We start from the raw sequence: 288,358 nt of genomic DNA, 5'->3' as shown, positions 1-288,358 counted from the left end.
TATTCAGCGTGACATATTACAGTAAGAAACAGAACAAACAAGGAGCAAAAACTGGTTGAATAACACAAAATCTGTTTAGGAACTATTTCAGTTCTTTTCAGCTGTACTGAACTTACAAGCAATTCTGTAGTACATTGAATAAAACACAGTTTCAGTACTCAATACATGGGGGTCCTCTGGTCCTGGTTTCTGTGCTGTGTTTAAAGTATTGGTCAGTTGACAAAATATATATGAACCCTAATCACAGAAACCAGGATACAATTGGGAAATACGTGGAGATAGACTTAGACCAGACGGAAGGAGGCATGTATTCATATGTGGGTATGGAATAACCAGTCATGTTGTTCATGCTGAATCACTTCAGGGTTTTAAGACCCAACTTGACAAGTTTTGAAATCAATCAGCTGCTAGGAACTGGATGAACTGGATAGGTGGGCCAAATTTCGTTACTGTCTTATATTCTTAAATGAAAGATTATATACAGAAAATGTATCCTGGCTTTGAGATCTGCAATTAGAACCTTTTCCAAAGAATTTCCAATGACAATTATTTAGTTATTTTTATAGGCTAATAATAGGCTACTACAAGTGTGAGCCACTGATATAGCTGTGCCACAGTGGGAAAGTTTTCCTGACTCTATATGCTGATTAGATTACAATGGTACTGGTGGTAACCAATACAAATAGAATAATGTAGGAGTCAGAATATCACACAATAATATATGTCTCTCGTTGGCTTTGGGCCATGTGGTGAGGTACCTGTGTGTATTTTATGTTGTATGTGGTGTGCTATTGTGTATATGTATGTATTGGTGCACGGGGTGTGGGATTATTATATCAGGAGAGAGAGAGAGAGAGAGAGAGAGAGAGAGAGAGAGAGAGAGAGAGAGAGAGAGAGAGAGAGAGAGAGAGAGAGAGAGAGAGAGAGAAATAACAATTGCTACTCATGTTGGAAAGACCAGCACGATACTTGTTTGGGGTTTGTCCACTGTTTTGTTTGTCTATTTATTTTGGCCAACGTGCCGTTTTGTTTTGGGTTCAGTGTTTTGTTTCTGTTTTGTTTAAATCGTTGTGTTTAAGACATCTGCGCAGCAGCGCTTCACTTACCATACTGCGTCCTACTGCCAGGTCTGACATCACCTGCAAGCTATCCTGCTACAGGCCGTAATGCACAAGTTGCTCAGCCACGACATAGATTGTAGTGTGATGATAATAATATATTCTGATCCATATGTTATTTGATAGATTCTATATTTCTTAAAGCATACAAAAGTGAATAAAACATAGAACAGTTTTTGATCTGTTGCAAATCTTATAGGGCAAGAAACAAGATTCATGGTTTGTTCTTCATCATAAAGTAGCACGAAGAACAACCTTCCCCCTCACATTAACGTTCCTGGCTAAATTGCTAAATGTTTTGTAAAGCTAACGGAGGCATGAATTGTGATATAACAAAAATATAGAGCATACACTGATTTGTCTGCGTGACCTTTTAGTCATTTCATTAGCAGTGCTTGTACTGACATTTTAATCTGAGATAAATAGACTGGAATTGCTGGTAAAGGGTGGCGTGAAGCTCACCCAGATTTATAGATTCACATTTAAAATATGGCGGGGAGCTGGATAATGGACATCTTGGGCCTTATGCACTAAACGATGGTAAAATACATGAAATACTGTGTGTCAAGGGAAACCTGCGCTCAAAAAAGAAGGGGTGATCACTCTATTCACTAATCTAATAATATGCACTAACAAGGCAAGCTAAATTATTGATTTCAAGTTGTGATAGTGCGTGAAATTGTGCACTCATTACATACACTTCATTGTAGTATATAATGGCACTTCACATTGTCAGAATGGCAGCAGTCAAGGAGGATAGACTGAGAAACCAACGGTTTTCAGGCAACGAGCTCAATGTTTTTAGTGGAAGAAGTGGTGGGGAATTATGGAAGGCTTTTTGGTGCTGAATCTGCCAGAACAGCTCCCTCAGTTAAGAGGGTTATCTGGCAAAACATAACCAACAAGATAAATGCGCTTGGTGTCTGTGAGCACATCGTGGACATGGTTAAGAAGCGTTGGACAGATGCAAAGAGAAGAACAAAAGAGAAGTGCGCTCCGAATCATGCTGCAGCATCTTCCACTGGAAGTGGACCATCCCAACAACAACAACAACTCACCTCGTATGAGGCTCTCATTCTGCAGCCACAGCTTGTCGGAGGTGTCCACAGGGGCATTGACACCAGCAGGATCACTGCGGAGCCTGTCAACAAAGGCATGTCTCCTTTTGTGCAGTCAGCATAACATGACGTTCCACGTTTGAGTGTATGATGTACATATGCAAAATAAATAGTCTGCTGTATGCATTTGTAGTTATTCCTTTAAACCCATGACATGATACGATTTAAGACTTACTTATGTTTAGCCTGATTAAATCAAATCGCAGAGTAGATTAATTGTTCCCCAATTTTTACTTCAACTGCCATTGAATTATTGCAATTGCGTAATGTAACTTTAGATGTCGGTTTATCGTTCTGCTTTTATTTTCAAAACCACTGTAACAGATAGCCAGATGCATTACCTCCACCGTAAACTAGCCAGTATGGAATAAACACTAGTTAATATTTAGAATATTTAGAATATGCAAGATTCTCAAATCAGAATTAGGGTACAGAGATACCTTATTAATAGGCGCTTTAAAGGGAGGTAGAGAGACAATGCTGATGTTGGCCTCTAATGTGTATTTATTTATTTTATTACAGTGTACTTGTATAGTCACAGTAACACACAGTAGCCTCCAGGACTGGTATGTGCTATAGTGCTGAGTATCATTATCCTTGATTACAGGTGTCAACACTGTCACTTCTGAGGACACTGCAACTCTCCAGGGCTTGTGGCATCTGAGGAGACGGTGACCTTGGTGCTAGGGCCTGTCGGGGAGGAGGAGGAGAAGGTGTGTGCCAGCGGTGGGAATGACACCAGGGAGCAGCCTCAGGATAACCACACTATCCCAGTCCAGGAACTGAGGGTGGATCCGGATGCGCATTGTGAGCCAATGCTACAAAGTGCAGCGGAGTATGATGAAGCCATATATGCTCTTCAGAGAAGGCAGTACGAGTTGCTTCAGTCCACCCTTCCTGACATTAACAGACACTTGTCCGAACACACCGCGGCAATGCAGAGCCAGAGTGTCAAAATGAATCGCATGGCTACAGCACTGGAAGAGGTGGCGGTCTTCAATGGGTCTCTGTAGGATGAGGGGAGGTGAGCGGGGAATGTCTTGCCCCAAAGACTCACACCGTCCTGCGAGACGGTCAAAGAGGAGAAAGTAATTTTGTATGTTTAACTCTGCAAATAAATATGTGTTGGTTCAACTTCATATCCCTCTGGTTCATGTATTTATATTAATCAAATGTTATCTAAGCACATCACTAGCTCTGTCAATTTCAGGGAACCTCTTTTGTTAACGTTTAATTGTATTTATGACTGCACCTCAACAGTCTGGGGGTACAATACGCAGAATAATATGTCAAAATACAAATTACTTTCAAAACATTGTATTCTCTAATAAAATAATATTTGAAATGACAAAATACCCTGCCATTTGTGTTTATAATACAAAATTCTTCAACATTAGCATGTGCATTACAAAGAATATATGGTGGGGATTCTTAAGAGCATGACAGTGTTCTCTATTTGTTTGTCTGTCTGTCTTACATTCAAGTTAAATATGTACTTGCATTGAAAATAAGTGTGGATGACATGTTCTACTCTCCCACTGGCCATGTAGTGTTCCTCCTCGATGTCCTCTGCAGGGGGGTCAGCATCAACATTGGCATCGTCACTATCCCCTGCTAGTGCATTGTTGACAGCTATGTTATGCAGAATGCAACATGCAACAATTATTTTACACACTTTTGCAGGGCAATACTGTAGCACACCACCGGAGCTATCTAAACATCTTAAGCGACTTTTCAACACTCCAAATGTACGCTCAATAACAGAGCTTGTAGCCACATGTGCTGTATCGTACCGAATTTCGTTCTGGGGTCCGACAACGGTGTAAGCAGCCAGGGTACTGACCCCGTAACCAGCATCACCTATGACAAGCATTACCAATTAGCAAAATTGCCAATATATATATATATATATATATATATATATATATATATATATATATATATATATATATATATATATATATATAAAATCATTATGTGTTTGATCCTATGCCAAGTTACTTTCATGGTCATTTTTTCTTTATCCACTGGGAGGGTTCTGTGAGTTTAGAGAATATCTTAATGAACCACAGGTGTGAACAGTGCCTGGGAGATGTGCAAACAGTGCCTGGGTGATGTGCAAACAAGAATGTAACAAGTTATTATATGCTTGGATTGCACTTCCCAGACACGATTATATGCACCTGGGATCCATTAAATTTACCCACAAAAAATATATATATATATACTCTGCAAAAATGGGATCTGTTGAAGTTTATTATAGGTAGACGTCCATTTCAAAACAAAACACGAAAACGTCACACTTGGCAATGCTCGCCCAGCTGTAAAGTGCATCCCTCTGTAGTTGCAGAAATTGTAAAATAATGACAATGTATTATTACTGCTTGGTTCCTAACGTACAACTAGTGCAGCACTTAGAAGTTCTTTGTAAAAACACAAGTGGATCTTTTCCAGAAATAGTAGCGCTTCTATCATAGCGTGCTACCGCTGTTAAATCAACGTCCTATTGTAAGTGCCTCTGCATATAATGCACATTCACAGCCTACCTCTATAAAGCGCTTTGTGATGGTGGTCCACTATGAAATGCACTATATAAAGATATTATTATATTATTCTCCTTTCAGGTATTGTAGTAATATAACCCAGAAGACACTGCTGGGTGAAATGATCAAGGTAAAGTAATAACAGATTTCCTGGAAGCTAGTGTAACACCAGGTGTCTGTTTTAAAATGGAAATACATGTTTGCTATAACATGTTTCTCTGAAAGCTACACCTCTGAGCCCCTATATACCTAATGGAACTGCAAAATGGGTAAGATTTCTGGATTTATTTTGTTTTCTACAATAGCTTTAATATAATGCTTTTACCATGCTCTCCTGTGCTATGCCACAATTAAGCTATGCTTTAACTATGCCAAAAAGGCTAACAGCAATCTTATATTTTACAGACTTTCAGTTGGAATAGGGCTTAGAAATTGATAATTCTCATGCACATGTGTCATTGATGTTATTTTGTTTCCAATTCTTGTCTTGTTTCTGTTTTTCATCACATCACTGAAACGTATTATAAAAAAGGCTAAGCTCAGCAAGGCTCATAGCCACAAGCTTAGCTGCCAATGACCATTTGAACTATCATTGGTTGAGAATCCCACAAGGGTGAGAGAGGGACATTAACGTTATTATTAAACTCACCTTCTACACCTGGGCAAGCATCCCTGCTGCTGACAGTTGCATTAGGAGGCACTGGTTGGCACAATTGCTCCTGTTAACGAGGTGCAGTAAGGAGTCTAGTATTTTATGGGACGAGGGGATTCAGTAAACAAAGGACACAAACCAACCAATTTTCAAGAGCCTTCTTTGACATTCAATACTAAGTAAATACAACTACGACATCTCTCGTTTCCCTAAATACACAATAAAACACCAGATTCAACAGCGCCATTCACAATATCACATTTTATTAAAGAACTATCAGTTTTGCATTTTGTTTCCAATGCTTTGTGGGGTTTTTTCCACATCATATTCAAGAGCAGATGAGCTTTTCACAAATAATTTCCTGCTTGATTTAAAGGATCCAACCCAGTCTCTCCCTTCACAATCTCTGCTTCAAACAACACTCTCTCAGCATCATTTCACTTCAGATTTCATATAAAGTAGCTGATTCAAATTACTTCAAATTGCATGAGTGTACCACAATCTCTTGTAAGAAGACTTAAGCAAGATCTGGTCTTCTATAATTGGTCAAGACATGGCTGGCACTTATGGTGAATCACTTGACCATTTAACAGCTTAAGGCACTGCTGTTGCCCAATGATAAGCACTGGAACATATTTCAACATCTGAGCATGAGCACAGCAATGTGTTTCTTCTTGTCTTTACACTGGTAAATGGTAGCTGAGACGTGGTAGTTGTAAGATTTGCTTTGACAGAAAATGAGAAATACTGTACCTCATTATTATTTCCTCTAATAATACTTCAGTATAGCATATGACTCTGAAACCAGCACCCCACCCTAAAGAAGTGGTACAAAAACTGGGTGATCACATGGTGCACTAGCACAACCCTGCCCAGAAAGCAAGCCTATAGATGGGAGAGGCTATTGTGGTAGAGCAGTTTGCTAAATAAGTAATACACACCGCTGTATTGCTTCATTAACATTGTTATTGTTTACTGCTGTTAGCCATCAGGCATTGGATTATACAATTAAACCTTCATTGCACCTGGATTATCGGTTTTTGTCTGATTATTGATCACCTGCACCTGCACACTGTTAACCACTTTGCCACAAGGGCCCCTTTAATATATCCAGAGTTGAATGCACTGAGATTTTGATCTCTAGGGTCGACCACTCACAGTTTTAATTGTGCATCAGTGGTAAGCATGCATGAAACACTTCAATAGTTTGTCTCCAGTGAATAATTGTTATTGTCAAGCCGCTGCTAATGAATTGTACTGTTTAAATGGGCTAATTACTTTATTACCAGAGTCCTCAAGTCAACAGGCAGGGCACGTATCTCTGTTTAAACTGCACTGTAACAGACGGATGTAATATTATTATGATGTTAATATGCATGTTAATAAACCTCATTATGATGGGGACAGGGTAGCAAGCCTGTGAGGTCCACAAAAAAAATGTACATTGATAGACTCAAACATTAGTATACAGTCTATGATCAGATATCCATCACCCACTGTTGTTTTAAATAATGGTGACATGCTGTTTTTGACTGCAGTCAGCTGACTCCCTGGTTGTTATGACAACACACTGTCAAGTCGTCTGGCTAAAAACGCTTCAAGAACATTCACACTTTCAGAGGCTTCAACACATAAACCTACCGGTAATTGTAACACATAATGTTCTACTACTGCTGCTACTACTACTATTAATAATAGTAACAATTATGAACAATTGCAGCAATTTTCAACTATGTAACACTTAACACAAAATGGTTGAGAATGTGTCTCAAGGTGGTAATAATGATCATTCTACATCATTTCTCTTCATGTAGAGGTTGACCTAGATCACTGTTAGTATGAGAATGCATATTTAAATGGCTTTTTAAACAAAACAGAATGAGAGAAATCACCTCATGACATAACCATGCTAATGCGAGATAATCTTCTTACAATGGTGTTATAATTCCACTACAAAATACTGTAACACAGACAAGAGAACTCTCCCTGTCACTGCAGTGCAAAGATGACATAACACATGAGACTAAAATACCTCCCAATGTCATTGGGTGATGACAGCCTTTACACAACCGTGACATCGGCTTCTCTGACTGTGCACTGCAGAAATGACATGCTGCCGCACCTTCTTTGTCATGCCAGTGCAGTCTGATACACTGACAAGATACAAAGGCGTTCGCTCGTAGCCCTACGGAATTAATTAAATGGGTCTAAACAATGGGGGAGGGGGTCTAAATACAGCTGCTTACATACAGTCAGGGTTTCATATCAGTTTAAAAAAAAAATCAGAAATGTAGTAGAGCCTGTACTTTATTTCTGTTACATTTCCCTGACATATGAATTAAAAATGCCATTCATATCCTCCTGCTGATGTGTGTTTAGTTCACAGAGGGACTGTGTCAGGAAGACTTCATGGAAGAATAAAGCTTGTGTGCCTACAGCTACAGTAACCACCTTGTACACACACTAACAATCCAGCTGGGTAATACAGTATAGGTTATGAAAGGCTGCAATAACCAGATACCAAGGAATAACCGTACTGTATATTTTCCTATACAGTGTATAAAACAACATCTCTACAGTACCTCTTCATGGGAACAATCGCGTTCCCTCTATTCAACCTGTTTAGGAGAGTTCTCAGGCTCTGCTGGCCCAAGCTGTGGGAGTCCCTTTGGAAACGAAGGAGGGACTTGAAATGGCTTAAAGAGGGATTTAAGAAGCACTGAGTTTAAGTTGCGTAATCTTTCAACTGACGCACCAAGCTGTTGCACTTCTGCTCAGGCAAAAAGGCACAGTCCTTGTCTCACGCCACAAGGAGGGGGGGAGGGGGAGATTGAAAATGAAGCGCTCTATGGATTTGGTTCAATTTTTCAGTGGCTCTGTGACTACCTGCTTTTGTTGCAAGGCAGCTTCTAGAATACACACATTCCTGGCTTGATTTTCTGTTTCAATATATGATTTCTGATAAATGTTCAAACTAACAAAAATAAATAAAGACAAAATGTCATACAATTATTGTTTTTTCCTAAAATCCGCTTGTCGTATTTCACTAAAGGAACTTAGGTTGTTATCTCTTTACATCTCAAGGAATATAACCCTTTGTCCACCATTTGGAAATATATTTTTTCTCTGTTTCAATTTGCCTTCCGTCTAACTTTTTTGTATTTATATACACGTCAATATTTTTAACCACTAGTTTTGACCGCACCCTTAGACCTTGTTTCTTCCAAACTGTGCTGCAAAAGCATTTTCTCCAGCCTCCAGTCAACTTCATTCATTTTTGGAAAGTGTTAATGTTACAAAACTATGAAACAAACAACTTGAGAGTCCTTAAGATACCAAGTACTGTATATCAAACAATTGGTTTGAGTCTATTCTAAAAAAAAAAGACTTAAAGACTGGAGAAAACTAGAGTAAATTATTTTATCTCTTATTTGCAATATGCACAATTCCAGCCTTCTGCAGAGAACATAATAATCAGTTTGGTAAATTTTAATATTTTAATCATGGATCAATGGTTCTTTATATTTCAGTTTGCTTAGGTCAGCTAGGGTGTCCTCTGCTCACCGCACACCAGTGACCCATATAGAGTTGCCGGGCGCCTGCGGGCTTGCCTGTAAGCTGCCCAGAGATGTGTTGTCCTCCGACGCTGTAGCTCAGGGTTGGCTGCATGGCGGGCCTGCAGAGTGAAAAGAAGCGGTCGGCTGACGGCACACGTTTCGGAGGACAGCGTGTGATCGTCTTTGCCGCTCCTGAGTCAGCGCAGCGGTGGTAGCGGTGAGCTGAGCCTAAAGTACAATTGGATATTTCAAATTGGGAGAAAAATTGTGTAAAATCAATTGGTGACTACTAAATTTATAAAAAAATAAAATAAAAAGGGGAAGTATTTTTATGAAGTTTCCTTATCCTGTATTCTTGTGCCTGTTCCTATAGATAGCAATAAAATGACTGGGCATTCTTAATTAACATTCTATAGCACACAGGCTCCAAATTTCACACACTCTAGTCTGCCCTTGTTCAGATAACAAAAGGTTACACACTGGGGTTAGCTGTTTCCTGCAGTATAACTTTTATTTGCATCACTTTATTAAACATGTGCATAATCTAAGTGGTATTAAATTAGTTAAAGTACGTGACAAATCTCTTTAAAGTGACTTTGCTTTGGAACGATCCCCTTATTGAAGAGTAATTTAATAATACATGACAGAACTACTGTATGTAAATACCCATTTTATTTTGTATAAAATAACATGAATAATAAATGAAAGTGTTATAGTGTAGTATTCTTAATCTGATCATGTTTACTTCATATAAAAGATGTGCTGTATCTGTCATCACACAGGAAAGTGGGTCTGCTTGTGCTGTGGTCATTCCGTAACCCCCCAGGGGGTGTCCCAGCCCCTACTGTGAGAACCCCATTTATAGTGAATTTCATTAGAACATGTCTGTCTATATAAGCAGTGTAGGTATGTTGCAGTCTCTATTGGTTAAATAATACAAACTAAGCATCTCGAACCCTGTCAGTGTATACTGCAACAAGGGCTGTCACACATCAGGCAGCTAGTTTAATAGGAGATCTATGGATGTGTCACTGGTGTGAGGTTTATCTTTGTGCTTCACGAACTGAAAAAGAATAATGTTATGTCCTGGAGGTAAGCTCTGAATGTAAACACATACACCGGATAGGAGATGGGAATCAGTTAACTATTTAGAACCTGATCTGAACAAAACCCAGATCTTGCGGGCCAGACTTGTGCACCCACTAGTCTGATATTGTTAAAACTTATACTGGCTCTTTAAGATAACACAGTCAAAACAGAACTATAAACGTGTTGTTTTTCTGTTCAATAAAGTGGTGTGTGAATGTTTGACAGAGTGCATTCCTGCTTACTAGTAGTTCTTTACAAGAGAAGTATGTGTTACAGTAGAGTGTACAGGATTTAAATGTGTAAAAATCCCCCCCCCCCCCCCAGTATACCGGTCATTGGTACAGTAGGTTACAGGGATCGTTTAGTTCTAAAGAGAAGCGCTCATGAAAAAATAAATTCAAGGTAAAAAGACTGATATATAGTAAATGTAAAACGGAGTGTCATGTCTTTTTATCCATGTCTTTGACAGCAGTCCTATTATTAGGTGGTAGGATACGATATTTATTTGATGTCTGATGCTTGTCTGATTGAAGACACATGAAGATCCATTCATGTTACCAATAACTGAATCACTCCTTTAAAGATCTATTTTCATTCAAAAAAAATATATGAAGATGAAAAATAAATAAATAAATAAAGCCAATATCATTTTTGAAAAAAATTGAATTTTATTCTGAAATGGTTTATCCTTAATGGTGCTTGTCCTTACAATACATAACTATTTTATGTTCCAATTTGAAAAATATACCCAACCAAACTCACCTAGAAAACAAACAAAGTTTCACAAAACAACTTTCATTCTGGTCACTTAAAAACACAGCAAATTGTGCCACTGGACTTTATTAACTGAGTTTAGAACCACCATATTCCAACAACCTGTTTCTCATGAGGTTAACATTGCATACACCACACGTACATACACATATACACTATATATATATATACATATATATATATATTTAAATATATATACATATATTTAAATATATATATATACATATATATATATATATATATATATATATATATATATATATATATATATATATATATATATATATATACACACACACACGATGTATAGACAGATATCGAAACGTAGTTAAAAGGCCATCTACATTAATTTTCAGCTTTTTTTGTATTTTAGTCCAATTAGTCCAACAGTATGGTACAGTCAGCATGCACAGTGCTTTATCTGATGAGAAAATAAGAGGCCTTTAAATTGAATCAGATCTTTGTCAGAAACCCGTCACATTTCTGGAAATAGGCTAAAATCTAATTTCGTAAGGCAGATTAAACATGAAGGGCACATTCAACAATTGAGGGTGGGGCACAGGGCCTCAACCAAATGCCTTGGAGGCAAGTGCAAAAAACCCAAAGGGTAGCATTAACTATTTTACTAAAGATCTTTCTGAGCATGCTTTGAGTAAGCTGTTGTACTCTTCTAGAATTACTTTCCTCTGGGGCCTTCCAAAGAAACCCATGAAAGCCTGGTGGTGGTGATTACTGTTTATACATAATGTCTACATTTGTACAGGTGTTTTTGCATCAGATTCACATTTTAGACCCATTTGTTACATTGGCTATCATCATCTTGTGCTATAGGTTGGCTTATGGAAGCTATATCGATAGCCCTGGACTCAGAGAGTATGGAGATTGCTTGTCTAGAAGAGTAGCACAATTCAATAAAAAGAACCAAAATAAAACTGAAAACTCCTTTCCCCTCTTTTAGGTCTACAATGGTGGCACCCTGATTTTGAGGATTTCCAATTTTTCCTCTGAGAAGTTAAACATTTACAATATGTGCGTGTAGGTACAGTACAATCTAGTCTCTGATCATCAGCTGACAGAAGTACAGTAGTTGCAAGGTTCTTTACAGCCAGGGTATACTAACTGACTGGAATCCAGCCACCTTTCTAGTTCTCTGATTCAGCTTGACATCCACTGGTGTGATAATGAGCCCCTGCAGGTACACTAATACTGCACACTGCATTAACTCACTAGCAGGCCAAGTCACTGAATCAATTCCATTTTAAAAGGAATGCAAAATTTGTGTGGGAAATAAGAGGAGAAAAGACTTCAGTAATGAAGAAAAAAATAAAAAAGCCTACACAAATCTTTAGGCTTTCGAGTACATAAGAACATAAGAAAGAATGTACCAGTAGCTTGAAGCAACATCAGCCAATCAGACAAGCAATGCTGAAAAAGAGGCAAACTTTCTCAGCCTTTCAAAACTCCATTAATTACCAGTAACAGACAAAACTGAGAGACCATTGGACAAAAGCATCTGACTGTGCCCTGCAGAATCCTTGATTTCCTCTGCAACCCACCTTTTAATTTGCTAAAGGGAGTGTTTGCTTTAAAGCAGAATGAGAGAGAAGTCCTTGATTGTGGTGACTGTTGTAGATGGTGGGAGAATGAGGCGGATCTGCCTTGAGGGGCTTCTCTTCTCCCTGTCTGGTTTACAAGCAGCAGCAGCAGGCAGATGGTTTCTGGAAGGCTCCCTACTCTGCTTGTGCATCGTAATTGGCCCCGCCTGCCTTCTTCAGCTCATTCTTAATGTAATCCTCTTCCAGTTCCCGGCGGTCACTGATGACAAACTCCTTAGCAAAGTTCTGCAAAACCAGCAAGGAAAAAGGGTAATTTGTAAAACACTTTATTGAGGCCTTAAAATATTTCAGGCAGATTTTATTCAAACTGACCTTTAATTCAGCCTAATACCATTTAAGTATAACCAAATTCGATTTCCAATTAAACTGAATGTAAAAAAAAAACATTTATAAAATGTTTCCTAAAAGCCAGTGACTAGTGTGGCCATTGAAGCAGGTAAAAGATAAAGGGCTAGTTTCAAGGACAAAGTGCAACTCAAAAAAATAGTAGTAACCCTGTAACCATGTAAAATAACATGATATAAGCAGTACATTGTTTTTTATCCATTTCTATGGACAATTACACCAAAAAGGCTTTGAATGCCGTTGCTATACTCCTGTAGAACCCCAATCAATATGGATACAGACTCTTCAATGTTTCAACCACAACAGGTTTGTCCCTTGGAAAAAGATCCCTCCATTTGGATTCCACTCCAGGGTTCAATAAGGAGCATCAGTTCTCATGTTTCTGAGAAATGTTCAGAAGCAGCTGACTGACAGCCACGTAGTGCATTGCATCATTTGCAGCTGGTTCATTTCTGCAACCAATCCGTTCTGGGTGGGGTTCCACTTAGAGCACTCTGCGGGCCAGTATGTAAAATGACTAAAAATTGAACTGTAAATTACAGCAACATGAATAAAAGTAATCAATCAAAAGTAATGAATTATCAGAATAAAAGACCTACAATACTACTGTAATTTATATGCTTCCTTTCTGCAAGTCTGATAGTAACCTTAAAAAATGCTACCATGCTTTACGAGTGCACTTGTTTTTAATTGTAACGTCAAAGTCTATAATTCTTGACAGGTAAAGGATTTGAGTTTTTCTTTTCTTTTGGGATTGCTTTGTATATTTAATGGAAACTTGCAGCAGCCTGTCCTTACTAAACCTAAACAAATATTTTAGGAACATCCCCTGCCTTGGCTGGAAATACAAAACATGTTTCATCAACCCCCCTTCCCCTGGCTAACGTGTTAAAGAATGTTGTAACCACATTTAATTTAGTTTGTAAGCGGTTATCTGGGTATACCGTCGGTGTCCAAAAAACCACTGTTCTAAAAATCTACTAATTGTATTTAGCTGTGTGAATGTTCTTACTAGCTAATTTAATAAATGTATTTAGCTGTGTGAATGTTCTTACTAGTTAATTTAATAAGGAGGTGTGACACGATGGCTTGTGTGGTGGCATCACACCAGGAAGTAATTGACACTCATTCAGCACTGGGGTATGTAAGCGCTGCTGCGTGTTTAATAATAATAAATAAAAGGTTCAAACAAACACAAAACACTTGTACAAACAAACGGCACAGTGGCCAAAATAAACAGACAAACAGACACAGAACAAAACAAACAAGTATGGTGCTGGTGTATACCCAGCACGCATAGCAATTGCTTATATTTCTATATTTCTCAGTTCTGTTTACTCACGTTCCGCCTCGGAACACACAACCTCGATCAGGCAAAGCTGCCGGTTTATATACATATGACCATCTCCAAATTAGCAATAAATCAATCAGTCTGGAGATGGTCATTCTGCACGAGTTTTAGCATGTATGGGGAATTTTAACCCCATCTATGCTGTAAAATAATGAATAAAACATTGTGTTTTTACACAGTAAACCATACAGTAAAACAATAATAATACAAAAATACAGACAGGGGCAGGGTGTACCCCATTACAGGAGGACTGGCATTAAACTATGGAGATGAAATCGTGCAATGCATATTTGTTTGAAAGTAAATATATTCATTTATATGTTTCCAAGTATTCCTCAGTTTACCTCTGTGCTTTACTTGAGTCATGTTCAGTGTATGAGGTATCATGAGGATTCGTATGCAATAAGGCCCGACAGGCCGTCCGTATACGTTGACTATAAGGACGCCTCGGGGCGTTGTGAGGCATGAGACGAAGTCGAGTGCCTCCAACCCCTGAGAAGTCTGTATATTCAACATATACGGACGTCCTGAAGGGCATTACTGCATTTATATTCCAGGTCAAACTGTGGATTTGAAGAAAACAAAAGCATAAATCATGTTTCGGGCAAATTTTTTAAATTTTTTTATTAAATATCCGTACACCAATAAAGTAGTCCCATTTATAACTCTGAACTACACACGAAGTTAAGCTGAGAATTAATTTTATTGGAACATGCAAAAGAAAGTACATCTGTATTTTTGATATTGTGGACATTGCCATTGAAAAAATACACCAGGGGACAGAGCTGAGATGGCACCAAGTTATTTTTTTTCCCTGTCAATGACAGTGCAGACACACACTGTTTGAGCAGAACAGACAGGAGGAATAAAAATAAATACAAGGACGTCTCAGATTTCAGTAATTTTTCAAGGTATGTGTCTGAGAGGGTTGGATTATGTGCATAAGCGTCTTTTTGAGTTTTTCTGTAGTGTTACAAACTGCTAAAAATACATTATTTTAAAGTGACAATGTCGGGGTGACTGAGTATAAAAAGACAGTGATATATATATTTTTATTATTATTTGTTGCTATCTTCCAGTTCATTTAATTGTTTTTAGTCCAAATCGACATGTCTACTTACTACTACTTTGGGATTTTTTGCAGGTAATTGGTCACTCAGTTTCATAGTTACAGCTGTACATCTGAAACTGTAAAAGCAAGATGGCTACCGTCCAATACTTTAAATTCTGTTAGGCAGCGCAGTGATTTAGAATATGTGACAAGGCTCCAACTGCGTATCCATCCAATATACAGGCAGCTGGAACCTTGCTCGACCAATCACACTGCTTGTTTCATGTTCCATTGCCAGCCCTGGATTTGGCTTAACTTACAATAGAAACCAAAAGCTGCCTTTGAGATGTTGGCTTCTATGCTTCTGAGTATACTCTCTAAGTACTCGGGCTAGAAATATGAAAATTAGACACCCTGCTAAACCCAACCTTATTTCAATATTCTAATTTGTTTGCTCCTAATTTAGTTACTTGTTTTTACTTCTCTCAGAAAAACATATTCAAATGTTGCACTTGAGTAAAAGGTTAAAAAGATACTCATTAAAATAAACTGAAAGGTTAAATGGTTACTTCTCTACAAACATTTCCATGTCCTTCGTCAACGCAGAGTACTTGCTTAAAAACAAATTAGCTGGAAAGGACTGGATTGAGTGCCAAATAATCATGTACAGTATACCTGGCCTATCCACCACCCCCCTAATTCTGAACCATAAATCCTTTTCAACCCATCTGATATACAAATGTAACTCCTGAAGCAGCAATAAATAACCAGCAGCAAGTCAACCCTAATCTAGTTAATTAATCTGTTTATCTCTACAAATTCCAGTGTCACCCAAGCAAGTTACAACAGATCCATTAGTGTAAACATATACGTGCAGCATGCAACACAATAGTTATATGTATTATAGCTGGAGAGGCTATACCAAACAGATAAAGGAAAATTAAATGTCTTCCTTAAAATGAGGGGCCCGTTTTTAAAAGCATTACAAAAATAGATGTTTTTACTACTGTCAGCTTACTACAGAAACTTTAAAAAAATGTAACATTTGTTATTATATTATTGCTATTATGTAATAATTATCACTGAAGGTATGGGTTGTGGGCTTAGATTTATACAGTACATGTATGAATGAAAGTTATATACAGTATTTGATACTATGTTTGTATTATAAGATTGCATGCATGTTAACAATTTAATAAACATATTTATTAAAATAAACAAGCCGATTCACCGCCCCTCACTCAAATGGGAGGAGCTTCATTGGTTGGGTGATTTCAAATCGGCAGTAAAAATGAATAGACAGACCCTATCTGTAGTCTGGCATTGGGTAAGTGTTTGAACAAAGAATACACCACAAGGAACAATAACCTCAGGGTAAGGATAGTTAGTAGAAGCTTTGCTCTAAATGAAATGAGCTCAGTGGAAATCCTGGAATATACTGAACTTGCTTGTTGAGAAACTTTTGCAGATTTTTTTTGGCCATCTGAACAGAAGAATCAAGGTTTTTCAGAATGCATTTCTGAGTGGGCGCTCACAGAAAAAGCTTCTGCCAGCCACTCGCTTGGTCGCAGGAAACAAAACGTTCTTTTCTAAAGCCTGGCGTATTCAATTGGCTAGCTGGGACAAGAACTACAAGCTCATTTACTCAGCAGGTTGATTCATTGAAGTCAGCATGTCTTGCCTCGCTGTAGGCACTGCAATACTTTTGACATATACAGAATCACCTCCCCCCAGCTAGCTTTGCAAGTCCCCAGGTGTTGCGTTCTTTTGCTGGTTCTAAGGTGCCTTCATTGCAGTACAGCCAGTGACTAAGGCTGCCACCAAAAATTGTAAATATATCAATTACCTCCTGTGAACAAAACACTGAAAGTCTGTAAAGAAAAACACAGCGTGTTTGTGTGAAACAAGGCTGGGTGGTTTAACAGCGAACCAGAATGTCATGAGAGAGTATGCGATGGCAATGCAAAACACAAACCAGGCTAATCATCTAACTAGACATGGGTGTTCCAGTGAAGAAAAACGGTTTCCTCAGGTCATAATCTCAGGGGAGCAGCACTTCTGATAGAATGGTTTTCAAACATTAAGTAAAATGGATATGTGGCTTCTGTGACAATCAACACGATTTACTAAGCTTTTGCTTAAACTTTTGGTTCAGTCTAGATCAACTTTTTTCTAAGTGGAATAAAAAGCTGCATGTATCGATGTTGCCAAACTAGAAACTGGAGCTCAATAAATCTGGTCCAAAATCTCAATGCATGTAGTGTCTGTCTATGATAGAGGTGATCAGAGATTAAAATAAATAACCATGCATTAATAAATACAGCTGTTAAATGAATTTAAAATAAATAGCTCCACTGCAATTACTACGCCCCTATCTCTACTACTTCCAATGCAGGTATGTCTTACCTGTACTACGTCCTTTACCAGAGTCTTGTCCGTGCTGATCTTGGCTCTCTGTAGACCACTGACGTTCTCCCCAATCCAGGTGATCAGGGTGAATTTGGCTCGCTTGCTCATGGCATCTCCAGTCGTGATCCGTATGAACCCAAACAACCGAACATCATCTGCATGGAAAAAGAGGGGAAAAACACAATTAAACACAAACAATGTTCGGCTCCTGATACCATCAGTGCAACTGATAAGAGCCAGACTTATGCAATGAGAGTGTTATTCTCATCCATGCACAGGACAAGCATCAGTGACACACATTTCCTGTCATAGCTATAAATACTAAATTAGAGCAGTCAGTAACTCACCAGGAGCGGTCACTTGAATTTGAAGTTTATTCCAGTTGGAAAAGCTTCTTGACAAGACGTACAGGGAGTAAAATGCGTCATTCAGTGCTTTCAGAGCATGTGTTGTATTAACACAATTGAGAAGGCTGGCTGCCTACCCAGCAATGAGAGTATTCAGGTCAATGCTCTTCTTGAATGAGCAAAATCTGTTGACCACAAGAGTTCATGTAAACAGACATGTTACTCAGTCGCAAACTTCACACAAAACCCACTTGTTTACATTAATGGTTATTTATTTTATTAATGTTTATATTGCTTATCGTGGCTGCTGTGTTAAAGAAACCTAGCTGTGTTTCTGATCTGAGACCTACTTCCCAGCAGGTTTGAGTGGTTAATATGCACAATCAGATCATCCTAGAATCTATTTTGGATGCATCTCTCAGTCAAGTCTCACAGTTTAAATGAGTCTGGGAACAAACATCAATAATCTAGTTCAAAGGTTCCTAACATTGTATTTGAAATGTGCCACAACTATAAGTGATTACATTGTGAGGGTCTGAGAGTCTGTCTTGAAAGACTGTTGCACTATAGAATATATGTACTTGTTGTCTGTCTTGAAGTGGGTGTAAAAAAACATTTCCAAGTAAATCACAAATCTGTAATTATCTGTGTGTATTCCTGTTTGTGCACAAGTTCCTTATATTTAGGTGCAGTGAGGCCCTGTTGTCATTTTCACATGGCTAAATATTTAAAACATGTTTTATTCTACATTGGGTTGTTTATATACATATACTAATTGTTGAAAAGAAGTATATTTCATATAATATTTACACCAAAGAAATATGAAATTTGAAACAGAAAACAGACACAGACTGGTTATGAAAAGGTGTCTCCTGAATCACCAAGTATTAAACTGGGCTCTTCTAGGTTTAAAGCCCTGGCTCTCTCTATCATGGAAGACTAGGCTTGATCATAAGATACACTAAACTAAACATGAAAGCATTAATGCCCAAAGCCTAGACAGTTCTCACATAAAGTGTTACTACACACTATATATTCCCAAACACAAATACTTAACCACTATGGAAAGAGCTGGGCTAGTCTGCATTGGTGATTATAGCGCTTTTAACCTCATGTCTTCAGCTGGGGACACAATCCGTAATGCCCATTACACTTTCCAAAGATTTTCTTTTTCTTTTAAGCTGTTCATGTATTTCCATTTTGAGGCGGCATTACTAATACATGAAACAGATTCTGTCCATGTAGGTCTATTCAAAATATTCACATGTGATTCACAGACAAGATGCTAATTCCACAAAACTGCTAACCCACCATTGTGATATCAAGATGGTTAAAAAACATGTGCAGTATATAAACTGGCTTCAGTTACCAAGAACACTTCTTAAGTTATCGCTACAAAAATGTTCAACCCTTGAACCACTTCCACTGCATCAAAGCAAGAGGTAGACTGAACATAGTTATTAGGACTGTGCATTAAGAGTTGCGGTTCACAACAAGAAAAGCTACCTGTCTCTCGTTTGCCCTCATTTATACAACTGCATACCAATCAATGGCAATTCACTGTCACATTGAGCGATTTAAAAGCTACTTTTCCTGACATTTTTTGTGCCGTACCGTGTCCGTAAATGGGCACACAATTATCTACCTCTGTGCGCAATGGAAGATGTCATTTCGTGTCGAGTTTATTCAGAGGCTAAATTCCGTCCAGGATTACAATCCCACATTAATCACAGACCTGACAGATTTCTACAAAAACAAGCAAAGCGATAATCAGGAAGTGAAATCAAAATGATGATTTAATATGAAAGGGGATAAAAGGTAAAATAAATTGTAGCTGAAATATGAGCGGTTTTAGTTTGAGCCCAACAGGTTCTATAATATATCTTACAGTCAAATTGATTGGCAGCCTTCTCATTTCCAGCCGGCGGCTGGCTAAATTGCCGTCTACTTTGCCAGATGAGACGCCTACAATAGTTATTTCAAAAAGAAAAAAGAAAAAACTAGTTTACAGTGGTCGTATGTTCCAGTGAATAGTATTCAAAATGTTTCCAGCAAAATGGCGGCAATTTCCACAATTCATTACGTATGCAAGTCGAGTAAAACATTCCTTCTCCGGGGGCATTTCCTTTCCAGATGTTTTCATGGACACCGTGATGTGACGGACCAATCAGTTTCAAGCTTACAAGTGACGTTGGTGATGAAGGCCGAACCGTACAATCATATAATGTACCTGAGTCAGTAACCATACAGCAGAGTTATGAAATTGTATAATTTTTTTTTTAAACAAACAACCTATGTTTTCTATGCAAGATTGTCTTTTTTACTCGAAGTGTACGAAATACAGTGAGTATATGTTATAGCATTGTAAAATGTCTTATGCATTGACTTTGAAGATCGATCTAAAACCTAGCATGTACAATTCATTAATTAGTTTGTGCTAATCTGTATTGCTTGCTCTTTAAATCTCTACGCCTAAAATCATGAACAAATGAACACGTTACACTTCTTTTTAATGTTGGGTCCCTATTAAGGCACATATTTAGGCTCAGAATATGCAGTTTTAGACCCCAGCAAAACCCTGAAATTCGTTTTCGGTGGGGGGCGTTGCTCCCTGCACCCTCACTGGGGGAGGACCCCCATACCCGCCTGTCTTCTACTTAGGATTTCTAGCCTCCTGCTTTAAATCAAAATGAAAAGACTGGATTGGTACTTAATTGTGTAGGCAACTACAAATGAGGAAATGCATTGTAACATATTTTATTCCATTTAATAAATAAGTAATAACTACCCCCCACAGCCCTAGTAGATATCCAATCAGTGGCGAGAAGGGATAGAAATAGGACTCTCATTGCTTTGCTGTGTGATCCACTCAAGATTTTAATTTTTTTTTAAATAAATTTAGTCATTGCCAATTATTTTTTATTATTTTCTCCCAATTTGGAATGGCCAATTATTATTTTGACGCTCAGTTCACCGCTACCACCCCTGCCCTGACTCGGGAGGTGGAAAACGAACACACGCTGTCCTCCGAAGCCGTCAGCCGACCGGTTTTTTTTACACTGCGGGCTCACCATGCAACCACCCAAGAGCTACAGTGTTGGAGGACAACGCAGCTCTCGGGCAGCTTACAGGCAAGCCCGCAGGCGCCCGGCCAGGCTACAGGGGTCACTGCTGCGTGGTGAGCCGAGGACACCCTGGCCGACCTAAACCTTCACCCCCCCCCCCCCCGGGCGACGCTTGGCCAATTGAGCGCCGCCCCCTGGGAGCTCCTGTCCACGGTCGGCTGTGGAATAGCCTGGACTCGAACCGGCAACCTCCAGACTATAGAGCGCATCCTGCACTCCATGCGAAGCGCCTTTACTGGATGCGCCACTCGGGAGCCCCCTCCAGATTTTACTTTGAGACTAATAGGTTACAAGCTCCAGTTTGTATACATATCCCAGAGTAAAGCACAGAATACACTTAACTGCTATACAATGAGACTCTTATTTCCATCCCCAAGTAAGCCAACTGTCCTTCCTAATTCACACAGAAACAACATTCAAATGAAGAGAGAAGTCGGTTCCCAAGTGGAAAAACCTGTGGCTTATCAAACAGGACATCATTTATGTTTGCCCAGGTATACTTAACTAATCTCGCTTGTACCTTGCCATGTACTGTACAATGATAACACGTGAAGCTGTGCCTCCCAAAGCCTTGCTGCAATGACCTCTGGAGGGGCCATTATTAATACTCAACAAAATGTACAGACAGAAGAGGCCAGCAGTCTAGAGAATTATACATTCAAACCAACATTTGGCATTTTATTACAGGTAATACAACAGAGGAATGGCAGTCCCTTGTACTAAAATGATCTTCTGTTTAACATAGTAATGGAATACATTTCCTCTTGGTAAAATAGGTTTCTGACGCCCCCCCATACAACTTCACTGAAGCAGCTGACCTTGTAAAACATATTCGGAGCTGTCCTTAAATAGTGACAAATGTCTTTGGAATTATTTATTTATTTTTTACATTTCCTGTTATTTGATACTGTTTGCAATCACTCTAAATGGTTATTGGTTGTGTTGCTCCCACATTAAGGGATTATCATTTTTCTCTAAATCTACCAGTCCTTGAGCTTGCTTTCAGCTTATATTTCTCAGATATATATACAGAGAGCGTAGGAGGGGTGCTGACCGAGGTCATTGGAATGGGATAAGGAAGCCTGTTAGTCACAGAATTTGGGAGTCTCCAGACAAGCTCAAAGCCAGGTAAAGGCAGATTTAAAGAAACATGGTACCAACTTAACATCGATGCAACAGAACCTAAAGCCACTCCGAATGATCGCAAACACGTAGGATATGGATTCGGAGCTCTGCACTGACGTAAGGGCAAGCGGATGGTGAGTGACGTTTTTGAATACGTTCCTTTAACACATCGGCAATTGACAAAAGAAATGTGAGCAATACAGAAGATGCCTAATGATGCCTCGTCTATCTATTAACCTGTTCCTGTGCCTCATTACAGATACTGTACAATGGGTTAAATATTGTTTTATTAGCACCATTATAGATAACCTGCCATGAAATATAAATATGCCATTGACCCACATCTCATAGCACACCAATGAGACCCACGAAGCAGGGTATGAACCCATTTGATATGGGTGTTATAAAGTAACTGGCCACCCCAGACCCCAGGCAAGGTATATTATAAACAGCCAATCTAATTAATCTATAGTAGTCTGGACACTAGTCAATAGAAACCTACACTAGAGACTAATCTCTGCTGCTAAATTTCCTGTCAGGATGCCAGCTTCCTTCCCAGCAAGCGCTTGACTCCGATTTGTTAGTCAACCTGAGAGAATTAGCTTCCTCTTTCAGTCATCTTTCTCAAGGGCTCATTTAACCTTTCATGCCCTGAATTTCCTCTTTAGTATAAAAGGAAGCGGCTCAGCAAGCCCTAAACCTAAAATCACAGATTTGCTGCTTCAAATGCATCAAAACCCATCTTCCCTGGAACTTCCAAAGAGATGTGGCAAACATTCAATGGTGTACACAGTAAGAGAAAATTCAATGACAAATGTTTCAACTAGAAGTTATTCTGAAGCAGTATTTTACTCATCAACCTGTAAAAACTCTTCAGTATATCATTTTTTTCAATTTGCATGCACCTTTTTAGCCCAATTCACATGCATTCTATATAATAATACCAAGTTTGTAGATGCTGAATCTGTGTCACATTTTCTATAGTGGCATTTGCATTTGTAACAGCTAGGTGCAGATTGGCACCACACCTGAAGAGAGTGCCTTAATCACTGTGCAAAAAAGCTGGACTCGTCTGCATTCATGGTTATAGAGCTTTCACAGAGCTATGTGAAATCCATACCTCCTTGATTTCAGTTGTGGCTTTAACCTCAAATTAGATCAAAAGTTATCTAGATATATGTAAAAGTCTAAAGCATGGCATACTTACACACACACACAAACACACACACACACACACACACACACACACACACACACACACACACAGAGTACCTACAAACATAAGAAAAGTTTAGAAACTAGAAGAGCATTTTTGGCCTCAAGGCTCAACCCTTGTTAGCAGACCATTCGCTCCTACTAGGGGGACCTAATTTCATGGGACACAATCTAGTCTTTTTTTTATGTCCCCTGTGTTTTAGATCCTGCTACATTTTTTAACTGTGAATGTTTCCTACCTTTTGTTATAAAACTTTTACTCAGCTTCTGTTTATGTCCTCTCATTCTGCTCTGTGCATTTGAAGTAGTGTCTTGGGTTAATTTTATCTAGACAATTTTGGATTTTATAAAGTTAAAATCAAGCCCCCTCTTTCTTTTTTTCCTAGGCTGAAGTGATTCTTTTAACCTTTCCTCACAGCTCATGTCATTAAGTCCTGGGATCAGCCTAGTCACTCACCTCTGTACCTTCTCAAGTGCAATATCTTTTTTGTAGGGAGATGGCTGAAACTGGACACTGTATCCAGTGGAGGAGGGTGTGTGTGTGTGTGTACTGCATGTGTCCACTTTCACTGTTTTATGCACATTTCAGACAATGGATGCAACGCAGTGGTATTCTTTTTCTAGAGTGGAATGTAATCATAACCTTTAAGATACTACATGTGTTATGTAACCGAGCGTCTCAGAGCGGGAACTTTTCCACTCACTCAAATCACTGATGAAATCTGTTCTGCAGCGCTCTGAGCTGCTCAGGGGGAGCGGAATGGAGAATTCCGTTAACTGGTTCTGTCACTGAGCTGCTAAGTTACTTAATGCACCCACTGTATTTGTTTAGCATTATCTCACTTACAGTACAGTCCAAACAAGTCAGCCAATAAAATACACCCATATTTGCATATCTGAATCTCTTGAAAGGCTAGCTGCATGCATCCCAGGTTTACTGGCCACACCCAACAGTTTTCATGTAAGATTTCTGGGCAAAATTATGCCTGGATTTATTTATTTATTTTTAGACATCACATGTAGGAAATTCCATGATTTTGAAATGTACAGTACTGTCTTAAATGTAATTTAGAATTATTATTTATTAATTGCAAGCAATAGAAGCCATTGTGGTGACTTATTTTGCCCATCACAATGCTCGTTTTTTTAAATGTCTCTCAATTAATGGGATCAAAGTACTCAAAAGTGTTCTGGTACCCTCCCATGAATCCTTCCCTACACTTCAGCAAGTGGCTGTCTTTTTCTGTGCTCCATTTTGTGTCTTTATAGGAAGTAAAAAGCTTCCATGCACACTGAAACCATTTGCATGCCACATCAATCTCGTTCCTTTGGCTGCACTGCTTTTCAACTCACAACAATCTTCCAAAAATGCGGAACGATTTAGAAACAGAATCGTTATTGAATAGTCATACCTGTACATTGGCTCATAAATTCTTCATAGTCTTTGCCCTGGCCCCCTGGTACTATGAGTGAACCATCATATTTGAAGGAAACCCTAATGGAAATAAAGAATAATAATAATAATAATAATAATAATAATAATAATAATAATAATAATAATAATAATATGATTGTTCCTTTTGGTAGCAACATTCAGAAATACAATACTGGTATATTGGTTGTATGAATCTTTCAATTTTGACAAGTCAAAAACATAATTCTGATTTCCTAAACCCAAATTACGTTTTATAACATACAATTTCATAAAAACAATACAGCTGCGTCAATGTATTCGGGGGATGCGTACAATTAACAAGTCAGCGTTGCATTAAATCGCATCTATAAAATCACGTTACGTTTACAACATAAACTGATTATCTCTTATTTAATGTATTTAGAATAACTAGAATACAAAGCTCTGCGCAACTGGTTTTGAAGAACATAAATCAGAAAAATAACGTTGCATAAAACTGAAATATGCACGTATTCACAAACATCGTGCTATACTAAGGATTCCGCTACAAAAAAGATTTTAAAATTACTTACCAGCTTATTTCAGTGTTATCGTCTCTCACAAGGTTGTATGCTTCCCTGCAAGCCTCTTTATCGATTTTTGTTGCCATTTTTTAGATGTCGGGGAAGTGGAAGCCTCTAGGTTCACAAAGGAATTCAAGAAACTGTGAAAATGCACAAAACTGTTGAGTACACAGATAGACTCAAGTATGCAAGAGCTGCAGTTGCAAAAGAGAGTTATGCAATAAATATGTATCTGTGTGTTTCTTAAGCGCGGTGCACAGGCTGTGCCACGGAGGAGGTATTTGAATGACCAGTGAATTTTAAAAGCGGATCTTCAGAAGTCTCAGGGTTTTTTTTTTCTTTCAGTTTGGGCGTTGGTGACTTTCAACAGTCAGGTTACAATGAAAATAGACCTCAAATGCAGGCTCAGACTCACCTCCTAATGGTCATGATAGGGATAAAGACAAATTAAATCCACCCGTTGTGCAAATTTGTTGTATTTGTTGCCCCCTACTGGAGAGAGAAATACAATTAAACGTTGCAGTAATAAATAATTACTTTAAACACTGTATTTCATTATCATTATTATCTCCCACAAAAAATATGTCTGTTTTGGTAAAAATCTGGTCACGGGCGGTTTTTAAGCAGTTTCCTCTGTGTTTCCTGTAATAACTGTTAATATCGATTAGGTCATGTTTGGGTTACATGCTAGGGATATGGTAATACAATGCAATACAGTAAAGTAAAGCCTGTTTTGCTACAGAATAACACGTGTCATTAACACATATATCTAAACAAACATATGGCTTTCATTTGATTATTATTGTTTTCACAAATTTAAAAATAAAACATATTAAAATCCCCTACATGCAAATAATCAAAAGAAAGACAGGTGGGCAGAAAACACCTATCCGGAATTAAAACATACACTCCTCGCGAAAGAAAGGTAAGATCTCATTTTCAATAATGAAAATGAAAATGAAAAAAAAAATCTTAAATAGAAAAATATCAGTGTAAGCAAACACCTGAGACTCTCGTACCTATGCTTTCGCCACCTTGTGGTAGCACACAGAGCTTCAGGATAGGACATCAAGCCCGCCCTCATGAAAGAGCTGAACGTCTGATTGGTATTAAACAATGAGCGAATAGAGACCAAGGCTGGATTGATTGATGATATTATTGTGTGACTAGACAACTCAATTACACATATATATATATATATATATATATATATATATATATATATATATATATATATATATATGTATGTATATATATATATATATATATATATATACACACTAATAATGTTATAGTGTTGGGGTGGGGGATTACCTTGTTTTTTATATACTATACTTATTATTTTACAATTTGATGTAAGTACTATTTTTTGTACCTGCCAGGTGTCTTTTGGCTGACTGCAATGGAGGGGGCCAAACAAACCAGAGTTTCTCGTCCGCACAGAGTCATCCAAGGTGGGTTTCATTTTTAATACAGGAGCAAGAAAATATGTCCATAGATATGAGTGATCCTCCTAAAGCCAGTAAGCAACGCACCCCAGGGCACGGGTTTAGTGTATTGCAGCGTGAAAGAATACGGGCCGGGCAGAGAAACCTGCAACCAAAAACTCTGCAGTTCAGCATCTTCACTATTATACCAAAGTGACAGGATCATTAACACAAGTATACAGACCCAGAAACCAGGGCTCAGAAACGCTTAACAGCATTCACACAATGGTGCCAGTTACATCCATGATACATATGTATACATTACAATTACATGTAAGAACATAAGAACATAAGAAAGTTTACAAACGAGAGGAGGCCATTCGGCCCATCTTGCTCGTTTGGTTGTTAGTAGCTTATTGATCCCAGAATCTCATCAAGCAGCTTCTTGAAGGATCCCAGGGTGTCAGGTTCAACAACATTACTGGGGAGTTGGTTCCAGACCCTCACAATTCTCTGTGTAAAAAAGTGCCTCCTATTTTCTGTTTTGAATGCCCCTTTATCTAATCTCCATTTGTGACCCCTGGTCCTTGTTTCTTTTTTCAGGTCAAAAAAGTCCCTTGGGTCGACATTGTCAATACCTTTTAGAATTTTGAATGCTTGAATCAGATCACTGCGTAGTCTTCTTTGTTCAAGACTGAATAGATTAAATTAATTTAGCCTGTCTGCATATGACGTGCCTTTTAAACCCGGGATAATTCTGGTCGCTCTTCTTTGCACTCTTTCTAGAGCAGCAATATCCTTTTTGTAACGAGGTGACCAGAACTGAACACAATATTCTAGACAAGGTCTTACTAATGCATTGTAAAGTTTTAACATTACTTCCCTTGATTTAAATTCAATACTTCTTACAATATATCCGAGCATCTTGTTGGCCTTTTTTTATAACTTCCCCACATTATTTAGATGAAGACATTTCTGAGTCAACATAAACTCCTAGGTCTTTTTCATAGATTCTTTCTTTAATTTCAGTATCTCCCATATGATATTTATAATGCACATTTTTATTGCCTGCGTGCAGTACCTTACACTTCTCTATTAAATGTAATTTCAGTATTTCGGGACAAACACCAATCACAAAATGTTTTAGTACAAATATTTATTGTAGGGAATGCGGAGTATGCGATTTTACAGAGATGTATGTTGTATATACACATTAATTTGGCATCAAACCTACCTTGGTTTGAGGGCTCACTACCTGGCCTACTGGACGAGGCTGAGACCACCATTGATAAAACCTAGAAATTGTTTTCAAGAAAGCTGGAGATGGGGAGGTGGTGGGTTACGATGAAATCGAAACACAACTGAGAGGTAAGTGAAGAGGGTATTTACAGTGCTAACAATCTTAATTAGCTAATGTGTAAATTGAATGATTCAGTTTGGTGATGCAGAGATTGGTGTCTGACCCTCCTCCCGAACTTTAATTATAAATTTCATTTGCCATGTGTTTGCCCAATTCTGAATGCTGTCTAGATCATTTTGAATGACCTTTGCTGCTTCAACAGTGTTTGCCACTCCTCCTATTTTTGTGTCGTCTGCAAATTAAACAAGTTTGCTTACTATACCAGAATCTAAATCATTAATGTAGATTAGGAATAGCAGAGTACCTAATATTGATCCCTGTGGTACACCACTGGTTACCTCACTCCATTTTGAGGTTTCTCCTCTAATCAGTACTTTCTGTTTTCTAAAAGTCATGAAACAGTTTTCAGAAAGCTTATTGGAAATGTGCCTTCGCAAAAATGAAATATTTAAATAATAAGACATAGCAAAGTGCCACTAGGCTCGTTGTTAAGTCATTTCATAGCACACCCCGAAAAATCTTACTGCAATTAGAAAATGGCCTATTCCAGAAGAAAGCATATGATTAGTGATGAAGCTGAAGAGATCCAACCTGTGTTCTGAAGTCTAGTAACAGCATTGCATAGAATCTTGTTCTGCCAATCAGAATTGTGTGTTTTTGGATGTACTGTACATACACTGAATCTAACAATATAAGAATATTTACTATCCAGTTTCAAGTACAGTTCATTATATCACGTAATAATACCACCCTTGCATTCTGCCATGTATTGCTTCTGAACCAGTGTGCACCAATATTCCCCCGTAATACCACCATCCTTGCTGTCAACCATCTGCCAATGCAGCAAGCCAAGCAAATGTATACAAATGCATTGCAGTCTCTTTTTTTTCCACCAGCAAGACAGGACCAATACAATGCCGAACGTAACGGCTTAATCTTAGACCATGTTGTTCACTTATCTTCCATTTTGTTTACCATACAGAACACACTATTTTCATTGTTTTGATTGCCAACTTGCAGTTTTTGTAGGTTAATAGATTTGTAATGACCCTTGTTATACTGCCACTTGCACCATAGCACCAATGTGGTACCTAACCCGTGGCTGGCAGGATAACAAGGGAGTACTGTAGCTGATTGAGCCCAATGATTCAGGAGCAGCAATATGGCTTGGAACCCATCCCATTCCTTCACCGCTCTGTGTAAAAAAGAATCACTACCCTCAATTTCCAACTGTGTTCTTTAGTCCGGTTTCAGTTAAAATATTGGTTAACTTTGTCAACTTCTTTAGCATTTTAAAAACTTCAATCAAATTTGTTCTCGGTTAAATAGATTAATTCCCCTCAACCTATCTTGGTGTTCAAGTTCTTCCGAGCTAGCTGTGCAGACTGAATATCTCTTTATTTTTAATCGGGTTATTATGGAAATTCTGTGCAGGAACCTGAATTATAATATAATTTCCAATTATGCTGCCTCAGTGACATCAGACTGTGGGGTCCCATTAACTGTAGGGGAGATTTTATGTAAATATTTTCATGAAAGTAAATAAAACATTGGTCCACTGCTAAAACTTCTGATTCATACATATGTTATCATTATTATCTAAATGCATTGATAAATAAATGAGTCATTCTATTGCAGGTGTACAGATTGGCCGAACACCCAGGCACGGTGCTACAAGGGCTGAACGAGCAGCGTCAGACGGGGCTGTTCTGTGACATTGTCCTGGTGGCGGATGAGCAGCGTGTATAGGCCCACCGCAATCTTCTCGCTGTCTACAGTAACTACTTCAATTCCATGTTTACCATCGGCATGCGAGAGGCCCGCCAACTGGAGGTCAAGCTGGTGGGGGCCTCTTACATTGGCCTGAAGGCAGTCATCGACTTTCTGTACAGCAGCGAGCTCCCGCTGGATGGGGGCAACATTGACTATGTGCTGGAGAAAAGCCCATCTGTTGCAGGTGTGGCAAGTGGTGGACTTCTGCTGTGAGTACCTGGAGAACGAGGTGAGCGAGGAGAACTACCTGTACCTGCAGGAGCTGGCTTTCATCTACAGCCTGGGCCGGCTTGATTCGTACATCGACAGCTTCATTCTCTGTAACTTTGGCACCCTGTCCTTCACCCCAGACTTTCTGCAAAATCTCAGGATGCAGAAACTCTGCTCTTACCTGGCCAGCAACCATGTGCAGCATGACTGTGAACACAGCCTGCTGCAGGCCGCTCTGCAGTGGCTCACCCAAAACCCTGAGAGGGAATCAGATGCCCGCCTAGTCCTGGCCAACATCCACTTCCCACTCATCCCCATGAGTGACCTCCAGCACAGGGTCAAGCCAGCAGTGTGCTCCCTGCTCCCAAAGGAGGCCAGCTGTGAGGCTGTGATTGAGGAGGCCCTGGGTTACCACAGCCAGCTCATGGCACAGCCAGTTCTGCAGAACAAGCGCTCAGCACTGCGTGCTGATGCCGATCAGCTGCTGTTCGTTGGCGGGGAAGTGTCAGAACGTGGGGAGGAGCTGAGCGATGATGTCTGCTTCCTGGACCCTGCTGAAGGCCGCTGGGTGTCTGAGACTGAGATCCCGAGAGCCCGCCGGAGCCACCACTGCATCACTGTGATGGGAGGGTTCATCTTCGTGGCAGGGGGAAACTCATCCCGGGACAATGGAGGGGACACTGCCTCTAATGTGCTCTACCGCTACGATCCAAGGTGCAACGAGTGGATAAAGGTAACTTAGTTCTCTAGAAAAGCACAAACTCACCAGGTTTAGTGCAAATAGTTTATTATCCCCTGCAGGGGATGAAACCCCAATGATGGGGATATATTGGAGGCAGCTGTATGTGTCACACTTTTTGTGTATATATACGGGGGGTGTCTATCTGTCAGTACATATGTCCAACGGTTTGTCACATTTTTTTCAAATCTGGAGAGCTGCTTATTAAATTGTAAACATATAAACATTTTTTTTATTGTATACTATTCTGTACATAATGTTACACTAAGGTCTTTCTCGTAGTGGGCCTGTTCTAGTTCTATATCATTTGATATTTGAATCTTGCATTTTTTATGACTGGCATTTAATCATATACATTTAATAACATTAGAATAAATTTTCCAAGTTTCTACGTGTGGTCTAAATCCTTGGATTTCATGGGCAGCTGCATACATGTCGGGTACCTTGTACCAATCCCTGCAGCCCCCCTCAATAGAAGTGACTCCCCTTACAAGTATTATCTGCTTCCTGTGTTTCACACACTTTGAGAGAGTGGTGTAAATTGAGTTCATCTAAATTGTGGCAGGTCTAAATACAGTACACCTGCAAGTTATGATACACTCAATAACTTGTTCTAAAGAAGGTCCTTAGCGATTGGACAGGCGGCTTTATAGATGAATGAAAAACTCGTAGGTATCCTAAATGTGATGTGTACATGCAGACTTATGCATGTACCTATGCCTGCCTCTGTTATATAGAGGATTAGGGAGAAGCCATTTACTGTAGGAGCTGTGGCCAAATGCATGCATATGAATGAAAACCCAGTTGTACACTTATTTCTTGGATGTTCTACAGCTGTCTGTCATTTTTAACTGCTTTTGTGTGGTATTGGTTCTCAACTCTATTGGCACAGTGTAACTACAACAGATGTTGTTTGCTGAAGTCCTCTGTGTTTTCCCAGGGCACTCCTATGAACCAGCGGCGTGTGGATTTCTACCTTGGCACGATTGCAGACCTGCTGATTGCTGTGGGTGGACAGAATGACAATGGAGCGCTGTCCTCTGTGGAGGTCTACAGCCCGCAAACAGACACCTGGTCCTACGTGGCAGGATTCCCACGGTAGTGTTTAAATAACACCATAAACCTGCTGATAACTTATAACTTTCACACTAAATTAACACAATCATTGCTGCTTGCTGTTAACATTTACAGTTGAAAAACTCTTACAGTAAGACGCTCTGTTTTTCCCCTGAATCACAGATTTACCTACGGTCATGCTGGCACAACCTCTAAAGAGTTTATCTACATCTCTGGGGGCCACGACTACCAGATTGGCCCTTACAGACGGAACATGCTTTGTTACAATTACCGCACAGATGTCTGGGAGGAGAAACACCCCATGATCAAGGGTCGGGGCTGGCACAGCATGTCCACTCTGCAGGAACACATCTATGTGATTGGAGGCAGTGATGACCATGTGGAGACCATGGAGCGCTTTGACATCTTGAGTGTGGAGTGCTTCAGCCCCCAGTGTAACCAGTGGACACGAGTGGCTCCCCTGTTCCAGGCCACCAGTGAGTCCGGGGTTGCTGTTTTGGGTGGTAAGATTTACATCCTGGGTGGCTACAGCTTGGAGAACACTGTTTTCTCCAAAATGGTGCAGGTCTACGATTTAGAGACGAAGAAATGGACAAGGGGAGTGGACCTGCCTAAATGCATTCCAGGGGTGTCTGCATGCATCTGCACGGTCAAGCCCAGGAGCCCGGAGAAGAAACTGAAGATGAAAGGGCATCAGGTCAATGAAAGGGGATCCATTCAGCTTGCAAAAGAGAGAAGACTTCAACAAAGAAAATGCTTTCATAATATGTGAACAAAAAAAATCTTATCTTAAGCATCCAGGGTTACATTTCAAGCTGTTTCAACTCTAGGTAAACAGTGTTATGGTATAGGTGCTTAATATTAAAATAATAAAAGTAAAATTGCAACCAGCACTGTTTTTAGTTCCTCATAAATAGGATAGTATCTAATATACATTATTGAAGCGTGCATTTTGTAGCGTTGATCTTACAGTGATCTGAAAATATAAAATAGGGGGCATAATTATCTGCACTTGCATTACAAAAAATAAAACAAAACAAGTTTTGAAATGTAAAGTATGTAATATTTACAGAGTAAAATTGAAACAAGGCAAAACTAATTTAGTTATACCACTGTGGAAACTAGTAAAAACATCACATTGCTATGTTTAAAAGCTAGAAATATTATAAATAAAGTACAAGAACTAGAAGCCACATTAGCAGCTGAACTTAGCCACCCCTAACCACACAGAAAAATTCACAAATAGTGGGTTTAGGTTGTTAGGAGGGACTGACAGGAAAGAGGGGGGTATGTAAGTATATATGACATCAGTTATCTTGACTTTCAAAAGGCTTTTGACATGAAAAACTTGTTAGCACAAATTGGTAGAAATCCAGGGCAGTACAAGCACATGTCTTCATACAAAGGAACCAGAGAGTATCATGTTGGACCATGTATTGTACCCCATGTGTGCATTACATCATGCAAAAAATATAAAAATAAAAAAGCTTCATTATATTAATAACTGACATTCAGCTAAGGAATAGCAAACAACATCAGTAACCTTTCTTCAATGTGTTGTTGATTTATTTATTTGTTAGAGAGTGTCAGGGATTTACACAGAAACAAACTGGTAACACCAAGGTTAATTTGATCAGCCTATACACTGCCTGGATTTTATAAGAGTATTTTACAGCATTGTCTTAGATTGCAATCCCAAGCGCTGTAAAATGGTCAACTCCCCAGTGTGTCTTATCCCAGTGCAGTTATTAGAACAGCGTGTCTTATCCCAGTGCGGTATATGTTGATCAGTGTTGTATTTTATGATTCCGCTAAGCCCCTAAGCCAATAGAGCTGAAAGTGGTGCCAGTGATGATGAAAATCTAGAATATCCAGATGTTCTACCCGATGAACAAAAATGACAAAGACTCAAAGACATTTCAGTTTGGGAGGTGTTGGGATTTTGTGCAACAGGGTTGAAGCAGGAAACATTTGTTTAGCAGTACAGTACTTAAATATTAGTAAATATTAAATGGTTGGGGTATTTAGCTATACCTGCAAAAAAATGTCTACCTGATGAACACAAATTAGATTTTGCTTTTATTACTATAGCATCAAACCAAGCTCTAAAAATGTAAGAATAAAAATGTGAAAGAATCAATCAAAACTACCCCCCCACCCCCACCCCAAAACAAAAATCCAATTTCTGCAGATAGCACAATGCATTTTTAATGTTTTTGTATGATGTCTGTGTGTGAGTTATTTATAATTGCATCAAAGGGTTCTGGTGACATTATAAACCAGGAGAGCGAAGCAAGTCTTGAGTTTCTCCTATCATGTCCTCGGAATGTGATATACTGATTTTACTGACATTATTAGATGAAATTAGAAGATTAATTTAAGGTAAGTCTGATTTAATTACTCTGCGATGTAAGGTTTACTTAGAACAGATGTCATTAGGAAAATTTAAGGAACATTTTAATCCAGTTATTAAAAGTTGTCACTAGTCATTATAGCTAATTGTTTCATGAATGTATTGCACGTTACTGGACCCAAGGGCCCATGTTACCAAAATCCGCCCCTGAGTAAACCGGCCACTATTTTAGTTGATTTTTTTAATTAAAATATCTTGTGAGTAAGAGCCAGTATAATGCACAGAAATGTGTTGCCAGAATAACTAAAATGAGCTTGATCAGTAGATGGGGCTGGCTAGGTGTATAAATACACTTCAGTTAATCTAGCCAACATTACAAATACCTATGGTAGCCCATTGGAACGGAAAAACAGCTCCCGCACTCAGGTAAAAGCACTACCTCAATACATAAATAACAAAACACAATAAAACAAACAAACAAAAACACTTTGAATCATTGCAATGAGAACCACTCACAATTATTGCAAATATAATACAAGATAAGGGTCATTTAAAACAATTGTAAAAAGTAAACTAAATTTGGAATGACACACTTTGGAGGTTGGTTACTTATTCCCGGTTCCTTATTTGCCTTGTAGTTGACAAAGCAGCGTGTCCTTTTTCTCTGTGTTGTAACTCACTTACACATCTTGCTCAATTAATATATTTCCACTATTTAAAAAATAATTGCTCCTCCTTTAAAAAAAGAGAAAATATTAATAACAAATATGTATCAGCAGCATAGCGGTACCCTATATTACCCGCTTGTTTCGCCCCATTTACCCCCCTTAGACGGCGTGCTCACTAAATATCGAGGTATCCCTAGATAGGTTATAACCCCCTCTTTACAAAAACACCAAAGATTTTAGTGAGCGTCGTACCCCACGAGCAGCAGCACCCCAAAGTGTAGCCCATTATAATAGGGTTACCATGTGGCTCCAGATTAACCGGACGCTGTGAGACAGAACGGGATTTCAAACTTGCCCCTAAATTGAAATAAATGAAGGTGTAAATGAACCATCCTTAGCTACAATTAATAATGGTGCTTAAATACCCTCATGCGCGTCAAATAATTGTATTATACCAAGAATGAATTGCAGCCAGTCGCTATTTTTTTCTGTTTGTTAAAATTCAATCGCCCATATTATTCTGCAAAAACAATTTCATCATCATCTCGTTGCTCTATCGATAAATTAGCTATTCGTTCATTAAGATCTGATCAGAAGCAGCTGATCAGTGTGACTTGTTTGCTGCGCCCAAGCAATTCCACCACAGCAGGATGAATCTCAGCAAAGGTGGAGCTCATTTATACGTGAATTACTTTCAATTTAGGGGGAATTTTGAAATCCCGGTCTGTCTCAAAGCGTCCGGTTAATCTGGAGCCATATGGTAACCCTAAACCTATACAGAACGCACGTCATTGGATGACCCATTTACCCCCCTTAGATGGCTTGTTCACTAAATATCGAGGTATTTGTTATTAATATTTTCGTTTTTATTTTTTTAAAGAAGGAGCGATTATTTTTTAAATAGTAGCAATATATTAATTGAGCAAGATGTGTAAGTTAGTTAAAACACACAGAAAAAGGACATGCTGCTTTGTCAACTACATCGCAAATAAGGAACCGGGAATAAGTAACCAACTTCCAGGTGGTCCCAGTCTGTCTGTCCTTCCATATGATTTATGATACATATCTGTATAAGCGTTTTCATTTGGTTTGTAAATATTTCAGCAAGAAAACGTGGTTTGTAAATTTAAGTTTTTACAGTAACAGAATGTGCGTTATATGGAAGCGCAGGTCTCACATTTCTTTATGTTTTTGGGTTTTTTTTTTTTACATATGCTGTGACGTGGATACATGTCACTGACATGTTTGTTAAAACATGGAAAGAGCTCTTAATTTTTTTTATTGATACAAGTAAATGATCTTATATTTTTATGTATACAACTATTTATATTATATACAATATAAATAATTTACTGTACATACTCACATTTTATATATGCCCATTTTCCATTGCTGTAACACTGTTACGAATAAATTGTTCATATTTACTGAAAATGTTAATAAAAATTATATTCAACTACAGGAAATACGCTCAGTATGAGAATCCTTATTTATACCAAGGTATTTAGTATTTGTAAAACATTTAAAATAAAATGTACCAAATGTATTACTAGTAATACCGATGGTAATGTTGTAAATGGTATGCGCTTTTATTTTAGGAAATAGTTACATTTGGAATATGTATACATGGATTAAAATAACAGTTTTGTGACATTAAATGTGGCGACTAGTACTACAATTGTTCAAACGTTATTTATTTAGTTATGTGAAGGGCTCTGAGATGTTTTACATGAAAAACACTATATAATAATACATTTTTTACACTACAGTACAGGTATCTATGTTTAAAAAAAAAAAAAAAGCTCAGAATCCATGGTCTGGTGTGCGCGCGCATTTGAAAAAAATATGAATGAACTTAACCGCTTTGACATTGTATTAGCTTAGACCATAAAAATAGCATCAACTTAAAACTTTTGCTTTATAATTTTAAGTTTCTAAATGAATGGGATTTGGCAGCACTTGTATTACTTAGCGACTTACAGTATCCGAGTCCACTATATATTTAATTTAGTCTGGCCACACAGATTCCAAGGGGGCGTCCATGTTGTCTACTTTATTATGTTGAATCTCACCGGCTTTTTTTTCCCCGGTGAGTCTGGTGGCTCATCGATGAGTTTAACAACAGTTCATTGAGCTCCAGCTTTTGACTTTAACTAACAGTTCGGTGAACACAAAGGCTAAAACAACGCGCCCTAAATTCCGAAGAACATCGTTTAAAACAGCTTTGACACGTGAGGGAAGTCACGTGATCTGAGTGCCTCCCAGAAGGAAATGATACATGCCTGAACATGTTTTGATGTCACAAGCTGGGCGTCTTGCTAAGGAAGAGTGAATGTATAAGTGTTAATGGGTGTAACTATTATCAATATAACGACGATTCCAGCGTCAGTATATTTTGTACAGAATGGCAGCTGTGACACAGGACGTTAACATCGCAGACCTCAGAAGATGCGTGCAGGTTATCCCTGCGTTAAGAAGCTGGATCCTGGATTACTTGTACAGACACAGGCTATTGGATATTGTGAGAGGTAGACCAGTTAAAAATTAACTATGCTATTACACCTTAGTTGGCATGTTTATTTGTTATCGTAACTTGTGTTTACCAAAGAAAGCAAAGTCGTATTGGCAAATACTAAAACAGATTCTTTATGTAATGCTGAAGAGGATGTTTATGTGTTACAGTCTTGCTGTTTATGTGGTTGTTTATGATCTATGTGTGAACTGTTTATCTTATGTGCCTATGGTTGTGTTTTATTTTCTAAAACATACATAAAAACAATAATAAGAAGGAATATCTGGTATTAGATTTAGGGGTACACTTTGGTTTGTTGTTATTGGTTGTTTATATTTAGTTTTTAGGGGTATTCACAGAAGCTAATACATCCATGTTAATTACACATTTTTATTCCTTTGTGGTGTAGGATTCACTGCGTTTGAAGACCTTTCAAAGATTGGTATTCTCCATCTTCGCATTCTAAGCACAGACATGTGGTGTGTGATGAAGAGTGAAGATGCTGAGCATTATCCAAAGATTCTGGAGTTTCTTGAGTGGAGTCATAAGGAGAACCCTGATCTGGTCTGTTTCAGGCACTATATCAAAATGTGCACAGCACTGAAAGCAAAGGTAAGTCTGTAAAACACTCTGGAAGCTTGTTGATTTGTTTTTAAATAGTGCTTGGGTTAAATTTAGACTGACTGCCTCCCATGTATGGCTGTTATGTGACCATTTTCAGATGATAAACATCATCAATAATATAAATCCAGTGAGCCTGAGATGTTTTTGCGTGCCCGACTAAAAACGCCTGGGGAGAACCCTGATTAGAGCAAACTCTGCTTAATGTATTTGGTGGCAAAAATGACAATGTTCGTATTCATTTATGTAAAATAATTTATAGAAGACTGTCAAAAAGGAAGTCAATGCATGATATCTATAATAAATAATACAAATTCGTCAGTACTGAAGATTGCTTCTATCCTTTTATTAATAGGTGGTCTGATGGGGTACCAGTGCCACGTTTATTTTCATTCCTGATTTATTTATGTATTTAATTCTAATACGGGTATGGAAATAAGACTTCTATTGTATAGCAGTTGCCCCCAGTCCAGGTTGTAATGTGAACTTACTACAGTGTAACAAGCTCAAGCGTATCTTATTAAACTCTTAGTAAAACCAGGAATTGATCAAACTGCTATGCAATTAGGAGGCTGTGTGGTCCAGTGTTTAATGAAAAGGGCTTGTAACCTGGAGGTCCCCGGTTCAAATCCCACCTCAGCCACTGACTCATTGTGTGACCCTAAGCAAGTCACTTAACCTCCTTGTGCTCCGTCTTTCGGGTGAGACTTAGTTGTAAGTGACTCTGCAGCTGATGCATAGTTCACACACCCTAGTCTCTGCAAGTTGCCTTGGATAAAGGCGTCTGCTAAATAAACAAATAAATAAATAAATGCAACCGTTATTTCCCTGTAAAACTGTATAAATAATACTAGCTAATTCCAAATGAAAGAATACTAAAATATTCATTTCCATTTTGAAAGAATGTTCAACCATGATCGTTCCAGCACAAGCACATTTATCTATGTGCAGTTTCAAAACCGGCACACAAACGGTATGAGGATTACAATTTTGTATTAACAGTGGCAGGTTATATGTTTATTTTTACACTGACTCTAAGACATCTCTTATAGAGCAGTATAGCTCATCTGTTATGTGAAATAACCCCCCCCACAGGCAGGGGTATAGTAGAGATGTGCATTCATAGTCCATATGTATGTATGTTACACTTTACATTTTTACCATTTCATCTATCAACGACTCTTTAATATTAATGTGTGAATCACTGTCACTGCAATTGTATACAATGTCAACTAATAAAAACAAATACATGTGTGTTTCCTTTCCTTTTATAATTTCTTAAAAACACTGTTTTAGTTGTTACAAAGTAGCTTACTTTTCTTTTGATTTGTTCAGGGTTTAGCAGTGTACATGTCCGCTCACACAAGTGCTGCCAAACACTGATATAAGCTTCATAGTGTTCTTTCTCAATTTGATGTACTTGTCAGACATTTGTAGAATGTAAGCAGGCTAGACTTGCGTGCCTTGAAGGCTCAGGCACGCACACTACATCTCAAAAACTTCAAGTTGAAAGTCAGAAGGTACATTTTCAACTTAAACCACAACTCTCTTTCAGTAACCCTAGTGATGTATCTCTTTGCATGGGCCACTAAACCATTCTGTGGACCCAGCAGTGAGCAAGCACAGAAAAGTGAACTTGCATGTGACCCATTTGTTTTATTTATTGTGTTGTTGGACCATAACACAGGGAAAAATAATTCAGCATCTTTCTAAAGAGCCCAGCTAGCCTTGTCTCAATGACAACCAGGGAGATAAAGTGAGGCCCCTGTTCTTTTGAGTTAAACTTCTTTATATATGCACTGCACCTTCGAAATTGTAACAAGAAGATGGGAAAGGGAGTAGAACTGGCTGGGTAAATATAGCGACACTGATAAAGTGACTCCTTAAAATTCCCATGGGCTGTTGCTTAGAGTTCAATTTGTTGTGGTAATGAGATAAATGTATGGAAGTTGTAAATGACTTCAAGGTCAGGACAAAGTTTTTCTTTGTTTCACTGGGATTGTCTAGTTCTCAATTCTCTCAGCAAGTCTTCGTATTTTGTATGTTTGTGAAGTCATTTTTATATTATGACTACCTTTCAGATTATAATGTGTTCTGTGTACTGTACATTCTGGTGCTAAACATGCTCCAGATGTGGAATATTATAGTTGTGGGAATTTGCAAATCACTTATTTCAATTTCATCAATGTATTTTATTTCCTTCTCCAAGATTATAGTAAATATGCTTGTGAAACAGCATAATCTACTGAACATCCTTAAATCTCTCAACGAATTCTTCCCGGAGAACGGCCTCCAGTATGCTCAAGCTGTGAGTAAAAGTACCCTCATATTATATATGAAGTATATTGCACATCTTGTGCTGAAATACAGTATCTAGCATTGAATAACGTTTCACATTCAGTACTACAGAGTAGCTTTTTACCAGATCTCATTTTGGAATCAATCCTTCCATTCATTCAAATCCAGCTACTGAATGAGTGCAGTGGCACTCTTCCAGAATCTGCTGTGTTGCTAAGCAGACGCAGAGCTTGATTTAAAGGGGAAAAGTCCCTGATTCAGCTGTTTGATTTTGGTTTAAACTTACTTTCGTTTCCATGTGTTTTACTTGTTAGAACTAAATGCTTCATGAATGTACATGGAGATTTATGTTTTTTCACTCATTAGAATGGCCATAAACAACCTGTCGCCCTTTTGATGTTATTAAACATGTTGTACTTCTGTGCAAAAACAGCCAAGTTTAAAAAAATAAAAAAAGGAATTCATCATATCATGTGATATCTTCAAGCTGCTACATGAAAAATATACAATTTACAATTCCAGTTGTTGCACTTCTGTACAGAAACAGCCAAATAAAAAATAAAAAAAGGAATTCATCATATGATGTAATATCTACAAGCTGTATAAAAAATATCTAATTTGTTGCAGTGAATGTCCTGTGTTTAAAATGGTCTGGATTTAATTCAGAGAAGTTTATTATTTATTTAAATTCAGATTTTTGATTTAAACAGATAGGACAGGAATTTGACCTCTTAAGTTCACGTTGTTTGTGGTGGCTGGAAAACGCACAATGTTTCACAAATGTTGGTAACACATTGACATCCTACCTTTTTAAGAAATGCAAAGGATTTAAATGTGTTTGTCTCTGTTGTTGATATTTTTGTTTTTCAGACAAGAAGAGATATTAAAAAATTAAAACTTTGCTTTCAACAATTTCGTAAGCTGGTTCTGAGAATGATTCGGGATGAAAGTTTTCGCAAGCAGTACATTGAGGTAAGAGCAACTGCTCTGGAAATTACCAAGAACAGATATGACCTCCATTGAAGGCAGGCAGGTGGGTGTATGTACAATTATCTGTAACCTTTGGCACAAGTTATTGAATATTATTATCAGGGTATGTGAACATTTTTTGTCTGTACTACTGTATAGGTCACACATTTTACATACTGTATAGCTAGAAGATATAGATGAAACTTGGTCTGGACATACTTTAGCTGAATGTTAGGGACCTGTTTTCCGATATTGCAGATACAACACAGAAAATATAGCTCAAATCGATGTGCTGTCCTGAGGTGATTTGAAACCTAAACCACTCGTAGTTACCGGGACTGCAGAAACGACACTCGTTTTTATTTTTTATGATTGCCTTCAAAGAACAATATACACCTCTATAAATGTTTTATGATTGCCTTCAAAGAACAATATACACCTCTATAAATCACAGCAGGTTTGCAATATGTGTGTATTTGAAAAAAAAAACAACATTCTATATATATATAACTGACATAGGATAGTAGCACCAGTATACTTTTGTATTTAGTTTTAAAAGTATAATTTTATTTAGAAATTAAAATGATATGTACCAAAAGCATTGTGAATTGTAAAGCATTTTTACAGTACTTTACAATTCATAATTAAAAATGTACCAGTACAGTTTTAACAGAAAAATGACGAATTTTTTTTTAGGTTGATCTAGAAAATGAATATGGTGAGCGGTTTACAAATGCTTTACAGAAGTTATTTTGGGAATATCTTGAAAGACTTGAAAGCGCATTCCCTCCACCGAAGATAGAGCAGGTAATGAATACAAGACATTAAATCCAAGGAGTGGGGTATCTGGCTCAGTTGGGGGCTTTATTTCAAAATGATAGACAGGTAGCATTATGTCTGTAAAAAAACAGTAATATTGATGAATATCAGAAAAAAAATCATTAACTGTAATTGCAAACAGTGCAGATTTGAGCAAAAATAAAATGAGTTAAAAAAAGACCTTTTTTTTTATTTATGAACTTTTCCCATGTAACAAAGATACAACTGTTGTTCAGTGCATTAAACTAAGTTTGAATTGTGCTTGAGTACACATATTAGAAACCTAATCAACCAGATATTTATAGAGGAGGAATAAGTTTGCTCCAAGTGTTTCCTAATTTGTTGATACCGTTTCCTCATTTGTAGATGCTGTTGTTAAATGCTTGGCACCTTTTAGTGATTTCATCTTTTAAAACCTAGTGTGAAAACAGTATATAACAAACTAAAATGATGACAGATATGTCATAAATATACATTTAATGACCTTGCAATCTAACTGTGTTTTTCTGCTTGTGTTTATTGAATCTATTTGCTTTATCTTGTAGCTCTTGACCGGTGAAATAAGCAGTGATTGTACCGAAGAGGAATGTATATTGGCAGAATTACTTCAAAAGCAGGCCCTCAGTGTTCCTGACATGTTACAACGGCTTCTGCAGTGTATCGTGGAGCAAGACTGTTCACAGGAATTGGGTGCATAAATATTTAGTTCCTTCAATAGAGGTCATTTTTGCAACCCTAAATGCCTTTCTTTCTATTATTTATTACTAAGGCTCTATTTTTTCAGTTATCACGGTTTTCATGATTTCTGTAAAATGTATCCATTACCATGTAATTTGTAGTTCCCACTGAAAATTCCCATTTCTGAAAGAATAGTCTCAAATTGAAGTCACAGCCGTTGCAGGGGATGTAAGTTACTGACATGCTTTAATTCATAAAAACACCAATATCTAGTTAGGTTTGAGGTAATATAAATAATCAATAATATAAATAGAATGAAACATCAACTACAGGTTAGTAATTATACTATAATCTACCAATCGGCTATAAAATATGCTTTTGACAAATACTGGATGGTGCATTTACAAAATCAAATGATGAATGTGTTAACCACTTTAATGTATTCCTAATTTATTTGTCTTTTCCCCCCACATATATTGGTCTATAGTGCAAAGGAAGGACATCCAATTTATATATAAATTTAGATACAAGGCCAAACATACAACCGGGAACAACTTGTCTTTGAGAGACCACTGATCATAACTTACCCACACTTTTAAAATGTAACAAAAAATTATTATTGTTTTATTTATTTTTTTATAATGAGTTATATTTAATTACACAATGTAACATTTTTTTTTTTTTGTTCCTGGGTAGTAAGTGTTATTTCCTAATTGCTTATGCCTCAAAAGTATAGAAAATGGCTATTATTCCCCACAGACTTTGCTTTTGTGACCAGGACAGTGATATTTTGAAATTTGTCTATTTTTCAGAACATTCCAGATAGATTCAGTGCTGAGTAAACTTGGAGTAACTTCTAGAACTTTCTAGAACTTTCCAGTAATATAAATAGTAGTATAAATATAGGGGCCTTAAGCCCACCAGTTCAGTTTAGTTCCAGCTGCCTAAGTGGATACATATCTGCATTTTTTCTGAGATGGCATCAAGAGGCTGCAAGCATCCGGCAGACGCATTTTGCTATGTCTGCGGCCAATTTATCAAGACAAGAGCGAAAAAGTACTCCGTGGAAGCATCTGCTAAGATGTGTGAGGCCTATAAGGCATATTTCGGCATGACGGTCGGGAATCAAGACAAACCCTGGGCACCACATTTCACCTGCGAGCACTGCAAAAGAACTCTGGAAGGTAAGATGGACAATTGTTGCTCGTAATTTTATAAAAATTTGTTAAAATTTTTAAAATTGTAAAAGTTTTTAATTTTAAAATGTTTTACAATTTTCAATGTTATTGAAAAAATATATCATATATGAAAAATGTTGCGAGAATCTCTTACACATTAGTCATGGGTGAAATAAATGTATTTTTGTAGGATGGTACAGAGGGGAAAAGAGAGCCATGAAGTTCGCTATCCCAAGAATTTGGCGGGAACCCACTGACCACTCAAGCAACTGCTACTTCTGCATGGTGGACCCTTCCAAACGTCAAACTGGCAAGAATGCACCTGCTATCACGTATCCAGACCTTCCTTCATCCATCGCCCCGGTGTCACACTGCCATGAGCTCCCCGTACCCACTCCTCCGGAGAGAGAGCAGCCGTCTTTAGAAGAGAGCAGCAAGTCAGAGAGCGAGGAAGACGTTGTTGATCCAGATGACAATTTCAGAGGTGGAGCTGAGGAGAGAAACCCATACTACCCCAACCAAAAAGACCTCAACGACTTGATTAGAGATCTTGGTCTCACCAAGACCAATGCCGAGCTTTTGACGTCTAGGCTCAAGCAGTGGAACTTGTTGGATGAAAGTGTGCAAGTCGTAGATCAGAGGAAGCGTCACCAACCTTTTTCCAGCTTCTTCACCCGTCAAGATGGGCTCTGCTTCTGCCACAATGTGACCAGTCTGTTCGAGGCAATCGGAATCGCCTGTAACCTGAATGAGTGGCGCCTCTTCATTGACAGTTCATCCAGGAGCCTCAAAGCCATGCTGCTCCATAATGGTAACAAGTACCCGTCTCTTCCCCTGGCTCACTCGGTGCACCTCAAAGAGGATTACAACAGAATCAAGACCTTGCTGGACGCCTTGAAGTATGATGAGTACGGCTGGGAGGTCATAGGAGACTTCAAAATGGTGGCATTCCTGATGGGTCTCCAAGGCGGTTTTACCAAGTTTCCCTGCTATCTTTGCCTTTAGGACAGCAGGGACACCAAGGCGCACTACCACAGGCGGGACTGGCCACAGCGGACCGAGTTCTCTGTGGGGAGGAACAACGTCAAGTGGGAGCCACTGGTGGACCCCCGGAAGGTGCTGATGCCACCACTGCACATCAAATTGGGCCTTATGAAACAATTTGTCAGAGCTCTAGATAAGGAGTCGGCAGCCTTCAAGTACCTTCAAGACATCTTCCCTAAGCTGTCTGAGGCAAAGGTCAAAGCCGGTGTCTTCGTCGGACCACAGATAAAGAAGATCCTGGAGTGCAATGAATTCCCCAAGAAGCTCACTAGTAAGGAGAAAGCGGCTAGGAACAGCTTTGTCGAAGTGGTTCGGGGCTTCCTGGGCAATCACAAGGCCGAAAACTATGTGGAGCTGGTTGAGACTCTGGTGAAGAACTACGGCACAATGGGCTGTAGGATGTCCCTCAAAGTCCATATCCTTGATGCTCATCTTGATAAATTCAAGGAGAACATGGGAGCGTACTCGGAGGAGCAAGGCGAGCGCTTCCACCAGGATATACTGGACTTTGAACGCCGCTACCAAGGACAGTATAACGAGAACATGATGGGAGACTACATTTGGGGGCTGATTCGTGAAAGTGATTTACAGTATAATCGTAAATCTCGAAAAACTATTCACTTCTAAATCTTTTGTAGTCATTTTTGTATTACTTTAGTATAAATACATGTTAATTTGGATTCATATGTTGTTTTTTTTCTGACTTTATGTGAACGAAAAGACACATTCGCCCGTTTTCTCATTGAAAATAGGTAAATTTCAAAATATCACTGTCCTGGTCACAAAAGCAAAGTTTGTGGGGAATAATAGCCATTTTCTGTACTTTTGAGGCATAAGCAATTAGGAAATAACACTTACTACCCAGGAACAAAAATTGTGTTACATAGTGTTATACATTATTCTTAAATTTTAATTATTAAATTCTTAGTATCAGTTCAATTAATAACATCTGGTTGATGCTAATCGTGGTCTGTGAAACTATACATAAAAAGTTAAAATTCAAAGATACTAACTGTGGCATTGATTTTTTTTGACAGTTCCAGCCAGCAGCCATGACAATTGTGAACCAAACCTGATAGCATCCAGTTTGGAAGCATCTTTATATCAAGAAAGTAACTGCTTGGAGAGGGAAGGAGGATGTGAGAAAGATCATAGAGAACAGATGAATGTATGTGAAGACAACAGTGGACTGATGGAAACCAATGATAGAAATGGAACCATTTTAGGAGCCATTTCTGATCTACAAATGAAACAGAGGGGCAAAAAACAGGCAGCTGTGAAACAACCAAATAGACATGTCTCTCAGAGAGAAAATAATGTTTGTGTAGATATACTAGTGTTACCAAATAAAACAAAGAGTTCACTGGTAAATGGAATCATGCCACAGGGAACTGAAACACTCCAAGTAGGGACATCTCTAGTTTATGGAAAAGAAATTGAACAACTCAGTGAAGATGTTGAGGTTGGCGAGAATTTGCATGAAACCACCACATCAGTGCTTGAAGATGTGTCTTATAATGACAGCCATGACCAGGATGAAGAGAGCATGGATGTGATATGTCTTGGAGATTTTGATGTAACATCGCTTGAGGATTGCTCGCAGGGAAGAACTAATACAGATGCTTCCTTAGCTAATAACTTTTGTAAGCCAGACGGTCCTAGAGTGGAGTCAGATGCTTACTCTACCGCACCAGTGTTTTCTGCTCTGAGAATGGATTCTACCTCCTTTGAAGAATCTGAAGAAAACATGTCTCCACCTGACCCTTTCCAGTCCCAGAAACAAAGCCAGTTAGAGAAAGCCATGGACCCAGTGCCTTTATATCATTACAATAGAAATGTCTTGAGTGAACCAAATGAGTACCAGTTAGATACAGACCATATACCTTACCAGCCAGGTGAAAGATGTGGACACCGGAACGGCACCTGGACTGTATCGGTTGGAGTTGTTGAGCAGCTACGAGTCAAAATGCACCAAGGTGGTGATGCTGGAAAATTTCTGACTGACTGCATGCTGTGTTCAGAAGAAAGCCGAGAAAACATATGCAGCCGTGGCAGACGGACAGATATACAAAGCGTAGACTCTCTTCCAAATCAGACCTCTGCCAAGATGATTTCACCACTAATTTCGGGTTTAACCAGGAAATGTCAACCCAATGGAGAGAAACAAAGTGAGAGCATGGTTTCCACTCAGACTCTAAATTCTGTTCATTGCATAAATGGTATTGTGGCCAAACAAGACAAAGGGGTTAAGTTATCAATGGAATGCCAAAAGCATCTTTCACACTCTCCCAACCTCCAGCCTGTTGTCCTTCTCTCCAGGTTGGTTTTAGATGAAGATCTGAACCGGTCTCTTGCTAGAGAGGCATTTGATGCTAATTCTTGCACCTCAAGTGCTGGATGTTTGCATTGGGCTGGTTCCTCCACCTTGGGTCCTGACACTGTAAGAAACCCGACCAAAGCACAAATCAAAGAAGATAGCAATGATCAGGAATCAGCAGAAAATTCCTTTGTGAGCACATATACTTCTACAAGTGAATCCTGTTACACAGACCTCAGTGATTTTGAGTACATTCCGTAGTGTTCCCCTAAAATCAGAGGCACAGTGAAACTGCACCGTGATGAACATGGTAGATTTATTTCATTATAGAAGGACCATAATAATTGGCTCCTGTCCCAAAGAAACAAAAGCTGAAGAGGTAAGAATACACAGAACCTTCATAAGGCAAGAGAATAGTATAATGGTTTATTTCATAAATTACCAAAAAAAGTTAGAAGGAACATATATGAGTAGCTAATGTGTGTTGTACTTGTTGTATTATTATTATTATTATTATTATTATTATTATTATTATTAACTGGATACAGTTTTCAAACTAAAGTAGTTAAGCATCCTTATGAGGGAAGCTTATATTGTTATTCTGCTGCTGGCACAGTCACTCCTAATATTGCGTTAACCATTTGAGATTTAGTTTCAATGTTACAGAAACTTCTTGGGGAAAATCTATTGGCACCCTTCACTTTTTTTTCCTAAATATCTGACATGGTCATTTGACTTTATTATTTCCAGATTATCAAAGTAATTCACTGAAATGTTCCTGCTTTAACCTGGTACAGGTGAATGAGACTGGATATTGTTTTTCTCCTGAAAGGAACACTCTGTCCAGCACAGCTTTTATCTCTCCTCTATTTTGATTTTGAAACTGTAACTTACGAGGTATCTTTTTGTTCTCATCCAGGTTACACAATGTTTTGAAGTTGAACATTGGGGATGCCTCCTTTCCTTTATCCTATCAGGCACTTTTAAGAGCTGTTTCATTTTGCACGTTCAGAAGAACAAATATTTAAATAATCAGTTGTAAATGTTTGAAAGTGTCCAAATACCTGTGACGCATGTAAGCAGGAGAAATGAACAGCTACAGTTAATGTGAAACACAAATACTATGTATCAGATTACTGAGTTCTTAACAACCCATTACAGCCTTTATGTAGAGAACCAAAAAAAGAGATCTGGGAAATAATAACTGACACGGCTTTTTATCAGTAAAACATGTTACAGTGTTACAGTTTCTGTTTGAAAAATAAAATAGCAATTTATGTTATTTATATAATAATATAGATGGTTTGATTAAGAATATACTTTGCATAATTATAATTTAAATGTTTTTCTTATTTTGGACCTCAATAGCATGGATAGCTTTATTTTAACCTTTTTTTCTGTTGTGTTTGAACAGTTGACCAACAGAGAGCAGGGTATTACTTGCAGAGCAAAGTGAATACTATTGGAGTTGTGCAACCAGTGATGTGTTTTGTTGTGGTGGGGGTGCAGGGTGAAGATGTTTGTGAATATGAAGAGCAGTTTACAAGTGCTTTAGAAAAGTTATTTTGGGAATATCTTGAAAGCATATTCCCTCCACCAAACATAGAGCAGGTAATGAATACAAGACATTAAATCCACGGGGTGGGATCTGGCTCAGTTGGGGGCATTATTTCAAAATGATAGACATGTAGCATTATGTCTATAAAAAACAGTAATGTTGATGAATATCAGAAAAAAAAATCTTATTAACTGTAATTGCAAACAGTGCAGGTGTGAGCAAAAATAAAATGGGTTCATGTTTCAATTTGTTTTCAAGACTTTTTTTTTATTTATGAACAAACAAAGATACAACTGTTCAGTACATTAAAGCCTTTTGGTGACTTTCACGCAATATGAATTGCTCTTGTAATGCTGAAATGCGCATATCCCGATTACCCATAATTCTATAGTTACTGATTCTTGCCACTTAACTCGAAAGCTACTTGGATTTAAATTATATATCTTTTTTTTTTTTAAATACATTTTTTTCTTTTAAATATTGAACATATACTTGGGGAATGTCGCCAAAAGGCTTTTTTGGGCAAGCTGCTTACCTGGGGGATTGTATGTTAAATATTTTTTGTTTGTTTCATTGTGAATGTAATATGTTTCCCTATATGCTTCCTACATCTAGAGATCACATGTATTGAGATATACAGCACAAAGCAGTGTTACCCAGCCCGAGAGGGACAACCCTAATCCTTCTGTTTTGAGATTTTTGTTCAGAATATAAATGTTTTTTGTAATGTTTTAAGTCATTTGAATATTCCCATTCAAAAAGAGCTTATGAGTTAGTTGTGATTGTGTTTACTATATTAAAATTAAGTCATGGCCTAATATTTTTACTGGTGATATTCTTTAGTATTTATTTAATATATTATTTTAGTTGTATGTTCATTGTTACCAATCATTGTTTTAAGCTATATTTTTGAATATATACCTGTATACAATGTGTATGCCTTCAAAAATGTAAGTATTTGCAGAAATGTTAAAGTGTTTTTAATAAAGTGTTCATGAAAATAAATAATTCAAGCTTTATTCTCTCTCCCCTGCCACCCCCCTCCACATTTTCGATGAAGTGAAATTTGCTGTTGCATGATTTTAGAATAGACAGGGCTGGAGCTCCTTAAATGCATTGGGATGCGAGCTAAAAAAACCTAACCTGTCCCAAACTGTCAAAAAGCCATATGGTGGCCACCCAAGCATCATAAACAGTCTTAGTAGTAGTGATTATTTTCACTCATTGTTCAAAAGCATTTTTACACACCAGAGTGGTGAGTGTATGGTATGGGTTACCAGCTGGACTAGAAAAAGTTCTGGAAACGATCTGCTTTGAGGAACCAGGCGAGCAGTGATGGGACTAATGACCTCCTGTCATTTGTATTAACTCTATAGTACTTTATTGTTTTTATCCTGCTTTTACACTATCTGGTAACCAGAGGAACTTAAAGGAATGTCTGCAGTTTGAAAAGAATGTTCAGATCAACACTTGTAGACTCCACAAGGTATCTGTAGTGTTAAAATGCCAGTGTTACAATATAGTGTTAACAATCAGTTTTTCCACAAGGATTTGGACAATATGTGTTTCTGCATATATTATATATGGTAACTTAAAAAAATATATAGCAAGTATTACAGCAGATTCATTTTTTTGGCTTGATAGCTTTGGGTTCACAATAATCTGGCTGTTTTTGGGTTTTTTTTGTCGTGGGGTTAGAGGTATCTGGTGACGTCGACATATTGTCGTAGAGGCCATAAAAGCATGTATGAATGTCTTAGGTTCCGATTACATTCTAAGCATCTTTTAAGAAGGATACTTTTTATGGATATCTCTACAGTTTATAGTTTTAAAAAAATAAAAAATAATAATAATACAAACCAGCCTTTATAATTAGCGTGCTTAACCAGATTTGATATGTTTAGTGGAACTGTTTTCACATAAATATTTTATGGCTTAAAAGAGGAATAAAACCTTTTTAGCAAGTCTTATCTGAAGGGGCTGATTCTGTTTTTGTTTTTTTGTGTCCCACGTGCATTTCCACTTGTTTTAAGATTAGATAAATACCTGTAGCCTTTTAATTGTTAGTGAATATACTGCAAAGTTATATTCTCATGCAGTTATTCGTATTAGTTGAATAGTGATTCTTTACAGAAAGTGAAGTGAACCACACTGCAGGTATTTGGTTATTGGGGTGATTTATTTGTCCTAACACACTTTATGTTTTAGTGTCCTGACAAAGCTACTAAAAGTGAAATAGAAAGGGTGCCAAAAATATGTGAAAATCAAACATTTTGAAAACTTAAGCTGCACAGAATTCCTACAGGGTGGTAAGTAGGACTGATGATTTATAACAATCAGAGATGGAACTAAGACTCCCATTACATAACAGTTTGATCCACTTCAGGTTTTCCAACCTGCAGGCACTTGTATTAATTGTACAGATGAAGCAGAAAACAAGAGGCTGCAGCTCATGAAATCTAAAATGGCTCCAACTGCTATGCAATGGGAATCATTTCAATCATTGTATAACGATACTCAAATGTTTACATATTGTAGATTCCACATGCAATAATAATGCCAAGTCTTTTTTTTGTAATCATGCATAAATTTAGTCTACCTTCGTCCACAAAAGTCATACTACTCGATGGGTCTGGCACAGGATGATGTCTTACAGTCAAATTCAGACAGAGAATCTGATCGTAAGTAATAGAGTAGAAATCTCTAAAATGTTTAATTGGAAGTGCAAAATATCTTAACCAAATTATGTTCTCTGTATTGGTTTTTATTGCAATACTTAATAAAGGTACAATCGCATGTTTTAACTTTTTAGAGTCACACTTTGCTGTCAGTTCTCCATTTTTAGAGTCTTCATTTTCATCTGCTGCATCTGATGACTCGGATGCCACTCATTTTGGAGGAAAACTGAGGCTCATAGATAAAACCCTGTGGTGCTGAACATGCAAAACAAGTAGGCTTAACACCACTTAGAAACTTTGTGGCAGTATACATTCAGTTTAGCTAAATGTACTAAAATGGATATAAAAAACAAATAGAATTTCATGTGTAAGAAATTTAGGACACTGGATTCTTGATAGAACCATGCTAACAGCATGTGTGCTTCCTACTTTTTCTTGTTATTCAGGTTTAAAATGTTAATTGTTAGTTAATTTTGCATTTATACATTTTTTTTTTTTCAGGTGGTTAGTTGCATACTTCAGTGTAAACCAGGTGGTGACAAAGTCATGGATGAATATGCAAAAACCAAGACTTTATTAGACAGCACCCAGAGGCAGATTGTTAATATAATGGTAGCAGATATGACAGGAGTATATGGGTAATTCAGCTTCCAAAATAATAAACAAATTTAGATAAATTGTTAATGTTCCAAAATATACACAGTGTATTATATTAAATACATTAATAGTTCATGGCTTATATCCACATGGGGTTTATTTTTGTATGATATCTCATAATTTCTATATCCTTTAACAGGAGAATTCCACCACTAGATGTACAGATCATGTTGGTTTAGGAATTGTGACCTTGTTCCCATACTTGAAGGACCCATATTAAAAAAATGGATATGTAAGTAATGTATTGTAAAAGTTGCTTTTGTGCTCTCTGATAAAAGTAATTTAAAAGAAAAAAAGGCCAAGTTAAGCTAATATACTTAAACTGACATTTTGTGTAAATTTACATACTTTTCTTATTGGTAAGAATTAGTCAGATCTTATTTTGGTGTCAGAATTAAAACAGACATTTTCTTTTAATTTCTTAGGAGCATTACTATGATGCACATAGTGGATCAGGATATCTAGCCTGGAGAATTAAAACAATTCAGCGCAATTCTGTGGTGGCAACACAGGAAAGCAAGCACTGATTATAGAGATGGGCCAAGAGTACAGCGAGAAATATATCTGAATGAGGAGCAGCTGACTGGGGAGCGGTGTAGAGAAGCCATTTCTGAAACATTCCTCCGACACACAAATGATGCAGCAATAAATGAGAGCAACATTTGATTACCTTCAAATTTAGTTCATGATCCAGAAATGTCTTGGAGTCATAGATGTGTTTCCACAGTTTCTGGACACACAAGGCCTGGTATGCACACTTAACTACATAGTTAATTTTACTTGCATTTACAAATACATGTAACAGTGAATTAAATGCAATCTTACAATAAGTTTTAAATTTTTTCAAATTACATTTTATCCTTTTGGTCATTAGAGATTGCACAGGTTTGACCTTAAACAGCCATTTGGAAGCACTGATAAGATCAACAGAGCAATGTCGCCTGGAGAATGCAGGTGAATTTTGTGATCCAGGTGAGAATAAATTCATATTTTATTTTGTATCTTAACCGGATTCAATATTGTACATTTAATGTTCTCTGAGGTGTTTTCTTCCTCATTGCATGTATGTAGTTATTCACATTCTAATATAATTGTAATTACTGCTGCATACTTGTAATGAAGTGTACCTGAACAGAACACTGTCAATGTGGTAGGCCATTAAACTACTAATGCTGCTGTAATTGTGAGTACAGTTGAACTTGGGTCTGGTCAGTGCACAAGTTGTGCATACTGGGTCAAGATTTTAATCTGTGCATAACAGATTGTTTAAACTAAAAATCAAAAAGTCTTTCAGAAAGTTTCTTCCAAAGGTTTTATTATGTGTGTATTTGAGGCTTTTCACCCTTCTTTGTCAGGGTGGGACAGTGATATGTCATCAATACTGCTGCTGTTGCATCTCCTTTCTCCAACATCAAGGAGCCAAACGAAGTCTGCAAAAAATATTGCCAACCAAGCTACTGACTATCTGGTGAGATTCAAAAAGGCTACTGAAAGCTGCTGTATTGTGTTTTGTATGATGCAGGATGATCCCTATAATGATGATCTTCTCAACAGGAGATTGAAACGATTATCAGGAGAGTGTTAAAGATTTAAGTGCAGTGAAATATGAAGCCTTTTCTCTGTAACATTTCCTTATTTCAGTTGGGTATTTAAGTGGAGCACCCCAAACATGTAGGTGGTTTATAGTAGAGCTTGAAAATATGGTGGAAAATATGAAAGGCACTGTAAACTATTGACTTGCTGCTTTATTACTTGCTGTTTCTCCTCTTTTATGTTCATTATTTTATGGCCAGATTTTAGGAATATATTGATTTTGATTTAAATACAATGTCAGTATTTCTTCCCTTTTTAATGTTGTAGGTTGGGACCGGTTTGGAAAACCGTCTTGAAAACACTGAGGGCTGTGATCAACCATGCTTGCTGGCTGATGTGGGCGCATTAAAAAACACCATCCACAAATGCTTCATAGTCAGACAAGAAAGCCATTCCATGTAAGGCTCAAAGTTCAGTTGGCGCTTTTGACGAACTGTTCAAGGCACACTGTCTTCAGTGTATCTATCAACACTCTTAATAGAGTTAATTTTATTCAACTCCAATAGAATTAACATTTTACACCTGATAGTGTTTTTTTTTTTTTTTTCAACATTATGCACCAGTGTTAAGGAAAAGCAACAACGTCCAGTGTTACTCAGTGATAATTTTTAACAATAGCTAGTGTTAATACAACTCTATGACAGTGTAAAAAAGGTAACACTTTTGAAAGTGTTACTTTAACACTGTACAGACTGGAACCATATGTTCACTGTGGCAGTATTGATTTCAACTCTATTAGAGTTAATCCAACACTGGCAAATTTGCTGTGTAACGTTTAAGTTCATGCCACATGTGCTCAATCAAGTTACTGAAGCCTCCTGAATAACTCTGACAGTACCAGCTCAGTGAGTGTTGTCAGTGTCTGTCGGAGTAGACAGCTGAGATGGACTTGATCAGCAACAATATGCAGGTACACCCAGGATGGTGAGACCACCTAGGAGGGTGAGGGATCTTCACCTGGGATATATGATGCTACCTTCTGTATTCATACCATTTTTACATGTGTATTTACTGTATGCTGGTGTTATCTTTGTCTCACCATTATTATTTATTTATTTATTTCTTAGCAGACGCCCTTATCCAGGGCGACTTACAATCGCAAGCAAATACAAATACATTCAAGTGTTACAATACAGGTCATACAATAAGAGCAAGAAATACAATAATTTTTTTCAAGTGTGACAAAAAACAATTCAATAATACAGCAGATAATAGTGAAAGTTACATAAGGATATGATTAAATAGTGATAGTTACATCAGGATATGATTAAGTACAAAATACTACAGGTTAAACACTTGGCAGATTACAATATTCTGAAGTACAGGATTAAATGTAGTAAAATAGGGGGCAGATAAGAGCAAAATAAAACATATTTAAATGAAGGGTGATAGTGTCCCAGGATACAACAGAGGAGTTCTACAGGTGCTGTTTGAAGAGGTGAGTCATAAGGAGGCGCCGGAATGTGGTCAGGGACTGGGCAGTCCTGACATCTGTAGGAAGGTCGTTCCACCACTGCGGAGCAATGGTGGAGAAGGAGCAGGCTCGGGAGGCAGGGGAGCTTAGCGGAGGTAGAGCCAGTCTTCTAGTGCCGAAGTCTCGCCATACTGATCATTACTAATTAAGCTTATATTATGTTTTTGTAAGTTCTTCACTGCTGCTTCTTCAGCTACTCCTACAGTATCTCATAAACCATTTCAGATTATAATTTCAGTTTAATGGCAACTCATTTGGTAAAATCTAAATGTACTTGAAATAAAATAAAATAAAATTGTTACAAGAATGGGTACACCGCTCTATTCGTTTAATTTCCTTACATTCCATTGTCCACTAACCCTTTCACTGATATGTTGCTTTAACCGCTGGCCATCAATGGTACGCACCAGAATCTTTGACATAGTTGTAGTCTTCTCTGAATAAAGTTCCATTGCAAGTGTAAAAGCTCCCTAGTTTTAGTTTCCATTGTATTCAGTGTGTTTGACAATATATGTTATTGAATACTGATCTACTGAAATGATATATTATCTGCACACCTTTGTGGTAAGTACCATTACTATCTGTTGTATAGCTTTTATATACATTTGCAGTTTAAGTGTAATCAAGGTCAGTCATGTGTTGACTTGAAACCTTTTCAATTCATGAGTGTTCATGGAAGGATAAACAAATTACTCTCTTCAAGAGTTACAGTAGATTCAGTAAGTGGGATTAAAATTGAGTTCAAGATTTACATGGGGAAAAGAAAAAAACACCAAAAAGCTACTGTTCCTTTTTTTTCTTTTTAACTATTAAACTTCATAGTTGTGTGGACCGAGCCTATTCCAAGGCAGATGCATGATAGTTAAGGTCAATTAACAATTAGTTTTCTTTAATGCTCTTGTCGAGCCATATCTTCTTTTGTAGTCCATAACTTGGTCCTTCATAATACTCAGATAACACAATTACAAAGGGTTCCGTCTTACATGCTGTGTTCGAAGCAAGAAACTACAAACAATATGGTAGCACATAAAGTTTTTGCAGGTGAGAATCAGATTATAGAATAGATATGTTGACATTACGTGCAGTATAAAACACTGCAGTGTCGCAATTTATCAGTAGGTTGTCCCTAATTACGATGTTAAAGAGTTACAACATGCTTCTCTAGCTGTGACGGATGCCCCTCGGCCTGTGGCAAGGAACTTGTTTTCAATTTCAGAACAGCTCATTCATTACACTTGGAAATAAAAAGGCAAATTAGAAGGCCGAGTATCAAACAGTACATTTGCAATGCAGCTAAATAGGACCTGATGTTTTTCCAATTTGTAGATTGTGTTTTCATGTCACTTTAATTTCATTCTGTCAATGTATTCAAATTAATTAAATTCAAGAATCCCCCTTTATTTGGATTTGTAATTTGTGTCAATATTTTATAAATACACGTCCAATACTGTTATACACTATAGTTCAGCATTAAAGACAAATCCACTTTAAATTATTTGCACTATAGCATTATAAAAAGGACCTCAAACTGCAGTCAAACCATTTTAGTATTATTATGAAATTAAGTGGAGCTGACTTTAAATAAGCAAACATTGCAATCTGTATTGTGCTGGTTTATTTTTCTATGTACTGTACAGCATGTAAACTTTCAAATCGTATGGTTTTATTTCCCAAAGTGATATTAAGTGCGGTTAAAAATAAATTGTAAGTGTGTTGATAATAAACTGAGGTTGACATTATGTGGGGTTGACTGCGGTAATGCACACCGGTTGTGTTTGCTGTTACTTTAAATTCTACTCAAGTTAGCACACCCTGCTGAAAATTCCAGCAACTGATGGTGAATTAATAATTAGCAAGATAACTGAAACAAATGTTCACCGGACACACAGACGGTGTAAATGGCGTTATTTACAGCAATATATGTACTTAATAGATTTACTGTAAACTGACTTTTTTTTTGGGGGGGGGGGGGGGGGGGGGTAGGGGTAGGAGGCGGGTTGTTTTTTTGTTTTTTGGACCACTTTAACCAGCACTGTATGCTTTTCAACACGTCAGTCTAAAAAACGCCGAACTACCACCTGTGGCTAGAATTGATCAGAGCTGTTTGTTATCTTTTATTTTTTTGGAAAGATGTATGTAGAGGGGTGTGGGGCACAGCCCTCAGATTCCACCAATGGATGGCGGTTATGATTCAACTCCCATTTTCGGGACAAATTTAAAGCATCTGGTAAAACAGTTTTCAGTCATTCAGTGTTGTTATTTTTAAAGGTTTGTGCTGCTGAAGTCTGTGCATTTGTCTTTCGATACCGAAAGGTAATTTCATTCATAAGGTATGCTATTCCATTGTTTGCTTTACATTTTTAATATTATCTCATTTTAAAATATACAGCCTGCTAAGAGTGTTCTTGTTTTCTGTGTGTTCATTAATTAAAATAACGTTTTCGTGAAATATGTAACATTTCATTTACATTTTATGTTATTACTACAAACACATTTTGATGTAAGTATTGGATAATAATCTATTTTAAACAGCAGGAAGTGTTATTTTTATTAATTCATGTTAATACAGTTTGCTTATTTTATTAATATATATATATATATATATATATATATATATATATATATATATATATATATATATATATATATATATATTCAGGTATTTTTTGTTAAATATGTATTTGACTTTTGTAAATAATATTGCTGTCACCTGAATTCAACAATACTCCAAAGAAGATCGACAACGCTTAATACTAATTGTATGATGTCAAACATTCTTTATATATATATATATATATATATATATATAAATCTTCATAAATACAAACAGATCATAAAGTTTGGTTAATTTTGTTTTTTCATTATGCACATGTAAAATTGGGAATTTTTCATTTTCTGCCTGCAAGTGTATTTGACTGCTGCTGTAGGCTATTGTGGGAATGCAATGCTGAGAATAACGGTACTGTAGTTTAGCTTATCATTGGTTCCTGGTCTTCTGGAACCCTGGACGCGCTCCAGTGTAAATGAAATGTTTTTGCGTCATCAGTTTATGTCAATGACTATTTCCTAGTCAGACGGTAAATAGTATCTATAAAGATCAGTCACTTGTAAATAGCTGTCATTGTCAAAATACTATGTAGTAGACTATTATGCATGCAACTTTACTTTTTTTTTTCTTTTATAAGGTCCTATTATTAAAATGGAGAACGAATCATATGGGATCCAGGTAAACGGCAACAGTGTCCACCACGTTAACGGAAGCCTGTACCAGGCAAAAATGAAAATCAGGAAGCCGAAATGGAATATCAGAGCCTCTGAGATGTCCAGAAAAACTTTTAACCCTATCAGGGCTATCGTGGACAGCATGAATGTTGAACCAAACCCAAGCAAAAATATGATCGCGTTGTCTATAGGTAAGTAAAAATAGAACACCTTTATAAGATGTTAGAATATTTCTGAAATGTTCCAGTTTTGCCATCTCATAGTCAAATGTTCCAATGTGTTGCTGCACGGGATGCAATTGCTGTCAGATGCAGAAGGCACTCTTGACAACAGAGCACGGTTCAATAGCTCAGCAGCAGGTTCACAGCAAGTAACACAGCTCAGAGCACACGATCCTCCACTCTCTGAGTCCACACACCCGATGCACCCTCTTTTATCCCCTCTCTGACCCAGACCCAGAAAACACAAAGTTACAAGTATGTGAGGCTCAACGAATCAGCGGCCACTGACCTTTAACGAACAGCAATGTAATAAATGATCATGTTCCTCATGGTGCAAGCAATCAAGTCCCTAAAGTCAACAGTTCCAGAATGCAATACAGCCGAAGACAAAGCCGGTCTGCCTGCACAGTATTAATTTCAACAATCTACTTGTCATCCTAGCCTTTTCTCTGCTTATCTGGGAGTTTTTTTTGTACAACATAAAAGAAAACAAAAAACCGACATATTCAAAATGGTTTCCCTTTAAATAATCCCTCAAATGTAACCACAAGCGTCATTGCGTCGCTGGTTCTGAGGTAAAATCCCCCCCAAAACAAATAGATATTAAACTGAAATTTTAAACTGTAGAAAACATGGTCGTATCTAATAATTATGGTTTATTGCTTGACAAAAAAGAAATTCAATTTAAAGTTATACACAGGTGCTATCTGCTTATACTGTACTGTATTATTTAAAGTTCTTATCCTGATGCAATCCCTTACTTGTTTTTCAATTGTAAAATCTTTTTTGTAATTTTAATTACTATTTTTTAAATTAATGGATTACACTTTAAATGTAAAATGTAAAGACAGGTGAGCAATCAGAACACTTAGGATAAGGTTTCTTGAGCTACATTACAAACTATAGATGGTTAAATCAAAGAAAAACAGAATAACAACGCACAGACTCCAAATGATGGACTCTACTCCATCAGTGGTGCAATGCCCTTGTAAACTGTGATATTGAAAGCTGAATGTGCTGTAGATATTTTTATAATTGTTTTTGTTTGTGATTTGAATTCTTGATCTTCACATTACAATCTTCTTTTTAACCAGGTGACCCAACCATTTTTGGAAATCTTCCCACTGATGACAATGTTCTACAAGCCATGAAGGAAGCTATTGATTCAATGAAATTTAATGGCTACGCACCTGCGATAGGTATATTATTGAGTTACTACAGTAGATGCCTGATCAGTTCAGAGAATATTCATCAATAGCATGGAATAACTACTAGAATCTGATAGTTTTCATAAAAGGGTACCATTCTAACCCTAATGCATAAGAGATTTACAACAGAAATATTTTGAAAATAATCGTTTGTTGAATCATTTGCTGTGTAGGTTATCAGAAAAGTCGGGAAGCTGTTTCCAATTTCTACAGTTGTCCAGAAGCCCCACTGGATGCCAAGGTACTTTTCCATTTCTTCCAGTTCACCAGGACAGAAAAATGAATCACTGCAAGAAAATGCCAACAGATATGAACAGTACTTAGAATCAATCACTGATGCATATTTCTAAGTTAGTTGATATACTGATCAGTGCATTGTTTCCCATTAGGATGTTATCCTTACAAGCGGATGCAGTCAGGCCATTGAGTTGGCGATTGCTGTGCTGTGCAACCCTGGGCAGAACATCTTGGTACCCCGCCCAGGGTTCTCTCTGTATAAAACACTGGCAGTCTCCATGGGTATTGATGTCAAACTCTACAATTTACTGGTATGCTATGATATTTTATTTCAAAATTACATTAAAAAAGTTTAGATTTGCCTCTAAACCTTTTGGGGTGGGGGGGAGTTACTGACATACTGACAAGTGCCAATATGATGTGCAGCATTTATTCCTCCTTCAGTCTCATAATCTTTATATTACATCAGTTTATATCTTGAATAGGCACTTACATTAATACATATATCCAATCACTTGTACAGTTTTAAGGGAACTTTCCTATGGACATTGTTCAGCACAAAGTATTAGAACCTGGAGGTATAAGGAGGGATCTGTCCAATTGTCCATATGCATGTACAGTATGTCACATTTGTATTTAACCATCCCTGTGAGGGGAAGTAAGATGCAATTATCAATCCACTGCAGCAACTTAAACTGCTAATTGGCACTGTACTTTATATATTGAGGAGATAGTTTGTTAACAAACACCAATTTTGATTAATTGAATCAAGTTTACAGTACTTTTAACCATAATTAAATGTTAAAAAATGATTTTTTTCTCATGTATTATTTAGATCATTTTAGTCCTTAAAAACAGTCCTTTTAAAAAAGTTTTGTGAATAGGGCCCCGATGACAGTGATCTCTTTGAGAAATATTTATGGGAAAATGTTACCACAGCTGTAAATTCTATATACTGCTGTTGATTTCAGATGATGTCATTCAAAACGTGTATTGATGCAAATTGAAATGAGATCAAACAGATGCTGCAGGGTCATCAGAGTTTGGCAATGATTAACTGACGATTTACCGTTTTGTTTGGTTATTTGGAGAGATAAGAAACTTTGCAACCGATGTTCCTGTTAGTAGAGTACACACGCACACATACTAGCGGAAAGCAGAGACATATGTAATCACATGTTCACCTGTTCAATCATATCAGCTTTATTAGCCTTCTAGATGCTCTTTCACATAGTACTGTAGTTGCTTTCAATTGTATACATATATATATATATATATATATATAACTTGTTGTTTTAAGCACAGTATTTACAGTGTTGAATATTGTTTCACTACCTTAGTAAAAAAAAAAAAGCTATAATACAAACCAGTCAGTAACATAGATGATATTCATTTTTTGACAGAAACTTCCAAAGAAAGAGACATTTTCAATATATTTTTTTTCAGCCTGAAAAATCCTGGGAAATTGATCTCAAACACCTGGAATTGTTAATTGATGATAAGACTGGCTGCATTATTGTCAACAATCCTTCTAACCCCTGTGGGTCTGTCTTCAGCAAATCACACCTTCAGAAGATCATCGCGGGTCAGTCTCAACACAGAAAGATTCATTTGAACCAATAGAAACAAAAAAAGAAATGCATGGTCCTGTATTTAGTCCAGATAGGTTGATCATTGTTGTATTATCTGTAGATATAGTTCTATTGGCAATTTCTTCATATAGTTTAACATCTGTGTTTGTAGCCTGTCATCTGAATCACACTTTTCTATTCTATATAAATTGTATTGTCCAACAAATTGCTCCAAAATATATTTTTTCCTCCCATTTTGTCATGTGGCACAGTGTCCTTTCCTTTTGTGTGTGCGAGCTATATTTTCTACTTTCTAGAAATGTGAATAAGCTGTGCCTAGCCTGGTCTTGTGTAGGGTTCATTGTAAAGCATACCTTCACTGTATTGCTCTGGGAAACAATGCATTGCAGTTTTTAATTCAATCAATGTATATTATACCATTTACTGAAAAGCACCCCTCATTTGTTAGTTGCTTCCAGGAACTGCACCCCAATACTGGCTGATGAAATCTATGCTGAAATGGTAAGTGTAAATGTTTGCTATATAAGAGTAAAGAATAAAATACCTGACACAGTTTTTTTAATCTTTGACATATGAGACTGAACACGGTACCCTGAAGTAACCCATATAGCAAGCCTTTAAAAAAATGATTTAACATATATGCAATTGGATTTCTGTCTACAGTTTACAGGACATTGCAAAAGAAAGCTTCCACGGTTTTAGATAATAAGCATTTGCTTTTAGCACAGGCTGCTCTAAGATGCAGTGGAGCCCCTTCATGTTCTAGAATTCCTTGGCTCTTACTATGGTCTTTTTAATAAGTGACATGAGTGCCAATGACTTTGCAGGTTTTTAAGCCAACATGATTGGTTCTTTCAGCTGTGCCAGATGGAAGTAGTTTGATTATGTTTTTTTGAAGACCACACTCTAACTTAAAGCAGATGATGGCCTGTTTATTTCACTGTATTGTTATACCGTGTGTGCTTCTATACATACCCAGAGCTGTAATACCTTGTGCCTTATAGGGTACATATGCTAGGGGGCCCTAATGCCAAAATAATGCCTTTCAGATGGTGGAAAGTACTTTTCCATGACTGCATGTGCACTACATGTGCCCACCCCGTAATAAAAAATGAACAGATTTTAACAGCCCTTTAAACAAATTCCTTTGCAAATGTATTTTTTATTTGACCCTATACAGATAATACTTTTAGTGTTTTAAGCTTTACATGTACATTATATATTCAGTATTTCTGTCTTTTGGGAAACAGCTTTTTTCATTTTTGTACTGATTAGAATTGCCATTGTTGTAGCACTTTTGCACTACTGAACATTAGACTAATAATGGAAAACAACTATTAGTTTGCTCTACACACTTTGATGGTAATCTTAACTTACTAATGATTGCGACATACAGTAGTGTGAACATTTATTGGAACACCTCAAGATTTGTCATTTATATCCTTTATATACCTACCAGCATGAAAACCTCTGGGTGTGAGAATTTCAGTTTTCGGTCAGTAATCAGTAAAACAATAGGTACTCGTGTGAAAATGTTGGACCACTTTGTGTTTTAATTAGGCACCTTAAACAACTTCTAAAAAGTCTAATGCATTTTACCATTTGTGACTATGTGTTCTTTTTCTCTTACTATTTTAAATTAATTGCATGCGTGGTCTATTAAAGTCATCAATGACATTAGACAATCGCTAATTTGTCTTTTTTGACAATTTTCCAAGATTTTCAGTTCCAGTGGTTTGATTTCACATGCACAACAAATCCAAACAACAGAAGCAATGGGGTGTTCCAATAACGGTGCACCCTACTGTATGTGTCTATATATACTATGTGGTGGCGCAGTGAGTGAATGCACTTTGTTGTATTTTTAGTTTATACCTTTGCTGTGCTCACAGGTCTTCTCTGGCTGCAAGTATACCTCTGTGGCTTCTCTGAGCACGGATGTCCCAATCCTGTCTTGTGGTGGTTTAGCAAAGAGGTGGCTAGTACCTGGATGGAGAATGGGATGGATTCTGATTCACGACAGAAAAAATGTATTTGGCAATGAGGTAAAGATCAGCTTTTCACAGGATGTATTTTACTGTAGAAGATTAGCAATGTAGCTAATCTTCTTTGTGCTTTTTAAGAACTCAGTGGTGCTTTTTTTTACCCAGTTACACAAGGAAATTGAAGAATTAAAAAAAAAAAAACAACATAATGAACAATAAAATATGTCTTATTGTTTTATTTCAGATAAGGGAAGGCTTAGTCAGGCTAAGCCAGAGAATTTTGGGGCCGTGCACAATTGTTCAGGGGGCACTGGAAGCCATCATTAATAAAACTCCTCAAGAATTTTATGTTAACACCATCAGTTTCCTAAAGGTATGTGAGGAAATATTTTATTTTTGTAACTGTTCCCTTTGGATACACTTTAAATGACAGGAACATTAACCTTTCCTATACTTTGAAGTTTAAGGCCTTTATCCCCCTATGCCTAGAAGTGTGTTAAACAGTAGGCAGAGCTACCATCTGCTATCACTACTGTATGTCAAACTTAATAAGATAAATCAGCCAGTAGGAACCAGGTGAGCACTGATGGGCTGAATGACCTCCTCTCAAAGGATCCCAATGACTCAGCAGCAAAAACATGGATTCCCTTTCTATCCTCTGACTTCTTTCTCTGTCTTATAATTCAGACCTGAGTCTGTATTTACACCTGACCTGAGTCTAAATATATATTCTGGGGCATCTTCTTCATACAAGCAGAACTACACAATTTAAAAGTTCCTTCTAAGAACCTTTTTTAACAAGCATGGTCATCCAAACTGAATGTTCTTTCATTCTGGAGAAGACTTACCTGTCAATCCTTGCACAAGTACTGTTGCAAACCTAGCAAATTAGAAACAACTACTAACCTCCTTATGTAGTTTATTCAAGTTTGTGACATGGGTGTTTTTCTCCTTTTAGAAAGATGGTGCTAAGTAAATGGCTTTTTGAAATCATTAAGTCTACAAAGTGTTACATCAGAACTATCTATATTGCCAACTTGTAATGGCAGGACACCAGTCGGTTAACATTAAAGCTGACATGTAAATATTCATCTAAAATTGCATGGGTACAAATTCAAGGTTGCAGTCACGTCACTCTGTTTGATTTTTGATAACAAATGTACTTTACCATGCTGAAAAGTTATATAATTGTGGGCTGCCAGACAGTCGTTTCTACTAATCTTTTCTTCTTTGATTATTCTAGTCCAATTCAGACATCTGTTACAGTGCTCTGTCTACTGTTGCTGGCCTCAGACCAATCAAGCCATCAGGTGCCATGTATCTAATGGTAAGTAACGTTCAGTTTGAAAACACACTGTTCATTGTGCTGTGGTTTGTTTTCTTCGTACAAATCCTTTGAATAAAGCCAGTGGAAACTAGAACAGCCTCATTCACTAAGGCTGCCACGTGTACACGGGTGGGGACTTCTCAAACAAAATAGATATTAAATTAAAAAAAATAAACCATCTAGAGTTTTAGTAGTAAATAGTACATTATACACACCTCTAGTAATAAACAAGGTCAAACACAAAATCTGCAAGCTGCAGGAAAAGGTAACTGTATATGCTTCTGTAGGGAACTGTAGAATAGCTGGTGCATAATTCACACACCTCTCTGTAAGACGCCTTGGATAAAGGTGTCTGCTAAATAAACAAATAATACAGTATTCTGAAAACACATGGCTAATTTATATACAACACAATGTTAAGTACAGACAAAGGGCAGATTTTAAGTTTGAATCATACTTCCACACTGAAGAGTATCTTGTAAAGGTAATTTACACACGCAAACTAATAATAAAATGAACACTTTTGACAATAAAACTGCTTTAGATTTGTATAAAAAAGGTCCCAGTTTTTATATATTATAAAAATGATTAGATTATTATGCGATTGTATCATGGAGTGGTATATCATCATTTAATTAAAGTGTCTTCTGTTCCAAATCATTCTCCCATTTTTCTTTCAACGTTTTTCATGTTTATTGGTCAGATTAAGCATAGACTATGTGTCAACATTAATGTATTGAAAGTTTAGCTGAAAACAGAGAATGGTACAGAAATATTTAGCAGCACTATACATCATTAGTTTTGGCACCAAGGAAAAAATGCAAACTATCGTGTCCCCTAATGCCTGAAACCTGAAAAAAAAAGAAATCAAGTAACCTTATATATAAGCTTTTTCATTTTTTTTTAAGTAACATAAGGTAAAGATACCATAACTTTTCTACAACTCACAACGGTTTATATAGCAATAAACACAGTTCCAGTGAAAGCCACCTCAAACTTCCCTGGAAGATAATATTGTAGACCATGCTTTTAACATTTTAAATAATTGGTTGTTTTCACAATATGTTGATACTGTTAACAGTTAAAACATTATTTTGTTTGGTTCATTTCAGGTTGGAATCAGTATGGAACACTTTCCAGAGTTTGAGAGTGATGTGGATTTCACAGAGAAGTTAATAGCAGAGCAGTCAGTCTTCTGCCTTCCTGCCACGGTATGATTTCTATTTGACACTAGTTGCAATGATTGTGAACTGAAAGAACATTATAGTAAAGACTGGGATGCAACCACAAGAGGGCAGAATAACTGCCCCAAAAGCTGACTGCCATGCTGCTTAGACCTCAAGTGTTCTGCCAGTTTACATTGAAGAAGGCACTATTCAAAACATTGCCTATACTTTTACCTTAGAATTCTGATTGAGCAATTTAAATGGATGGTTAATCAATATTAAAAGCGTGATTGTCAATAAGACCTTCATTTTGCCCTGGAAATGTTTATTAAATAAAAAAGTATATAGCATTTCAGATACAGAGCGCCACCTTTGGTACATGTGAATCATCTTCTAAAATCATTGGCATGTGGGCAGTTTTGTTTCAATTAAAGGTGTCACTCCACCTTTAATAAGAAATATTGTCACACATATAATAGTAATGTACATTTTGAATAATTATTCATTACTTCTAATGCACGATGTGTGATCCAAATTGTAAGAAATATATCCTACTATTTTTTCCCCCTCAGTGCTTTGAGTACCCAAACTTCTTCAGGATCGTGGTGACTGTGCCGGAAGATATGATGTTGGAGGCATGCACCCGGATTAAGGAATTCTGTGAACAGCATTACCATCTGCACACAGACAGCATCATACAAGACATAGTGTGACAAGTGAAGTGTGTTTAGTGATGCCACTGCTGGGAGCATGGAACTCTCGATTTTAGTCATATTCAACACAAACTCAGGAAATAATTAATTATGAATTCATTATCAGTTTGCAGGCATTATTTTAAAGTGTTACCAACAACTTTTTAAAATAATACATACCAGGAAAATATGAGTCATACTCCAGCTACAAGGATAGATTGTAGGCATCTGCCCAACTAAATCTGTACAGCAACACTTTAGTGAAACACTTACATCAAATGAGGACCCTGTAAATATACTCTGACCTACCAAAAATCTATTAAATACTTTGTGCCGTTCCCATGTCCCTTGACTTTTGGAATAACACATCCAGGGCATAAATTTCATTTGGCAAATCTCTTTTGGACAAGATTGAGGTGCTTCCTGTATTTGAGTTGATTGATTGGTAGACCAGATATTAAATTGGGATGGCATTTTCATAGCCAGGTACAATTTGGTGTGGAGTTTCTACATTTTCTGGTAAACAAAAATTAAGTAAGAACTGCTTTTCATCATTCTTACACCTGATTGGCTGAGCATTTGGAAGCTATAATTTAGGAATATCTTGCTCAGTTTACCTGAAACTATAAATGGTAATTCATTATGGAGGTATCTTTGCATAATAGTGATTGCTCTAATAATGTATTTACTGTTGAAATTCAAAAGCTTTTAAAACACAATTTGGTCTTACTTTTGGCACATTAAACTTACCCTTGACTATTTTTTGTAACCTGCAAAATACAACCATTTGTGTAGATCATTTACACAGCAAAACATGATACTTTATTTGAAGTGCATTTAACACAGCTATTATTTTGTATTTTGTAAATATGAACGTTATTGTTATTTAATCCTACTACTTTAAATATGATGGTGCCTTGCCTCATCATGGTTTGTACCAAATGTATTTTAAAACATCTCTATATGTTTATGAACCAGTATCAGCATATAAATGCCAGAAAAATGCTCTTATAAAATAATGCTACGTAATACTTGTATTTTAAGATATGTAGAAATACTAGAACAAAACTATAAAATTATTTGACAAATGCTTTGACTAGAAGTCTTTACCAATGAAGAGATTGTAAAGACGTCTTTTAAAAATGCTTTTAAATCATGTATTTCTGTATTTCTGTTAGTCACCTGATTCAGCTGTTTCCTGCTATGGTGTATTCAGACAGTAAATATGTGAAATTGGTGAGAATAGCTTTAGTTGGCATTTAATTTTCAGATTTACTTTTATTCACATAACATTTTTTTATTTTATTTTTTTTACCAGTGTTACCTGTTGAAAATGTTAATCGCTGTTTTTATACTTCAGGACATTGTATTTAGCTTGACATCAGTTATATTCATATTCAGCACTTTGATGTATTTGTTTGCAGCTGCCAGTTCCAAAAGAAGATTTTTTTTGTAATGTGAAAAAACACATAATAAAAAAATAAATGTTAAAGTGAAATGGATTATTGGAGTTGGACGCAGTTCATTTTTCATCTGTGTTTTTCTGGAGTCTGTTTGTCTGTCCCTTTCGACTGTCTTTCTGTACACCAAGTCATTTTAGAGCACTGCTTATCCAGTCTATGTTACTTTCATTTATATATGTGCATGTCATTTATATAGTTCACAGTGATAAGCATGCATGATATCACATACAAGTTTTACAAGCCTGCTAGTATATACAAATAACATATTCACACACTCTTACTCAATTAGATCATTCTCAACAAAACCTATGTTGGCTATACTTACTTTTAGAAAAACCGAATAGTAGAGTTTTCCAAAAAATAACACATAGGCACATAGTTATAAATAAGTAATCAACAGAATACATTGAAATGTACAGTATACATTTAATTACAGGCAGTCTACAGCAGGTACAAGGAGCTTCAGTAAAACATTATGTTATAGTTCTTATAAAAGTGTGTTATAGTAAAGGCATAGGAAAGTCAAAGCATGTAAAGCATTACAAAGCCCAGAGAGGTATTGTAAAGTGTGATTAACTATGGTTAATGCTTAGTATAACCATGGCAGAAACCTGGGGAAACTGCAGAATTACTGTGCGCATTTCTGCTGTGCAAAATACTGTGGTAAACTGTAGTACTTGCTTATGGTTACAAACATGCTAAAAATATGTGTTTTAATAATTCAGTAAGGAAATCAAAATCAGTAGAACTTCATATTTTTCACAGGAGAAAAGCTGTTGTACACAAGTCCTCAATGTACTACTAATTTATAACCAAAGTCCAGAAATACAAGTTCATTCGCCTTTTACCTTCAATTTAAAACCTTATACAACCACGTTTGCAAATGTAATTCCTGGCACAGTATATTATACTTTTTGCATAGTCATCAGGGTTAGTAAAGGCCAGGGTTCCACTGGAATATTCTGTGTGATTTTGAGCAGATCTGGGAGCCACAAAGTCTATGTGGTACAATATCTTTACTTGGCAGCCTAACTGTTGATCCTTTGTTAAATATCTTTAACAACTTACAGGGGTTGGACAAAAATAAGACACTTGACTCAGTCAAGTCTGGCCATTATAGGCAGCCCAGGCTACACTGATTCAAGTCTGCACACTCAATTGGTCTGGGGGGCACAACCATTCCCCTATTAGTATTGTTTCATATCAGAATGTACAATCAATTAGATAGGTTAGTAAATTATACCATATATACTTTTTGAATATTACATTTCTTATGTCAGATATCTTACTATGTGCGTTCCTATCATTTTTATTATTGTGGTTTCTCCATATATGATTATTGACCAGGGATGCTGCTTCTGAGAGGACTTCTATGGGTTGAGTTTCAGGTTGCATTATTTTGTGCTAAGATTTAAAGTACAAGGCAAAACTTGCTCGTAAATGGAAATCTGTGTCAACTTTAAAGACATATGTTTTGCACATTGGCATTAAATATGTATATTACAAAAAAGTCCCAATTGAGCTAATAACGCTAGTCAGCGCATCAATTAACAGGTCTAATCTGCATACCGGGTGTGACTTCCTTAAGTATGTGGATGATACAACAGTGGACTTTTTTGGAGATCCTGTCACAGTACTGTGATGAGTACCTTTTGCCAGCTTAAATCATAATTGGGTTGGCTATTGCTATCAACTGGGGTTTGTTCTGGGAATAGAAAGAATAAACTCTAGAAATGGTAAGGCTTGGAAGAATACCATGGTTTCTATATGTATTTTCTCCACATTATACTTAAATTAAACCTTATGGCAAAAAGTCAATTGACAATACGTGACTGCAACAAATAACTTTATTGTAGAAATAACACATTTCAAAAGCAGTACACTACATTTATTTCTTGAAAGGGCACATGTGTTTAAATGTCTGTAAAATTCATAAATGCACTAGCCATCCAGCTTTATCTTTGGCTTTTTTTTCACTTTCTTTCCGCAAACCCTGTTCATGAGATAATAAATAATCATTATTAAAAAAAAATAAACTGTTCTGGGAAGATGTTTAAGATTAAGTTTTCTACCGTATGGATGGACTTCACAGTAGCTCTTAAAACACATTTTGAAGTCTTAAATATAAATCTTCTTTTTGCAAAGTGCCTTTATTCAAGAACAACAAATGACTAAGAAACAGGTAGTACACGCAGGTTAAATAAGTTGGTGTTACCATCTTAAATAAAAAATGTAATTCATAATCTACAGTTGTAGAAAACATATTCTCTCATAAATAGAAACATTGGGTTTGCAAAGATAATGTATTAAAATTAAATAATTCAAAGCTTATATCTGGATACATCTGCTGTATGATCAAATTGCTGCCCAACGAAAATATCTGACACACACACATGCACAGAAGTCAATATTAACCCAGTAAGTGCCATTGTCCTCATTTGTTGACAAACTACTATGTACTTTTTGGATCATTTTTAACTGGCATCTACCTGTTATTTTAATGATCTCTTTAACTATATTGTTGATAACTCATTTTGTTAACTGTAACTCTAAATCGAACTGCTAATTCTGCAAATACAGCTCTTCAGAGGCTTTTATGAAGCCTCATTATAAAATAAGAAACAAGCCTGTAAATGATACATTTCTTGGTGTTTTCCTACCCACAGTGATGATAAAGCTCAATTTTCTATGAGCTTAATAGCCGACATGAAATTTCACTGGTCTAATATGACTGTCTTGAGCCAAAACAAAGAATTATATATTTTTTTCTGTGAAGAAATATTGATTTATAATTCACAAAATTACAAAAATACAGCTGGTGGTCTGTTTTTTTCAAAGAAAAATGAATTTGGTACTTAATGGGTTAATATGAGCATGTGTGTTGTCAGTTCATTCTCTTTAAGCAAAGAGACTTTAGAACAAATTACATTCAATTGCACAGTGGTGTATGCAGTTTGAGGGATGTTGGCATTCCATTTTCTCACAGGTTTTGTTTCTTCATATTTGTCCTGTCGAAATGCTTCATGTAGTTCTGCACCCAGCTGTCAGAAGGGTTGGCACAGACCTGCCGGCCTGCAATGGTTCTGAACCTGGAGTGAGCAAATAAAGAGCTACATTTAGACAGGTGTCACTTTGATTGAATCATCTCTTCTTAATTGTATCTGTAAGATAGTAACTGTGATTGTGATGCAGAAGCTTGGTCTTCAGTGGTTGATCGGGTCGCGGTCAAAAAGAACAGTAATGTAAAAATACGTCCCTGTCACTTTTGAAATTAAATGTTAAAGTTTACATTAAAAAGAAAAACACTGATACAGGGGTATACACACAAATTGAGCAAGTAGAAACTAATTTAATGTGTAGATTACATACAACTATGGGCAAAGGTTTTCTATCATCCCAGAATTAACCAATTTTGCTTCATAAAATCGAATGAAACTTGATGAACATATTGAATTACATACCGCTTTGTACTTTTCCATATACTTAAGGAAAAACTGTGAAATTGAAAAATGTGACATTTTGAAATCTAACATGAAACACACTACTACTATTATGGCTTCCGGTAGACTTTTGCGATATCATTTTGTAGTTATATATTATATATATATATATATATATATATATATATATATATATATATATATATATATATATATATATTATGTCTCAATCCTAAAATTCTAGGTGATGCAAAACTTTTGGCCATGTTGTACTGTTAAAACCCTTATTGCTATTGGCACAACTGTTGACACTAAAAAGGTTCACAGTAAGACACCAGACACTGTGACAACCACAGAAAGAAAAACATACATCTCAGACTGACAGCTCTCATTTAGAAGTCTGAACATGCAAAAGAGAAGCTACTGTAGTATTTCTTCTTCCATTTTATTGCTGATGATGCATGGCTTTCTACCATGCCGTGTGGTTTATTTCTAGCTATAAGACATAGTTACAAAGAACATAAGAAAAGTTATAAATGAGAGGAGGTTAAATACTTAATAAATACTTACAGAACTCCTTGGTTTGAGCATCTAGTGCTAGTTTTAGTGTACTCCAGAATGCGTCCTCTTGGTAATTGTTGAACAGCAAATTCAAAACAGCACTTTTTAGGCCCATTGGACATCCGAAGACCTTTAAAAAAAAAAAAAAAAGAAGAAAGAAAAAGTTAACTGCATGCTGGATCTTCAGATCTGCCAGGAGTTCAATTACATTCCTAAAGCAAATGCCTTGGTTGTCCTTGGTCAGGAGTTGGAGGAAAAGTAGAAAAAGTATTTTGAGTGCTAAAGCACAACAGATACAACTTCGGAGAGAGAACTAGCTATCAGTTCTAAGCAATAGGCAATACTGCCTGTCAGTGACAGTCTTCAAGTCAGACTTCCAGTGCCTCTGCTCCAGGCAACCAGTTATACTGCCTCCCAGTCCTCAGCCCTAACCACATAATACACCAAAGCATGCTCTGTCATACACTCCTTACCATCGCCAAGGGATATGGCACAAAGGAGAACAAGGACACCGACCACCACTGCCAGGCGAATTGAGGCCATTTTCTTGTGTCTGAGTTAAGATATCACACAGAATCAAACCTTCAGAGCGAATGTTAGCATTAAGTCTGTGATATTTATAAGGGGCTGGTGCAGTAGTCCCATAATACTGGAAGTTCCAGTTGGCAGAGTGAAAGAAACATGGGGATTTCTTTGTGTCACTCCTACACTGGTGATTACTCACCAATTACATCCAAATATTCTGCTTCAATGCATAACCAGTTTTTACTGCTTCATAAAATTTGAATATCTGACCAATACTGAACAGAAAGATAATTTTTTTGAAAAAATTATCTTCATGTCTGTGACAGTGATCCAATCTACTGACTCCTCAGTAAAATACTGACTGATAGTGTGTATTTCCTTATTACTAAGCTATCAGCAGTTTCACACTCAGCAGCAGCGGGACTAATTAAAGAGTAAAGTGTGTGTTGTTAAGCTAGAGTTAATAAATGTGTTTCAGCAAGGTCTCCCCGTACTTAAAAAATATCAAATGTATTCAATATATAGTTATTTTGTATGTGACAAACTGGAAATCGTATTTGTATTGGTTTGATTTTGCATTAGAACTGTATTAAACACTAATCTGATAAACATGTATTTTTTCAATGTGTATATGTCCTGTCCATGCGGTGTGGTGACTCTTACAATGATCCAGCAGCTTTCTTCCTAGGTCTGGTTAGCCACGTTTAAACCAGGAAACAGTGGTGCATTAACTCACAGATTAACTTTTATTGCTTTTAAGCCATGGAATAGTCCGATTCAAGACAGCACTTTAAAGCAGATACATGTCTTGTACATTTGAGTAACCTCGCTCACTGCCATTAAGCATGAGGTTCATCTACATTATACCAACCTGCTGTCCAATCAGGAACAAGGTGATTTAGCTATTAAGCAATAGAACACATCTGTTTATAATATTGACATTAGTGGCGGCTGGTGGCTCAAAAAATTGGGGAGGCACAAAAAAGGTCTCCTTAAGGTCTTAATATTGTATTCTGACTGAAAACACTTTTCATATTATTATTATTATTATTATTATTATTATTATTATTATTATTATTATTATTATTATTATTATTATTATTTATTCATGTATTTATTTATTTATTTATTTGGCAGACACCTTTATCCAAGGTGACTAAAGGTGTTACAGGGCAGTACTGTACACGGTTACAATGCAACATTAATATTTGAATACAGAACAGTTTACAGTAAGTGCAAATAATACTACTAAAATACAATATGAACTAGGATGCAACAAGTTATATTTACAATGACATATTAGTAGTGCAATAGTGCAGGATAGTGAATCAGCGGAGGATCCAGTAATGTGGTGCGTAAGTCAGGCAAGTCCAGTGCATAGTAGGAGGCAGGTGCGCCGGAGTTGGGGGGGCCAGGGGGGCCAGGCAACCCCCCATCCCTCACCACCCCGCTACACCCTCACCACCCGACCTTGGCCCCCCCACTTTTCGAAAAGCTCTGGTGCCGTTGATATTTCTTGATAGATCTGCAAGTGTAGTCTAAACAGGTTTTACGCCAATTTGGCTGTTAAATGCATTTTCTCCAGTAACCAACAGAGAAAAGAAAACAGTAGCCCATCATAGTTCATTCTAATAAACTTAACTGTTACACACTACCAGCGTATGTTTAAAAATACACTATATACAACATGAATTTAGCACTTAGATTTCAAGACCATGCCACTAACATACTTTGCATACAATATTTTCTCAACAAAGTTAAGGCAGGAGAAAGACAGATAAAAAAAATCAAGCACATCCTATCAACTTAATTCGCTAAACTGAAATAAATGAACAAAAAAATATACCGTACAGGCAAAACGAGAGTTTACCTGCGCTGGGGAAAATAAACAAATTTGCTGTGGAAAGACTAAAATAATATAAATATGACTTCCAACAAACACTTACATAGATAAAACAACTAGATATTTGTTCCCAGAAAAAGGAAGTGGTATCATAATATGAAACTATGAAAACACCTCATTTTCCTTTTTTTTAACTGACGCTATAATGGATTTATTTTTTTTGTGGTCAAAATCTTCGTGCGCTTCACTCATAATCGCGCATACTCAGTAAAGCAATGCTTTAGCATGGGGCGGTGGGGTTTGAGTTACTCCTCCAATTAAAACCAGCAATCAGACTGCGTCATCTGCCGTTGCTAGTACTTTGCTGTGTGTAGTTATAGCAGATAGGAGCAGTGTTGCCAATCTAGCGAATTTGTCGCTAAATGTAGCGACTTTAAAGGCGACTTGGCGACAATTATTGTCAAAAGCGACTAGCTCCAAATCTAGTGATTTACAGGACAACAGAGAATTTCAGAGATATAAAATCGCCAAAACGTTTAGATTATCCTGTATTAGCAACATCTTTTTAGAATCGTCAGTCCTTTTAGAATCATTGTCAGGGTAATTAAAATGAAATCCAATATTGCCCCGCCCCCATTTGAATATGCAAGGTAGTCAATGCGTAATCTGCTTAGCAACGGGCTTAACAACCATGAAGCTGATTCTAAACAAACCAGCAACATGGCGGTGCCAGTGATAAAGTTGGTTTGAAGTTCAATATTCATTTGATATTCGCAACCATAAAACCAACACGTTTCAGACCAAATTTAAATGTGAAGCCGAGCGGTTAGCCTTTCCTTTAACTGTACATGCTATAAATAATTTGTGAAAATCTTGGAATGTAATATTTTAAAGACGGTGGTTCCATTATTGTTTTATTTTCTGTAAATATCAGGCTAGCATTTCTATTTTTGTTAGCTTTTTTGTACACGAAACAACTTCTTTAAGAAGGCTAAAAATATTGTTGTTTGTTGTTGTTGTTGTTGTCATTCAAGTTGACTATAAATATATGCTTCAGAATTTGACGTAGTGGTGATATCACATGAACGTATCCATGTTTCTGCTGTCTGGATTTTTATTGTGACTCAATAAAGACATTTTTAGCTGGAAATATTGAGTGTGCGGTTCTTTTATTTAGAAGTTTTGTTTTTGCAGTTACAGATGTGACAATCTTCCCCATGCTCTTTGGGGTTTGGCAGTGCAGTCGTTTGATTGTGATAATTCTGTATTTCAAAATGCATCACGTAGCCTATTACATTTGACGTTGATATAGCAATACCAGTTGACCATCATTCTGTTTTAGGCCTTTTTTATATTTTAAACCCAAATATCTTGTTGTATTTTTTTTTTTTTTTTTACAATAGGCATGCTTAAAATGTAATTCTTCATAGGCTGAAGAAAGCTTCTAGATTTAGGACACACCACTGCATTACTATGTGTAGTTGTTGGTGTGTCTGTGTACTATGATTGTTTGGCGACTTTTGCTTTAAAATAATGACTTTCAGATCTGAAGTGTTGGCAACACTGGATAGGAGTTTGTACACGAAACAAATTCTTTAAGAAGGCTAAAAATATTGTTGTGTGTTGTTGTTGTGTATAAAAATTCACTTAAATTTTGAGCAAGCAGTCTCCCTTGCCTTCTATAAGGAGCCTCCACTGACTGACATATATAAGCGTTCAGTGACCCTCTGTGACCTTGAATTGATTTGGACCTCCGACTCAGGGTCCAGTTAGACTTTCTTACAATAGGAGGTATCCCAAGCTGGCCTCCTATTGTTCTCTTTGATTGCTGCTGACGCACTGCTACAATATAATGTACATATAAATACGTTAGATAAAATATGTGAACAAAAAAACTCTCTCTGGTTTGGTTTACTGGGTTGTATTATTTCTGCTTCTACATACTATTCTTATAAATAATAATAATAATAATAATAATAATAATAATAATAATAATAATAATAATAATAATAATAATAATAAATACTGAAATTAAAATTCCTCAAGGCCAATGCAAGGCTCTAGCCAGTTTTATATTTTTGGTTTTTTGGGACACCAATATACCTAACCCTAAGTTTAACAAATTCCCCAGTAACTGCTTTATCCACCTTGGGAATTTTTTTTAACTTTCTGGAATTTAGTTATAAATCTTGCAGCAAGCTGATGCCCCACATTTGTCTCTGAAGAAATTCATGTGACTAACAGATTTGTTTTTTTTCATTGTCATTACTTTTAAAAATATATAGCTCTTTTTTTTAATATGAATTAAGTTCAAGAGATTTCACTGTAACTTTACACAGTTGCTTATTTAGCCTGGTGTTAAGATTGGTTGACACAGCAATAGACCCCTGGCAAGAATTCCCTGCTAAGTTATAATAAATGCATGTGTTGGAAAACATGGATCGAGAATTGATTAGCAGTTTGCTACGCATGTGGACTGGCAGAGCTATACTGGTGTTCTTTTCTGAAAAGAAACTAATATTGCAGATAGCAGACTGTTTGGTTCAAATTGCATGTACTGCTAACAATTGATAAGAGACCTTGTGTCTACAAGCTTCTTGTCCAACATTGACTGCAAGCTAACAAGATAACAGTGCTGTGGACCAGAAGGGGCCAGGCTCTAAGACTTTTGGGAATACAAAGCATAAAGGAGCTAAAAGGCTCCCAGGGACTGCCGTTGGACCCAAAGGTTCACAGGGAGAGTAAGAGATAATGCCACTGGACTCAAAAGGGTCTAAGGCAAAACGGAGAGATAGTTACAAGGAAGATGACAAAAACCAGATGTATGGACATTTTTGGGGCACCAGGGGTTTGAGGAATGCACTGAGTTCAGAGGTCGTCACACTAGACTCACACACACACACACACACACACACACACACATACACACATACACACACTCACACAAAATTGAATATATGGTAACAGGATAATGAGTTGTACCTTTTCTATTGGTTAAGTGTCGGAGAAAGAGGAGGAGAGAGACACCTATGCAGAAGGGTATTTAATGTCATGCAACAATTGTAAGAACGAGTATTCTGTTTGTCCTGTACCTGGGACCAGACTCCCTGCATATTTCAATAAACCTAACAACTGACTGAAGAAAAGGACTCTGTGCAGTTTCTTGAATCTACTTACTCACCATCCTCTTTTTTAAGTTACATCAGCATGTTGGGGTTAAAATGTAAGGATATATTTTATTTTGGTACCCAAAAGGCACCGGTGAGATGATAGATATCAACATGCACTGCATCTTAATGTTAAGAGACTGAAAGGGTTAAAGTAAAGCCATCAGCTATCTGATCACCAAACCTGAAAATAACAAATATAATATTATTATTATTATTATTATTATTAGTAGTAGTAGTAGTAGTTGCAATATTGTTGTTATTATTATTGTAAAAAACATGGGGGCTTGCATGTCAGTATTAACTTTATTAACATTACTTCTTATTAACGATACTTCTCTATAAAGCATAACCACATGGTTTAGGTTTCTGCTTGTGGGTTAATGGGGCTATTAATAAAAAAAGGAAGTGTGATTCATGTTGAAAATTTACAGAAGGGGTATTTTGAGAAAGCAGAAGTGCAAACCATGAAAGGTTTCTTTAGTTAGCATCCAGGTTTCTACGAAAAAAAACCTGTACATTATTGAGAAGGCTTTAGCGTTCTGAAAACAACAACATGGGTTTCTTTAACTTTCCTCTTTATAGGTACTTTTTGTTTAGTCATCAGATTATGTTTTGATTATTACCATGATTATGGAACACATAAATGAGCACTAACAAATTTAAAAAAAGACAACATGCACTTTTAAAATAAATGGATAAATAAAAAAACACAGTGTACTGAGCATCCTTCTGTGTTGCATGAGTGAGTGACGAGGTGAGAAAACATTTGAATCAAACTCTTTTCAGAGACATTACTTTCACTTGTAAAAAGGATTTCCTAATAACATTTCTAAAATAATTTATTACAATATACTTGAAATTGGGTAACTTTATATTTAAGGCCCTTCCAAAGCTAGTCTTTCAGTTTGTGTGTGTGTGAGCTTGACTATACAGATAATTAAATTTTTTCAAAGAAAAAAGAAAGATTTTTTGTGTTGGATTTCAGACTTTTTTTTTGCATTTTTGGGGATCTTTGTCTTGTCTTTCTTTGTCGCGCTAGAACAGCCATTTTGTGTGTCTATAACAGCTTTAGCCTGCTAGATTTTTTTTTACACACAAAGAAAGATAGGTTTACTATACATCTGTTTTACTATACATCTTAAAATCAAATAATTATTATATAATCTTGTAAGAAGACAGGGATATTGTTTGTCTTTACAAATTAAGATTTCTTGTGCGGTTATTTTTTTTTTTCTTACAAAATCTTTCAATTCAACCATAACTCTTTTCTTTGTTTTTAAGCTAAAGAATGTCTACAGTATTAGGCAAGCAAGTTAAGTGATGTGTAAAGTTAGTATTGTTGAAATCCAGGAACTCCACAGCAGCAGTGGTTTGGACCAGAGATCAGGTAGACACTGATGATGATGAAGGTAGTGCTGAGGCAGGAGATGAAGAGGAAGACTTTCAGAGCATGACAGAGGAAATTGCACACACTGAACATCTCGAAAGCCCAGTCTCATGGAATAAGCGGTGCTGTTGTGGTTTACAAATGAGCAACGATTGAAATCCTGTCAGGTTGAAATACCTGAACTGGTGTTAGTTTAACAGGTATTTGTGCAATGTGGGTTGGTGTGCGAGAGGGAGAACCAGATTGGTAATACAGCTATAGAAGGCACTCGGGAATAAACTTCACAGGTCACTTCTTTTTACAGTTTTAGACATGCAAGGGCAACCGAGTGTGGTGGTGGAATAACCACAGTAGCTGTTCTGTTAGCAAGATTTCAAGCTAATTAGCAGACCTGATTGATATTAACATCTGACAGTATATGTAGACGGAGAGAAAGAGAGATGGGTCTGGGCTTGAAAATAAGTGCATTGTCAGAAGGCGGGAGGGACACAGTGGAAGCTAGAAATAACCTGGTAAATATATTCAATGGTAAAATGCAGGAGCCGACTGGACGGCCACAGTGGATGGAGAGAAAGAGTGAGGAGGTTTATAAAAGCGTGTTTTGGCAGGTGGGGTGTCTGATTGTGCAGGGGCAGTATCAGATCGAAAAGAGGTTTGCGAGGGCCAGCTGGTCCCCCAGTGGATAAATCTCGTATGGCACAGGACATATGAGCGCCTAGCAAACAGGGGCCAATTGGATGCCTGCACTGTATGAGTGTTGGAGGACACCTGAGGCACCCAGCATAGGAGGTGGGACGTCTGGCTGACCAGGGGCCAAATGTAATGTGTCAGGTGCGATAGGTGGGCTCTGCCTGGCATTCTACTTGTTGAACACCCTTTATTGTGGGGATGTAAGAGTTTAAACATTTAACTAATGTTAGTCAGTGGAGAAATCCAGTATCGATAGACTCTGGATTCTAGTTTTGGAAAGTACCTAGACCTCATGTATGCGGCGCATGATTTCCCTTCCTTCCTTTTTCGGTGTAGCTCTGAAAGTTCTTATTTTATTTACAAGAACAAAAATTCTATGTAGACAGGGGGTAACAATTAATTGATTTTCTTCAAAAACAGCTACAGTTTCAAGCATGTTTTTTGTGACCAGTGAGCACATTTTAGATGAAACATTTAAAAATAAATCTTCCCTTCCATATTTAAACACACATGGCTGGTTTCACAGACCCAGATAAGTGCTAAACTTGGACAGCTCAATGTTAATTTAGGTACAGTAGTTCCAGACTAGTGCTAATCGAGGTCTGTGAAACCAGTTGTAAAACATAGCTGGACAAAATATTAAAAATAAATACATCCTAGTTTGTTAACTGCATTCCTTCATAGAATAAAATCAATATCTTAATTTTGTGAAAGGGAACACATGTTATTTTAGCAAAATCTTGGAGGTCTATATTCCCATTGTAACAGAGGCCCCCCTCCCTTGAACAAACTACAGTAAAGACCTCCCAAGTAGCCATTGCTCCAACTTGGTGAACGCTTGATAACTATTATGGGGCAAATATTCAAAGATCTTGCGAATGTTCTCATCTTTCTTGCAACTCGTAATGGTCTGGTTCTCGTTTTCCTTTTTTCAATGAATAGAATTTAATTAAGAGAATAAAAACAAACCAAGCTAAGAACTATCTAGCCTAAACAGAAATATATTTATTTATTTATGTATTTATTTTTTGCTATCTCCACAAACTGCGGGTTCTGTTGCATTCACAGCGCTGATAATGTTAGATATAGCTAGATATTACTACAGCGCGGACCATGGGTCAAACCAATAAGAACATAAGAGTTTACAAATGAGAGGAGGCCATTCGGTCCATCTTGCTCGTTTGTTAGTAGCTTATTGATCCCAGAATATGATCAAGCAGCTTCTTGTGTAGGGTGCGTGTATTTTATTTTTACTTTTTTATCAATGTCGGCCTTCTGGAGTCATCTGAATGCTTTTCACCCAACCACCACCACCAAAGAGCGGGTTGCACCCCATATGGAAAAAATATGTTTCATATAAGATTCTGAATGACTATTATAAAACATATGTGTATCTGTGACAGGAATGGCGTTGTGGTGACCTCAGGCCAGACGCAGGAAGAAACAAAGACAGGCAGTACTGCAGGGCAAAAAGACGCTGCAGCGTTGTTTATTTTTAACACATAAATAAATCAAATATTTGAACAAAAACAGTGCTCACAGATCAAAATAAATATTCAAACATAAACAAATCACAAACAAAACAGATCCTATGTCAGGCTGGGCAGGAGCTTTCATTGATCCTACGTATTTTCAGTATTACTTAAACTCTCCTCTCTCACTCCCGTTCACTCCTCCGAACACCCACACAGAGCGCCAAAATCTGCAGACTTTCATGCAGGTGAGTGCATGAAAGTGAGTGCATGAAAGTGAGTGCATGAAAGCAACAATTAATCAATTAATTAATTAACTCGGGAGATGGTCACTTTCTGCACAAGGTTTTTAATGTGGATGGGGCTTCCCATCCACGCTGCTAAACAATACAAAATAACAAAACCCGGCTCCGCCTTTTCACATGCAGGGCTTTCTACTGCCCTGCTACAGCATCATATAAGGCTTATATTGTACTTATGTGTATTGCCAGGGATAATATAAGGACACATATGGTAAATGTCTACATATAAGATACCTATGAAATTGTGTATGACTGCCCATTTAACTGAACTCTGATTAATGTAGAACATTTCTTATTGTTTAATTTATATCTTTGGTGTGTATTAAGTTAGCATGGACAGAATTCTCATTGCATGCATAGTATAAGGAGTTTCAATTTGACACTACAAATATTGATACATAAAATATGAAAGTCTCACTGAATAGATCCGATTGCATTTCATTCTGTAAAATTAATGAACATACGTTGTTGTGTTTAACCATATTACATAATGTAAGACACATTTGAAGGCAATGATGCGTGCGTATTTACATTGTTACATAAAAAGAAAATCGATCCCAAAGCTTAACACAAAACAAAACGGCAAGGATATGAGTGCGTATTATTTGTAATACTGTACGTACCTGCTTAAGATAAGAGTTTGCACTTTCTAACACAGGTTCTTCAGAAGCATCTGTAGTCTAATAATGAAAGAAAAAACTTTGGAAAAATAACTGTAAATGTATTTTATAACACTAATGATAATCCTCGTTTGCAATTTAACATTTATGAAATACGTCAATTATATCATTGATTACTTTCAAATGTATTTAACTTAATTCCATACTGTGTTCTGCAATGCAGCAGATTAGTGAAAGAAATTTTACAAACCTTTTCCTTTTTGTTTGTTCCTAATTTGTTGATTAGTCTGTTCCTCGCATTGTTTGAAAATATTCCATTGTTTTACTGTAAAATCAGAATACATAAACAGTTAATATTATATTAATTGTATATTTACATAACTCTCTACATAATATCCTCTTTTTGTGGTAAAAGCTACCTTTTCCTTTTCATTAGATGCAGTTCCATTTATTTTCTTTTTTTTAAATACCGAATCATTTACAAAATATTGCTATATTATACAAAATATAAAAATAATGGTTTCCTACCCGCCATCAGTTTTACAACGTACCAACTAAATATAAACATTGTATTGGAGTAACTACGTGTCAATCATGTAGCTGGCCAATTACTGAATAGTAATATTGTAGCAGGGTGGTGACTGCTTTCAAAATTTCGTGTCACTTGAGAGACGTTTGGTTAAATTACACGTAAGTATATTACGTGTACACGCAAAACAAATATTTATTTATATATATATATACACACCCCCATATATATATATATACACACACACACACACACACACACACACACACACACTATTTAGACATTACAGGACGTACATAATTCATTAACTTTTTCAAAGTGAAAAATCGAGTACAAAAACCCCCCTAAAATTAAAGGCAACCAAGTTTTGCTGAACGCAGGCCTGTTCTTTATCACTCAGTGCTAGCATAATAACATCTAGCTAATATTACTACTTGTATTTGCCTATCCATCACATTGCTTTAAAAACAATTCCAAAATACGTTTTGCATTGGTAATATTACACAAAATGACTTGAATCTGATGCTACATTGGTGTTGAATACTTTGAAAAGCTGTGTTTTGGCGATAATGGTTATATTTTCTTTTACTGTATTTTCGTTGTGATGAAGTATTTCAGAATGTGGAGGTTTGCCTTGGTTCAGTGGAAAGCTGGAGCTGATAAAGGGAAATTCAGGAAAGTCAGTACGGATGCTGTTCGCGATTACAATGATGACAGTTTTGATGAGGATGGAAATCATATTGATGGCCAAGGCCAAGCTGAAGCAGTCCTAGAATGGTGCCAGGGGAAAAACAGAAACAGAGATGGCCTTTGCACACGGGCGCTGTTATTTTTGTTCATAATAAGTAAAATACCATGTTTTTTTTTTTTTTTTGTTGTTTTTGTTTCTGTTGTTGAAAACAAATTGTAAATTATTCATTTGTTTTATTTAGGTAATTGATTTGCCATTGCAAGAAGATGCAGGAGTGCGTTGAAAAGAAGGATGTGGGGAAAAGCCTGAAGAGGCCTCATAAAACGCCTAAGAGATATGAGTCTTCTTCAGATGGTTCTGATACAGAACCGGTAAGCAGTAGCCCCTGCCCCTATGTAACTTAAGTGTGTAATCGTATCAATATTTTCTTTTTTTAAACATAAGTATTATTGGTGGATTTAATATCAAAACATTTAAAAAGTTATTTATGTAGGTTAAGAAAACATCTTCAGAGACCAGCATGGCAAAACAGTTCTTGCAAAAATACAAGTTAGGTTTCACTGCTGAAACACAAGGATGAAGCAGGCAATTTGAAGAGTCTACAACATCAGAAAGAAAAACAAGACAATCGAAATCTTAAGGAAATGCTTTTCAAAAGGCATGCTAAAACATTTTGTATTATATCAGGAGTTGGATCAGGCCCGATTAACCTATTCTGAGGCCCTGTGCACTACCATAAATGGGGCCCAGTGCCCAGGGTTGCCTGATCTCAACCAAAAGCTCAACCAAAATCTGCAAAATATAGCCAAAAGCTGATTTAAATATAGCCCAAAAGTAGCCAAAAGTTTTTTTTTACTGCATTTTACACAATATTAACCCAAATTAACTAATTAAACTGTACTAATTTAGGACATATACAAGCATTTTAAATGACTGTGTGATATTTTCAGTTTTTAAAGTTTGAACATTCTTATTAGACTATATCTTTGAAAAGGTAACATTGAAATGTCTTAAGGTAAGATTACTCAAACACAATTGAGGTATAGGTACTATCGCAAAAAAAAAAAAAATTGTCAGATTGAAACATTATGTAATGTTTATATTAATAGTATTTATGTCCTTTATGTTACTTTAAACTGTACAGAGTTGTATGTCCATTCTGCTAAAGCTCCTGTATAATATAATTTTTTTTAAATGCCTACGTTTTTGACTGAAATAAGAGATTTTTGCATAGATCCATGGATAATATCAGGAGTTTGTCAACTCCACAAGTGGATCCTCCAACTACACCACAATCAGGAAATTAAATGAAGACCGGAATCCCAGCCCAGTTTCTTGACAAGGTATAAATGTGACTAAATGTATGTTATTTAATAGGGGATGTGCAAATGTTACCAATCCTGCAGTTCTTGAGCAAGGCTCCAAAATTGGTACCTTTTGTAAGGCTGACCTTGAGCAAGTGAAAGTTTATAAATATCTGGGTATTTGGCTAGGCAGTGCACTTACTTTTAAACCACATATCATTGAACTACAATCGAAAGTTCGAGCTAGACTCAGCTTTCTTTACCGAAATAAATCATGCTTCACATGGCCAGCTAAGTACTTATTGGTACAGATGTTTGTGCTACCCATTTTAGATTATGGAGATGTCATTTATAAAGCTGCTTCTAATGTTGTCATTAGGAAGCTTGATACTTTATATCACTCTGCAATAAGATTTGTCACTGGTTCTCCCTACCGCCCTCATCACTGTGATCTCTACACTTTGGTTGGCTGGCCCACACTTCAAACACGTCGGCTATGTCATTGGTACAGACTCATTTATAAAACCCTAATCCGGAAATCACCCCTCTATTTAAGCAAATTGTTGACTATATCGGTCTCCTCTTACAACCTTCGATTCAGCAATTTGATTAGTTTAACTGTCCCTCGTGTTTTTACTGCTGTTGGGTGAAACTCATTCCAATATGCAGCTGCTCATGACTGGAATGAGTTACAATCAAGGCTTAAACTCCCTGGTTTTATTTCAGAGGGTGCTTTCTTTTCTAGACTTGAAGCTTTGTTCCCTGTTTCATATGCTTGTCAGAGCAGTCACTGATTTTATTAGTTTTTTTTATTATTTTTATTGATTTCGTATTGCTGTAATGTCTCCAACTGTCTCTGTATTGTTGTTTGTTGTATTTATGTTGCCTCTTGGCCAGGTCCGCATTTAAAATGAGAACTTGTTCTCAATATCTTTACCTGGTTAAATAAAGGTTTGAAATGAAATTAAATAAAATAATGCTGATATTTCTTTGTTTTATAGGAATAAGACGCTCCTAACTTTAAAAGTTTGGGTTTTGGTCTAAAACACCTTTATTATTTTATTTTTTACAGGTAGAAATATATCCAGGTACAGGGGTGTTCTGTGACAAACTTGTGTGGGCTTTAGCCAACAATTCACAAACAGCAACATCATTTGTGTGCACTCTTCTTGTGAATCTATTCCGTTTGGATGTTTTGTTGAAAAGTAACTTGAAGGGAGAAGGAAAGTCACCACGGAGCACAGATCTGCATTAGATGTAACAAAGACTGATGCCATCTACAGTAAGATTTGGTTCATTAATCTTTTAATATTTATAAATGACATTTTAGTCTGCTACATTAAAAATGCTTCTTTCTCTAATATGGGTTGCTACATTGTACTAGTGACATTGATATTTATTGACAATATGTTCTTTACAATGTTACTTATTTCACAATTGTCTTTTCAAAGGCATGGAGAAAATAAAAAAAAGCTATTAAAACATTGATTTCTACAAATGTTTATGTAACATTTGGTGTATTAACTGTGGGTTTTAATTGTGATACGTTTCCTTTTTAAGGGGCAACTTTGCAGAAGTGGCCTAATACCCCGCAGGGTGTTATTGGCTCAGCAATCAATGGCAAGTTGGCTGAACTTCGCAATAAAAGTAAACAATAACTACAGTATACATGGACTCAACAACGTGAGGGAGATTTGAGCACAGAATGACTTTGATAATGTAGCCTTGATTTAATAGGAATACAAACAATTCAAGTTCTAATTACGTTACAGTTCCTATTTGTGTTTTGCAAATGACATGTACAGTATAAGGAGTTTGTATTTATGAAAGTATTTGATAAATCATTTTAAATCTGTTATTTGCACAAAAAAAATTTAAATATATGGTAAAATGTACACCATTATTTAACTTGGCTATTTTGTATAGGTTTTTCCAACATGATTCTGTGTTTGTCAAGTTAGGTTGCTTGTTTTTCTTGGAATTACATTTTTTTTTTAAATCAAAGCTTACTTTTTTGACATAGTATAACAGTATTAGAAGAGAAGCCATTTAGAGACAGCCCTAAGCCGTCCTAAAAACAGCCAGTGTAAACGCACCATTAGACTTTTATAACATGCAGCATCATCTCTGAGTGTGGCAAGCCAAATTATCATTTAGAGATCTCAAATTGCATTTTAAGATATCTGGAAATGTAGATATATAGTTACAGACTCGAGTGTGAATTGACTAATATTGTTTTATTATCATGAATGAAACAAACTTATACACATTTTCAAAAAATATGGGTATCCAAACATTTACGCTTATCCTTTTGTTGATTCTCATTGTGTTAGTCAGATTGCTATCGCCACGTTATTTGCAATAAGGATGTGCCAGCTATTGTGCACAACTGTATAATGAGGAATAATGTGATTACTTAAAAACACTCAAGTATAAATGTTATTTTAATTGTATTTTTTAATCTGCAGTTTTTTGAAATAAAAGCAATTTCCTGTTCAATATTGCCTACCATCCTCTAAGTCAGTACAGCAACTTTTATGTAATACAGTGCATGTATAGTATTGTTGCAAAAAAGTATATATGCTATTTAATTATACACAAATATTTTTTATAGACAACCGATTTATACACACTTAAATGTCATATTTAATTTGCGAGCAAATTAACTTTTAAATTTAGCTTGTGGTGAATTTGCGGGATTATTCACGACACCTCCCCCAAATCTGAAAGAAAAGCTCTTGCGAGAGAACAACTTGCAAACCCATTTTTTTCCAATGCAGAATCTATTTTGAATCTCACCCAGAAGCGGTACTTTTTTTCACAAAAAGGACTTGCGAAAAACAATCTCTACAAACTCCCCTCGCAAGGCGTTGTAATATTTGCCCGTATATTTCCAACAAACTTCATAAATATTACTTTATGAATGCAATTATGAAATTTAATAAAGAAGAATTCTTATTTCTTATGCAGAATGTTTATCAAGACTGATGTAACTTAAAAAAAGAGGATGGTGAGTAGATTCAAGAAAATGCACAGAGTCCTTTTCTTCACTCATATTTCAATAAACCTAACAGTTGTTAGGTTTATTGAAATATGCAGGGAGTCTGGTCCCAGGTACAGGACAAACAGAATACCCGTTCTTACAATTGTTGCATGACATTAAATACCCTTCTGCATAGGTGTCTGTCTCTCTCCTCCTCTTTCTCTGACACTTAACCAATAGAAAAGGTACAACTCATTATCCTGTTACCATATATTTCATTTAGTGTGAGTGTGTGTGTGTGTGTGTGTGTGTGTGTGTGTGTGTGATCTAGTGTGAAGACCTCTGAACTCAGTGCATTCTTCAGACCCCAGGTGCCACAAAGGTCCATACATCTGGTTTTTGTCATCTTCTTGAGACCTTTTCTCTTTGGATCTCTCTGAAGTCTTAGAGCCTGGCTCCTTCTGGTCCCCTTGAAAACTAGCTTTATGACCCCGTCATAAACCAGATGTATTTTCTAAGCAAAAACCTGTTAACTAGTTTTATACCCCAGTGGACTCCCCGAAGGGCAAGCTTCTTTCATGTCAGGGCTGGAGATCAAAGGACTTGTTTGTACAGCCGTGTGCTGCTGGCCAGCCATTTGCTTTGACACAAAAGAATCTTTTTCAGTTGTTACAACTTCAGAGTAACTTCTCTACCATATTGCAGCTTTCATCTATCACAGCAGTGCTTGTATTTTTGGAACTAACAGTTTTTTCTATCCAATGTTAAATCACTTTTCAGAAAAATAACATGAATACAGCCGTCATTCCTCATGCGTAACAAACTGCTATTCAATACTTGTTCCATGTTTTCCAACAAAGACAATGTTCTTTCATCTCTAGTTATTATTAGTCTTAGGTTCTTAGTGTAAGCAATATGTTGATTTATAAATTGCATTAGGAATCCAGTGTAAATGTAAATTTACAAAAAGGAAATTTACTACTGGTAAAAAAAAAAGTTGAAACTTGCTCAACTTCATAAAAGTGGTATTTTGGTGTTAACTCATTTACATATTTTAAATTAAAATCATTATTCTTTCACAAATTAAATCTGGGATTACTCACGTTGAAATCGGTATTTAGGAGATTTAGAACAATTTCCAAATCTTGATTGGAGAATTGTATTTAATTATTACATAACTAATAGCAAAAAAGTGAAATAGTTGCAACATACAATGATTCATGCAACTTATCACCTGACAAATTACTAGAGGGACACCTTTAGTAATAATTTGGAACAATACACTGTGACAGGTTAGTGGCAAGACAGAGTCTCAGCAGCCAGGAAACTGTAGTACAAGCGCTAAAGTGCACTTTTAAGAAACAAAACACAAAAGTACAAGCAAAAAAGGCACAATGGCAAAATAAAGGTTTAAACAGACTACAATTGTTCAGGCTGGGCAAAGCCTTCAGTTAACCATACAGACACAAAACTTACCAAACTCTTTTCAGATAGAGCCCTGGGCTCTCCTTTAATGGGATGTGGCTGGAGTCTAATTAATCAATAATTAGTGATTCTCTCATTAAGGCTCCAGCCACATTTTTCACATTTTTTGGCAGGGAAAATTAACCTCATCCTTGCCAACCAACCTATAAACATTGTCCATTCAATGAAATATTATTAATTTTACCAGTAGTATGTGCCACAATACTAGTAGGACATTATCAATGATTCAAATTGGCTGATAACAATCTAAGGCTAATGTGTACTTGATAACTACTGTATGTGAAACCTACTGTCAGTACCATGCACTTCAGAACAAAATCATAACTCATGATGTAAATGATCATCCTGGGTGAAATTTGTGCTATTGATTTTTTCCCCCTGTATTTTATAATTTCTGCAATTCTTTATTGCTAAATAAAAGGCATTAAAAATAACAGGTTTTCAATAAAGTCTGGTCCTGTATATTTGGGACACAGGCAGCTTCATAGGGTTACATTTGCTTCCCTCTAATGTATGAAGTGAGTATCATAGTTTTATTACAGAACTTCCTCTTAAATTCTCAGAACTGAACAATTTATTCTAGTAATTTCATTACTTAGAATGTACTGTTTTTTTTCTACAAAAGACTGTTCCCATGCATTTTGACAGAGGGTCTCCTTCTATAAATTGTGAATGTTGCCTCTAATTCTTCACTCTGCAAAAGCAATCAAGACTCTTCAGACAAGATGACCAAGATGATCTCATACAAGGCTCTACTATTGGCTACCCTGCTGCTGGCTCTCTGTCTCCAAGCAGCCAAGTCACAACGTGAGGCTTGTTTTTATTGGTTTTATTGGTTATTAGATTTGTCTTATGGGGTAATATTTCTGGGGTGTGAGGATAGGAGAGAATGCGCTTACGAAAGTGAGATTTCTGGGGGACTGGGTTGTGAAATTGCATGGTGTTATTGGAAGTTTGTGAGGTAAATGTAAATGCACTCTGGGAGCTTATTGAATGGGATTCTACTGTACTGGGCAAGATATTTAATTGTTTTGGGGGTCATTTTATAGCACCTTGGTTGTACAATTTTTTTTATTTTTATATGAAATTAAATGAAACTAAATGCTTTATAATAACTAATACATTTGTTTCTCTCTCTTTTTTTTTTAGCTCGTTCTGTGAATCATTCAAAGCAAATTTGTTCCTGCAAAGTGATGAAAGCGAAGGTGATAAAGGCCAAAATTGAAAGCTTTTTCCTTTCAAGTGGTTGCACCAGAAATGTTGTTGTGTAAGTGACCCCCCCCACCCCCACAAATACATTAATTAATAAGGAGAAAGCTGATGGCAAAGCATACATTTATATTGTGTATCAAAACAATCATGTTCATCCTTTTCTCATTTTGCCAGGCAATGCTGTTCTCAAGGGATTTGTAACGTGCAGGATAGAATAATATAAACTGATGAGCTACTACTTAAGATAGATCACTTGAAATGTAACATGTTGTTGTTAAGGACTTCCTGAAACCTTGGTTTGATTACCTGGGTTAAGCAGAACTAACTTGTACACTTCCACATGCTCGATAAGATGTTTAATACATACATTTAAACAGTGCCTCCAATTTTGCCTGAAATCCTACCTTAAACTACTAGTGTGTCTTGGGGTGTCCCACTTAGGCACAGCCCTGCATAGCTGCATAGTTCTAACACAATTAGAATCCATCTGTTAATATAAATTGTCTCTTTTTACAGGTTTACAACACAACGTGGTTTCCGTTTCTGTGCTGAGCCCGAAGAAGATTGGGTGAAAAAAGAAATTCAAAAACTGTCAGAAAAGTAAAACCCAGCAGGCAGGTTCGCCCTCAGGAAACAAAAGCATTAATCTGTGCAGATCAGTTCATTTTAACCAAATGATATTCAGTATACTGTCCAGGACCACTTTCACCAAGTATTTATTGCAGTGCAATAGTTTGTAAAGAGAACACAATTAAAACCCTCTGCTGGTTTGTTGTGTTTAACCCTACTCAGGAAGCTCAAAAATGTATCAGTGTCCTATGAATGACAACAGCATTCAGTTCTGTAGCACACAAAAGGTGATTGCAGAGTGGAATATATGTTTGTAATTCACTGTACTTGTAATACGAAATTGTTATGCCATTTTTTATAATGGACTATTTTTTTTACAATGGATTATACCTAAAGTGTGTACTGCTGTAAATATAGAACACTGTAATTTATATAGTATATTCTACAAGACTTTCAGTATTAATCCCAACATGACTGGATGTGGGACAATAGAACAGTGGTACAGTATTAAGTGATTTCTTTAACAAAAAAAAAAGTTGTTTGATCAAACTGTCTATTAACAAATACTGTAAATACTTTTTAAAAGTTGATAAAAAAAAATTATAAAAATAATATGTCATCTGTGTCTTTTTTCTCAAAACGCCGCCAGCGGCAAACACCAGTGTTATTTTTTTTACTTGACCTTCAATTCTTGTATATCTTGACATCCTTATTAATGAGGGCTTGTTATGGATGTTCCTAAGCACCAGAATTGTAAACCTAGGTGAAGGTGATCTTTCTTAGGCATGAGTTCTGATTGGATAGACTATATTTTCAGAACTGCTTGAAGAAACTTTCCATGAACATTTGGTACTAGAGGTTTTTCAGTATACTGTAAATGTAGTTTATGGTGCCCTTTTTGAACTGTACTGTTGTAGTCTAAATATGAAGTGCTTGAATGGTTTTCATTGTGCTCTTCTTGATATAGTTTACTTACAACTATTATTTATACACTTGTAGAGGGATATTTTATGACTGGACAAACAATTACCTGTCATAACTAAGGCTGCCACGTCTCTGTTTAGTTTACTCGTAATAAACATTTAGAAAATCCATAAGCTATTGTGGCATGGCAAAAGTACTGCACATGTAAATAATGTATTGTTGTGTATATGTATAGTTTTTTTTTTTTTTTAATGAATAAGTGTGCACTAGATATGGCAGGTTTTTGCAGTTGTACACAAAGTCGGAAAGTTTTGAATTTAAGTTTGGCAGGGATGGGGTTAATTCCAACTCTGCCAAATCCATGTGCGGAATATGGCTGGGGCTTAATTGACTAATTGATGATCAATTAAGCCCAGCCACATGATATAAAAAAGGAACTGGAAAGCCAGTTCTTTTGTTCTAGTTCTAGCAAATGTGTAGTCTCACTACTGTGTGGAGGCAGGGTGAATTAATTGTGTAGGGATTAATTTAGGGGATTTTGATCCCACAGCAGTTTATTTTAGTGTGTTAGAGTAGGTTCTGGAGTGGGACCTCACTTTTAGTGGGAGCAGCGCTAAGCCAGTGTTTGGCAAACTTGTTTTTAGCTGTTTTCTCACTGAATTTTGTTTTGCATTTTTGGGGTTCTTATTTTGATTACACTGTGTTGGTTATTATTGCTGGTACCCTAGTGGTGGCCACCTGTCACTGCAACTTTTTTGTTTACTTGAATAAAACTTGGATGCCTGAGTGGCATTATCAACTGCATCCCTCTGTCTTGCTCTCTCATCATTCAGTGGACACCCACAACTAAAATAGTAAGTACTAAGACCCCCTGTTGCAGCTATAAACTAACTTTAAGCAGCAAGAAAGTCTGTATCATCTTTATCTCTCCTGTATGTGTATTATGTTTCAATCACATAACTGAATAGTTCATTATTAATACCTAGCAAAGACTGTAGCTGTATTTCTTTACACATTTGCATGCAAGCACAAGTATACAAGCGCTTAAGAAACTAGTCCATTTCCTGCCAAATGAATACTCGGAGGCTGTAAATCGCCTTGCTTGTTTATCGTGCAATGTCAACATTGTCATTTTCTTCCTCTTGTGGAACGTTTAAACGGTGCCTTTCAGGTTAATGCAGGTAGTTTACATGTTTACAAAAGTCATAATGCTGTCACTTGCAGGTGTTTTAAGTAGTTCTGAAGGGATACATTTATACTTAATAAATACTGCCTCCCTAAGGAAAGTTGAAGTGGAATTCTACAATCATCACTTTTGATACTCGTTTGTAAAATGTGCAAGAAACCTTTTTATATTGCAGAGTAAATGCCATGGATTTGCTTAACAGATACATCAGTGATGTGAGGAATAATGTGTTCACGCAACAAATATGCTGCATACTGTAGCACAGGTGTTTCTGCTTTTGTCCTAAACCTGTTTTTTACTTGTATGTGTTAGTCATATACTTTGAACTATTGTTCAAAGTGAATATTTATAGGCTTTAAAAACATGCTTTACAACAAGTTTTCTCAACTCTTTGATGGATTCCTTCAGATTTACTTTTGTACCATGATTATGCTTTAAGGATCAAAACTGGAACACTGCTTACTGTGAGTACAGTAATGCCGTTGTACCATAAAGGTGTATGCGATGCCTCTGCATGCTAACCACACACTGTCCCCAAAAAATCCAGTTTGCCCAACTACTTGGTGTTTTGGTGGAAAACCAAATGAAATAAACACACAGACAGAAGATGAAATAGTTTTAAAAAGCAGAAGAAATATACTTTGTATAACGATAGGCTATAAAACATCACTCTACCATTCATAACAAAGCTGTTCCTGACTATTCAGGATCATTTAAAAAAAAAAAAAAAAAAAAAAGTATGTTCTACAGTATCTTAGGAAAGATTAAAAGCTTTTTAGAGTATCGTACAAAGAGCATGCAGACCATAAACAGGACATTTCACTGATTGGTTTCCTTCTGCGTGAGTCTCATTCCTTCCCACAGGAATCAATGGTAAACACATAATACAATCCATCCTCTAGTGCATCATTTTCGTAACCATGCTTCTTGCTGATGTGATGTATCAGTTTCCATAATAATAAAATATAAACACTGCAAATGCTACCAGAACCATGACTGTAATGACCTGTGCTACTGAGATTTTATAATGTATGACTTTGACAGTCAATACCAAGTAACTAAAACACCACATACAACCAGAAATGTGTGTAACTGGACAAACGATAAGCTCAGGGGGGCTCATAAAGCACTTTTGGCTTGTAAACAGCTTTGTGCCAAATGTGAAGTGTGGTCTCTACTACTGATATTACCAGCAGTAGATTAATGTTAACCATAATGGAACTTTACTCAGACAATAATAGAATACAAATGGATACCAAATATTAAGACAATATATCAACATATGCTGTCTGTGAGGCTGAAACCTAAAAAGTCAGATGACCTCAATGAGGCAGCAAAAAATAACTGGTCAGAAGACAAGGACAAGTCACTGACATATTTACCTTAAAATTATGGTATTTATAAAGATATGAGGCAGCTGCTGCATCTACAAAATGGACATACTTTCTATAGGACGATACCCATGATCAAACCTGACCTTGAGAAACATGTAATACAGGTGTACTGAACAAGCAGGTATCACAAAACACTTGGTAATTGTCATCTTGAAACCAAAACTCACATGATCAAATTCTGTCAGCTATATCAGGTCACAGGTAAAACGGTATCTTACATTTTGCCTGAGGAGTTTCCAAAACACTGAAAATACGAAGCCATATCTTAACAGTTTATGAGATGTAGGCCCTATTCAAAACTTTGAGAGTGGTTCTCTAAGGTTAAAAGTGCTTTGAAAATAAGTGAGAATAAACTTCTCTCTCTAAAACAGTTGAAAAAGATTTTCTGAACTGCAAACTTGTTTTAATTAATCAAAATTGGCTTGAGAAAAACAAAGCAATCTTTTTTTTTTTTTTTTTAATTTAGACCTTGCCAATTATTTTTTTTATTATTTTCTCCCCAATTTGGAATGGCCAGTTATTTTTAGGCTCAGCTCACCACTACCACCCCTGCGCTGACTCGGGAGGGCGAAGACGAACACATGCTGTCCTCCGAAGCGTGTGCCGTCAGCCGACCGCTGTTTTTCACACTGCGGACTCACCATGCAGCCATCCAAGAGCTACAGCGTCGGAGGACAGCGCAGCTCTCGGGACAGCTTACAGGCAAGCCCGCAGGCGCCCGGCCAGACTACAGGGGTCACTGGTGCGCGGTGAGCCGAGGACACCCTGGCTGACCTAACCCTCCCTCCCCCCGGGTGGCGCTCGGCCAATTGAGCGCCGCCCCCTGGAAGCTCCCGTCCTCGGTCGGAATAGCCTGGACTTGAACTTGTGATGTCCAGACTATAGGGCACATCCTACACTCCACAAGGAGCGCCTTTATTAGATGCGCCACTCGGGAGCCCCCACAAAGCAATCTTAACAGTTTTGTGAACAGGACCCACGAGCTGTGATAGTGGCACCTTAGGTAGATTTACAAAAACAAGGCAGTTCCTTTATGGGGATGCCTAAAAACAATAGAATATCCAATAAAATACCAGAAAAACATATTAAATCTCCCTCTACATATTGTTAGATTTTTTGGCAATTCTATAAGGTTTGTTCACCTGGGAATTTGCATAGCATAACAAACAATGCAATGTGCAATCACAAAATACTTTTTTTCCCTGCTCTTCCTAATTGAATCCCTTGGGTTTACTTTCTTTGCACTATGCGTTAATCGTTTTGTTTTTGAAAATACGCTACATCTCGCACAGTAGCACCATGACAGCACATCACACCACTGAACTGGTCTTACCAGCACCTTGGAGACAAGGATATGGAAATGAAGCACTAACAGAGGGACACACAGACTACACATCTCATCCCTTAGTCACGAGGGACACATGCCAAAGATTGTGCTATTGGGATAGAGCTTCCAAAAAAAGCATAAAGCTCCCAGAATTAAATTTGAGATGTTTTTGGAGTCAGAATTAGGCAACACTATGTAAATTCTAAAAAGTTTGGCAAAGAAGTTCCCCTGCAGATTGTGGGAAGGGAACAGATGCTGCCCAGCAATTGGCTTTCCAATCAGAAAGGAGGATTTTGCCACTGCTGAACCAATGAAAACATTCCTGTTGCTAGGGAGTACTACCTACTTTGTGTTGCATGCAACTTCATCTCATTCCAACAGCATGCTAGCATTAACATTTAAAGATTTATGTTTTAAAAAAAGGAAACGTTTTTGAGACTTCAAAAGAATGCGACAAAGAAAACAGAAAACATTTAGCTGCAGATGTGTTACAAACTGAATTGTGCTATCTACTGGTAGAAAATAACTTTCTGTGTTGATAATAATTATAATAATGGCACTGGTCCAACGAAATGGATAAGGTGTTCTCCTTCTCTCGTCTTTGCGGTCTCAAAGAGTCCTCCTTGAGTATGCCCAAAAAAGAAGCCAGGGCCTGGCAATAAGAAACAGTCTGGATAGCCTCTTCCGTCCATGTAACATCACAATAGGTTAGCCAAACAAAATGTGGCCTTAAAAGAGGTGCAAGGTTGGGGTAAGCTTGCCTGCCAGGCACTGTAAGAAAGTTCTACCCTCCTCTCTTGTCTTTGCTTCAAGTCTCCTGCTGAGCAGTGTTCTCCTGAACAGTCTGCCCCTCTCCCCCCATTTGTCTCTCTCTTGTTTTCTCAGTCTCTCTGTGTTTCTAAGGTTCCTCCTCTCCGGTTGAGACTGTCAGACGCATTGATACAGGCAGGTGATCGGTCAGCCCTGCCAATTGGGTGATGAAGCTAAACTCTTCAATATCCTGAAGGGACAGAATACAAGAAATACACCCCAGTTAATCGTTACAGTACCACCCAAAATACATTACATTACATTACATTACATTATTTATTTCTTAGTAGATGCCCTTATCCAGGGCGACTTACAATTGTTACAAGATATCACATTATTTTTACATACAATTACATTATTTTTTTACACAAATACCTTCTGGTAACCTATGATATACTATGAACTGTAGTATTTTACTGTCTATTTTTTTTTTGCTGTGCAGAACCATAATACTTTTTATATGGATTAGTACACAGTCAATTAAAATACAAAAATATCTTATTGTGAGTAAAAATCTAAAACATAAACAATATATGCTTTGTGAATACAGCCCTGTATTGCCCTATTATAAAGGTAGTAAAGGGGAATTGTTCTCTTTTCTCAGTAGAGGGCAGCACATACAGTAAAAAACAAAAATGCTGTTTGAAAAGATATGGGTGAAACAAACTTTTGTATTTCCTTCAGTGGTTACAATGAACAGAAGGCATCAAAGTAAACAGAATATTTTTTTATATATATATACTATAAGTCCTGTCAATATTTGAATGGTAATTGTCTGACACTTTTTCTCTATGTAAGAAAAGTAATAACAGCTTTGGTTTAGTGTACACATGTTCAAGTTACGTATTACTTTTTTCACCTGTAGTCTGTGTGTAGGTTTTGGGTAACGAGACAGGAATGGATGAGTAAAATGTTTTTGTTACTGGTATGGACGTTTGTGTTGAGTGAATTGTTTTTCAGCCTGTGCAGTTTCCTGGAGCCTGTACTGCAGCCCCTCAGCTGGAGTGACTCACAGCGAAACATTCCTTTAATATGATGGTTATTATGTTTCTTTATTGCTAGCGAGAGCTGTTTGTTTGGGTTTTCATGCTTAGGATATTTTTAAGCTGGTTCCTGAGTTTATCTTTTGTGCTTTAATAAGATGTAAGGGGACAATTGTGAACCGCTTAAGATGGCATCACATGACACACCACGGTAAATAGCTGAAGAAAGACTTTCATTTAGTTTATTGCTATGTGCAAGAGAGCATAACGAGGCAATTAACTAGACAATAATTATTATATGAGTAAAACATTGCTACTAGTGTATCCCGAATCTGTACGCCTCCTTTCCCTGTCACAGTAAACCTAACTGCCATCCTCCCTAACAACATGAGCGCTTGTTTCATAAAAACAAGCACATTATTAAAATGTTTTCAACTAATTGTTTTGAATAAAATCTTCTCCTGTCACAGGCCTCTTTGTAATCCAACATACTTGCTTGAGTTTAAAAAAAATAATTAGGGCTTCTGTTTTCCAGGTTTTATTAATCGTATTTATCGGTGCTTATTTTTAGCTATTTTCGAGTTTTACGTAAATCAATTTTTTGATATCCTGTATGAAATTAGTGTTTTTGGTTACTTTCCAAAATGCTTGAGCATTCCCCCCCGTCAAAATATGTATGGTAACTCGACAGTACTTGCACACTTAAGTTGTACCTTCTTTCCTTTGCTGTTTTCCACAACAAAATCCCTATGGTCACGGGCACATTCTTCTGGGGTTTTTGTGTGTAGGCATTTTTGTACATTTCACCACAATTCTGTTTTAAAACCTCTGTATCTTAACTGTACTACAGCTTTAAATCCCGCTAACAAGCCTCCATCCTGATTGTAATCTTATTTTAAATCTCGCAAACGGAGTCTCCAATAGAAATGTAGGAATGTGCTGTCACTCAGTAGTTGGGGCGGGTTTGAAGTATTCAGAACGAATCAATGATAGATGCAAGTCAGGAAGGCGGGACATTGCCCAGCAGCACTGTGAAATGTATTTATTATTATTTTTGTAGTAGTTTTTATTTTTTAATGGAAAAAGGGTAAAGTCAACGTGAATTGATTAACCATTTCCACAGTTTTTCCGGTGTTTTCCGGTGTTTATTGGCTATCCACCGATTTCATTTTTTTTTTGTATCGGGGGAGTTTTTTTATCAGGTTTTATCGGTTAAAACCGAAAATCATAAGTCCTAATTATAATTGTAAAAAAGAAATGAAATGCTGTGTCTTGATTACTGAGATTAATGCCCAATGCTATATTTGGTTTATCATTACATTTACATTCCCTAGCCTGTAAAAATCTAAATGACTGGCTACAGTTTAATACAGTAAGGCTTTTATTAGACACATTAACAAAACAAACTGCATAATAAATAGCACTTAAACCAGAGATAAATCATGACTCAAAAAAAGTTGACACTATAGTAGCTGTTCATTATAGGAAATGGTTAACCAGACCTGCATGTCACTTTTGTATCTACTTTTGATCTATGAATGAATGGAACATACCACTTTCCATTCAGGCTGAAGTCCTTCCTCGGTGTACAATATGTAGTCAATTCTCCTCCCACTGCCCTTGAGTGGTAACTTCCGACCCTTTTGATTGGAGCCGTGGTTCTTGTTGGTCGGATATACCAGATATTCCTTTCTCCCCTCTTCATTCTCCATGATTCTGGCAATAACAAAATAAGTGAATGGAAATCTTAACAAGAGTAATAACAAAATGAAGTGGAGATAGCATTAGGACAGAGGACAGGAGACACTTATTTACACAGAGAGTGGGGAGGTGTGGCAGTGTGTCCCGCCCCTATGTGTATTTTATGTGTATCTGTTGTATGTAGTGTGTTATTGTTGGTGTATATATAAGTGCACAGGTTATAATGTAGGGTTATGTGGAGAACCGGAGAGAGAAGAAGAAAATAATTTAAAACTAAAAGCAAAACAAATTCTACTCGTGCGGGAGGACTCGCGCAATACTTGTTTTGTGGTTTGTCCGCCGTTTGTTTGTCTGTCTATTTTTTTTTTTTGCCCACCGCGCCGTTGGTTTTTTTCAGTATTTTGTGTTTTTTTTTATTTTCTGTTTTACAATAAACCGGCGCACCAGCGCATTTGATTCACAATTCACTCACCACTCTGTGTGTTTCTGTTACAGGTCTGACGTCACCACTACAGCCATCCTTCTGACAGGACGGTATGGACCGGGTTACATCCCCATGTTTTTGATGCTGAACAACTGGGATACTTTAAGACCCAGCTTGACAAAGTTTTGAGATCAATCAGCTTCTAGAAACTGGACAACACTGATGGGCCGAATGATCTCCTCTGGTTCATAAATATTCTTAACATTTCTGCATTTGAAATGTTTATTTAGTGATGAGAGAGTGTGTGTAGAAATACCTCTGCTTTGAGGTGCCCTGAACTGAGAAGGTGTAGAATACCTGACAGTACATGGGAAAACAGAAACCTCTGCTAGGAACTTACTTTTGTAGATTCTCTGGAGAACTGACTTCTTCATCATAGAGCCCAGATGGATCCAGGAGTGTTCCTGCAAAGATCCACAGACTTAGAGAAGTACCATGTATTACAATGACAATAAAAATAATACTAATACTAATACTACATTGCAGTCCGTTTATAAGAATCACTGATATAAGAACTAACTGCATAGCATGATCAAAACCACTGGGACCAAATCATTCCTATACCAACTAATGTAAAATAATCCGCTTGTAAGAACCAAGCAATCCACTTATAAGAATCATTTCAGGGCAAACTGACTACATGTAATACGATCCTTGATCAAGTGCAATGATGTGTACAGCCAATAATGATCGCAGCATGGATAGTGCAATGGTGCAGGAAACACTGCATTGTTTGTAATCAAACATGACTGCGCCACTGCATTGTGCTGGTATGTTTTTTGTGTTCTCTGTTAGTGAAAATGTGTTTAAATAAAGTGAATACACGTTCATTGAATACATACTGAGTACAGCAGTGTTATTGTGTGATATGCATGTAGACGGCTTTGCACCTCTGTTTAATGAAAAACTGTGAGATTTGCATCACAACAGAAAATAAGTAAGCCATAGATGTTTAAATGCAGTGGTAGTCCTGCCGGTAAAATACTGTACTGTAATGTCATTTTAATTCAAAGGCCATTACACGTAACACCGCACAGCAGTTAAACTAGGCACTAGGCACGATCGCTTCTCAAGTATACTGTAGTAAAATAGGATTCTGCAGCCTTGTGTAAACACAAGTCATAAGCGTGATCGTATAACAAGCTGCTTACCCACGAAGACTTGTTTTGATGTATTGTCCTCAGTGATTGAGCAGCATTGACATCTGTATACTGTATTTAAACTGCTGATGGCACGCTTTTGCTAATTGTAATGTGACAGAGTGGCCGAGGACAGTGTAAATGATCAGGCTGGAGTCTTGATTTACAGTTTTAAACCAGTGATGGTTTTATTTTTCTTACGCTGCGCACTAACTAACAGTACTTTGTGTGGAACGAACACTAGATCTCTTACTCGAGTTATGGTTTCTTTTTGTTACTTCTGCTTCCTTACGCCTCTATACACCAATCACAAAGCTATCAGCTAAGCCATTTCTATCAAGGTGTTGTTAACTTTAACGAGCAGTTAACCAATTGACTATTATCCATAAGTCGTTAAGGAAAGCAGCTGTGGATTTTTCATGGGTGTGCATACATGTGGGAACTCGTGACATCTAGTGGTCAACCCATTACATTACAGCCAGGGAACAAGCTCTTATCATTCTCATAAGAATCAAAACACCCGGGAATGATATGATTCTTATAAACAGACTGCACTGTACTAATATTACTACTACTATTACTACTACTACTACTACTACTAATAATAATAATGTAGGTTTTAAATGTGTTTTTTATCCACATATGTTATTATTTTAAAAAAAAATTGAATAAAGGCTACTTGTGGCCCAACATACATTTTTTTTTTCATTTCAAACTTCACTGAAAATACAACTTTTATGTCTGAGTATTTAATATTTGTAAAACTGGGAGGAAAGAAAGACAATGGTAAGGGGATGGCCACGTGGACACTGACAGGCTGTGTGAGACAGACACTTAAACCTGGACTTACCCACGACCCACGGTTTGTCCTCCCCAGGTCCCAGTCGGCAGGGGTCCTTGTAGCGGGTGAACAGGGAGTGCTGCTGCTCCAGCTTGTCCTCTGTGGGAAAATAATAAGAAGTACGGAAGATGTAAGATGCTTGCATGTGTTATTGTTTGTGTATGTGTGTGTGGGAGGAGGGCTTGTGTTCAGAATGTGTTGAATATGGAATTCAATGCAAGCTCTTTATTCCACACTTGCATACATATTGATACTAGCCTTTTTCTTATACAGCTGAATTATCTTGCAGTCATTCACATACAAAGACAGAAAGACATTGCATGTCTCACGCTGCAGTAGGAAGCACATGGGTAGACTGAAACAAGTAGTGTTTAAAGTACACAGGGCTAACAAAATATTGTATTTCCATGTGGAATTCACCTGATGAGCAGTTGTCGAAATTCAGGTCCCCACAAATCACGTTGAATGCCACCATGTCCTCAGGACTGTCTGCCCCAGCAGGACGGGAGGTAGATTTTATGAATTCGGACTGCCAGTCGACAAGCAGATCAAGCTGCTCACAACGAACTGCACAGTCCGCTGTGAATACAGAAGGTGGAAAACTTTTTAATATATATATATTTTATTACCAGGAGGAGCACCTTAGGAACAGCCATATAAAAAATGGCATTTGATTCTTATCTAGTGAGCAGCAAATATCTTAAGAGCTGTATTTAATAGAACTAAACATTTAATAGAACTATGTTGAAATGTCAAAGCATCTATGGTTTTATTTGTTAGATAAAATATGACAAAAATGTCACCCATTTCTGTGTACAGAACCCCCCCCCCCCCCCCCCCCCACCACATCATAAGGGTCTTCTTGAGTTCAAGTGTGATTATTTAGCTTTAGTATTTATGGTTTTTCAACTTAAATGGAACATGCTTGGTCACATAAATGAAATGGAAATAGAAATATGACATTAAATACATGTTATACCATTATTTAATTAATCTCTGAAAATGTACCTTTGAACTTGCCAAAATTATTAGGGTGCACACACAAAAATGTCCCTAACAGGTGTCATTAAGCTCGGCCAAACAATTGCATCTATCTGATATAGGAACTGCATGAGGTAACCAAGAAAATGATATGGGCCATACTAAAAGTTTTTTAATGTTGTATATATTTTTTCATTTTACCATGAACAACATTGCCATTTACATAATACTTAATATGCACTTTTAAGTATTTATTTATTTATTTTAAACAACACAGACTATCTTATACATTACTAGTCTTGTCAATCATAAAAAATCCTAATTAAAATTAAACATCAGTAGAAGAAAAAACTACTGTATTAAGTACTGCAAAATCTTTTTTGTGAATGCACAAAAGACTATACAGTACTGTAGTCCAGCATCAAATCTCTAAAAGCTCTCTGGCGCACTCTGCTGGAAAAAGAAAGTATTCCGTTTACACTTCAAACAACACCACAAGATCACTGCGGTAGAGTTTGCCTTGCCTTGAACTACCACATGATTTGATTCATTACTACAGACACCCCTGTAAGTCACTGTTTTCCAGTTGTATCATTATTGTTAAAGCTAAAAGTGTTGGGTTAACAAAAATAAATAAAAGACACATATTTAAACCCTTCAACCATTTGGTTTTGAACCCAGGTATCTAGGGCATCAGGCATAACCTGCTAAGCCATCATAAGAACATAAGAAAGTTTACAAACGAGAGGAGACCATTCGGCCCATCTTGCTTGTTTGGTTCTTAGTAGCTTATTGATCTCAGAATCTCATCAAGCAGCTTCTTGAAGGGTACCAGGGTGTCAGCTTCAACAACATGATTGAAATCCAGGTGCCAGAGGGATCTGTGTGTCAGTTCAGCAAGCCTTTTAATGTGCAAACTATGCAGGCCCTGCACAAGTGAAGCACTGCTTTTCTTTAATGGACTCCGAGTCATGTTTACTAATGATCAATGTCAAGCCTGTTGGGCTGATGTGCAACATTAGCATCATAAACGCCAGAGTACATTGAGATGACATGGCAACTCTCCAGGCAAGTCTGGGGCTTTGACAGTTGTGTCTTATTTCACCCTGTTTACTCATGACAAGCCCACCCCAGGACAGTAAAAGGGAGGACTGGAGCTCTGGATTAGAACTCCCTGTTCCAGGGGTTAGCAAGAATCTTTTCTCTTCTGGCAACTGTAGTTTTTAATGTCGGAAGTTTAAATGATAAAACTTGCTGAACACATTCGTTAGCAGAGTTCAGAGTATCCGATTTTAGAGCTATAGGCAGTTAAAGCAGATGACAATAAAACAAGCAGTTCCCAAAATACATGTTTACCTGTTAAATACAGTCGTAACAGATAGGACAGATAGACAGGCTCCATATACCCAAAGATTATGATACACTCAATTATGTGCAAAAGAGCATACTCACAATTGAAAATGCCTTTCAAGATATACAGTACTGTATGAAAAACTCTACAATACAGGAAAACAGTCAGACGCACAAACAGCCTCCATATACCCAAGATTATTCATTTAACTTTCATATGAGAGTCTAAAGAGCAATGAGTCATACAATATTAAACCAATATTTTTTTTATTGCATTTGTCTTCAAGAATAGAAGCCAGACTAAATATAGAAATAAAAGACACGAAAATGTGGGGGAGGATCCTAAAATAGAAAAAATATCAGTCATCGTAAGGCGAGAAAGTCAGAGATGACGGGTTTAAAAATAGCAAGTACTCAAGTGTAACATAGCAGATTTCAACAGGTTGCTATGGCAACTGCAGCATATATTTGCCACTAGCGCAAGAGTGGAGTTGTTTGATGTGCTGTTCCTGCCTGGAAGGGGAAATTGATAAATTAATTTGATGAGTGTCAGGTTTCACAGATTTCCAGGGATTTAAATAGGATTCAGGATGGACCAGTAAAAAAAAACCATCAGTGCATAGTTGCTAACTCACATAGTTAAGCCATGAAACACTGCCCTAATCCCATTATTCATATGGAAAATATTCTTGTGGGTACCAGACTTTTCAAGCGAGGCAAGATTAACGACACAATGGGTAAATTATATAATTTACATTATACCGCATGATTTAAACAGTATTATAGATGTTAATGACTGACTAAAGACAGATTAACAAAAATAAAATATACATCTATTAACTTAAAATTGTGTTTGAGGATCAACAAGTTCATAAGACGTAAGTTAAAACACAGTTTGTGGATCTATTAGAAACAAAAGCTAAATTATTATTATTATTATTATTATTATTATTATTATTATTATTTGTTTATTTAGCAGACGCCTTAATCCAAGGAGATTTACATAGACTAGGGTGTGTGTACTAAGCATCAGCTGCAGAGTCACTTACAACTACGTCTCACCCGAAAGGAAAGCAGTGTGTTTCTTGTAAACACAGCATTGGGTCCTAGAACACTTTAAGTATCACTTTTCAAGGAGTAGGTTGTGCCTTCCATCTTTTGTAGATGCTAAGATGTTGTCTGTGTAGGGTACAGTCTGAAAATGCTGTTACATTTTATGCACCACTTGGTTACTATAACCAGGTGGTACTTAAAAAGTTAACTGTGCATATTTGAATATTACCTTGGGCCTTCACTTATGTAACAACAAACACTATCAAAATTGATCTAATCCTAAAATAAATGACTGGGCTCACACCACAACTATTGCAGGAGCAGCAAATCATTTTCAAAGTGTGAAGTGCAGGCAGGGGGAATGATAATTTACTGTTGACCTCAATTTACTAGCTACATCCTGATAAAGCTACACCAATATTTTTATAGCATAAACATTTCTTTGTACGTCATGAAATCCAAACAAAATAGAACATTTCAGGGAACATTGCCACCAGTTTGTTTTTCAGGCTAAAGGCTGGTTTCTCCCGACTAGCAGATTATTGGACAACCCAATAGGGGTGTGCCGATTCATTGATTCGTACAATATTTACCAACACGATATCTTTCTTGATGATACGATTATCAGTAGTGACCGCTGACACAGTGACCAAAACATGTTTTATTCCAAACACTTGCACTATCAAATGGGGAAATAATTGTGTAATTTTTAATGTTTTACACTGAATTTACTATATCATGATACATACTGTAGCATGGCCCTCGTATTGTGAAGACACTGCAGATACATGGAAAAAGTCTCAACTGTAGGTAATGTAGTGCTGGACTGGTGCTAATCCGGGTCTGTGAAACCAGCTGGAAGAATCCAAGGGGCTTACCTGCCGAAGCATGCAGGTGAGTACAGGAAATATATCCCACAATTCTTTGATCCTGAGATGTAGATCCCACATGCACCTAAAGGGAGACAGACACAGACAGAGTTTAAGATATCAGCAGGCTCCTTCAGTTTTTATTAGCAGGCTCCTTTAATTTTTTTTTAAAGGTAATCTCCATTCGCACTTGGTCCCATCCCACTAAGGCAACTGTTCACAGCCTCAGATAAGCTACCATACTGAATGACAAATGTGATAATTGAATGTTGGATTGGTTAGGGTACATTTTCCTCGTCATTTGAGACTTTTTCTGCAGCTATTTTTAAAAGTTATTCGTATTCAAGTAAACTCATCACTTGAAAATCTTAAATTAAGATAAGGCTTTTGAATAAATTTGCCCCTGCAGTTGTGTTTGATGCGTCATTGGACGGTAATATAGAACAGTGAACAATTAGTCATAAATACTTCACCACACCGGTACTGCATCCAATTAAGCATTTCAATTATATTATATGTCAATAACGGATTGTACATGCATCACTGGAACTGCGTAACCTATGTTTATGTCTCCAACTGCCCTTAAAAACACCCCACAAAGATGACCAGTACAGTTAAACAGACGTGACAGAGCTTTAAGTGACTGTAGCTAAACCTAACGTTTAAATGCATTATACTATCGTCTTGAGAAATGTATGGCAAATTGGACTGTGACATGCTCACCTGCAATTTAGTCCTATAGCCAACAGATGACCGTTTAGACTCAAGGCTAATTAGGAATAATTAACCAACCCAGATTATTACATGGGTCACACTAAACATCTATTGCTTTGAACGTACTTCCCTGTGACAAGGTATAGATCGATTTCATTAAGCTTTCTTTATCGTTAACAATTTAATCGGAATTATATGAGGCATCTCCTGGAGATACAGGGTCGGGAAAATGTAATTCAATTTACCAAAAGAAGGAAACAGTAAGCGTTTTGTTTCCATCAAAACAAATTGCATTGCAATTTCAAGATTAACTGGGTCTGTGGTACCAGTGTTTGTTTTTTTTGTTTTTTTTCAATTTCAATTTTTCGGTCAAGTCAAGTCTTTTTTGGTTATACAGAGGTGGCGGTACAGGGCTGAATTGCAGGTGAGTCAGCTTGTGTAAAATCTGCATTAAAGTCCAGCCTAACTAGATACTGCTGTGGTTTGTGTCAAGTAACAGAACTGTCTTTAGTTTTATTTGAGTTGGTTCTACTAAGGTGTCTACACAGGGCCGACAGACACATTCTGCTACTGTACTTCACAAGTGCATCTTGGTTCTGAGGGGGTTAGGGGCTGAAATATTTTGACGCAACGACTAGCTTCATTAAAAAATGAAATTATGAAAAGATCCTTCCGGCGTTTTCATGAAAGAGTTCTTTCATGCAGCAGCTTTGGAAATTATTCTTTGTTGCAACTGCCATAATAAATATATTTTTGATTGTGTTCAAACAGGCAGAGTCAAAAAATGATTTATTTAGAGTAATGTTTTTTTTCTGGTTGAGTTCAAGTCAGTTCATATTTGATACTTTTTTGTTCTGAATTTCACAATTTCTGGTCCGATCTCCTAAATTCTTCCACACAGCAGTCAAGCACTAAGATATTTAAACTAATAACTGTTTTAACCGCTGAGCTGAACCCACAGCCCTTCCATACTACAGCACAGTTAACCCCATTTTTACAAACAGCCAGGAATGATCTGAAAGGACCTGAGTCAGCCGATCTCTTATTCAGTATAAAACATTCAGGACTTTATGCATGCTTGGTTAAACACTATGGAGACCAGCAAACAGTGTTGTGAAAGCATGCTTAGGTTTCTGCAATCAGGCAATAAGAACAGCCTTCAAGTTTGTCCAGGGTCACTGTAGGGGGAGATGCAGCTGGTATTAACTGCTGGCCAAGGCTGTGAAGGCAGACATGGGCACAAATAGCACAGCTTCTGTGAAAAGGCATGGGAACCCAAGGCAGGGGAGCTCGAGGGGGTAGTAAATAAATGATAATGGAAAAACAAGAACATCACTTATCTGCAGACTTGCTGAGAATCTAGGGCATTCAAATGTGCATTGATTTGATTGAAATAAATGTTGGGATTGTAGGATGGAACACTCTGTTTTTAATCTCTTTTGGTTTTCCAGCTTGCTCCAGATTACATTTTATCAAGTGAGTTTGAGTCTCAAATAGGGGTATACATGATACCCACCTATTCCTGTAATTCAGGAATTCCCAATTAATGGCAAAAATTGATAAAAAAAAGCATGGGAAAACTGCAAAATTACTGTGCAAGTTTAACTAGGTGAACTTTTATAAGAGTGGGAGCACGGCAGGAGAGGGAGAATACCTTCCTTCTATTGAATCCAATATTAATTTGGGTTATGTTTAAGCCATCCTCAAATATGATCAAATATGATGACAATAAGCTAAATTTAATATAGTTTCAACAAATATAGCATTAAGAAGATAATACCTTAATGATCATGCTCTAACACTGCCCTCTTCACGTCTTATTTTGTAAATTACAGTATTTTCATAATCAATATTTTACAAACAATACTGTTTTATTGAATATTGCCCAATTAACATTATTAAGAATGCAGGTGGCCTAACGCTAAAAATATTACATAAGGTACACTATAGTAGCCACGTTATTGAAATATGTATTAATCATTTAAATGTGAAAAGTCATGAAATTGTAAGTTAATGTGTAACGTGAATCAATTTCCACAAAACCTAAAAGTCGTGAAATATGTAAATAAAAGATCAAAACTATGAATGTTTCAAAGATGAAGGAAAACCAGGACTCAAGAGAAACATGCAATCATCTCTTCGAGTTTTTTCTTTTCCCCTGCTCATTTAATCCCACTTTCTTATCAATATATCTATCTGTGGTAGTACCATCTAAAATGCCATTCCTGTGTGTCTGTTTATTGCACGTCTGCATTTTTGATCATAGTCCATCATTTTGTCCAAAAAAACATCACTTTGAGAGCCAAATGCTGTTGGAATCTTCAAGCTTTTTTTTTTTTTAATAGTAGGGAAACTATAAAGTAATAATATAATGATTTGGAAACAGTGAGAGTTTTTGTCTGTGTTTTAAGTATTCAAAACACTTTCTGTACTTAGCAGGCTCCACTCTGCCAGGACTGCACTTGCAGAGTCTGATCGATACAGGAGGTTAAGGAGTGATGCTGGATGCTGTAAATGATGTTTGTATACTCAACGACCAATAACAGTGTGTGCTCACACTGCCAGTACAACTGGCCACTCAAACACAATTCAGCGGCTTGTCATGCAGTTTTAAGAACTCATTCGCCTCTTCTTTATCACACTGTCAATCTGTCTGCCTGTCTTTTTGTTTTTAAAGCTGCATGTTTATAAGCACATTTACACTCACACAAATATTCTGTTTTGACTATAAACCTCCTGGAACTTTGTTCATTTCAAATACTTATCTCCAAACTAAACAGTCCATCAAATGCAAATGTTTTTAGCAATGTTTTGTCCAGAGCACAGACCTGTATTGAACTTTCTAACAATAATTTGTTTATTTGTTTGTTTTTGTGTTAATGGTGCAGCAACTATAATTAGCTAGTTAGGTTAACCATTACTGTAAGAGATTCTTTCGAAAAAGTACATATTTTTGTATATGATATTTAAGTTGTTGATCAATAAAAGGCATTTTATCAAATGATTGCACGCTTCATCTGAGCTTGATTATTTATACGATACAAGCACAAAAGCCTATTTGGTTTCCAGCTTTGTTACAGGAAATCTAATAATCTATAGAAGATTCTAGACTCTACACATATACTGTACTATCTTATCAAATTAAAACATGGATTTCTGGGTCTCAAAGTATCTATCAAGCTAGAAAAACCCTAAAACAAAATGGGATTTTGCCTTAGGTATTTGGCAGTAGTTCCAAAATGACTCATTCGTCTGATAAACTTTCATGGCTTGACATGGCTTGTTTTTTGTAAGCCTCCATCAACATGCGGACTGCTTGTGTTGTTGACAGTGACGTTAGCAGTAATATTAGTTCAGAGGGCTGACCAACACTCTCAAATGAAACCATTTAAAATGAAATGTGTATTAATATACATTGTCATTTTATAAACAGTACATATTCTGTATTCACAGTAGTCAAATTATTTCTAACAGCCAAATATTAAGAAATAAATGTGAACTGATTTCAAACAATATACATTTTAATACATTTAGAATTTAAGCTATTTATATTATCATAATAAATGTATGTATAGTTGTGTTTTGTAAATAATTAAAAAAGCCATGTTGGAGAGAGAAATTTGATTCTGAAATCTACACAATTGTCAATATTTCTGCAAATACTAACTATGCTGCCAGGAAAAAAAAATACACGTAGTTAGAGACAAATCTCTACAGAAATATCATATTCACACTGCTTACTCTTGAATCAGTGTAATATTTAAACAATTCTGAATATTTAAACATTTTGACAATTAAATAGCATGCTGCAGAGAACTGAATTACCCCAGTCCCACAAGGCAACAGGAAACCCCTAAGAAACTGCAGGCTCTGAATTCATGATTAAGCTGGCTGATAAAATGTTAATTATTAAAGCATCTCACCCTGTTATTTGAGATTAAAAAATGATTTTGAAAAACAGGTCACAAAATACAGTGTAAAAATAATATACTCTGTCGGCACTACTTACCTTGACGAAAAGAGCCCCCTTGGCCGCCAGTGCATCCTCCCCCCGTCCATTGGGGAAGCAGCGGTATGATGCATCCAGGATAGGGTAGCGGCTTGCCAGAAGAAGTCCGCTGTTGAGGAATTTGAAAGGGCCACAACCCTTCCAGGCGTAGCAGCCCACGTCGTAGATCACGTGCTGGAAGTAGTGGTGCAGCTGGTTCTTTAGCTTCTCAGCCGCACGCTTGTCAAAGACTTCCTGCAGGCAAAGGAAGTCCAGGTTGGCAGGAAAAAAGGCAGATATCTCATGATCAAAAGAGTCGTCTGCATGTCGCCTCTTCCTGACCAAAGCCTTCTTGATCATGGAGGCCCGGTACACCAACTTGTTGTTGACTGCATTGCTGTCGCTAATGTGGAACTTTACCAGGGAATCTCTGGATTCAGTTCTGCTGTCAAGGCTGCCTGAATCCCCTTCCTTCAGCTTGTCATTGGGCGTCTGGCCATCCTCTGGTTCCTGTTCATTCAAGGGTACCGGGGCGCTGATGCTAATCTGAACCCCTGAAGTTGAGTCCGGCTCATTTAAAGGGGTGTTCTCTTGCTCCAGTCCCTGCAAATTACTGCTGCTGCTTTCCTCTGGCTCTTTTTCTGCCTCCCCATTGCTCTCATGTTTGTACTCCGTTAAAGACATGCTCCTGACGCCACCTGCAACCGAAGCCACCTTATTGGGTACCTCTCCACCTCCCTGGGGTGAGACCAAGCTAGTAAAGCTGACAGCGCTGATAGAGGTGTTGGTGGGTGAGTCGATGTAGATTTTAATCTGTGGGCGACTAGCTCCATTGCTGATCCGCTTTCCCACCTCCTTGGCTCGGCCTTGTGTGTCTGAGAGGTTATTGAAGCGGGCTAAGGAGTCTGGTAGCAGGCACACATTGGCTGAGCAGAAGCAAAAGCTCTTTCCTGAAGCCTTCCAGTCATTGATGGTTGTCCCGGCGTTGCCTTGCTCTGCACGGTTCTTGTCTGCCCGTCCCCACTCGGAGTAGATGTAAGGCCTCCTGACTGCCTGAAGGGGAGCCCAGAGTAGGAATCCCAGGAATGCAAACGGAAGTGTTGCTACCACCAACGCCAAGTAGAGCGGCGTAGAGATGAGAATGCAGAGTGCACGGAAGTAGCAGGGGTCCTCCGAGTGCTGACGCTTCTCATATGTTGTGGCCAGGAAAGATGCCAGCAATCGGTCAAATAACCAGAAGCATGGGAAAATTAGACCCCAGGACAGAGAGTGCAGGAACCTGAGGAAGGCACTGGAAAAGGGTGATGTGTGTAGAACCATCGTGACCCAAAGAAACTGTCCACCCCCCCGACAGAGGGTCCACTACATGATTTCTCCAGCTGTCAACCAATAGCTGAACAGTCCACACAATGCTCACACAAAAAATGAAATAAATCGACAGCCCCTCCCCCAGTTCTGCTGATAGGATCTATAATCTTGGCGACGCTGTCACCCTGGCAAAAGCCAACACACAGCTTTGGGATCAGGATAAGGAGCACTTTGCATTGACGTGATACGTAAGGTGTATTGAGGAACCTAGAGAGTGCTGTGACCTGATGATCTGCCTCTGTGAAGAAAAAAAGAGAGAACATGTTGTTAACTAAATTATCTTCATAGACTGAGATTATTACGACGTTCTACATTAGCTATTCATGTTCATGGGGTCCAACATTCAGAATTTAGTTTGTTGATGATTAGGTTCACGTTTGGTTTGAGTTTCATTTTACTATTCCACATTGCATATACACATTAATGGCACAAGGACTGAATACAAATAATGTAGCTACTCCTCCAGGACCCCCAAAGTCTTGTGATACCGGGTACAGCACCTCATTTTAATTGGCACTTAATCACAACCATGCCTGACTGTATGCCCTACTTTCCTTGCTGATGCATCAATGCTATTTCCTATTGTAAGAATAACCAAACAAAAAAGCAACACCTTCACTAAGTCCTTGTTTGATATTGATGAAGATTTCTTGGTTCTTTTCATTTTTTTTGTATGCAGACATAATTAAATAATCACCTAAATAGATTGTATAAAGTTGTGCAGCATAAATAAAGGCATTCAAAATGTGGGATATATTGTACTACCTTTTTTGCATTATTGTTGACATGGATTTTATGAACAGCCTGCCAAACACACATATGTTTTTCAAAGGAGTTCAGCTGATATTATGATATTAAGATAGTTAACTTTTCTTTAAGCAGTCCTGTGACAGGACAGCGTCACTGGCAAGCTGTTTTCACCAGGAAGGAGACTCTGAGAAAAGGAAACTGCAGGTTTGAACACGATAATGCACACTTTAATTATAAATAATAAAACAAACAACCAAAGACAGGAACAAAACAAACGGCACAAGGACCAAAACAAAAGGGTATACAAAACACTCACGAACGTAAACAAGCATGGACACGGACGTAAACACAGAACACAGAACACAGAACACAACCATTCTATCTTACTAACACCTGTGATCACCCTATTTATACAGCCCTGGCTGTAGCCTAATTAATCATTTAATCATTTATCACTTGTCAGCTCCAGCCACATTCCCACGTATTTTGACAGGGTGCAATTTAACCCCCTCCCTGCCACACTGCCACAAGTCCACATGAAGATATTTTACTAAAGCAGTATTTTAGTCATGTTACTAGATTTTGAGCTTATTTTGTTACTTGACCAGAGCGCACAGTTTGAAACTGAGTAGACACAGACAGTGCAGAGAGAGGTGAATGTATGGAATGGGCACCAAGCAGCTGCTATGAACCAGACAAGCACTGAAAGGCGTCCTCTTACTCGTAACTTTTCTTTTGCTCTTAAACGTCCTTCATATCTCTTTTAGAGAACTTATTTGGACAACGTCCCTTTTTCTGAAATCTACCTCAGTCACTGCTGCTGAGCAGTTTGCCTCATAAATGCATCATTGCAAAGTGCTTCATGCTTCATTGAACGAAGTGCAGGAAACAACGACTTGACGTCACTCTTTCTATTTCTCTCCCTCTTTACCACTCTTCTGCTGAGCCCCAGGACTGGCACAGCCCGGATGGTTCATCACTGAAAAGGAGTGGGCTGTCAAAGAGAGCAACACAGCACAGTCTGCTAAAAAAGGTATATAAGGGGATTCTCAGAAAAAGGGAATCCTTAGTATAGAGCATATAATAGGGTATATAGGTCTACAGGTAATACAGTAATACAGTCTACAGGTAACCAGGGACAGAGGCAGATAGATTAGTTCCTGCTTCTAGTAATTTTAACTTACTACATTTGGTGACATTGTAAGGTGGTGTTTGAATTGGCTGAGTTAGTGTGTGAGTAGTATCAGGTGAGTGGCTAAATTGATTAGCATTTGATTTTGCTATTTGATTGGTTTCCACACAGTTTAGTTGGTTCTTTTGCCAAGCAGGTGTAACATTTAATCAAGCAGCTTATTTCGGCGCCAGCACGAAGCGCCAGCAAACAGAAGAGCCTCAACAAAAGAGCCGGGAGTCTAGCTGTGGGAGTCTAGCTGTGGGAGTCCAGCGAGGTGAGGCCTGCGCTGAGATGCTGTTCGACTAGATCCGAACCTAATGGGCCTCTAGAAGAAGCTATCTACTAGTCAGGTCTGTACCCTCCACCCTACTGCTCCTACTGTGCCTTTTGTCTTGCTTGTCCTGCTATGACTGTCTCTCACATCCCTGTTCTGTCCTCCCGTCCTCGTCCTCTGCCCTCCCTCCGCTACTGCTCCTCCAACCCCTCTAACCTCATTTCTCTGCCTCTCCCCCCCTCCCGCACACTCTCTGGTGCACTCTGGAACTGTCACTCTTCTGCTAACAAAGCTGATTTCATCTCTGCCTTTGCCTCCCACCTCTCGCTCGATTTCCTTGCTCTCACTGAAACCTGGCTGTCCCCTGATAACACTGTTACTCCTGCTGCCCTGTCCTCTCTCTACGTCCTGTCCCATACCCCGCGTCTCACTGGACGGGGAGGTGGGACGGGTCTTCTCCTCTCTCCCTCCTTACTCTTTTCTGTCCCCTCCGATCTCACCTCACTCTCTGTCAATACCTTTGAATTTCATGCAGTCCAACTAACCTCTCCCTGTCAACTCCTGCTCATTGTTCTGTACCGCCCCCCTGGGCCTCTCACTCAATTTCTGGATGAACTCGACTATCTACTCTCCTCCCTCCCCTCTCTGTCTACCCCGACTGTCCTGTTGGGTGACTTCAACATCCATCTCTCCAACCCCAGCCACTCTGCTGGATTCCTCCCTCTCCTTCACTCCTTCGACTTCTGTCTCTCTCTGTCCCCTCCTACCCACAAAGCTGGCCGTCAACTGGACCTCACCTTCTCCAGGGCATGCTGCCCCTCCACCCTCTCTGTCACCCCCCTGGACCTCTCTGATCACTATTTCATCTCTTTTTCTCTGTCTCTCCCCCCCTCTCCCTGCTCCTCCTACCCCCACTATAACCTCTCGCCGTAACCTCCGCTCTCTCTCCCCCTGTCCTTGCCTCCACTGCTCTCTCTCACCTCCCTCCTATCGACTCCTTTTCACAACTCTCCGTAGACTCTGCTACCTCCACCCTTTTCTCCTCACTCACCTCCTCCCTCGACTCCCTCTGTCCCCTCACCTCCCGACCTGCTCGCCACTCCCCTCCCCATCCCTGGCTCTCCTCTGCTCTCCGCTCGGCAAGAATCACACTGCGATCTGCTGAAAAGAAATGGAAGAGAACCAAACTCCCTGCTGCCCTAGACCTTTACCGCACTCTCCTCTCCTCCTTCTCCTCTACTCTCTCCTCTGCTAAATGTGCTTATTTCGAATCTGTAATCCAAGCCTCCACTAACAACCCACGTAAACTATTCTCTACCTTCTCCTCCCTCCTAAACCCTCCCCCCCTCCTCCTCCCTCCTCTATCTCCCCTGATGACTTTGCCTCCTTCTTTTCTTCTAAAATCTCAGATATCCGCAAACTCTTTAACACCTCTCCCTCCCCCGCACCCCCTCCTGCTCCAACCCCTACACCCACTACATCCCCTACTAACTCGCCCTCCTTCTCCACCTTCTTGCCCCTCTCAGACTCTGACCTCTCCTCCCTGCTCCAGGGTCACAAACCCACCACGTGTGCCTTGGACCCCCTCCCCACTCACCTCTTTCAAGCTGCTGCTCCTGCTCTACTCCCCTTCATCGCCTCCCTCCTCAACACCTCTCTACTTTCTGGTATCTTTCCCTCTGCCTTCAAAAAAGCCTCTATCACTCCCCTCCTCAAAAAACCTACCCTCGACCCCACCTCCCTCCAGAGCTACTGTCCTGTCTCCCTCCTACCCTTCCTCTCCAAAACCCTCGAGCGGACTGTACACCGCCAGCTCTCTGCTTTCCTGTCCAACCACTCTCTGCTTCACCCTCTCCAATCTGGCTTCCGCTCTGCCCACTCCACTGAAACCGCCCTCCTGTCTGTCACCAACTCACTTAAGTGTGCCCGAGCTGCCTCTCTCTCCTCTGTCCTAATTCTCCTCGACCTCTCTGCTGCCTTTGACACTGTTGATCACTCTATTCTACTATCATCTCTTGCTGACCTAGGGATCTCTGGCACTGCTCTGGCCTGGTTCTCCTCCTACCTCTCCAACCTATCTTACCAGGTAACGTGGCGTGGAGCAACCTCCACACCTCACCCTCTCTTAACTGGAGTCCCCCAAGGGTCAGTCTTGGGTCCTCTCCTGTTCTCTCTCTACACCCGCTCCCTGGGCCCCCTCATCGCATCCTATGGTTTCTCATACCATTTATATGCTGATGATGCTCAGATTTTCCTCTCCTTCCCCACCTCTGACTCCACCATCTCCTCCCGTATCTCTACCTGTCTGTCTGCTATTTCCTCCTGGATGCACTTGCATCACCTCAAACTCAACCTCTCTAAATCTGACCTCCTTTTCTTTCCCTCCTCCTCCCCCTCCTCTGATCTCTCTATCTCTGTTCCTCTGGAATCTACCACACTCTCTCCCTCTTCCTCCGCTAAGAATCTTGGAGTCACCCTGGACCCCTGCCTCTCTTATTCCCAGCACATCTCCACTCTGGCACGCACTTGCCGATTCTTCCTGAGCAACATCCGAAGAATCCGACCCTTCCTCACCAACTATGCTACCCAGCTCCTGGTCCAGGCCCTGGTACTCTCCCGCCTAGACTACTGCAACTCCCTCCTGGCTGGCCTCCCTGCGTCCGCCACCCGTCCGCTCCAGCTCATCCAGAACTCTGCTGCCCGCCTGGTGTTCTCTCTGCCTCGCTTCGCCCACGCTACTCCACTACTCCGCTCGCTCCACTGGCTCCCGATCACCGCTCGCATCCAGTTCAAGACTCTTGTACTAGCCTACAGATGCCTTGACCAGACTGCACCCAGCTACCTCCAGACCCTCATCTCTCCCTACACCCCCACTCGACCTCTCCGCTCCGCCTACACTAGAAGACTGGCTCTACCTCCGCTACGCTCCCCTGCCTCCAGAGCCCGCTCCTTCTCCACCCTTGCTCCGCATTGGTGAAATGACCTTCCTACAGATGTCAGGACTGCCCAGTCCCTGACCACATTCCGGCACCTCCTTAAGACTCACCTCTTCAAACAGCACCTGTAGAACTCCTCTGTTTGTATCCTGGGACACTATCACCCTTCATGTAAATGTGCTTTATTTTGCTCTTATCTGCCCCCTATTTTACTGCATTTAATCCTGTACTTCAGAATACTGTAATCTGCCAAGTGTTTAACCTGTAGTACTTTGTATTTAATCATATCCTGATGTAACTATCACTATTATCTGCTGTATTATTGAATTGTGGTTTGTCACACTTGTACTTTGCTTGAACAAAAGTTATTGTATTTCTTGCTCTTATTGTATTACTTGTATTGTAACACTTGAAATGTATTTGCTTACGATTGTAAGTCGCCCTGGATAAGGGCGTCTGCTAAGAAATAAATAATAATAATAATAATATATATTTAGTAGAGGTCACTGCAAGCATAGACACTCTTATGTTGATTATCTCAGTACAAGAAAACAGTGGGACCAAGTCTTCAGAGCTTAATACATCCAAGATGGTAGATCTGATGGACTGGGAGGTTGAGATCAGGGAGGGAGGCAGTGTTGTCTACTGGTTAGAGCTGAAGCACTGGGAGACTGTTTTTATTGTAACAGGTTACAGCTTAAGAATTAGGAGGCACCCAAAGGACCCAAAGGACTTTTAATGCGAGGACCTGTATTGAACACAGTATTGTAAGTCCAGTCTCACAAGTGCAAATGTTCTCTGATGTTCTTTTAGTAATGCAGGGACTAGAATTGAACGCAGTAGTAGATCATATTAACAAACTGAAATTAGCTTTAAAATAATAATGGATCAACAGGATATGCCATACACATATCTGATAACCCTTTTTATTTAGTCACTTTCAGGCAAACATGAAAATACAGTAAAAAACTAAACAGGTTCAATCTTTTTTATTTTTTTTTATTTTTTTTAATAAACCCAATGCACACTCCTTTAAAGATGTCTGTGCTACCAACATAGAAGATTTATTAATAATAAAAAATAAAAATAAAAATACAAACTGATAGCAAATACAAGTGTGGTAAAATATAGTTAAATTGCCTCAAGCTAGAAAATACAACCTAAAGTTTCCACCTCAAAAAAAGCGAACAGCTATAACTCTAAATATCTTCTCAAAGCAATTTACAGTATTAAAACACACTCCAGACCAAATAAGTATGATTCCAGTAAACGTGGGCCTCGAAAGGTGAATTCTAATTAAAAGGTAATGCTATTTAAATTCTCTGGTGAGTAGATTCAGAGGCTGGGGACTTATGGAAGTGTGTTTACGATCAGTCTCAGGGGAACAGGTGCTTTCAGTGACGGCCTGATGAAATTTTTGGCCCCAGTTGTAAAGGCTCCAGAGAAGGATGGTTCCTGTCGGTTCTTCTCTAACCACGTTACACAGACTTGCTGACAGCGGTGCACAGTGCTGGGGACAAAGTCATACACAGAGGTTCCTGTCTAATGTGTCTACCACGTTATCTGTGTGCTCATCAAGCTGTATCTGATATTCTGCTGTGGTGTCAGATGAGGTACATGTTGTTGACATGGCTGTCTTCACTCTGACAGGGAAATTCCATAGCTATTAACAAGCAGTCACTACAGTTTAAAAGGGCGATCAAACAAAGCATTAGGATAATAAGGTAGCTTAGCTGGCATATGCCCTGCATAGCAAAACTAAAATAGTGTAGGGAATTTTTAATCAAATATTTAATAGGAGGTTACTGCTATAGTTTAGAGAAGAAGTAATATGGAGATTTATTACAGTTATTTATTACATTATTACATTATTACAGTTATTTATTACAGTCATCAATGTCTGCCCGGGGACTGTCAATGGAAATTAGCCTACTGGCTAAACTGAAAATGCAATGCATCTTATGTCATGTAAGTGACACTTATGTTATAATTGTATGTGTCCCTGATAAATAAATACAATAAACAAACAAACAAACAAACAAATGCATAATTAGCTCATTAGACATGTTGAATGTTTGTTGAAACTCACATGTGACTAATTAAGCCCACAATAAGACCTGGAATCTGGGATATACAATATTTGCATGGTTTAATAACAATAAAAACAGCATTGTTTACATAAAGTCTTTCTTTTAGGATGAAATGACTCTGAGGAATAAGTAATATAGCTCTAGTACTAAGCATTAAATTTTTATATTAACCTGCTGTATGCAATTGTCTACTGTGGGTGGATGTTCCTGTTGCCATATAATCGTAATGCAGTGTTTAGCTACTATTGGTGTCATGTGAAGAAAGGGGCAACTACCCTTAGGCATAGCCCACAACAGTATCCCCCAGCAAGCACATAAGAGGGTCAGGTCCCACGGTGAACCTCCGACAGCAACCCACAGATCTCCCACTTTCTTACACAGTGGACATAGTGCAGAGTAGCTTGAGTTGATCTGTTAAGGGAGAGGGGATATAACAGAATCTCTGGGAAAACGTAACTCATGTGTGCCTAAAATTGTAGCTAATAACAGACCTATGAGCAGAGTTACACATTGCATTCCAAAATTCTGTTGGAATAGAAAATCCCAAATATGTTTCCCAGCATCAGTGGAGACCTGACCCTCTGAGTTGTAGGCTGAGGTTGTTGAGAAATATGTGTGCTTCCTCTAGATTGATAATCCATTTCCTCTCTCCGTGGTATTCAAATCTCAGGCGAACTGTGGACAGTAGAGCGCATTTCATGTTGTTGTCCCTCAGTATCTGCTTGACTACCAAACTGCCATCATTTCTTCTGTACTGCCACCGGTGTCAGGGAAAATATTAGATTCGTGACCCTTCGAACACCAGCGCCCCCTTTTCCCTTGATAGTCGCAGTACCCTCTACTTCTCTGGAAATCTTAACAATGCCATAATTACAGGGCTTTCGTCTGCCTTTAGCCAGGGCAGCAAAGATTGTGTGCTTACTGCAGCTCAATACATGCAGGGCTGTGCCAAACAAATGGGTGAAAAATGTTTAAACAAAAAGAGGTTGGTCGATTTCCCTGATTCCCCAGGTAGACCTATAATTCTCAAATTCAACCTCCTGTTTCATAGACTTCCAATTGAAAATCAATCCCATTTGCCTGAACTTCCCCGGCACTGATTTAGTGTTATGCTTCTTCAGCTCGGTTTGATAAAGATGTAACTTCCCCATGTAAAGCTCGGAATGCTGTATGCAAATCAGAGATTTGTTTGGAAAGTCCTTCTGTTGCAGAAGTAATGTCTCTCATTAGATCTCCCAAGCTACAATCGTCAGCTCCAACGCCAACATCAGCTTTCTCAGGCCATATTGGCTGTAGATTCCCATTCAGAGCTCAGCACATATTTTGTTGTTTGGCTTTTCTTTGAGCAGGCTTTGTATATCTTGGCTCATCTGCGGCACAAATGTCTTAAGTATGTACAATCGTTTGTTTATTATTTATCAAAAATAATTATTGTTTATTGTTTAATAAATGTTGGCTCTGTGTTTGAACAGATACAGAATATCTTTCAGTATCATTTGAATATCTTTAACTATAAACTAGTAAGCAATGGACACTTTAAATATTTTATGTATTTAATAGGAAAATTCATCTGAACAAATTGATCACTGCCTTCTAATTATAGTCATTCATTTCTTATTGACTTCACTTGCTTTTCTGACTGTATGTTGTTGTTTGTATACAAAAAACAACATAAAGATGAATATATATTATTTTTAATAAATTACTGACCTCAATTTGACCTCAATTCATCAGCAGCTCTTCAGTTGTAGTTTTCAGCCATATACTGATATTAAACCGAGGCTGGATCAGTTTCATTATATATACTGTATGTAAATACCAGATAGTGAACAGGTACGAGGGATCTCTGTGTCTGTCTGGCAATACAAAGCTGCACACTATGTCATGTAGTATCTTACTTCTACATTGAAATGTGTCTGAAGTTTGGGTAACTTGGAAAGTAACTAGCACTGAGCTGCTGCCAAACTCAGGACAAACATCTTTAACACCACGTTTATGATCAAATACTGTACTGTTCATGTTATTAGGGTTAATGAATGATTTAAACTTCTTATTTAAGCTCTGGGACCAATTATTTGGAATGACACATACCAACTGATACAAATTTTATCTTGAACTTTAACACACCAGTTTATAATTAAACAAATGTTATTTTTGCAAAAATGTAGTTTATTGTAAATTGTAGTACCTACACAATGACAGTATTACAATCAAAACCGACAATCTTAACCACGATGCTGCAGCAGCAATGCAAAGCAAATGCAAATGATCAGTATCACAGAGAGGCACAGGCTGAGGTGACTCTGTTTGTCAAACTGAGCACAACTGTAGCCAATCCCATTGTAGCTAATGGCCTTTTATGGTATTATCCACTGTAAAGGCGCAGCAGTTTTTTATTGGCATGAAATTGAAGAAGACAATTGTTGTCACCAATTGGTTTAAATATGGTATAACCAGTATATCAGTACTGTATATCCCTTATAAAAGTTTACCACAATTTTTTTGCATGGTAGTTTTGCAGTTTTACCATGCTTTTCCCATGGTTATACTATGCATTTACCATAATTTACCCTGGTTTATTATTATGCTTTAGCATACCTTGCTATTTTTTTTACAATGCTTACCTATGCTTTCAGTAGGCTTTATTACACTTTGCTATGCTTTTACTACAGTAAACTTTTTATAAAGGCTGTAACTCTACTGTGACCTTTGTCAAACACATTTAAGTGAGTTCACTTTACTGCATCAAGTTACACAATAGCTTCTCAATAGCTTTATGCACCAATAGCTTTATGTCTTTTAAATGTTGCATTGTATACCTAATGATAAAGACCTTCCTCCATGTTGAGGATTGCCTGGAAAGGTTAAAAGGTATTGTTTGTTTCCTAATTTGACTCTGTGTTTTAACTCCACCCTCATAGCTCCACCACATCACTAAACTGAACTGAAAAAAAAACTAAACACATTTCAGATCACTGCATCACAGATAGATGGAAAAACAAATGCAGTATCTTTACAGTCACAATATCACTGAAGCAAATTGTTATTACATTTTGACTACTGTTTGTGGCTACACTGATACTCTAGACCTACACTTGCTTTGTGTAATGTAGCTGACCTTTCTGTCACTTTGTTTGCGTTTCAGCCCTGCCAGTGACGCTAGTCCTAGCTCACTCCAGGGATCTCTATTGCCATGGTTACCGCAGTTCCAAGCTCTTAGTTACTGTCTCTTTGTTGATAAGAATTCAGATAAATGCGATGGTATTAAATAATTCGTCCCTGTAAAAAACAAAACAGAAAATGCAGTGTGGCCTACAGCAAATGAGCTAAGAGGCTGTGTGCCCTATTGGTTAGAGCTGAAGCTCTAACCAATAGTTCATAGATGTGTAGCTTCTTGTAAAACATTCTTTACACACTTCAGTTCCAAGATGCTCCTGTCTCCCAAGCTGGCTAAAAGCACAGAACCCCCTTAACACTTGAGTAAACCCATTTGCAAGGTTTCTATGAAGAAACCCTGGTGTGTGCTTCAAATCTTAATAATACTAAATACATGATTAAGTCTCGAAATGTATTAATATGTGGTTTTACATAAAAAAATACATTGACTAATATGGCATTAAATCCTATAATAATGTTGCTGGTGTTTATTGACACACCTAGTATCATTACTACATACAATAAAAACACAGCTTAATACCATATAACGGGAAATTTTGGCGGGGAATTTATTTTGGCTTTGTTGGCGGTTTTGATTGGATCGCCAATAATTCTTCCACCAATCATACTGTGGCATACAGTGAGTGATCCTGGCCTCTGACAGACTGGGCAAGGGAAAGAATGTGTTGACTGTCAAAGTGAATATGAGAATATGAGAATGTGATGAAGTCAATTTGCTTGAAAAATTAAAAGCAAACCCGACATTTACATCAATGGATTTAGAAAATCTGGAATTTATGATGCGATCAGGAACTCCGAGGCTGTGTAAACTGCCCCTACTACTGTGGTACCTGTATGACTGCTCTTTTTTTATGTTAAACAGTTTTGTGTTATTTTTTTTTACAAGGGGTTAATTAAGTACTGTAACAGCCAAAATAGTTTATTCCAGTCTGTAACAAAAGCCAATTTGCTTTGGAATGTTATTGTCAATTCGTTGTAGATCCTATTAAGGCACCCACAGTGCAGGTATCACAACATCCCTAAACAATATGTTAGAGTAAATTAGTTCTGCACCATATAAAAATGAGTTGATTTTGCCAGTGCTTGCTAGTCTGTTAACTAGTTTTAAATTTAAAGCATTTTAGTTTTGGATTTATTGTTAAAGTTTTCACACGTGGCAATACTGTCCTACAATTACTACATGATACTGTGATCATTCCACTGTGTTATTTTAGTGAACCAGAGCTACGTTTTAAAACTGAGAGTTAGCAAATGTCTATCATTAAAGTGTGCTGCAGCTACAAATCCTTTCCAATTACTGGTATCTTAAAATTAAGGACTATAGAACGATAATGTTGTAATTCATTTTCAGAAGGCCTCCTTTGTTCTTATCCAAGTTGCTGCAGTTACATTTTAAATGCTATAAGAGTTGGTAATGAGATACTGTTTTAGAAGACACATTTCATTAAGTAAACATGTATTTGAATGTTTTTTAAATTAAAAGTAGAAATACAAAACTGTGGCATTTTTCTTTGTAAACGTGCTAAGTGAAAAACGCCAATTCAAAAACCGTCAAAATCTACCAAGGTAGCAAATCCGTGAATTTAATACCAGCCAAAATTTCCTGTTATACAGTACTTAGAGACCAAGTTCATAAAGCATTGGTGCCTGGAAATGCAGTGTTTAAAAACTTAGTCTTAATGTTCTCACCTGGGGTAGCCTAGATCTATTTTCCTGGGTGTAACAAACATCTAACAAAGCTCCTTTTCAAAACTAGCCTGGGTCTTCTGACCTGAGGCTATCCAAATTCTAGCAACAGTCCCTGCTAAGAAATGGGGGCAGTGATATTGCGTGGAGATCTCTCTGTAGTGCAACCTCAGCTGCACTTGTGACAAAGAACTGTCAAACACTGTTGCAGAAGATATTTCTTGTTTTTACAGTAGTCTTAAAGAATAGCGCCCCATGTACTGTATTTCCTGAGGTCTAATACACTAATAGAACCCTGTACATTAGATAAGCCAAATATAAATGAGGTAAAAGGGACACAGTCGGGCCCAATTGTGGAGGCGGTTTCCTGTTTAAGCACTCTGACCAGACATGAGAAGGAAATTACTTTTGGTTTGTGAGACTTAAACTGCTTTTCTCTTGTTTGACAAAGCAATTTATGTCTGTACTTACCTCTGGGCTACTTTACAGTTCAGTGTTTTTTTCAGTGATTTTTTTTTCAATTTGAAAATCCCTTCAAAAGTGCAATTGGCTCTTATTGTTGTTCTTTATGAGTATTCAAGTACCAACAGGGAAACTAAACAGTTGATGAAATGCATAGAACTCCATATCATCCCTTATAAAAGTTTACCATAGTAAAAGCATAGCAAAGGGTAATAAAGCATTGTGAAAGCATGGTAAAGCACAGGAATGTAATGTAAAGAACAATGAGGTATGGTAAAGCATATTAATAAACATGGTAAACCAGGGTAAATTATGGTTAATACATGGTATTACCATGGATAAAGCATGGGTAAAGTGCAAAAATACAGTGCAAAAATACCATGGTAAACTTGTACAAGGGCAAGTCTGCTTTTGGGGATTAATACCTAGAAACAAGGCTTAGGTAGGAGGCTGTGTGGTCCAGTGGTTAAAGAAAAGGGCTTGTAACCAGGAGGTCCCTGGTTCAAATCCCACCTCAGCCACTAACTCATTGTGTGACCCTGAGCAAGTCACTTAACCTCCTTGTGCTCCGTCTTTCAGGTGAGACATACTTGTAAGTGACTCTGCAGCTGATGCATAGTTCACACACCCAAGTCTCTGTAAGTTGCCTTGGATGAAGGCGTCTCCTAAATAATAATAATAATGTATACGGCTAGTTTCACAGACCCTGATTAGCACTAATATTGGACTACTTAATATTATATCAGGTGAGGTCCAAGATTAGTGTTATTCAGGGTCTGTGAAACCAGCCGATAGAGTCAGGGTTAATGTTGGAAAAAGTTGACATTAATATTAAATGCATTTACCTTAACCTCTGGCCACCGTCAATGAAACAAGCAAATAAAGTTTTTCCATTTCTCTAAAATGTAAGTGATTTTTTGGCTACAGCTCCCTCCCTCCTGGATCTATCGATCATCCACTGTGGCACGGACAAGTCTGCGTGCCATGGACACTGGGTAATTGAAGTCTTAATTCTATTAAAGAAAATTGAATTGATAATGCTATCATAATTACCGGAAATCATCTGTGTAATTCAATAAGCCCCCCACCCCCATCCCTGTCCACCCTGCCCTTTTTTGAATAATGATAATTCTTGACAGATGTCATTTAGCTGCTAAAACTCGATTTGATCTAACACTGTCCATTGGACAGCAATTTCTTTCTTTCTTTTCTTTTTTCTGTCTCTTTTTTCATCATCCCTTTCTTTTTTACTTGACATTCCAATTTTTTTCTACAGTTATACAGCAATGGGATGGGAAATAACGTATAGATATTAGCTATGTCAAATGTTATTAATGTATTATTAATGTAATTTCATTTTGAAAAACTAAAATTAACCAAATGTAATTGGGATCAAAGTCATTGGGACCATTCCCAAAACTGAAAAGTATTTCACAAGATATAACCTTCAAGTAGGTCTCCATGATACTTATGCTCATACCAATTTCCATCTCAATTAAATAAGCAAGTCTCAAGATATTTAACTTACAGTACAATGGGCATATGGGTACCACCCAACATATCCTTATCACTGTCTGATATAGGACTCTACCCATCTGGGGACTGGGTGTGTGCACCAGTGTGCAGTCATGGAGCCGCTAGCCCTGCTTTTAAAAAGTACCAAATAATGCTAAAACTGCATTAAAGTGTCACAACCCATCAGTTAGATTTCATTCCAGTTATTGTTTGTTTTGTTATTTGGTGCTGTTCAAAAGCTGTTATAAGGATAGTGGTGCCATAATTCGCTGGGTAGATGTGTGAGCAAAAATAGCATTGAAAAAAGAAAGCAGAAATATATCCTGCAGAGCTTCCTTTCTGTGCTGAAATATTAATTGTACTCTGTGGGAAGTCAGCTAGCCTGCACTATATAAAGTTTTGTCATTGCAGACCCTTATACGTGTCTGTTTTGTGTGTTTGTATTTGTCTTTGTTTGGGAGGGTACTATGATTTGTTTTATTTAAAAATGTATTCATGTAAAACTTTGTCTCGAAGAATTGATTCACTTCAGTAGCATGGATTCTTATGCTCTGCCTAACATTACAGAATTAAAGATTTTTTTGGCAGAAACAGGGAGGCATTCCCATGATTACACTGTTGACAGTTTTTGGGGAATATCTATTTTGCTGTCCATCAGCTCTAACCACTAGGCCTCCATATTATTCGTTCTAATGACTATGCCTTATAGTCATTAGAACTAATAATAAGTCATTCAATTCTAACCACTAGACCAAACAAATCCCGTAGCTCTAACCACCCTCAATTCAAACCACAGGTCTTTCTATATTACAGGTGTGATGTACTAAGGCACAATGAAGAGGAGCGATTTGACAAAGGGACAAACCGTAAGTCAACAGCAAACCTGACATTCATGTAAGAGATACATATTGTGAGACGACTGGTTACTGTTACAAAGGCTTGACATAGTGGGACATCTTCGTAAGTAGCTAGGTACACTGTTGTAGTGAGGTAAAGAGCTGTTTAGAAAGGATCCAATCATTTTCTTTTAAACATGCACAGATGTGCTGACTGCAGTATTAATAGCTCTGAGCAGAGATTGCAGAGAAGGATTATGATTAGGATGAGTAGAAATTCCAGAAGCAGGCAGTTTGCAGACCCATATGGGAGAGGATCTTCATAGGACATATGTGTTAAATATACATTCCAATCCAGATCAGTGTGGATCAGTCAGGAGGGACCTATAGACTCATCTAGCTCACCTTTCACTCACAGATCCACTTAGACATGTTGAATTCAATCTCCAGTGCTGACAAAGCCTCAAGCATTTCATTTCCCTGGGCCTTGCAGTGCTGTACTGTACATGCCTTGTGGACAGACTGTAAAGGGATTCACAATCTAAAGCATATCATTCACAGTCCACTAGGATACACTTTAGTGTATAAGCGTGTGATAGGGAAGATTGCTGTTACAGTGAGTGTGTATTGAAGCAGATTACTTCAAGAGCTCAGAGATGTTTTGCATGATAGACACAAATTAAATTGCACTTAAATTACACATGTGGAGTAGTGGTTAGGGCTCTGGACTCTTGACCGGAGGGTTGTGGGTTCAATCCAAGGTGAGGGACCCTGCTGCTATACACTTGAGCAAGGTACTTTACCTAGATTGCTCCAGTAAAAACCCAACTGTATAAATGGGTAATTGTATGTATAAGTAATGTGATATCTTGTAACAATTGTAAGTCGCCCTGGATAAGGGCGTCTGCTAAGAAATAAATAATAATAATAAACATTTCTTGGCATTTATTAACACCTACAATCGATTACTATTGAGGCGATGGGTATTCAGAGAAACATCCATGTTTACTCAAAAACAGAAATCTAGGCCTTACAGTTTTTGATGTTAGGAAGAGTATAATAATCTAAAGTTAATCAATCCTTGGATACAACATATGGATGAATACATCTTAAAAATGAAATGTGTCAATTGACGAATAAAGTAAAGCACACTCCCACACAAACAGAAGTAAGCACAAACACATAAAACAGTAACACAAGCAAACACAAGGAAAGAGACACACGCATTCACCCACACCCACACGAACACAGCCACACATGGAATCTGCAGTACACTAGAAAACGCAAACGCACACATTCAATAAGTAATCCATTTAAATCGAAATGTTCTTATTGTGCGTGCTGTTCAGTTAATAATGTCAGGCTACTGTATTGTTGCAGGGCACCAGATATTAATTAATCAAACAACACAATAAAACATTTTTATTTGATTGTGTTGGCTCATGATCTTAAAACAGAGCAAACCTAATTATAGCAAATTAGGGGGACCAGGGGGAGTATATATTCAGAAGGGGAAGAAAATGTCCCTGCTCTGTGCAGAATTTAATTCATCTGTTTGTTATGGGAATTATTAGAACTCATGCATCTGGAAAATGTTACTAATACTGTGTTATTATATACTATTATTTTGTATGCATAGTCTACCATTTATATGCCTGTTTTTTAATGGTTTAGTTAATATCTTTAATGTGATTTATGATTTTGGATATTAATGTTATTTGTTACAAAATTAAATATACAGGTCTCTATAAGATCCATGATTCATCTTTGTAAAGAACAAATCCGCTGATATACATATATATTTTTTATAAGAAAATGGTGTTTATTAGGAGGATCTATGAGACTATTTATTTAGTTTTAATCTTTAAGCATCTATTGTTGTGTTTTGTATTCGTCAAATGAATATTATAGCATGTATTGTGAACTTTATGTGAAAAACATTGAAAAGACTACAACAATTGCTACATATAAATACTACTTTCATTGTCTTCACTGTCATGCAATCGCAATATTACTCTACTTCATCAGAAATGACACAAGAAACCCATTATGAGTAACAACATCCTTGATAGTTCAGTGTCCTTAGTTAATAAACCAAGCTGTTTTATAATGAGCCGCTAGGTTGATGATTAATATTGTTTATACCTCTGTATGACACCTGCTATCCTGACATGAAAAAAGCTAAACAAAAACCATAGATTTTGCACACAAAGTGATAGAAAGAGGAAACAGCACTTAAAGCACATTCATGCATTCTTTATTTCTTTAAATATAAAGCACTAAAATTGCCTGCCCCTTAAAATTCATGATCAACTGAAAGGGATGCAAATACAAAAAGATTAGATTGATGCTTACGTAAGCAATTTGTAATATCTTGTATGTAAAGTTGCTAGGAGGGTGTTGCCGTGGTAACAGCCCCATGCAAGCACGCAACAGGAAGTGCTGTGGCACCAGTGAGGAGGGGAGATTGATTAAACTATAAGTGAGATTGTCATGGTTTTGTAACAGCTCTCTGACAGGCTGTGATACTCCCTACTTCATTCCAGACAGTTAATCTGTCATACAACGATGGAAACACAGTGATGGAAAGGCCTAGTCAATAATTTACAACGTGTGTGTGTGTCTATTATTGTGTTTGCAGCTTTTCATGTGAATCTGTACGGCAAAACTACATAACTAACATTAGAGGTATCTCTTCCCAAGATGTGAGCTTTGGGGGAAAAACAAGTATAAGAGCTAAATGAATAGGAAATATTTCTCACTGTTTATTTGGCTTCACAGATAATTCTGTCATGGAAAACTACACATTCTTCATCCATGCATTTCTGATAATGTTCATCCATAACAATAACAAACTAACTGGAGGCTTATGTAGTAATATTAAAAGCAGCTTCTACAATTCTATGATGATTCAATTGAAGAAAGAGGTTTGCAGTTGTGACCTTTGTCATAGACTTTTTATAACGTTTCTGATAACGTTTTAGACACAATTACATGTTTGCTGTACTGCCATGCTACCCAGCGGAACATCTGGAGATCTGGGTTTTATTAATGTATTGGCCCTGTTTGCAAAGCCTTATCTTAAGACTTATTAAAAGGTGACCACCTAGACTACCCTTTATTGGTAAGTTGTTGTTTGCTTCTTAAAAACTGTCCACCAGACTGCATTTAATTTATCAAAAGTCTTTAAAAAATGCATGAGTTAAATCTTTTCTAGAACATGTTCATACTTACAAAATTGTATAGTTAACTTGAAACCTCCAACTGTTTAAAAGCTGCAAACAATTAAAAAGGTTGCATTAAGCTAATGAATAGTTCAATTAAGGGTTCAATTAAGTAATTGAGAACTCAGTTAGAACGAAAACCAGCAGACACAGGGGTCCCCCAGGACCAGGATTGGGAAACCCTGCTCTAAATGATACCAGCATGTTTTTACACAATTCATTTACTATTTTTTTCAGTATTATATTTTATCAGTTAGGATACAAACACAAGAACAGTTGTTTAAAAACAGAATTTGTTGAGAAACTGTATACACTGTATACAAACAAAAGAAATATGTTTACAACATTTCATTGGAAGATGAAAGAAGCTGTGATTCTAGAGAATATATATGGTAGTAGCTCTGGTAGGAATGTAAATGTACCACCCAAAGAATGTCCCAAATTCTAACTGTCAAAGATATAGTAACATAGTAACATGTACCCCATCTAAACACAAGGACCAAAGTGGTTTAATTTGAAAGTATTTGTTCCATAAATGAGTTACATTACAACCCCTCTCCCCCCCCCCCCCACCCCAAACCTGCCAGATTGAAATGATTTCTAGAAATTTCTGAATTCTCATTCACTGCACCACCAAGATTATATAAAATCAACCAACATGCTACTAATTATACTGCTACGCTGTATCCTACTCTGGATTATTATTATTAGGTTTTAGGCAAGATCAGTCCAGCCCTGTCATTACATTTCAGTTTTAAATATAGAAACCTCAATCTCCATGGGTCTGGCAGTAAATTTGAGACCTCCCTAGTCCAATACATAATTACACTATATACTCTGCAATTTCATCTCCACAGTCTAAAAATATCAAATAATATATCTCCATTTATATATTATTTATAATTACACTGAAATTTTTTTATTTTATTTTTTTGGTCTTTTCATTTCAAACAACAACCTTGGTGGACTGCATGCAAGATAACATCATACAGCTGTAGAACACATTAAAGCTTGATTTTCATTTCAACTTCAAAATGGCATAGGTTCATACATTTGCTAACAAAATATAATGTAGAAATAGAAACACTGTGGTTCAGGGAACTTGAACCAGAACTCACACATATCCCATTGACAGCACAGATCTCAATCCAAGGAATCAAGAATTTGACCATAACTTACAGTACAGTATATTCTCAACAGGTCAGCCATTCGGGTGTCAGTACTGTAAATGTATGTTACTACTGATGCGTTTAAACCAGGGCTTCTCAAACTCGGTTCTGGGGACCCCCTGTGGCTGCTGATTTTCATTCCAACCGAGCTCTCAATTACTTAACTAGACCCTTAATGACACTTGCTTAATTAGACATTTGTACTTGTTTTCAACTCTTAAACAGTTGCAGTTCAAGTTACTTATCAAATGTTATAGCTAACTTGAAATATGCAACTGTTCAAGAGTTGAAAACAGAAAACCAGCAGCCACAGGGAGTCCCCATAACCGAGTTTGAGAAGCCCTGGTTTAAAGTATGTGAATTAACTGCAATTTGTAATCAAATTTATAATCATAACCCAAACCACTCAAAACCACTTCAAAACAGGTCTCTCTAATACCTTCAGAAGGTTGTGCTATGTTTAATCTCAATTTGTAGAGTGGTTCTCATGCAATATTGGTGTGATATACATGATTTTCACAAATATTCTTTTCCTAGCTTTTGTCACTAATAATTGGCCACCAGAGGGCCATCAAAGTTATTTTTCAAACAGGCTGAAATGATACATAGAGGTTGGTTTAAACCACATCCTATCCAGTGCCTCCCAGCCATCTCTCTTCCTGCCTTGTGGCTGGCAGTTTTCTCCTCTTGCTCTACAGTTACACTAAAAGGGGAGCCCATGGTCCCAATCAATATCTTTTAATCTGCTGATAAACGCACAGCGCTGGCTAATTTGAAAGCTACAGTAAACAGCAAGCTGTAAAGCACTCTCTAACACATTGACAGCGGTGCCCAGAGGCCCCCCCCCCCCCCCCCCCCCATCCCCCCAGTCTGTGTAATTATACAGCATATGGGAGCTGGTTCAATTACAAGACCAGGTATACCTGCTGTCGATGACACGCTTTGGAAAATATTTCAATACTTTGCTTTGGACTGTGGTAATATGAGAACAGACAAGTTTGTCAGCTTGTCAGTTCAAAGCATTAGCAAAACACTTTCTCCCAGGGAGGTCTTCATTAGCACTGAGAAAGATGAGATCACTGGTGTAAAGTACAAATCTGAACCAAGGCCAATGGCCTGGGCTAAAGGGCGTAGGCTTATTTATTATTACGGCTAGTTTCATAGACCCGGATTAGTATACATCTTGGACCATTTTACCTAGGGTAACATTAGTCCAGAGTCTGTGGAACCAGGCATTAGAGTTCAAGATATATGTTTTAAATGAATATATCTCTTATATTTGATTTTTTCCCAGGCAAGGAGTGGTGCTACAGTTAGTCCACAGGCTTGTTTTTTTGATCAAGTTCAGTTTATTCCAGTTTAAATTCCCCCAGTTAGATTTTTAAACTTAGAACTCAGTTAGCTCCAGGATTCTTACTGTAACTGATCTGACTCGGAAACAGCGTTCACTTGGAAGATATTAAGCAGGTTTAAGAAAAGTTCAGACAGAGCAAGCTGTATGTATAACACATATGGTAACAGTAGAAAACGTCATTTTACATTCAATACAGTACCTTCAATAAGTCAGTGTCAATAATAAAAAAAAAACTTTACAACAGGTAAATGCAAACAGCTGGTAAAAATGTGATTTAAGAAAATTAATGCATAAATATAGGTGTTCAAATGATTCTATACTTAGGGCTTAATTCTTCACCTATTTTCAAGATACCCCGAAACGCAGTTTTTTTTTGGGGGGGGGGGGGGGGGGGGGGCGGGGGGTCATTCGCTTTTTACATACTGTATGAAATTATTGTTTTCGGTTACTTTCCAAAATGCTTGGCCTTTTTTTTCTGTCACAATAAGTATAGTAACTCGACAGTACTTGTACACTTAAGTTGTACCTTCTTTCCTTATGGTCACAGGCACATTCTTCTGGGATTTTTGTATGTCTAGGAGTTTTTTTTTTACATTTCATCACAATTTGCAATTTTAACTATTTAACTGTAATATAGCTTTAAATCCCGCAAACAAGTCTCCGTTCCGCTGGGAAAGGTAGTTTGTTTTTGTTTTTTGTAATAGTTTTTTTTTTTTAAGGGAAAGGTGTAAAGTCAGCATAAATTTAGTAACCATTTCCAGTGTTTTTTGGCTATCCACCAATTTCTTTTTTTGTATCAAGGGGGTTTTATTGGTTTTTATCAGATGCCCTATCTACACTGTCTATACTGATCATGGGAACTAGGAAGTGTATCGCTATAAACAGAAGTCCAGGTGCTGCTCATGGAAACACATAAATCTGATCATCTCACAAAAGCTTCTCTGCAATTTATGTAGCCGGGCAAGCATGTATCACTTTGAATTGCCATTAAGGGTCCTGCACTTCTTATAGTACAGCACCTATGCCATGCCTCAATAACACTCAGGCATTACTCTATCTAACCTGCTGGAGACCTGTTCATTGTCAATTCATTCTTCTTTACCTTGATGCACATGACTCTAAAAGTCTTGTCTCCAATTAAAACACAGCAAGTGACTAAAAACTATCTACCAGTTTACAATAAATACTATAAACCATGATAACATCTTATTATTCCATAAGTTATCCCTAACTGACTGACTATTTAGGCACATAAATAGGAGGGGTTAGGGGAGCCTTGTTAAAGTTTTTTTTAAAAATCCTACAAGAGATCAATAAAGTCAACCCCAGTTAGTATTTCAAACTTAGCTCAGAGACCAGGACCAGGGGACACATTGGAAGTTGAGTGGATGTAAGAGGCAGTGTTGTGTGATGCACTACTGCACTACCATGACCTTTGTTCGTGAGATAAGATGATGTTAAAAACTCTATAACCAGGAATTCAGACAAGCTCTTATGAATAGTGGTTACGATGCTCGCTTGTGGTGTGTGCTTGCAGTGTGTGCTTGCAGTGTGTGCTTGCGGTGTGTGCTTGCTGTGTGTTTGCCAGTCCACCACTGTTAAATTTGTGTTGTGACTCAAAGGTTAAAGGAATGCCATGACTTGGATCTCATAGCCGAGGTTACAGGGGGAAGAGTGTAACAGACAGGCAATGCTTTGTGATGATCTCAGCCCCCCCCCCCCCCCTTACAGATTCTGAACCCTTCTGGTGAGATGAGATAACATTAAAAGATCTATAACCATGAATGCAGATAAGCCTGGCTCTTTTGAACAGTGGTTAAGACGTTTCCTTACTGAGATCATGGATGATGGCTCGCACCACTGTTACACGGAAACACTTTTTCACACAGAAAGTGGTTAGTGTACAGAATAGGTTGCCAAGCCATGCTGTTGCTGTAAATATTTCATGGATTGCTCAGCAGTTCCTTTTAGGAAATGGACAAGCATTGATGGGCCAAATGGCCTCCTCTCATTTGTAACTTTTCTTGTGTTCTTATAATATGAATCTGTTTGCTTTGTGCCTGTTTGTAAACTACAGTGCTGGGGTTAGAATCCTCCACTGGGATAGATACTTTCTAAACTGAAGGGACTGCCCAACCAGGAACTAAGAAAAAGGGCAATATAAACTAGTTATTGCTTTAGTTGTCTAAAATATTCAAGTCGTATTTTTCCACTCTTGGTTAATCTTTTGTAAAAATTGATTGTATTACTAGGTGCCTGAAGTATTTATGGCTGTTGGTGTGATATGTAAACTTGTTACATGTCCGACAGTAATAGGTATAGGTAATTACATCTTTATGTTACCATATGCCAGTACACTAAACATACAAAATAGTGACCACAGAAACATACACCAGCGCTGTAGTATCATATTCTACACTTGTGTATTATCTTACTCACAACTGAAGCCATCATACATGTTATTAATAGTTAGACCTAGAATTGAAATTCTAAAACTCATCTGAGCAGAAGTTATGGTGAACCTACCTGCTCAGTATTCAAAAGCAGTCAGTGACGCCCAGTAATTACCCTGGCTAAAAATATTGTCTGGTAATGATTTGGGTAACGATTCCAATCCGTACACTTTATGTATGTACATATAATGTATGGGTTCCATTGGTAATGCATTACTGGAGATATCAGTTAAGTTAATATTATGGGATAAACATTATGCACTCCTCCAGGTATGGTGCCAGATCCAAGCAGTATAAAACCAGCAGTTTAACAGCACTGCATCAAATTAGAGCAAACTAATGTAATAAGATGTTTCCAGTTTAAACAGGAATAACAAACCACAGTTTATTATGATATTCTTAATGTGACCGTTTTAAAAAAACGACCTTCTGCACTATTGTCATTGCCTATAGCTGGGTTGCTTGTTATGTGGTCGTTTCACACCCCTCCTGGAACCTTTCTGACCCAAGGAGGCTCCCACCACACTTTAAGAACCCCTGTAGTAGAGTTCAAACAGATGAAACAGCTTAAAACACGTTTTAAAGTATAGTATATATGTCCCCTGCTTAGTGCTTGTGTAATACAATAGTAGCCAACAAACAATTGAGCCAGATCGACATATGCTTTATGCTGTGACTAGGATTCCAAACGGGTTAAAAGCGAAGACACGTAACGAGAAATACACGAGTAAAAGACTAAGGAGGACCCACAAGTCGAGGAGAAACGCCCAAATCGAACGGAGAAAGACAATGCAACTACATTTTCTGGGAGCTGGGCGTGCACGCCTGGCATCGAGTTCCCATCCCAGCTTGCAACTATCAAATATTGATCCATAAAAAGCACAACATTGATATCGAGTGACTGGTAATGTGAATTTTACTTATTACTCGTTAAAATGATTCATGCATATTTCGTAGCATGAAGCAGTTTTGTGCCGTATACATTTGTAGCAGCAGCATCCTAAAAACAAAGTAAAACAAAGGACTAAATTGAAATTGTAACGCGAAGACTCACTGGTTTGTTTTCCCAAATATATTTGCTTTTCCCCCCTAGAGTATAATATATAGGGGGGAAACACTACATAATAATAATAATAATAATAATAATAATAATAATAATAATAATAATAATAATAATAATAATAATAATATGAACGTATTCTACAATTACAACAGGAAGGCATGCAACTGACAGACCCGATGAGATGAATGGAGAGTATTTCCTTGAAACACCGAGAACAAAATGCACGGCACAATGGGAAATCAGCACACACACAATACTGTTAGTCGGAAATTAAATTTAATATTAATCAGACAGCATTAGTACCCACTATATTGGGGGTGATAAAACGCCACGCAACACCAGTATACATAAGTAAATACAAAGCATTGTTAATGTTAGCTGCATTCATACCGTACCCAGATAGGAGAGTCTTGGCAGCTGTTATATGCCTATGCTATAGTCTGGATGCAACGCTGGCATCTCAGCACTAAGAAATGATGACTCCCAAATAATATACAATACTTTATAGCACCCTGCAAATTCACGGGCTCACAATGCATACAATTATCAATGCTAATAGTATACAAGACATATAAGGACACGTTACAAAAGCTTAAGAGACAATTATCTGTCGATCTGTTGGGGGGAAAAAGGTAACAAACCCAAATAACCAATTTTGCTTCTGACGGTTGCATAGATATTCTGCGCTGAGATAACATATAATTCCCCTCTGTGTTCATGTGGTGTTATGTGGTTTCCTACTCTAACGCCTTTTTTTTTTTTTTTTAAAGAACAGAAAATGTATTTACCTTGTTTGAAAGCCTGTTGGAGTTTGTGAAGTTTTGAGTTTGTCTGTCCTGTTAAGTTTCTTTTTGTTTTACAAAACCTACCGGTATTCCGTGCGGTAGAAGACGAGCCTCTATTGACGGTCTCTGGATTTCTTCTCACTAAAAAAGCTATCCAGCACCACCAGTCTTGAACAGCTCCATTGACGTCAGACGAGTCCCAGCCAAGGTACAACGCCTACGCCGTTTGAACTACTAACCCAATCAGGTCTGATTGATAGGACTCTGCAATCACGCCCATAAACCACAACTCCACAGATTATTTGCATATCTCCACCTCCGTAAGCAGCCAATCAAATCAGAATACACCTTTAAACCTGCCCTATAAAAAATGAAGTAAAAACCAAAGCATTTGTGGTCTTGTAGTCCTGGTTCAGACTATTTATTAGGGTAGCAAAGCACATTTCGCGTCCGTTTATTATATTAAGCAAAGGTAAATTGTAATTTCAAGATACAGTAATTTTTGTAGTCAATTTGACCGAGTTATTTACCACTTAAAAGTCGAATGTTGTGGTGCGAACTACCCTTCCCATCATTCCCAGCGGAAGTAAACTCTTGTGTCCATAGCAACTGTTAACTATTTCCTTGTTTGTGTAATCTACAGGTAAGGATGTGTAACTGATTTTCAGAACTAAAACATAGAACTAAAACATAGGCAACTATGGTAGTTAGTTTTTTTAAAAGCTGCTTTCCAATTGTCGAGGAGAACCTCATAATTATTTTGCATACCGGTATTTTCGTGGACTTAGCGAATCTCATCGACAGATACCTATGTGAGTATAATAAGTTAGTAAGTTGCACGGGTATGAAACAGGTACCGGACTCTGATTTCCTTACAAAGTATCACATTGTAAAATATCACATTACATTTAAGTGCAGTTATAAAGTACAGTAAAATCAGTAGAAAATAAGATCAAATTCATGTAACAGCAAAATAAAAATACAGTAAATAATTACAAATTCGAATAAGACTCTGCGGTTAATACAGATATTTGCTGATAAGAGTAAATTCCATGAAGGCACATAGTAAGTATGATAAATGCATAAGAACGATTTCAAATAAGAAAAATAGTTATAATTATCCACCACTAGCCTTATTAATAAGTTGTAATTTATATTTATGTCCCACCTACAGTAATTCCAAATAACAAAACAAAGAACAGCTGTGAGAAAGATAAATGAGGGTATTGATGTTTTATGTAGTGTTAGCATAAAATTATTGCACCAAGCGCCTTTTTGTAAATTGTAACCCTAGGATTGGGTATGAACGTAGCTATGCCTCAGCTGGCTTGTATTCTTAAATGAGTGAATATCTCACCAAACAACAGTTTGAGTAATTAAACGATACATTTATAAACCTATATTTCAGTAGTTCGGGACAAACACCAATAACAAAATGTTTCAGTACAAATATTTATTGTGGAGAATGCGGAGTGTGCGATTTTACAGAGAAGTATGTTGTATATAGACATTCATTTGCCATCAAACCTAACTTGGCTTGAGGGCTCGCTGCCTGGCCGACTGGACGAGGCAGAGACCCCCATTGATAAAACTTAGAAATTGTTTTTAAGAAAGGTGGAGATGGGGAGGTGGTGGGTTACGATGAAACTGAAACGCAACTGAGAGGTAATTGAAGATGGTATTTATAGTGCTAACAATCTTAATTAGCTGATGTGTAAATTGAATGATTCAGTTTGGTGATGCGGAGATTGGTGTCTGACCCTCCTCCCGAACTTTAATTATAAATTTCATTTATAGCCTGATTGGTTGCGATAGCTGACCCATGATCATTATTATCAATAGGTGCCAATATTAAAACACAAGGGTCCTGATTTTCCATATTTTTTATTTAGTTTATCAAAATACAGGTCACAATGGATATTACTCTAGTTTTAGTCAATTACCACGTAGTTATCTTATTTCCTGCAGGCTGTCCAGAGAATCTGTGGATTAGGAAGGAGAATGGCAAATGAGAGCATTATTACCTGCCTTCCTTTGGCCACCTTTAAAGAAAAGCAGAAAGACAGGGATGGTGGCCAGAGAGTCTTCACAGTCTCCCCAATCCGAGTGGACTTCTACCGACTCTTCCGCATGATAACACCACCCCTGCTCATCCCAGAGGTGAGCATCAATTTCTGTGCAGCATGACAGGTACACTGCTTATATGCAATCTCATTGGATACAAACTCCAAATATGAGGTATCCATTCCAAAATCATATACATCAGCTCCATGTAAACTCTGCACATTTGTTTTCAGATTCAGAAGAATCAAAAGTATTGATTCCATGTGCTTTGAACTTACTAATGCTCTCTTTCTCCAGTTACAGTGTAGTGCCGCAGAATCATTTCCTAAGCAGTTTAATTTTTTTTTTCTTTGCCATTGTAAAATGTATCAGTTGAAAGCCCATTTGGAGCTAATGCTAAGAGCTGTATGAACGCAGGTTTAGGTATGCCTGGGTTCCTGTGAACAGGTTCTTGTCTAATAAGGCTCGGATGCGATTCCTTTAAAAAAAAAAAAAAAAAGGTCTATAAAAGGTGTCTTCGAGTATCCCCACTCTACTATCTGCCAGGCTCTGCTCCTCTGAGACCAATTATAAAAAGCCTTCATGTGTTCGCAGCGGAAGAATGCGCGGCATACTGGAATGTGCCAGCCTGTTTTGCTAATAGAAATTACTCTCCTAGCAAGCAAAAAAAAAAAATCTTTAGGTCACTGGGGCATTAACAAAGTAGATAATCTGTAGACATTTTCTTTCTCAATCAACAATTCTTATACATAAAGTGATATAATTGGGTTTAATTGTAGAGTACTAGGTGGTAAACATTCTAGATTCTAATAGCTGAGTCATTTATTTTCTGTCATTTGGCCAAAAAGTTAGTGACCTGCTATCAAAGCCCATAATGTGTAGCTTCTGAAGCATTGTTTAAGTAGAAAGTGGTCTTGTCCAGTGTTGAAGGTAACATGTAAAATGCTTCCTACCCAATTATTTGCAAATTGCCCCACTTTGTGTCCTGTGTGTTTAATTCACAAAACAAGTTTAAGACATCAAATAAAAAAATGATACTTTTCCTTTCCCCATCTCGTTGAGCAAACGCATTGATAAGGTATACCTCAGCTAGGGCTTTAATTACAAATGTAATTGCTAGCATTTAGGACAGAAATTAGTTTGTGATTTTAATGTGCATGCTTAATTAGCCGATTAACCTATAGGAAAACAAAAGAGGTGTATATCATTATTTAGTTTTCTTAAAATATACAACACAGTTAACTAAAAACAGCCTGGGAATTGAGTCAGTAATAATACATGCATTTACTTTAAGAGGACAATAAAAATATATATATATATTAAAAAAAAAAAAAAGAAAGAGTTCACTGCTTGGTAATCCAACCACATTTGTCTACAATAGGAACTTTATTTGCCTAATACTAACAACTCCAATTTTAATTACGCTGTATCCTTTTTTAAACTCTAGATTAAGACAAAGATTAAGGGAGTATTCAGGCAGCCCTGTGAAAATGTTGAATCTGGTAGATGAAAAAATCTGTCACAAATCCAGACAGCCCAGCTGTTGCACAGGCAGGAGATGAATCCTACCCTACAACATGTGAAATTGCTGCAAATCCCAGACAATAAGGAGCATTACCCACTGCAGTTAGCAATTCCTCTTTACTTTCATTCCAGCTCTATCCAAACCCACACTCACATAGGCAGTGTATTTGAAGAGGTGCCTGCAGGAAGAAAGGATAGTGAAGTGTATTATATTAACAGTGCCTGGTTTGTTATGTCAGAGTCTATCCAGCTGTCCTTTTTGAACCCCCAAGCATTACAAATATATATTTTTAACTTGTCCACATTTCCAGTTCATTCTATTACAGAGGGATACTTCTAAATACGCTATGTTTGCCTATTATTTTATTTCTTATCAGTTTCCCCATATGTATTTATGTTACTAGTATTGTAAGGAATTGTATAAACTTTATGCATGAAATAACACCCTCAACAGATGTATAAAGTGCAGTTGCTACTGATAGGATCCAAAGGGAACATGATTTCTAATAATTGAAACAATGCACATATGTAGTACATAAGGTTGTATTGGGCATAACCAACATTATTATTATTATTATTATTATTATTATTATTATTATTATTATTATTATTATTATTATTTATTTCTTAGCAGACACCCTTATCCAGGGCGACTTACAGTCGTAAACAAAAATACATTTCAAGAGTCACAGTACAAGTATTAATACAATTAAGAGCAAGATAAAATACAATGACTTCGGTTCTAGCAAGTACAAGTATATGACAAAATACAATTCAATAACGGAGCAGATAACAGTGTCAGTGATAGTTACATCAGGATATAATTAAATACAAAATAACATCCCCAATATAAATTGTGGAACCAGGTTGTAGGAAGCCAGGAGGTGCAACGATTGCATTTCTACATGGTCCCATGCCTCCGATCTGAACCTCCAATTCTGGATGTCAACACTAGTGATTTTTCAGACTGATGCATGAGGGCCGAGTGAGTCACCACTTATGCACATGATGTGGAGTGACTCATATTGGCTTCTACACACATTCTGTGATTCTATAGGTTCAGTGAATGTGTTTCTGTATGTCTATTGGTGCTGTGATTTGTGTTTTATAGGGGTTTTTTGTGCGTGCTTATGTGTGCAAATGACAAGTTGATTAGATATATTTGGATACGAATGAAAAGATGAATAATACTTTCATGCTAGTTTAAGATTTAGAGCAGATATTTTGTCATGCGTAGTTAAATAACCAAAGAAAATCAGTTCAATACATTTGTGTGTCACTTAATTTCCGCTGCCGTGCTCAGCCAGATGCATTATCACAGCTCAATCACACTTTGCCTTTATCACCCTAGCTTCACAAATTATAGCAGGCAATAATCGCTTCATAATGGGCATTCAACTTATTACTTAAGGTAGGGAGGCTAGTAGCAGAGACTGCTGTTGCTGATGGAGTGTTAATCCTGTTACTGTTTTTTTTTTTTTTTTTCCTTATAATATTTCAGGTTGGTTTTAAGTCAGCATGACATTTATATTGAATAGGAATGAATTAGTCCAGGCATTGGTTGGGGTAATCTAAATTTGAATACACTTTTGACAAATTAAAAATAAATCTCTTAATAAGCTAAATAAGCATGCCCTGCATATTTCTTGTTTAGGCACCTATGTGCCCCCTGCACAGATCCTTACATCCCTTCCAGAAAACTGGAAAAAATGTTTGTATTGTATATCAGGTCCTGTAGTTGTTGACATCTGAATTATCTAATTGAATTCAGTCGTGTACAAATGCAGTGCAAAAAAAAACAAACAAAAAAAACATCTAAGAGCATAATAAAACAAATCCCAAAACATACGAAAATATAATTAAATCAATTAAATTAGATTTATAGATTAACATTAAACCCAAACAGCACTCTATTAGGAATATTTAAATGTCAGCCAAAGTTGATATTTACTGTTTTAGGAAAGAAAACAGGGAGTCTGATGACAATGCTTTGTGTAAGAGAATACTGTCACTGTCTTAGCACCACATCGAGTGCTGCCTGCAATACAGAGATTGGTACATTCATATATTGTTTAATATGTTTATATTTCTATGTGGCACTGATGTGGCAAGTGCTGCCAGACCCTCATTGGGTTTGCTGTTGGTAGACAGAAGAACAGTAATTTAAATCCCATTGCATTCAGTCCCCAACCTTTTAAAAGCACAGAATCCATCCCGACCCAAAAGATACAGTCGACAGATAGTTCTGCCAGTGTTTGTTCTAACTGTAGTGCTGGAATATTAATAAGTAAGAGCACAGTAAATAAAGCTTAGTTCCTGCAATATAGGTCATCTTTCAGTTGGATAATATCTCTGCCTTACATTATGTAACATGCAGACTCTGTGGAGCTGTGTTTAGGTTATCTCTTTTCATTCATTTGCAAGAAAAAAAAAGTTGAAGAGGCAGCAGAGCCTTTTACAGCTAAAAGCACTTTTTGACTGGAGCTTATTTGCACAGCATTAGAGATTTCATATGGCACTTACATAAAGTGTGCACAAGCAGCTGAAGATGATGATTTGGGGTAAAGGTTCCTGATCTTTTTGCTACAGTAGTACATTTAACACACTGCTTACATTATAACAGTGTCTGTTTTAACCACTCAAATGAATTGTACATTTAATTATGTCTAACAGGATCAGTTGTAAGTACAATTTACTTAAAACCCAATCAAATGTGTGAGGCATTCTTCTTGTCTTGCTCTCCCAAACTTTTCTTTGTATAGGTACAGAATACTGATGTCCTGTGCACAGTGGTAGCTCTGTATGATGTCTGCCTGCCTGAAGTTGGACCTGAGGATGTACACTCCACTGTCTACTCACCTGGTGCCAGCACCATTCTGCTTGTCAGGGATGAGAAAGGTACTTGATTGACACTGTACAGTGTCTCAGAGACTGCCTTGTCCATGTCCATCTCTTCAGCAGTGCTGTATGTCTACCTATATATCTGCTGTCTGTTTGTTTGTCTCTAACCACATCTGCCTTCCCGTATGCATGTTTGCCTCATGTCTCACTGTCTGATTATCTCTCTAATCCCATTTCTCTTCCTGTCTGTCTGTTTGGCTAACCCTATTGACCTTTGAATGTACGCCTAGTCTCTGTGTGTTTGTGTTGTTTAGAGGTCTTAGAGGAGTACAGACAGAGAACACTGTCTCACCGTGAGAATGAAACTATCCCTCAGCAGCCTGCAGATACCCGTGATGAGGAGCACCAGGGGAGGTTCTCACTGGCATTCAGCGACACGGAGGGCAGTCTGGAAGAAGGAGAGGAGTCAGGGGAGGATTCCGACAGGTGTGTATTTAAGCCTTAGACATATTCCACACTATTATGTTACATTATACATTGACTGGTCACAATATGCAGCTCCCGGCTCATTGTTAGATTGAAATGTTTGTGTCTTGTCCTGTGTTGAAGATTTCTGTGACTGCGCTACTGTAGCATGTCTCTTGTTTGTCACATTCTGTTACACTTCTCTGCAGGCTCAATCCGTCATTACCTGCTATCGATTCAATTATATTTGTGCAACAGTTAAAAACGGTTAAAAAGTATTGTATTATTACATTACTCTGAATTTTATAATGGTGTTTTTTTTTTTGTTTTGTTTTTTTTTTTTTAAATTTAGTCGTCGCCAATTATTTTTACCCCGGTTTTCACTCCAATTTAGCATGCCCAATTATTATCTGTATCCCCGGCTCACCGCTCGCAACCCCCCCGCCGACTCAGGAAACGGAGGCTGAAACACGCGTCCTCCGAAACGTGCTCCTTCCAAGCCGTCATTTTTCGCACTGCAGATCCACAGCAATGCTACCAGACCTATAGTGCCGGAGGACAACACAGATCTGGCGGCTCCGCTATAGTTGCCACAGGCGCCCTATCGGCCACAGGGGTCGCTGATGCGTGGTGAGCCGTGGATTCCCCTGCCGACCTAAGCCCTCCCTACCCGGGCAGCGTTCAGCCAATTGTGCGCCGCCCCCTGGGAACTCTCGGTCACGGTCAGCTGTGACATAGCCTGGATTCGAACCAGCGATCTCCAGGCTATAGGGCACATCCTGCGAGGAGCGCCTTTACTGGATGCGCCACTCGGGAGCCCCCCCTATAATGGTGTTGTTAATATGATCCTCCTCCATTTTATGTCAACTTAAAAAATGGCCTGTTGGGTCTATTCAATTGATGTGAACGATGGCAGATCTAAATACTGCTACTGTTCAGATCTGTTGAATAGACCCCAGTGTCTTTATAGTTGGTACACAGCTGTTTCTATGATTCTCTTGTGTGCAGTGCAGTGGTTGAAATTTTGTTGCTGAAGTTTGTGCAGTGTGGAGCTGAAATCTAAACTTGTTTGTTTTATCTGTAGGGAAGACTGGGAGAGGTTTAATGGTGGAGTGAATGAATTCCTGCTGAAGGTGATTGATCGGCGTGTCCAGAGGAGGAAAGCGCAGGAAAACCGAGAGATCCTGCCTTCTGCCATAGGGATAGAGTCGCGGATAGTGGCAGCTGCAACATATGAACTAAAACGACTGTAAGTACTCCTACAAGACCTAATACAGGCATCACATACGAGCACCACTACACTCTCAGTCAAGACAGCAATAAATCCAATGACTGGTGACAGACAATAGAACCAAAATCTTACTACACTTTATATTTGGAGTCTTCTGACTAGAATATATAAACCCAGACAGGAACCAGTTTTATAAATGTAAATTTTTATTAATACTAGAAAAATGTCATACAATTAGCCTTTTTAACTACAGAATCCTCTGGCATGAATTTGTACCGAGAACAGCACCCTATTCTGTAAAAATATAACAATATATACCAATAAAATATATAAAGTATGGGATGCTTTATTGCCAAAAATAAATCTTGTTTTTATCATGTTCAGGTATATATAGGTACAGACCTGCCATTAATTCACATTGTAACCCTGTGAGATAAACCAGTAAGTGACTTAATCTGCTTGTGCTTCAGTAGTGCCCATGTTGAAAACTTGGTAGATGCAGGACCTTCTGGAAACAATATGTAGATTGTCTTCTGGGGATATCAAAATAAAATTATTTGTGTAAAATAAAAGAACTACAAAAAAAACTGCATCACGGAACAGCCTTTTTTTTACAGAGCAATTATCATTTGCCATTATTGATGCATTGCAGATTCTCAACTTGCTCCCTCCCCAGCTCTCAGCTATATATAACTGAAATTATATAAATATTCCTTAAATGAGGTCTCCCCTCCCAAAAGGTGGGCAACGGCTCGTGTATGGTAGCATCTAAAAAAAATTAATCTTTGTAATCTTGTCAAAATCTGTTTCCCTCATTGTGGGTTCTTTAAGAGCCCTGTAATCACATGTATGGCAGCTAAAGGACATAAAGCAAATGTTATGGCTTTTCTACCAGATGATACAGTATCTAATTTCAGCCAAATTTTATTTCAGTCATTTTTACATGAAACGTTTTATTTTTGTAGCAAACTTGCAGTGTATTTTAGTCTGGTAAGCCCAAGTTAGGAAATAAGTGCATGTGTGTTGACAACATATTCCCAGGACGCAAATGAAACACAATTGTTCTGTTTTCTCATAAAAATATAATGCATCCTTCTAAAAAAGTAATACTTTTAATACTGAATTTACAGTCTCAGTATTAAGTAATAACACATGAGAAGGCGTGGGTTGTAATGATACAGCCAAGTGCCTTCTACCACCTGAGAAGTGGGTTGTATCAGTACAAACCACTCTAAGTGTTACTGTGCCTATAAAATGGCTTAAAATTACTATTTTACATTCGCAATCCTGTCGTAGTTAAAGCCCATTGCAACTACAATCGCCCACGGTTTTAGAAACTGTTGATCGGCAGCATTCAGTACTAAAGCACAAGGATTTAAAAGCGTTCTCGCTGCGGCCGAAGTTTCCAGATTAACTAAAAAAAGACATCCAATGAGGTCGACTTTCAAATCATGTGTTAGACTAATGAATAATCATGAAAAAAGATGAATGTGGCCTGTAGCTCTTGACCAAATTTCTTGGCAAATTTCACTTTAAAAAGCTGTTGACCCAGACCCGCATTGATCTTAATATATGGAATGAAAGGAGGCTGTACTGTTAAACGTATGGCTTTGGAATGTCAGCAGCCAATCAGAATTCAGGAAATGTCCAAGCCGTTTTATAAATTGAAATAAACGACCAAGGGGCTTGACAACTGCAGCCCTAACAATGCAGTTTTGTATTTTTATTGTTTTTTTTGGGGGGGGGAGGCTAGCAATGAGCTTGGGGGTGCCTCAGGGCTCTATCCTGGATCTCCTGCTTTTCAGTATATATGTGCTCCCACTCCTAAAGCAGGGTAACAAAAACATTATTGCATGTGCAGTACACTATTACTGTGAATGTAGTGGCCGATTTTCAGATATATTAAAAAAACATAAGAAATGTTATGAACAAGAGGAAGCTATTCAGCCCATCAAAGCATGTTCACTTTTTCTAGTATCTGATTGATCCCAGGTCTTTGTCTAGGTGTGTCTTAAAGCATCCTGCCCAAGTACACTACAATGACAGGCCTGTTCTAATTATGTACTGACAACATAGCTTGCACATGAAGGGCAGTTGTTTGCATTGCTGGAAAGCATTGGATAATATGAATGGCCATTCTAAAACCATATTTACAACTGTACCTCTATTCAGGTCCCTCCTGTATATAATATATATATATATATATATATATATATATATATATATATATATATATATATATATATACAGTCACCTCTAGAATTATTGGCACCCTTGATAAAGATGAGCAAAAAAGGCTGTATAAAATAAACAACACAGGTCATGAGCTATATTTTATGCTCAAATATATGGGAAAACCATATTCTTTTATTCTAATACAATTGCTCTGAGAAAAAAGTTTTTTACTAACAAGTAATAACATTTTTTTCTCAAAAAAATAGGTGTCAGAATTAATGGCACCCCTAAAGATTCTTATACAAAACAATAGCTAAAAACAAAATATACCACTTACCACTTTCTTGTGTGCAGAAAAGAACCTCATACCTACTGTAAAATATGGTGGTGGATCTTTGATGTTATGGGGCTGTTTTGCTTCCACTGGTCCTGGGGCCCTTGTTAAGGTCAACGGCATCATGAACTCTACCCAGTACCAGGACATTTAAGCCAAAACCCTGGTTGCCTCTACCAGGAGGCTGAAACTTGGCCACAAGTGGGTCTTCCAGCAAGACAATGACCCCAAGCACACATCAAAATCCACAAAGAAATTGTTAATTGACCACAAAATCAACATTTTGCAATGGCCATCTCAATCTCCGGACTTGAACCCCATTGAAAACCTGTGGTTTCAATTGAAGAGGGCAGTCCATAAGCGCAGACGGAAGGATATCAAGGATCTGGAAAGATTCTGTATGGAGGAATGGTCTAAGATCACTCCCAATGTGTTCTCCAATCTCATGAAACATTATAGAAAAAGACTCAGTGCCGTTATCCTTGCAAGGGGAGGGTGCACAAAGTACTGAAAACAAGGGTGCCAATAATTGTGGCACAAATTAATTTTTTTGGAAATAAATTTATAGTTTGAGAAATGTGTAATTTTGTTTGATTCCATTGAATCATTAATAAAGTCAAATATATTCCACATGTTGGAAAATTACAATATAGCTCAGTACTGGTATTATTTATATTTAGTCTTTTTTGCTCATCTTTATCAAGGGTGCCAATAATTTTGGAGGTGACTGTGTATGTGTGTATATATATATATATATATATATATATTTGAATATTTTCAAGGGAAGATGAGCCATAAGCTTGGTTACCAGTGTTATTTCTTCTAATAAATTGACATTATGTTGAAATGTCTGATATTTGCATACATTTAAACAATAATGGGCTTTCGTCTTTGAAATGCTAACAAACAGCTGTTGTAACATTCACTTAGTTATTCGTTACAGCTTCAAAGGGGAAATCGGTGTTAAATATTACAGATAGACACATTTTAATATTGAGCAACAATCACGTAGAGTTCATTTGTAGTCATTTGTTAAAACTGTGTAGAACATGCAAAGTGTATTAGTTTCCTTAATGAGGACACTTCCATTTATCGACACACCCTCATTACACTGAATGCCAAGCCTATTTATAACATTTTTCAAAAGAAGATCAGAGTGCATGCTAGCCAAGAAACAGGAAGCATGTGGTCGGCAGAAAAGAACACATTGACTATTATACAGTCTGGTTATCGATATTTTAGATAAACTTAACAAGGAACAGCAGCAGACATGGTCAGATCCCTCTTTTTCAATATATATGTAAAATGAATGAAAAAACAACAATATTTTAGAATTTTGTTAATATTTATTTATTTATTTGTTTATTCTTACTTTTTTAATTAAATAATTTATTTTTATTTTTCCCCATTTGTTTTTGGACGTTTTTTTGATATTTTGTTGCATATATGTACTCGTGGTGGGCGTTGTACAGTATGTAACTTTTATTAACCGCAAGCCTGGAACAGTTTATGGCAGACAGGGTGGTGTCTGCAAAGAATCCCCCCCAAAATTCTAAAAGAATCCCAGTGCTCAGACAAATTTACTGTTCATGTAAATGGGAAGCAGAGGTGCCGCCAGGGCACTTCATGTGGTCAACCTTACTGGCTGCTGTCCTACACTGTGGCTATTTCCTGTTCCTGGACACATAATTTAGTCTATCTTTGAACATTAACCTTGTTAACTATAGATCACTGGGCATACTACCCTCCCATCCTTCCGTTAAAAGCAGACACTATTGCCTAGCTTTTGAAGTTTTTGAGTTCTCCAATAAAGACTAAGTAGCAATTATGCTGTGTCACCACACCCTTTACTGTAATAGTTTCCATATGGCAGAACCCAGCACTGTGGCTCAATGTTTAACTGGAATTTAAACCCTTGAGATAGAAATACCTCTTTTACGCTCGAGTAGAGTCAATGTTGGAAAGCAATAATAAAACACATACATTAACAGATTGTGTAATTTAAAACGTGGGCTTTTTAAGATCAATACAAGTGTGTAAGATATCCAGATGCACATGCAAATAAATTACTGGCAATCTCTGCTTCCCTGTTATTGTTACACTATTTGAAGGCTCTGACTGCTGTATTGCAGGTAGCTGGCCTCTTACACCTTTAAGCTCTGCACTGGAAAGCCAGCGAAGACATTTTTCTTCGGTTGGTAAAACCTGCTTGTACTGTGGCCAAACCAACATGATTCATCTAAATTAGTGTCCGTCTCATTTCAAGTCTCAAATATAATTTTTGTAAATCATATATATGAGAACATTTTGTTATCTTTACTGTAGTTGCTAACATGATTTATCCCATAAAATGTATTGCCACATGTATAATTATATATACTGCACTGTTTATCAGATACTGCATTCCATATTCAGTCATGTTATCAATATGTATATTTAATTATGTGATTTAACCACTGTCTAACATAATCTAGTGTGGATTAATACATGCATTGGACTGACTTGGCTTGCCTGGATTGAGTGTTTTATCCCAGTGATATTAGGACTTATTAGAAAGATGTCAGTGTTGTGATGTGCTGGCAGAATTCCAACTGCACACAGTCATTGTAGGTGCAGGGGCTCTATGGAGAAGTGAAAACTGGGCCCCATTATCACTGACTACATTACAGGAAGTAGTGCTGTCTCCATGGCAAAGCTTTACTATGAGAAGTGAAATGTTTATTTCTGTCTCTTTCTGTGGTAATCGAAAGTGGGGTGTTATAGCAGAGGTTTACACCATATATATCAAACATCCAGTTGGGTATGAAACACTCCTCAGTCCTCTAGTAATGTAAATTTGAAAACAATATTATTATAATGCTTCCAGGATATTAAGAACCCTGCCTAGAGTTCATTAACATGTACTGTTCTTGGAAACTAAATACTTATGATGTCACTTCTCTTAATCCTGTGTCCATGGTTACACATCCACAGGAAGTCAGGTGAGAAGGTGTTGCAGCTGGCTTTGTTGTCTACTAGGAAACGCTACCGGGGATGTGGAATGGGCAGGTACCTTCTGGAGGTAAGAATATAAAACATATATGTGATTTGTTAAAATCAAGCAATAGGGGCTGTACATTCTTAAGACCAGGACATTTTACAAGTGTGCCGGAAAAAATCTTAATCATCTCCATGTGGGAAGTTCTTAGGTTTTAGAAATGTTCCCATCAATTTGATCTCTTAACTGATAAGAAGAAGAGATATTAAATGGGGTTCATGACATTTCTCAGGTCACTGTAAACACATAGAGGACTGACCACAACTTAACTACAATACATCACCCCATTTCTGCAAGCCTTCACGTCTTACTGTGACAATGCCATTTCATTACTACTTGTTACTTCATAGCATTTGTAAGCAACATTCATGAGATTTAAATAGTGCTATTATCTATTGTATATCATACATGCTTTCATGTTCCTGTTTTTCTGTTTGTTTTCTACAAATAGCTTAATCAGAGATTACTACTGTATCACAAAAATGTACTCCCTTTAGAAACATTATTATCAAGCAGGTTAGTTGACACCGCTGTTGAGATTTAAGAGATTTAGTTATCCCTGAAGTGTGTTTTAAAGCTATCAGGATTAAGCTTGATAAGAACATTCAAATATTGCGTGAATAGAGCGCTGTGTCAGAGCAGGATTATCACAACCTTAATGACATTACCCTAACGCTGGTGTTGTTTAGTTTATTAAGATACCAGTGTCTACAGTGTCAGTGTCTCTCAGTAAAGTTCAGTTACAGTTGGTGTCCAGTAAAACCCATTCACAGCCACAATGTTTTGCCTATGGACAAATTTTCTTTCTTTGAGATTTGTCTGTATAGCATGTTGTTACAGGGAGCAAATATTTAATTCTGTCCAAATTTAAATAACTGTATTTTAATGTGACTATTTGGAAAATGTGACTTTAAATTTATAGGAGGTTGATTCTTATCTTGATGTTTTATTGACAAGTCTGCTGGAGAAGCAAAAATTGAAAGACTGCAGTTTTATGACTGTCAAACCAGGCTTGGATTTTTACTGCCACCTACTGGAAGCCACTTAATTGCAGCTACAGCACAGTATACACTTTTGGGGAATTACTGGAACTAGCAGATGTCTATGGGGCAAGTAAATAAAGATTAAATGAACACTTTAAAACATGCTCTTCAAAACACCTTAGAAAAAAGAAAGCAACAAACAATAATCAATGTAATAAAAACAATGTATTTAATCATAAGTTAATTGTTCTATAAGTTGTTTGTTCTATATCAGTTAGCATAAGGTATTTTTCTTCATAATAAATTGCCGGTTACCAGTTTTGTTAAATTTACACTTTCACTCCAGGTGGTGGAAATTGTATATGTAGAAAATACCAACCTATCGTTCAGAACATATCGTTGAGAACATATCATGAAAAGGTCTTATTTTAGTCTTGTCCTCGATAGAATTACTAGTATAAATGTCACACACAGGGTAAGCCTGTCCTGCACTTCTGACTCTCCTAACTGGAGCTGTTTCTACAAAGGTTTTCAGAGACCTGCATTAGGGAGTAGGATTGAAAAGATGTATAGAAATAGAGACTCTGTGGGATTGAAATAAGGTTGAAATAAAAAAAAACAACACTTTATGACATCAAATGAGAATGAAGAAAGTTTTAAGGGTGACTTAAACTTTTAACTTGATCATGCAAACAACGTAATCATACTTGAGAATTTAAATGGTCACAAAATGAGACTTTTTCAGAAATTATTCATGTTCTTTTTATTATACAGGGTGACTTATAATTCGTGCAACATCACAGAGCATCGCAAAAACTGGAGCGTATGGGGAGGATGATATGCAAAGTAAAAATATCTGACAGAGGCACTCTGTGAAACACTGTTTCGCCACCAAGATACTGGATGCCTACAGTTCCTCATATACACAGTCCCTGCATGCTGCATGAATTATCAATCACCCTGTAGATGTTTCTTTCTCTTCAAATACATTTGATTTATTTTTCAAACCTGTAATTGGTGCTCAATTATTTATGTATTTTCTTTTCCTCATAGAAAGAATAGCAGATGGTAAGAGGTAGTGCAGCGGGTCATTGGCTTGTCCTCGGTTGAATCTGCTCTCATTTAGTTTGCTGCATTATTCATGCACTCATTTTGTGTTCAGGTGTGGTTTCAGTGAAGTGATTCAAGTTGATGTTTAAAGGAGTTCATAGTTTTAAACAGGAGTATTACTACTAATCAGTTAGAATGCAATGAATCTTACACCTCGAACAACACAAGCTGTGATTAGAAAATTAACAATAAAATCCCTGTTCTGTGCCTGTCCCCTGCAGAAAGGAATGACACTTGTGTATAGTCCCAACTAATGTGTTTCTACAAGGATTACACACATTACCAAAACAAGACATTACGACAGTAATCTAGTGCTCTGCAGCATAGGGCCACCTGCTGGTATTCTTGAATGAGGACAGGGCGTGGAAAAGCTTGCAGTTAGTCAAGTTTTTGAGACATGCTTCCAGTTTATTATAAATTGATGGTTGTTGATGTTGAAATAATACATATTGTAAACACTGCATTTTCTCCCAAGCTCCTGAAGGACCACTCAGTATGTGGTTCTTATGACGCCCTGCTTGTCCATGCAGACAGAGATGCGGTAGAATTCTTTGCTCGCTGCGGATTTTCTGATGACATCATCCTCAACAGCAAGTTCAGGTTAGTAAAGGCTTGAATCAGAATGTTACTTTTCTAACAGTCTAGTAAACACAACGGCTCAATACTGTTTTCTGCAATAAGTTTCACATGCAAATTCAATAGTGCTAGATAATGAAAACAAACTGAGCTGTCAAATGATTGGCAAATCAGCAATCTAAAACCTGAAGTCTTTTGTTTTAAAGTTTTTCCATGATTTTTATTTGCTAATGAATGCAAACGTTTTCCTCAATAATGCGTTTTGCTGAGAATTCTGTATGTGGGTCGATAGCCCTCCTACTTCAATATTCCACTTAGAAATGGTTAAATGAGAGGCCTTTACAATATCAAAATTGAGTTCCTCAGTATTTCTTTGTTAATCTCGAGATTGTGTGCTATAGCATGGCTTTAACCAGCAGTTACATTGTGGGTATTTCTAATAGCCTAAATAATAACTTATACCAAAAATAATCTTCTACTTACATACAGCTTTTCTTCTGTTCAGGTGCCTTGTAAACAAAGGCAAATCTACTTTAAACAGGGTTTTAAGGGTAACATTCAAGGTCTTTACTAGCGATTAGGGACCCCATATTGACCAATGAGGTTAAAGGAAGTTTCCTATCCATTTTCTAATGTACATTTAAACCTGTATAAATATAATTTTATGCAAACATTAATTTTAAAAGATATGTGAACACATATCTAGTTCAGTCTAATCTAATCAGACCTGCACGTTGTTGCTTTCTTGTGGCATAAAGATTTTCTTCTGAAAGTGTGTTTCCCAATTTAAGGATGGTTTTGGTGAGATATTTTCTGCTATATAACTTCTCTTTCAAATCTAGCTCTATAAAGTGTAATCCCTTATTTTCAGTTTTTTAAACTTTTTTTTTTTTGTATTCACAATGTAGTCAGTTTGAGGATGACTGGACTAACACACAAATGATGTGCTACCTTCCAGCCTTTTCCAGTGGTGAGTAAGCAAACCCTAAAAGCACCAATACTTCTTAAACCCATTAAAAAATGTTTATTCCCAAAAACTAAACATAGACCACAAAAATACATTGTTGTGTAATACTGCTTTACTTTAGTAAATGTGAAAGTATATAAAAAATGCACATGATCATTTAGACCACATTTCATATCATTTTTATAGACAGTATGCATTTTTCTGCAAACTGAAGGCATTAACTTCTCACTTGCCCTGCCTTCCTCTTTTTCTTGTGACATGAAAAGAAATGTTCCTCTTCACACAGCTACACTATCCACGTCTATAACAGAGAGAGCCCACTAAGAGAGGTGATTTACATTTAGCCAGTATGACAGATCTTTCCACACAGTAAATAATGTCACTGTCCGTTCTTTCTCTGACTGCAGGAAAGGATGGCCCCTCCTCTGGACTCTCGCTTAACCTATCTGAGTTAGAGCTGGAGATGGAGCTTTGGTGAGAGTCTGCTTTTATAGCTTGCTTTTCTTGAATTAATTTAGATTTATTGAAAGGAATTTATGGCAATGCAGAATATATTTCTTTGTTTATCCACACAGCAGGTGTACAGCAAGTAATACATTGTATTTACTGTGTTAGCAGTTTCTTAAATGGAAGTGTCACAAAGTACTGTACAGAGCCCTCCGCAGGACAGATATATGAACATTTTTCTACACCCCATTTATTATACCACGTAATTGCACTGATCTCTGGTTTATATTCTTGTGCTCCAGGAGAGTGAAGTCCCTGGCAGCGTACCAGGCCCAGGCTGTGTGTATGACCAGGCTGGCCCAAGAAGTTGCCACACTTAGAAAACAGGTAGGCATTCACCTAGAAACAAATGCGTCTACAAAAAATGTGTATTACCTTAGGGGCCACAATTAGAAATATACTACAAAGTAACCCCTTTGTACCCTGTTCTTATAATAATCTCCCTCAGGGGATTCAAATCCTGGCTACTGGAGACATCTGTACTTAGCACAAGTTGTTTAACAATCTGGGGATATATCCCCTTGAGTGCCCAATAATATACTAATGTGCATAACATAGATACACAGACTTTTCGTTAAAGCGACTGTCATGGAATCTAATTTACATCTACAGTATATAGTGACAAAACAATACATGCTGGTTTCGAGCACTTTCTGATGGGGTTGTGGCCGGGTCCACTTAAAACCTGTGGACACTGCACCTTAACTGTAATCATGTTGTCTTGTTCTGAAATTGAAAAACACTGTAATCTCTGCTCGTGGTGAAGGCTAGCAGACTGTAATTGTTGCAAAAACTTGATCCATTTTTGAACAGTTCTAAATTGTTACTACCTTTTTTTTTTTTTTCAACAATGTTTTCATGGAAAGACCTCTTGTCATTGGGAGAAATGTGTGAATTTTAGACATTTCTACATGAAACATTGTCTTATTGTTAAACATTTTCTAGATCATTTTAAAATTGAATTTTAAACAACATGATGTCAGTATATTTTACTGTTATTCCTTATACCTCTATTCGTGCATATGTTTATTACCCTGGCAGCTGGTCTCACAGAGGGAGCAGATAGACACACTGAGCACAGAGCTCGAGAGAGAGAGGGAGGACAGACACCAGCTGGGTGAGTAGCTCACAGTTCACTGGGAGCTCATACAGTGCTTGTGAAAGACCGGGCCATTAAAAATAATCCTCTTTAAACTGTATCCCTAGAAAAAAAGCATCTTTCATATGAAGACACTTTAAATGATAACAACAATAAGAAAAAAAAAAAAAAACAGAAAGTAAACTGGATAAATTCAAACATTTATTTTGTGAATTTTGTTGATTTGTTGCCTTTTAACTCATTCAATCCACAGCAGACATTTTGATTGTACTCCGAATCCATGCAGTAAACCCCCTTAAGAATCATGTGACTATGAGAGGTTTAGCCCACATCATATTTAATTAGAAACATCTCACATGCCTTGAACTCTGCCTTGAAGTCAAACATAAACAGCAAAGTTGTTGCAACTGGAAATCATATCCTTCCAAAAATAAATACTGCACATGAACGAAATGAAATAAAGATACTTTTTAAAAATGTTGTACTCCACTCATGCAGCAGTCTGGTTTGCATATGCTGAACACTGTGCTGTGCTCACCACTCAACCCCCTGTCATGTTCTCACCACTACCCCTCCCCACATACACATACACACTGTACGCACAGAAGAAAAAAATACCTCTGTGTTGTACTTTGAAATAGAACAAAAATCCATTCATCATTATCCCTCTTCTTTGTACATGCATAAAAACAAAAATAAAGGTAGCCCTCCTGTCTTCCAGGTCACCACTCTAGTCTTTATTAGAAGCTTTTCTAACGATGACTGATGTGAAGGTCCTTAACGTTATTACAAACCTCATCATTCTGATATTTTTGTTGTTTTAAAAGAAGTTATGCACACTGTGTAATCTTTAAAAAAAGTCGGACCAAGATGCAACTGTATCAAGAAATAGAATTCTTGATAACAAAAATAGATTTGTTGATGACAAAAAATGTTTTCAATATGAGCAATTCAATTTTTCTTGCAACAATATAATCCAGTATGCTTTTTGCGGTGCTACAACTCCATGATTATACTGCAGTTGCTATGTATACCAACATCATTATACTGTAGGTACAGTATGTTCCAAAATGTATTTTAAACAATACACAGTTTATTTCTATAGTTTCCACATACAGCACTTGTATTTTATAAACTCATTGTAGTCTCTGCCATTTCTCTGTTTAGAAAGAAAGTTTCTGGACTACAGACTGGAAAAGACCAGACAGATTCTGCAGATGAGCAACATTAGCTCAGGTTTGTAGAACGTAAAGATTTACAGATTTTTTCTATTTGTATGCACTGTTTCAACTCCTTTTAGATTTCACTGAATCATACTGTGTTTCTGAACACTGATTCCCTTTGATTTCAGCACCCCTCTCCATCAGCAGTGATGAAGATTCTGTGGAGTCAAGTCTGACAAAGGCAGGAGGGCAGAGAGAAGTGATTGAGGCTGTAGGAACCCAAGGTGAGTCTTCACTGCGCATTGATTGTAAATCATAGGAGGATTGCATTGTTTGCATTGTGAGAAGAGAGGAAGATACAGTCCTTGAGGTGTAGTACAGGACTACATCCCCCAGAATGCCATGGGGTTTGAATTAGAGCCAGGGTGGGAAGCACCTGGTTCTAATGAAGTGAGGGACACCTGCCTGTGATTAAGCAGGTAAGTATAAAAGCAGGTTACAAAGGTTTGTTGAGAGTTGGGGTGAAGGCTGAAGACTGTTTGGAACCTGCGTTGGGATAGGCAAGGGTACTTTGTTTAGGAGTGTTGTGTTTGAAACCTTTGTTTGTTCCTGTGCTTGGTTTTTTGTGATTTATTAAAAGTGCACAAAAGCGGTGAAACTGCAGTATCACTATATATATATATATATATATATATATATATATATATATATATATATATATATATATATATATATTATTATTATTATTATTATTATTATTATTATTATTATTATTATTATTATTATATATTTTTTTTTTGCAGGAACTTGCACAGGAGAGATGTATTCGGTACCATGCTCATCAACACCTCTGGACCCTGGCAGCAATGTATAATTGTTTGAATTAAATAAAATAAGCAATTTTTTACAATTTTCATTACTCTACCTTTTCTACATTACTGAAACTTATGATTTTTATATATATATATATATATATATATATATATATATATATATATATATATATATATATATATAATCATCTTCAGTCTATTTCAATCCACTGCTGGAAGAAGGCCTCCACAAGATTCTTTCACACAAATTTATAAATTTAGGAAAACAAAATATCATAGCCCTACTTATAAAACAATTCTCAAATATTGCTTCAAAGTTGTTTTAGTAAATAAAGAGAGAAACGCATTGCCTGCATTATTTCCTAAACTCTAGAAAACTCTAGAGGACCCTTCAGTTCTAATTCTGAGATGTACATTTGTTTAAAAATGTGCCTATTGTCAGTTTAAAACGTTCACATACAGCAAATAAATTAATGTAAAAAACTGAACATACAAATGTTTTCTGTAATGTGCTTAAAGTTTTAGTTTGGATTAACTTTGTCAACTCCTTTTAAGATTTTTTGTTTGTTTGTTTTGTTTTTTGCCGATATGTTCTACAAGTTGAATGAGTTGTTTTTTGTCCCACGAATTGTATGCTCAACAAGAATTAAAATGACACATTAGGACTTTGAAACAATCAAAATACTATCTGGTCACTTTCTGGGTGAAGATCAGGGCCAGAGATGTATTTTAAGGGCACATCCTGTTTTAGCTCTGCCCACTTCTGATGATGCCATCAGAGTACGAATAATGGGCCAATGCGCACCTCTAACTCTCATACCAGGGAGCAGATACTAGAATGATGCTTTCCGTCCATCTGTCTGTCACACTTCATAACTGTCAAACCATGAATGGACTTTCATCGACATGACACAGGCTGACACAGGGAAAGGTATTCACTTCATTATCATCATTTACACGTTTATGGTGCATTTAGATTAGGACGTACATGTGCGTTTTATTTTTCATGAATTGGAAAACTTGTGTATGATTTGGGCATCTTGCATGTTTTACACACCAAGAATATCTGTAGTTTAAATACATTTCACTTTGTTCCATACATATTTGAAGTCCATATGTTTTACTTGATTGATCAACTATACTGAGCAACATTTTTTAGCTCTTTTACAAATGGTACTATATGTATGAGCCGTAATTAAATTAAGATATGGTACTGTAATATGAATCAAGTTTGACTTGTATGCAACTGCAGTGAAACCTTCAGAACCTGTTTTTAAAATATACAAACAAGTTTTAGTTTATATTTTAAGGTAATTTGTTTTAAAAAAAACATTACACCTAAATTTGTGCTGACGTGTTTATTCAAATAATAATAATACAAATGTTAGTTTTATGTATTATCATTGTTTCGTACATTCTCAGTTTAGTAATTACATAAAGTTTATGCATGTATAAGGTTTAATTCTCCATATATTTTATTATATTTAAGATACAGACCGTATGAATCTATATAAAATATAAAAAGCAGAATACACAATATGGCAGTTTTTGGCATGTTTCAGCCTTCTACAGCTCACAGTATAAAAAGCTGACACACTTCTCTCAATTCAGAATTTGCAAAGTACCAGACAATTGAATGCTTGGAAACAATGGTTACCCATATTGTAAAATGTTATAACTTTTATAAATGGACAATTACACAGTACAGTAAATGCGATTTTAGCATGTTATTTATAATTAGGAGACTACAGCAAATGCAATTATATGGAAGCAAACTTATGAGGCTTTCCTTATCAGAATGTAAGTTCATAGGCCAACATATATGCATAATTGAAAAGGTAGAGTCGCTGGTCAGTGGGGTTGTAGTGGAGATTCTGTATGTCTGATGAGATCTTCTCAAAAGGGACACTCAGGGTATTTGTGTCATGGCCAGTGACTGTGTCAAAGGCGTAAAAAACCTCCTCTTGCTTAGGGCTCAAGTAGCGTGTGGCATAGAGTACGCCACACACCATGAAGGCATTAGAGACTGACTTCTTGAAAAGTTTTGTCTTCCAGGTTTGCACCACGGCCAGGGTGGAGGAATCAAGCTTGCTAATCACTATGTTGCCATAGTTTTCCTCCGTGGCATAGATAGCCCAGAGGCCTGTCTCATCGACAGATAGGTCGATATCGGTGGTGCCATAGCAGGAGTAGTAGCAGTAGGGGAATTTATTATCGTGTCCTGCATCTTGCAAAGCAATGTGCTGGAAGGTCTTGGTTTTCAAATCAAATTTGCAGACGTTGGGGGACTTGTAGCAGTTGTAGTAGAGGGACTCGTTGTATAAGACTGTACCAGGTCCTTGGATGGAATAGGTAGTGGTGTAGGAAGACGTCACTGAGATGTCTTTGTGGTTCTTTGACATCACAAAGTCTTCAAAAGAGGAGTATGTTCGCAGAGTGATGCCATACGTATTACTACTCTGCAGAGATTGAACCCAGTACAATTCAGGGCTACCATGCCTACTTTCCTTTCCCCAGGCACCAAAGGGGTATGATGTACCATAAGGGTTAAGCTGGGTGACAACTGGAGAGCTGATGTTGGATAGCAAAACTTTGGAGCATTGATCTAAAGGTGTAAAAGAGAAGATTTGTCACATACAAAAGGTACCAGATCCAAATGTAACCTGTGCAATTTTCTTAATAAGCTATTCAGAATTAAATGGAATGTGACTACATCTTATTTTCATTTTTTTATAAATGTTACTAATTTACAACACATTCTAAACTTGCGCTGTTTGCATGACAAGATAAAAAAAAATCCTTCCTTCCAGTATTACTTTATCACACAGGGATAAAGCAATTTTATCTTCCCTGCTCAGGATTTTTACAGTGTATGCCAATTGATTGTATATTTTAATGTAAATCTTTTTACAAATGATATATAACAAAACGAATCAATGTTTCATTGCACATGGAGGCTTGGGATCTTGGAAAAAAAACATTCAGTAACCAATTTTAACAGATTAAATTATGATTTGTTACTAAAGTACGCATCAATATTATTAATCCATTCCCAGATTCATTTCCCAATGTGAAATAAATTTTTACTAGCCGACACTAAAAAAATAGTAACTAAATCATTTTAATTAATGGGTTAACAGAATACAATCCACACTGTTTTTGGGGGGGGGGGGTGATATTCTGGATTATGACCATAAAATACTCACAACAACTTTTCAAAGCTGGTAAACCTTTATGTTTACTTTATGTACTCTTTTAAACTGCATTCGCACAAGCATTCACTGCTACAGCGGTTTCTATCCTACTGTAACTATTACTGGACCTAATGCTTGCAAAATGCAATGTGAAGCTTAGCAAACTGGTGCTGACACTATTGCAAACTACCCTCCTTAACAGCCCCTCTTTATATCAACCTGAAATTATCTTTTTTGCAGGTACAGAACAAACAAAATATTGTTCAGATTAATATTGAGGGATTATACAATACTGGCTGCACTGCTATATACCATTTATCTGTTATTTATGCAGTTGTGTGTATAATAACTATATCCTCATTATTTGTATACAGTAGAATATATTAGTTTAGCAACTACATTTCGTTGTTTTGCTACCTGACCCTGCTTTGGGTTTCTACTGTCATTTTGCTTATTCCTGTTCCACAGATTAACAGTGTTTTATGGTTTTGGCCAAAATGTTTTCCAATAAACATTTAGCAGATAAGACTGGTGAATTGCTTGTTAATTATAAATGTATATCTCTCACTAACAAAGAAATAAAGTATATAAAAAAAATGTGACCACCAGGGGTCAGAATGAATTTAAGAACTGTTCAGAGAAAAATGCTAAAGTGGTGTCAGAAATGCAGCAGTTTCCAATGGTTAAGAATCTAAGCATTAGTCTGGCACCTTTGGCTCCTGGGTGCCTTGGATTACTAATCACATAGCCCAGTGCCTCACCCTAGGAGGCTGCGGACAGAACAGTGTAGCTGAATAGTATGTTGAATGCATGTAGCACCCTGCCCCCCTGTCCTCACCCAGCTGTGTCTTGTCGTAGGTGCGGCACGACTCCAGTCGATTCTTTAGTTTTCTGATGTGCTCTCTTAAGGCCAGCAAGTTAAACTTGTCATATTTCTGCATGTTCTGCACTTTGAGCCTGATGGAGCTCAGCTGAAACAAAGCAAGGTGATCCATTCATGTCATGAGTGATGGACATACAGCATAAATGTAAACTAGTTTTAACTTTAACTGTGGGTTACCATAAGGTCATTTTATTGGTGCATCTATGCCACTTAGGACCAGAATGGATATCGTGTGGCCCCCTGCAGAAGTTTCACTAGGCGTGTGGTAAAGCATGGTAAATGGGTGGTAAAACATTATATAGCATAGATTGAAATTGAATCTATTCAGTCTTGAACAAAGAAGACTACGCGGCGATCTGATTCAAACATACAAAATCCTAAAAGGTATAGACAATGTCAACCCGGGGGACTTCTTTGACTTGAAAAAAGAAAAAAGGACCAGGGGTCATAAATGGAGATTAGATAAAGGGGCATTCAGAACAGAAAATAGGAGGCACTTTTTTACACAGAGAATTGTGAGGGTCTGGAACCAACTCCCCAGTAATGTTGTTGAAGCTGACACCCTGGGATCCTTCAAGAAGCTGCTTGATGAGATTCTGGGATCAATAAGCTACTAACAACCAAACGAGCAAGATGGGCTGAATGGCCTCCTCTCGTTTGTAAACTTTCTTATGTTCTTATGTTCTTATGTTCTTATAGCTGAAAAAAGGCATGATCAGTAAAAGTGTAATCATGAATACACATATAAAGGTGTATGTACATGGAAATGATACTCAAGTAGCAGCACCTGGTTACCAAATGCATATTTACAGTCAGCCAGTATTCATAAACATGAGCCAAGTGTAATTATTCCAAGGCTACCAGGTGTTACTTCATGAATATTTCATTTTCACAACACTTTGGAATAAAAAAAGGCTAAACATGGCAATAATGTTAAAGTTGAATGTGCCTTCTATCTGTGCAGTTTTAGAAAGGGCAGATGTTGTGAGCTCAGCACTGGCTAATACAACACAGGTACAGTACTGACGGTATTTTTGTTTTTAAATGTATTTACTTGTTGACCGTGGCACAATACAATGTCTAATTCAATTCTCCTGCCTAGTTGAGTGTATGTACTATAATAAGCTGTTGCTGCGTATCAAATTAATGTTCCAATATGCTAAAGCGACCTTAAGCGCTGTATGATGAAGCATAAAGCATAGAGATGCATAGAAAAACACACAAGCAATGCTCAACCTCATTAGAGAACCAGTATGTGTTTAACATGGTAAAAGTGAAGTTCAGAGCACCAATTTCACCCAGTAAAGGGATGTTTCCACAAACTATTACTGTAGTGCTGTTAGTCTGACTCTAATTGTAGTGTTTGTAGTTGTTAAGGTGTCTCACCTCATCATTCAGATCCTGTGCTGTGGAAGTATCGAGGGCCTGCTTCTTGTGTGCATCTGCAATCTGTGTCCCCAGGTCACCCATCTCGTAGTCCAGGAGTCTGAAGTTGAGTGGGTTGTACAGGCCTCGGTTGTTGATATATTCAAATTGACTCAGGTGCTCTGTAATGTTCTTGATGGCCGCTGAAAACAGGGGCATCTTGATATGGGTCAAGTTTGTCTGCCAATAAAATATGTGCAGGCCAAAAGGTCAGTGTTAAACCATCTTGAGGAGCACATCATGCTAAGTGTCTGGACGTAAAGGTAAAAGAAAAGTCATTTGCTGAAAGGTATACTGTAGCTGGACCTATTCAAGTGTTTTTTTTCTTTGTTATCATTTGCGATTCTCTGCCCATAGAGGTGGGGAATTAAACCCTTACAAACTAAATGCTTTTAAATTCTGAAAGTGTGTTTCATTCAGATTTAGACATTTAGTACAGCAAAGAGTCCAAAATATTGCTAGTAGACTACTGCATAGGAACAGCATTGCTTTGAAGTACACTAATTTCACTTCAGTCATACAGAATCCATCTGAAAATCAGTTGATAAGATATTGTTAAATTACTAATTTTACAAAGCATGAATTCAACAGGATAAAAATTATAAGCTGAAAAGTAACGCCTTAAAATATATAAATATGAACAGTAATTATAGCCATTCATAATAAAGAAATGGATGCAAGAGCTCTGAATATACTCTTAAAGTATCTGCTCGGATCCTGCTGATGCCAGATGCAGTGTTAAGGGTTGCTAAAGTGTTAAGGCGTCTGCTAAATAAACAAACCAACAAATAATATATTTAGGACACCCCTTTCATTTGCATAGATGTTGTAACAGTCCCCTGCATTTTTTTTGCAGTTTTTCATTATCTGAGTTCAAGAGCTGCTCTTTAATTAAGTTTACATGTAAATACACTGCTGTGTGCTAGATGGTGATGGTGCTTTCTAATATAAATACCCGTTGACAGATCCAGCCTACACTATGGCACCAAAAAGCAGAAAAAACACAATATTTGATTAATTGTCATAAGAACCTCTAAGGATTGATTGCATTCCTGGTAAAAATGTAAGGGAACAGTAAAATCTCTGATAATAATAATAATAATTATTATTATTAATAATAATTAATATAGAACACAACCATTGCATTAGTTCTGTGCGTAGTTCTGTAGGCTAGCCTACAATTTGAAAGTTTATTTCAAACCTTTCAGTCTCCAGTACAGTACTGGTAAGCTCTTTTAAATATTTTACATTTAGCTGTTATTTGTGCTTGTGTTAAAAAAAGATGTTGAATTAAAATGTTTCTTTATTAAATGTACTATTCACATGTTAAACAGCTGAATGCTGGATAACTATACTTTCATCACTGTATATTAAAAGAATTTCCCTTCTCCTAGATTCCTGTTGCACTGTTTTACACGGCTGCTCTACAGTAACTTGCCTGTGTCTTCAGTTCATCCAGAGACTCACTGCATTGCTGAAACAGGCCCAGCAGCTCTTCAAATTCCTGCACTGGAAAATCCCAAGCGCTGAAGTTAATCTGGCACACGCACGCATCCTTCCGCAACTCCCCTGTGACACGCTGTGGACTGGACGCCTACACAGAGAAACCTTGTTAACTGCAGGTGTCCAGTTGTGTAGCTGACCAGAACTCACCTGCACACACGCATCACCAAACACGAAATTCATCATTGAATCATTTGAAGAAAGTGTATAATCGTTGACACCCCTATTGACAACAGTTTTCAAGAGCATGTTTATGAAACAGTGAAGGTTACACGCCCACTCAGTCTGTTATAAGCCTGTGCTACCCAAATTAATTTGTAAATAATGATCTTAAAGTTACTCTTTTAATATTCATATGTGACAGGGTGGATGAGCCATGCACTATTGGGGACCTTTTCAATGTGTCTGAAGTTTGACTGAACAAACCATTTAATGTGTTTTGCAGCCTATTTGTATGTTTGGATTTGAAAAGTATTTTGTTTTGTAAACCTTTTTATTTTTGATCTTTTAAAAAAAAAAACTAAAGTGCGCTGAGTAACGCATTGTTTTTATTAAAATAAAAATATTAACATTAAAACAATCGTGTATTGTGTATCTACAACTTTAAAAAGCACCCCCCCCCCCCACCCCCCTTTTAAGAGTTTTCATAACATTCTCTTGAATCTGGATAAGGTCTGTGCTACTTTTGTTTCTGGAGGTGAAAAAAAGGAAAAATGTATTTTTGTTATAAGAGTCTATCCTATGTTACTGGACACTCAGCTGATGCACTATCCTTGTACTATTGCATTACTATTAAGTCATTCTAGATACAAATTGTCTTAATCCTAAGTAGTTACTTCTTATCTCATATTGTATTCTAGTAGTATTTGCACTTACTGTAAACTACACTGTACTTAAATATTGTTCTTGCACTGTAACCTTGCATTGCCTCGTAACACTTTGTCTGCCAAACTACTACTAATAATAATCCTGTTAGAGATTGATTGAGTAACCAATTAATTCATCAATCATTTTTTTTTAAACAGGACTGAACAAGACATGATAGGATTTCTCAATGTGTATATTACTGGGTAGTTAATACACTGAATGCTTGGTTTAATCTAAAAATATATATATTTTAAGAAAGAAAAGGTTTGTACTCACTGCAAGAGGCAGCTGGCTGACCAGGAGAAGCAGAGCCCAAACCATGTCTGATGAAACACTTATGTGGAGAAACTTCTCTTATTTATAGGAGCTCAGCCCTGCCTCAGCCTCCTAATCACATTCACCATTGACTGAATAACATTTCCCTGTCAAGGCAGGCAGACTGTGCAGTAGTTTAAAGAATAGAATATTCATTTCAACTATTTCAAGGAATAACGTACACTCATCCCTACATAATAAGGCTTTAATTACAATGATGGTTTTGAATGACGAGCGCTAGCAGTGTGGTTATAATAAGGAGATGATTTCCTACTATGTAAAAATCTTATTAAAAAATGAATTTAAAAAAATAATCATGCTTAATCATGCTTTAACACTGATATGATATTTGATTACACACCGATCAACAAATACAAGAAACCCTTTATTTTAATATACTTTTATTACACTCCAAAAGAAAAGAATAATTGAAGACATATAAGATGATGTCTATAGCTGAAGTAACTGTTTTGCTCTCCAAATTGATTCTGAACAACGGTATGCATTTGTAATTGTAACTTCACTGTCTTAATACATGTGGTTGAACTTTGACTTGGAAATTGAAGGCAGTAGTATTAGGTTAAGTCTGCATCAGTTTTCTAACAGCAATAAAACTGTGTTGTAAGCGTGATTTTTATTAAATATTCACTTTGCATTTTCTCAAGCTGGACCTCATTCTCAGTTTTACTCCTAAAGTGGTATAATGATTGTTTCAGAATACAGCAGTTTATATGTAGCTACCTAATTAAATAATAACACTCCTGTTGGAATTAAATCTAGTAGGCTTATCACTGTTGACCAATCAATCTGGTACTTGGCTGATTCCTTTTGTTCAGTGTCCCTTTTGTTGTGATGACTATTCATAATTTGAATAAAACTATTAAAACTCGGTCACTTGGCCAGATTTGAACTAAAGGTCTAAAGGTGGAGGTCATTGTCCAGTTTTGTTTTTCCTGGCAGGGTACACAAATATTTTGGTTTATTGAGAAATCCTCATTTTGGAGAAGTGGCCTAAGAAAATACTCAAGTTTGCAATTTTTTTTCCTTTTCCTTTTTTTTTTACCAAAAGGAAGTGTTTGGGGGGAAAAAAAACTGTTTAGGGGAAAAGCTATGTCAGCAATTTCTAATTTTTTTTTTTTCTTTAAGAATATCCTATTTGTAAAGGACATTTTGGGCTTTATTTAGCAACATCATCTAGGCAAAGTGGGGAAGCTATAAAAAAGGCCAACAAGATGCTCGGATATATTGTGAGAAGTGTTGAATTTAAATCAAGGGAAGTAATGTTAAAACTTTACAGTGCATTAGAAAGACCTCACCTAGAATATTGTGTTCAGTTCTGGTCATCTCGTTACAAAAAATATATTGCTTCTCTAGAAAGAGTGCAAAGAAGAGCAAACAGAATTATCCCGGGTTTAAAAGGCATGTCGTATGCAGACAGGCTAAAAGAATTTAATCTATTCAGTCTTGAACAAAGAAGACTACGCTGCGATCTGATTCAAACATTCAAAATCCTAAAAGGTATAAACATGTATAAAATGTCGACCCAGAGGACTTCTTTGACCTGAATAAAAGAAACAAGGACCAGGGGTCACAAATGGAGATTAGATAAAGGGTCATTCAAAACAGAAGATAGGAGGCACTTTTTTTACACAGAGAATTGTGAGGGTCTGGAAACAACTCCCCAGTAATGCTGTTGAAGCTGACACCCTGGGATCCTTCAAGAAGCTGCTTGATGAGATTCTGAGATCAATAAGCTACTAACAACCAAACGAGCAAGATGGGCTGAATGGCCTCCTCTCGTTTGTAAACTCTCTTATGTTCTTATGTTCTAACAGTGACACTTTGCTAAGACAGTGCAATAACTGTTCATGACCACTGTGGAACAGACATCTTTGAAAGACTTCAATCATTCCCCCCTAATTCTTCTTTGTTCTAGGCTGAATAGATTCAGTTCTTTCAGCCTGTCTTCGTAGCTCAGTCCTTTCATTAGTCTGGTTGCTCTTCGTCGGACTCTCTCCAGGTCCACAATGTCCCTTGGGGGGGGGGGGGGGTTGTTTTCAAAGGAACGGAATACTGCTTCCCATTGACATTGAAGTGTGTTTTTGAGTAATGTTACACAATGTTCCTATTTTCTAAAGAGAGTAAGTGTAAGGTTACATGATGGTTTTCTGTGTAAACATGTGCTATGTTAGAAGTGGTTGCGTAAAGTATTTTTTTAAAGTACGTTTCTCAGGTAAAACAAAAAAAAGTTTGCATGTTTCAGTAGCTGTATTTTTTTAAAATTTGAACTAAAGGTCTAAAGGTGCGGGTCATTGTCCAGCTTTTACTTTTTCTGATTAGGGTTGCCAACTTTCCATTTTTTCAAAACCGGACATCATTTTTTTTCAAAGAACAGACTATCACAGAACCGAGCTTGCTACACAACGTAGGCAACGCCTCCTTCTCTGTTTGGCTGTTGGCAACATATATCTTTATAGCGATTTGCTGAAAATATGAATGGCAGCATGTATTAAATTATGTACCTATCAAAAGCTGCAATTGTGCTGTCCATCGTGGTGACGTCAGTATGTCCAGCTCTTTTGTTGTTTTAGCAACAGCAATTGATAATTAAAGCCACAGCAGTCTCTCACAAATTTGTACCACTGGCACAGATCTGGTGGTCACCTTTCAGTGACATTGGTATTGAGTGTCTGGTTTTCAGTGTACTAGAAGGCTGTGTGGTCCAGTGGTTAAAGAAAAGGGCTTGTAAAAAAGGAGGTTCCCAGTTCAAATCCCACCTCAGTCACTGACTCATTGTGTGACCCTGAACAAGTCACTTGATCTCCTTGTACTCCGTCTTTCAGGTGAGACGTAATTGTAAGTGACTCTGCAGCTGATACATATTTCACACACCCTAGTCTCTGTAAGTTGCCTTGGATAAAGGCATCTGCTAAATAAACAAATAATAATATCATATAATAAAACCAGACAGCTGACAACCCTATTCCTGATAGGATACAAAATATTTGTGGTTTATTAAGAAATTCTCATTTTGGAGAAGTGGCATAAGAAAATGCACATTTGCAGAAAAACTAGTTTTTTACCAGAAGAAAAATACTATCTCATCAATTTTTCTTACAACATTACCATCTGGTCAGCCCTGTTACTGCTAACTCGCAGTGTGTGCATCTTTTCTAAATATTTCAGTTTAAATGAATACCTGTGTGTTTGTTTTTGTTTCAGTAAAATGGTTTAAAAGTATTTGTATTTGGTTCTGACTAATTATTATTTAAATATTTATTATGTACTTTTTTTGTAATAAGAAAAGGGATTGTCTCCATAAATGTAAAAAAAAGTGAGTTTGGTTTAGAAAACCTGTCTGTTTGGGCCCTCCTAGTCAGGTGTATAAAAGCAGGCAGTCTCTGCTTCCAGGGGGAAAGGTGGAGTACGTGGTTAGGTACCAACAAGTGTACTGTTAGTTTGATGTTTTTTTTGGGATGCTGTGATTCAAAATTATTTATGTTAACCTGGTTTTGAAAGGTGAAGGAGTGGGACCAGTTCCCACAAAATCTAATAAAGCTTATTTACAAACATTCTCTTTATTTTTCAAAACTCTCTGCTCCCCCTCCACAAAGAGTACATTATCACTTTTGTTTTTTTAAGAAATGAAAAGGTAAGACTCCAGAAAATTCCAGGAAAGAATCAACTTGCAGAGCAGAGCCATAAGTTGGCAAAAAAAAGGGGCTAAGTGGCCTTTTAGGGGAAAAATTGCTCAAACCGACTTCCATGCAGCATAGTACTGAAATGTCCCAACTTCCCCGAAGTCGATAAACATTAAAATAGCACAGCGTTGCAGGGTTAGTATATTGGGGTAGTTTTGTGATGTATAAAATATCCAGATTGGATGGGGCTTGGGGGTAGGATTAGGGTTAGGGTTAGGGTAAGAGTTAGTATATTGGGGTAGTTTTGTGAAGTATAACATATGCAGATTGGATGGGGCTTGGGGTTAGGGTTAGGGTTCGGTTAAGAGTTAGTATATTGGGGTAGTTTTGTGAAGTATAACATATGCAGATTGGATGTGGCTTGAGAGTGGAGGAACACAGGCAATTGTTGTGCATGTTGTTTTCTCTAAAGCACTCCCTCCATCCCTACTTGATAAAGTGAGACTGCTGTGCTTTCAGTTTGCAACAGTACAAATAGAGCACAGTACATTGTACCATTCCAACCTGGTTCACTTTTTTTCAGTTTGTTTCGTATGTAGCGTATTAATAGCTTTTTCATGCTTGATTTGTTGTGATAGCTCTGCATTAAGGTTAGTGTTACAGAATGACTCCAGATTGAACCAGGGTCCCCATATTCTGTGGGCTGCACAATTATAACTGAGCCACAATGACACTGGATTTGATTATTATAAATCTTTGATGTCTAAAAGGGGAGACTAAGGAGAATGGAGGTCACTTTGCCTGAAACAAAGGAAAGTGACTCAGGGGTTGGTCTTGATAGTGTAGAGGTACTATTTAACCCTAATTTTATTTTAGTTCTATCTTCTGGTTCACTCCCCTTCCCCCCATCCTCATTTCAAGTCTCAGATGGTTCCTCCTTCCCTTCCTGTGCTGGCTGTTAAAGCTCTCCTGCTCTCTCAGATCCACAGACTCAATCAATATGATCACCCTGAGAATGGGACTTGCGTTTACCTCCACAACCCTTCTTGTGCTGCTGCTGATCCTGGGTCTTAGCAAGGTAAGGGCACCCCCTCATTGGTGGAGATGGATTAAAAGTATTGTAATAGTCATAAGGCTTTGGTTAGGAGACAGAACTAGTTCATGCAGTAGGGGGAATGTGATCAATGTGATTCTTTCTCTTTTTTATGCTTTAGTAACCTTTTTTTTCTTTAAAACTAGAACATCCACTGTATGACAACTAGGAAGTCTAGTCTAGGGCGTCTGCTAAGAAATAAATAATAATAATAAAAAAAATCAAGATTGTACTCTGAGACTACTATTAAACATAAAGTGTTGTTTTTTACTTATAACTATGACATATGAGATGGCATGTATAAACAAGATAAGTTAAGGAATGTTGACAAATCTGTTACAATGGTTGATTTCTGATATATGTACATGATAATTATGATATGGACAAATTGTCAGACAGTCGCATAACATCAGTCACTTCTAATGCATTCTTCAGTATGCCATTTGTTATCCAGTCTTTATCCAAATCTTATTAGATTTTGGTATATTACATTAGCAACGATCCTCTTAATGATGAGTGCCAATACAGTAATCACTTCATCGTCTGGTATCGCCAACGGCTTTACAGCAATGATGTGAGTACATTAAACTTGGTAAAATGTCTGCTAGAACCAAGGTCCAGAGCCCTATTGAAAGGCAGTTTGTAAGTTTGTCATATTTACAGTAAAACAAACAAAACAAACAAAAGAAACCACTCAGGGTGGCCATCTGTTAGTGGTAGCTAGCAGATGATGTTAGTTGGAGCATCTTTTCAATTTTGACTGTTTAGCTTTGAAAAGTGTAGACTGCTCTTCCTGGTACCTGCCACTCCCTGTATCAGGCACCCTTATGGTCCACCAGAGCCTTCATTCAGAACCCCGTTCCAATAAGACACTATTTGAACACAATTGAGCAACATTGTGAAATTAAAGCAACCGCACATCTTTATACTATATATGGGCATCAATTACAAAGACTCTCCAGCCCACTAGAATATAATACAGCATGATTCTATAGAATCTTAATTTGGCTAAAGCACAGTCACACAGAGGTCGGTGCTGTCGAGGCGACAGTAAAAACACAGGAGATGCTGGAGATAGCTCAGTGGATAAGGAACCTCCCTGTGATCCCAAGCTACAGAGATCAGATCCCGCTCTCTGGTTTGTTCTTTGCAAATCCTGTTGTCACGGATTGATTGACATGGCTGAGTGAGTATAAAGAGTTTCCAAGTTCTCATGTAGGAGTCCTCAAGTCTGCAGTGTAAAAAAGAAAAGAGAACCGTGGGGCCCTGATCATAAAGCCAATTGATAAAATATAGACAAAGTACTTTGCATAACACCAACATTACGTTTATTTTATTCTTAAATAGAATTGGGTACTTTCGCTATTTACAGTTGTCTGTATCACAATTAAGGGAAGGCACATGAACATGAAAAATGAAATCTTTGTGAGCAACAGCATTGAGGATCAAAAGATTTTGATGAGAAATAATAATTGTAAGAAGAGATAAAAATGAAATCTCTGACACTGTGCTTAATGCAGATAGAACATACCAACTACAGCAAGGGATCTACTTTCAACGCCCCTTTACTAGCAGGCACAGCAGCTCTGACATTTATGGGACTTTTTATATAACAAGTATAATGCATGGACAAAAACTGAACAACTGACTACCCAGAATTACTTTCCTTAGCCTCTTTACACCTGTGTAGCAATGCAGTGTAATGTGGAACGATGCAATTCACCCTGTTAGATTGAAATGATTGAAAGACAGATTCCAAAATGAGATCAGTTTAAAATAAATCACTCAGGACCACCACATATGAAAGCATTATTTGATGCTAGCTCTCTCAAGTGTTGAATACATATATTTATTCAGAGTTTACTACTTTCATCTTCAGGGTCAGATGGAAGAAGAGGAGAAGCTGAAGGGTGTGACTCCCCCTCCAAAAAGCTGTCTCTGTGAGCTGCAGAATTTAGGAGCCACTTTCCCCTGGCAGGAGTTCCAAATAGTCCACAGCTTCTCATCTAACTGCACACAGACTCTTACCAAGCAGGAGGTCAGTGGCAGGGGAAGCTTGGATAGGCGGTGGGACATAGCCCTGGGGCAGAGCATTGGCTATGAAGCTCCTGTGGATTGTGGAGGCTAAATTGTAAGGGAATGCTTCTCCTCATTGCGCTACAGCAGACCCTACTGGCCAGGCACCTAGTGAGCTCAAACAGGGCTGCAGTGCTAGCCTTTGTCCTCCAGCAGAGTTTCTAGGTGTAGAGTCAATTGCAATGGTCGTGAGATTGGAGGGATTGACCTTTGATTCTATTGAGCTGTTGCGGGGAACTGCTGTGATGAAGGAGCGTAATTAAACATTCTGCAGTACATTAGGGAGAAAATTGGGATGAAAATAATTGGGCACTCTAAATCAAAATTTAAATAAATGAAAAGAAAATTGACAGATTCTTGGTTCTATCTATTTGTAACCACATGCAACTATGGCCATTGTCCAAAAAATACTATTTGTTGTAATACAACATAGTATTTTACTATTTGTAAAATACTATGTTGTAACCTCCTGCAATTCAGAATTAATTTCTATAACATTAATAAATGTCAGGGACCTTGTATGGCTGCCATATTTATTGTGATTTTTCTATGCCCAGAGGACAAATTCCACACTTTGAAATATTGCTTTGAAATTCATTGTTGCTTTAAACATTATCATCTATTTACCGTATATTGTTTTTGTAGTTTATTGAAGTGGACAGTCTCCTGGCCAGCCTGTACTATCGTCTCCAGAACTTGGAGAAGGATGTCAAGGACTTTGAGGCTGATTTCGACACAGGGCTGTACAGCGTCATCTCCCTAAGAATCATCGAAATCGAGCTGACTGAGATCAGCAGCCTGCTCCTGAAGCTCAACCAGACCAGCCATAACAAAAAGGCTCTCCTGGACAACCTGACTGCACAGGTACTGTAGAGATGTGTTGCAAAGATTGGTTTAGCAATGGGGACTTTAATTAGCAAAACAATATACCATTTTAAGATGTTCTCTAAGACATATTTACTAGAACTTCTACTTTTTCATGTGAACCATGAGCTAAAAAGAGATCATAAATATGGTATGCAATATCCAGAGACAAGTACTGGGACTCCAGTATTTGTTGGAGGTTGGTATATACTTCTAGGAAGCCCTCCTCTAAATTTTTGTGCCCAATTTAACCCTTTCCAGCCCAGAGATACCAATTGGAATCACTGTTTTAGGGTCTTAGATTTCAGTATTTGTGGTCAATTTTTTTTTGGTCAACATTGGTAGTAATAAAGACAGGTATTGGTTAAAATCTGGACCAATGGCAAGGGGTATTAGAGAAAGTGTGCTTGCATGGTCATGTGACTTAGAGTGCATGAACTGAAGTTTAGTAAATCCTCCTATTCTTCCAACTTTATTTCAATTATTTGAACAGTATTTAAAATGAATATTATAGTTATTTTTCTACAAACATGTTTTATAGATGTTTGTACCTAGTGTCAAAAAGTATTTTATTATTTTCAAAATAATTGTAATTATATTTATGAAGCATAAAAATGTGTGATGCCATATGGAGTCAGTGGGCCTATAGCATGCTCAAGCACTGCTGCATGCACTGCAGTGTCCCATGTGATGTGTCTGTGTGTTTCAATAAATATGATGCTTTAATTAGTAAATTATGGTATTTAAGTGTTTTTTAGTTATAGTATTATGTGTTATAAATATTTATTTATTCATCACTATTCATATAGTGCTTTATACAAAGCGCTTTACATAAATGATAAAACTATGTGCCAGTGGCACGGAGGTTTGAGAGATAATTTACATATTGAAATATTTTGACAGCAGATATTATCTGCTAAATATCGTGTAGTTATGTCTGTACTAAAGATAAGTTACATTTTATCATTTAGATGGCAGGGATACCTACAGGTGTGTTCTACCGGAAAGCACATACTAAATAAATAGCGGTACCTGCAGGAGATCAGTCTGATACTAGCATTGAGTCAGATGAGGAAAAGGAAAAGCAAACTCCAGATTATGAAGTGGGAAGTGAAAGTGCAGGTCAGCTTCCAGATATTGGGACTTGAGGTAGACGTGTTTGATGGGGAACAGAGTGATATTTAAATCAAGGGAAGTAATGTTAAAACTTTACAATGCATTAGTAAGACCTCACCTAGAATATTGTGTTCAGTTCTGGTCACCTCGTTACAAAAAGGATATTGCTGCTCTAGAAAGAGTGCAAAGAAGAGCAACCAGAATTATCCCGGGTTTAAAAGGCATGTCATATGCAGACAGACTAAAAGAATTGAATCTATTCAGTCTTGAACAAAGAAGACTATGCGGCGATCTGATTCAAACATTCAAAATCCTAAAAGGTATAGACAATGTCAACCCAGGGGACTTCTTTGACGTGAAAAAAGAAACAAGGACCAGGGGTCACAAATGGAGATTAGATAAAGGGGCATTCAGAACAGAAAACAGGAGGCACTTTTTTACACAGAGAATTGTGAGGGTCTGGAACTAACTCCCCAGTAATGTTGTTGAAGCTGACACCCTGGGATCCTTCAAGAAGTTGCTTGATGAGATTCTGATGTGTAGAAAATAATATGGGCTGGAAAGGGTTAAATGTTTCCTGCATTTTCGCTATGAAGGCCATGTTGTCCCAAAAGGAAATATACCGTATATCCTCACAGGCTAGGTCTGTGCTCTTATGCAGATGCAGACCATGGCTGATAAGCTTGAAGAGATCGAACAATTTGACCGAATGCATGTTGTGCAGAGACAGCAAGAGAGCAAAAGAATTAAAAGGAGCCTGAAAGAATGTGAGGCAGAATTGGAGGCGACACCTGCTCCGGTCACAACCCCAGCTCCAGGTACGACAGTCCAGGGGAACATCTTCTATTCTTTTATTAAAATGCTTAAAACTCAAATGGTTACATTTGATAAGTGTTTTATAAATGGTGAGTTTAATACCAATATACAGAGGTTCACGCAATTGGTGGAGAGAGGTAGGCAGAGGATTAAATGCATCATTAAAGTTCATCCCGAACAAGCCCAGCTGGATTGAGATTGCAGGATAGTGGTGGCCATGCAGGTGCCTGAAGTTTCTGTCATGCCCCTCAAACCATTTCTGCAAAATTACAGCATAGTCAGAATGGTGCATTATCGTATTGAAAGGGTGCATTATCATCATGGAATTAGCCATCACGCAAGTGCAGCAGTGTTGGGAAGACTTGATCCGCAACGATGCTTAAAGTGTTTGTAGCTAACAAAATTATTCCATAAATCTTACCCGTTTTGCACTTGCATTAGCAGGTCTCAAATTTGCTATATTGAAACAAACACCTGTGTGACAGGATTGACCGAGGTTTGAGACTCACAGACTTAAGTTCAAAATAAAGCTTTTTAATAAACAAAAATAATCAAATAAATAGGCACAAGGACCAAACAAAAAGGTTTTAAACATAAAATAAACACAAAGCAAAATTTACAAAAATAAGCTTTCCAGGCTGGGCGTTGCCTTCACTGGATTACCAAAAACAGAAAACACTCCTTCTCTTCTTCCAGAAGTCTCTCTCCTAGCCAGGGCCTCTCCCCTGGCTTTTATCCCCTGTGGCTGGAGCCCAATTAATCAATAATTGCTGATTATTCAATTAGGGCTCCAGCCACATTCTCACATTTTTTCCTGGCAGGGAGGAATTTTAACCCCCTCCCTGCCAGTCCCAACCACGTTCATAAAGACGGGGCAGTCCCCCGTCACAACCTGTTATAGCAAAATCTGTATTTAAGGTAAATAAGGGAAGAAACTGGATGGTTAATAACATGATAGAAGCCATTGAAGGGATGGCGACAATTTCACCTGCCAGGCATGGCTTTCTAATAGAGATTTGTTTAACCTAACGTAGTATCAGTTATTATCTTTTACAATAAAATACATCTTTACTATAACATGTTTAAAAAATAAAAAAAAAACACTGAGACCTATACAACAAATTAAAGTGCACATCAGGTATAGTAGGATTTATGGAATTCTTGTGTTCGCTACAATCACTTCAAGTAAACATTAATTTGGCCTTGAGGTTCAATCAAGGGATCCATACCAGGAGAACTTCCCACACCAGGGAGATGCCAAATCCAATCGAGTAGACAGGTCAGGGCAGTCTATATAACGAGGAATTTGCTTAATTTACTTGAAAGTCTAATTTGTTTCCAGTGGTGGATGCACTTCGGCATCAGTTATGGAGTAGCTGTTCAAGTCTCACCACTCCCAGAGGCTGAACAGCTACAGATATTTGGAAAAAGGAAATACAGTTCTCTTTCATTTTTAAAACTTGGTTTGTGTCCTAGGAAACTGCCCCTTTGGCCGACTGTTGAACATAACTGGTCCCAACAGCTTTATGGTAACCCAATACAGCACCTCTTACCCTTATGGAGCTTGGGGCATGGACCCCAAACCAGCCCCTGGCAAGGAAGACAGGCACTGGCTGGTGATCCTGACCAGCAGTAATATCTATGGCAACTACATCCGGATGTATAACAGCCACAGCGACCTGGTTGCTGCCAAGCAAGTAGAAGATATAACAGTTACTTCATCCGCTACTACCACCAACTCCATAATGGGCCCAGGCTCTGTGATATACAACAACGCCTATTACTACAACTGCTACAGCTCCAGTCGTGTGTGCCGATTTGACCTGACCTACAAAAACATCAGTACCATGGAATTGCCAGGGGCTGGCAGCAGCAATAAGTTTCCCTACTGCCAACCTTCTTCCTGCTTCCAATACACAGATATCGACTTGGCCACAGACGAGTCAGGGCTGTGGGTTATCTACACATCCCAGGCGAAATTCGGCAACGTTATCCTCAGCCGCCTGGACGCCAACAACCTCACCCTGCTCCAAACATGGTACACCTCGCTACAAAAAAAGATCATCACAAATGCATTCATGGCCTGTGGCGTGCTCTATGCCACACGTTTCATTGACAGCAGCTATGATGAGGTTTTCTACTCCTTTGACACCACAACTGGGGTTGAACGGTCCACTTTAGCCTTTCCCTTTAAGAAGATGTCAACCAACATCCAGCACCTCAACTATAATCCGCGCAACCACATGCTCTACGTCTACAATGATGCTTACATCCTCACTTACCAAGCAGTGTTTGGGTAGAGGCTGTTGTGATACATTGGAACAGACTTGCTATATTTTCATACAAGTATGCATTTTTTGCTGAAACTAGCTTCTTTTGTTCTGGTTTTCTTTTTGCATGCAATGATCAGTAAAATGTGACATTTTTCAAATATTTTAAACTGTGGTAAATTTACTATGTGCAAATTGTGCAACTGCAAATAAAATAATTGCTAGAAAAAATAAAACATCATTTTTGGCATGCCGTTGGCAATAACAATTATTGTGCTTTTAGTTTTAGAATTGCTTTATGTTAGACATATTTGTTCTCCTGTCTTTCTGTACCCAAATTCACAGCACCTGTCTTATTAAATGATTTTAACTAATAGACATGATTGTGACTCCAACCACAGACAAACTATAATGTGTACATTCTGTGTAAATGTATATTTGAGGTGCCAGAACACAAAGCTTGAACTGAAACTCATTGTCATTGGTTTCAAAACACAAAATGCGCTCCTCACCTTTAATAGCGATACTGATTGTGAATAGGTGCGGTGAACTTTATATCCCCTCCTTTTGGGATTCTTGGCTTGGAGTTCCACGACCCTGACCAGGCTCAGGCAGCGGTGAGCAGCATTTATAATAGCAAACGTCATTTTTGCCCAGATGTGTTCGCTTAGCTATTTTGAGTAAAATCGCAGACCATGCACCCTACATTGCTGAGGATTTGTAGGATGGGGAATAGATGACTTCTGAATGTAACCAGATAGATCTCTTTGATTTTTGAAAAATGTGTGTGACAGGGTGAGACCCTGCACAAGGGTTTTGGTCAATTCTGTAAACACTGCCCTGAAAGTGGGTTCACAAGAGCTTGGAGACAGTGTACCATTGTTAAATGACCTCACATTATATTTCAAAGACAGCCTGAAGCCTCACACCCTTTAACAATGTGGTATACATTGTCCATTTTAATGACTGGAAAATGGTACGGAAACAACATTGCTGAGATAAACCTCTTTATTGTTGAACCACACATTATATTTTGTTACATCAACAGTGACACTGTTTATATAATACTTCAGAATCATAAGCAATTTACTGTGGTACCTAAATGCTGTGGGTAAGATTCCTCTCCAAGCAGCACCCACAAGACAGCAAGAGAACAAAACAACTTATTGCTGAATACAAAAATAATTACTCACCGGAACAACTACACCACAGGAGAACACTTTTATCATAAAAAAGGGGAAAAAACAGTATTCACCACAATACTAGGCAAGTATTGAATACATATTTCATAGTCACTCTAAAAACGCAAATTATCTACAGTGCTAAAGCTTAGTAGGATGTACACCAAATATGTGGGGGAAGCACACTGAAGGGCTTTTACTGCACCTGAAGACACTGAACATTGTTTCAACAACTGTTTACAGAGATGTCACAGTGCATTCTATGTGCACATTAATATTCTATTCCATTATAAAGCAGAAGATTGGATGGTGGTAGACTGTGATGTACTTTATTGGTTTGAGGATGCTGTGTGAAAGGCTCATGCAGTGGGACTCAGTTTGGGCCAATCAGAACAGGAATATCTTGATGTATGGGATGGTAAGGAGGCTGCTACTGAGTCCCTCAGTTCTAACCGCTAGGTTATAGTATTGATTTTATAACGCCTTATTATTTTTAAAATTGTGTGAGAATTAACATTTCAAGCCCTGTATCTGATGATGATTTTTAATATCATGACATCTCTGACTGATTGTATGCCGTAATTCTTTGTGCAAAAGAAATGACAATTTTTAAAAGTTTTTCCTATTGCATTACAATACTAGGCTGGTGTTGGCATGATGAAAGTCGAGAGAAAACAGATGACACAGAAAATAAAGAGCATGTTCTGCAGGAACAAAAAAGCTTAAATGACTAGCATTCTCAGATAGGCGTAGCTCGTGCAATATAAATGCTGTCTAAGTGTAGCTTTAGGTGTGTGGGCTGGCAGGGAGGTAAGTAGGCATGTACTGTAGATAGGTATTGGAACCTCAAGTATTTTGTGTTTCAACAAGGCATGGTTCATGGTTTCACTGGCAAAATGGCTTTAAAAAGAGGAGGGGGTGGGGCCTGTTAATTTACGTGTAGAAGAGTCTGCAGAAATAAAATGTTCTTTTTGGTTAGAAGAAATAAAATAATAAATCACCCATGGGAGTCCTGAGGTCCCTCTTCCTCCCAAGTCCTCCTGCTATATAGGGTAAACAGATGCCCTTGGAGCAGGGTGCCATAGCTCTCTAATTCGTGTTTCATTTGGGGGTTCTACCTGCACTGCAGCCCTAGGGTAACAAAAATAGCTCATTTATAATATCTCTAAGGAGTGGGGCACACAAGTTGTGGGGTATGCCCTGCATTCCAGAATAAGCACTGAAGACTCTAACAGCCCCACCCCTTATAGATAGTAGTAGTTAATTGATCCTCCCATTGCAGATAACCAGAACTAGCAGCGTTTAAAAGTGGTTGAGCTGATATTCTGTGTTACCACAGCTTCAAGGTCTGTTTTGGTATATTGTTAATGTGATTGTCATTCAAGAAAACACTTAAAGCTGATCACTGGGGAACTGACACATCTGGATTTTAATTGGCTGACAGGTAGACTGAAATCCACAAATGGATTGATAAACACACTTCTAAAAGGAAACGCAAGTATCAAACTGGCATAATCAATGACTATTTCAGTACTGACTATTACTAATGTAGGTTTAATGTGATATTCTATCTCATCTTTATATTATATTGATGTTAATGTGGAAATTTGACAGTCCACATGAAAAATGCCCAATTATTTAGATTTGAACCCCTGCTTGTTTGTTTGTTATGTAATCTTAGCATATGTCAGTACACATAACTTATAGTGAATTCAACTCTAGTATATAACACATAGTGCCCGAAGTGTGAGTCTGACAATCCAGTTCAGTCTGTGTAATTCAGAGAGAAACACAAGTCTATAGTAGGAAGCAGATCCAGGTAAGGGAATCAGGCTGTTGAATATCTGTAAGGATGAGGTGTTGGAAATAAAGGCACAGAAGATGTTTCTTTTTTTGTATTTTAAGTTAACAAAAAAGTTATTTATTTTATTTCACTTTGAAGTCTCATCTTACTGTGAATCTGTTTTCCAGTTCTGAGTGCACAAAAGCATGTGTCTCTCAAACTGATAGACATTCTAGTCGAAGATGTAATTTGTAGAAACCAATCTGGGTAGAGTCTACATTCTCCTTTTAGAAGTGTGTTTTTGGTCTGCATTTATAATTGAGTATAATTGATAACTGGTAATTAAAGGACTGTTTGCAGCAAACGTAATTATTGTAAATCTGCAAATTACTCCCATTCTTCTTTTGATCTTACGGTATGTTGAAATGTCTACTGAAATCAACTAATTTCTTTTGATTGTAATGACTTGTAAGTCCATCGGGTATGCACTATAGTACCAGCTTCATTACTCCACCCCTACATTGGTTTAATGGCACCCAAACAGATACGTTGCACCAGGAGCTTTGGGAGAAGACGCAAGGATGGTTTTCGCAGGCACACCAGAGCTAACATTGTTCAATAAAAGGGGTCTGCTTTGTCTTTCTGAGGCCGGATTATGGTCATCAAAGTTGTCAATATAATATAGGTGTTCATAAACTAATTAAAAGGCATTTTTAAACAGATCACTTTAAAGAACAATGACTTTTAATGTTGCCAAGAAGCTTGACCCACTCTGACTGGTATTTCATTGATTTGTGATTCTAAACTACTATCTCCTTTTAACATTTTAAATACTTAAAGAGTTCTTATTCCACGCTTTAGAGTCCCCCTTTATTGTCTACTTTATATGTATGTATTTAAAAGGTATATATTTTGTATAATGAAACACAGGAATGAAAGGTTCAGAAAGGGAAGAAGGGTTCTACGAAATGCACACAAATCGCCACACAAAACCAGCTAGAACAATGGCTACTGTTATTTGTTTTTAAAATTCAAGGAACAACATTCTTGTTCGCGTTAGTTATAGAGCTAGGGGGTAGTGGGTAGTGGGTGGGGGGGGGGGGCGTTCAGATAAAGCGACTCCACACGTGTGCCGATTGGAGGTCGGCGTCTTTCTTCTTTGCCTCTCTGTCTCTCTCCCCCTCTCCCTCAGCAGGACACTTCCATGGTGTGGTTGATCTGGCCCATGCCGTCACTGCTGTCCGAGTGAGTGCAGGTGTGCGGGCGACTGCCATCCACGGAGCTGGCGCTGGTCAGAGAGGCAGTTCGAGAGCGTGCCAGGCGGGTCATGCTGGCCGATGGCACTGGGGGGAGAAAAAGACAGAGCATCTCTATTTCTCTCTGTATCAGTGGTGGAAAGAGCATGATTTTTATTTCATTGTATTGTGTTACACCGAGGGCAGAGCAGCAGCACATGGCTGTGGTTTCATCACACAATGAAGTTCTTGCTTCAGGCTGAAATGGAGGTAGTCCTGTGTACTAATATTCAGCAGTTACTTACTCTGCCATTGATCAAAACCACCTCCCAACATTACTATAATTAAATACAGTCCAACAGCCAGTATGAAGCCTGTACATTTTTTTCAACTGCAGCAAGAGTACCATGAGAACAGAAGAGATGTTGATCCGAGTCACATGAGGCTTTTCGGACCTTATTAAAACACTGTTTGTAACAATGGACTCTTCATTGAGTACTGCATGCAAAAAGTTTACAAATCACAATTAACCAATGTTGAAATAGTGAAACCTCAATAGTCAAACTAATTTGTGATTTACAAATACTTTTATGATTCATATTATTTCCCAGTTCTATGATTGCTTTCAGTCAGAATTTCTGAACGCTCTGTATTGAAATGAGGGTTTACAGTATATTAACACGTATCTATGTTGGGGAGCTAGCTTCCTATGTATGGAATTTAATTTAATAGTACAATATAATAGAGAAATAATGTGAATCATAGTCATCTCAGACTCCTGCAGGCCCACCCATAGTTCTTCATGCTGAGCTTAAACAGCCAGACTGCCCAAGCCACTGGCAAAATGACATGCATGGAAATGGACAAATGTGCCAAGCTGCCAGCATCCACGGACCAGGAGGAACCAGCTGAATAATTCACTTTTCAAGGCTTTCATCACCAAAGCAAGGGAAGAAGGACTGTAATTCAAGAATCTACAAAGAGTCATCACAATTGAATGACAGTTCAAGAAAATTAAGAAAACATTCCAAACACGGTGGAGATATACTGGATAATCTGTGATCTTTGGACAAATGCAGTACAGATCTTTTGATATAGTTGTGCTATTAAACCAGAAGAACTTCTGAAGGAATAACAGAGTGACACAATGGGGAGGTAATGAAGGAGGAGCATGCGTCTGAGAAAAGGGGGGAGGGAAAAATCAAGAGACAAGCCTGGAGAACTGAAAGGGTTAACAGTAAACAGGAAGTACCTGCTCCTCCACTCAACCTTCGATCCTTTAGATACGCAACTGAGGGAAGGAGGCAGGGAGACACAAACAGCAAAGTTAACACAACTCTACTCTAAACAACGCACTACACACAACAGAGAGGAACACAATCAGATTGAATACAAGTGTGTGGTGGGTCATACAACTGAAAGGTGGGTTTCTAGAGTTTGGTTAATCTTATGCAAGGTTTTAGTTATCCATTTGTTCCAGGCTGGGTTGATAAAAGGGCTTCCAACCCACCTGCCTGTGTCACTCAGACTTACATTTTTCTTTACAAAACTGACACTGAAAGGAGAGGACATAAAAACGCTGTGGTTTGTGCTCTACACCATGAACCACAGCACTGAGCTCTGTGCTCTACACCATGAACCACAGCACTGAGCTCTGTGCTCTACACCATGAACCACAGCACTGAGCTCTGTGCTCTACACCATGAACCACAGCACTGAGCTCTGTGCTCTACACCATGAACCACAGCACTGAGCTCTGTGCTCTACACCATGAACCACAGCACTGAGCTCTGTGCTCTACACCATGAACCATAGCACTGAGCTCTGTGCTCTACACCACAAACCACAGAACTGAGCTCTGTGCTCTACACCACAAACCACAGCACTGAGCTCTATGCTCTACACCATGAACCACAGCATTGAGTTCTGTGCTCTACACTATGAACCACAGCACTGAGCTCCATGCTCTACACCATGAACCACAGCGTTGAGCTCTGTGCTCTATACTATGAACCACAGCACTGAGCTCCGTGCCCTACAACATGAACCACAGCACTGAGCTCCGTGCTCTACACCACAAACCACAGCACTGAACTCTGTGCTCTACACCATGAACCACAGCACTGAGCTCTGTGCTCTACACCACGAACTACAGAACTGAGCTCTGTGCTCTACACCACAAACTACAGCACTGAGCTCTGTGCTCTACACCACGAAGCACAGCATTGAGCTCCGTGCTCTACACCATGAACCACAGCACTGAGCTCTGTGCTCTACACCATGAACCACAGCGTTGAGCTCTGTGCTCTACACCATGAACTACAGAACTGAGCTCTGTGCTCTTGTGGCAAAGTGCCCCGCCCCTGAGTGCATTTGTGTGTTCTGTGTTGTATATATGCGTGCGTATGTTAATGTTGGTGTATAGATTGGTACACGGGATATAAACGGGTCTGTGTTTCACGTGTGTTTAAATTGTATATTTGTATTTAGGCACGGGATTGCACATCACGCACGTGCATTTAAAATATAATATGTGAACACGGGGTTTCACGTAATGAATTCACGTGCTGGGATTCAAGTGAGTAATTAATTAGTAATTGAATCCCAGCACAACAGTATATATAGATGCACGTTTCTGTCACTCGGGGTTAGGTGTTCGGTGAGTGGAGAACGAGTGTGGAGAAGGAGGTAAAAAGAATAATAATAATAATAATAATAATAATAATAATAATAATAATAATAAGGAAAGAACTGTCTCACTCACCGTGTTTCGTTTGTCTGTCTGTCTGTTTACTGTCTAGTCCGTTTTGTTTGTCTTTTTATTTTGGCGTGTAGTGCCGTGTCCTGTGTTTTTGTTGTTGCAAACCTTTTATTTGTTAATAAACGCTGAGTGCAGCCATTGCTCATCACAACCACTGTCTGTCTCTGTATTCCTTCCTGCTTCTGGTCTGACGCCACCCACTCTGGCCGTCTTTGTGACACGTGGTGTCATCGTGGGATAACAGCGCCTCCAAGCGTCAGACCAGGAGAGGGGGTTTTGTGTTTAAAAAAAAAAAAAAAAAAAAAAAAAAAAAAACACTGGACTGGTTTCAAAAAAAAAAAAAAAAAAAAAAAGTGAAAATGGAAGGCTGGAGAGACGGCTGCCGGGACCTGGAGGACCTCCTCGGGGGCCTCGAGGACCAAGGCTGGTGCATGGCCTGTGGAGTCTACGGACACACGGTGGCGATCTGCCCCTTCCAAGGTGAGGAGGAGGAGGAACCGGCCCAGGAGAGGAAGGTGGGGAGGAGGAGTAAGAAGAGAAGGGGGAAAGGAAAGCTGCAGCAGCAACAGCAACCACAACACCAGCCGGAGGAACAGCAGCCCGGGTGTTACTGCTGTGCTGAGCCTGGGCATTCCAGCACCAACTGCCCCTGGTACCCCCTCGGACAGCTACCCCAACGATGCCCCATCTGCAGAGGTGAGCACTTCGTGGCCCACTGCCCTGTCCATCAGGAGAGGGAGGAGCAGGGGTCGCCTCAGTCTCCACGACCAGCAGGGGGGGGTAGACTGCTGCTCCCACCGCCCCAACCACAACTGCAACAGCGGCCAGAGGAGCCAGAGAACCTGTTCCCCTGGTGCACCTGGTGCGGAGAGGTGGATCACCGCTGGAGGGACTGCTCCGAGGTGCCACCGAGCTGGTGCGGGCGATGTGAGGAAGGGGGACATGACTGGTCAGGATGCCCCTATGCCAGCTCGCCAGTGCCCAAGCGGAAGGAGCCTGAACGTCCTACGCCTGAGTGGGAGGAGCCCGAACATCCTACGCCTGAGTGGGAGGAGCCCGAACGTCCTACGCCTGAGTGGGAGGAGCCCGAACGTCCTACGCCTGAGTGGGGGGAGCCCGAACGTCCACAGCCCAAGAGGGGGGAGTCGGTGCGTCCACAGCCCAAAAGGGAGGAGTCGGTGCGTCCACAGCCCAAAAGGGAGGAGTCGGTGCGTCCACAGCCCAAAAGGGAGGAGTCGGTGCGTCCACAGCCCAAAGGGAGGCAAGTCGGGGCTTCCACAGCTCTGGGACCCAAGCCACCAGCAGAGGGAAAATGCCTGCTGGTTCAGCCCCAAGAGCCGGAAGGGGAGGAGTTACAGGCCCAACCCCCTGAAAAAATTTTGGGGGGAGAGGGGCAGGAGGCTGGTGTCCCCCAGCAGCCTCTATTCATGCTGCTGAAGGCAGCACGGCGCGCACCAGCCCAGCCGCCACAGCGGAGGGAGCCAGCGCCGCCAGGAGCAGAGGAGCTGCCTCTGCCTCCGCCACCTCCACCGCTTCCTCCACTAGGAGCAGAGGAGCAGGAGCTGCCTCTGCCTCCACCACCACCAGGAGCAGAGGAGCAGGAGCTGCCTCTGCCTCCACCACCTCCACCGCTTCCTCCACTAGGAGCAGAGGAGCAGGAGCTGCCTCTGCCTCCACCACCGCCAGGAGCAGAGGAGCAGGAGCTGCCTCTGCCTCCACCACCTCCAGGAGCAGAGGAGCAGGAGCTGCCTCTGCCTCCACCACCTCCAGGAGCAGAGGAGCAGGAGCTGCCTCTGCCTCCACCACCGCCAGGAGCAGAGGAGCTGGAGCTGCCTCTGCCTCCACCACCGCCAGGAGCAGAGGAGCTGGAGCTGCCTCTGCCTCCACCACCGCCAGGAGCAGAGGAGCTGGAGCTGCCTCTGCCTCCACCACCGCCAGGAGCAGAGGAGCTGGAGCTGCCTCTGCCTCCGCCACCGCCCGGAGCAGAGGAGCAGGAGCTGCCTCTGCTGCCCGTACCTCCGCAGGGAGTACGGTGGCCGGAGCCCCAGAAAGGGGAGCTGCCGGCCACGAAGAAGGGGGACGAGGTCTGGAGACCACTTTCCCCAGCAGCAGTTTCGCTGCAGGAGTTCTTGTGGCCGGAGCCCCACAGGAGGGAGCTGCCGGCTACGAAGAAGGGGGAGGTCGGGGGACCACCTGCCCCCGTAGCTTTTTCGCTGCAGGACGGGACCAGCATGCTGTCAGCCGTGCCACTACCGGCAGGGGAGCTGAAGCCTCCCTTCCCAGCCCGAGACTTTGTCCTGGACTGCTGGGTTTTTAAGGGGGGAGGTGTCCGTTGAGGCCATGTGTGCTGCGCACAAGGGGGGGTATATGTGGCAAAGTGCCCCGCCCCTGTGTGCATTTGTGTGTTCTGTGTTGTATATATGCGTGCGTATGTTAATGTTGGTGTATAGATTGGTACACGGGATATAAACGGGTCTGTGTTTCACGTGTGTTTAAATTGTATATTTGTATTTAGGCACGGGATTGCACATCACGCACGTGCATTTAAAATATAATATGTGAACACGGGGTTTCACGTAATGAATTCACGTGCTGGGATTCAAGTGAGTAATTAATTAGTAATTGAATCCCAGCACAACAGTATATATAGATGCACGTTTCTGTCACTCGGGGTTAGGTGTTCGGTGAGTGGAGAACGAGTGTGGAGAAGGAGGTAAAAAGAATAATTATAATAATAATAATAATAATAATAATAATAATAATAATAATAATAAGGAAAGAACTGTCTCACTCACCGTGTTTCGTTTGTCTGTCTGTCTGTTTACTGTCTAGTCCGTTTTGTTTGTCTTTTTATTTTGGCGTGTAGTGCCGTGTCCTGTGTTTTTGTTGTTGCAAACCTTTTATTTGTTAATAAACGCTGAGTGCAGCCATTGCACTCAGCTCATCACAACCACTGTCTGTCTCTGTATTCCTTCCTGCTTCTGGTCTGACGCCACCCACTCTGGCCGTCTTTGTGACAGCTCTACACCACGAACTACAGCACTGAGCTCTGTGCTCTACACCACGAAGCACAGCATTGAGCTCCGTGCTCTACACCATGACGCACTGCTGGCCTTCATTGCAGAGGTACTTACTGTATCCCATTCCCTGAAGGTAATATTTGAAGGCTTCAGTGAGTTTTCCAGGCTGAAAGACACAACAAAATGATATCTTTGTAACTAGACACATAGGAATTCACAGACAAACACACAATGAACTCAAGTGCAAACATCCACTAATGAACAAAATCAGCTTAGTTTTCACATAACGGAGACAGTATTCCCATGTTGAATGAATATGTGATTGTTCTGGTTTTCAAATAGCATGCTACCATACTTTTCATGTTAACAACCAGTTAGTGTGATTTTAATAATTAGTATTATTATAATTATTTTATTTCAATTGTTTTTATCAGCATTAATCAAATGGTATCTATTGCCTGGTCGACTTTCCAAACCACTCATCTTGGATTTCTTCCTATTCAGTCTGTAGAAAAAGAAAATACAAGATGGCCATGGTTTGGCTCTACAATACTGTCTGCAAAACAAATCCAACTCAAACTGAGAAAGCACATAAAAATAAATTGAACATCAGTTACAAAATATTTCAAATGTCCATACAAATTATCAAAAGCAGATATTTCTATAATTTCAATTTCTTACCTGTGTCAGCTGGGGGAGTCCACCAGAATCTGCCATCTGGGACGGAAACACACAGGAGATGGATAGAGTTAGTCTCCTGGAAAGCTCTCTGTGTGTGTTATGCAGACCTACTGCACTATAGCTTAGGTTTTTGTTTACTCTAAGCATTTGTTTCGAACCTTTTCAAAGGTACTCTGCTTGTGTGTTGCAATGCAGGTGTCATGTAACAGATTATGGTGTGGGGAAACTTGCAATTTAGGATTTTTCTCAAGGATGGGAAATTATTATTTTTCATTTTTTAACAGTAATGTATTATCATTGATCGAGTCATAATGGTTTCAATTCTAATGAAAATAAGAAATGTTCACTACCTTGAGGAAGGTGGTCTTGGTTGGGTCCAACTTGGAGTTGCATTCAACCTGTAAATAGATAAGGAACAAATTATAAATATGAAGACTGACACATTTTGTATGTGTGTGTGGGTTGTAGTGCTGTAACTCATCTAGTGTTATTAAATGGACTTGGCGAATGCTCTGTGTGTTTAAGGCTGGTCACACTCGGGACTAGACTGTATGTTTTGTGTTAAATACATCATATACATGAGACAATAGCTTGGCATCCATGCCAAACCCAGCTCCCCTTGGTAAGAAAGCCCTTTGGGTGAATATGTATTTGGGTATATTGTGTAATGTTAAAAACCCTGCCTTTGGTTGATGTTTTGAAATCTCACAAAGGTGGGTGCTGTCCATGATGCTCATTACCATTGGTGCTGAAAGCATGAGAATCTAATTGGCAGAGTAACACCGGACAGATGACCATAAAAGATGATTTTTGTTCTTATATGGAGGCATTTGTTTAAGAGAGATTGGGAGAGCCGGATGCAGAGTGGGGAAAAGAGGACTGGAAGCAATAGAAAGGGAAACTTCGGAAAACATTGTAAAATAGAGCAGAATAAATAAAAATAAGGCCATGAAGATCAAGACTGTTGGGAATAAGAAAGCAGAGTGGTTTTAATGAGTCACTGTCAGCCCTACAGCATCTTGAAGTTATGCTTTCAAAAAGATGTAGGTCATCGGTAAAGGAGAGATGCAAGAGAGTGAGTGAATGAGGAAGGGGGGAGAGGCTCTGACCCAAATACCGCAGTCTGGCACAGTGATGAGTCACTGTGGGCTGCTTTGCTGCATGGGGGGAGCTATGAAATGTCACGTGATCATCATCACACGTTTCTGCAGACACTGGGTCACTGAACCAAAACAACTGGTTTTAGCAAGTGGGTTCTACAGGAATTAATAGCTTTTACACTGGCTGGAATAATTACCCATCTCTCTGGGGCCACATTAAGAGGGTTACAGGACTATGTCTTTCACCTTCACTCATCCTTCAGGATGTTAGTACTGCAATCAATTCTGCACACAGCATTCTAGGAGTTATTTCATATTTGCTCCATGTCTTTGAAGATATCAATGCAGGGTAGCTAATCTTTCTTGCCTCTGTAGGCCTGAGTGCAAATCCAGCTCAGGCTTTAAGTTTAACTGTGTTTTGTGGTTTTAACCTTCTGTAGTATCTAGTGGACATTAAACTAAATGATTAAATTACTGTTTAATTCAGAACAATTAGAAATCTCTGAATCCAGTACCATTTTCCCTCATCTTGTAATTCGCAAGTACCAAAATGTTGAAAAAAAATAATCAATTTGGCAGATTCTTTAGGGGCAAACTGATACCTGAAGTCTGTATAAGCTTTACTGTTAGTCCTACTGCTACTAATATATACTTTAAATAATAGCTAATATATACTTTAATTATAACACAAGTATAAGATCAGGCATACTCCAGTGCACCCTCATTCTCCACTAACAAAGTATGCAGCTGATTCATTGTTGGCTATATTTTAAGATGTTTACCTCCATAAATAAACACTGATAAAAACCATAATGTGGAAATAAATAAATTAATTTGGAAAATCCAAAGTTTTATTATAAAAAAAAAACATGGAAGTAACAGATGTGAGGCTTTCCACTGTCCTAACCAGAGAAGGTTGTCATGACAATATAGAAAGGGACAATTAGGTGATAATATCTGCACTGTTGCAACGAGATCTAGCTCAATTTTCATTTACAGAGCTATGGTGTGTATCTCTTTGACCTAATAGGCATTTGCTACATTAAACCTCTTCAGGGTAATTTCAAAGGCAATGTAATGTATTGCATCAGAATATTTAACATTAGAAAGGATATGCTAATTCTAATTGACTTTCTATTTTTCTAACTTTGTTCAACATTTGCATTTTATGATCAGTAAAAAGGTTGAAGGGTGAATTCTATCCAGTTTGCCACAGTACATATTTCATGCAAGCGATTTTGTACATGTACCTTAGTGCAAGCCAGAATCATAAGCTCTTCTCAATTCAAAAAGAAATATAATGTGACACTCACCACTCCTTCTTCAGCAGGGGCATTGTCTCCAACAACCAGCATTGCTGGGCACCTTCAGTAAGAAATATAATACATAAATACATAAATAAATTGATAAATAAACTGGAACTGGTAAGTGTATATTATAAACCAAGTAAATCAGGGATTTTAGTCCTGTTGTTGATGCTGAATCATTTAGGATCCTTTAAGAGTTTTTTTTAATGAATCAGCTACTTGGGAATGGACAAATATTGATGGGCCAAATAGCCTCCTCACGTTCGTATCTTTAATACAATTCCATGGCAGAAAAAGGCCTCTATTTCTCTCAAAAGCAGGCCTGTGTCAAGTCATCTTCTTTTTTTGTATTAAGAGAGCTTTTCCTAACCTGACAACAGAGGCAATGTAAGTGCTAATCAACTCTTCAGTGAATTAAATTCCTGAAGGGGCATGATCTGGGATGTCTGGTTTACATCCACATATAATCTGGAGGTGTCGAGGCAAAGATATCAAACACACGTCACCACATTATATTAAGGTATCATTTGTACCAATTTAGGGTAAAACTATAAATAACACATTTGTTGTAATTACCGCACAAATGTATTGTAGAGTATAAATATTTGATTATAATTTGGGGAAGGAGACATGACAGTGTTCACTGAACCTGAATTTTGACTTGCTAGTCCCTTTGGTCCTGCTCATCTTCTAAAATCCCCGTACCGAGCTCTCCTCTGTCTGAATTTTGACTTGCTAGTCCCTTTGGTCCTGCTCATCTTCTAAAATCCCCGTACCGAGCTCTCCTCTGTCTGAATTTTGACTTGCTAGTCCCTTTGGTCCTGCTCATCTTCTAAAATCCCCGTACCGAGCTCTCCTCTGTCTGAATTTTGACTTGCTAGTCCCTTTGGTCCTGCTCATCTTCTAAAATTCCTGTACCAAGCTCTCCTCTGTCTGAATTTTGACTTGCTAGCCCCTTTGGTCCTGCTCATCTTCTAAAATCCCCGTACCGAGCTCTCCTCTGTCCGAATTTTGACTTGCTAGTCCCTTTGGTCCTGCTCATCTTCTAGAATCACTGTACCGAGCTCTCCTCTGTTAGTGTCACTCACCTCAGGGTTTTAGCATTAAGAACCGTCCCGGGCCTACTCATTTCTAGGTCTCTGCGACTGGGAGTGACAAGAAGAAAACAACTTAGCTTGTGAATCGAGGAATTGCGCCTTCAGCATACATATAAACCAACAGCCTTTTTACCCAAAATAGAGAGCTGGCTTGGACAATTATTGAGAATATATGTCCACAAGACAGCAACAACTTGTGAAGTGCCATTCACAGTGGGGGGATGGTGATTTTTATTTAACCAGAGGACATAACAAAGCACATTAATACCTTAGATATAGCACAGCAACAAGTGATGTCATTGTGTAGACATTTGTAATGCAAGAACAGTTTGCTGATTACATGACATCATTTGTTGTGGAAATGACTAGAAAAATGTGAACTGGGTCGCTTTTGATTGAATCGGTATTGACACATGCAGTAAATTGAATATATATGAACCATTTTAAAAATGAATAGGTAGTACATGTAAGTACTGGTAACTAAATAAAGAATGCAAATATGTTTTTGTCTTGCAGGACTGTGCGCCCAGACTTTACCCATTGTACATGTTCCAGAAGAGCTGCAGGTTGAACTGGTTAACACTGGTCCCAATCTGCTGCCTGTAGCTCTGCACCAGCTCTGTGTTGTTCATCAGCTCCTCCTGTGTGCAAGATGGTAACATTTCAGAGACTCTCTTACAAACACTGCCAAGTGAGTTACTACAATAAGGAGGCAGTGTGTTTTGGTTTGCTGATTCACTAGTTCTAATAACTGATAAGGCAGCAATTATCTCTCTTACATTAAGGCATTGCTTTAGAAGTAAGTGTTTCCTTTAAAAAACATAGATTTACTCGTATTCCAGCCGTCACAAAAGACATATCTCCAGTTTCATTACCTTCCGGCTGTTACTAAGCTTACAGTTTTGTGAAGTTCAGCAAGACTGGTTATATACTGGTTATGTAATCATTGTACTGTGTCTATGAAATGCATTTTTATGGGAAATTGAGCAATGCAAACAATGTGCAATTAAAGCTGGTTAAAATATTAGAACTAGTTTGCATCAATAGGGGAATCATATTTTAATAAAATAAAAGGAGCTTTAACAAGGAGTTGATATTGGATTGACCAGTCAGTCACAGTAGTGCGAGATTTCTACTGAAGGTTAGGTGTATGTGCTTACCTGGCTAAAGAGGTGGGTCAGGACAGTTTCAGGAAGAGCACTGGTCAATCCAGACAGCTGTAAGTAGAGAAAAGCAGGGGTTAAACTGGAACACAACTAACTGTATCTACTTTTGATAAGATTGCTTAATGCACATTTACACTTGCTGTGTATAGTTTATTGTTGGACTTTAGGCTTTTTTTTCTTCAAGGGGAGATGCAGCTTCTCCTGGTATAGATACAGACACAGGGAAGCTCTCCAGCTGCACAATTTAACACACGGCATGTATTTGGTAGCACTTTTCTCAATGTTGAATCAGCTTAGTCCAGCATTCTGCCCACTTATATGCCCAGAGCAGTCCTTAATTTGTCGATTGTAGTTAAATTGTTCTCCAATTTACATACAGTATTCAGAAATAATTTCTTTATAAAATACTTGTGCATGCAGGCTACTCCTGTCATATTCATGAGACTGTTCACTTTCAGACACATTGATAATTACAACAATTGAAACAGTATTATTTACATTACTGAGAAAATGGCACTGCATGTTTGGTACTTGGCATGATTCGTTGTAAGTAATGGAAATATACAATACATGTTTTAGTTATTTATTTATGTGGTTCTGTTGTTGTAAAAAGATATAACAGCAACAATATGTAACATTGCATTCGCAGGAGCAGATGGAGATAGCAGTCTACTCACATGGCAATGAAAAGGTTAAACATTCTAGCCAATGGAAAAAATCAAGGCCATGGTATTCAAAATTAATGAATAAATACATAAATACACATATACAATAAATACATCCATAAGCACTAGCATGTGGTATGCTGTATGTTTCATTGTAGTTCGTTGTCATGTAAAATGTATTAAAGTTATGTATTAACAGATAAAGCTGTAAATCATACATCAGAGCAAGGGGAACTCTTTATTGAGCAGCCATTTTGTTTCCTCTCCACACTCCACCAAAATGGCTGCCATTACTGGTGGGTGAAATCCTCAAATTGCTTTACAAAAAAGGATGTGATGCCTTAGTAGTTTAAAGCCTAGCTAAGAAATAAGAAACTGCAGAAATCCTTAATGAATATGCAGGTCACAGGAGAGAGTTTGGTAGACAAATTGCAATTACTGGTGTCTTAGAAAAATTAATTAAATAGCAGCACATCATTTTCATGTCCATTAATTGTGTAATCTGCAGCTAATCATTATTGGCAGCTGTTCCTAGTTCTGAGATATAGTACAGAGGTTTATCAAACTACAGTGTCGGACAGACCACTCCCTGCCACTAATGGCAAAGGGCACCACTGCCGTTGTTATTATTATTTGTTTATTTAGCAGATGCCTTTATCCAAGGCGATTTACATAGACTAGGGTGTGTCAACTATGCATCAGCTGCAGAGTCACTTACAACTACGTCTCACCCGAAAGACGGAGCACAAGGAGGTTTTAGTGTCATAATAAAACTAAAAATGTGAGTTTTACTGAAGATGAATTAAAGGGGAATGCCATATCAGATTGAATGGTTTGCAAAAATGAAGTAGACTGGATATGTGACAAAATCTGTCTCATTGATAGGGTTAAAACAACATGGCAGAGAAAGGGTTATGTTTTACTGGACTACACCGGTAATCAAAGAATACATCTGAATACAGCCGTAACTCAACTATACTGCCTCATTACAGCAGAAACTGAAAAAGTCACGTGACTTCAATAGGGTTGCCATATTACAGTAGGTCAGGAGTCAATGTCATGGCCACAACACATTTAGCATGCAGTGTTTATGTAACCCAACAAATATGAAGCCACTATCTCATATATGAGGCTTGGACACTGTGGGGACGGCAGCATGGTATAATAACTGGCATAAAAGTGATTACTTTTTCTTCTACTATACCCACGATCACACTTGAACAAGACAATCACAGAATACAGTTTTGTACCAAGTATGAAGCCAATATCTCACTTTGTTAGATCTTTATCATCTGGAAAGCAGAAATTCACATTATCCCATTATGGCAGCCATCTTTGCCTGAAGTGGCCTCCTGGGGTGAGGGCTCCTTCCCCACTGAGATTGAGGAAGGGGAGGAGCCTGCGCTCTATTGAGGCGGAGCCTCGGAAGCTAGTGTGCTTCCGCTTTCGAGCTCGATGTCGGCACTGATGGGACGTGCTGCAACCTTTTTGCAGGTCCCCTGGACTACAGCGGCCGAGCCACACCGGTCCGTGTTCCGGACACAGGCCGTGGCTCCTTGCCCATAGCCCTTCCCAGCTTTCCTGGATTTCATGGAGGAAGTGTGCTCCTCTTAGGATTGTCCGGTCTCGGCGCCAAGTGTGCGGGGCAGGTCGAGCCGTTGGAAATCTCCCCAGGCACGCACTATTACCAGGACAGTTCTGGTTCTCATGGCTCTGCTGGGTGACCCGAGGCATCGCATACAGGCCACAGCAGCAGCGGGCAACCGGGCCCTCCCGCAAGGTGGTACGTGGTACGTGGTACATCCATGCAGCAGCATTCTAGCAGGCAGTTCCAGGGCCATCGCCCTAGGCAGCTGCCTCAGAGTGCTCCGCCCCAACCTCAGCAGCCCCAGCAGAGGCCCTGAAGGCTTGCGGCCTCAGACCCATCCGTTTTCCATACATCAGTTGCAATACTGGTGCGCTTGCATCTTGAACACCTGGGTGCTTGCCACCGTGCACAATGGTTACACACTACAGTTCCGCATGGGGCCTCCTCCCTTTCGAGGGGTCATGAATACACACGTGACAGACCCTCTTCAGGTCTCGGTACTCCAGCAGGAAGTGACTGCCTTGCTGTGCTAGCAAGCCATTCATCTTGCAGACCCCATCTCCCATGGAAAGGGGTTCTACTCGAGATACTTTCTGGTACCCAAGAAGGACGGCAGCTTTCGCCCCATCCTAGACCCGAGACTCCTCAACGAGTTTTTTGAAGGAGAGGAGGTTCCAAATGCTGACCCACCGTCACATTCTCGAGTCCATTCGGCCGAGCGACTAGTTTACCACCGTGGACTTACGGGACATGTACTTCCATGTACCCATTTGTCCCGAGCACAGGAAGTTCCTCCACTTCACCTTTAAGGGAAGCGTTTACGAGTTTTCCGTGCTGTCGTTCATCCTCTCTTAGCTCCTTGTACATTTTCAAAGTGCGTGGACGCTATCCTGGCCCCCTTGCGGTTGCAGGGGTTCAGAGTATTGAACTACCTCGACGACTGGTTGATCTGTTCCCAGTCACGAGATATTTTCAGAACTGGTGTCTGACTAAGGGTCACGAGCCAGTCTCTGCAAGAACTGCTCGATGCCGCTAGGTCACCTTCTACACGGAAGGTGTACTTGGCGGCCATTTCTGCGTGCCATGACCTCTTTGATTCTGTATCTCCGGGTGCGCATTTCTAAGTAACCCAACATTATCATGTCTAATAGTAATTATACTAATATTGCTAGACTTACAACTAACTGTACACAGGGAATCTCTTATAAATGTTTACCATAGCACATTTGCAGTCATTTTGGAGTCTTCCCATAATAAAACTATTTTCTTTATCACAGTTTGGCATGTTTTTTAATATACTGTACTACACCTCTCTGTGCTTCCCAATGCTTACCTATGCTTAACCATGCGTTCACTATAATGTATTACACTTTGCTTTTACTATAGTAAACAGATATAGTGGATGTGTATAACACATGTACAGTACAGGTACATACAGTGCACACAAAAGTAGTGAACAGTATAAAATAGACAAAAGGAAGCACTGACCTTTGTAGCTGCCCAGTCGATCCAGCCCTTGCCATTGGGGTCAATGTTTAATAGGACCAGACCCTCCACCAGTTCAGGGAAAATCAGCTGGAGGAGCAGAGACCAGGGGAGAGATTTAGATCCACAACTCCCAGGCAGGGCAATATGTTCCATTTTTTTAACCACAGTATGCCATTGTGAGTGCTAAGGTCATTACAGTAGAACCTCTGAGTTACAAACACCAAACAGACAAACTGTCTGGTCAGCAGGTCTACACATGTATTAAAACCATTGAAATTGAACTTTAAGAGTTTCAGATATTCCCAAAATGTTTGTAAATATGAGGTTCTACTGTATTCCTCAGCAGGGATGAGGTGGAGGGGCTTGCATGTGGATGAAAGTCTAATAATTACAATAATGTTGTATTTTTAATTGTGACATTCAGATTAGGTAAGAGACAGGCAATAACAGCAATCGTTCTTACTTACAATGTATACAGTGATACAAATCATAGCTGTTTTATAGAACCTGGACTGCACTAGTTTAACACTTATCACACCTCCGTCTGTGGTAGTTGTTCATTCATCTAATATATATGTTTGTCATCTAACTTCAATTTGAACTTTTTATTAGACCACTGTAATGTAACTAACTCAAGACACTGGTTAGACTGCTATGTTCTTTACAGGACATTTGGGAATCTTTGACAGCACTACGTCTTGTTGTACAGAACATTTAAATACAACAATCTCCTCTAAATAGTTTACTGCCAACAACTGAACTATATATGTTGTACCATCCCTTTGTGTAAAAATGAAAACACGCATGTCCATGTGTGGCGGAGTGTCCCGCCCCTATGTATTATTATTTGTATTTTTGTTTGCGGCGCGGATAAAAGCGCCGTGTCTTTTTGTTATTGTTTTTTATATTTATCATTTAAAATCTCGTGAGGATGCATGACTGATCAGCTACTGATTATTTAACTAGCTGACAGTCATGCATCCTTACCAAACGCGTGCAGACTGTGGCCGAGGGGTAATAAGATAATTAACAGCTAGTTAACCCCTCGGCCAGAGTATAAGAACCTGCAGCTGTCCGTACTGCAGGGTTGAGTGTAGAGAGGAGAGTACGGGAGAGCGGAGAGAGAGAGCAAGGAGAATATAAAAAGAACAATTGCTATATTTAAAAATATACTTGTTTCTCTTTGTTTGGCCATCGTAACCTTTTTGTTTTGTGTTTTGTTATTGTTTAAATCTTTTGTTTTTGGTTTGTTAATAAATCCACGCTGAGTGCCATTGCATTCAGCTTCACCCGCCCATCCACTGTTTTGGTTTCAGTTACTTCCTGGTCCGTGACGTCACCACACCTCACCACTGCGAGCCATCCTGTCACACCGTGCCATTAATCCCCACCACGGATGTAAAAAATATATATTTTAGAGCTGTCAGTTATACAAAAAGTAGATCACCATGACATACTCTATGCGCTATGAACCCCATAGTGAGACGATAACTGGGCTAATGAGAGACAAGACATCTTCAATCATGTGTGTTTGTGGGATGTTCACAAAGGAACTAAACTAGGTGACTTTAGCTTATTGAACTGACCTGCTGCTCTGTCATGTCAGCTGTAATAATACATTCTTGAGCAATGAACCTCAAAATACAAGTCAGCTGCAGCTGGAATCAGACTTACAGCAAAGTTAGCCAAGACATAGGCCCCAGCTCCAACCCCGATTCCAACGATGCTCTTAAACCTTAAAAACAAGAGTAGGAGTCTTCAGTGACCATTGTTCTCTTAGTGTCTTAGGCACAATTTTCTTTTTATATATCTATGTGTGTATTATAAAGCTACATCCATAGAATGGCAATGAAGTCTGAGTCAAAAGTCCAAATCTCAATCGCTTTGCAACCTTTAACTCCACTTACAAGTTTCAAATTGGTGAGCTTTCATACAGTTCGAATGAAGTTCTGATTAAGCTAAAATGACATTGTAGGAAATGGTTCTGTGTACTCACCCAAAGTGCTGAACTACACTGGGCAGCATAGCAGCCAGCTGGTCCATGGTTGGATACTGGTATCTGTAGAGAAGAACATTACATCACCCCTGGAATCCACTATGACCAGGAATAGAGTTCTAAAATACAGACTACTGTACAGAACACCAACAGGTGCTGGGACCATGTTTAGGACATTAGGTGTTGGAGGGTAGTATAAGTGACATTTGGTGACTGCTATAATGTACTTAAATAGTTCTGAATGTACAAGACTGCAATACAATTGTAATTTATAATAAGTGATGCATACATTTACAGCATGGTCATGTCTGACTGCTAGATTTGTCCCAGGCTTGTCTTTCTCTCTTGCTCTTCTTACTGTTGATCATTTAATCAGTCAGCACCACTGTCCCTGGACAGCAACATTGTAATCCCAGTCAGTTTTCAGTCAAACATGGAAATAACTGGGCACAAATGTTCACTGGCACATAAATATCACACCATGTTAGCAGCACTTTCACTCTCCCTGTCTGAAACAGCTTGGCTGTGCAACCTACAAAAGCAAGGCTTTAAAAAATGTGTTCTCTTATTAGCATAGAAATATTTTCAAAGTATCTATTACGTTGCCTTTGTTTTACAGACTTTTTTTGTTTTCACTTGTTATACTGTAAGTTTTTGTGTTACAGATTATAGGACCCCACGTGACCAATATCCTTCACATACTGTAGGACACAATGTGAGCCAGGGGAGGTCCCATTGCTTGCAATGCAGTAAGAGTACTTCTAAACTGCTGTAGCCAGATAAGTGGGTTTCACCTGAGCTAAAGTGAAAATGTGTGAAAAAAATATAAATTGCTGATCAATAAGTATGAATGTTGTTTAATAAGAAAATGTTTCCTAAAACCCTGGATTCAGACCACATTTTGTCTTCTTTATATTGAATTGATATTTTCCCCAAAAGTTTTTTCCTGGTAAAAAGGTTTTAAAAAGCACAAGAACCTTAGGCTGTTGGAAAATGGAATGGTTTCACAGAACACATTAAAGACGTCCTAGAGGCAAAAGATTAACAGAGCTGAAATTAGATGTAATGGTCATGCTATAAAACCTTTTATAGTTATACAGCAATAGACTGTATTTGTCATGAAGCAGAGAACACAGATAATGGGCACCTTTGCTATGAAATATTCCAATACTATTTGAATTACAGTCAAACTAACAGAATTTGGTGCTTCTATATTTTGCATGTTACATTTGGAATGAATGGAGACATGGTACCTCCACGGAAGTCACAAATACTCAATGAAAAAAATAATGTGCATAATTAGATAGAATTCAATTTATCATATACAGTTTGTCTTGTTCATAAACTGTCGACCATAAACCATTAGCACTGTAATTCCACAAGCCATGCAGCTGTTTACAGCAGAAAAGCTTGCTCTTCTTTAAAGCTGCACACAGTTGTATTGTTATCTAAAATTCAGCTTTCTTTCAAAGTGTATTAAAGTGTATTAGAGCAGTATACATCACTTAAAGTACAACTTTGGTGACATAATTACCAAATAATTGACAAAACTAAATCTGTAACCTGGTAGCAGTTGCTTTCCCTCTGCTGCGACCTGCAGGAGGAGTGTGTCTCTTACCCCTGTGGGAACTGTGAAGCTCCAGTCTGCTGTCCGGGTGCATCCACATGGCACACCACAAAGTGCTTGGTGATCTCCTGCATGTCCTCGAAGTTAAAGAACGTGTTGAAGCACAGCTTATCTGTACCAAAACACAATCATTGCAGTCATTGTAACTACATTTTAATAATGCGTGTTGACTTTTTTAGCAAAGAAAAGACGTGCAGTATACCTGAAATGTATTGTAGTCTATAAAAAAAGAGTGCAGTTAAACTTCAGTGCATAAAATGAATAAAACAGTGGTCTAATCTTTTGAAATCTATTGAATGGTACTTGAACAACCATGTGTAGACCAAATTGAAGGAAAGAAAAAATAAATGTTAATACTAATAAGACATGCATTTTTAAAATATTAGTTATCCCTGCTTATTTAAACTGTAATTTCACAAGCAGTTTGTAAAGATGGGCAGGCTGGTTTGATGGTATTGTGAGTCCACACATAGAATGCAGGTACAAGCACACATCCCTGAAGCTCTCAGTCCTTGAAGCCCTGGGATTAGTCTGTTTGCTGTTCTTTGGACTCTTGAAATATGGATTATAAATCATGAAGTCACTCTCAGACAGTTTTAAAACATTCCAGCACATCTTAGTTTTCATCTTAGAATTTTCCGAATGCAGATATAGGTATTTTATTTATTTTTTTGTATGTGACAAAATCAAGCAGTTTAATTTAAGCGTATTATATTGTGATATGATTTGCTTTATATTAATGCAGCAGGTAAACATTCTACAGGCCTCTTCATGCATTTACTGCTGTTTTAATGGGGGGGCAGCAGTCTTAATCTTCCTCTGATTCCTATCATTTCCAAAATTTAAAAACTGACACTGCGCAATCTTGATTCTCTACTGATTCAATTTGTGCTATAATAACTATAATGAAAATTATTCTGCATTTGGTAACACTGCTCAAGAGGTGTTACCATGGTAACAGAATATTGCACTGACAAATGTGTTGAACATTTAATGAATGCCTTAAAGATTAATGTTTTTTTAATACATTGTTTTGTAGGCAATGAAAAGCAATGTTTTTTTTCTGAGAAAGCCTCATTAGTAATCGCTTGCATTTGGGGCACAATCTGAAGCAAAGTCCTTCAAAAGACCTTTACTGAGCTGCACAAGCTGTAGCTCATTGATCTCCCCTGTGCTGGTACAGTATGTTTCTTTTCTTTAATTGAGTGTCAGATCAGTGCAGCTAGTCCTTAATCACTCATTACTGACATTGTAATGAGGAGAATGACTAAGACCTTTCCAACCCTGCTGAAGAACTGGGTGGATTTATAGACTTGGGCTTGGGGTGTATGACAAGTCACAAATGCAATCACAGGGTTGTTCCCCAGCATGAAATGTAGTGTCTAATGTAAGTAGAAAAAGGGTGTGCTCAAAGAGAGAGTACAGATCAGACCTCCTCAGATTAAAGCAGACTGGACCTCTGTTGTGAGTTGTATGTAACAAATATTGATATTTACTTTTGTGTATTTGTTTAAATATATGATCATTTATCGTTTTCTTTTTTTCTCCAGATATTGTATTATAGTTAAATTGTTGCTTATTTATCCAGATTGCTTTCATTTTTACTTCATTTACACATTGTGACTGAAACTGACCTGCAAATGTTAATGGGCAGCAGTGTGGAGTAGTGGTTAGGGCTCTGGACTCTTGACCGGAGGGTTGTGGGTTCAATCCCCGGTCAGGGACATTGCTGCTGTACCTTTGAGCAAGGTATTTTACCTAGATTGCTCCAGTAAAAACCCAACTGTATAAATGGGTAATTGTATGTAAAAATAATGTGATGTCTTGTAATAATTGTAAGTTGCCCTGGATAAGGATAAGAAATAAATAATAATGGAAGTCACAAAAAATAGTAAACCCTTCCCATTCTAAATCACTGGTTTTATTCACCACGCTGTGCCTCAGCTGACTGGTTTGTTTCTTAAACAGAAATGGATTGTTAAGAGTTTCTTTTAGCAAGTTATCATAATAGGGTATTACATATACTGTAAGTAAAAATGTAAGTGTTGTATGTATGTATGTATGCATGCATGTATGTGTGTACATATTTATATATGCATTGATGTGTGTGTGTTGAAGATAATTACACAGGGTAAGTATAAGCAAAAATATTTAAGGAAATCTACTTTACCAGCAATAAACTGCAGCTGAGCTGCACAAGGAAAACACATACACACAATTGCAGATTGTCATTAAAAAAAAGTGTTCCCCCATAACACTATTAATGGATGGGCATAATATTTTGCAAGTTCACTGGTTTGTTTTATGGGCAAACTGGAGCATTGTAAAATCTCTAATCTTGAAATAAAACAGGTAACTGTGTTTTAATCCTTAAGCGTGATATTGGTGTGTCAATAGTTCTGTTTGTGACCACTGATGTACATTGCAACCAGCCAGGAAAATAATTCACAAAACCCATGCGTAGTCAAAATGCATACAAGGCAAGATTGAAAATGCTGAGCCATCTACACTGCCGCTGGCTTTGCTCAATGTTTTATACATGCACTACATTTTCATCCCATGACAAATATCTTGTGCAAGGACCCTTATATCCACACACTCCAGCATAACAATCACAGAGTTATCATGCTCTAGATAGGGTCTATTCTTGCAGTTCTTTGTTGGTTAGTATGCATGTTGCTAATTTAAACCCTTATATAAAAGACACGTATTTGTTCCTCTGGGGAATCACGAGACAGACCTGCTTGCCTCATAAGTAAGCCTGTCTGTTTCCTTCCCACCTCACTGCAAAACAGTGTAAATGCCCTAGTCACCTGTTCCTTAAACCTCACTGTGCAAAACTGGCCTTCTTTTGATCCCTGAGCTACTGCCTTGTCGAAGCCTGACTGATTACTCTAGTGGTGCTGCTCTCTGAATATTAATGGCAGCTGCAGCAGAAATGTTGCAGACTTAACTCTGTCAGTGCCAGAGCTGTATTTTTCTGCTCATACATCACACAAACAGAATGTGTTTTTGACCTAGATGTTTAACGAGCTTGCACACAAAAATGTAGGTGACGTGGATCATGGCATCGTGGAGTTAACCATCTCTGTACGGGAGGTTTTTACAAACAAAGAAACACAAGTGGCTTGTTAATTGTGCTCCTTTTTTTATCTTTTTTTTTAAAGACTCATTTATAAAAAACACAGCACCATGGAGCAATTCTAGCAATGATCTGCTGATGCCAGGGGTAGCTTTATAAACACAAACATAATTGTAATTCTGTAAATAATTTGTGCATTTTACATCCATGCAACATGCAGTACAGGAAAACCGCAATGCAGCTGCTTTTCAGATGACATACAGTACCATGCATTTAATACTCTTTTTTTTAGTATTTAGTGTTTTATTTTAGAGAAATAATGTTCCAAGGACAATGCGTCATTTATTTCTAATAGACCCAGTTTACAAATATAAGGGACAAGGTCAACTTTGCGAGACAGTAGGATGTTGAGCTGTGAATTCAGGGACCTAGTATCCTTGAACCCTTCTGATTTACAGCAAGACATTTTAATATATAAAATTAGATTTAAATCTCTGCACAATGAATCTCCCTGCCCTCAGCAGAGAAAACCAGATATCCATTTAAACATCTGGGAGGGAAGCCGTACACAGCAGCACGCTGTTTTTAAATATATGTGACTTCCCATGACCCGTAGAAATGGATCATAAAGTCATCTTAATGGAGTTTTGTTATTTATACAGGCAATGGTATAGCATTTCCCAGCCACGAGGGCTGACGCAAACAGAGGTGGGTTGAAGGTCACACAGCAATTCAGTGACCAATTCAGCAATTCAATTGAGCTGGATTGGAAACCAGGATCTACTGTCACGCCCATTAAACAAAACTGCCTCTCTGCCTCTCTATCAACCTGTTTATTTAGACTTCTGTAAGAATACATATTGAGCCAGGTAGTGGACACACATCTGAATAAAGCAAACAGCAAAGGACAAATTGAAGGTCAACATTTATAATACAGCACATGCATATATATATATATATATATATATATATATATATATATATATATATATATATATATATATATATATATATATATATATACATGTGTGTATATATCTATTGCCTTCCTGAATGAATGAATTAGTCAGCTTGCTACTCTGCTGCAGTGGCATCTTTACTTTTGTGCAGTCCTATGTGTTCCATAAATAATACATCCCCCCTTCCCAGCTGTTCTTCTAGATGGATAATGGATGTTACCTCTGGACCACAGAAGAGCTGGCTTAGTCCTCACTGTCTCATTGCATCAACACTACACCTCCATGCCTAGCCCAGTGTACTCTAACCTGGCTCTCTAGCATTACATTTTTTGCAGAGATGCAGCAGCTTTGGCTTCTACTGACCCACTGGAATACGCTTTCTCTCTCTCACCCACCTCATTCCAATTACAGCATAGGGACTTCATATCACTAGATGTCTGATATGACAAATCAGATTTTTTTCATTTACAAGAAACATTTCTATCGGTTGAACCCAACACCAGGAAATATGTGTTAGTCGGTGAAGCAGCCATGGGTCGATGGGTTCAAGTATACAAGTGTACATGTATAGTTTATAAAATCCCTTCAGTTTCCAAACACTTAGCACTGAAACACAGTTAGATTCAAATCCAGGACTAAAGATAGATAAGCCTTCCAACCTCGGTAAATCTAAGCTGGCGAGTACCTAAACATGTCTGAACTAGTACTAGCACAACAAACTCAGTCAGATCTGGGTTTTAGTCTTCTTATTCAGAAAGCACTTCCTGCTGTTGGCAGTGTTTTCATTAAAGAATTCCTTTTAATACTGCACCTCAGGAATTTCAGAAAAATAAAAATGACTTACGATTGAGGCCCACATCGTGGTAGGTCAAGATAGCGGGGCGGTTTCCTTTCGGAGTCCCTCTGATCACAACGTGGAGCAGCCCGTAGGGGGTCTCAATATCGTGTTCCTGAAACAAACAAGGTTCACTTTTAATTAAAGGATAATACTCCGCCGGAGAATTTTAAGTTGCTAGGCTGACATATTTGGAGTTAATTAAGTAGATCTAGAAATGAAACCCCCAGTGTAGGTCTTAAAGGCAATCCAGCTTACCTCAAACAATGGAAACGTTTTGAAAATCCAAAAAGCAAAAAAACACCAGTAGGAAAGTCAAATGGGAACTTACTGTATACTATAGATTGTCCCATTCCCATAACTCAGTTTTGTTCACCTTTAAAGGCTTCTATGTCCTAGAGGCGACTGTTTTTTCAAGATCAGTGTGTGAATGGTATCACGGTGTCTCTCTATCTGTTTCTCTCTCTCTAATAAATAATATTGGTACAGAGAATAAATAACAGATATGTAGACACTGTAATTAGGTAGATAGAGACAGAGAGAGAGAGAGAGGGGCGGAGAGAGTAATTTAAGTCACTTCAGAGAGTGCTGAATGCCGCTGCCCGAGCCTCTCATTAAAGCTACCTGGCTTCTCTCTTGTTCCAGTAAATGTGCCTCCATTAGTGCTGTGACTGGGTGCTGTGAGGAGCACACCCAGCACCCTCTGGAACACACGCTCACACTCTGCGCTGCAGGATTGCTTTGTGGGACTTGAGGACCCTGCTGTGGACAGGCAGCCTGCCCTGACGCTCCGGCAGTATTGATTGGAACATTAGATCCCTTTGAAAGGCCACTGAACAAAGAGCAGGAAGAAGGATTTTACTAAAAGGGGATTTAACTGTGGGGTCTGCTTGCATGTGTTTTAGCATGTATGTACATGAAATACTTCATGTGTAATCATATTTATTGGTTTATAAAGCAATACTAGTCTCTGAATACATTATTTAAATTATACACACAATATGTACAGTACACTATTTATGTATATCATATATACTGTACTCCACACAATATGACATTGTGTAAGAAGAAAGCTGCATATAGCCGCATTGATTGTCTTGTAATGATATCTAAATACATAAATTAATCCATCAGCATCAATACAGCACAGATTCTCAATGACATTCACACCTGCCCATCCCTGTCTGATACATTCCTACGCTCTCCTCACCAGTAAAGTCACTTCATTAAGACCAGCTGCAAAGCACTTCAGTTTCCTCCGAAACAACACTGATGATATCAGTGGCACGGTGAAATGTACAAATGACCTTTTCACCTTGCTTCTTGTCCCCTTTCCTTTGATTTCTTTTGTAATACATATATTTGTATATACTGTTGTATACATAGGTAAATATGGACACATAGTCATATAGGAATGAAAATATAAGTCAATGTTGAGATCTAAATTTATTGAAAAGCAACAATGTAATAAAACTCCCTCTGTCTTGCAGTCTGACACACAAGCAAACTCATCTCCATCACACACTGCCCTGCCTCCAGACAACTCACCCCGTTCCAGCACTCAGGCATCTTGAGATTGCACTGCTTCTTGCTACAATAACAATAAGAAATAAAAACTGGTCCACTCAGCAGCTCACAAGGAGTCCCTGGTTTGGAGGAGAGAGCTGGTTGTACTCCTCTCCTTCTCTCTGTCTCTCTGAGTGTGTTGGTGCAGGATCTGCAGTGCCTCTCCCCCTCCCTCTCTTTATAAAACCCCCACAACACCCAACCTACCCAAGGTAGTCGCCATCACTGTTCTGTGTATAGAAGCAGCCAATTGGACAGCAGTTCCATTGTGCTCTAATTGGCTGCTTTGTCAGCCCCAATCTCCCCTCCTCTCTCTCTCCCCTCAAGTCTCAGTGTTTGAGCTCCTTGCCTGGTTCTGCTTGCCTGGTTCTGCAGACTCTGTCCTTCAGACAGGACACATCAGGAATTCACAATCAGCAGCTCTTCACCTTTGGGACTGCATGGGTGTCATTCTGCCTGTGTGTATGGTGCAGGGATTGCTGTCTATCTGTCTGTCTGCTATCCTAGTGGATGATTCTGCGGAGGCTTGTGTTTATATCGGAGCACGTGCAGTGAAAGGTGTCCTTTAGCACATCCTTGTATTCCTTTTGAAAGTGTGTGGGTCTATGCAATTTAAGACCTTTTGTTTGTGTGTGTGTGTATGTGCTGCAGTTTTGACTGTTTGCTCAGTTAATCAACCCCCAAAAACACACATTTACAAAATTAGGCCAGCAGTGGCACTGTGTGCTACGAAAAAATCCATGATATGAATTATGCAACATTGTGTCCCTTTGTGCCCGTGTCTGTATGATACCACAAATGTATGCATAATACAGGTACATATATTTGTGACAGAAGTAACATGGCTTTGTATTGCATGTGCTTTGGAATGTGCCTGTGTAGGATGTGTTGGCATGTGTGTGTATATGACTGTACATGCAGTGTTTATTATGTAAGTGAGTATGTGTTTCTTTATTCATCTGTGGTTGCATGTAGATGTTGTTTCTGCATGCATTTGCCAATTTATGAAATCCATAAAAGCAGTGATTTTATCACAGTTTTTACACCAAAAACACATTATGAAGCTATAACGCATGTATCATGGTGATAAGTCATCTTTCACACCTTTTCAATAAAGAGAGATTATTTCCAGCACAGCTTAGGATATTATTCCACCAATTATATTATTTTCCAAGAACACCTTTTGTGCAATATATCTTAACACATTTAAGAATTTAAATCCTGTCATGCCACACACTTGTTATAATGCAATTATTGAACAACATCACTAGCAATCAGTGGCATACTCTAAGTGTTAGTAGGTCTTTATCATCTGTAAACCAGATAAATTACATGACTCCAATATGGCATCAAATTCATACAAGCTCCTCTCACAAGGACGACTAAATACAAGAAAATAACCAAAATATAATTAGAGGGAGATTATGTAATATTTATAAGAATCAGTGTTCTAAAAACTTTAACATTATAGGTTAAGTAGCTATTTAAATCAATTTATAAAGACTGAATGCAACCAACTTCTGCTGTTATATTTTAATTATATTATCAATATCTATAAAATAAGAGCTTTACACCATAGAATCGTAAGAGTCTTCTGAAAACCTCTCAGGTACTTGATGCACACATTTACTTCAGTGTTAATAACAAAACACCCACGGTTCATATCAACACCTTGTACATTAACAGCCATGTGACCTGCTAAGTTAGCAGCTACTGCACATTTTCTGCAACACATTTAAAAATAGCCCTGTACGGGTACATACATAAATGTGTGTGTGCTTGTATTTTACTGTGAAAATAATTAAGCAGCATGATTGCTTGCATTGTAACTTTCAAACTTGATTTTTCTATCCAAAGTGGGGGAAGCGGAATTTGCATTTAGCTTGATAAATGTGTGATGAATGTAGTTTATCTATAACATTAGTGGAATGATACTAAATCAACTCGTCTATAGAAAATAATGCAATATGAATGCAAACCATAATTGCCATGCTGTGTGTGAGAATGTTTGGTTTTGGTTTCGAATGTTCTTTTATGGACTCTAGTGTTTAGGGTTTGGTTTAACAAAGGGAGAGGCTGGTAGATGAAAAAAAATGTCAGTGTTCTTACCCCAATGCTCATGTGTTATGATATATTGTACAGTAGATGTTCCATTATATCAAGTAACACCAAAATTTTGGTGTATGTATAACTTACTACAGTATATGCCAGCGTTCAGTGTTCAAGACAAATTATCATTTTATAATATGGGGTATCGGTTTCTAGCTAAAACTTGAGTAACTCACCTAAAAGCAGCAACTAAAATGGTGGATGTAATGGGGAAAAAAAAACATTCACCATTTTCTTTACTTAAGTGTCATTTTCTCTGAAAAGAGAAATGTTACAAACTGAAGTTGTACATTTTATTTTTCACATTCTCCAATGTGTGCTTTTCTCCTTTGAGAAAAATGTACAAATGAATGGCTTTGTAAAATCCCCCTACTTTAATCTGCAAACTTATTTTGAAAAAAAGGTTTTAGATTCCGTGTTCTAAAAACGTTATCAATTTCAACAGAGGTTACGTAGCCATTAATCAATACCTTTGTGTATTGTTCATAAAGAAATCTACTGTTAATGTCATCAGCATTTTCAATACCACACACATGTACAATATCAATGCACTTTTCCTTTATGCAGGATTCATATATTTTCTGGATTTATAGCTTTTGCAAACAGGTCCTGCATACTGCACAAGAGATCCGCTGTAGTACTGATGTTTTGTTCAAGACACTGCATATTAATCATAGTGTATTTTCATCAGGGTTTAGTGGATGCTTGCATGCATGTAATGTATAACTAAATGGTCTATTATTAATATATCTAAAGCAAAGTCTGATTCAGAAATTGAAGTGAAGATATCAGTACTGCCAAATACACTTCAGCCCACTCTACAGTAAGCGCTGCAGCATATAATCTTATTAGTCTCCTGAGAGCTCTGAGATACGCATATATTTCCCTACAAAGAGAAAAATACCTGAGATGACTTGAAAGAGAGAAAATTAACAACAAAGAGAGTGGTGAAGGCATGGAATTGGTTATCAAGCCACACTGTTGATTCTGAATCTTTGGTGTCCTTTAATTAGTGAAGAGGAGATGGACACGTTCCAAACAGTTATTTGGAGACCCAGTTTCTTGGGTTTTGAGCACTTGAGAAGATTTTGAACTACATAAACCAGCTGGTAGAACAGAACAACAAACTCGTGCACCAGCCAAAACCCCAGGTACAAAGTCTATTAATTCCCCCAAAGGCACTTCTGTCTAACTAAAGTGTGATAGGATCACTCTTGTTAGAACTCCTCTTTCCTGAAGTATCTCATCCCTGCTTTAAAGCATTAATACTACTGCAGTCCAAAATTAGGAGAATAACACACATGAATTCTAAAAGAACATGTGCTGATAGAAAAGTGACCGGATGTGGCAATGTGTCCCGCCCCTGTGTGCTTATTATGTGTTGTATGTTGCGTGCGTGTGTTAATGTTGGTGTATAGTCATTGGTACACGGGATATAAACGGGTCTGTGTTTCACGTGTATTTAAAAAGTGTAGATTTGTATTTAGGCACGAGGAGAGCACAAATCACTTCACGTGCTAGTTAAATGTAATATGTGAGCACGGGGTTGCACAGAATTACTTCACGTGCTGGGATTCAAGTGAATAATTAATTAGTAATTGAATCCCAGCACAACAGTATATATAGATGCACATTTTCATTCAGTCGGGGTTGGGTGTTCGAGAGTGGAGAACGGGAGAGAGAGAAAGAGAAAGAAAAGCAAAATAAAACGTAAAGTGTTTGTTCTCACCGTGTTTGTTTGTCTCCGTGCACCGTTTGTTAAGTGTTAGTTCGTTTTGTTTGTCTGTTTATTTTGGCTACAAGTGCCGTGTCCTGTTTTGTGTTCTGTTCAAACCTTTTATTTTCTGTGCTGTTTTATTAAATGCTGAGCGAAACCATTCGCTCAGCTCCACCAAACTCCAAGTCTGTCTGTTTATTTCCTGCTTCTGGTCTGACGCCACCCACTCCGGCCGTCTTTGTGACACCGGACAATTTCTTTCTTTAATCCCTTGCATCCTACCTGAAGTGGTTTAGTTGTACAGATTTGATAGTGACCACCAGCTAAGCACAATCATAGTCAATGGTGGTTACAGGAGAACGCCTCAGGAAATGGAAACAAGCCACAAGCGATTGTAACAGTGTTATTTGTTCCTAGTAGCACAGATGTGTAGACAGCTCTGCAGGATTGTGCTCCCTCTCAGTATGTGCTACAGTAGCTCAATTAATAAAACACCACAGAATTAACTCCAGCACCATTTCATTGCCCTTAGTGTAATTTTGTCTTCGATCCTAAGCAGTTGTTATTTATTTATAAGCTGCAAATTATGTGTGACATTTTACAAAAAAAAACATATAAATTGTTAATTTTAGGTTACATATTAATAATTATAATAAGGGCACTACAACGACAGTATGACAGAGGATTAGAAGAGCACTTAAAATCCACACAGCATAATAATTCTCTTTTACCCTTTCCAAATCCTCTCTATTTCTCTCTTCCCTTTCTCTGAGGGAAAGAGATTAATACATCTGAACTGAATGAAGTCCCCTTAACCACACTAGCATGGCCTATCTTTTCATGGCTGTACAGATACTAGGAGGCAGCAAGACTGTCTTTTTGAGGAGTAGTGGAACATGTGAATTCCAGCAGCATTTCTAACACCAGTAGCGGGGAATTCAGTAGTTCGGGACAAACACCAATCACAACATGTTTTACTACAAATATTTATTGGGAATAATTATTTATTTAGCAGATGCCTTTATCCAAGGCGACTTACAGAGACTAGGGTGTGTGAACTATGCATCAGCTGCAGAGTCACTTACAAATACGTCTCACCCGAAAGACGGAGCACAAGGAGGTTAAGTGACTTGCTCAGGGACACACAAAGTATGTTATATATAGGGCTTCTGATTTTCGGTTTTAACCGATAAAACACCCCCAACACAAAAAATATGAAATCGGTGGATAGCCAATAAACTCCGGAAACTAAATAAATACATTTCCCAGTGCTGCTGGGCAATGTCCCGCCTTCCTGATTTATATCTATCATTGATTCGTTCTGAATAGTTTAAACCCGCCCCAACTACTGAGTGACAGCACATTCCTACATATCTATTGGAGACTCAGCTTGCGAGATTTAAAACGAGATTACAATCAGGAATGGGGGCTTGTTAGCGGGATTTAAAGCTGTATTACAGTTAAGATATGCAGGATTTAAAACAGAATTGTGGCGAAATGTAAAAAAATGCCTTCACACAAAAACCCCAGAAGAATGTGCCCGTGACCATAGGGATTTTCGTTGTGGAAGACAGCAAAGGAAAGAAGTACTGTCAAGTTATTATACATATTTTGACAGAAAAAAAAAACACTCAAGCATTTTGGAAAGTAACCGAAAACACTAATTTCATACAGTATATAAAAAATGAAAGGCCCAAAAAATACAATTAAGAAAAACAGAAGCCCTAGTTATATACCGGTATGTGCATTAACTTGGTTTGAGGGCTCGCTGCCTGGCTGACTGGACGAGGCGGAGACCCCCCACAGATAAAACCTAAATTTTTAAAAGAGGTAGAGATGGGGAGGTGGTGGGTTACGATGAAATCAAAACGCAAATGAGAGGTAAGTGAAGAGGGTATTTATAGTGCTAACAATCTTAATTAGCGAATGTGTAAATTGAATGATTCAATTTGGTAATGCGGAGATTGGTGTCTAACCCTCCTCCCGAACTTTAGTTATAAACTTCATATAGCAGAGAATATAAATTGCAGCTGCAAAGTTTTCATCTCTCCTGCCCTTCTTACAACCTGTTTGGGGATGCCAGCAGTACTATTTTTAGGCACCATGGTCCCTGTTAAAGCATTATTCCCCCTGAGTGACACCATTGTTGGTGGCTCACTGCATTGCAGCCAAGCCTGCATCTGCAATATTGTATCAATGTTCTGTAAATAAATAAAACCTGGTCGCCAGTGGCGGCATTTGCTACCACAACCCCTGTCTCTCTCTCACTTTTACAGGCCATATAAAACAATTAAAACCAAACGTACATGCTTACAATTCAGCTATTGTTCCAAATAGATTATTTTGTTCAAACAAGTCAACTGGGTTCTGGGTTGTGGGCTTGTCTGTAAAATCTCATTTTGTGAAAGCTTAGTCTGCCCTTTAGACAAATCAGCAGAACTATAAATATTTTGTGACCTCTTTTGCTGCAGAACAAAATTAGACCCCTATGTACTGTATATAAGCTTGACATTATTGTAAACTGTAGCTATAGACTGTGAAAGACACATCAGATACAGTACAATCATTCTATCAAATGAACAAACTGATATTGATTTAAGATAAATCAACATTCGCAATGTCGATGGCCTCAGCTAATGGATCTCAAGGAGGACCCATTATCTGGAAGATTTTAAAGTGCTTTAGGATGAGGAAAGTGGGGGGGAAGGGAAGTGTTTTCAAGCAAAATGTTTTTGAAACAACTGTCACTGCTACTCAAATACTTGTTCAGAAAGCCAGCCCTGGTAATCTCCCAGCTCGATTCAAATGAGGTGAACTCACTTAAGCATCATCGCTTAGTGCAGTACAGAACCAGAACCAGAGGACGCAGTTGGAAATTAAGTGGAGATAGACTTAGGACAGAGAGTGGTGAGGGTATGGACTGGGCTACCTAGTCATACTGTTGAGGCAGAGTGACTTAGATCCTTTAGGACCCAACTTGACAAAGTTTTGAGATCAATCAGCAACTAGGAACCAATCAAGCTTAGATTGACCAAATGGCCTCTTCTTGTTCGTATGTTCTAAAGCTTTAAAACAACTTGTGCCTTTACTTGGTTTTCTTATCCTTTGTACTGTGTTTATTTTAATATATATTAGTGACACCAACCAAGTAAGAATTAAGCAATACTCTACACATGCATGTACTTTACTGGCAAATTGAGGAAATCCTGTCAAATTGTGGGACTGAAGATTGAGTTCATCAACAAGCATTAACTATTATAGTATTAACTATTATAGTAACCATTTAGTTTGTGACTTGTAAAAGTTCTAGATTTTAAGTAGAAATACTGGAAAGCTGATCAAATTAAGGCTTCCAATACCTATACTAGAAACAGCAATATATTATCGTATAAGGTACAGTGTTATTGGGGTGAACAGCAGCCTAATCTAAAATATATCTGCCCCTAGCAACACACTGCAGCGCTTCCAAAATCCCTTGACGAGCCACATAACAGAGTGAAAATTATTAGTATATTGAACTCACCACAGAATGAACAAAAGAAGGCTTTGAGTGCTAAATTGGTTTTATTAACTTCAAGTGTCATTAGAATTCAGAGGCACGGGGCAGCTTTGACTGAAACCAGCAGTCTGTTTGAAAAAGAGCCACAAGACTCAATTTCCTGATAAGAGTGGCTGTCTAATTTCTCTTTGCTTTCAAATCTTTGTCTGCAGTCCTGAGCTGATAGGAGCATAGCTAAATCTCCTCCCTCCAAAGGCAGATTGAGAACAAAATCCAAGGCGCTATAGTCACATGACAAGATCCCCAATCCTCTGTAGTCTGACGTATAAAAACATCAGCAGTGGCTCTACCTGTTATGTAACTGAAAGAACAGTTCCTTTTTTGATAGTTAAATGCACTGTTCTGTTTCCAGGTAATACAGAACTTGATACGTTCTGTATTTCGCTTGGCTTACTGTTGTTTCAATTGAGCCTTTTACTCCCCTGTTGTCAGCACCAGTCGGAGCAGGGCTATTGCTCCCAGTCCAAAAATATAATATTAAGAAGCTTGAGTCTGTACAAAAATGTGCTTGTAAGGTCATATTATATGAATCTATGAATCTTTAAAAGTTTGATAAAGGGAAGTGCATGGTGGAGAAAATGTACGGAACTATTTTGTTAGTTAACTTTAACGTTCCTTAGCCTTCCAGCCTCTTACCTGCATGGTTAGAGGTAAGAGACGGGAAGGCAAAAGGGGCTAAGAGAGTGGAGCAGTGTGGAGTAGTGGTTAGGGCTCTGGACTCTTGACCAGAGGGTCGTGGGTTCAATCCCCGGTCGGGGACACTGCTGTTGTACCCTTGAGCAAGGTACTTTACCTAGATTGCTCCAGTAAAAACCCAACTGTATAAATGGGTCATTGTATGTAAAAATAACGTGATATCTTGTAACAATTGTAAGTCGCCCTGGATAAGGGCGTCTGCTAAGAAATAAATAATAATAAAGAGATGTTATTAAATCATGCCAGTATTTTGTTCAATCCATACACTGAACCAGTACCAAAATTCTTGGGTCAATTCTTGGACCTCTTTTATTTTATATTTCTATTAATGAAATACCTACTGTCTGCGGAAAATGTTCTGTATATACAGTACTGTGCAAAAATTTTAGGCAGGTGTGAAAAAATGCTGTAAAGTAAGAATGCTTTCAAAAATAGACATGTTAATAGATTATATTTATCAATTAACTAAATGCAAAGTGAGTGAACAGAAGAAAAATCTAAATCGAATCCATACCCTTTGTCTTCAAAACAGCATCAATTCTTCTGGGTACACTTGCACAAAGTCAGGGATTTTGTAGGCATATAGTCAGGTGTATGATTAAACAATTATACCAAACAGGTGCTAATGATCATCATTAACTGAAACAGAAACAGCTGTGTAGGAGGAATAAAACTGGGTGAGGAACAGCCAAACTCTAACAAGGTGAGGTTGCTGAAGACAGTTTACTGTAAAAAGTCGTACACCATGGCAAGACTGAGCACAGCAAGAAGACACAATGTAGTTATACTGCATCAGCAAGGTCTCTCCCAGGCAGAAATTTCAAGGCAGACAGGGGTTTCCAGATGTGCTGTCCAAGCTCTTTTGAAGAAGCACAAAGAAACGGGCAACGTTGAGGACCGTAGATGCAGTGGTCGGCTAAGGAAACTTACTGCAGCAGATGAAAGACACATCATGCTTACTTCCCTTCGCAATCGGAAGATGTCCAGCAGTGCCATCAGCTCAGAATTGGCAGAAAACAGTGGGACCCTGGTACACCCATCTACTGTCTGGAGAAGTCTGGTCAGAAGTGGCCTTCATGGAAGACTTGCGGCCAAAAAGCCATACCTCTGACGTGGAAACAAGGCCAAGCGACTCAACTATGCACGAAAAACACAGGAACTGGGGTGCAGAAAAATGGCAGCAGGTGCTCTGGACTGATGAGTCAAAATTTTTGGCTGTAGCAGAAGGCAAAATATTTGGCTGTAGCAGGAGGCAGTTTGTTCGCCGAAGGGCTGGAGAGCGGTACACGAATGAGTGTCTGCAGGCAACAGTGAAGCATGGTGGAGGTTCCTTGCAAGTTTGGGGCTGCATTTCTGCAAATGGAGTTGGGGATTTGGTCAGAATTAATGGTCTCCTCAATGCTGAGAAGTACAGACAGATACTTATCCATCATGCAGTACCATCAGGGAGGCATCTGATTGGCCCCAAATTTATTCTGCAGCATGACAACGACCCCAAACATACAGCGAAAGTCATTAAGAACTATCTTCAGCGTAAAGAAGAACAAGGAGTCCTGGAAGTGATGGTATGGCCCCCACAGAGCCCTGATCTCAACATCATGGAGTCTGTCTGGGATTACATGAAGAGAGAGAAGCAACAGGCTGCCTAAATCCACAGAAGAACTGTGGTTAGTTCTCCAAGATGTTTGGGCCAACCTACCTGCCGAGTTCCTTCAAAAACTGTGTGCAAGTGTACCTAGAAGAATTGATGCTGTTTTGAAGGCAAAGGGTGGTCACACCAAATATTGATTTGATGTAGATTTTTCTTCTGTTCACTCACTTTGCATTTTGTTAATTGATAAATATAAACTATTAACATGTCTATTTTTGAAAGCATTCTTACTTTACAGCATTTTTTCACACCTGCCAAAAACTTTTGCACAGTACTGAAGAAGCCCTGTGTATGTGTATGCTGTGTAGAGGTTTAAATGTGTATTTTATGTGATTGGACACTGTTGTAAACAAGCTAATTATAGATCATATGCCCCCCTCCCCCCCAAGAAAAATGTCTGCTACCCACTCCTTAGGACTCAATTTGAAAACCCTTGTATTAAATTTTAACTGTTCATTTAGATATCTAAATGAAGTTGAGTTTAAAATGGGTTCATTACCTTCCAGGCTGTGTCCACAACTGGGAGGAAAGCATCACAGTTTTCCTAAAGGTAAAAAAAGGAAATGTGTTAACATTTTAAAGAGGCAGAATTTCAATGTGTCTCAAATGTGTGCTCAATCAGCCTGCGCTGAGAATGCTATGTACTAGCTGCAGCGTGTTCCACCATTAATATAACATCTTTCAATGATAGAAGCACTTCTTTATGTTACCATTGGTCCAGCATAAACATTTGTTGTAGAAACCCATACAAAATTCAAATAAAAAAGCACTTCTGCTAGCATTTTCCATTAATTAATTAGGTAGGTGACCTCCTCTTAAACTCATTAACTGCACATTTTATACTGTGCATTGCACATAATTAATTAATTGCCTCATTAACCAGCCCTGCATTCCTCAATGAAACCAACAAACCCCAAGATATCTATTTAACAAATCATTATATATATATATATATATATATATATATATATATATATATATATATATATATAGGATAATCACTGCAGCTGTGAGCTACAGTATCAGGAGCAGCTTCTAAAGGATGATTCACCATTGGCTACTTTCTTCAAGTTGAAAGGTCAGTGCATCATGTGGTTTAGTGGGCTTTGTGATACAAATATATGTATTTTAGGATGCACCTTTGCCACAGACATCTTGGGATATGTGGATATTAATGACTACAGTTAAACAAATCATATTAGTTAAAAACAACTCATAAAAAGTTAAAGGAAAAGTGAACCATAACAAATGTAATTTGAAACCATTTACTCTTTATGTTCAAAACATTATTCATAAAGCATTTTTCTGTTTTATCATCCATTAAAATGCAATACTGGAGCAACATAGCCCAGTCAACAAAATCAATGTTAACATTATAAATAAGTAAGATTAAGGTTATACTATAAATAAAATGACATTTGAAGATACTCTTTAAAGGTTTCAGTTCAGCATTTACAAAGAGGATCGTTCTGCATTGAGACACCCACAGGTGAAGACCTGCGGAAATGCTTTGACTGAGTTTTTGGAGAGAGATTGCCAATTCTGGTCAATGGTATTATGATGCTATACATTCAGACAACTAGAAGAATATATATATATATATATATATATATATATATATATATATATATATATATATATATATATATATATATATATATAAAACAATTCTATAAATGGATGAGTAAGTGGCTGATAATACCTAAAGCCAATTTAATTCAGCATAAGAAATATAATAATGTATGTCTTTGGGCATATGAGTCACAAATAATTTAGTAAATCAAATCATCAAGATGTGGTAAAATCATATTAGTTACAGTTATAACAAGACAAAAACTCTCTAAAACACCGGCTGATTCTATTTGAAAGTACTGTATACTAGTTGTGTTGATTTCATCCTATTCTTTCTTTTAAGATTTAGTCTAAAATGAGTGTTGTCATGGGAACGGTATATGCCCTATATATTCAGAGTGCAAAAGATTTTTAAAGTCGTTTATTTTTAATGCTGTATTAAATTCAGTTTGTATTTATAGTTTTATTAGACGAACTGATGTTTTTCTGCTTTCACAAGCAATGGTGCAAAAAGAGAACAACACTGGAACCTAAAGTCATTTTTTTTTCAAGTATTTCTTTTCACAACTTTTCTGATTTCAAAACTCAACTAGAGCCTCTACTGTTGAAGGTCTGGCTTCTAATTGGGTCAGTATCTTGGGGCTGGTTGAAACAGGATATAAGTAGTTGAAGTCCTCACAATTCAGAATGACCGATTTTGGTTGAACATTGATGATACAACTGAATGACTCAAGGAAGGGGTTTCTAGTAGGAATGTAATGTCTGAAACAGCAGCCCTACACGTTTCTTCCAAAGATTCTCTCTCTCTCTCTCTCTCTCTCTCTCTCTCTCTCTCTCTCTCTCTCTCTCTCTCTCTCTCTCTCTCTCTCTCTCTCCAGAGTTATTATGCAGCCCAGCAAAAACAAAACAAACTCTCTGCACATGTGACTTGTACCCATAGGAAACAGTACATTTTTGTTCCTTCTGCTGTTCTCAGTGTGAGTTTTAATTAATTCATGAGGCTGTGAATAATCCGGCACCGCTTGGTACTATGGGACTGCCATCCTCTGCTACAAGATGCTGTAATTAAAAACAGTCCCTGGAGATGCTGAGAATATGACTCACTTCGAAAGTGTGCTCAGAAAAGGTCACATCAATTACTGCTCTGTGACAGTCAGCTGTAACCTCCAGACTTGAACCTTACAGCAGGCCTGAACTGGAACCAGTGTGCCCCCTGCTGTTACCAGTTCACAATGCACAGTGTTTTGTTGAAATCCACTCTGACTCGAGTAAAAGGATTTTTTTTTTTTATTTGGCTATGTGATTCTGTGACAGGTTAGAATTCAGCTGCACTATTGGAAAGGGGTAGAGTAGCTATTGACAAGCAAATCCACCGACATCAAGTCAAGTCACTAGTCGAGGAGGAGCTGTGAGTTGGCTCAATAGGGAATACTCAGATCACTAGTCATTCTGATCATTAGTTTTCTTGGCATAGATGTGGAAAGTTTCTTATTGGGTCTGGACCACTCACATGACTCGCCCACACTCCTCCACAAAACTATTTAGCACTAATCATGGGGTACAGTATCTAAGTTAAATCAGGTATAGTCCAATATGCTAAGGAGTCTATGAAACTAGCCTGGGTAGTTCTAGGCTGCTTTACACATGGTGTAAAAACAGCTTGACATGATTGTATAAGGCTGTGTGTACGTGCTTTCTGCTTTTTTTTTTCACAACTCTCCAGCGGCGGCATAATAAAAACCATCAATAAATCATTAGCACAGAAACAACCATGCCTACTTATTGTCCTGGTAAACGGGAGCAGATCATTAATGCCAATAAGGAGAAACAAGAATACTGTACAGTATGTGCCAGCATATACAGAATCTGAAATTACATATCTATGGGGTTTTTTTGTGTCTTGTGGTAGCAAATGAGCCAAATTTGAGTCCCATGGTGAAAGTGTTACAGCCAATCCTGACCCCTGCTGGTCAGATGAGGTAGTGGAATATATGCACAATTAAATACCTTACAGTTCATATGCAAACATGACCTTTCTGTACAGTACTTAGGAACCTTGCTTGGTGACTTGTCACTCAGCCTCTGCCAGTTACTCAGCAAACACACACAGGGAATCACATGCATCACATTATTTCCCATTGACTCAAGACACATACAGCAAACATACCCTTCAGACTAGAGAGTGAAGGATACTGCAACCTAATTTCAGTGGCTTTCCAGATTATGTGCAGAATGTCAAACAAAACTAAGACATTTACAGCATTAAGTGGGTAAAGATGAGTTAGTAGCTAGTCCCAAGAGTCTGGGAGGCAGTGTAGTCTGTTGGTTAGAGCTGAGAGTCTGGGAGGCAGTGTGGCCTGTTGGTTCAAGCTGATTGACTGGGAGGCAGTGTGGTCGAGTTATTAGAAATGAGTGCCTCACCCTCCCGTTAAGATGCATACCATGATTTTCTTCTAACCAAGTGACCATCTTGCTGGAATAGTCCTGTGTACCCCAGACCAGTCTATACTCACCATCTCAGTGTCCTGGCCTCGCAGAAGGGGCTTCTCCTCAGTGAATCGTAGCTCCTTGAGCCCAGCCATCCTCTCACAGAGCAGATCTGAGGACACACAGAGGAGACAGGAGACAGTGTTGGGCAACTGCTTTTAAATTGTTGGTTATTCTTAATGTCAAGTACTCAAATACATTCACAGATCAGTTAGTCAGGGCTTTAAAAATGGAAAGAAGACTTTAAAGTGACTGTGTCAAACCAATACTTTAAATGCAGCAGCACAGTACCATAGGGACATTGTGGAGAAGCCAGACTAATCCCAGTTCCTAAAACAAGCTGAAAGAACTGAATCATCAGAAGACCTAGAACAAAGAAGAATTGGGAGTAGGTGATTGTAGTGGCTCCATTTCAGCAAAATCTTTGGGGGGGGGGGGCAAAACTGAACCCCGATTTCTTAGGTGCTCATGCCATGAAACCACTTTTTTTTTGGATGGGGGGGGGGGGGCGTGGGGGTTGATTTGGAACAATGATTAAACATAATCTGAAAGATAATATTCACGGTCCTTTATCAGAGATTTAAGCCCTCGTATTGACCAATCAGGTTAAAGGAAATCTCCGATCCATTCTAATTTCCCATAAACATAGCATGTTGAACCACATGTTTTGCAATTCTCATATTTTTTTCTTTTTTGTTAAGGCTTCGGGGTAGCGGTCGCTTGGGGGTGATCTACACTTGTCTCAGATTCCCAGATTTTATATAACAACAGAAAAAATAAATAAACCAATGACATCCGTCCAAGTAAAGGTCAGAAGTGAAGACTATAAGGTAATCTAAAAACAGGTGGACTTTTCTTTTTTTCTGCATCATTGTATTCAGTGAGCTCCGAGAAGCTGTTTGGGCTCTACACACTTCTGTGCTTCCTGGGAGTTTTGGATTTGATTTCCTTTTTTTTTTTTTTGTTGTTGTAAATGTGAAAACATTTTCTGCTCCTTTCTTCCACTTGCATGTATTGCATTCCCGTTTGTGTGGACCCCTGCATCAAGCACAAACACACACACACACACACACACACACACACACACACTTATCTATTCCTCTGTGTAAAGTGTGTTACATTCCTTCCAACAAAAATTGCCATAGCAACAGCTCTGCACATAATAGCCAGCCAGGCACCAGCAGTTCAGTGTGTAATTTGGGAGAAAAGCAACCTTCTCTCTCTCCTCCTGTCTTCCCGGCTATTGTCTTTTCTCTCTTTCCCCTTTCCCCTCTTCATACTTTCTCCAGCTCATGACTTTCCGTTGCCTTTTCGTTTTACCGATAGCTTTCAGTGTAGAAGGGTTTAAGCTACGGTGTTTATAGGGCTAGGCTGCAGTGTGCAGTGGGTTTCAATAGCTCAGTGGTTACAGGGCTAGGAGTGTGGAAGATAGTGGGTAATGTTATACAGGGATTACATTATAGTTTAAAGCTACACACAACACAACACAACACACAATTCTTTAGTTTTAACCTCAACTGCTGCCTTGGGTGCCAGTCAACCTAGTGCGGCCCAGTCTGGTGTCATTATTTGCAGGTTTTTCCCTTATGAACAGGTACAGTAGAGTGCCATTTTGCAAAACAAAAACTGGGTTAAATATAAATCATTAAAACGTAATTTGGGTTCTCTGGAAAAAAAAAAGATGAGAGTGGAATCAACTGTGACACTAAATCGATTTGACAGTATTTGCCCAAAGGAATTTAAATAGGGATAACATATTATTATTATAATGTTAAATTGATTGCAATGGAAGTACCAGCCACCCTTCTGGTAGTGCTCATGTCTGTTTATAGAGACAGCTGTCAATCCGCACAGTAAACGATTTCCAGCTGTTGAATGTTACACAGAGTTGCCACTTCTCCTATTTTTAAAATGCATCGATGAGGTCTTTACAGATCTCCAGGTCAGTGAGGAACGCACAGACTTTGACCACCCTCCTGTTCAGTGGCACATAGACCTTGACACATAAGCATCAAACTTTCCTCCTCCTGGTCAGTGAGGGACACATAGACCAGGACCTACCCCCTTCCTGGTCAGTAATACCCTCTTTCCACTGGCACACGGCACAGGTGGTTTTCTACTGGCTATTTGTCGAGCCGAGCAGGAACCAAACTGTGAAACTCTGGCCTCACAACACTTCTGAATCTGGCTCGGAGCAGGGTCAATGATTTTCATCATTACGTTGCATCAGTCAGTACACTCGTATCTTGCTTGCCAGATACTCTCTCTCTCACTCTCTCCGAGTGAGAAGCGTTATTCTCCTCTTTGCGTAATCAGCCTGTCATTACATTTCAGTTGTATTCAGTAATATATGAAAAATGAAAACAAAGAAAAACACGACCATAACCTCTACCGCCACTCTCAACTTGTACAGCGCCTCGTAATACCGCATCATCTACATGCGACTCGACGCGCTCATTGTGTGTCACGTCAGTTGCAGGACTCGAGCTCTGCAGTGAAAAAACAACCAAGCTCGGCACGGCCCTGGCCTGGCTCAGTTGTACAGTGGAAACGAGGTATTAGGGACACATAGACATTGAACTCTCTCCCTCCTGGTCAGTGAAGGACTCATAGGCTTAGATCTAGCCTTAGACATAGACTGGGCCTCTCCCCAACAAAGACACAACCCACACCAAAAAACACCCCTTTAACTCTGAATTAAGCAACTCAGAAGTGTTTCAGACATTTCCTTCCCAAAAAGCAAGTTTTTCCTCAGAAGTAGAGAAATGTTTATGTCAGAGTGACCAGCGCCAAAGGGAATCAGTGGGGAGCTGAAATGCAGAGGAGGAATCCAGCATTACCTCAGCAAGCCCGCAGCAACCCTCACCCAGGGCTTTCTGTTCAGTGCAGCCCCCTGGGAGTCATGGGAAATGGTAGCAACAGCACTCAATCAAACTCAGTAATAATCTTAAACTTGAGAGATGGCATTATGAAAATCCTAATATAATGTGACAAACATGACCCTGTCCTGTTCATTGCAAGTGGTGGTAGCAGCAAAAAACGAAAACCAAGTGAATTTTCTTGTTTATGAATTAAGTACAGCAACCATACAACTACTTGTATCTCAAAAGGAATGCTCTAATGCAGCATTCACTGTTTACCCTGTGCTTCAGTAATTTCAACAGCAATGTCAAACTTTTTTTTTTTAAACAGGCCCTTTCTGATACTTTCAAGACACAAACTACTTTCATTTCTAACTGATGTAAATTAATGTGATGAAACTTGTTTTTACATCTCATAAACTTGTACAACTATTGTTATTCTGAGCTCCTTTACCATTATGTGATGATATATAGTCTTGATGAGTTTGTCTGCATAGATTCAAGTCATGCACACAGAAATGTCATAAACATAAATTCTGTAAGACAGTCCCTTGAGCAAACCTTACTGTGTGTATTTCAAATACGCAGCTGAACAAGCATCCCATCCATGTTACTATTAATTACTAGTACTGGTAATATGAGTACAGTTTCACATTTTTGTGGAAAGAAAGGGAGATTGCTGGATGAGTACGTAAGTCCTTTAATTGCCTTTTCCATTTTGTCAGAAATAATCATTGTTGTTCCTGAAAGAATGGATTTTATGAGAGCTGGGCTTGAGCGTCTGTGTGAAGTGTTTCGTCAGTAAGCAGCAGTTTTAGAACAAGTGTCATTAATTAGTGCTTCATTTGCCGTTCCATCAATGAGTAATAACAAAAATGTTTGACCCCCATAAAGAACAATAGTAGAGTCATGTCCAGCTGCTGTATAATAACAGATAATGTACAGACCCAAGTGTTCATTATTGTTAAGTAGATCAGAGAGTAGTTTCAGTTTTGAATAAAGCAGTACCGTTTTCCTATACCCAATGAGAGGACATTTTGGCCAGCATTTGTATTGCATTTCTTAAAAATCTGAATGGTCTATTTTCTGTTTTCTAAATTCTTGGAATATCATCTAAAATATTCTCTGTTATTCCCCCAACCATTACCTTTTATTTGAATTGCAACTGAGTGACAACAGTTGTTTACAAAGATTACACATTACTTTACTAGGACCCTGTAGGCCTACTGAAAACACTTGAGAAATTGAGGTATCAGTACAGAAAAGTCTATTGAAAAGACAGGCCGTCTCTCACTGATGAGAAATCCATGGTCATGCAGCTCGATGCCAGACACAGGCTAATTAAAACAGACAGCTCAAGTACAACAAACCCCAGGACGAGACTCCCAAGTAACACTCACACTCCAGGCTGGATTGCGTAACACTGGGATACACATTTTTGCATGAAATCAGCAGTACTAATGTACAGCAATCAAAATGGTCCCTTTCTTTTAGGTTTTTGTTCCCTATCGAGATTCTTCATGAAAGAACCCTTTTAGACTATTGGACACATGCTGGTAAGCCTTTTTGTACATAGTGCTCTAAGAAGAGGAAATCATCCATTAATACTACAAAACTAGAAATAAACTAATAACAAATTAGTACATAAGAGTCTTTAAAAACGGAGGAGTTGTTTAAATGTTAGGTGTTGTACTTCAATTTTTTCAGGATAAAAGTAAATGGTTTTGTGAATTTCCCATGTTCCTCCATACAGAGTTGTCTGTACTTGACAGAATGCAGAATGGAGGTTTAACTCTATGAAATAACTTCTATTTTACAGATTAAAAAAAGGATTCCATCTCATGAAAAATATTATTTTTGTTTTGGTGTAGCATTTTGTTCAGACTTTTTTTAAATTCTAATTAATACCGGCTGTAATGGGATAAATAAACCATGTGTATTCATTCATTTAAAATTAGTAATCAATGAAACGCTACAACCCAGTGAAGGTGTAGTCTCTGACTGTTTGTGAATGGCTGCCAGCAGAGCTACCACTAAAGTGCCAGCTGACGTGGTTGCTTTGGATAACCATGGAGAAACCCAAAACTGTTGGCTTTCAAGTGACTTCTTATAACGACTGGCCTTGATTAGATAGCTTTTTACAAATATACTCACATTAGCAGAAGTTAAAAAAATGCACACACAGCATAGTGCTGAATTCTGTTGGGTGAGGCATAATAATAATTTTAAAAAAATAACACAATGCTGAGAATATACGCACTAAATATGCCAAGTATTTGGGACAGTCTCCTCATAAAAATCAATGTACATGTTCTCAGTTTATTTATTTCTAACATTTTTATAAATACGTCCAAGGACTCTTAAAAAGTAAAGTAAAACAGCCACCAAGAATACAGAAGGTAGGACAGCATGTTCTTGATGTAATTGGTGTTATTCTTTATTGTCAAGGGCTCCAATGCGGGGTGTTCTTGGACTAGAGTCCGTCACTGTGCTGTCACACGTCATCCTGCAGATCTGTTATTAAAGGGATGCCGATGGAATCTCAGCACTGAGCCAAGCTGCCTTCCTAGTACTACGCAGAGTGCACTCAAAGCAGGCAGCAACTTATTTCTCAGCACATACTCTACAAACTTAAAAGAAACAGAAGGGATCTATTTAATTAGTTTCCCTTATGTGTGACATTCAAAAACAGCAATAGTTAAGGAGGTTGCGCAACTATTTCAGCTGCCAAAGCTTGTGTTAACAAGTCTCTTATCAGGGTTTTTTTAAACCAAACATGAAAAAGACTGCACATTACACATATGTTTTGTAGTCCTGGATGCTATAGAAATTTTCCCATGTGTACCATGTTTTTATATGGGTAGACAAAATACAGTATATTGGAAATAATATTTATGTCATCAGAAAGCGTGTTAAGAGTACTTAAACCATTCACCCTTTTTCACTGTGATTGCCAATGCAGGCACTGGTAGAGTGAGTCATCATGCCTTTATTTTACCAATCAGTCTGCCAGCGCAGACAGATCATGGTGCCACAGCCAGGCCCCTGTTAATAAAAACCTGTACGTGCCCCTCCTAAAACCATTCCAGAAAGGAGCCTTCCATAGGAGATCACAAGTGAGTTCTGCTAAAATGGGTTCCATATTATCATATTAAAAAGGTACTGCTCTAACACACACACACGTTTACACCACCTCCACCTATCTCTAACAACCTATTTCTAGAGAGCTAAGCAACAGACACTGTAGGTTTCTTACCTGTGATGCTGTTTAGGTTTCTCTTGGCTTTCAGCGTCTCGTCTCTCTATCTCTCAGGGATAGATGTGTTTAGATATCCGCTTGCACAGAGAGTGAGGGTAATAAACAGATACACGTGTGAGGTGGTGCAGCATGAATCTGACGAGTCTGTGATCTCCCCTCCCCTGTCAGAGTGAGACAGGGAGAGAGAGGAAGAGGGAGAGGGAGACAGGGAGGGAGGGCTGTTGATTTACATGGCAAGATCCCCACTGCATCAGACTGTGAAAGCTGGCACTGAATTCAAACTCATTGTCAACAGAAAGCTGCATGAAAAGGACACCCACACATATATTCAATATTATATGTATATATTTTTTGATATTTGTCTTTTCTCTATCTGTAATTCTAACAAAACAAAATGCTTGATTTGTATAGTTTATGATCCAGGTCTTTTTTTTAAAGACCTGTTGGTGTTATAAAACAATATATATATATTAATCTGTGTTTCAGAAAAAAGAAAAAATGGTACTGAAGCAGAAGCGTTAAAAATAGAATGACTCTAAAATGTTGTGTTGCCTTTTTTTTTAACTCTGAGAGTGATGGAGAAGAATATAATAGACGAATATAATATTAGTGGGTAAACACTGTATAGGAAAGACAGGCAGGACAGAAGAGGCGGAGGGGTAGTGCTATACATAAGAAATAGTCTTGAAGCCCAGGTGTTAAATCTGGATGAAGAAAACAACGCAGAATCAATATAAGTCAGAATAATGGAGAAAAAATCAAAGGGCATAATAATAAGAACATGCTATAGAATGCCAAATTCAGACACTGAGCAAAATAATCTGTTATACGATGACATTAGAAATGCATGTAGCAAAGGAGAAGCCATACTAATGGGGGATTTCAACTTCCCCCATATAAAATGGGAAAACCTGGTGGGGAGCACGACGGATGAAATTGAAATGGTGGAAATGACAAACGACTGCTACCTAACGCAATTTGTCAAGACACCGACTAGAGGGGAGGCATGCCTTGGGGAGGGGAGTCATGCCTCTTTTCAAATAAAAAAGACAGAATAACTAAAACAGAGGTCAGGGAACCATTGGCAAACTCAGACCACAACATGGTCTCATTTGAAGTGATCTTTAAAACCCAAAAAGTAATGACTAAAGCTAAGGTTTATAATTTTAGAAAAGCAAACTATGAAGGTATGAAACAGAGACTAACAGAAGTAGATTGGAGTAAAATAGAGAAAACATCCACAGAAAAAGGATGGCTGTTTTTTAAAAAATGTAGTACTAGAGGCACAACACAATTACATCCCAAAAGTAGACAAATCTAAATCTAAAACAAAATGGCCAAAATGGTTTAATAGATCAATTAAAAAAAAAATATTCAGCAAAAAAAGACACTTTACAGAGTGTTTAAAATGGACCAAAAACAAAGTACACAGAAAGAGTATTTGGAACTGCAAACGCAAGACAAAAAGGAAGTTAGAAAGGCCAAGAGAGAGATAGAAATTAAAATTGCTAAGGGGGCTAAAACCAATTCCAAAATGTTTTTCCAATATTATAACAGCAAGAGAACATTCAAAGAGGCGGTTAAATGTCTAAGAGATACAAATGGCAAAATCATAGATGAAGAAAAGAAATAGCAAATATATTAAATGATTACTTTTCACAAGTTTTTACAAAGGAGGATACGGACAACATGCCCCACATGTCGACCTGTTCCTATCCAGTTTTAAATAACTTTGGCATAACAGAGGCAGAAGTGTTAAAGGGACTAGGAGCTCTTAAAATAAACAAATCCCCTGGGCCGGATGAGATCCTCCCAATAGTACTCAAAGAAATGAAAGAAGTTATTTACAAACTGCTAACCAAGATCATGCAACAGTCTCTTGACACAGGGGTTGTACTGACAGACTGGAGAATTGCAAACGTTTCAATACTCAACATCTACAGCATCATCTACATCTTTGTCTCCTGGCTACACTCTCCTAGTAGTGGTCATTTTTTAAACCACCTCACTTGAGAAATGTAGCTTTTAATGAGTCTTTTCAGTAGTAGATCCTTGACAAAGGTCGTTTTTGCTGGAATAGCTAGTAAGCATGGTAAATAATGAAACCCAGTAACTCTAGGATTACTGTACCAGCTATTACAGATCAGTAATCCCTAGTAACTCCTGATCTAGGAGGTATTTCTGTGATTAATGAAATCAATGAATATGCTACTGCAGGTTGTAAGTCATTAGGGGTGGGCACAACAGTGTTAAACAACAGTGTTTTGAGGCAACGCAGTTTGAAAGCCTGCAGTAACCCTCAGCTGTGCTTTTCCCTGTCAGGGCAGGATACCAGACACAGCCCCTGCACTTTACCATACAAGGAAGGAATATAGAGCTTCTACAAGATACACAGAGTACACAATGAGCTACAGAGCAGGCCTATCCCATTCATTTACAGGGGACACTGTCATTTAAAAAATATGATGAGCTAAAGATTTCAAGTGTTACCACATTCTTAACAGACCAGCCTCTTTAAAACTATTGTCTGGTTTTACTTAGACTTATCTGCTTCTCACTACTGTACTCTGTGTGCTCATAATGCTGTCTCACCTGTGCATTATACAACCTCATCATTGGTTTGGTAGATTGGACGCTACGATATATATATATATATATATATATATATATATATATATATATATATATATATATATATATATATATGTGACGATATAGTGTAAAATTGGGACACCAGTGGAATTGAAGGTTGGTAATGAGATTTGCCAAGTTCTTTCTCACTGGGCTGCAATGGCGGGTTGAGTTGGATAGTGGTGAATCCCAGCAGATGGTTCCTGCTGCTTTCAAATTACATGGATGCATCATTTTTATTATTGATCTTTCATAAAATGTTAATTACCTGCAAACAGTATGGCATACATATGTAAATATAGCCGGTTCTTAATACTTTTTTGTATTTGCTTTTCATAGGTTCAAGCACTAAGTTTTAAGTATTGCTAACTGGAGTGTGATCCATGAAAAAACAAGCATAACAATTATTAAATATTATTATAAAAGTATTTAAAATGTTATACAAGTACCATACTTGTCTGGTATCTCTTTTTCCAACCTGATTTTATACTATATTTGTAACTGTTTTATATTCCGTTGTGGTTAACATTCTAGCCTGCGCTCAGAGATTTGATTCACAAGACAAACACAAGAGTGCTTAAGAAACAAGTTATTTCCAGCTTGCTGGTGGAGACTCATAACAAACCATTAATAATGGAAGACTCCTGATTGGCTCACCAGGTAAAAGCACGGCCACACAGCATGCAGAGTAAGTTGTACAGTCAGCGGAGCGCCGGTTTGTTTGGACAGAGGGTGCAGCTTATTTCACTGTGCAAAGTTGATGGTCTCTCGAGAGGCAATTGGTTTGGTCGTGGGATCTGAGGACACCTACTGACCTTCTGTTCTTGTGAGCTGTTGTGGGGAATTGCTGCGGTGAGAGAATGTAATTGGACAGTCTAAATTGGAGAGAAAATCAAAGGTAAAATAATTGGCCAGTCTAACAAAATGGGAGATGTTCCAGCTGACTGGTGGGTTGCAAATGTGGTACCAATAACCCAACAGCCTTACCTCCAAAACTTGTAAAACCATGGAATCAATCATAAGAGGTAAATTAATGGATGAAGTAGGTCCTGTCTGCCTAACCTACAAGGTGTCTTTGAAGATGATTCAATATAACAATGTGACTACTGTACCTTCAATGCAATTACATTAGATTACATTACAGAAGTCTTTTATCCTTCTACCTTTAGTTACAGGATGTGAATATTTAAACATGTTGCCCTAAATATCTGCAAGTTCGTGGTTCCCTTTTCTAATAATCATTGCAGCGTGTTTACAAGAGATTATTGCCTAGGGTGTTGAGGCCTGATAAGAGCTGCTTTACAAAACAAGACTTTTTTTTTCTTGTCATTTTTTTTCTTGACAGAAAAGTATCCATGTGGCAAGGCAAATTACAAATTACATTTCACCTGAATCTCTTTAATAAGAAAACAGCCTTAATCTGAGCAGGCTTCTAAAGGAGACGTACCAGTTTACAGAGTATATGTTTTTGAAGAAAAAAATGTTAGTCATTTTATAACATGGCAAAGATTGCCCTCCTATTCATTTCAATAGGTGATATCATAGTCACTGGTGAATCACTTGTAAAGATTACAGGGCCCCCTCAACATCTATGCAGGGACTGGTGCCATGTTTCTGTCATGTACTGAAACAGGGCCAGTGTTATGGAAACATTATGTTTTAAACCCAGAAAAATACCACACAAGCCAACATGTAAGGTGCATTATATTAACAGCTACAAGAGAATTTGATTTGCAAACACTTTGAATGCCATTTAATGCAGCAAAATGGTCCTTATGAATGTATACTCTATGAAAGAAAAAAAGCTTAATTACATTGCTTTCTCTCTAGAAATACTGATTTTTAAAAGTACAGTATTTGCAACCCTCTATGTATATTGCTTATGAATTGTTAACACAGTCTATTAACTGTCCTATTGAAAATACAAACAGCTTTTATAGGGACATTCTAGAGCCAAATATAGGACATTTGAACAATAGATTCCACTATTCCCTGGAATAATTACAACTTTAAACTAGGTCCCAATTTCCAGTTTCACTGACATCAGTGACTTAAGAATACTACAAAATGTTCTTTCTACCTTCTAGAATACAGCCAAATTATACTTGCACTAGATATTTGCTTATATATTTAGGTTTAGATTAGGTTTGGATCCAAGGGGGTGGCTGGATAGCTATGCTTGTCTAGTAAAATCATAAGAATAATGTCTAGGCTAATACCATTTTTAATGTCAAATTATTTGTTTGCTTGACTTGCTTTCATATTTATTTATTTTTCCACAAATTCTTCTCATTTCCCAGGCTTCTCCAGCATATGTCAATCTTGCCTGTTGCCAAGGCCTTAGTTGACTATGAAATCTCAGATATCTTTAAGGACTATCTTTAATTAGCACTGACAGAATGTGTCTTCCTGCCCCTGGTCTTTGTCAAACATTCATAAAAAAATAAATGCATCTGAACAGTATCCAATTTGCTTCGCTTCCTCAGCCCCATCCGTCGCCTCTTTCAGCAGCCCTTCTGTAATTTTCCATCACAGCAGCAATTTAAAAGGTTGGTAAATCAGAAGGTTTGTATGCTAGGCTGCTCCAATCTTCACACTCCAAAAGACTGCATTTGCTGCAAATTAGTACTCACTGTTTTCTCTCTTTATTTAAGAGTACCTTAAATTATTTAAGTAGAGGTGCTGCATTCGAAAAATTCCTTTCAATTAATAGAAAAAAGAAAGCTTTATGAGCCCATTGTAACAAGTGCAAGGAGGAAGCCACTCAACCAGCTATCTAGTAAAATGCAATTTATTATCAAATTACTTTTGTATTATTAAATTCTAAATGTAGATTGCCCTGTCTTACTGTTTAACAGTTCTGAAACCTATCTAAGATATTGATGACTGCGTCTTGGGAAAATGTATGCGCAAGATTATAAAAACATAAGAAAATGTATGAAGAGGCCAGTCGGCCCCTCAAAGCTCGTCCGCATCCTAATAGCTGATTGATCTCAAAACTTTGTCAAGCTGGTTCTTAAAGGATCACAATGATTCAACATCACAACTACGTAACCTTAGTCCATATCCTCTCTGTGTATAGTGTCTCCTAACCTCTGTCCTAAATCTATCTATCTAACTGTACTCTGGTCCTGATTTCTGTGCTGTGCTTAAAGTATTGGTTAGGGTTGACTTTGTCAACTAAGTATACTTTTACCTCCATTATAACTTTAAACAAAGCACATCACAACAAATGTCTGCCATAAAAACAAAAAGTTTGTATGGGTTATGTAACAAAAAAACACATTCTAGGTTTTGTCACATAATCAAAAAGTAGAGCACACTTGTTTGTTTGAGCTGATCATTAAAATCAAGACTATAATGTCAATAGTTTCATCACCCAGCAAAAAAATAAATAAAATAATAAACGCCTGTCAATAATTAACATTTTACACATGACCAGATGATGGAATTGAATGGTAGAAAACTAAAAAATAAAGTAGTGCTAACTCCTTGTATGATGCAGTGAGCCGTGCAGCTCTGAATCCCTTTCGGCCCTTTCCTCATGATGAGTGTCAAGGTCACCCCTGGGACGCCAGGGAACAATTCCAGACTAATAAGGTCACAGCCTCGCTCTAGTGCTCTAAACAGACAGCAGCCTCCGTCACTCTTTAAAGGTGCAGCAATTGTACTGCAGTCCTAGTTTACTGTACGTTTAAACAAACATAAGAAACTATTTGTATTATAGTTTTCTAATTACGTCAGTCTTCCAGTGTGATGGATTTTAGTATTTGCTGTTGATGAGGAGGCGTTTTTTTTTAATGGCACAGACAAATATGTTTTATTTGTATCTTTACTTTGATATTACAGGAAGCTTCCACTTTATAAAACTAATGCAGCATTATTGGAGAAAGGCAACAAAGTATGGAATAGGTAAATAAGCACTAAATTTGAATAGACCTGTGGGTAAAGAATAAGGTGTCTCCAGTTTGACATATTAGCATTATCCATCCTATTTGCCAAGGATAAACTAAAACATGCACGATGTTACTCTATGCAGTCTGAGGTAGAAAGAAATGCAAAAATGTATAGCAGTCACAAAAAGCTGTAAGTACACTGTGATTTGTATACAACTTACAGGCTAGTTAAAACCAAAACGTACCTTTAAATGGCAACATGATCTTTAAAAAAAAAAAAAAGAAAAAAAGAAATGTATTCCTTAAACCAAAAATCAGCTTATTGGATAAAACAATGTGGAGCTGAAATGCTAATTGACAGTAGTCTGTCTTGTGTAGGTCTGGACCTTTGAAATACACCTCCTCAACACTTCTCAGACAAACACTTACTGGGGTGTGACTCGCATAACATGTTCTGTGTCAGGAGCACCTTTCTCCTGTAAGCAGGTCCACACACACACACACACACACACACAACAGCAGGTTTAAGCAATCTCAAGAGGTAGCATCCTCAACTAAATGAGCTTAATGCCATGTATACAATGTAGCTTGTGCCACTGCTCGGAGCTTGGAGATTGTGTGGCAGTGTTGTCATATGGTAAGACTTGGATTCCAAACCAAACTAAATACAATTTTAAAAAATCCACCTCAGAAAAGAAAAAAAACATTGAGGCAATTTTCTAACATGGTACATTAACTTTAAAATATTTATTACAAAACTGACCATACAAACCTTCTGTAGATCCTGGTAGAATATGTTTCCAACATGTCTTTATTCAGCACAGAATAGTGTGGCAGTGATATGGTACATAGCTCTTGCAATATAGGTCATTCTATAAAGTACCACCATTCAAATTAGTCCAAGTTACCACTTAAGAAATAAGACAAAATGTACATGAAAACTGCACAGCAACTGCATTATTTCAAAACAGGTCACATTCATTCATAAAAATACTCCAGCAGCATCTTGTCTTTTTACTTTTCTACATTTTGACAAGATACAAGATACAGATAAGAGAACTTTTTCTTCTTCATCCCACATTTTTTCCCCCCACAGAGAGCCTGACAGTAGCCCCGTCAGCCTGAAGTTATTTGTTGCGTCTCAAAGTTCTTTCTTTGTTGCAGAAGCGGCCCCATCAGTTCTCAGGCCTCCAGGTCTGGGAACTTCCTCTTCCTGTAGTTCTGCACCAGGTTGGAAGCAGTGATCTGGGAGGCTTGGCCTTTCTCCCAGCGCTGGAAGTCATTGAGGCCGATCTGTCCAGTGCGGAAGAGAGACCTCTCTAGGACATCCAGCCGCTCCACCAGTGCAGACGTGTCCTCATTGTAGGCATTCTGCGAGGAGTCCATAATGCGGCGGAAACGTCCAATGTACGTCTGTCAGCAAGGAAATGACAAGAAAAAAAAAAAATTTTTTTTTGGTGGGGGGCTTCACACAAGGTTACCAACGTGTTATTTTCTTTAAAATAAATAAATCGCAACTGTGGTTCCCAACCTTTTCTAAGATTGGAAACATATGTGGTTGTTAGGACTATTACAATAACTATCTATATATATATATATATTATCTATATCTATATATATATATATATATATATATATATATATATATATATATATATATATATATATATATATATATATATATATTTGTTTGAGATGCTTTGTTACATACAGAAAAAGGAAAAAGAGTGTAGCCTATTTTTGTGTTTATCAGAGACAGTTCGGGAACTTTTTTTTACAAAAATAACATTGCAATAAATTTTTGGAGTAATAAAGGGCAATTCACAATTTGCGCAAACATACATGAGGATGATACGCAAAGGAAAAATGTCTGACAGAGATACTCTGTGACACACTGTCTGGCCACAAAAGGGTTGTTTAATAATGTTGGCATTTAAGTAGAGTTAAAAATATTGCAAAACAACAATGTTGCTAGAATTATGAATCAACCTGTATATACACTGTATTAAATGTGCAAGTTGCCTCGGAAGAAAAAGCTAAACAAATGTGAAACCTTGCGACAACCAAAAATGCAGGAGTAAACATGTATAGGTTGTCAAGCATCTTTCAACTTTACCAATGTGTAATTCAAAGTACAGTGTGCTTAATTTATTCAAGCTAAATTTGCATTTTTTTCACATTTATGCATATGTCACCTAAGGGGCTGTGCAAAAACTGTAAACCACTGTAATAACCCAGTCCATAAGGTGTAGGGCAGCTGACACAATCTCAAATTTGCTATGGCGGTTATTTTTTTGAATGTCCAAAAATGCTGGTCTCCAAATGCTGGATCAGTCCAGGCAGTGTCTTCCCAGGCTGGGTAGCATTGGTGACATCTGCTGTCTGGGTTCAGTGGGTGAAAAGGAGTGACTGGAATGACAGCATTGCTCTTCTGTACACCCAATTCGCAATTGGGTTACAGCAGACAACATTTAAATTGGGCATTTTAAAAGCGGTTAAAAAAAAAAACAAGTTCATGCATATTTCCATTTTTTTGTCAGACCATTTAAATATGGAAGCCAAGCCTGCTTCAGTAATCATTTGATTTACAGACAGGTGTAAAAGGCTGGGGTTAAAACCTACAATGTTCCACTCTCAAACTGAACAGTCATGTGTAGTCCATTCCAGCAAGCCCCCATTGCTGTTTTTTCAGTTCTGGAAATTACTGAACATATTTAAAAAAAAAAAAAACAGCAATGGAGAGACAGCTGGAGAAAAAAAAAAAAGTGGTGAAAGATCATATGATACTGCTTCTGGCAATCAAATTCAAATGGAATTGAGTTAATGTTTGCCAACAACAAACTGCTTAATAATGTCAATAAGTCTATTTCAAGGTTGCCACCTTGTGGCCATTTCACTGAAGTGACAGCAAAGTGTTCTATTAAAATCAAATTTTATTTTCATTTGCTGGATCAAATAACACAGATAACCATTTATAAACTGCACTTTAGTGACCAAATGCACCAGTCCCCCCCCCCCCCCCCCCCAATACTGTAATCGTACTGGTGCTTTTGCCCACAACACAGTATTAAAAGGGATTTTTTAAAGATACATTTTTATAATATCACTAGTTTAGAGGATAAATGCTTTAGATATTTTATTATTAAAATGTAGCCTTTAGACCTGTAGCTATTTCAGTTATGACACACTAGAAAACTGGGGCAATAGCAACTTTCCTGACATACTTGACTTATACAGCAAGTGCTGATTTCTAGCACTGAATAACTTGTATTGTTCAAAAAAACAGATCTAATTTTGGAATCAATCTTGCATTCTGGCTGGATGAATCACACTGCCTAATTTAGGTTAACACTTACCACCTCTTCCATACATTGTACATGTTATACATGTATACACATTACCCAATGAAAGCTCATGGAGTGCTGTGTTTGTCACTCAAAATGATGCCTGTAAAACAACCCACTTACCCCACACGGGGGCTCGTTATTCTGCCACCCCCATTCGTGAAATAACTATAGTACATTCATGGAGTGTCCTCTATTTACCCTTTTAATTCGACACATTGGTTTCAGGGCAGTTGTTGGACATTGCAGCCACGACTAGCAACAGCTATGGCTAAAACTATAGATAGGTCTCTCACATACCAAAGCTCCTACAACATACAGTATTAGACTACACAGCTGACATTATTCGGTCTGTCTTACACATTTCAGATGGGCTGTTTTATTCCCCTTTTTTAAATGCTTGCCATTTGAGAAAGGAGACGAGATAATAATATGCACATATTAATGATGTGCACTCAAATAGTATGTTATATGTATATGAATATCGCCAGCAAATGCAAGGGACTGTTGTATTTTATGAATAAATACTGCATGTTCCCTTGGAGAAAACAAAATAGTTTTGAGTAGTAACACAACCAAGTTTCTAAAGTACAGTACTTATTACAGTAAGCTTCTCTATGAATTAGGCATATCAAGTCCTGCTATTTGTGTAAAGCACTTTAGCACACATGCAGAAAGTCTTACTAAATTATGGATACGTACTTTGTTTACACTGATGTTACATTACCTCTTGCCATTAGTTAAAGCAAGTACTGCAACGTTAAATGCATGACAGGTTTATGCACTTCATATTGTTAAAGATATCACCTGTAGCACAGTTTGTGCGATCTCAGGGTTCTCAGGGCTGTCAAAGTGCAGTAACTGGGACCCCAAACCATAGTAATAGGGACCCATCTTGTGAAGGTCCACCACATTGGGGTCGGCACTAAACACTGTTCTCCAGCCCTGCCGGTAAATCTTGGGCTGCTCTACAGACACGAGGCGCCGCTTGTTATCATACAGACCCTTTGACAACCACAGGGGCATCTCCATCTTTGTTCCCTGAAGAGATAACAGAAACACAATTAATCTTTCACCAACAAAAACATGTCATACAATGATGACTACAAACCCACCTCAGATTACTGTCTAACATTCACCCAGTTACATGTATTATTATTATCATCGGGAGATTATAGCATAATATCAGATTCTGAGGATATTAAGGGGTGCTTGTCTGCCACACATTTTTGCATCGGTGATTAAGCATTCCATTGCTAATTCCTAATCTGTACATATTGGGGTTTTTTTTCTGCTTGGAATAAAAATGTACATAATTTGCTGACACAAAAAAACGTGTTATCCTACAACCGTTCTTTATTTTCATAATACGGTTTTATTTCACATAAAAACAAGAGGATTTCCTCTTCAAGTCTTATGTACTGTATTTTATTCTGCCTTAAAAAGCGACGTTTACATAAAACATGTTATACATTTGAATATGAATATTTCCCCTGTCATTCATTATAAATTATATATTTCCAATGTTCAGGTGCCAAGGTAAACGTCAAGGTAAATGTGTTCTAAAAGAAAACAAGTTACTACCAATTCATGCTAAATGAATTACATTTCCACTCTGCTATGCAATGGGTGTTCAACCATGTGTGCCACCATTATAAGCAATATAGCACACACAATAAAGAATTTGAAATTTGGCTGGTCAGCAATACAATTGTCCAAGATTTAGCTACTCGGGGTTGAAACAATGCACAAAAACATCGAGACCTCCCGGAAGAGACATACATGACTATGAATGTATGATCCCACAATTTATCGTGGCAACCAAGCGGACACCCTCACATGTATTAATTATGCACAAATCGGCTTACTGTAACTTTTCGAAACATTATTATTATTATTATTATTTATTTCTTAGCCGACGCCCTTATCCAGGGCGACTTACAATTGTTACAAGATATCACATTATTTTTTTACATACAATTACCCATTTATACAGTTGGGTTTTTACTGGAGCAATCTAGGCAAAGTACCTTGCTCAAGGGTACAGCAGCAGTGTCCCCTACCAGGGATTGAACCCACAACCCTCCGGTCAAGAGCCCAAAGCCCTAACCACTACTCCACACTGCTGCCCATGTCTACCCAACAGTTATAAACATGTTTTGTTATTTTGGCTGGCAATACTTTTAAAAGGAGACAGAAAAAACACTGCAGTAATTTCACCAACAAATACGTCAGTTCGTGATTATACTATGTAATATTGCTATATCTCACCTCAGGGATGTCGCGGGTGTCACTGGTTTTCTCCACGAAGCCCAGTCGAGGGAAAACGCACTCCGTTCGGGTCGGCAGCTTCTCTTGAGACAGCAAAATATCATCCAGAGACAGGAAATTTTCCTCCATTCCAACCCCGGGTGGCACCGGCAGGTACGACTGGGTCGTCATGTCTACCCAACAGTTATAAATTAAATATACTAAAAATTAATAAGAACAATTGAAACCGACTCAAAAAATAAGCTTGTATTCCTGTATTGTCTGCAAAAACAAGCTCGCGCACTGTGGCGTGCTCTACAGCAGAGAGGGCGGTACAAAACTTCGGATCTCCCGCCAACCCCGCCCCTCATGTATAGACAGCACTAATCGATCTCAGAGTCTCACATCTTCTAATATCAACGTGTCTAAAGCGATTAAATCATAACCAGATTTTAGCTGTAGCTCTTTTTTTTTATCATACCATATCTAGAACTTCTCATTATGGTATATTGAATGTAAAATGCCTATCTTGTTTTCATGACAATTGTAATAATTGTAGCATATTTGTTTGGAATTATAGACATCCAACTAAATCCATCTGGCACATATCTCAATTTCAGGGGCCGGTTTTTCAAAATGTTGGTAATCGGATTAACGCGTTTGATCTGGATATATTGTTATTGTGCAGTTGGGTTTTTCAAAACATCGAAATGCGATCGGAATTACTGTGATCCAGATTTAGTTTTTGGTAATCCGATCGCACTTTTAATCACGATTAAATGTTGCAATTGGGTTCTTCAGAATTTAAAGAGGAGATCACGATTACTTTGATCCAAAATACCAGGATTATTGTGATCCTACTGCGGAGGTGGATTTAGCTTTTAAATGATCATAGAATATTGATAGTTTGATTGAATTGTCATAGCAAACACACGCTATATGTCCAAATAGAGTGTTAGAATATAATATGTACATATTTATTTCAAGTTTTGTATCCATGCAATCAAAAAGGAAAACGTATTTAGTGGTATAGATTTATCAATTTAAAAAAACGTACGCATACGCCTTCACATAAACCTTAAAGCTCGTCTGAGACATGTTGGACTCCCGACCGACGAGGAAGACGATGAAGATGTTTAAAAACACATTCTTTTTCAAAAGTTTTATTTTTATTCAATTTAGATTTAGTTATTTAAAATGTAATTCCCAATCCATTTGCAATTAATACAATAGAAACCCCACTGCTTAATCGAATCATCAGAGCCTCTTGTTGTGATCAAATGATTCCTCTTTTTGTGTATTTAACAGCCAGACACATATTGTCCTACTGTGCAGCCTAACCACAAATAAAAGCAATGTAATGACAGGTGACTGAATGTACCCTATCCATACTATCTAGACAAAACTATCTACATAATGCATGATCAACATGCATTGAAATCATGAGATTACCAATCACTTCATTAAACTTGATGATCCTTTATTTATGATTGGGTTAGAGGCGATATTTGGTCTAAAATTAATGGCCATCGCCACACCTCATGACCCGATTGATCCAACAGGGCCTAATGGTTTTGGTGGCATTGAAATGGCCAATTAATGACCCACACACCACCAAACAACGACATGGCAATTCACAATTGAAACTATGAATTGGAAAATCTGTGGGAAACCCCTGACTGGAAGGAAATCGGTCTTATATGTATGAGTGTTTCAGAAACCCAGAACACCAGTTAATACATTAAACTATTTTGATTTCTAGCCACCCAACTTTCACCAGTTTATTCAGTCAGGTACCAATCTACATATACTTTGGGAATGCCCCACAGTGGCCAATTTTACCTGCATCTCTTCCCCTTTTCTATTGTGGTGATACAGCAGGATATCTCCACTGTGCAAAATGCTACTGACAGACATGACCGCAGCAGACAAAAATGTCCTTGAAAGTTCTAAGATTAATAATATCAGCAGATCTTCTTGTATTTATATTAGTTTAAATAACAGTACAGTTTTCCATACATGGAGAGAAGTCTATACTCTATAACTTTCTCTAATACATAATTACAAAGTGGTTAGAAAAGTTTATGGTCCAGATATTCGAAGAGATGCGCAATCCCCTCACAAAATGTGTGCCTCGCAAAAATTAGTGCTTTTGCACAAACATTTTATACAAAGCAGTTGCTCAAAGTTGGAAAATAACTGTTTTTTGCTCAATTTGCAAATGTGTTTGTGCCTCGCAAAACCACCTGCGCATTCAATACCAACAAAGCAGAAATGCACAAGAGCTACGAGTGAATGCGCAGAATTGGAATACTACACGACAATGTAATGTAATGGAAACATTCTGCGCATTGCAAGACTGTCACGCTTATCGCAAAACTTAGCCATTTACATTCAAATTTGGCCTTCGGAGCAATTCATATATTTTTGTGCTTAAGCACATGAAATTTGTGTGCATGCACACATTTGAATCTAATGTTTATCATTATCACAGGCATTAGCATGGCTAATAAGCTAAATATTTAAAGGGCCATCACAGATTCTACGGAATTCAAACATGTATCTATGCTGAGCTGTTTGCTGGGAAGTTAGTTTATGATTTCTCTACTTCTGTCTCCATAATTTTGACAGGTGTCACACAAATATGAGTACATGTTACCTATTCTAATTCATTTAAATTTTTGTTTTCTGTTACAGTACCATCGTTGTTTTTTTTTTTTGTTTGTTTGTTTGTTTTTGTTTCTCAGTATTAGAATATCTGGGCCATAGGCCATACCTTTCAAGTGTGTTCTGTTGTTACAAGTTTTGACCACTTGGTGGTAGTGTTTTACTGTAAATATTTTACAATATTATTTAATGAAAAAAAAAAAAAATTCTTTTGGATGAGCCACTGGGCCAGAACCTGAAAAACTTCACACAAATGTAATTAGTTTGACTGTTTTAGATGGTGACTAAGAAACAAGGGCCCTTGTGTACAATATGCTTTCAGACAAAAGTCAAAACCTTGACTTTTTTAAAAATGTGTTTTAGTAAACTAAAAAGCACAGTTCCTATACTGACTATATCTGAACTCTTCTATACCTCTGTAACCCAACTTAATTTGCACTTGTACGTCTCTGTAGGGACTCCAATTTAAATGTAATATCTGCCCGCCTGTCATCCCTAAAGCAGTATTGTACAGTACACTTCATAGGCACCTCAGTCACAGGGCTGGAGCTAGGATCCCCAGCCAATGATGCCTTATATATAACACCATATACCCCACATTCCACAGATCTTCTATATACCAAATTGTAGAATTGACTAATACTACCAGAAGATGTTTTTTGTTAAGGTACAAAGATTAAGTCGCCTTGGATAAAGGCGTCTGCTAAATAAACAAATAATAATAATAAAGATGGCTTCACAGTCCACAATGTTAATGCCAACTCCCCCTCACTTTTTCAGTGAAACATTTTTAACTGAATCTTCAACCTTGAATAGCACACGGGAAAAAAAAAATCTAGTCTCTCATAGTTTACACTAAAATGTGTCAGTTACACAGTTACATATATGCCCCCTCCCTCCGCCCGCCCCCCCGCCAAAAAAAGTATCTGGCCTGCACAGGCGCAATATGCGAATCTATTGTCTTCCGCAAGCAGAGACTGGAGAGACTGAGCGAGCATGAGAGCAACGGGGAGCGGCACACACTGACCCGAATCCAACCGAGTATCGTGGGTGCTGAAATTAAACCTGACACTGACATAGGCGGCAAGCCACAGACAGCAACAGCTAAGGCATGCTAACTGCACAACTGTGCTTAAAGGGACTAGGAGGGAAACACTGCAGCAGGTCTGGGCGGGTGTTTGTTTCTATATGTTTATCAGCTCAAAAACACCGTTAGCTGGAAACGTGTTGCTTTTTTAGACCTCATTTTGCAACCAGAAAAAAATTAATAACTGTTTATTCTCTCGTGTTTTGACAATGTGCTGTTGCATTGGATAGTGTTGCTGGTTCTGTCAGATCTGTGATTTCCTCCAGTGGGTCCAGAATCTACTGTCTGCAGATCTGGGCTTATTTAGACTACGTCGGAGACGGGCAGACATAGGGAGTTAATAACATATTGTACTGTTCCTGAAAGAGGACCGCTGTTAGATATCCAACACTTTTAGGGCGTTTTGAATGGGGGGCAAACAAAGCACGGCAGGGCGGTCCCGGGGAGGTTTTCCGGGCGTCTCCACGGACGATAGCGCGGTTCCCCCAGCGGCCCACTTTGGGCACTACCGGACGGGCGGCGCTATGGGGCTGCGCAGCCGCTCGGTCAGCTCGGTTGCTGGGATGGGAATCGACACCAGTGTTGCAGTGCCGTTCGGTTATTACGCCACTCGCGCGACTGGTGAGTCAGAAAGGACCGGAGGAGGCTCCGGGTCGGACTCGGCCCATGGTAACGGCTACCACGAGACGAGCAGCGGGCATCACACAGATGGGGTGCTGTATCTTGGATCCCGGGGGACGTTAGCGGACGCTTTGCCACTCCACATCGCACCCAGGTGGTTCAGTGCGCACAGCGGTAAGTGCAAAACCAGTGTTTTCCTTTTTACAGTAAATGCAAGACAGTTGTCTTACAGGGACTGGTTGGTTGGCGGGCTGAGCTGTGCGGTCTTGAGCATCATGAAAGTACATGTAACACAGTGGTTGGAGGACTAAGCTGCAGTGCAGACGATTTTAAGGTCCAGCTCTGAGGTGCTAGACTGTAGTGCAGAACACAGTTGGAGAACTTGTACATAATAGATAGAAAAATAACCTGAGTTTGTGACATGATTATGAAACAATTAAGTTCTTCCATTTACCCGTTTCACCTACATCTTACTATTCACTCACCCCCTACACTTGAATTGAAAATGAGCTACAGGTCAAATGACACGTGTTCCTTTTGTATGGGAACTAGACACCAGGGCTGGACTGCAGTGTGACAGGTAATGGGATTTAGCTCAGGCCTATGGATACAGCGTAATGATTGTTCACCTCTCAAACAACAAGCATCTCTGACTAAGTTGTGTGGCTACTGGTTGGCTTCTAAAATAAGCCCTGGAAAATGACTTTTCTGTGAATTTCATGACAGTTTCCTTGTTGTGTCTCTTACATGGTTGTAGCCCTTATGAAGCAGGGTTGCCTGTTTGAGACAGATGCACTGTACTGTCAGACACTTTATATTGCTCCCAGGGCATCACTGCTGCACCATGCAATGGCTTATGAAAGATTTTAAGGGTTAAAACATACAGTATGTATCCATTCTGATGAATGATCAACACAACAAATAGTTGGGCAGTGTTCTAGTTTGACCTGCACTTTCTATAACAGACTGCCATATTTACAGGATTTCTGGTATTGGCCAGGCAAAGGTTTGCTTTCAGCAGAACAATAAATGATGAGCAAAAAAAAAAACTTCTAATAGAACAGAGCTCCCAGGCAAACCACCAATGACATTGTTTTTGCATGCAATCAATTCGTGTAGATACATGCTCCGCTTTGAAACCTGATAGCTGTGTGTTTGTTTTGATAATATAGTTGGAAACTGATGCACGAGGCCAAGTCCCAGGATTCCTTAGTGATACTTGTATCATCATCCTAGTGTGTTATGTATCTCTGCTTAGATCATTTTTTTGCCACGCGTTTATACTCATTTTCTGAAGGAAATTACTAAAAGCCAAGGCAATACAGTACATTCTAAGTAAATCGTACCTTGAATGCAGTGCTATTAGTGTGTCTGTCTAAAATGATAAAGCATACCTGTGAGGCACGCCACTGTCATTACTTCCACTGTTCATATCTCATAAACCATTTCAAATGCTGGCTTCATATTTTTAGTGTTATGGAAACTGTTTGGGCAAAATCTAACAGTACTCTAATTTGTACCTGCGACCTTAGATGGCTTAAATATTGGGGTCAGTGACTTTTTGTTTCCTGGAGGATAAAGACTTAACGCTTCTAGGTATTGGCTTTATGCTCGGTACACAACAGTATTCTGTGATTCTGTAGGTCAGGGTAGATTGTGGATGTAATCAAAGAAATGTATTCTCTTGTGTTCGTAACTGTAACAATACTGCTGCTGCTACAGTGCCAAGCCTCATATCTCAGACACCATTTGAAATGGAACCCTTACATCATACAGCTGCCATATTGAGGTCCTATGACTTGGTGGATTGGCAGTGCACTAGAGACCGTACACATCAAGATATTGTCTTCACATTTGGTACACAGCTGTTTTCTATGATTATTTCTTTCAAGTTCCATTATGTGTGTTGTTCACTGCAAATTTGCCATGTCACTGCCACAGTGTTTAAACCCTATGGATGGTGTATTTTTGCAGTCATTGTCCATTGCTGTTGTCTCCAACTTTTTACCACCATTGTGTTTTAACTGCTGGCTTGTCAATTATACAGATCTATGAATAAAGTGATTACAGCAATTATGCAGGCAAAGTAAGGGACAAGCTAAACCGTTCCTCAGCTGAACTGTTTTTTTTTTTGTTTTTTTTTAAATGCAGTTACTATAAACTGTTACATTTGTTACACTGCTTTATTTCTTTTGTTTAAATTTGAGACCTGCACAGTGAGCGGCAACACATTCATCTTTTTTTTTTTTGTTATAAATTTAGTCATTGCCAATTATTTTTACTATTTTCTCCCAATTTAGAATGGCCAATAATTTGTTTTTAAGGTCAGCTCACCGCTACCACCCCTGCGCTGACTCGAGAGGGCGAAGACAAACACACACTGTACTCCGAAGCGTGTGCCGTCATCCGACTACTTTTTTTCACACTGCGGACTCACCATGCAGCCACCCAAGAGTTACAGCATCAGAGGACAACGCAGCTCTGGGCAGCTTACAGGCAAGCCCGCAGGCGCCCGGCCAGACTACAGGGGTCGCTGGTGCGCGGTGAGCAGAGGACACCCTGGCCGACCTAACCCTCCATCCCCTGGGCGACGCTCGGCCAGTTGTGCGCTGCCCCCTGGGAGCTCGCGTCCACAGTCGGCTGTGGAACAGCCTGGACTCGTGACGTCCAGACTATAGAGCACATCCTGCACTCCATGTGGAGCGCCTTTACTGGATGCGCCACTCGGGAGCCCCGTCACATTCATCTTTTAACCGTAGTCCTTTAACTTGGATTCTGGAATAAATAGTCTTCTGCTGGGGTTTGAAATATATATCTTTGTCTCAAAACACAAGGCCCACAGAAGGAATTACACAGCTTTTGAATTGATCCCTCATTCGCATCCTGGCTCTTGAGAGGAAGCTTGAGCTTGGCCTGGAGGCATTGGTACAGAAGGATATACAAGCCTCTGTCTCTGTCTGCCAGTGCGGTTCAAAGACTAAATCCAGCACTGTATTACACTGTACCTGGTACCTGCCCTGTTTATAGACCGTAGTAATGCTGTGTCATCAGCCTTCAACCTTTCAATCCATTCCTGTACAGTACTTACCCTGTGAATAGACAAACACCTTTCACAATCACTAAACCCATCCATTTGCAGTCTAAATTCTTTGGATACACTCAAATTGTCCTATGCTGTTAACCCATTGTGTTTAGATGTCATACAAACGAATAGAAAACCACACGAAAGAAACAGTATGTAGGCAATCGATAGGCTGTGTGTTTTGGTTTTGAATCTGACGTACCGTTTTAGAACTTTTGCAACATATAAAAAAAAAAAGAAATTCAATGGCCTAGAAACTAAAACCTTAATTCTATGCTGATTTGCTGTCTGTTGTACACAAACTGCATGCATACTTTTATTTGCATGAACATATCCAAACCCATTTGCCTAATACAGTAAATTTGACAGATGGGAAACTATAAAATGTATAGTCATGTATTATTCACTTTAGGGTTACAGTGTTTGGATTAGCACATTAATTGTTTTCAGTTCTAGAATTTGAAAATTAGACATCCATGTTATGTTGGGAAACACTTTTCACATCCCTTTCCAGGTCGGATTTTGCATTTTACAACTATATTTACAGTCACTAACATGCTTGTTATTATTTGCTTTAACTTCTAAAGAAGCGGATGGCTGACGGCACACGTCTTTGTCTCTCCCGAGTAAGCGCAGGGGTGGCAGCAGTGAGCCGGGTTCAAATAAAAAATAATTGGGCATTTCAAATTGGGAAGACAACCAGATAAAATAATTGGCAATTCCAAATTTATATTAAAAAAATAAAATAAAATAAAAAGCATTTAGTAGCCTCATGCCGGACCTTTTGAACAAACCAGAAGCTTTAAAAAAAACAAAGATCCTTTTTATGGAAACTACTCAATGTACCACTGTTAATAGTTCCAGCAGCATTTTGCTTCCTTATTGTATCAATTGATTAATTTTCAAATGGTATGCATATGCTAACAATTCACACCACAAATGGTCATAAGATAAATAAAGGATTCCACCTCATCTGTAACATCTCACTGGTAAGCAACTGTTCATCTTCCAAATATAAAAAAGATGTGTTGTAGAGTTATAAGTTGGAACTACACAGCAGAATATATTTTGTACATTAACATGGGCCAGATCTCCAGGTAAACATTGCACTGCAGGACAGGGCTCTGGTGTGTTTGAAATGAATTTACAATACAGAAGAATGATAACTTTTCTGATGAGTTTTTCTTTGGTTTAAACTTGGTAGTTAGACTACATTGACAAATGCACTAGCTGAGATGTTTGTGTTTGACTTAGTTTCTTAGTATCTGGCTTGTTGCTTTCTGACTTTCAAAACGAAGTCTTAAGATACACAATATCCCTCACTCTTGACATCAGTAGAAACTTGCAGTTCCCAGCCTTTTTTGTTTTGTGCGTGTGCTAAGGAGGTTGGAGACATCTGTTTATGACACTCTGAGAGAGATGCTGGAGGTGAAAAGTACACCCCCCCCCCACAAACCTGCCACAGTAATTCTAACTGATCTTTGTGTGACAGCATGAAACTCAACCCAGGTATGGTGTGCTGAGGACTCACAGACAGCTGTAAATAACGGTGATTATTGGCTTTAGTTACAGGCTACAGAATAGTCTTCTGAGGATTGATTTACTCAATCCAGACTGTTTACAAAGAAATAAGCAAAGCTTGAAAACACAGCTGCAGTCCCCAAGAAAATGGGGATTGGATTATCAATTTGTCAGGTGCGTGAGGTGTAGGGTAATTAACACAGAAACTACGAGAGCTTCTGTATTTAATGCTAAGCTCCCTGGTGTACAACAAATTAATGTAGTGACAATTCCAAATTTTCTGCTATTTTTTGTTTTGTGATGCAACAGCCAAGATTAATTAACGACCTTACAACATGCTAATTAAAAACAGTTAATTACTTTAGTCAGAACTTTTAGATGTCTTTCAAATACCACATTCACAAATTTACTTCAATGACATCCTTAACTGATCACTTAATCACGTTAAGGACTTAAAAACAAAAAAATGTAGCAGTAGCATATCAATTGGTGCCTTGAACATTTTGTTTTCTCCCTTAAGTATCAAAATACTGTTCCAGTTTAACCCTTACCTCTTGGCACAAACTTAAAAAAATATGGATATATCTTCACTTCTCTACCTCATCAGGGGAATTGGCCTTCTTTGAGGGCATGGATTTGTAGAGAGACCAATTTAAAGTGTATTTGTATTAGCCCGCAGTGAATATTGAGTTTGCACCTCTTTATACCCGAGAGCGCATACACAGAGTTATTGTATATTAATATTTACTGCAGAGCAGCACTGCTTGTATATGACCCTTTTACTTTAGTTTCAAGTGTGATCAAAACCTCTCCCTAATCAAAAAGACAGCATGTACTGTACACTACCAAATGGAGCTAATTGGCTTTTCAAATGAAACCTAAATATTTCAGTGGGCCCTGTTGCTGAGTACGTCGGTAAATTATCTAATTAAAATCTGGACATATCTCATTAATCAGTGATCCAGGAGCCTTGTTCTGGTGGTGCCAGAAGGAGGCTTCCTTTTCAGTCAAGCTTTTACCATGTAAGAAACGCACTCCAACTTCAGTTGGGGCTGCCAAGGCCAGACAATGATGTATTGTACTAGAAGCAGGGGAATTTAATGTAGTATGGAGCTAATAGCTGTTGCTTCTGCATAATGCCTGAGACAATAGAGCCAAGGTGGTCGTGTGTATGTCTGGGACTTTGTTTAAGCAGAAAACGTTGGAGTGAGAATGGATAGCAAAGAATATTGAAATATATAGCAGCTTCATTATCTATGCATCAATCAGTCAATCAAGTTTTATTTTATATAGCGCCTTTCATAGTGGACCACCATCACAAAGCACTTTAAATGCATGGGTTGAATATTCCTGGAAACAGGGGATATGGTGAGATGTATCTTGGTCAGGGGTCGGTAACTTGTTCGTACATGGACACGCATGTTCGTGGCCATGACTATGTCTAACACACACATGCACGGAATTGTATATAACTTCTGTTTGGTTTGTCCATGGCCAAGATGTTTTACAGTTATATTTACCAAGCAGAGCCTTAGGACAAGGAATATGTAGTGGAATCTTTTAAGATTGTTCTAAAATGAGGAGTACAGTTCTGCAGATATTGGTAACAGTACTGTGCACTCTTTAAAACTACTTTTGCATATTTTATCCACTGAGGGCTGTACGTCGCATTCTATTTTGGGAATGGAGCTTCCATGTTTATGAATGTTTGTAAAAACTAATGACAGTACACATAACCGTACCATTTATATTTACGGGTCAATTTGATCAACCTATACCTGCCAAACTACAGCTTGATTATTATTTTTTTTTAAAGCATTTTGCAGCACTGTAGGATCACCCTCGATTGCATCAACTACAGTGATTACTCCTAAACATAAGTGGTTGATGTAATCCAGGTGGATTTCCTAGTACTGTAAGGGACATATAAAACCCAGCTGTGGCTTATCCTGGGTATAGGTTGATCAAATCAACCCCTTAGCCACTTATTTTCATCAAATTCACAAAATGTAGCTACACAATGCAGTAAAAAGTAGCCGTACCATTCAGACATACTCTACATAGAGTGCCCTCAATAAACCATTCAAATAACAACAAAGCAAATAAATAACATACTGACTTAATTTAGGATCTGATGCAGTTGATCTGAGTTTCGTTTAAACGTTTATGCAACATTTAGTTGTATTAAACTAAACTGTTGAACTGTGAATGTATCAATCAGACAATTCAATTGTGAAGAAATTTGGTTTGACATTCCCTAGTACTGAAGTCCTTTAGAAAAGAGGGCTTTCCCTACAGAACGGCTCAGTTATTCCCAGTGCTGCCTCTTTTCCACTGTACAACCTAGCTGCGCCAGGGAGGTACCGAGCCCTGATGGTGCGGTTAAGGGGAGCTTGGGTTGTTTTTGCACTGCAGAGCCGAGCCGTGGTACTAATGTCACACGCAATGAAAGACAGTTGTTATTAATTAACTCAGTTTGCCAAAAGATGCACAAACAAATGGTGTTCAAAAATTAATAGACCAATGGTACAGCTGTATCTTGTATCGCTGTATTTTGTAAATATATGTCTTTATAATCCACAAATTTTACTGATTATATTGACTTACTAAAGTTCAATTAGTTCTGTTTAAGGGGAAAAAAGGTTTTAAAGATATGATTTGTCAAAGATATACCAAGCTGCGCGAGCGCAATGAGAGCCGTAGTTTTATGTACGGTAAAGCTGTACAGTATTTTGTTTGACTATTTTTGTAACTACGTTTGAATTGTTTTATTTTCGCATTTAGTTTTTCTTTATATTAATATAATAAAGGTCAAGGATGAGAAATTTGGTAGGATTTTGTTTTTGAGTGTGTGAGTTAATGTCCATTTGCTTCAAATCATCAGAAATTCGGGCATAAACTTTCTCATTTCTGGTGCACGACTCCAGATCTTCCTGAACACTTCTATCTGCCCACAGAGAAACTAGAGCCTGCACTTCCTCAGCGTCCCAAGGCCCGCCATGTTTGTTGTTTTTCTTTCTGGAGTGTACTGACTGATGCAACGTAATGACAAAAATCCTTAACCCCGCCCCTGGCTCAGCTTGGCTCGCAGCCGGATTCAGATGTCTTGTGAGGCTGGAGTTTCATGGTTTGGTTCTCGCTCGGCTCAACAAATAGCCAGTGGAGAACCACCCGTACCCGTACCGTACCGAACCCTCATGGGTCGGATGTGCCAGTGGAGATGTCGATTGTCTATGGTACTATACATCTTTAACATGTTATTTGTATTCTTGGCAGTGGCCTTATTATTATTATTATTTTGAAAGAATTTTGCATGCAAGAAGGCATCCCTTAATAAGAAGCTTAACTTTACTAACTAGCATGATGACAGCACTTGGAAACTTGCACGAATACAGTGTGTGTATAATTTTACTTCTCCACTTCAGCATTGCGACACAATGGGTGTGAATGTAAAGTTGCAGATGCACACGTTGATGTTGTAGGTAGAAGTCAGATCCACACAATCAGTTTCCCCTTGCTCTGTGTCTTCCTAGTGAATCTAGGTCACCACTGGCCTGTGAAGCCTGATGTATTCTCCCAATAGGCTGACGCCTATTTACAGTATGGTTCTGTCTATAAGCCTGAGGCTGCCATCACTATGGCAACCGTAATATCTGTCACTGCATCCAGACAAGTCCAGTGACAGGCTCCCAGTTAACAGTAAGGACCACAATGAAAACCAGCACTGGAGTCCAAGAGGGATCTGAAGAGTGTAGAAGTGAATCTCAGAATTAAGAATTCTGTCAAAAACAAACACTGGTTATAGCTTTTAGTATTTAACTCCTAAGGCTATTTTCATAGAGTCAGTTAAATCAAGTTTGGGATGTGTGGAGAATGATTCTATTGTAATCCTTTTTTTCTTTAATACTTCTCATCAAAGCCAAACCTTTCATAAGCAACACTTAATTACCAATATTATCCCAGCACTGAAAGTAGAAGAAAAAGGGCTTTGGGCCAAGAAGCCACTGTGTTGACAAGGATATAATTAATTGAAGAACTAGACAAGATACAATTCTTGGTAAATCCATGATGGGCTCATCCTAAATTTCTCAATTAACATTTGTTTTATATTTACCTTTATTTTTCCAATTGGATTTTTGCATTGTGTGCAGTGCCATCTGTGGCCAGGATCATAAACTTTTCAGTGCCCATGAGTCCTCGTCATTTTACAGTGGTAAAGTTAATGCCGGATTTGTGGATCTTTATTTTCTGGTTGACAACAAAAAGCGCAAAAATGCTATTTTGGAATTTAAGTTTACAAACGAGAGGGGGCCAATCGGCCCGTCTTGCATGGACCTTTCTTCTGTTATCTTGATTCTGTAATGTGAGACTTGTCTAAAGAACTGCTACAGATTACTGCAAGAATTGGCAATTTATTCATAATTAGCTGTCTGAGCATTCATGTTTTATTTACTGCCTTATTATTTCCAGCTGTGTGGTACAGCCCAAGTGGATGGTCATGTATATCTATACTATACACTTACATCTAAAAACAGATTAAATAAGGGCAACAACAACAAAAAATGATATGAGAAAATGCTACAAATAGCATTCTTACTTCATATTTACCTTATTCACAATACCTAAATAACACAACACATGCTGGACGGATTTATAAAGACAGTACTAATCAGAACATGTGTTTATCACTTGATAATGTGATATTAGATCTGAAATGAGTCAATAAATACCCTGTTCAACCTACCTTTGTAATGCATGCAGGATCATCAAGTTTAATGAAGTGATTGGTAATCTCATGATTTCAATGCATGTTGATCATGCATTATGTAGATAGTTTTATCTAGATAGTATGGATAGGGTACATTCAGTCACCTGTCATTACATTGCTTTTATTTGTGGTTAGGCTGCACAGTAGGACAATATTTGTCTGGCTGTTAAATACACAAAAAGAGGAATCATTTGATCACAACAAGAGGCTCTGATGATTCGATTAAGCAGTGGGGTTTCTATTGTATTAATTGCAAATGGATTGGGAATTACATTTTTGATTGCAATATGCTGTTGATTCAAATAGCTTTCAAATGTTTTATTGTAATTGTTGCTCACATGAGAAAAAATAGGCTTTTGTTGATAGTGATGGTTGCTTTAGACACCAAAAACTACCAGGACTGAAAGGTGTCCCTGTTTCATCATAAAGCAATTCTCCATGTGTTAAATGCAGGTAGACTTGACATATAGACAGACACAGCCCCCATATAACCCCATATTATGATACATGCAATAACTAATGTCTTTAACGTTTCAACAAAACTGGACAAAGATTTCTCTAGATACATTTAATAAATAAATAAATGTGGCATACAGACAGGCAACCTTAATTCATCTCCAAATGATGATACAGCACACTATATTACAGTACAGTGCTAAAGAAAGTAATTCACCACAACTTAACAAGAGGTTCTCTAGATCCATGTAAGTGTGCCTGCTTCCACTATATCCCACAATGTTACAAGACACATGCTTTTTTTATTGAACCATATTTATTTTCATTTTTCAAAACGTTTGTTGACTCGTTTAGTGAAATAATCCAACCACCTTGACAGAAGTTTGATGAAGCACTACAGCCACAGATTTATGTTAACAAAACGACACCTGTGGTGTTTGTTCTTGGAAATTCTTGCTACTATCCGCTTATCCAGCTGACATAATTGTACTAAACATGAAAGCACTCGAGCCAGATTCTGCTGTCACTTTGAAATCCGAATTTCTTCAGGTTTTTTGATGTTTTATCCTCATATGGCCTTACAACAAATCATATTTGTGCAGAAGCTTGGAGTTTGTTTTCATGTCTTGTATCAAGTCAGAATTGTTGTTCTGAATTTGTCTCCCTGTCTAATGAAGGTACTGTAACTCCCAGCTACAGTACTGTAACTCCCAGTTGAGTTAATTAACATGGGTGGATTACGTACTGTACTAAAAAAATGAAGTGATGGTTGGAAGCATTTTGACCTTTGGGAGTCTGCATTTGGCACTGGATGCTTGTGAAGACTCCCAACACTGCTCACTCGGGAGTAACATATACTTTGGCCCATTCAAATAATATTGGAAATATGGAAATATTCTCCCATCTTTCATAAAGCACAGCGTTAAGATAGAATGTGTTTACAGTCACCACAGCAGTATTTATTAATTTATTTATTTAAAACAAAAAAAATATATATGTAAATATCTGTATGCAATTAAAGCTCCCCTTGTTTAATTAATTTAAATATATTTTAAGCTCATTTAAACCTAGGATTAGATTTGAATTAAGCAGCTTTCCTTGTAGTGTGTTTTTTTCTTTTCTTTTAAGTACTGTGAATGATGGAAAACAAACAACATCTGTGATAAAAAAAAAAAAAAAAAATAACAGATGGTTTCAGACACTTTATGCAATGTAAGCATTAAATACACACATAGTTTTTGTTATTTGGCCATTTTTGTTAAAGCCAATATAAGTATAGTAGCTAATGACCACGTGACCCTTAAAGACCTTTAAAAAGCAATCTGCCACCTCTTTTACAACTGAGAGTGCTACCTAATGTTTTTCAAGTAATTTATTAAAGTACTGTACTCACCCCTAATAGGATGCTGTCAATATATTTATGTATTTTGATTTATAAAATAATGAATTGCATCTAATTTTTAGTGTTGAAATCTGTGGGTAGTTATGCAAATACGTTAACTGTTTTATTTCTAATTTTGCAACATAAGATATTTGTGACTTGGTCTTCGGAGAGTTTTAAACACACTTGTATCCAAGACTTTAACCACTTCCTCCCACAATGCAGCTACCTCCTGAGCACTACAGCCAAATACTAACCATTCAGCTATTGTGTTTCTGTCGCACCAACCCTGCTTGATGTCCACCACCAACAAATTTGAACAATAAAACTGAAGTCACAAAAACTAGACATCTATGTAAACTTGCAGCCTAGCAGACTGGTGATTCGCAGCATGCTTCATGCTGTAGCTATCGCTGTGGCATTTAAGTCTATTGCAGAGGAGACCAGATCAGTCACTGTCGGTCTGTACGGTATATTTACATGAGATTCTGTTATAATCTGATCACTGAACAGATTCAGAAATCTGGTCATGTAAACTGCACTATGAATTTTGGGAGTTGGAATTTGAGTTCTTGTACTGATACGAGGACCTGAGGTAACGACTTCAAATCCTTTTCCAAATGGGTTTCTCAGTCTTGGGAGGCTGAGTTCATGTAGGCTACACTACAAGCAGAATATCAGAGTGCAATAGAGTGATGTGCTAGAGCAGGCTCTGTGTCACAGGTTGTTCTGAACAGTTTGGTGCAGAAAAAAAAAAATCAATAGCCAACTGCAGTAAATATGTAGAACAATAAAACTAGGCACATTTAAGGCATAGAGATTATAAAAGAATATTAACAAAAATAAAGATGTTACCTGGGTGGCAGAATCGAATTAGAACATTTACGAACAAGAGGAGGTCATTCGCCCATCAGTGCTTGTTCCTAGTAGCCCCTGTATAACCTTTTTATCCAAGCATGAACTCTAGCAATTTTTCAAGAAACACAAAAATACAGTACTTGATTAATGTTTGCAATGAAGTACAAATGGTAAAACAGTTGTATTGCATATTAAATTAGCAGGCATTTAAGTTTGTGATTAAATTGACATAGCGGAATTAGCTGAAATTAATGGCACTCGAATATAAGAGGGTTTAAAGCATTTAGCTTTGCAGAACAGTGTACTGTAGTATCTCCTGCTCTGTGGTTGCCATGGGAACCACTGTGCCTTCCTTCCTGTATGGTGATGTTTTAGCACAAGAAATGCCACCGTACTGTATATTAGAAATACATGAAGCAGTAGATATCAATCCCGAGTTTTCCTATAGGGGAGTCGTTGGGGGAATTCTGCAGGTGAGGTGTCTTGTCTCAAAACCTATCCAGATGCAGTTGTTTCGATGGCTTCCCCTGGTTATCGTTTGGTTTTTATTCCCCCAGACTCCAGTCAAACTGATGGGAGTGTCCTTTCTATTTTACTCTTGTATTTGGTTATCCACATATTGACTTGGGAACTATCAAAAGCATATTTGAGCATATTTTTTGTCAGTGCAACTAGTTTTCAGCAGCAGCTATTTTCTTGTGTAGGATGTTCTCTGTCATCATAATCTGTAACATATATGTATTTAGGTTGCTTAAAGGTGGTGGTCAAAATATACAAAAAGTTATTTATTAGATATAATAAAAGTTAGGAGCAGTCAAATTTTAGGACATAAAAAAAGGAAATGGGGAGACCCTCAAAATCATACCCTCATTTATTTACTCTGTGAACATGACGTTATCTAGAGAATTGTAAATTGTTTTCACTAGGCATACAGTATGTTCATGTGAAAATCTGTCTGGTGATTGATGATGTGATGTTTGAGGCACAAAATAGCTTTGAGCAAAGTCTCACATTTCCAGTGTATTCTGTCTGAATTCACCAGTGTTTGTCTGGTGCTGTGCATGCAGGCAGCTCCACTAGTTGTGAATTTCTGCTCCATTATTGCATCAGTATGGTCCTGGGGAAATTCTCACCTTGAGAAAGAGGGTCTTGATGACATTAATGGCAAATTTACAACACTTCATAAGACTGTGGGTTAGCTGTTTGTCAGCCTCCCGCCAATGGATTGATATGTCATACCGTCATAATTATTATTTTTTTTTTTCAGGCAAGGCTGTAAATGTTTACATCGTGTGTAAGCGGACTTTTACTGTTTCAACTAAGTAAAAAAAAAAAACAGTAGGCTTGATTCAGTATTCAGTCATATTTGTATTTTTGTTTTAAAACGTCACATTCATTTTCACATACAGTACTTTGCACGTTCCAGTGGGTTACAATATGCCAAGATACTGTCGGTTAAAAATGTGTAAAAAAACTATAAATCAACTAATCCTTTATCTTAAAGATAGTTGGAGCAACAGAAGTCAAAACCACTGGATCATTAAAACTAAAAATACTTTTAAAGCTCCAAAATTGGAAAAATGATCACATTCACTACTACAGGATTTCAACCAGAAAGAGTTCAGCGCAGTTCAAGACAAGCACAAACCTGCAAGAGTTTGGCTACAGGCCAACATGGGTTCCCTAAGTTGAGCCATACTTCAAGAGAAATGCATATTTAGGCTGCAGCAGTTATGATTAAAACATAGCAAGCTCACACTGTATTCTTTGTTCCACGCATACAGATTTTTTTTGGCTCTCAAATACATACCAAAACCTGTTTGGCTTGTTTCCATCACACTGATACTGATTCATGTGAGGTTAATTTATCCTTGATCTTTACAGTAGCTAAGCTAAGTGCTTCAGTCATTGCAATTTTTTTACTTGCACCTACATTGTCATCCTCCAATGAGCATTTAGCTCTGCAGAATTGCAAATGCAAATCAGACTACTGTTTGTGGCTTTTGATGTATGCTGTAAAGTGCTACTGCAAAGAGAATACAGGGGAAGTATGAACCTTTTTTTTCAGACACGTCAAAATTAGTAGCTTCATAATGGCAAATACTGTATTTGAAATACAATGTATTTGAATGTTCACGCTCCATTTGGTCTTAGAGGGATAAAGAGATATAATCGGATCTCCAATTTCTCTTTAAAGAAAACTGTTTTTTTTTAAGCTTGGTTAAAGTTAAAGTGTTTGAGTGTATTACAGTAGGTTGTCAGATAGACCTTGTATTATCACATTGTAAGGGTGTGTCTGTTGTTCATTGTGTTGGGGGGGGGAAGGGGGGGGGGGGGGGGGGGGGGGGGGGGGGGGGGAAGGGGGGGGGGGGGGGGGGGAAGGGGGGGGGGGGGGGGGGGGGGGGGCTCTATGAGCCTGCAGTGATGGCAGAACCCCTGACTGGACTGCACTGCAGGGAGATGGGGATCCATATCTCATGCAGTGGAGAGTGAAGTGCAGAGGCCAGCAGCTCTGAGCTTCAGTAGCAATCAGGATCAACTCAGGCTCTGTCTGGCAGGCATGATTCATGTTAAGCTTCCTGCTTAAACAAGAAGTAGAGAGAAGGGGGAGTGGGTGGATCAGAAAAAGGACTCTGTAACGTCAAGGCACTCTGCTTTGTTAATATTTTAGATGAACTGCAATTCATTAAACAAGAAATATTTATTTTTTGTTTGTTTAATTATTTGCAATTATGTTCTACAAGGAGCTCAAACAAGAATTGATGAAAAAGAGAGGAAAATGTACCTCTCAAAACTTGAGGCATTTTCAGGGAATTAAAGGAAAAACACTATTGTGAAACCCATCCTTAGGCTTGTCTGCTCATACTCAAAACCTACATTGAAAACGTGTTTAAAGTAGGAAACATCTTTTTTTAAAAAAAAATATTTTACAACCCTGTTTTCCCGTTATGAATAAAATTAATGTAATTTGACTAAAATAGAGCAGAGGAATATTTTAACAGTTCTAACATATCTTGATACCTTCACCTAAAACACCAACCCTGCTCTATCACAGGCCTTTTTTCTATATGTGTATAGTGAGTATTGTACGTGCACAGACAGCATAAGTAATGCTGAGTGGTTTTTAGATCTACTGCTGTTTAGATCATTCAAATATTTCTAATGTCTTGTTGCTGATTTCATTCATTTATTCATTCCTGATCTGTTTCTCCTATGATTCTCTGTTTACATTTTCTTTCCCTGTGATCCCCACCCACCATGTGGAATCCTGTCTGTCCCGAAGGTGTGAGTGTGGTTTAAATGTGCTGGAGACTCCCCTGCCTGGTTCTTGCTCCCTATTGTTCAGGGAGCCAACCTTCCAGCACAGCCCAGCAGATTGCTCAAAATAGCAGCCAGTTGGAATCTGGGTCAGCCTCTCCAAGAGGAAACTGTGGAGGATGGGAAAGAGAGACAGAATGACTGTGCACTCTTTTTGCAGTTAGTGTTTGTTACCATTAGGACAGTCTGCCCTTCGCTGCCCTTAACTCTTATTGTATCTCAGTGCCAGCCTAACATGCTGACCTGACATGCAGGCACTGGTAAGTAGTAGTGTATTGAACCCCTGCACGTTGCCACGCTCTCAGTGCAAGCATTGCAGTGACACATCTTCCCTGACAGGCAGCATTTGTACTTTTTAAGCAATGCTAATGAGAAGAACCCTTTGTGGGCAGTCTGCAGCCTTTATCACAGAGAGAAAATTTGAGGGTGGCTGGCAGGTGAAGCGAGCACAGACTGTTTCTATTTCACACTTCTTACACCTACTCTTCTTTTATACCTTTCTGTTTCTCCTGTCCCATCTCTCTTTCTCCAATTAAGCACCCCCGTGAAGGGAGCTTGTATGATGCTGCCATGGCACCCTTTACTTTGACCAGTGACCTGTCATATTGAGGTCTTGTAAAGTTTTAGTTTCCGGATGATAAAGATCTACTGCTTTGAGATTGTGACTTTATACTCAGTACACAGCTGTATTCTGTGACTAAAATTCGATCTTGAGTTTCGTACTAGTCCAAGTCATTCTGCCTCAACAACATAACTAGGTAAAGCATTCCGTAACTTTACCACTCTCTGTGTGAAGAACTGTCTCCTTTCCTCTGTCCTACGTCTATCTCTACTTAATTTCCAACTCTGTCCTCTGGTCCTGGTTTCTGTACTGTGCTTATTTGGTTAGGGTTAACTATGTCAACTCCTTTTGAATATTTCATTTCTTTCAGCCTGTCTTCATGGCTCATTACTTTAAGCCCTGGACGAGCCTGGTTGCTCTTGCTTGGACTCTCTCCAGGGCCACACTGTCCCTTTGGAACTGTGATGACAAGAATTGGACACATTACTCTATATGGGGCCTCACCAGTGCATTATCTAGCCTCATCATACTCTACACATTCTGATATATAGCCAGGCATTCTGTTTGCCTTTTTGATTGCTTCTCCTGTAACAGCGATGACTCTTTTACAGCGCAAAGGTCTTTCTCTTGGTGTGTCTGTTTCAGTTCAGTACCCCCCATCTGGAATTTGGATCTTACATTTTTGTGACCGGCATGTAACACATTATATTTGTTTGCATTAAATTTAATTTGCCATATTTCTGCCCAGTTCTGTATGCAGTCTAAATAATTGAGGAATATATCATTTTTATTGCAATACATGACCAGAAGCACTACATAGTTCATTGTAGTTCACCAAATGATTCTTGAATGAAGAATACCTGAGTTGTATAGTTGGTATGACAAGGTCATACTGGGGTGATGATTGATGGTGTATCTCAAGGTTATTCTTAGGGCAGGGCCAGAAGATGTACAGGAGGTCTCTCCCATACTCTTGAGTACTGTAATGTACTGACAGAGGAATGCAATCCAGTGTTTGGAATACTGAGGTGTACAGATTCTGTCTCTCATGTTTATCTTGAGATTTCAATACGTAGCTGTGGAGCTACAGGAGCCTTTACCTCCCAGCGTGTTTACCTGTGTGGAGGTTGCTAAGCAGCGTTGTTCACTGAGGCTGGTAGACTGTTCCATTGCAAGAGACAATGACAGAGAGGAAGATTGCAAACAAAATTGCACAAGGGCACTAACACGCCATTGGGAGTTTTACATGAATCTACATTTTTTTGCTTTTATTTTCTGGATTTCATGTGGTTTGATTTGACTGTTTTTTGGTCAGTTGTTTAATATGGACCATTGCAAATGTTCAATACACTGCAGTGTCCAGTTGAAAAAACCACGCCCTGGAGCGGAGTCTAAAGGTCATATAGCCTATCTGAGCACATAAAAGCACAGAAACTGTCAGCCCAGACTATTGGTATAGTGTTTTCCTGAATATAGATCTTATTATTTAAACAGACCGAGATGTTCCAGGGCCAGGTCACCAGACTGGGTGTTTATAACAGAAGAGGTTGAGGCGGCATTCTGCATTAATGCTGTACGTTAAACTGACAGCAGTGAAGACCTGGGCAGCCTTTTTGGCACTGCTTGATTGACAGCTCAAAAGCCTCTTTTTGTCAGTGAGTAATAAATCAAAAGCATGTGTTTGAGTAACAAGATGGTTGCAGGTTTAAATAGGTTACAATTCTGAACATGAAACTGACCTGTTAAGTCAATTAAAGATGTGACTTTTGAAGTTACAGCTGCAATGAGACAGTACATTTGGGGGTTATTGTCCTATTCTTTAAAGCATACACAGCTGTATTGTCTGAGAGTCTTACTTAAGTCCTATCACCTGTGTTGTTCAGGAAAAATCAACCCTTTCACTGATGCATTGCTTTATACTCCATATCAATGATACAGACAACATGCTTTGACATAGGCACTTTATAGTTGGTACAAAGCTATATCCTATGATTTCTCTCAATACTCTTCATTACAGGTGGTGTCCAGTTTCAGTGCCATATTGTTTTTAACCTATTTATATATACAATATTTTACATTTCACCTTTACAAACCGTTCAATCCTCTACTGTATGGCAAACCCCTTAGATTATGCCACTGATGAATGAGGCTTTGTTTTTGTTCACAAAAACTCCTATTTCTAGTTTTATTAAAACTAGACAATAAATGATTTAAGTACATGTTTAAGTAACAAGACTGGACCAATTTTATCTACAAAGAGTGGGGTGAAGTTGTGATTATTTAACATGTTGCAGCACTGTGCTGTGTGTTTTTTTGTTTTCCTTTATTTAGGTTTTACCACAGTAAGCTGACTTGGGAAACAATTTTTATATAGGGTTTTCTTTGCTTCTATGACTGTGTTCAATGGTTTAATACATAAGATACATGATCATTTATCTTTACCACCTACAGTACAGTAAATTGTACATAGTTTGACTGTATTTTTGTTGTGGCTTTATACATTAATGTCATTGACATATTCTGCTCTTTCCACAGATTTTAAGTGCCCCATTTGCTCTAAGTCCATAGCATCCAATGAGATGGAAGTTCACTTTATAATGTGTCTCAGCAAGCCCCGTCTGTCTTACAATGGTAAGTTAATGCTTTATGCTTTTTGCTTTCATAATGATGGTGTCTTACCAGCTGTCCCAAACTGTTTGGGATTTAAACAGACTTGGATTCAGAACGTATACATTCTGATGAAGTGGCATGCAAAGTCTAAACCACGGAGGACAGGAGTAAACAGACACCAAAGAATTATACTTTGTATCAGATTGAACAAGATTGTAGAACACTGCACAGATCATTCACCTCCAGACATTTAAATGACAGTGAACAATGCTGAAACTAGTGATTCAGAAGTTATAGTAATGTCAAGCATGAAACACAGGCTGTGAAAAACCAATGTCTTTTTCTTAAACATTTTTCAATGCTGCTCCAAGCATCTTATACCTGTTACCACAGTGTAGATGAGCCGTCCATTGGGAGTGTGCTAACCTATTTTCTAAAAATGGAAATTCAGGCTTTGTGCTAGACTCCTATTGGCTGTTAGGTGGTCCAAACCCCCCAGCATCCCGCCCCCTGGTCAGACAGAAACACTTTACAACACTAACATCCTCTGGAGTCACCTTTCAACTTACACAGTAACTGCATAGAAAACGTAGCAACACATGGCTTATTGAATGACCTGAAGGCAGTGTGATGTAATGGTTATGGATTTGGGAGTAGGTGTCAAGTGGTTTGAGCTGAAGGACTGGGAGGCAGTGTGTATTTGCTTTTAGAGGTGAAGACTGGGAGGCAGTGTAGTCTTATAGTTAGATTTGGGGGGCAGTTAGTTCTACCAGTTAGAACTGAGGGTCAGAGAGGTACTTCGGCAAATATATTGAATAAAAAGAGGAAAACATCTTGGAAATTAATAAAACTGCATGGCACAGTAACTGTATTTAAAGGAAATATTACTAAAAATTGGATGCTTTTTGTTTCTGTAGTCAATGCTGATCAAGCTGTTTGGTATTGCATTCTGGGAAATGTATTTTGCGATGGCAAGCTTGGGCCACGTGCATGCAGATTCAGATTTAAAGGCTTTTGCAGAACTACGAAACCCCTAATGCATGGAGGTGACGCCAAGTTGTTGCAGCCAATGACATACATGACAAGTGTTGAGATGATGTTCCACTGCAACAGTGGGGTTAAGTGGATGTCCAGACCTTTTAGGTTATGTACTGTTTGAAAGACACCTTTTTTCTTTTTTTTAGGTAATCCCTGACATGGTTGTGTCTTTGCAATAAACAAAGTGGTCATAGACACGCTTTAATAAAGTGTATAACTTGAAGAAACACTTCAAATAAAATAAAAATGGAAAAGGGAGCATTGTACAGTGCAAAAAAACAAAAATAATTACTCACCATTTTATTTCTCTTTAATTACATTCCACATAAGAAAAACTGTGCTGGAAAACGTACCTGATCTGTATCAGATGGCAGCCAGAAAAGGACCCCGATTGACTCGCTTCCCAAATCGAAAGCAGTACCGGTGGCTTTAGGTACAGTAGAGATCACTATTAGGCCACTTGTGTTACGTGCGCATCCTAATCCCACTTGCTATTTATTTTAGTATAGATTCTGGCGAGGTGGTAAAAAGCTGTGATAAGTATATGAATCGTGTAATTTCTGGTGGACACGGACGTGTTTTTTTGGCCTTTAAATACAAGTAAAGGAATGTCTGTTTGGATATTCTGATATTTGTGCCCGTACTAAATATTGGTGTGAAATTTAATGTGATTGCGTGACACTGCTATTTTTCTATGAAACATGGCTGTTACACATTATTGTCTCTACCCTGATTAGGATTTGAACTCAGAATTATTTTCCTGGGACGTCACACCTCTCTAGCTTCTGTCCTGGGTTCAAGCTGGAGGGGTGATGCAGGGGCTGTTTGTTTTCCAGAGTCAGGGCTTTAAACAGTATAGCAATGAGCTGCTTCAAAAGAGCAGGGCAGCTGAGATCAGGACTATATTTAACAGAATGTATTAATATATTATCAAGCAGAGGCGCATTTTCAAAGGCACACCGCGCCTCACGTGGCAGACCAGTCTCTAGAGGAGTTTGTTTTAGTGCTGCTCGGCAGGCATGCAGGATCCTTCCTGGCTTTCATTGAGCCTTGACATTGAAATACTTCAGTTCAGCTGAGAACAACAGAATCTAGAGCACAAAGAAACTGAAGTCATCTTTGTAGTCTCACTACAGGCAGATACTGTGCTGCCTACAGTAACTATGTCGGCACTTGGGCAAGTGGGTGTTTAACAAGCAACTGTACAGTACACACAGCCTTACAAATAACCGTGCATACAAACACACACAAAAAAAAACTCAGACAGACACACAGACAAAATCCTACATACAAACAAACCTGAATATTAGGGATTATATATCCACCCACCCTGTAAAATGTTGAAGTAGATTTGCTTTTGTAAATGCATTGTACTTTACGCACATTTTCAATGTATCCTGCCTTATCATGAAAACCATAATTGAATGATGCTAAGAGACATTATAGAATATTGATCAACTATGCCTATGAATGATATTGTTATCATTTATCTGAGCAAAAGCATTTCAGCATTTCTGAAAATCCTTCTTGTTACTGTAGCTAGAACTGAAATGAAAATGGCTGTGCTATGTGCATCTGATATTGGATCAGGAGCACTGTGCAGAAACATGAAAATAATAGCATCGCGTTAATTTATGTTTGCATTGCTTTTAACTGCTATTTTTCAGGAATTTAAATATATATATATATCACTATAAAAAAGCATGATAATGGATTTGCAGGAATTACAAATGACATCCTTTCTCTGAGATGCTACTGTTACTGTGATAAGATTACAGATGTCAAGGTTGGCATCACAATATGGTATTGACCTTGCATAAGGAATGTGTAGTTAAAATGAGTTTTAGTTTTTTTGCAACTGCCCAATTTAACAAAACAGTCACTGTAATTTCCAAGGTTGACTTGTTCCCTTTAATATAATATTAAGTGTGCATCAAATCTATTCTCATTTTCTTTATGCAAGTCAGATGCACCGCCAGGCTACTATTAAGTAATATCAAAGCATTTAAGATAAGAATAGTCAACAGTTACATTTCCATTTGATGTCCAGAAATATATTAATTGTACATCATGCTGTTTTCATTGTTAATATTTAACTACCCATACCCTCTTAAATGTACTGATACAAAATCACAAAAGCATGTTGCTTAATCCTACTCATCAACAGCATTTATATGTTAACATGCTGTACGTATTCTACAGCACAGGAGTGAGGCCTCACCACCATTTCCTTTAAAGTGGAAACAGAAATGTATATCATCCGCCTCAAAGCTTTTGGCCAGTTATAACTTCTTCTGGTATTTCCTGTTTTACCTTAAAGCAAAACAGAACACATCTGCAATGTGCTTATTGTTGCACAATAATTTGTTTTAATTTACACTGTAAAAGTTTTCAATCTCACAAATAGTGCTTAGAGTGTCGATATGACCAAGGTAATAGGTTATTTTTTTTTTTTTTTTGAGTGTACCAATTATTCAGATTTTCTACTTACTGTATCCCCTTTTGACTGGTGTTAATGGATTGAACTAGTGAAGAGGAGCCTAAATGAATTACTCCTGTTTCTGTGTCTACCGCCACAGTGAATTTAACATCTGTGTGTCTGTTTCTTGCACAAACTTTAAGGTAACATTTATACAAAACAAACAAACGTTTCAGTCGTGTCGTAGTTATGGATGTTGCCCAAACTATAACAGTGCGGGGTATATACCCATGAGTAATGCGTTGGGTGCCCTTGACCACTTATCTGCCTCTGAGATGTGCAGTATATTGTTGCTGCTGGAGGTGTATGGTCTGTCATACATTTTTGCCTGCCAGATAACCACTCATCCAACCGTCATAAAACTTTGTATGGACATTATTTAGCAGAAGGTGCTGAGGGTATTACAAAATGTGATCTTGTTAAATACACTTTTGTGAGTCTCCTGAGTGGCTCACCTGCGTGGTGTGTAGGGTGAGTCATACAGTCAAGGAGGCGCAGGATTGTGTAAGCTCGGAAATATTTGCTGGGGATTCCACAGGAAACGCTGATGCAGAATCGTCAAGGACTGAGTCATTTCACTATAGTACTGTGCCCCCTACAGCCCTTTCGCCTTAGCCCTCCAGAGGTCTGGCAGCACACCCACATCTGCTGTCTAGAACCTGCATTTCAATTAACAAGTTTTGTGTCTCAAAATGCAAAGCAATACCACCTATTTCCGTCCCTTTTCCGGTATCCAGGAAGTGGTACATTCAAACCAGGGCCAGCCTTCTTTTAAAAGCGTCCTGTTCGTAAGTACGTGGTAATGGAGCAGGGGTGTTGTGGAAGATGTCTAGCTTGAGTGGTACTAGCTAATTGGAGCCTTCTATCAGAGAAAGTGTTGATCAGGTGTATATCAGTCAGATTTCATCTTGAAGAATGCTACAATACAGAGACGCAGGTCTTGTACTGTATATGAGACAGTGAGATTAAATGCAAAGGGTGTGGCAGATATATATTTAAATGCTATAAGGCAACAAGGATATGTGGCCTGGGAGGGGTTGGAAGCAGGTGCACAAAAAAGAAAACTTGTCACGTCTTATAAATAGACCCCCGTGTTTTTCAAAATAACACGAAATGTAACATATAAAACGAAATAAAACGAAATGCAAATATAAAAATAAATAAAATGAAAAATCATTATAAAGCAAACATAGAATGACATTTTTAAATTGGGAGGTTTATACCGAAAACACTTCAATAAATATTGCAATTGTAGTTGTCAAGGCTCAGTTGTTACCATAGACACGGTCTGAAGAGAAACGGAAGCTCTGACTATCACTTGCGCAGATGTATAATTTGGAGCGAGTTGTTTGGGAATTAAAATTGTGATGGAAGAGAAGAGACGTTTGTTTCTAAAATGCCTAAACCGTGCATAACAATTAAACAACGCTACAAAGAATTTGAGCATAAGGGGATGTATGCAGCTGACGGTGACAAAATAATGATGTGCAGATTTTGCAACTGTCGGCTGGAATGGGAGTCGAAAGATACCGTCGTTAAGCATCATTAGCTGTTTATTCCTTTTGGGGAAAATATGGCTTGTTTGCTTGTACAGATGAACCCACCTTATATCATGATTGCCGTGCAGGCATAATTTGTGATATAAAGTGGGTCATGAACACATTATGAGTGCAAGAAAAAAAATAAAATGGTGAATTAAAGTGCAGTGTTTTAATACTGTACGTTTGGTTGTTCTTTAAATTTAAACAAATGCATGTAGTTTACTACAGGACAAATACGTTTTATATCATTAACTGGAACGAAACAGTTTGTGTCTATCTAAAAAAAGGCATGAATTGTCAACTGATGAGAGCTATCAATACTTTTTTTGTGTGTGCATTTGTATAAGACTGGCTACGTTAAAATTATGTGACGTTTTGTACCTGAACTGTATCCAGTTAGAGCGCCCATGCAGCATTTGACTGGCTTCACAAAATGTCAGTTTATCAGCCGAGATGATTATTGGTTGTTAGTTGCATTGGAAATGAATTATATCCTGTGGTTACTTAGTAAAGCCCAGCCATGCAGCATTTTAACAGGCTGCACAAAACGTGACAATAAGAGGTTTGTGAGATGATATTAAGAGGTAATTTCTCAAAGAACCTATGGTGCATGGCGAGTGGTTTTTCAAAAATCATGGTAATAAATGGGGTGTGATATTAAAGCGAGTTGATATAAAACACGTTTGTCTGTATTAGTATGCTAATTCTTTGTTTTATTTCAAGCTGTACTGATTTGCCTTGTTAGTTACCTAGTACATACCCCTTTTCTTAGGTGTTTTTATCATACACTGAATTGCATCAGCATAGAACCTGCTTTGCTGCAATATAACTATATAAATCAGTATAAGCCTATTGTCTTACCTTGCCAAGTCTTTGATTGTATTGTTTTCCCTATTTAACTGTATTTACTGTCTAATATTGCTTAGGTAACTAACTGTTTTATGACTTGCCTGACCTAACCTGTCCTGTACTGTAACCCCCCATGTTTTCTCTCCTGTTTTTCAGATGACGTGCTGAGTAAGGATGCTGGTGAGTGTGTGATCTGCTTGGATGATCTGCAGCAGGGGGACACAATAGCCAGACTCCCCTGCCTCTGCATTTACCATAAAAGGTATCAATTCTAAGAGATTCTCATCAGCTGTCATAGCACTGATTCTCCACAAGGGGTTGCGCTGACTCCTCCCCAGCCAGGACAAGTACAATACTATGGTGGCAATGACTTACAATTTTTCAAATTTGTATTTTTATCCTGGTATTGTTTTATATGGCACACAGTGCCACAATGGGGCTGTATGCCCATCCTCTTCTCCTTTCATGGTGACTAGAGGACACAAGCCTGTACATGTTATTGCACGAGGCTTACAGAGTAAGTAGTGGGGTTCTGAAAACTATAGCTTTCAACGTCCCCACGTGTTTCTACAACTGTCTAAATAACATACTTCTAATTTTAATTTTCATTGTTAACATCCTTACTACTTTTTACACTTTAAAGTCTGTTTCAAAGCTCTTTTAAAAATGTCTGCTCTAGTGCACTGATAGTTTAAGGATTATTGCCCACATTGTCAAACAGGTAACACAGCAATAATGATCCATGATGTGGTACGGAACAGAAAAGCCAGAGCACTTGTTATGTTATTTTGTTTGTTTGTTTGTTTTTTTAAATTGCAGTGATTTAAAGGACAGATCTCAAACCCCAGTGCACTAGAGCGGACATTTTGAAAAGAGCTTTGAAACACTCTTTAAAGTTATAAGTGTAAAAACTTGTCAGGATGTTAACAACGAAATGAAAAACGACAGGTATGTTATTTAAACAGTTGTAGCATAACGCGGGGACGTATAACGCTATATTTTTCGGAACCCCACTACTTACTCTTTAAATATCAGAAAAACCTAATTGCCAAATTGGGGAGGGATTTAAACCTAAACTGGTTTATCTGATTTTTTCACTAATTTAATTGTTCACTTCTAGCTGTTTGTTTAACATAGCAGCGAGTCAATGTAAGGCAGACTTCATGCAACCTTGAGGGATGCACCACCAGTAGTGAGGGAGAGCTCAAGGGTTTGTTGCCTCCCCTTGGGTATCTTGTATATTCCTTTAGCTGTCCTCCCAGTGGGAGCCCTGTATCTGCTGGAGTGTCAGTCTCCCTGACAGACAGTTTATTGATTGCTGTCATTTGGCATTCAAGTCACTGGCATGTCTGAACTAAAGAAGGCTGAGTAATCCTGCCATCTAAATAATGTGAGATGTTCTGTTCCCTGATAACACTGCAGATGGTCTAACCTTACTGTCCAACTCTCTCTCCACAGCTGTATAGACTCCTGGTTTGAAATAAACAGGTCTTGCCCAGAACACCCCTCTGACTGACCCCAGGCTGGATATCCCTTCATTACTATTACAGGTGAGATGTAGAGCTGATTTTAATAAGGTCTTGTCCTAAACCTGAAGTGCTATGTCTGTCCTATGTACTTGCCTTTTACATTCACTGTATCAGTTTCTGTGCTGATACAGACAGCATGAGAAACCGCTACCCCGTCTGTGAATCTGTTAGTCTCTTTACAGTGCAGTTTTAACACAGTATAAAAGGTGATGTAGTGATAGCACTAGAAACTGGTCCTGTTAATTCACAGGGCAGGTACGGTGCTAACAGGACCAGTGGGCTGACAGCAATGCTGTGTCATTTATGATACACTGGAAACAATGCCATCTGGTGGAATGAGAAGATTCTCCTGGGATTTAACATTTAACTGTTTCCTGTGGTTGTGTAACTATTTATATTGCACATTGGTAACTTCTTTGCAGCAAGAAGTTGTAGGAGCACAGATGGACATAGTGGCAAGCAAGTTTCAAGTTGAGACTTCCTGTATGTAAACTACATACTAACATGTGGCTAGCTCAGAAACTATGGAATGATGTAGTTGAAGGACACCATGTAATTTAAGTGTAGTGTATAATGGGATTATAGGACTCTACAGCTTTAAAGACCCACAAATACTATACGCACAAAGAGGTACTGAACTGGCTACTGTATGCCTTGTGTTAGCACAGTGGTTATTCAAAATGGATGTGCCGCAGTCATTTTGTAGTTGAATGTTTTCTATGAAAATGTATGTAAAACTAATATATATATATATATATATATATATATATATATATATATATATATATATATATATATATATATAGTGCCTTGCAAAAGTATTCAGACCCTTGACCAATTCTCTCATATTACTGAATTACAAATGGTACATTGAAATTTCGTTCTGTTTGATATTTTATTTTAAAACACTGAAACTCAAAATCAATTATTGTAAGGTGACATTGGTTTTATGTTGGGAAATATTTTTAAGAAAAATAAAAAACTGAAATATCTTGCTTGCATGAGTATTCAACCCCTGTGCTGTGGAAGCTCCCAGTTTACACCGATGAAAGAAATTGCCCTAACAAGGGCACAATTACCTTAGCATTGGCCTCCACCTGTGAACCATTAAAGTTGCTGTCATATTTTCTGGATAAAAACCCCACTGTTGAAGGATCATTGGTCAGGCTGTGAATCTGAAGGAAAATGAAGACCAAAGAGCATTCTGCAGAAGTTAGAGATAAAGTAATACAAATGCATAGATTAGGGAAAGGGTACAAAATAATATCCAAGTGTTTGGATATCCCAGTGAGCACAGTTGGATCAATAATCAGGAAGTGGAAGCTGCATCACACCACCCAGGCACTGCCAAGAAAAGGCTGTCGCTCAAAACTCAGCGCTCAAACAAGAAGGAGACTTGTGAGAGAAGCCACAGAGAGGCCAACAATCACTTTGAAGGAGCTACGGAGTTCAGTGGCTGGGAGTGGAGTAATGGTGCACCAGTCAACCATATCAAGAGCTCTGCATAACACTGGCCTGTATGGGAGGGTGGCAAGAAAGAAGCCGTTACTCAAAAAGTACCATCTGAAAGCACGTCTGGAGTTTGCCAGAAAGCATGAAAGTGACCCAGCTGCGATGTGGGAAAAGGTTTTATGGTCAGATGAGACCAAGATTGAGCTTTTTGGCCAAAACTCAAAGCGCTATGTGTGGCGCAAACCTAACACTGCCCATGCCTCAAGACACACCATCCCTACAGTGAAGTATGATGGTGGCAGCATCATGCTGTGGGGATGCTTCTCATCAGCAGGGACTGGGCATCTTGTTAAAATTGAAGGAAGAATGGATGGAGCAAAATACAGGGAAATACTGCAAGAGAACCTGCTTCAGTCCGCTAAAAAACTGAAGCTTGGGAGGAAATTCACCTTTCAGCAGGACAATGATCCCAAGCACAAGGCCAAAGCAACATTGGAGTGGCTCAAGAACAAAAAGGTGAATGTCCTACAGTGGCCCAGTCAAAGTCCGGATCTCAATCCCATTGAGAATCTGTGGCACTATTTGAAAATTGCGGTCCACAAGCGTCGTCCAACCAACCTGAACAACCTGGAGCAAATCTGCCAAGAAGAATGGGCCAAAATCACTCCGACACTGTGTGCAAAGCTGGTACATACTTACTCCAAAAGACTTAAAGCTGTTATTGAAGCGAAAGGTGGCTCTACCAAATATTAATGTGTGGGGGTTGAATACTTATGCAAGCAAGATATTTCAGTTTTTTATTTTTCTTAAAAATATTTCCCAACATAAAACCAATGTCACCTTACAATAATTGATTTTGGGTTTCAGTGTTTTAAAATAAAATATCCAACAGAACGAAATGTCAATGTACCATTTGTAATTCAGTAATATGAGAGAATTGGTCAGGGGTCTGAACACTTTTGCAAGGCACTGATATATATATATATATATATATATATATAATATATATATATTGTGTCACATTCCTTTTACTGGCATATTATTGTTTAACACGCGTATGTCATTTGGTTTTGTAACCAGAGCTCCAAGTTAAATGTGTTTGTACGTCTTTTGTATTGTCTTCTACAGGGCACTTTATGGACTTGGCCTAAACTTGCTTACCTGGAGATCTGGACACAGAAACAACCAAAAAAACAGTACATACAAATAAATAAAAGCAAACCTCGAAACCTTTAACCAAAACCTCCCTACCCCCAAATCCCTTCTGTGTTCTGTAAAAGAAGACTGAAATCATCTTTCCCCACTTGATCCCTAATCCCTGAGTCTGCAGCTGAAGACACAAGATTCTTCACAATACATTTTTAGAAAATTGTCCTACATCAAGCAAGAAGAGTGGGGGATTTCTTTGATCATGGTTAAGGCTGTATTTTTTTCACGGTTATCACAGATTTCACGATTTCTGTGAAATGCATTCATTGCCCTGCAATATGTGGGTCCACGTGAAAAATTCCTGTTTCTGAAGGAATAGTGAAAATATACATATTTTTTGTCACTTAAAAATAAATACAGCAAATGTTTGCGTTATTGACGCATGGCCAGTTACACTGCATTTAGGAACCTAGCAGCTGGTTTAGTTTGCTTATGGTAAGTGATTGAACACACTGCATAGAGTTGCACGGTTTCTTTCAAATGTCAACAAAAAAGACACCAGCTGCATCAAAGATCAGAGATGTTTCTGCTAAAGATCCAGTACAAGAAGGGGACATTTCACGTGTGGGTCGTTATTTTTACTTTTATTTATGCTTTTACTGTGTTTGATAATTACTGATCGAGAGAATAGAATGTCTTTAAAACGTGGACATAAACAATATTCTACAAATATCTTGAAATAGATATGAAATGCTGTGAAATAAGCCGCTTTGTACCGTGAAAAAAATACAACCCAGATCATGGTAGCTCTAAAACTCTTGACCTGAAAAACTCTTTCTCTCATAAATGGGGGGGGGGGGGGGGGTGGATGTTGTTGAGTTGTACATCCGGAGGCTTAGATAAGAACACAACAATTGAATCGGAGGATGAGCTACATTTGAATTCCTGGGCCTCTTCCGAGGCATCTGAACTCTGTAAAGAAAATTGACGAGTGAGGTTATTTTTTGGCAGTGCAGTCTGTTGGTCTGTCTTTGAAATGTTTACAAATGTATTCTTTTTTTGCGTGTGTTATTATTTCGCTGATGTTTACAATTTATTAAGAAAAATGGATGAGCACTCTTTATTTCTACCTAGATACACTTTGTGAGTGAAAGTTGCCAAATAAGGCCACCTGTATAAACTGTGTGTTTGTGGGTGAGCCAGCGTGGGTGGGTGGGTGTGAGTGAATGTTTATGGGGTGGGGTGGGCACCTTGTGGGGAGCTTAGCACTATATGTTGACTGAATGCAATCAAGTTACGGCACATGGGGTGTTTCTTTTTCAAAGCACTTGATTGAAGTGTTTATTGTCCAATGAAAGCTGTGGAATGGTCCTAAAATCAGAATTGAAACCACAGGGAGTGTTGTATGTGTTTGGGAATTGGGAGATTAAACTAGATTCAATGTATTTCCCATATATCCAGAAAAGCCTTTTTAAACCACTCTGCATACTGGGAACCAATTAAATATTTACTCTAGAGGCTGTGGGACTTCTTTTTATATAATTTAAATTGATGCCTGTTTTAGGAGGTAGATAGTGTTTAATGATTTTGATGTTTGAACTGTTGGCTGGAAAAGTTTGTGCATTTATAGTAAAAATAAATAAATAAATAATAAAAAAAATATATATATACATACTAAGAAAAAAAAGGGTTCTCAGTGAAGGTGATTTGATATGTTGTATTGAAATAATGTTTATATATATATATATATATATAATATTTTTTATAGGTTGCCCTGGCTTGTTCAATGGCACACTACTACACATGAGAAAAACAAGTATATTAATACATCACACACCATAACTATAAATATCAAATTAGAGCTACAGCTATTAAGACAGACAGATACGGTATCTCCTCTTAGGAACTTGTGCTAATGAAAGCCCTAATCTAATTTCAATACAATTAGCAAAGCAGTTCTCTTGTTGTAAGTAGGTTTTGTTTGTTAGCTGATTTTTTTCACCAAGGGTTCAGCTTGTTAACTTTTCCATTGCTGTTTATTTTTTGACCAGAGGGGAAATTGCCAGCTTACTTACAAAACATACCTACAGTATAGCAAGAGAGCAGCTTTGCTAATTCTATTGAAACTAGATTAGGGTTTCGTTGTATCACAGTAATTGTATTATTATTAAAAGAAACTTTAAAAGTCACATGATCTTTGTGACTTGCTTGCTCTTTGTCGTGCTACTGTTTTTTCCACAACAGTATTGGCCAAATTTATTAATCACCCTGAATATTGATTTAGCATGACTTCTGGAAAGCATGCAAGACCCTATTATGTAAAACTTACTGAAATGTACACAAAACAAATTGCAAGAGAAGTAAACCTAAAAGAGACAGTGTGGTTGGCACACTTCATATTTGTAAAAGCATTCTAGTCAGGAAAACACAACATTTCAAGCTGCATTTATTAATTAAAGCATCTCATTAGGAACAAATGATGTATCATTTACTGTATAGCATGTAAAATATATAAACAATCTTTTAAGCACATCATTTAAAAACTTGGCATTTATATAAATTAAGGATTTAAAATAAATGTTCTGAGGAGTCAATCCATCTCTAACATGCCATTTCTACATACATCTGGAACTACAGAATAATGTGATAGGAGTTATGTAGATTTGAAGACGGGTTAGAAACAAGAAACCAGAGGCTTTTTTAAGCACCTCTTCAAAGTGAGGTACTGAGGATGCTATATATAGTATTTCCACACAATCGGAGCTGCAGAGGGGGTCGTCCTCTTGGTGAGAAATGAGACAGAGGTTCAGTATCAGTTCTGGGCATTACTACAGAACCTTCCCAGGGTTCATCAGGTTTTGGGGGTCCAGGAAGGCCTTGACCCCCTCCATCACCCCCATGCATAGGGGTCCCACCTCCTCCCGCAGCAGAGCTCTCTTCCCCAGCCCCACCCCGTGCTCTTCTGTGCAGGTCCCATCCAGTGCCAGAGCATGCCTGCCGAGAGACACACAGACAATGCGATAATGAAGCAAATACCCACACCAATAATAGAAGTAATATTATTGTAATTTTTATACTGCTTCTGAAATCTTAAACAAACCAATTGTATTAATCTGTTTCAGCAGCAATGTAGCATTTTTTTGGGGCCCTTAAATGCTTGGGTAAAATGATGTGAATAACAACAGAAATCAAAATCGACAGTAGAACGCTTCTGATGCCAAAGTATAACAAAGTGTAATAAATTGGCATCTCGGCCCATCGAAATGGAATGGAAAGGCAAGGGGTGGACGTGAACCGCATACCAAACTCTGCAGTTGAGAGGCAAGTACGTGTCTTGCTGATGTTAGTAATATTAACTCGTCAGCTGCTACGAGATTTATTACACTCTCCCACCTATTAATCAAAGCTTGTCTACCTAATCTTGGGGAGTTTCAATGTTGGGATCATAACTGACACCAGCCACCATACATGCTATAACTTATAATAATGCAAGCAACACAGACATTAAATGACCTGTTTCAACCACAGGGGTCAGGATTCTTTCCCATAGGGCGCCACAGTACTGAACTGGCATCGCAGCCCATTGAATTGAATGGAAAAAGCAAGGATGGACATGAACTGCAAACCATACGCTTCAAAAGATAAATGTCTTACCATTCAACTAAAGAACAAGCTCTGTGGTCGAGCGGTAAGTACACGTCTTATGCTGATGTTAGTATTATTAACTCATCAGCTGCTAGGAGGAGATTCATTACTAAAGCACTGTACACCGTAGACCATATATGCTACATAGTTTGTATAATTAATTCTTGCTTGGGTCATTTTATCCTGGCTCCTGTGTTGAGGTGGAAGGAAAAAAACAGATGGAAGGAAAATAATCATCCTAAACAAAGAAAAAATAACAATAAGGGAGGAAAGAGGAAGGCTGTGTGGAGAGAAAGGAAAGGGCGGAGAGAAGTACATTGTGGAAAATGGGGAGGGGGTCAATTCATAAGTGTTTCCCAGCTCTTTCCTCACAGTACAGAGGGTGTTGGTTTTAGTTGGTCTATCAGTCCGCTATGTCTACATTTGTCCTTATTAGAATGTCTTTTGCCTTTAAAACACTGCCCTGTGAAATCTCTTCAAAGATCTCTGCTGGCAGACAGATAATCACTCAAAGCTTCTAAAACAGTGTTGCAGCATTGAGTCTGGGAGTACTTTAAGTTTCCCTCACCTGGCCAGACGGTCAGTGAACTCCTGAACTCTCTGGACTTCGTCAGGGTCTGTGGGATCAGGCAGTGGAGATTCCCATCTCCCACATGGCCAGCAATTGGTCCTGGGGGGGAATATATTGGGGAATAAAGCAGGTTTCTGGTAGTTTTCACAAAAAAGGTGTTTTTGTGTTTATAAAAAAATATATATACAATGTCCAGGATATGTTGCTGCATACGTGTTTGTTGATTAATTGGTAAAATATAGTTCTAGTTTGCAACCTTTTCAAGCTTGACCTGCTATAATAGTTCTGCATTAAGGTGTGTGTTACAGAACACCTCCATTTTAATCAAGATGCCCAGATTCTACAGACTTTACAGTTACCACTGTGACACTGGACTGTGCACTGTTTTTTCTTCCTACAAAATCTTTTTGATCTTTTTTTAAAAATGATAATGTTACATTCTATATATATATATATATATATATATATATATATATATATATATATATATATATATATATATATAACCTATAATTAATATATAGTAAACACTTTATTATAGGTAGACATGTGTCGGTGAGGGTTTTGCTGTTTGTTTTTTTCAATTCTATTTGAACAAAAACATTTACAAAAAAACTATGGAGATGTCTAATAACTTAATCAAACTTTTTTGTTTGCAGCATAATCCCTTCTCAACCTCCACTACAATTGTAACAGTTTACCGCAGTAAATTTGCACAGCATTTTTTCCATGCTCTTTCCATGATTACACTCTTCATTTGCCATAGCTTACAATGCTTTTTATTTGCAATCTTTCTAATATGCTTTACCATACCTATCAGTCTTTGCCATGCTTTTACTATGCTTTTAATAAGGTAAACTTTTATAAGGCCAGCAACAATACCATCACAGTAAACAACGGTGATGGAAAACAAACATTGAATATAGAAACATCCACAGCAATTAAATCAAAGAACACATCTCAATAAAACATTATGGAATCCTGATTCAAGTATGGCTTCACATATTAAGAAACAAATACATCCCATCATCAATGTATGGTTTGCGGTTCACATCCAGTACTTACCTTTCCATACACACTAAAACAATTCCCTGTAGTGTCTTGTGTACTGCTCTCTCATCTGGATGGTAAATGGATACAACTCACAAACATGTATAACTAGTTCCCAAACTATATTCATGCGTGAATCATGCTGTCTCTTTAAATCCAAGCAGGTATGATGATACACCTCCCAGTAAACCTTTTCTTTGGGATTTCAGTCCTTGCACTGTGCTGACATCTGGTGGTAAATTACGATTAATACACATATGATGGTGTCTTGAATGGTGTCCTCTATTATCTGCAAAACAAGAAGTTCGATGTTTTAAACCTTATAAACCACAAAAAAAAAATCTGCTGTACCTGTGAGTCTGTTTTGGGTCAGGTCCTGTTTTGTCTCCACAGCGATCAGCGGTAGCCTGGAGATGGGCACACACACGTCTGTGTAGTAAGCTTGGAAGTAACACACAATGAGAATGTGTTCAGTGACAGTGCCTTGCTGTGGTGCCCTCTAGTGAATAAAGCTAAAGCAATCTCTGTCAGTAATCAATGCTAGATTTGCACAAGGTTCACTGTCATGTTATGCGATTGTTCTAAATAAATTAGTTTATGGAAACAAATTACATTGAACATATTCATTCAGTCTCTTTCTTTTAGATCTTACTTAAATTTACATTCTACAGAATCCCACAGAAAACACAAAGGGTGTTTCAGAAAAACAGAAGCACTTGCCATAATAATATCAATATGGTGTACTGGATACAATATAGAGCATGTGGAAGATTATACGGAAAGGAAAAATGTTTAAGACAGAGACACTATGACAAACCGCTTCGCCACTAGACTATTGAACACAATGCAAAACAAAAATGTTGCACAAATTATGAATCACCCATGTGATATGTGACGGTCTCTAATCTGCATCAAAGTCTGTTTCATTGCTGACAGGATGTACCACTCTTCCTCTGTGTCCTCAAGTGGTTCAGCGTGAACAGGTTCTCAAGACTGTGAGCATGCCTCCCTTGCACCTGGGTCTGATTGCCAGTGCTGCGTACCAGGCATCGTGCCGCGCCTTCCACAGCCGGCTTCTCGTCTCCTGGTCCTTCGCCCAGCTGAAGTCCGAGCCGCTGCTGGCTTTCGTGATCTCCTCTGGCGAGACAGAGAATCAGACACCCTCCGCCAAGCCAATCTTGGCAGTCACCATCGCAGAAACTGGGAACCCCACTTACTGTATAAAAGCTTACAACAGTAAATTTGGACATCATTTTGCAATGCTTTTACTGTGATTATAATATGCACTTAACAAACCTTAAACCATGTTGTTTACAACCTTTAAATACTTTGCTATATTTTCTCTATTTACCCTGGTATGCAATATTTTATAAGGACTTGCCAACCAAGCACCTTTTTGTCTGCCTCCAATGAAATGGATGACCGAATTACACAAAACTGTGTTCTGCATATATTCAGGTCTCCCCTGATGCAGGGAATGTGAATGGCCACCTGGGGACAATAACTGAATAATAAAAACATACCTGCCAAAGAGACCTGCTCTTCCAGACTGCGCTCGCTGCCATGAAACTCGAGGAAGAGTGTCGGCGAGACAGGGCAGTACAGCTTACTGCACCTGTTACAGGCGTCAATCATCTAGAAACTCTGAAGAATCAACAGGCAGTCAGCTTTTAGTTGCATACTGTATATGTTATAGCACAGAACAACCCAAAGGCAAAACACTATAGGCCAAGCAGTGGGGATTTGATTGCACATTTTTCCCCAGCTTACTTATTAAATACGTTGGCATCCCTGAATAGATAATTCGTCTCCTATACAAAAATATCCAAAAGATTTAAATAAACAAGGTAGAGTGGTAATCTATATCACATGTGTTCAGTGTGGTATTTCTTACTGATGTCATTCTTGTATCCACTGGGGCCAGTGTTGCAAGGGGACAGGTTAATGGTTACACTCTGGTTTACCAGTTGTACTTGGCGATTGCACATGTTGGAGAGCTCTATTGAGGCCACTGGGATGCTTTCAACTTCTAAGTTTTAAAAAGTTACCAGGATGTGATAACGAACAGAAAATAAGACAAAGTAAATCTAAACTAAGAATATGGTAACTGACATTTCACAAAAACAGTATGATGATTTCCCATTTCAGCCTTCCCACAATATAAAGGTGTTCAATCCTTAATATATTCTGTATAGCCAAAAATATGTTGGCACTGTATTTTAAAGAGCTACAGTACTGAAGGGAAATTAAATCATTGGAGCATACTAGCGGTATATATAAATTTCTACCTACATCTATATTGTATACAAAAGGAAGCAAAAGTCTGGGACTTGAGTGTGATGTTCCCCAAATGCCCACTAGAGGAATCTCTTACCAGCGATCAGAATGTCACACTGTAGGATTAGCACGGTGCTGTCCACTGCCGCCTGGCCTGATGAAAAGGAGCAGACAGTTGAGACAATGATCTCGTACAGACGCAGCATGGCCTTGGTGATGATCCAGCGTCCCCTCAAGTCTACAAACAGATTAGTCAGACTGTAGGCCGCTGCACTCTTCCTGAGAGGAGGAATGGAAGAACATTAAGAGAGAGTTGAAGATGCAGGGGAGTAGAGGGCAGATACACTGACTGGAGGTTCTGGACATGTTACGTAGAGTTAGCTTTAAATAACTGCAGAGTTTATCATAGTTTTTGTTATTTTTTTTTGCTATCAGGAAAGCAGAGCTGTAATTCAAATGTAATCTTTGGGTAAGTCACCTTACTGTAAAAGGTTCCTGGTTATATTATATTGTCCACCATAAGCAGCACTTTTAAGGCTTCTTCTCTGCCATCTGAAAATAACTGTTCTGCATATGTTAGAATACAGAGACCAAAAAAGTTTCATTTCACTATCATCTATCTCCTTGTGATGATTAAACAATTTTGTCTTACTCCTCACTTAGTTTGGCGCCCCTTGTCGGCAGTGTGAGCGATTGTCCTGTCAGACAGCACCACCTCCAGGTTCATGATGTTCTCATGCATCGTCCCATATAGCACCGCGTTGGTCCCCAATGCACCTTGGCTCTGAGGGATGAAGTGAGACGGGTGAGGCTCGACCCAACTCATTGTGCCATTTGCTCTCTGAGCTTGTGCTTCCTTTGTGGTCTTCTATAGTGGATGAGCTATAGTACGAGATTTATGGGTCCAAAATGGTCTAACCCTTAGAAAAGTTTACAGTAGTAAAATCATAGCAAACTGTAATAAAACATAGCTAAAGCATAGTAAAAACATAGATAAGCATTGTAAAGCACAGAGAGGTATGGTAAAGCATATTAAAAACACATGGCAAGGCATGGTAAACTATGGTAAATGCATCGTATAACCATTATTATTTATTTCTTAGCAGACGCCCTTATCCATGGCGACTTACAATTGTTACAAGATGTCACATTATTTTTACATACAATTATCCATTTATACAGTTGGGTTTTTACTGGAGCAATGTAGGTAAAGTACCTTGCTCAAGGGTACAGCAGCAGTGTCCCCCACCTGGGATTGAACCCACGACCCTCCGGTCAAGAGTCCAGAGCCCTAACCACTACTCCACACTGCTGCCAAGTGTTGCTAAGGTCGTATCCAAAAACAGCATAAACCATGCGCTAAGGTCGTATCCAAAAACAGCATAAATATGATGAAAGAAATGGAAGAACAGAAGCAATGACATTGGCGATGTTCTTTAAAGAGTCACTTGTTGTGTGCCCCAAGGATCTGTTCTTGGGCCCCATCTCTTCAATATCTACAGGCTTCCCTTGGGTCACCTCATCCGCCAACACAGCCTCATGTTTCACTCCTAAGCTCTACTTAAAACTGAACCCTGGAAGCCCTTCTGCCATGGTCCGGCTCTCGGCTTGCAACCAGGACATCAAGGCCTGGATGTCAGCCAATTTTCTTCAGCTGAACACTAGCAAATCTGAACTCCTTCTAGTAGGAATTAAAACTCAACTTAAGAATCTCAATATAGCTGCCCTGAACCTCGGAAACTGTCTGCTGCTGCCTTCCCCCACAGTACGAAGCCTTGGTGTACTTCTTGACAGCAACCTCTCCTTTGATGCCCACATCTCCTCCGTGGTCAAATCTTCCTTCTACCATCTTCGAAACATCTCCAAAGTCCGTCCCTACCTTTCCCTCCCGGATGCGAAGATACTTTGTCATGCATTTGTCTCCTCTTGACTCGACTACTGCAACTCTCTATATGTTGGTCTCCCGGCACGCACCACAAACCAACTGCAGCTAGTCCAAAATGCCGCTGCCAGGATCCTTACCAGATGTAAAAAACGTGATCACATCACCCCCAGTCTTGCCCAGTTTCACAACCTACCTGTAAAGTTCAGGATTATTTTCAAAACTCTCCTGCTCACCTACAATGCCCTTCTTCACAAAGGTCCCGAGTACCTCCTCAACCTGCTGACCCGCTATGTCCCTGCCCACAAGTTGAGGTCCTCCGACTCTGGCCTGCTTGTTATCCCCAAGCAAAAGTGCACCACACTTGGAGAATGCTCGTTTAGCTTCAAACTGTATAGCATGTATTATACATTTCTCTGAATTTAGTGTTATTGATTTTCTTGTTGTTACTGCATCTGGTAAAGCGCTTTGTGATGGTGGTCCACTATGAAAATACAAATTGATTGATTGTTTGATTGATTGATTGACTTACAACTGCCAGCAGTCACATGTAAATAATAATTCCATAAATCTTACTTGTTGTGCACTTCCATTCGTTATATAGGTCTCAAAAATGAAGCTTTGAAATAAACATGTATTTTCTAAATCTAGTTTATCGGATTATAGCCAAATGCAATTTGAAAAGTCTACAGGAGGCTCAGAGTGTATGATAAAAGTTTAGTGAAGATTAGTGAAAAATCAAGGCAGTTATCATGTTCTCCATGTACTAGAGTGACACAATCAGCACACAAGGGTCCCCATTTTTGAGGACCCTAAAAGGCACTTGGGGGAAAATTGACATAGTGGTCCACATTCATTTGCAGTTTGGTCCACTAGAGGGAGCAAAAGTTCCATAGGAGTTTTTACACTATTTAAATTAGACAAGCCCTGGTGGGAAGATAGGGGACTTCCAAGTCCCTCTTATAATCATCAGGCCACAATACAATTAGCTACGCCACTAGATCATGCTGTTTCCATGTTTCCAAACTCTAACACAGCAATATTAAAGTCCCTAGACTATAAGCAAAAAGCCAAACTGTACTCCAGTTCTCACCTGTAATATTAGGCCACACTGTCTCCTAGTCCCTCAGCACTAATTTCTAGACCACACAGCCTCCCAGGTCCCCAGCTTTAACCACTAGACCACCACTAGGCCACACAGCCTCCCAAACTGTTAGCTCAAACCACAAGACCACACTGCCTTCCAGTCCCTGAGCTTCTGACTACCAGGCCTGGGCTCTAACTGCTAGGGGCCTCAAGCAGTGGCTCAGCTCTAACAACCTGGCCAGCCGCTGATCTCAACTGCAGTAGTTTCCGGCTAAGTGAACACCCCTCGGAAAGCAAGCAATGTGTTCTTATAAGCCAAATGTTCTCTAAAACAGTTATCCACCAGACACAATATGAATCAATCAATCAATAAATACATATGTATTACTTGTCATGACGCACGTGCAGCAAAATATGAAATTAACTGAATAAGTAAAAGCAAAACAATAGGCAAGTGCATGTTAATAAACTATAATAATAAAGTAACAGACAAACTAACATTAATAAAACTAAAACAAAACAACACGGTCAAAAAGCTTAAATCGCTATGTACTATGAAATTAGCTGGCCCGTGTGTTTCGGTCCGTCACAATGGCAGAGGCAAAAATAACGTTAATAAACTAATTGTCAAACTAAATTAACATAGCACCCCTACACACGTTACAAAAGGCAGCAGCATACATGCCAACAGTCCCTACATGGTCAGGACAGTCCCGATCACATGGCAGATGTCCCGCGGCTCCATGTATAGGAAGAAAGTCCTGATAATTACCCATAGAAAAAAAATGCATTTTTGAGTGTTTTTTGTGTATGACCCCTTCCATGTGTATGTATTGTATCCGTTGTGAACAAATCGCTATCGGTGCCAAGAAGGTATTCTTTTGAGCGAAGTTCCTGTTCCTTTAGCCGGAGCATTTACAATGGGAAAAATCTGTTTCACCACAAGAGTGTTCCCTTAGGTGAAGTGTTCTCTTAGGAGGTGTTCCTATATGCGGAGACTACTGTACTGTGCCACATAGCCTCCCAGTCCCTCGGCTCTAACTGCTTTCTACTGCCAAATTAATCCATAAGTATATGGCGTTTGCAGTGCAGCAGCAGTCCTAATAATTAAAACAATGGCTTTAAAAAAAAATTTCTCCCACAGGGAACGAATGCGAGATTAATGGGTTCTGACGTGCAGGATGAACTTGACTCAGCGCTGATTAAACATTTTGATCGGTAAGTCAGGCAGCATCACCTGCTGATCCTCATGAATGTGAGAGACTGGATCCCACACATATCAGAAAATAGAGTGTCTACATCTCTGCCCTGTGGGTGTTTTTTTCTTTTTTTCTTTTTTTTTTTTTTGCTTTGTTGCCATTTTGTCATTCATTTTAAAAAATATAATAAATAAGTAATCACAAAGTTAAACTGGAAAGTGGAGTTTAAGTGGTAGAGAAGGCTCATTCACTATCCTTTCATGCCTGATGTCTCTGCTTGTGACTAGCAGGGCTGAAGAGAAGTGGGAGTTCAGGTTAGTTTTGAGTTGGCTGAATGCCAGTGCTGTCATCCCTTACCTTTCATAAGCACTGAATTTAAAAGAAATTCTTTGGAACTGCAGTCATACAGTGTAACTACATAGTGTAAGGTGCATTTTAATTGCAACTTCAGTTCACTCTGAATATACTGGAACTGCATTTTAACATCAGTAGAACTGCAGTTTAACATCACTCGAATTCCATATGATAATGGTATTGAATGGGTTAATTTAATACTGATCGTTTTTTATTTTGTTTGTTTTTTTATGCTAAAAGTATTGTCCAAATCTCACTCCACATTTCAAAGTCTAGACACCAGCAATCTAAGTCAGCGAATATCTGTCTGCTCCTTTTCCACTTGTAGTTTTGGAACCCCATGCATTGATGGCCTCTAAAGCTCTCAAACATATTTACTACTACCTGCTACCTACTTGGAAAGATTTTATAGAGCTGCTATACATGAGGATTGATCCCTGGTCTCGAGGTTCATAACCTAACTCCATAAGCGGAGCAGACAGACACAGCATAATAATATTACTCAACTCAGTCATTTCTACTGGAGACTTTATTACAATATGGAACATGGGATGTTTATATACAAGGTTGCTTGGTTTTTATTTACATGCTGTGGCTGTTAAAGCCTATGAATTTCACACGGTTATTAAATTATGAGCAGCCACAAAGCTGTTTGTTTGAGGCCTCATTCATTCAGCATTGTATCTCTTGGTGATGTTAATACTCAGATAATTAACCATGTGATATGGCTTTTAACAATGCCCCTGTGAGCATTTTTCATCCGTCTTGCGGATGAAATCCCCTGCGAAGAGGAAATAGTGGAGGGTGATACAGTACATTCACAGATTTGTTCATATATCTCGAAAACCGCTGAACAAATTGTTATAAAACATGGCATTAACATTATTTAGTATTGACAATATCAGATTCTGGGGCTATATAGGGGTGTCTGTCTGTCTGTGCATTAGTCCATCTGTATGTCACATTTTTGTACTGATCTGGAGAACCACTTATCAAATTGTCATGAAATTTGGTCAGTCATATTCTATACTATTCTATACATGCTGTTGATGTTGATATTTGTCATGGTCATCAACGGTTTCATCATATTGCTAACCAGGGATCCTAGTTTTCCCCAATAAAAAAACAAAATTCTCCGATAAAAAAAACTATAAAAATCTGCATTATTCTGCAATTAAAGTAAATGGCTAAATTATAAGATACACAAACAGTACTATTGAATAACACCTAACACAGGAAGTATTTAATGTACACTTTTAAATTTGATTGATGGCTCACCTGTGCCATCAATCAATGATATACTTGAAACAACACAAATTCTTCTGTGTAGTAATAATAAAAAACTACAATATTCTTATTAGTTTATCTCTGAGTTAGTCTTTCGGCATCTTTAAACAGCTTGTTCAGTAGTAACAACGCACTGGATACTGAAGTAAACTGCAGCTACATTTCAGCATGAATGTGACAGTGCACCTCTTCCAACCTTGACCTCCAACAGCACACCAGAAGCAGTTTTATTGAGCAAGTATGTCTGCGTAAATTGCAAGCAAAATTGCCTGTGTTGATGATCATATATGATGATTATATATGATAAGTGTACTGATCTGGTTATCAAACAAACAAAAAAAGCCTTACATGTTTTTTGCCCACCCCATGTGTAAAACAAAAAAACTCTGACAGCATTGAAAATCCGTGTTCTTCCACATTATTCCACAGCAAACTGATTCCTAGGATCCCTGCTGATAACTCTGTTTTTTAATTTATAGCCGTGTTTTTTATTGCGTCACTGGCTTTCCCCACGACTTGTTCTGTACCTGTGCTGAAATTCAGTTTTCTGCATGGACTGGACAAGTGTGTAACCTGAGCATCTTTAATCCAGCCCTGTTTGAACCCAGCCTGCTTCAGAAGTAAACCTGAAGGTGACAGCATTCATATTCTCCACAGATAATTCAACTCAATGAAAATGTTTTGTTCAGTTTGAAGGATCACACAATGCAGGTGTTTGATATGATTTGATTTCTATATAAGTTTATTTCTTACACTGCAAGTATAAGAACTGGACAACTTAAAACTAGAAGTCTGGCTCCATCTCCCTCATGCAGATGGTTTTCTATTTTGAGTTGCAACAGCTTATATGTCTATTAAACAAAGCTTGGGGGCCTGTCCTAAACACTTTGAAGGACTTGCACAATACGTTCCATGCCGACTTCAGTCTTGTCAGCATTGTGTCAACACAGTTACAGTTGAATCACTTTGATGGACTCTTCTGTGCTGTAACAATTAAAAAATAATGTCCACAAATTCCCTTGACTTCAAATGCAATAACACCAGGGAGCTTTCTACATATACATCTGTTACTTATCAACATAATTCTGAAACACACAGTCATAATTAATTCCAGTGGGACATCACAGAAGTAACACATAGAAATCTCTGCCATGTATAGAAAATATGAGATGTGTCCTAAGTGAAACAACAGAATTTAATTGTCAGCATCAATCCACAACATGCACAACCATGATTAAAAAACTGATAGCACATATCTTAACAGACCTGGTGTTTGATTTGATGTTGGTGTGTATGTTTATTCTGAGTTGTGGTAATGTGTGTCCGTAGAGCCCATAGAGGCCAATACAATTTCTCAGCATTTGGACTGAATATCTGTTTTCGTTGTTTGTGGTTTGTGATTGCAAGATGTCTGGAAGAGATGGAGACTTTTATAATAAGGGAGCTTTGTTGTACAAACATCTCAAAATAAGGGTTGGGCAATAGTCTCGCGACAAACAGGTTGAGCTGTGTGTACACAGCACAATGGTGGGTGTAAAAAGTAACAAGGAACTACGACTAGTGCAAATCTGTAGACTTAATAATTTCACAATTAACCCTTTGGACACTGACTATTTTATAGGGTCCTGTAGCAAAGTGGTTAACAGTGTGCAGGTGCAGGTGACGCAGTAGTGATTAATGAACAGACAGACGAGATAATCCAGGTGCAATGATGTTTATTTTTCCAATCCAATTGGTCTGATGACCCAAATACAACGGTAAAGAATAAACAATGATAATGAGAAGCAATACAGCGGCGTGTATTGCTTTATTGTAATCCACGGGTTTGGTTTCCTAAACACCCACACGTAACACAAAACACAAACACAAATCCACAGTGAGTGCTATAGTGCTCGTGGTGTAATTACAGTTCTCCATGAAATAGTGCAGTGTTGTCCGGGTTTAGTGCTGGCCTTTGGCGACAGCTCCGGATCGTGTTAACCGTCTAAATAACAAAAAAGTACAATTTAGACATGACAAACAAAACAAACACAACACTCACGGTTCACAACACAGGTCTCTAACATTAATAATGACCCTTTGATTAACGAGTGCAACAGCTCCTCCAATCTGTAGCTACCACATCATTTCCCTTCCAGGTCGATGATTTACTGTACCGGAGCTTTGCCCCCTTCCTTGATGACCAACTTCCGCCTAATCCTGGGAATGAATTGTCTGGCCATCCATATCCATGTCTGTATCCTTTAAGTTTACTACAGTATTTTTGCAAGGTATTTTTCCCAAGATTTGTACTTTGCATTTACATTAGTTTACCATGGTGTGCCATGTTTTTTTAATGTGCTCCCTCGGATTTGCAATGCTTACCTATGCTTACACTATGCTTTATTACATTTGCTATGCTTTTTCTACATTATGCTTTTATTACATTATGCTTTCATTACATGTGCTATGCTTTTATTACATTTGCTATTCTACATTATGCTTTTATTACATTTGCTATTCTACATTATGCTTTTATTACATTTG

The 288,358-nt window shown here is 38.2% G+C and overlaps 13 protein-coding genes and 1 pseudogene across 21 annotated transcripts; 7 read left to right on the top strand and 7 right to left on the bottom strand.

Moving 5' to 3' along the window:
* Positions 1–10,722: 10,722 nt before the first annotated feature.
* LOC117424705 (coactosin-like protein) lies at positions 10,723–25,815 on the bottom strand. The gene is made up of 4 exons (XM_034041353.3): positions 25,422–25,815; positions 24,848–24,930; positions 17,621–17,778; positions 10,723–12,692 (listed from the first exon to the last, which is right to left on the bottom strand). The coding sequence occupies exons 1-4, from the start codon at positions 25,496–25,498 to the stop codon at positions 12,582–12,584; spliced, it is 429 nt and encodes a 142-aa protein (XP_033897244.1). The 5' UTR covers positions 25,499–25,815; the 3' UTR covers positions 10,723–12,581.
* A 3,298-nt stretch (positions 25,816–29,113) lies between these two features.
* LOC117424471 (kelch-like protein 36) lies at positions 29,114–32,819 on the top strand (annotated as a pseudogene).
* A 4,283-nt stretch (positions 32,820–37,102) lies between these two features.
* Positions 37,103–50,021, top strand: LOC117424270 (uncharacterized). 2 transcript variants are annotated; one of them, XR_004547886.3, is made up of 8 exons: positions 37,103–37,547; positions 37,941–38,143; positions 40,362–40,460; positions 41,321–41,422; positions 42,116–42,226; positions 42,784–42,928; positions 46,176–47,834; positions 48,375–50,021. XR_004547886.3 is itself a non-coding variant. In XM_034040476.3 (7 exons), exons 1-7 carry the CDS (start codon positions 37,424–37,426, stop codon positions 47,714–47,716), a joined length of 2,325 nt encoding a protein of 774 aa, XP_033896367.3. In that variant the 5' UTR covers positions 37,103–37,423; the 3' UTR covers positions 47,717–50,021. The 2 variants fall into 2 exon arrangements, 1 of the variants encoding a protein (XP_033896367.3); XM_034040476.3 differs by having other exon boundaries at positions 46,176–50,021.
* Positions 50,022–57,500: 7,479 nt separating this feature from the next.
* On the top strand, positions 57,501–68,567 carry LOC117424131 (tyrosine aminotransferase-like). 2 transcript variants are annotated; one of them, XM_034040235.3, is made up of 12 exons: positions 57,501–57,728; positions 58,601–58,828; positions 59,953–60,057; positions 60,240–60,307; positions 60,456–60,614; positions 61,750–61,888; positions 62,344–62,396; positions 63,788–63,940; positions 64,125–64,253; positions 65,124–65,207; positions 66,320–66,418; positions 66,946–68,567. In XM_034040235.3, the coding sequence occupies exons 2-12, from the start codon at positions 58,615–58,617 to the stop codon at positions 67,084–67,086; spliced, it is 1,344 nt and encodes a 447-aa protein (XP_033896126.1). In that variant the 5' UTR covers positions 57,501–57,728; positions 58,601–58,614; the 3' UTR covers positions 67,087–68,567. The 2 variants fall into 2 exon arrangements, with proteins under 2 accessions (XP_033896126.1, XP_033896125.1); XM_034040234.3 differs by having other exon boundaries at positions 57,503–57,745.
* A 1,790-nt stretch (positions 68,568–70,357) lies between these two features.
* On the bottom strand, positions 70,358–73,163 carry LOC117424810 (monocyte chemotactic protein 1B-like). Its single transcript, XM_034041521.3, has 3 exons — positions 73,003–73,163; positions 72,539–72,659; positions 70,358–71,617 (listed from the first exon to the last, which is right to left on the bottom strand). The coding sequence occupies exons 1-3, from the start codon at positions 73,070–73,072 to the stop codon at positions 71,509–71,511; spliced, it is 300 nt and encodes a 99-aa protein (XP_033897412.2). The 5' UTR covers positions 73,073–73,163; the 3' UTR covers positions 70,358–71,508.
* A 17,016-nt stretch (positions 73,164–90,179) lies between these two features.
* On the top strand, positions 90,180–91,453 carry LOC117424077 (eotaxin-like). Its single transcript, XM_058992617.1, has 3 exons — positions 90,180–90,337; positions 90,680–90,797; positions 91,259–91,453. Exons 1-3 carry the CDS (start codon positions 90,256–90,258, stop codon positions 91,344–91,346), a joined length of 288 nt encoding a protein of 95 aa, XP_058848600.1. The 5' UTR covers positions 90,180–90,255; the 3' UTR covers positions 91,347–91,453.
* Positions 91,454–94,025: 2,572 nt separating this feature from the next.
* Positions 94,026–137,560, bottom strand: smpd3 (sphingomyelin phosphodiesterase 3). 2 transcript variants are annotated; one of them, XM_034040701.3, is made up of 8 exons: positions 137,457–137,560; positions 111,078–112,662; positions 106,364–106,439; positions 102,522–102,680; positions 102,111–102,200; positions 100,462–100,525; positions 99,490–99,652; positions 94,026–97,143 (listed from the first exon to the last, which is right to left on the bottom strand). In XM_034040701.3, exons 2-8 carry the CDS (start codon positions 112,374–112,376, stop codon positions 97,042–97,044), a joined length of 1,953 nt encoding a protein of 650 aa, XP_033896592.2. In that variant the 5' UTR covers positions 112,377–112,662; positions 137,457–137,560; the 3' UTR covers positions 94,026–97,041. The 2 variants fall into 2 exon arrangements, with proteins under 2 accessions (XP_033896592.2, XP_033896591.2); XM_034040700.3 differs by having other exon boundaries at positions 137,376–137,518.
* Positions 137,474–158,364, top strand: si:dkeyp-50b9.1 (uncharacterized). Of its 3 annotated transcripts, none has more exons than XM_058992616.1 (14): positions 137,474–137,580; positions 139,341–139,532; positions 143,723–143,858; positions 144,116–144,287; positions 145,351–145,515; positions 150,980–151,067; positions 153,612–153,736; positions 154,621–154,682; positions 155,087–155,153; positions 155,429–155,513; positions 156,228–156,303; positions 157,453–157,521; positions 157,637–157,732; positions 158,252–158,364. In XM_058992616.1, exons 2-14 carry the CDS (start codon positions 139,374–139,376, stop codon positions 158,320–158,322), a joined length of 1,371 nt encoding a protein of 456 aa, XP_058848599.1. In that variant the 5' UTR covers positions 137,474–137,580; positions 139,341–139,373; the 3' UTR covers positions 158,323–158,364. The 3 variants fall into 3 exon arrangements, with proteins under 3 accessions (XP_058848599.1, XP_058848598.1, XP_033895989.3); XM_058992615.1 differs by lacking the exon at positions 137,474–137,580 and adding an exon at positions 137,790–138,015; XM_034040098.3 differs by lacking the exon at positions 137,474–137,580 and adding an exon at positions 138,022–138,184.
* A 1,266-nt stretch (positions 158,365–159,630) lies between these two features.
* LOC117424404 (olfactomedin) lies at positions 159,631–166,484 on the bottom strand. Its single transcript, XM_034040703.3, has 5 exons — positions 166,430–166,484; positions 165,222–165,377; positions 163,745–163,963; positions 162,314–162,446; positions 159,631–160,886 (listed from the first exon to the last, which is right to left on the bottom strand). The coding sequence occupies exons 1-5, from the start codon at positions 166,472–166,474 to the stop codon at positions 160,075–160,077; spliced, it is 1,365 nt and encodes a 454-aa protein (XP_033896594.3). The 5' UTR covers positions 166,475–166,484; the 3' UTR covers positions 159,631–160,074.
* Positions 166,485–171,072: 4,588 nt separating this feature from the next.
* On the top strand, positions 171,073–178,720 carry LOC117424403 (olfactomedin-4-like). The gene is made up of 5 exons (XM_034040702.2): positions 171,073–171,187; positions 173,082–173,240; positions 173,924–174,142; positions 175,920–176,076; positions 177,551–178,720. Exons 1-5 carry the CDS (start codon positions 171,110–171,112, stop codon positions 178,372–178,374), a joined length of 1,437 nt encoding a protein of 478 aa, XP_033896593.1. The 5' UTR covers positions 171,073–171,109; the 3' UTR covers positions 178,375–178,720.
* Positions 178,721–179,334: 614 nt separating this feature from the next.
* Positions 179,335–227,546, bottom strand: LOC117424405 (protein NDRG4). Of its 4 annotated transcripts, XM_034040704.3 has the most exons (17): positions 227,390–227,546; positions 221,299–221,384; positions 217,713–217,757; positions 205,925–206,030; positions 201,031–201,151; positions 199,413–199,475; positions 199,091–199,151; positions 197,417–197,503; positions 193,670–193,726; positions 193,047–193,150; positions 192,501–192,557; positions 191,419–191,470; positions 189,356–189,403; positions 189,006–189,041; positions 188,439–188,490; positions 183,796–183,834; positions 179,335–182,651 (listed from the first exon to the last, which is right to left on the bottom strand). In XM_034040704.3, exons 2-17 carry the CDS (start codon positions 221,365–221,367, stop codon positions 182,497–182,499), a joined length of 1,152 nt encoding a protein of 383 aa, XP_033896595.1. In that variant the 5' UTR covers positions 221,368–221,384; positions 227,390–227,546; the 3' UTR covers positions 179,335–182,496. The 4 variants fall into 4 exon arrangements, with proteins under 4 accessions (XP_033896595.1, XP_033896596.1, XP_033896597.1 ...); XM_034040705.3 differs by lacking the exon at positions 183,796–183,834; XM_034040706.3 differs by lacking the exons at positions 217,713–217,757; positions 221,299–221,384; positions 227,390–227,546 and adding an exon at positions 207,464–207,656.
* A 7,101-nt stretch (positions 227,547–234,647) lies between these two features.
* Positions 234,648–239,897, bottom strand: gins3 (GINS complex subunit 3). The gene is made up of 3 exons (XM_034040078.3): positions 239,535–239,897; positions 238,071–238,304; positions 234,648–235,332 (listed from the first exon to the last, which is right to left on the bottom strand). The coding sequence occupies exons 1-3, from the start codon at positions 239,703–239,705 to the stop codon at positions 235,102–235,104; spliced, it is 636 nt and encodes a 211-aa protein (XP_033895969.1). The 5' UTR covers positions 239,706–239,897; the 3' UTR covers positions 234,648–235,101.
* A 3,208-nt stretch (positions 239,898–243,105) lies between these two features.
* Positions 243,106–274,668, top strand: znrf1 (zinc and ring finger 1). Its single transcript, XM_034040247.3, has 5 exons — positions 243,106–244,062; positions 262,370–262,465; positions 268,508–268,613; positions 269,810–269,901; positions 272,461–274,668. The coding sequence occupies exons 1-4, from the start codon at positions 243,675–243,677 to the stop codon at positions 269,865–269,867; spliced, it is 648 nt and encodes a 215-aa protein (XP_033896138.1). The 5' UTR covers positions 243,106–243,674; the 3' UTR covers positions 269,868–269,901; positions 272,461–274,668.
* Positions 274,669–274,948: 280 nt separating this feature from the next.
* On the bottom strand, positions 274,949–280,850 carry ldhd (lactate dehydrogenase D). Its single transcript, XM_034040826.2, is given in 8 exon segments — positions 274,949–275,475; positions 276,695–276,755; positions 276,758–276,796; positions 278,099–278,188; positions 278,753–278,884; positions 279,271–279,389; positions 280,106–280,303; positions 280,684–280,850. Coding segments are annotated over 8 exon segments (972 nt in total). The 3' UTR covers positions 274,949–275,309.
* Positions 280,851–288,358: the final 7,508 nt, after the last annotated feature.

Source organism: Acipenser ruthenus, chromosome 19, assembly GCF_902713425.1.
Source record: "Acipenser ruthenus chromosome 19, fAciRut3.2 maternal haplotype, whole genome shotgun sequence".
NCBI classification, from domain to species: Eukaryota; Metazoa; Chordata; class Actinopteri; order Acipenseriformes; family Acipenseridae; genus Acipenser; species Acipenser ruthenus.
This window is presented reverse-complemented; position numbering and strand designations above follow the sequence as displayed.

What these genes read in the sequence shown, in the direction of transcription:
- LOC117424705 (XM_034041353.3), bottom strand. Translation starts at nt 25,498, where the DNA reads ATGGCAACAAAAATCGATAAAGAGGCTTGCAGGGAAGCATACAACCTT. An exon ending in ATTTATGAGCCAATGTACAG is followed by an intron (nt 17,779 to 24,847) that starts GTATGACTATTC and finishes TTTTCCATGCAG; the next exon opens with ATGATGTTCGGTTGTTTGGG. An exon ending in TGGTAAAGGACGTAGTACAG is followed by an intron (nt 12,693 to 17,620) that starts GTAAGACATACC and finishes CTGGTTTTGCAG; the next exon opens with AACTTTGCTAAGGAGTTTGT.
- LOC117424270 (XM_034040476.3), top strand. Translation starts at nt 37,424, where the DNA reads ATGGCAGCTGTGACACAGGACGTTAACATCGCAGACCTCAGAAGATGC. An exon ending in GCACAGCACTGAAAGCAAAG is followed by an intron (nt 38,144 to 40,361) that starts GTAAGTCTGTAA and finishes TCCTTCTCCAAG; the next exon opens with ATTATAGTAAATATGCTTGT. An exon ending in AGACTGTTCACAGGAATTGG is followed by an intron (nt 42,929 to 46,175) that starts GTGCATAAATAT and finishes TTTTTTTGACAG; the next exon opens with TTCCAGCCAGCAGCCATGAC.
- LOC117424131 (XM_034040235.3), top strand. Translation starts at nt 58,615, where the DNA reads ATGGAGAACGAATCATATGGGATCCAGGTAAACGGCAACAGTGTCCAC. An exon ending in CCTTCAGAAGATCATCGCGG is followed by an intron (nt 61,889 to 62,343) that starts GTCAGTCTCAAC and finishes CTCATTTGTTAG; the next exon opens with TTGCTTCCAGGAACTGCACC. An exon ending in CAGGTGCCATGTATCTAATG is followed by an intron (nt 65,208 to 66,319) that starts GTAAGTAACGTT and finishes GGTTCATTTCAG; the next exon opens with GTTGGAATCAGTATGGAACA.
- LOC117424810 (XM_034041521.3), bottom strand. Translation starts at nt 73,072, where the DNA reads ATGGCCTCAATTCGCCTGGCAGTGGTGGTCGGTGTCCTTGTTCTCCTT. An exon ending in TGCCATATCCCTTGGCGATG is followed by an intron (nt 72,660 to 73,002) that starts GTAAGGAGTGTA and finishes TTTTTTTTAAAG; the next exon opens with GTCTTCGGATGTCCAATGGG. An exon ending in TGCTCAAACCAAGGAGTTCT is followed by an intron (nt 71,618 to 72,538) that starts GTAAGTATTTAT and finishes TGCTCACTCCAG; the next exon opens with GTTCAGAACCATTGCAGGCC.
- LOC117424077 (XM_058992617.1), top strand. Translation starts at nt 90,256, where the DNA reads ATGACCAAGATGATCTCATACAAGGCTCTACTATTGGCTACCCTGCTG. An exon ending in CCAAGCAGCCAAGTCACAAC is followed by an intron (nt 90,338 to 90,679) that starts GTGAGGCTTGTT and finishes TTTTTTTTTTAG; the next exon opens with CTCGTTCTGTGAATCATTCA. An exon ending in TGCACCAGAAATGTTGTTGT is followed by an intron (nt 90,798 to 91,258) that starts GTAAGTGACCCC and finishes CTCTTTTTACAG; the next exon opens with GTTTACAACACAACGTGGTT.
- smpd3 (XM_034040701.3), bottom strand. Translation starts at nt 112,376, where the DNA reads ATGGTTCTACACACATCACCCTTTTCCAGTGCCTTCCTCAGGTTCCTG. An exon ending in TCACCTGCATGCTTCGGCAG is followed by an intron (nt 102,681 to 106,363) that starts GTAAGCCCCTTG and finishes CTGTATTCACAG; the next exon opens with CGGACTGTGCAGTTCGTTGT. An exon ending in GGACAAACCGTGGGTCGTGG is followed by an intron (nt 100,526 to 102,110) that starts GTAAGTCCAGGT and finishes GGATCTTTGCAG; the next exon opens with GAACACTCCTGGATCCATCT.
- si:dkeyp-50b9.1 (XM_058992616.1), top strand. Translation starts at nt 139,374, where the DNA reads ATGGCAAATGAGAGCATTATTACCTGCCTTCCTTTGGCCACCTTTAAA. An exon ending in GCTTGTCAGGGATGAGAAAG is followed by an intron (nt 143,859 to 144,115) that starts GTACTTGATTGA and finishes TGTGTTGTTTAG; the next exon opens with AGGTCTTAGAGGAGTACAGA. An exon ending in TGAGGCTGTAGGAACCCAAG is followed by an intron (nt 157,733 to 158,251) that starts GTGAGTCTTCAC and finishes TTTTTTTTGCAG; the next exon opens with GAACTTGCACAGGAGAGATG.
- LOC117424404 (XM_034040703.3), bottom strand. Translation starts at nt 166,474, where the DNA reads ATGGTTTGGGCTCTGCTTCTCCTGGTCAGCCAGCTGCCTCTTGCA. An exon ending in TGGATGAACTGAAGACACAG is followed by an intron (nt 163,964 to 165,221) that starts GCAAGTTACTGT and finishes TTTTATTGGCAG; the next exon opens with ACAAACTTGACCCATATCAA. An exon ending in CTACGACAAGACACAGCTGG is followed by an intron (nt 160,887 to 162,313) that starts GTGAGGACAGGG and finishes TTACACCTTTAG; the next exon opens with ATCAATGCTCCAAAGTTTTG.
- LOC117424403 (XM_034040702.2), top strand. Translation starts at nt 171,110, where the DNA reads ATGATCACCCTGAGAATGGGACTTGCGTTTACCTCCACAACCCTTCTT. An exon ending in AGACTCTTACCAAGCAGGAG is followed by an intron (nt 173,241 to 173,923) that starts GTCAGTGGCAGG and finishes TTGTTTTTGTAG; the next exon opens with TTTATTGAAGTGGACAGTCT. An exon ending in GGTCACAACCCCAGCTCCAG is followed by an intron (nt 176,077 to 177,550) that starts GTACGACAGTCC and finishes TTTGTGTCCTAG; the next exon opens with GAAACTGCCCCTTTGGCCGA.
- LOC117424405 (XM_034040704.3), bottom strand. Translation starts at nt 221,367, where the DNA reads ATGGCTGGGCTCAAGGAGCTACGATTCACTGAGGAGAAGCCCCTTCTG. An exon ending in CTTAATGCTAAAACCCTGAG is followed by an intron (nt 191,471 to 192,500) that starts GTGAGTGACACT and finishes TTCTTACTGAAG; the next exon opens with GTGCCCAGCAATGCTGGTTG. An exon ending in CCTTCAGGGAATGGGATACA is followed by an intron (nt 183,835 to 188,438) that starts GTAAGTACCTCT and finishes TCCTTCCCTCAG; the next exon opens with TTGCGTATCTAAAGGATCGA.
- gins3 (XM_034040078.3), bottom strand. Translation starts at nt 239,705, where the DNA reads ATGACGACCCAGTCGTACCTGCCGGTGCCACCCGGGGTTGGAATGGAG. An exon ending in ACACCCGCGACATCCCTGAG is followed by an intron (nt 238,305 to 239,534) that starts GTGAGATATAGC and finishes TTATCTCTTCAG; the next exon opens with GGAACAAAGATGGAGATGCC. An exon ending in TCGCACAAACTGTGCTACAG is followed by an intron (nt 235,333 to 238,070) that starts GTGATATCTTTA and finishes CCTTGCTGACAG; the next exon opens with ACGTACATTGGACGTTTCCG.
- znrf1 (XM_034040247.3), top strand. Translation starts at nt 243,675, where the DNA reads ATGGGGGGCAAACAAAGCACGGCAGGGCGGTCCCGGGGAGGTTTTCCG. An exon ending in GTGGTTCAGTGCGCACAGCG is followed by an intron (nt 244,063 to 262,369) that starts GTAAGTGCAAAA and finishes CTCTTTCCACAG; the next exon opens with ATTTTAAGTGCCCCATTTGC. An exon ending in GCCCCGTCTGTCTTACAATG is followed by an intron (nt 262,466 to 268,507) that starts GTAAGTTAATGC and finishes CCTGTTTTTCAG; the next exon opens with ATGACGTGCTGAGTAAGGAT.